Source organism: Meriones unguiculatus, chromosome 12, assembly GCF_030254825.1.
Source record: "Meriones unguiculatus strain TT.TT164.6M chromosome 12, Bangor_MerUng_6.1, whole genome shotgun sequence".
Taxonomy (NCBI): Eukaryota; Metazoa; Chordata; class Mammalia; order Rodentia; family Muridae; genus Meriones; species Meriones unguiculatus.
In genome coordinates, this window is record NC_083360.1 from 27,559,143 (window position 1) to 27,797,039 (window position 237,897).

The window sequence follows — 237,897 nt, forward strand, 5'->3', positions numbered from 1 at the left end:
GAGCCAGGGCAGAGCCACTCTGCTGGGATGAGCTTCCTTCCTCCTCTGTGTGCCTCTCCGGGTACATGAGAAGATTAGACCCTGAGCAGCTGCAGAATCAAAGTATCTGGTGAACCCCGTGTCTTTGACAGAGTCGGCCTGTAGTGGTCCAGTGGGCGGAGTGCATCCGCAAATCCACCTGAACTGTCTCCTCCTGACATGTTGGCAGTGCCATCTCTGTCAGTCCAAACAGTGGCCGCACGTAACCAGGGCAGGTTCTGTGCAGCGAGCTGTGCGGTCCAGAGAAGGGAGGAACATGGGAACTAGACTGTAGCTCCGATCTCCAAACCAAAACCTCTCATACACCCCGGAGGAGAAAAAAAAAGGGGAGCCTTCCAGTGCTTGAGCCTGGCATTATTGTCTGGCTGATCTTTAAAGCGTGCTAGTCTGCCTTTGGTTTTGATCACTCAAAGCAGTGTTTGGTGGCACGCGCACACTTACTTGGCGCCCACTTTTTTTATTTTTTATTTATTATTTTTTTATTTTTTATTCTTATTTTTATTTTTTTGTACTTGCTGCTACATGGAGGAGTCCTCTGGTATCTCCATGAGTCGGAATCAGGGCGCCTGGCAAGAAGTGCGAGCCGTCAGTCAGCATTGCAATAGCCGGTCTGAAGTCTGAAGACAAGGCCTCAAGGTGCAAGCGCTGAGGAAAGGTGGCGCAAGCTTTGCTCCTGGGTCCAATCACCTGTTACCCAGCAGGCTCAGAAGCTTGGGTCAAGAAAGAGCCGTCCTAAAGGCGGGGCGGTAAAGGGGGCGGGGCCGGGGCCGAGTCCACTCCGGGACTTTCGTGTGGGCGGGCAAAACCCGCCCTCCCGGCGCCATCTGTCGGCCTCGCGACCCGAGAGCGCAGTTTCTGCAAGGCGAGGCGCGCCATGATTGGCGAGGGCACACACTGATTGGCAGGCACTCCGACCGCTCAGCGGGCCGAGTCTCCGGGGCTGCTTCAGGAATGGACGGTGGCAGAAGCCCCGCCCAATCCCCGCCCCCTGCCCGGGGCCGCGCTGAATGCAGGTCCACCCGCTCCTCCGCCTTCTCTGCTGGCCGCTGCAATCTCCGCGGTTCCTGAGCAGCTTCGCGGCGGGCTGGGAGGCCCAGCACTGCGACTGGTGAGTGCTTCAGGGTTGTTGTGCCGTGGCCTTGGCCCTGGGAGCGCAGCAGCAGGGTGGGTTACGGAGCGCTGGGAGGCGCCGCTCTCCCGGCCTCAGTTTCCCCTGATGGGTGACCCGGCCCCAAGTCATCTCCGAGTTGCTAGATGTTGGAGGTCAGGACTCTCTTTGGTCCCAGGAGCCCGAGGCGACAACTGCCCCAACCGGGCCAGGTGTGCTCCGGCCGTGCGCCTCTCGCCCAGCCCCGGAGTCCCCGCACACACAAGAATCCCTCCCCACCCCCCCTGCGAGACCGAGCTGCGGATGGGACCGCGGCTTGGAGAGGCTGCCAACGCCCCAGAGCTGCCCCCACCATGCCCTACCTCCCTTGCCCCCTGCACAACGACGCTCAGGACCTGGTCCGTGGGGTGCGTGGGGGCTCAGCCCATCCAGGAGCCGTGTGGCTGTTCCGCTCTCTCTTAGGGGCCTCAGTGAAGGAGGCAGGACTGCGGGAACCCTTGGGACTTGCCTGTAGTGACCCACCCTAGTATGAACCGGCTGGCTGTGGTGTGCCCCTAGCTCTGGTATGCACCGCACCTTGAGAAACTTAGGTTCTGGTCAGATGACTGGAAGCCTTCTGGAAAATCTGACCCTGCCCTTTTGGGTGTGATGGAGCTGCGTCCTTTCACTGCATTTTGATAGTTGATGTTCTACCAGGGTCCAATAAACCAGCTTTTGGGTTTCTTGGAACTACCTCCCTGCTAGCAGCACCTTCCACCTCTCTCATGGACCCCTAGTCTCAGAGATAGAACTTTAAGTTTTCATTTGACACCGGGCCAGGACCACGCACCTAATGGACAGAGCTACTGAAGCTCTACCCACAGCAAGCAGGTTCAGCCTTTCCTCCCTCACCTTGGACAATGACCCCAGGTGGATGGCTGGGAGTTTCCCATCTCTGGGATGCATCACTCACCCAGAGCTGTGTCCTAAGTGCTTGAAACCCATGGGGATCACAGGGTTTACCTTCCCACTTTCCTTACCTGTTAACCTCTGTCTCTAAGATGTTGATCACACTCACGAGGACTTTTCATCTGACTAGGAATCTAGAGAGAGGTTCTTTTATCTTCTAATTCCTTCCTGCGTGCTCCTTGGACCTCCTCAGACACAGGCAGGATTGGGTGGAGATGCTGGTCACCTTCTTGCCCATGTGGAAGAGTGTGGGAAACATCCCAGTGCTAGCCTTCCCATGCCTGCAGAAGGTTGGGGCCTGGTCACGAGGAGACCTAGCTCAGTCTTGGCCCCAGAAACATCTACGCTGTATGACAGATGCCAGACACATCCCTGTCCCTGCCGGTGACACAGTGGCAATGGGTAGGGAGCACTGCTCCGTAAGGCACCCCTCCTTTCACCTCTCCAACGGTAGGAAGGGGACTAAAGCCCCCAGCCACATGCCAAGCCACTTTTGAGCCCCACTTCTTAGTCCCCCTACTTAGTCCAGTTACAACCTGCTCTTTCTTGGCTTTCTGTCTACCCCAATGCTTGCCCTGTTGCAGGCCCCTCACTCTGCCTGGGTAGCTCCTACCTCCTCCCTGGTCTTCCATGGCTCCAGACACCCTCAGTGGTTCTTACATTCCTCTGGTCTGTGGGATCAAGCTCGTCTCCTAGCCCAGCATTCTTTCTGGCCCCAGGGAACTGATGTCTTATCTAGTTGCCTCTCCCTCAAGGCATATGTACATCTAATGTTGAAAATCTCCTTTTCTCTTTTGATTGTCCTGAAGGCTCAGCCGGTCCTCTGCAAAGTCCTTAACCTGGCCTTTTCCATGGTTAAATGAGGGCTTCTCTGACCAGTCCCTCTTGGACTGTCTAACTAGATATCACCCTCCCTCCAAGACAGATGCTCAAAGATTAACACTGGAGCATCTTCTACTGGACAGGGAGGCTCAATGCCCAACATAAGGTAGACAGCCTAGCCCACCCTGCTGACCCCCACACAGCCAGCGCAGAGCAGGTGCCACACATGATAAGCTTGGTCGTCCACCATTGCAGCCCATACCCCTCCCAGTTCACACACACACACCCGTCCTCATGAACTTGTCGCATTGGGAGAGCTGGACTGTTCCTTGGTTTCGACTTAATACTCTGGGCAAAAATAGGCACCTGGGAGGCATCAAGGGCTTTGTGACCTTGTCTTGAGGGTCAGCCCTGTGCCAGAGGGCTGGGTCAGGCCAGGCCAGAGTAGACATCACAGGCCAGGGACTTGGTCACTGTTGGATTTTAAAGTAATTCTTCATTCTGACTCCCCAAATGTTCCACATTCCTTATAGAAAATTAAGGAAATATTTTTTTTTAAGTTAAAATAAAACCACCTATGTTCCTTAGCTAGAGATAGTAAGTATTGCCATGGGGGAAGGGGCATTTCTTCCATCTTTTTCTACAGATAAATTTGTTTTCATCCTAAACAGACCCAGGATGATTACCAAATCTGTTTTAAATACTCCCTGACAGTATTATGTTTTATTTTCTGCCTTTGAAACTAGCTGTGCTGTGGGGCCTGAGGACTTCATCACTGGGCTCTCTGGACACCAAAGCATTGCTTGGTGGGGAATGCTTTCTGTGAGTGGGTTCTGCATGTGTCTCTCATGAGTACCATGTGGAAATAGAAATGCTGGCTATCTCGACTTCTCGGGGCCTGTTACTGAGGGACTGAGAGAATGCACTGTGCCCTACAGAACAGGATGGAGTTAGCTTGGGAAGCTTAGAACCTTCTGGATAGAAGGCTCCATGTGTCCCTATAGCCCTGTCATGCAGCTATAGACCACAGTCATGCAGCCTCTCCAGGGTGGCCTTTCTGGGGATAGCCACTCCTTAGCCTAGCTCCTTGGTGCTGACATTTGTGTTTAGATGGGATAAAAATATGCCTTGGTGTTCACAGGGAAAGAATGCCAGCTACTTTGTGTTTTGGGATCTTACTCAATGATGGGTTCTAAGCTACTGCTCTGGCCACGGGGGAGCTGGGGCCAGAATTGGGTGATGAGGCTCTTGTTCCACAGCCAGGGATTTCCAGCCCTAGGGAGGGACTTGTCTAAGGTCATTCAGCCCTATCAGTCCCCAGTACCCTGAAGCCTGGCTGCCTCAGGCTTCAGCTTGCATTCACGAAGCCCTAGCCTATGCCTTGAGGTGCAGCCCTGTCTTTGGGGTTCACTGCAGCACTAGGCAGGCCCTTCCCTCAGTGTCAGATCTGATTCTGTGTGACTAACAACTCCAAGAAATTGCTTCAAATTAACAAGCTCTTTGACCTAAACTAGGCTTGGCCTTCGGCCCCAGAACCCGAAAATGAATTTCCCTACACCCAGCCTGCCTTACCAGATTTCTTAGCTTGAATAGTTTTGCTCTGACTGCAGTGTGCACGTGATAAGTTACCTAGAAGCGTTGTAGCCAGCCATAGCCTGTTTCTGTGACATTTCCTTCTAGAAGGTGTTTTTCACCTAAAGGAGAGCTTTTCACACTTAGGACTCGTGTGTGTGTGTGTGTGTGCGTGTGTGTGTGTGTGTGTGTGTGTGTGTGTGTGTGTGTTTATATGTATGTGTATGTGCTCATAAATACATGTGTATGTAGGAGGCCAGGGGTCAACCTCAGCTGTTATTTCTCAGTCACTGTCCACCCTGGTCTTTCAAAACAGGGTCTATCACTGGCCTGGAGCTTGCCAACGAGGCTAGGCTGGCTGGCCCGAAAGCCGTGTGGACCAGCCTGTTTCTGCCTCTGCATCACTGGGATTTACTGCATAAAGCTTTTGTTTTTACATTTGGGATTGGGAACTGAACTCCGATCCTTCTGCGTGGCAAGCATTTTTGCCAGTTTAGTTATCTCCCCAGTTCCCAGATAGAGGTTTTGTTTTGTTCTGTTTTACTTTATTTTTAGATGCCTCACATTATTTACAGGTGTCCCTCTCTTTCTCTATATCCCTTTGCACCCTGATGTACGTGTAGGGAAACTGAGGCAGAAGAGCTAAGCAGCCACTCCCCATGGTACCTGTGGTTATGAAATGGTGTCCTGTTGTCAAGAAGGTGCCCTCTTCCCCACCACAGAGAACAGGCTGGACAGAAGCCCTGAGAGCTGTTGTTTAGGGCCTCAGTAGAGGCATCTGGGAAACTGGCTAACATGTAGCCGGAGCTACAACTGAAGGCTGTGGGGCTTTGTGCTGGGCAGGGGTGGAAGGCTCCCAGAAGGAGGGCACAGCAGGGCACAAGCATGGAGTCAGCAGTTGCTTGGCACTATGGCTTGTCAGTGAAGGGACTTGGGAGAAAGGATAGAGAGGGTGCAAGGCCTCTTTCAGTAACACATTTGCTGAGGTTGGGGGAATCACAGGAGTGGATCTAAACCCAGCCTCGGCACCTCAAGCTGTTTAAACAGCTTGTCCTCCTTCCCGACCTCATTGCCTGGGTCTGGGCAATGGATGAGATCGAAGGCTGAAGGGTTTCTTCACCAGTGACCTGGGATGGTGCGTTCCGACCTGCTAGGCCTGGAGGAAACCACAGAAGGTTCGTGGGAGGATTGAGCAGCGCTTTTGCCTAAAAACAGGAGCTGCTGCCTTGTGTCTGTGGGGTCAGGGAGCCCCCTGTACCTTTAGTGAAAGTGGCAGGGGCAGGGAACCACCGGAGGCGGCAGCTTGCAGGTCACCTCTCTAGAGGCTGTGGTGACCTGAGTGGTAGCTCTGTGTGTGGAGAGCCCAACCCTTTGATATCTGCACTGCTGGCTGTGGTCCCCTCGGGTCTGTGGGCTCCTGGTGTGTGAAGCCCCCATCAATTCTCATACCCTTGTGGGTCTGTATGTCCCCGTGGATGTGTAGTTTCCCACTGGTCTGCATGCCCCCTTGGATCTGTATGCCCCCTTGGGGCTGCACATGTGGCTAGCTGACAAGGCACTGCCGTTCCCGGAAGCCTGCATCTGGGAGACAGCTCAGAGCCCTGTGTTGATTTCCAAGCAGATTCAAGAGGCTTGGCCATGCTTTTGGTTTTAAATGTCCCTGGGGAATGTTTTAAAATAAGGGCTCAAAAAAAGAGAAAAACATAAATAAGAAAGTAAACTGAATTAAGGACTCTGCCCTTGTGCAGGAGAATGCTAGATTGAAATCTGCTTTGCTCTGTGGACACAGCTCCCATCAATGGGACCTGTTTGTAGTTGTGGGTAGAATAAAAATGGAGGGGTCTGTGGTCAGCATGTAGGCTGGGGTCCATCCCTGGATTTTCCAGCAACATGGTGTACAGAACAGGGTGTCCATCTGTCGTGGAACTGCTTGGCTAGGCTCAGGGATAGATGCTGAGACCTGGTCCCTTGCAACTTAATCTTGGGTCCCTTGACCTCATAGTCACCCTGAGCATGGAACAATGTCCTAAGTTCTAGATAAGAATGTGGCTGCATGGAAAGGCACATGGCTGTTTAGGATCACATGGCTGGTAGCCCAGGCCAAGAGGTCAGGACCACTTTGAATCAGAATTCTATTTCCTCACCACCAGACTCCCCAGCCTATTTCCTTAAAAGGGACTAAGAGGACAGGTATGGTCTTGGCTTTGGGGAGGGTCATTTAGGAATCTGAGGAATGGTCTCCCCACACTCCCATGTGCATGGGTCCAGCAGTTTTAGGAGTCTGTGTCCTTTCAAGGCCCTTCTAGGCTTGGGAGCCTCCAGCGCATGCTGTTCTACGGTCTCTGATCTCCGCTTATGGCTCCCTCAATTATGATAACTGGTTATTTTCCAAGTTGCTAAGCAACACGCAAGGCCCTTTAGCTGACCGGTCAAGCCTTTTCTTCTGTGTTACGTACTGACTGTTCTCCACGCTCTCCTGGATGTTACTTCTCATATTGCTGCTGGCTCTTTATGATAAGCTTTAAGAGCTGGGGTGTGTGGTCCTGGTCTCCAGGGCTCTGCCAGAACTGCTTTTAAATCCCGATTCATCAGTTGTGCCTCCTACATCAACCTCATCACATAGGTTTAGTGTACCAGAGTGCTTGTTCTGCTTTCTTTTAAAGCTTTGTTTTTATTTTATATATATGAGAGTTTCGTTTGTGTGTATGCATGCATGCAGCACCCCACCTCCACCCCCACCCCAGAACTGAAGTTACAGACAGTCGTAATCGGCCATATCCGTGCTGAGAATTGAACCTAGCTCCTTCGGAAAAGCAGCCAGTGCTCTTAACCGCTGAGCTATCTCTCCAGCCCCAGTGTTCATTTGTTGAAGCTTCCATTAGAAATCAGTGTCTTAAAAAAAAAAAAAAAAAAGAAATCAGTGTCTTTACTGAAGTTTATTGTCTGCAGTTGCAGAATCAGAAGGCTGAAGTCAAGGTGTGTCCAGGCCATTCTCACCTCCCCATCTCCTGGGATGGCTGTGAGTCCTTGGTGTTTGTCCTCCTGAAGTTATCTTACTTCAGTCTCTGGTCCATGTCCATGTGGCGCCTGTGCCTTGCCTTTCTAAGGAACCCACCCATTGAACTTAGGACTAGCCTAAGCCTATGTGATCTCATTCGGACAGCTTCAGCGATTACGTCAGCAGAGAAGCGTTTTTCCAGCAAAAGCCATTTTCACAGATGCTGGGTGACACATGTAGGTCCCCGCGCATCCCCTTGGTCAGGCCCTATGTTCAGTGTACCACATATCCTACCTCTCAGTGTCATCGGCCTCATCCCCGTTTCTCAAATGAAGGCATAAGAGCCCAAAGTCAGCTGGCTTGTCCTGACAGGATGGGAACTCAAGGCCGCCCTGTGGGGTGGTCAAGTTAAATGAGATTGCAGAGCTTGGCAGCTTACACCCAGTTTCTTGTTTTACCAGCACGCTGGTTCAGGGGCTTTTGTGTGTGTCTAACCCTCCTCTCCGATTGCAGGCAAGATGGATTCAGGCACTCCACCTCCAAGCCCCTCTGGCCCACCTCCTCCAGCTGCACCACAGCCACAGGCCCGGGCCCGCCTCAATGCCACTGCCTCATTGGAACAAGACAAGATTGAAGGCCATGCTCCCAGACCTCAGGCTGGCCCCAGTGCTGGACCAAGTGCTGGGGAAGCAGCCACTGCAGAGCCTCGGGGGCCCCGTGCCAGCAGCCAAGAAGGAGTGGATAGAGCTGGTAAGGGGACGGAGCCAGGAAGTTCTGCAGTCCTCAGCCCTCAGCGACCTGGGGAAGCAGGGTGGGCACCAAGCCTGCTGATTCCTCCTTCTGATTCAGGTTCCTCCAGAAGCTCCTCAAGTTGGGGCTGCCGTATCCAAGGCGTGTGTAGATGTCAGCTGTCTGACTATCCCTTCAGTCAGCATCTTTCTCCTCTCGCCAGTGTAGCAGCTTCCTCTCTTACAGACGGACCACCCGGCTCAGAGATGCTCACAGTCAGATGCGCCGTCTGTGGCCCTGCTTGGGCCCCCGGCTCTCAGAATGGCTTGAGCGCTTATTGCCAGTCCTGTGTCTTACCTGTGGGTTGTCACCTGTTCTTCCCCGCTCCTCAAGGTCGTTCTGCATCCTTCAGTTTGGCCCTCAAGGTCTCCCACCTCCTCTTTGGCCACTGAGAACCTCTCTTCCCAGAATGCTCTGCTCACCTCACCTTTTGGGTTGCCATTTGCTCATGAGGTCTCCTACCTCTGGCTCTGTCCAGACTTGACCCATGGGAAGTAGTACATATTCTGTTGCATCCTAGCACCTGTGGGGCGTACACATACACACACACACGCTGGGAATAGAAGTTTCCAGAGAAAGATCCCCCTTATGTGTGTTGCAGTCTGATGTTCTCGTTGTAGTTTCTTGATTAAAATAAAAATATTTCTTTTGGGGAGTATTTAAGTTGACCTCATGCCTTCTGCTGGGTGAAAACTGAGCCTTGGGAATAGTTGCTGCCCAGGCCTCTGGCTTAGAAGTATCATGAGATGTGCTAGTAGTTTAACAATTATGGACTGACTGTGGGACTCTGTGCCTGGCAGTGGCTGGACTGTGTGATCACACTGACGGTTCTTGTCAGCCTCTGACCTCCCCAGATTCACATGTCCCTCTCCTTCTGTGTCAGACGGCAGATGTGTGTGTGTGTGTGTGTGTGTGTGTGTTTGTGTGTGTTTGTGTGTGTTTGTGTTTGTATAAAATGAGTGAGAAAAGAACCCCTGGAACACTGGCAGCAGAGGTTGGAGTCAGCAGAGCAGAGCAGGGTCAATCCTCTAGGGGACCTGGGGGGGCAGAGGACAGAGCACCGAGGACCATGTGTGGAGAGTGGACTTGGGCTATCATGACGCAGGAGGACAATGCTGCCTCTTGGTGGCAACTGACTAGCATTGACTCTGTCCCTGGATGCTGTGCACGAGGCCCATCCTCAACAGTCCTGTCACCCTGGCATTGGTGTGCACATTACACTTTGATTTGACACCATGTGCCCGTATGTGATATCATCCCCTGGACTTTTGCCATCCGAGATGACTGGTCACAGCGTGGGGCTGCACCTTTGGGTGAAGGTGCAAAATACTTCTCTCCACAGGCTGTAAAGAGGGGATGCCTATGTGGCCTCTGCTACTGCCAGACAGATGCTGAGATCACCCCCTTGCTATACATGACTGGGTTGGTGTGAGGCTCCTTTTGGTCCCTGGTGGTAGGTATAAGTGATGGGGTACCACCCCCAGTTCTGGTCAGTTTGTGTGGTCAACTTGTTTTAGTTGTTGGCGTTTTCTGTTTGCCCCTGAGAGTGGCCAGCAGCCCTCGGTGACCATTACAACCCATCAGTGTCCCCACCCAACCCCTGCTGAGTCCCTAGATTAGTGGTGCACACCCCCTGTGTCTACCACTTTCTGCCAGCCTGACCACAGATCAAGACCTGGATTTTCAGTGCCTGGCCCAAGGGAACCACCTCTCCTGGCTGCCTCCCTGGCAGAGCCGAAGGGGTTTCAGCCTGGTTGGCCAGAATAGAGGCTCCTGGGCAGCTAACATTGCCTGGCTAGTGTCACCCTCAGCACTGTCCTGTCCTTGAGCCCTTTGCTTTATGAATCTTCTTAAAAGATCACTGTGTTCCTCAGCTCTGCCTCCAAGGCAGGCAAAGGCCTGGCCCCAGATCCAATCCCAGTGCCAAATGCCACCCACCCCTTCTGTCTGATATCGTGTGACCATGGGGGCAGAGGACATGGCCGGAAAGCTGGGTTTCAATCTGGGTAACTGTAAAAAGCCCAGACCGTGGGTTTCAGACACCACCAGGAAGCAGGTGTCAGCTGTGTGTGCCGTGCCTGCAATGGCACTGGAGAGAGCCTGCCACGCGGGTCAGCACTCTGCACGTTCCAGCCCTTAACTTCAACACCCCTGTCCCTGGTCGCTGATGTGGGACAACAGGCTCCACCCTGCTGGCAGAAGCAGTGGGGCCTAGAGTTCCCAGGGAGAGGTCAGCTAATTAGCTAACATGACTGCACGTTTACTGAACATCTGTACCTCTTTAGTATCTCTTTAGGCCTCCTAAAAACATCAGCCCCTCCCCCATTACAGGCCTGGGGGTTGGCACTGTTGCCTGTCACCATTTCCTTTCTCAGGTGAGAAAGCAGATGAAAGAAAGAAAGAAAGAAAGAAAGAAAGAAGGAAGGAAGGAAGGAAGGAAGGAAGGAAGGAAGGAAGGAAGGGAGAAGAAAGAAAGAAAAGAAAGAAAGAGAGAGAGAGAAAGAAAGAAAAGAAAGAAAGAAAGAAAGAAAGAAAGAAAGAAAGAAAGAAAGAAAGAAAGAAAGAAAGAAGAAAGAAGTTGTGTAGACCAAGGGTCCCCAGCTGGGGTGGGAGAAGTGGGAGTTAGGAGCGATTTGATCTTGTGCTTACCCAGTAGGCCACCAGAGACTTGGGGGCCTAGGACAGAGGACACACTGCGTGCCTGGTAAATTGAGTCCATTGTGCCCAGGAGACCCTCACTGCCGCACAGTCTCCAAAGTGCATCAAGCCAGCTACCTCTCCCCCGAGTGGACCTGCCAGGCTTTGATGACAGAGGGTCCAAGGCTCACGACTGCCCTGTAGGACTCTTCCCAGGCCTGTGCGGTATGGTGATAAATGAGTGATTGTATCCCTGAGATAGAATCTCAGTGCTGAAGACTTTGGTCGTAGCCTCTGAGGGAACCCGCAGTTGTCTGTATACTCTTCAGGGCATCAGAAGTACACCTGTAGGGCTGCCTGGAGAAGGTATCATCTGAATTGCTTTTCAAAACCTGCCACATGCTGTTCCCCCAGACTTCCTTCTGGTCCACAGAACCTTTCTGGAACACTCACACTACTGGCCCTGGCAAGCCACCCGCCACATGACAAGTTGCTGCTGATGGTGTTCATGGCTGGACTCGGGTGCTCCTGAGACCAGACAGCAAAGGAGACCAGTGACGCGGGCTATCGGAACACCACAGGAAGTTATGAGGCTCTGGGGGAGCAATAGAAACATCTGAACGGTGTCCATTCTGAGTTTTGCCCCAGCAGAGCTTCGAGTCACATGTGAGTCATCTCCGGCTATACCCAGCCAGTCAGCAGAGGAGCAACAGACCTTTTTCATAGGTGTCCTGATCTTCAGGCCCAAGGGTCCTGTCACTGTGCTCAGCAGAAGCCCAGAACCCGGTTCTAGTGACCTAGGTAGCCTAGGTGACCTTGGGGACACAGTGGACACAGTGGGTGGGGAGGTATAGCCTGGTTCGCTGGAGCTATCTGCAAGCCTGCTCTTGTGCTCTCTGGTGGGTAGGGCTGAGTAGATGCCGGCTGCTCAGTGTTCACAGATGGGTTGGGTAAGTGGTGCTACCCTGGCCCTGTCAGAGCAAAATGCTGGCCTGCTGTAACAGGAGGAAGGAACGTAGGCTGTGGCTGTGTGGGTCTGCACTCCTGGCCTGGGTGCACCATGGGTCAGGCATGGGCCTCTGGGGTAGAGGCCATCTTGGTCCCAGCCTAGTTACAGCCCTTTCTCCTCATTCCTTTGGGCCTTTCAGGAGCCTCTGGGCCTTACAGGGCTTCTGGTAAAACCATGACCGTGTAGGTGTGTGGGGCCAGCATAGATGTGGGTGTTTGGTCACACGACTGAGCAATGCTCTGAGTCACATCATGTTGGTCATTTAGGAGGCAGCAAAAGCTCTTCCTCTTGACCTGGCCCATGTCCTTAAGTACACGCAGTGACCCGGTGCTATACACTGCCCTGTCATGAGGCCCCACTGATGCTCTCTGAGTCTTCTGGAAAGCTGGCAGCATGCCTCTGTTTGTTGCTTTCAACCTCTGGTTGCATTCCAAGCCTCTAATGTCAGCCTCTCCTGGAAGTCTCTCCAGGCAGGGCTGATGTCTCCCGGTCATCATGCCACCTGAGCTGACAACATGGCTGTCCTCACTGGCTCTCAGAGTGGGCTGTGACAAGGACAGGGGTCTCATCAGCTTGGTGCCTACAGCTCCTGGGCCCCATAACTGCTGGGTGAGTGATAGGGGCCAAATGCCTCAGCCTGTTCGAGCCACTGAACTACAGAGGTGGACGCTGCCACCTCTGTGCCTTCCCTAAGGCATGGCTAGCCAGAGGGGTGGAGTCCCTACTGTCCCAAATGTAGTGAAGAATGGCTTAGCCCAGAGTGATGCTGATTGCCCCACTCGGGGGACTCTCGATTATATGTGGAGGAGTGAGTATCCCCAGGTACCCGTGGAAGACTCCGTCAGCCCGGCTCTCCTCCATGGGAGAACCCTATCAGCCCAGGGTGCCCCAGCTGCCCTGTTTACTGTGGAGCCCCTCAGCCAGGTAGCCTTGACTGCCCCATGTGGAAAAACCCTGGAACACAGGATCCTCTGCTCTGGCCGCAGGGGTGATGGCCCTCGTGCCTTTGTCATTCTTCCCCCCCCCCCCCCGTCATGATGGATATCATGAGAGGGACAGAGAAACGCTGGAGGCCAAGGACCTAGGACCAATGAGGAGGAGGAAGTGGGGAGAGCGTGGCATGTTAGAGACAGGATGCTGGGTCAGTTTTATTGGTCACATGTTTATAATTGTGTTCTTTATAATAGTGTTTAACGTGCATTAGGAAGTTTAAGGAACCGTTAGGTGGAAAACGGCTCGGTGGTATATCAGGCTGCCTCCGGAAGTGCTTAGTGTGCAGTCAGGGCCGGTAGGGAAAGATGCCAGAGGCTGCCTGGTGTGGCTGAGTGTGGCCCCACTCCCGATGAGCAGGAGAGCCTCTCCTGTTTGCTGCTTTGCTCACAGCTGCGCCCTGTCAGCCTGATGCACTCATCCCTGTTTGTTCTGCGGTTACTGAGCTGTATGTACTGCTGGAAGCTGGGGCATGGAGACCAGTTAGACTCAGTGCAGCAGACCACACCGGTGCACTGCTGAGGGCCAGGACGGATGAAGGAGCTGGTGCCAGCAGAAAGGATGCTGTACCAGAGGGGCTTTCTTCCCCCAGACAGCCAGCGAAATACCAAGTTAGCATACCTTCTTCAGAGTGCATGAGGCCGGTGAGAGAGCACTAACTGAAGAGCTAGGCAGGTCCCTGCCAATGTGTTCACAGAGGAACATAGACATTAGGACAAAGGCACATATATGGGACTCAGTCCATGTCAGCAACAGGCTGTGAAGACAGTAGAAAACATTGGTGGGCATTTACTATATCATATACACTTTTCTTCCTTCCTTCCTTCCTTCTTTGTCTTTTCTTCCTTCCTTCCTTCCTTCCTTCCTTCCTTCCTTCCTTCCTTCCTTTCTTTCTTTCTTTCTTTCTTTCTTTCTTTCTGTGTAGGTGGCGTGTGGAATGGTGTGTGTGTGTGTGCGTGCACTGGGGTGTATTTGTGTATGTGTGTGTACAATGGGGTTTGTGTGTGTCCTTTGTGTGATTGTGCAAGTGCACACACAAGAGGCCTGAGGAAGGTTTTGGGTATCTTCCTCTATTGTTTGAACTCCCTTGAGGCAGGCTTTCTTTTTTGGCTAGACCGGCTTGGCTGGCTAGAAGGCTCCCAGGATCCATCTTCCTCCGGTCTCCAGTGCTGAGGTTTCTGGCATTCATAGTCACGATTGGCTTGTTCGTGTCTATGCTAAGGATTTAAACTCAAGTCCTCAAGCTTGCAGGGCAATTACTCAGAACTTACCCTCCGAAATGTCTGCCCAGTCCCTGGGCCACATGCCTTTAAAAGACTCTAGAGTAGCTTTTAGATTCTGGTGAGGCTGGACCCAGGAGTTCACATGCTGTCACTAGGAGGCGCCTCCTTCCTTTTCCTCCACTCACCACTCTGTTCTGCCTTCCTGTGTTGTCCTTTCAGGTGGGCTGTGTCCATAGGGGACCCTCCACAGAGTCGATCTGGCTTGAGAGGACGGCTGTTCTTCACAGACCGACATAGACTCTGTTGGCTTGACCGTGTCCATCCCTGAACCATGAACTTGTTGGGGATGGGAGGAGGCGCCATGTGGGCTTGCATGCACTTCCCTGCAGCCCTGGGCCAGGCTATTTCTATTGGAACATGATGAAATAGCAAGGGTAGAGCCTCCTAAATGGGGTTAGTGCCATTATAGAGTGGGTCCTGAAGATGAATGGGTCCCATCCCTATCATGAGAAGACAGGGCAAGGTGCCACCATGAACCAGGCCCTTCTGATACCAAACTCCTGGCACCATGAACTCAGACTCCTCAGCCTTCTAGAGCCCTAAACCATGAACTCCAGTTTGTAAGTTCCCAGCCTATAGCAGTCTTTGGGATTTCTCAGACTACAGCCCTGTGGGTAGAGTGGAGCTGAAATGTGACAGTGGGGCTCAGGTCTGTGCCCCACTCCCAAGTCCTCAACCCACAGAGATCCTAGTGGAAAACACCCCTGGTATAGAACTGGCTGCCACTGTTCCAGCTTGCTTCCAGTATCAGAAGGCAACCTGCTGCCTCCTAGGCCCCTTCTCTGTCACAGCCTCATCCTCCTGCCTCTTGCTGCAGTGTTAAAGTGAGAGTAGGTAGCGGGGCTCCTGAAGCCTGGTCCTGCCAACCTCCATCCCACTGACTGATAATAAGGTCTGGTTGTGTGATGTTCTGATTTCTTCTCATGTTCAAGGTCCCATGAAGGCAGATGTAGAGATCCCCTTTGAAGAAGTCCTGGAGAAAGCCAAGGCTGGAGACCCCAAAGCACAGACAGAGGTGAGGATCAGTGTCTGGGGAATCTTAGGACATAACCCCAGCACAATGGTCTTGGCCTGGTGCCCTGAAGCTCATGGAGGAGTGCTCTGGCCTCTTCTGCAGGGACAGGGAGCTAGCATGGCTATGCCAACCTCTATATTGGTTAGGTTTTGGTAGGTTTCCTCCCCCACCCCAGTACCTTCTTGGCTCACCATGTTCACCTATCTGCTCCTGCACATATCTTGTCTTTGGCATGCGCTTGTCCAGAGCACCCTTCCTCTGTTGCCCACCCGCACTCTTCCAGCGATCTGCAATGGACTTATTCCCTAAGGAGGGTCTGTCTCAGCTGAAGGCCTACCCTGCCCAGGGCATTGTAGGAAAGGAGAGTCAGGAGCAGAGAAGCTCAGGCAATATAAGCTTGCTGGGTGTCAGAGACCCAAGTACACAAGAAGGAGGAGAGAGAAGAGGCCAGAGACCTGATAGGCCAACTTTTCTGTTCTCATGATCTCCTGGCAGATGGGAATCAACAGTCCCAAATTGGGATGCAGCTGTGGCCAAGAAAGTTTTGTCTCCTCCTACCTGTCCTTCAGTACCATGCAAGCAGCCACCCCAGTGCAAGTTCCCTGCTATTTCTTATCCCAAGATCTAGAATGCCAGAGGACCCCACTCTACTTGTAGTCTCACTTCATCCTGTCCCATGGGAAGGTCACTGTGACTTCTGACTCCCATGTTTGTGGCTTAAATAAATGATTCCTGGAGTTTTCCACCCTAAAACCCTCAAAGAAGAGACAAAGTGTCTATTCAGGGATACCAGGAAATTTTTCTGTTTTTATCTGAGGGGCTGGTTGGTAGCTGTGCCTCTGGAGGCTAGGGAGCATCCCCAGAGCTGTGTTGGACTGTGAAGTCCTCCCTAGCCTGAAGTGGAGGCACATGGTGAGCTCTTGCCTGGCCTGTCTGTGTTCTTGGCCTCACTTTGCCCATCTGTAGAGTGGGAAGATTGGACTGAGTTAGTGAGCATTTTTGAATAGGGCCAGATAGTAAATATTTGGGGCTCTACAATCTGTCTAAACTGATCAAAATTTCCATGAAAAAACTGAAAACCTGTCATGCCAACATGTAAGCAAGCAGCCAAGGTTGTGTTCCAGGAGATCTGTCAGGGCTGGCAAGATGGTTCAGCAGGTAAAAGTTCTTCTGCCAAGCCTGGTGACCTAAGTTCAAGTCCCAGAACCTGTATGTTAGAAGCAGAGAACTGAATCCCATGAGTTGTTCACTGAATAAGTAAATGTAATCATTTTTATAAAAATAGTTTTATTTTAACGATAAGTAGTAATCTGGACTGAGGCCAGAGCTTCCCCTGGCTGCCTTTCTTCGGCATGAGCTGTTTGAGAAGCAGCAACTGGATTCATCCTTTCTAGTTTTCTGACCATAACGAGGTTCTAGCACCCAGGAGGCAAGAGCGAGGGAAGGACCTAAGCACAACGTAGGGCCCACGAGTCTGTCATAGAAAGTTCCACACCTGTGAGGAGAACAGGGTCCCGGAAGCAGGAGGATGATAATATCTCTGCTCTCAGGTGGGCAAACACTACCTACGTCTTGCCAGTGACGCGGACGAAGAACTCAACAGCTGCTCAGCCGTGGCCTGGCTAATCCTGGCAGCCAAGCAGGGCAGGCGGGAGGCTGTGAAGCTGCTGAGGCGGTGCCTCGCTGACCGGAAAGGTGAGGCTGTGTGGGCCCTCCAGCAGCTACCCACAGAGCATCGGTTTGCAGTGCTGACCATGCCATTGGGAAGGGAAAAGTCTTTTTGGTTGCCTCCTCGCCCTGCCAGATACGTCACATGCCAGGCCAATTCCATGTCCGTTGTCCTTGTGCTTGGTGTCCGCAGATAGTAATTAATTAGGTCTCACGTCCCTTCTGGGTTCTAGTCCAAATCACAAAGTAAATCTTAGAGTCAGAGGGAAAGCAGCTGTCCCAAGTGTCCTGGAGTATGAGTGTCCTGCAGGCTCCACCTCACAGGAAGAGGTGATTTTACACAGTTTTTGCTGTTGTTGTGTATTTTGATATTCATTTACTTATTTTTAATTATAAATGTTTAGGTTTGCTGTATAAAAGTTGCAATATACAGAAGCCACAGGGATACAAATTACTCATAACCCAAAGCTCAGGGAAGCACTCTCTGTCCTTTCTTTAATTCTGCTACATATCCTAGTGTTTTCAAAGTTACATTCAGCGTATGGAATTTCTTCTCTTTGACAACTGGACTGGTGGTTTGGGGAAGGAAAAAACAAAACAAAAAGAATGGTTTTCCCATTAACTTCTGTCAGCCAGGGTGTCTCAGCCTGACTGCCCAGGCCACAGCAGGTGGACTATACTAGAGCTGGCCAGGGTAAGGGAGCCAGGGGTGCCCGGGCTGCCTGAGAGCAGGGACAGGGACACAGCCCTGGAGGGTAGGAAGGGAAGGCAGCATAGGCTCACCTGGCCGGCCCTGCCCTGCCCTGCCCTGCCCTGCCCTGCCCTGCCCTGCCCTGCATTCCTGCCCCAAGATTCCTAGGCAGAAAAAGTCCAGTCCTCCTGAGAGAGACATGATGTGGTTTTTGCCTCTGCTGCCCATGTTTCTGTTCACCTCATTCCCCTGGGCCATCTGGCATTCTTTCTTTGTTCTGTATGGAAGACCCCAAGTTCCCAGCTGCCCTGGGAAGGGCCTCAGCCCAGGAAGCACTGTGGGCACAGAGATGCCCCTTTCCTGCCACACTCATTAGTAATTGCAGCGACTCTGACCCACATTCCAGGCAGCGGCTTATTCCTCTTCAGACCCATGGCTTGGGCCTACAGCACCTTGCTTTGTACTTTGTCTTCACCGTAGTACCTGCTGATGAGGGTCCCCCAAGGATGAGGTGTGAGAGGGAACACACCAGGAAGGGCTGGCATTGCTGTATTCCAGTGGACACTTAGGTATTGCCAGACCAGCCTGGAGCATGAATGTTGTCAGGGATTGGCTCAGATGTGGGCAGGTATCCCCTCTACCCTGAGCCAAAGAAGCCAGTCAGGCTTCCTTCATGTCCCTGGGCCCAGCCTCCTGGGAGTGTCCCCGGGAGCTGCTGTGAGGCATGGGTTTGCCTAATGCCTCTGTCCATCAGGCATCACTTCTGAGAATGAGGCCGAGGTGAAGGCACTGTCCTCCGAGACTGACCTGGAGAGGGCTGTGCGCAAGGCTGCCCTGGTCATGTACTGGAAACTCAACCCCAAGAAGAAGAAGCAGGTGGCCGTGTCTGAGCTGCTGGAGAACGTCGGACAGGTCAATGAGCAGGGTAGGCCAGCCATATCCCCAATGACCAGCCTTCCTTTGCCTTCCCTGTGGGGGTTGGGACCCCATGGTTGGGAGGTGCCTGGCATGTTGGCAAGACTGTAAATGCCATTTATTGTTTATGTGTGCTGGGTTGCCTCTGGTTCCAGGACCAGAGATACAGGGAGGGACAGAAGCCTTGTCCCCAACCCCAGGGGACTGATAGTATATGATATTGGCTAAAGATGGTCAAGGGCAGGCAGTACCAGCCAAAGAGGGGAAGGGTGGATGTGTTCATCACTGAGTATGCTGGTCCTCCGTGTAAAGGCTCAGAGGTGGCTGCCCAGGTTTATGGCCCTTGCATATGATGAGACCCCCAAGCCCTGAGAACCCTGAGCACAGTGATAGCCCAGGATCCTGAGGACCCATGCTTAGTGGGCTACGGGGCATGAAGAGACAATTCAGCAGCCCCAGCTTCCAATCCTCTCTGATCCTGCAGATGGAGGGGCACAGCCAGGTCCAGTCCCCAAGTCCCTGCAGAAGCAGAGGCGCATGCTGGAGCGCCTAGTCAGCAGCGAATGTGAGTATGTACATGCTGCTCCGCCATCCTACTATCTACTTCCTGTACACCACCCAGCACATCATCCAGTCTCTCCTGTGTGTCTAGCCTGGGCCCCCTCCCGGAGTCTCGTACTTAAGTGGACTTACATTCGGTCCCTTTGGGTGACAGTATTTTGGTCTCTGGGACCTGAGCTTTGTACACTGGGAGCACAGGCTGCAGTGGGAAACAGACCTACTGTGTGACAGTCCTCACTAGGTGAGGGCTGGAGGCGGGGCTTATGCCTGAGTGAGCTGAAAGGTCAATGAGGGAGACAGCTCTATAAACAGGAAGGAGGTGGGACCGTGGGAGTTATGTGGGAAGTTTTCCAGTGTGGGCACTTATATTGAGGCAGAAGGAGAATGTTAGAGCTTCTGTGTGGGATGGGGGAGAGGCTGGGGCACAAGGAGCTGGAGGTACCCTTGGAATGTCTGGGGCCAGAGAAGTAAAATGTACCATATGACAGCCAGCCCAGTGGCACATGCCTGTAATCCTAGCGTTTCAGGAGGCAGAAGCAGGCAGATCTCTGTGAGTTCACAACCAGCCTGATCTACAAAGTGAGTCCAAGGCAGAGAAAGCTACATAGGGTAGAATCTGTGGTTCAGGGGCCCCAGGCTCCCATCCTGGAGAAGATGGACAGGTGGGAGAGGGGGCTTAGGGCTTCTCAGTACTGATAGGAGAGCTGAGTCCAGAGCTGAGACAGGAGTTCACAGTAGTTGTGACTCATCATATTAATTCATGAGTGCATCCTCTCCAAGCTTAGCCCAGCAAGAGCTTCCAATACGGCCATGGCTCTTGATGACTCTCTGCCAGTATCTAGCATTTGCCTTCCTTGAAGGCTAGGACATGCTAGTTTGACACATGCTAGTTTCTTTTATCTGTCCTTGGCATGCCCCAGCTTAGAAAAGCATCCGGTGCACAGCAGGCTCTTGGCAGACACAGGTGGGGCAGAGAGATTTTCAGACACACCGTGGGCCCTCAGGGGATCCTGGTGGGAGCGGGGACAAAAGGCAGACTTATATTGGCCTTCTATAAATCCCGTGAGATGAGAGCTTGGCGGGCACATGGTAGGTCTTGTTTGATGGAAGAGTTGTTGAGTGTGTAGTAGGTCCTTTTGGAGTCATGATGGATTGGAGTCAGAGAGTAGCAGGCCCCCAGATCCTGTTGTATGGAGGGCTAGGTGGTGGCTGGCCTGGGCCAGCTAGTCCCCAGCATCTTGAGGTCCTGCACGGTGGAAAGGTGAGAAGGACATCACAGAGTGTCAGGGATGCAGCTGATTGAAGGCCTAGCCATGGGGCTTGGCTTAAGGAGTCAGGTGGACTTCAGCCATTAAAGACTAGAAGGGCCAGTCACCTCACATACGTAGCATGTCACGTATGTCAGAGGCAGCAGTGGGAAATAACAGTTGGCAAACTCCCTGCTTCCTCCACACCCAACAGGTTCTTTTCTGTGTCCTTGCTCAAGGAATGGTCCTGTGGCTAAACCCAGCTTGGCCCCAAGTTGCCTTTCTGCATCATCTGTGTATCAGGGTCACAGTCGGGGCACAGTTTGGAGAACCTGCTAATTTTTTTCCCCTTGTGCTTCAGCCAAGAACTACATTGCTCTTGATGACTTTGTGGAGCTCACCAAGAAGTACGCCAAGGGCATCATCCCCACCAACCTGTTCCTGCAGGATGAAGATGAAGACGAGGATGAGCTGGCAGGAAAAAGCCCCGAGGACCTGCCGCTTCGCCAGAAGGTAATTGGCTCCTGCCTGGCACCCAGGCCGTCTCCCAGGAGCTGCATGGCAGAGGTCCTTGGCTTCCCAGACACACCTGGATCTGGGTCACTGTCCCTTGGGTCATCTGAAGTTCCTGTGTGAGGAGGTGTCCTCAGGAGGAGACCCAGAAAGCAGAGTCAGGGGCATGCCAGTATGCTGAGTGATAGAGTCATAGCTTTCAGATGTGCATGGGCAGCAGGCCAAGGCTTGCTTTCATTTAGACTCACTATGTAGTGATGTTGTCTGTGAACCAGGATAGAGGCCACTTTCTAAATATGCCTTCCTCCAAACCCAGTGCTAGGGTCTGTGGGCCAGCTGAGCCATGGGCCTGGTCACTGAATCTACCAATACAGGGACAGTAAGGGTCAGCTGGGAGGGCAGACACTGGAGGGAGACAAGAATAGGAGGGACACAGAAATGTACCCTGCTTTGACAAGTCTCCACATTGTTGTTGGAACTAAGTGCAGACATAGGGTATGGTCGTAGGACTACTGCAGAGCTGCCCCAGGTCAGCTAATGAAGCTGGGTCAGGTGTATCCATACCTCAATCCACAGGAATGCGAGCATCACTGTGCACTGGGCAGTTTGACCAAGGTCAGGGCTTCGGCACACCATGGCTGCAAAGCTAAGGCCAAGGGACCTTCAGTAGAGGAATTGTTATGTAGCATATAGATATGCATGCCTCAGTTCCAATGTTTATGACTAAGGAGAGATGAACCATACACGAATAAGATTGGGGCAAACTGGTCAAAATGGGGACAGCAGCAAGAGATGGCTTAGTTGGGTCCACCGGCATGAAGTGGCTCAAAAGCCTCCACAGGGAGCTGGAGTGTGGACTAGCCGCCATAGGGGATGGGATGGGGAGACAGGGCAGAAATAAGAGAGAAAGTCGGGAGCAGTTCATAACACCCCAGAAAGGGAAAACCCATGTGTGAGCCATGTCCACAGGTGGTTGACAAATAAAGCGTCACTCTTGCCCCTGAGGACAGGTACTGGTCCAGAGCAGAAAGGACTGTTACTCGGAGAAGCGTGGCACACAGGCTTATGGCTGTACAGAAAGTCCATCCAGAGCTGGACTAGACTGAGCATGTTCACAGACAGGATTCCCAGATACTGCTCCTACCAGGAGAGGGGGAAGCCAGGGTGATGTGGTTCTTGGCAAAGAGGAGCCTCACCCCCATAACACACTCTTGCTGGTGAGGGTCAAGGCAGAATGGATGAGTTGGAGAAGACCCCAGGCCAGAGCTTTCCAGTTTGCACTGTGTTGCCTCCTTCCGCACTGCTTCGGGAATTAAGGAAACTGAGGCTCAGACAGTTGATATCCATTCACTGAAAAGGGACACAATCCTTGTTCGGCAGCCCAGTGCTGTTGTGTTTTTGTTTTGTTTTGTTTTGTTTTGTTTTGTTGTTTTTGGTTATTTTGCTTTTTTGGTTTTTTGAAACATGGTTTCTCTGTGTAGCCCTGGCTATCCTGAAACTTCCTCTATAGACCAGGCTGGCCTCAAACTCAGAGCTTCTCCTGTGCCTGCCTCCCAAGTGCTGGGATTAAAGGTGTGTGCCACCGCCACCCAGCATGCTGTTGTACTGTGAAGCAGGAGGCCTGAGGGAAGATGAGCTAGGAGCCCATGTGGCTTCCCCGAGATAAAGCAGGCATGTGCAAGTCCCTAATCACCCTAGCAGAAGGTTGGGTGCCTTAATTAGTGTCTTATTGCTGTGAAGGACACCATGACCAAGGCAACTTATAACAGAAAGCATTTAATTGGGGGCTTGCTTACAATTTCAGAGTGGTAGTCCAGTCCTTCCATGGCGGCAGGCAGGCATGGCTCCAGAGCAGAGCATCAGCTGAGAGTTCGCATCCTGATATGCAGAAAGTCGCAGGCATAGAAAGAGAGCGAGACTAGGCCTGTTGTGGGCTTCCAAAACCTTAAAGCCCACCTCCAGCTTCACACCTTCTAATCCTTCCCAAACAGAACCAAACATTCAAATATGTGAGCCTCTGGGGGCCATTCTCATTCGAAACACCACAGTGGGAAGCTCAGGATAGAAGCACAGGGCTTGGAAGAAGACAGGTCTCTAGGGACTGAGGAGTGTGAGGAGCATTTCAGTCAGGGAGGTGCTCCTGGTGGATGGATCTGATAGGACAAGGCCCACCGGTGGAAAAACATGGGGTCAGGTGTTCACCTTGCACAGAACCCGAGAACTAGAGGGAGTCCATGTTAGATGGCCAGGGGTTTCTTGTCCCAGTTTGTTTCAACTCTCTGCCTCTCTCTAGGTGATGAAGTACCCCTTACACGCCATCATGGAGATCAAAGAGTACCTGATTGACATGGCCTCCAAGGCAGGCATGCATTGGCTGTCCACCATCGTGCCCACACATCACATCAACGCCCTCATCTTCTTCTTCATCATCAGCAACCTGACCATCGACTTCTTCGCCTTCTTCATCCCCCTGGTGGTTTTTTACCTGTCCTTCGTGTCCATGGTCATCTGCACCCTCAAGGTGTTCCAGGACAGCAAGGCCTGGGAGAACTTCCGCACTCTCACTGACCTGTTGCTGCGCTTCGAGCCCAACCTGGACGTGGAGCAGGCGGAAGTCAACTTCGGCTGGAACCACCTGGAGCCCTATGTCCACTTCTTGCTCTCCGTCGTCTTCGTCATCTTCTCCTTCCCCCTGGCCAGCAAGGACTGCATCCCCTGCTCGGAGCTGGCTGTCATCTCCGCCTTCTTCACAGTGACCAGCTACATGAGCCTAAGCAGCTCTGCTGAACCCTATACCAGGCGGGCCCTGATCACCGAGGTGACTGCTGGGTTGCTGTCCCTTCTGCCCACCATACCTGTGGACTGGCGCTTCCTGAAGGCGCTCGGCCAGACATTCTATACCGTGCCCATCGGCCACTTCATCGTCCTCAATGTGAGCCTCCCCTGCCTGCTCTATGTCTACCTCTTCTACCTCTTCTTCCGCATGGCCCAGCTGAGGAACTTCAAGGGCACTTACTGCTACCTGGTGCCCTACCTGGTATGCTTCATGTGGTGTGAGCTGTCCGTGGTCATTCTGCAACAGGCCACCGGCCTGGGCCTGGTCCGCGCCTCCATCGGCTACTTCCTCTTCCTCTTTGCCCTCCCCGTCTTGGTGGCTGGCCTTGCCCTTATGGGGGTGGTGCAGTTCGCCCGATGGTTCCTGTCACTGGACCTCACCAAGATCACGGTCACCACGGTGATCTGCGGCTTGCCCCTGCTATTCCGTTGGTGGACCAAGGCCAACTTTTCCTTGGTGGGGATGGTCAAGTCCCTGACGCGGAGTTCCATGGTGAAGCTCATTCTGGTGTGGCTCACGGCCATCCTGCTCTTTTGCTGGTTCTATGTGTACCGGTCGGAAGGCATGAAGGTCTACAATTCCACACTCACCTGGCAGCAATACGGCTTCCTGTGTGGGCCACGGGCCTGGAAGGAGACCAACATGGCACGGACCCAGATCCTGTGCAGCCACCTGGAGGGCCACAGGGTCACATGGACAGGCCGCTTCAAGTACGTCCGGGTGACCGATATTGACAACAGCGCCGAGTCGGCCATCAACATGCTCCCGTTCTTCCTGGGCGACTGGATGCGTTGCCTCTACGGCGAGGCCTACCCGTCCTGCAGCTCCGGCAACACGGCCACGGCCGAGGAGGAGCTCTGCCGCCTCAAGCAGTTGGCCAAGCACCCCTGCCACATCAAGAAGTTTGACCGCTACAAGTTTGAGATCACGGTGGGCATGCCGTTTGGCACCAATGGCAACCGGGGCCATGAAGAAGATGACATCACCAAGGACATCGTCCTCCGGGCCAGCAGCGAGTTCAAGGATGTGCTGCTGAATCTGCGCCAGGGCAGCCTCATTGAGTTCAGCACCATCCTGGAGGGCCGCCTGGGGAGCAAGTGGCCCGTCTTTGAGCTCAAGGCCATCAGCTGCCTCAATTGCATGGCGCAGCTGTCCCCGGCCCGGAGGCACGTAAAGATAGAACAGGACTGGCGCAGCACGGTGCATGGCGCCCTCAAGTTTGCCTTCGACTTCTTCTTCTTCCCATTCCTGTCTGCCGCCTGAGGAGTGTCCGCCACTGAGGGAGGCTTCAGCATGTGCCGCTGTGAGGCCCTCCCCATGTGGCTCCCCAGCCAGCCAGAACAGCTCTGTGTCTGGTGTGTGTGTGTGTGTGTGTGTGTGTGTGTGTGTGTGTGGTCTGCTTTCATGTGTGGAGATCCCATGAGATCCCAGGCTCAATGCTCGCCTGTAGACTGCAGCTCCTGCTGGAGGGTGCCTCTCTTTAGCACTGTCCACTTTGAATGCTGAGTGTCACAGGAAATTGCATGCTATCTTCACTCACAGTCCTGCCCTTTCCCCACAAAGCTGGAGCTCCAGGCCTGGCCCCAAAGACCCTCTCTCACGAAGAGCACTTTACAGATGTGAATCTCCCTTTCCAGCACTTCAGGCCTCCCTGCCTTCCTTACTTTGTGTTGGATTTGTTTTTCAAAGAACCAACGATGTGTCTCCATAGAATTCATGGTAGTTATTTATTTGGTTGCTGCTAAGCCGTGAAAGTGGTTCACCTTCCTGAACTATCCCCAGTGGTCACATCCCGCCTGGCTTCCTGCCTGGGTGTAGCATGTCTAAACTTGGGCTCTGAGCACTACAGCCTGCCTTGGAGCTCTCCTATCTCTAGGGGTGGTAGGGAGTTTGTGGGGGTCTTTTCTGAGTACCCCAGGACTTGGGAAACATTGCAAGAGAGTCCCTTTCAGTACACAGGCAAGCTAGGCCATGTACAGTATGGCAGAGCCAAAAGCAAAATTCCAAGGCAGCCGAAATAAAAAGGTTTGAAACCTACAGCGCTTCCTTCTGATCTGTTTATAGGGAGGCTCGTCCGGTGTGTGTGTGTGTGTGTGTGTGTGTGTGTGTGTGTGTGTGTGAGCATCAGTAGATGTATGAACCCAGATTGAGTGAAAAAGTGCCACTTGATGTCCACACAAGTTGACCCCAACTGCTGCATAGCAGGTGTGAGGGTCTCCAAGGTCTTAGCCCAAACCTCAGGCACCCGGTACCAGCACATGGGTATCAGCCCAGCTGTTGACTCTGGCTTGTGGGTGAAAAGTGTTTTGTGGCAATGGTTGTTGAAACCCAGGTCACTGAGAAGATCTTCTGCATGATTCATGGTTTGGTGTCTGCACTTCTGTATCCAGTCATGCATTGTAGGTAATTCCACAGGGGCATAATCAGAATTTGCCATGGATGAGTTGGGGTGCTAGTTTCATTTCTGTTGCTGTGGCAAACGCCATGACCGAAAGCCACTTAGGGAAGGAAGGGGGGTTCTTAGCTTAGATCTGCAGGTCATAATTCATCATTGAGGACCTCGTAGCCAAGGACAGCAGGAACCATGGAGGAATTGTTCATGGTGGCTCACTCTGTCTCACTCCCAGACCCAGCACCACTTGCTAGGGAATGGTTCCGCCCACCATGGGCTGTTCTCTGCTCTATCTATTAACAGGATAAACCCCACAGGCATGCCCACAGACCACTCTGATCTGGGCAATCACTCAGTTGAGACTCCCTTCTCAGGTGACTCAAAAGCATGTGCTAAGTTGATAGTTAAAGCTGACTAGGACAGGCTCTGTGTAGGCATGTGCCCCTCTTTGTCATCATGTTGCATTTAACTTAATAGGGTCTCATTTATGTGTATGTAGCTGGGGATGGCCTGAAATCCACTGTGTAGCGTAGGCTGGCCTCGAACTCAGTGATCCTGCCACCTCAAACCTCCCAAGTCCTGAGATGACAAGGGTGAGTCACCAAGTTGCCGTTTGATTTGCATCCTGAAGGTGAGGACTGCCTGCCTCTGTGTGTGAGAGAGACGAGAACGAGAGGTCTGGTACCTGTATGTAGGCCCTTCCTGCTGGTGTTGGAGAATGTAGAGTGGATTCTTCATCACCTAACCTGGGTTGACCTGATGTGGCTGCCTCCATTTTCCTCAGGGTCACCTGGGGCACTGGGGTGGTAGCAGCTTCATCCTCTCGCCCCGTAGGTCAGCCTCAAATTCCATATATTAAAGGAATGTTCAGGAGCCGCTAGTACATGTGTTTGTTCTTGGGTGTCTTCCATGGCAAGCACTACCCCTTCCCATCCTCCAGCCACAGGGCAATAACATGTAGTCAGCATGCCACTGATTGCGTGGGATTCCTGGAGCAAAGCACAGATGACCTTGACTCATCTTCACGTGGGTGGGGAGTGTCCGTGGCAACCTCATGTGCAGAAGTCACTGGGTTCAGAGAGCCAGGCTGGGACTGATATAGGCCTGTCCTCAGGCCACCACACTGCTACCATCACCTCATGAACGATCTCCCCTGAGAGAGGAGTGGATTCACGGGAAGAACCTCAGGCAGTCATGGATTCTGAGTGCCACTTCTCACTCTACTTCAAACCCCTTTGTGCTCAAGAGCCCTGCAATGGCAGCTGTCCCCAGCCTCCATGTCCCTTTCTGGGACAGCACTTCTCAAAGCTTCCTTACAATGGCCCCTGTGCAGAAATGGAATGCCCCAGAGCAACCTGGAGTGCAGCTGAAAGCATTGCTCTCCAGTCTGGAGGCAACATCCCCAGGCGACAGTCAGCTGCTGAGCCCCAATGCCTGCTCCCTCCCAGTGGCACAAGTCCCCCAGGGTCAGCCTCATCGGCTGTTTCAAGGGAGAGATGGGTTGGTTGTCTGGGAAGATGGTCAAAAGATATTGATACCCCCCCCATAAATATAGATCCTCTTTTGAGAACATTTCTGAACAGTGGAATCATGAGCCAGAGGCGCTGTGACATCTTTGCCTGTTCGGAAAGTATTTAAAGCTGAAAACAGCAATGTTTAGATTTGAGCTGAGCTAAATGGCTGGATCCAAACAGACGGCGGCCTGATGTCCCCTGGCTGTCTGCACAGCACTCTGACACACAAGCAGCCCTCCTCCTTCCTGGCTATCTGACCAAAACCACTTAGTCGGTGCCTGTGACTTACTGTCTGAAATATTCCTCATCTGCATTAGCTAGCTGCCTGGAGGCATTCCATGCAACCAGTGGGAAGACCTGAGAAAAGGTGGGGCTAGTGGCAGGGTCCCTCAACCCCAGGCCTTTCCCTTCCCACTCTAAAACTTCTCTGGAGGTATCTGCCATCCTTGAAAGTGGTTTTACATCAGGGAGGCCTGCTGCCTAAGGGTCCTGAGCGCAGGGTGCAGCCTGAGGCCCTCTGGCCAAAGCAGAGTCTCTGTCCCCACTTCTCCCAGGCAGGTCTTGGTTGGTTGGCGGTGCAGCCTCCTTCACCCAGACCTGTACAGCCCTAGTCCAACTGCCACACCCACAGGCCAGATCCACTGTGGAGCCATCTCTGGAGAGCTGTCATCAGGATGCTCACTCACTCTCGGTCCAGATGTTCTGTCCCAAGGGTCAGCTGTCATCAGAGCTGCTAGGAGCAGAACCTGGGTCTTGCAAGCTTTACTGCACAGAGCTGGGTACCTCCCTCGGCAGGCCATATAAACACATGAGGAATAGTGGAAAGCAGAGAAGGGGGGGGACGGGTATCTTACGTGGAAAGAGAAACAAGACATCTAGTAACATCCCTCCCCAAGTTTGGTTAGAGCATGGTTCTCAACCTTCCGGTTGAGATCCCTTTAAGGGTTGAATGACTCTTTCACAGGTGTCACCTAAGACCATCGAAAAACACAGATATTTAGGTTGTGGTTCATAACAGTAGCAAAATTAAGGTTATGAAGTAGCAACAAAAATTGTTTTATGGTTGGGGATCACAACATGAAGAACTATATCAAAGGGTCGCAGCATTAGGCAAGTTGAGAACCACTGCTCTAGGGGACTTGGATTTAAATGGACAGACAAAGAATTATCTGTGCATTAGTCCTGGTCAAGGTGTGGGCCCACTCATTGTCTTTGCTCTAGTTTTTCTTACAAGCTGATCCACTGACAAAATTGTATAAAATCTTTCTGGAAGGAAATGCTCTCCCTCTGGCTGGCATCACGGCCCCAGCCTTTTCCTTCCTCCAGCATAACTAGGAAGAAATCCCAGTTTTCCAGGGTCTGTTGTCTCCATTCACCAAAGGAGAGGGCACACATGTCTCTCCAGACAAATCTTCATTCCTGTCAGGACAGTCACAAATGAACATCACGGCTCTGCCTGTCCTGGAGCACTTGCTGGCAAACCACTGGGATCTGGCTTGCCCCAAAATCCTGCTGGCGGTGCTAAGACCCAGCCTGAAGCATAAGGCCTTTGGGGTCCTGAGGCGCAGCCGCCTAGTGAAGACAGCATGGTGGTAAAGAGCTGAGAAAGGGTCCAACAGTAACCAAGCAAAGGTCTGTTCCAGCTCAGACTTCCATGCCAGAGATGGGAACACACTCATGCCATCATTATTCAGAGTCTCCATGCTGAAGGCCTCGTGTGGCATCTCAGGACCAACAATACTCATCTTCTAGCCCTGGGAAGGGGCCTCTCACCAGCCCAGAGCCCCGAAGAGTGGGGTGGTAGTAACCATGAGCAACAGATACCCGTGGCCCTTCTGCTGGGCTGCCCAGAGATCCAGACCTAGCCGGACCTCTCACTGGCAGTGCCAGAGGTCCTCAGACAATGTGGGTGTCTTAGGCCACTTTCATTTGGCACTAGTTCCATCCAGGTGGTCTCAAATCCCCTCCCCACCGCATACCCTCTTCCTGAGCTGGCACCACTCTTTACAGCTGCTGCCATTCTTGGTGTGGCCTCCGAGTCCCAGCATGCACGACAGACTGTCTCACTTCCGTCTGGGACACCCAGGACCCAGTCACACTATACAGTGGGGTTGCAGGGGTTAGGGACAAGAAAGGGGGGATTGGCAGCCCCTCTAAGCGAGGCTTGTGTCCTCCAGGTCTACAGACGGGAACAACAAATGCTGGAACTCAGCAGGGTAGGGTGGCATCCCCCAGGGGTTGAAGCTGAGCTCAGAACTCGAGTTCCTGCACCTTGTTGCACTCAGTAGACCCTGAGGACACGTTGGGTGAACAGCTGGGTGATACAGACAGACACTGACTGCTGTTCGTCCCTTCACAGTGTTTCAGGGAGCACCCATGAGTACTCACTGCTCTTACTACCTGCCTGTTTCCCCTGTTTGGACTTGAGGTGTATGGATCTGATAGTCGAGCCTCCCACTGTCCACTCTTACTTTTTCCTGCCTCCCCCAGACCTCCAGCATTCTCGCTGAGACTCGTGAAGTCCGCTGGCTGTGTGGCTGACTGGTCCTAACAGTGACAGGTAAAGACAGCTGGGCTTTGTCTGTTCTAAGGACCTCATTGAAACAGTCACTGTCGTCCCCCCCACCCCCCGCTCCTGGCAATTATTTCCAGCTCTGAAAGCTTTGGTTGCTAGGAAACAGTGCTGGAAGCCTGGAGGCTTTGCTTCGTCTGCACACCAAGTGGTTGGACTTGAGCAGGGTAACTTTGAAAGGTAGACTGGGCGAAAAGGAACCGAGCCAGGAAAGGACTTGAATGAGCAAGTCCATATACATACATACATATATACATACATACACACATACATACATACACACATATATACATACATGTAATTTTATGTATTTTTGCCTCCAAATGTATATATGCATGTGAGCCTGGTGTCTGCAGAGGCCAGAAGAGGACACTGGACACCTGGACCTGCAGTTACAGTTGCTTGTGAGCCACTGTGTGGGTGCTGGGAACTTAACCTGGATATTCTGCAGGAGCAAATTGTACTCTTAACTGCTGATCATCTAATCATCAGGATGAGCTGCTGTATGGGACATTGTAGCCCGCCTGGGATTCTGAATATCGGGGTGCCGGGTCTTGACAGCTCCCAACAAGATCAAATTCGTGCTCTGGCGGTGTCATGTGCCACCATCCTTGCAGAAATGAAGACATACTTGAGAAACACTTGACACTCCTCCCTCTGGCTATCAGACTGTCGAAACAATGATTTCCAAATGCTGGGATTTGCTGTTGGGAGAAGGAAAAGGCTAAAGCCTGGGGCCAGGCAGAGGGGGAGCTTGTCTGTCAGGGAGAGACAAAGTTCTCACAAAGTTCTGATAACTTTTCAGACCACCTCACAAAAGATACTGGAGCTGAGACAACGGTGGTGCAATGATGGGTGGGACCACACCTTGAACAGCCCTGCCCCTCTATTTCAAACCAAACCTCATGTCAGAACCCTGAAAATGGACTTGGAGGGATGTCACTGGACCTCTTCTTTCCTATTTCCAGCGTGCTCACGGTGAATAAGCCCTCTTTCTCTGCTTTTCATTATGTTTGTGTGCATAATTGCCCCAGTTAAGGGTGAGTAGCCCACGGGGCCTATGCTAAGTCTAGTAACTTGTCTCTTCTTGCTGAGGTCCTGGGGTGGCCTCCATGTCGGCCCATGGCCTCCACAGGCCTGCAGCAACTGTGCAGAGGGCTGGTCACTGAACATCAGAATGTGGCCAAGAGGCATCCCCTTTAGAAGGGATGCCAGCTCTGAGCAAAGCTGCTCCCAGGGCAGTGGCTCTGGATGACTCTACGCAGAGGCCTGTGTGCAAGCCAACAGCCACCTAAACAAACGGGACAGCCTCCATCCATCAGACCCCGGAAATGCAGCTTGTCTGTGAGTTCCTCTGAGAGCCTGACTTCAGAAACTGGAAGGTGATGAGTGGCATAACTCTATGATGCTATCGGTGACAGGACAGACTCTCCACAGACCTGGGGGTTCTTTTCCTCACCCTTTAAAAGTCCCCACAAAGACTGGAAAGGCTGTAAGAGCGCTGGCTCACAACGGGCTCTAACTCCAGTTCCTGGGAGCTATGATGGTTATGATGGCCCTCTGCTGGCCCCCATGGGTACTGCACATGATGGCACTCCATACAGCCGCCAACACCTAAAATCAAAACAATGAATATAAAAAAGAAAAATAAAGTCCAGAAGCCCACATGCTTGGACCCCACAGCTGTCAACAAAGTGAGGACCTCACCTTTTTTTCCTGAATAGATTTTGTTTTACTAGATTTTTTCCATCACTCCTGGCTCAGTGTCTTTAATGAAGTTTAAAGAGACAATATTCCTGCCTGCCAGAACTTGGCAATTTTCAGACATCTTGGGGTTAAGCTATAGCACAGCGATGTGGAAGCCGTCACCTGTGTGGCCCTCACTTATCCTCCTGGTCTGATACCCACCTTGGTGGGGACAGCAGAGAGGTCCGGGCTTTATCTGTTGAGGTCAGATGTACCTTTCCCCACAAGCACATGTATTGCGGTGAACTGAAGTCCCCAGAAGAAAACAGTCTCTGTTGAAGATGCCACAAGGTTTATTGATGAGAACCTGCTGGCTGTGGGGGCCACTGAGGTGGCTCAGTCAGTAAAGTATGTGCGGTGTGAGCATGAGGACCTGAGTTGATGCCCAGCACCATTGCTGAGTGTAATGGTGTAGACTTGTAATCCCAGTGCTGGCGAGGCAATGACAGAGAATCACACACACACACACAATCTTAGTGATTCTGTCTAGGTACCCTGTTAAGCTTAGGCTCCGGAAGCCATTTGGGTTTTAGCAATAGCAGTTTTCATCAGAGTGGCTGCAGCCACAGCACAACAACCTCTTGCAATGTACAGATAAGGAAAGCCAGCAGATGCCCGCAGAAATGGGAACACTTCCTCTGATTTGTGCTGTTGTCTGAGCATCATCCTGTGGCAGGCAAGTGCCAGAGCAGGAAGAACAAGGTTCTGGGGACAGGAAGAATGCCCCTCCCGTGCTTATCTCAGCTCTAGAACATGTGCCTGCACAGGTACCAGAGGCCCAGGTTCCACTCTGGCCTCTGCCTTTACTGTGCAGCCATGGGCAGTCCCTTGGCCTCTCTGAGCCCCAAGTTCCTCGTCTCTGCAGTATGAGGACTGACAGTGTGGGCTCACTATAAGATACAAGGAGAGTAGAGTAGCCAGGCCCTTTGGGTCTCCATCAGTGGGCACTACTATGTAGCTCTAGGCAGGGCTAAAGTTTGGTTGGCAGCTTAAAACATTCACCAGCATAACACTGGCAGGCAACACTGCTGTTAGGGGCAGCTGGAAGGTCCAGGCACAGTATGGGCATTCTGACCAGGGGCTCTGGAGGCTGCCCCTGCCACCAGCGTGGCACTGAGTGCCCTCTGACAACTATAGGATGGCGCGCTGGTGGTTGGGATGTGCACACAACCCTTAGTGTTGCACGTGGCTCAGAGTCATCCATACTCACTGTGTGTGCACAGTGTATGCGGAGGTCAGAGGTCAACCTTAGACATCGCTCCTCGGGAGCTGTCGCCATGTTTTTTGAGACAGGGTCTCTCACTGGCCCCGGGGCTTGCTGGTTCAGCTATCTGGCCAGTGTGCTCAAGGGACCCTCCTATTTCCTCCTCCCTGATGCCGGGTTTACAAGCACGTGCCACCATGATCAGCTTTTTCCCCGTGGGCTCCAGGTCTTCATGCTTGAATGGCCAGCATTCCCGACAGGTCATCACTCCAGACCCAGAGGAGTCCCTGTTCTTCCCAGTGACACAGAGTGAAAGGGCTGACAGGTGCAGAGGTCGCCCAGGGCCTGTGGGCGATCAGGGCTGTGGAGAGATTAACACCCCAGTTTCTTTTCAAAGGGCAGATGGCAGCTGAGGAGCTCTGGAAGCCTGACCCTAACCTGAACCTGAGCACTGTTTCATGAAGCTCCTCCCCAGGACAGCAGTGGGTCCTGTCCGCTATCCAGGGTGTGGCGTTGGGGCAGGTCTGGCCCACTGTCCCTCTGTTGCTTAAGTTCCGGCCCTGGCTCCACTCCTCCCCACCTCTAAGCCCCCTCAGGAGGGCGCCACTTTCCCTCCAAGAAGGTTTAGGTGTGGTCAGGTGGGTTCAGTTCCTGCCCTTGTCGCCTGCTCTGTGCTGTGTAACTTAGGCAAGTCCTGGGGCCTCCCAGAGCATCCTGTCTATGAAGAGAGGTGAGAATGCTCCTAGGTGACCAGAGGGAAGGCACCAGTGTGCTGGCCCAGGGCTTCTGTGACAAATAGCCACAAATTAGGAGTTTTAGAAGAACACATATTCATCTCTGCAGTCTGGAGACCTCAAGCCCATTGTGGCTCTCAGTGGGAAAAGTCAAGGTCGGCAGAGCTAGGACCTCTAGAGGCTCCAGCAGTGACATAGCTCAGTCAGTAATGCTTGCTGGGCAAGCATGAGGACCAGAGTTCGATTCCTGGAACCCACAGAAAAAAAAAAAAGCTAACCTCAGTGAGGCATGTTTTGGGTACCAGGGATCCCTGGCCAGCTACCATTGGCAAGCCCCAGGCCAGTGAGAGACTAGAGGCCTTTTATAGGGTGGCTGTGGTTCACCCTCTACCTCTCCAGGCAGCCATGGCTGTCCTCATGCTGTGCGTGACTCTGAAACTTTTCCTGATGTCATATTCCCTTCTACTTAGGTCAGGATAGTCCCCCACTGGGTCATCCAGGACAGTCCCTCTACCTCAAAGACCATGGGAACAGCCACTATCTTCCGTGGGGGTGCTCCATCACTGTGGCTAAAGTTAGACTTGATGGGCTGAGGTCGCAGTATCAGATGCCAACCTGAGCAGCCACACTGCGCTGGCATTTTGGCCGTGCGGGTTTGAATCCTGACCTACCCATCTACTAGTTCTACCAATCCAGACATGAGCCTCAGCGTTTCCATGTATGAAATGGGTGTAGCGACAGTACTCCATCCGCACTCTATTTGAAGCATCTTATGGAGCCTAGGCTAGCCAATCCTGTATCACAGCCTTTGCTCCAGGGCACAAAGGTTCCGTGAAGGAGCTTTTATCTCATTAGTACCCAGGCGGTCCTAAGGAGCCACACTCTAGTTACACATGCGGGTCAGAGGTTAGCCAAATGACACACAACCAGGAAGTGGCCTTCTCATTCTGATGCTGACCTGGAGGCTGTGGATAGATGGCAGCCTTAGCTCCGCCTCTACCGCCCTCCTTACCATAAAAGGCCTTAGTGTAAGATCTGGGCTACAGGGAATAGCAGAGGAAGGGAAATCCTGATTTTCTAACAGCAGCCCATTCCCAGAACCCAGGGGCCTCTGCAGTATGAGGTCACAAAAAGGCACTAGAGTTGAGGCCAGCCAGATAGGCCATGCAACTAGGCCAATGCTTCTCTTTTAGCCTCAATTTCCTTACCTAGGTTTGTGGTGAGTTATACACACCTGCTACAGAGGGGGACAGGCCACCCATCATGAAACACATGCCAGGCAGTGGGCTCTGCAGCCACCAACTGGGGACCCCCTCCTCCAGGCACAGGCCAGACCTGTGGGACTAGTGTCCCCACTGACTCTATTCCTTCCTCCACCTGGGTTAGGGTCAGAGCCAAAATGACACTGCTGGATTCGGCGCAGTCTGGATGGGAGCCACTCCCTACCCCACCCATCCCACTGGCTCCCAGTGGCGCCCCCTCCCAGGTCAGCTCTCTAATTAGCAGCCTTCCGAGCCTCCTCTTAGATGTAACATTTGTTATTTTATTGGAAAAAGCTGGTATTAACATATTTATAATTTTATTCAACAGTTGGATAATTTGTGAGACACCGAAGGAAAAAAAATGCACCTATGAGCCACAGAACCCCAAATGACTGGGCCTGACTGTGTTACCAGCACGTACATACATACCCAACACCCTCCGGGGGCAAAGCCCTCGGAGAAGAATCAAAGCCGAAGAAAACAAAACTCAAAACCCCAACAATGTCGCAATGATTATGGGAAATGCCACATATTCAAGACCAGAGAACTTAAGCAGAGAAAGATGGCGAAGTCTGCTGCGCCTTTTGAGGTTCTGGTCCTTCTGCCTCTTCTCACACTGCCCCTCCCCCCCTTTACACCTTTTCCTCAGTCAATAACACACAGTATTATTCGCAGTCCGCTCTGGACCTGGGTGATTTCCTGGGGTCCCAAAGACGTGCTTCTCTTCTGACATCTTCTTGTCTTTCTTTTTCCTTTCTACTTTGTACCCAATGTTTAAAACAAGTCTAGAAACCAGGGGCATGTGCAAAAAGACCCCGCCTTTTGAAGACCTTGTAAGATTTGACTTTGAAGAAAGAACGAGTGAAACCTGTGATCTGACAGCAGCATCCCAGCTCCCAGGGCAAGTATCCTCTCTAAAACGCTGAACCGCAAAGGCAGATGGGTGGGCCAGAGATCCAGGCCAGTGTGTAAGGCCCTCTCACCTGGATTTTGGCTGCCACGGGATTTATATACAACTGGCCACATTCTTCAAATCCTTTACAAGAGGGGAAAGTTGCCCAATCTTTTGATTGCTACCTTGAATCAGGATCAATATGTACATATAATACTGTCCAGAGCGCCTGAATTTTACAGTGATAGATAAACAAACATTCTTCATTCATGTTGATTTAAAAAAAAAAAATGTAAAGGACCCAGTTTCTGTGTAAATACATGGCCGGAAGTGAGTGTGCATGCGGTTTGTGCTTTGACACACACAAGGATACCTTGATCCGTTGAGGAAAAAAAAAAGCTCCGTCGCATCTGTTTCCTGGGTGGCAGTCCATGCTGTGAAAACTAAAGCCCCTCTGCTCTCCGCTTCCAGGGTCCAAACGCCAAGCCCTGCGTTTCCGGGATTCCAGGAGTGAGGATGGAGCAGGGGTCTCTGAATGGCCACTGACCTACGGCCCTGGGGAGGTCTGAGTAAACGTCCTCTGGGGCTGCCTGGCTGCATGCAACCTCCGTGGGGAACAGCCGGGAGGGTGAAGAGAAAGCCACGAGTACAACATGGGTGAAGAGCATCTGGGGAGGCAAGCCGGATGCCATCTTCTCCATCTTCTCTCTCGTGCCGTCCCGTCACCAGCGCACCTGCTCTGCCTGCACAGCATGGAGATGCTTTTCTTCCAAAGCCTTCCCTTGGAATGCTGCTTGAGGACCAGTCACCAGTGTGGTGGGTTGGAAAGAGCCTATGGAAAAGACCTGCATGGGACCCCAACTCAACCCTCATGGGGTGACTCCTTAAGCACCCTGTTTCCCTGCTCAGAGCCTTGGTTTTCTCCTGTGTACAGAGGAGGTGGTAACCACCCTCCAGCTCCAGCAGAGCCTGGCTCTCAGCTGGGATTTACGGAAATGAAGAAACACACTTGCTTCTCGGGCATGAGGATTCTACAGTCAAGGACAGGCCCCACAGTCAGCCGTGGGAAGGTGACAGGCTAGCGTGGGAGGGCGACAGCAAAGCCACCATCGAGTGGGCTGGGGGGATCCGGCCACAGTCACCGTGGGCTGAGCACCATGCCCAGCGTGCGGTGGGCACTCACAAACGGACGGCAGTGAGGTGAGGGCTATAGCCACACGGGGTCCCCTGTCCTGCTTCTCAGGACTTGCCCCAGCCTGGAAAACCCACACAAGGAACCCAGCCCTGCCTCACGATTAACCGTAGGACTTCAGCTCTGCCTCTCAGAGCCTGCCCTGGCCTGGCACAAGACAGCCCAAACACCCAAGTGAGGAGCTGGCATTGCCAGCACTCTGAGGATTCACCATCCTAAATCCAACATAAACCAGAAGGGCTGAGCCGGGGCATGTGGCTGGCTCCCTTGAGGATCTCGAAATCCTGACTGCACTGTGAACTTCACTCTGAAGCCCCATCACGGACCAGCTTTACTTTCCCTGGTAGAAACTGACCCACTGCAGTAAAATCACCCTGGACATGAATAAAGTCCTGATAATAATGAAAGGCCCAGCCTGAGACAGGTAGGGCGTAAACAAAGGAACCCTGGACCGAGGCCCACCAGGCACATCTGTTTTATCACCTGTGACTGAGGCTCCTTCCTTTCCTTTCTTTAAACTGCCAATTACCATCCAAGGCGACTCCATCCTAGGGACTCATGTCCCCACGATGGCTGCCATGGTCATCCTGCCCCCCCCCTCCAGAGGTGGCCGGGAGGGCCACTGAGGCCGACTAGTGCATGTCAGAGTTGACCTTATCCTGGAAGATGTACAGGTTGTTGGTGGCAGCAATGGCAATGATATTCTCGGCTGGGTGCCAGGCCGTGTGCAGGATCTTCTTGGTAAAGTCCAGGCTGTCCACACTGATGTCATCCCGCCGCCGCTTGCCACCCACGCACACGCGCCTTGGCTTGAGCACCGCCCTGGGTTTGCTGCTCTCCCTGGAGGCCTCCAGAGTCACATCCCGCTTGGTGTTGCGGTCGAACATGCGGAAGAAGTTGTTGTAGGCCCCTGTCATGATGACACTGGTGAGAGAATGACAGCGGTCAGTAGGGGGAGGACGGAGAGGACAGGAACACTCCAGAGCGATGGGCTGTCACTCCCAGGACTGGGAGCTTTGCCTGCCCCTCTGCCACCTTTCTGCTGGCATCCTTGGCCCCCTTCTTACCTCTCAGCTGCCATTTCTGCTTTAGGACCCTTTCATGTGGCTGAAACACTAAAAGTCCCTTCCTATCATTTGTACATGGCCCAAGAGAGGCGATCCTTTGTGGCCCAGTGGCAGAGGAGACAGCGCATGATGCTGAGAGATAACTATGGCTGTCCCAGAGCCCTTGGCAAGGCCTACAACCTCAGTGGCTGGCTAAGCCAACAAGCGAATGAATGCTCACTGCCACAGATCACATGGGGTGAAGGGAATACCACATGGGGTGAAGCCAGGTACCCTGGTAACAAACTTCTGCCTATGCCTCCTGCTCCTCGCCTAACCAGGGTTTTCATCTGGTGAGGCATGGAGTGGGTTATCTCCACGATGCACTTAGGAATCAGGCCTGGGGCCTAAAGGAAGGATTTGGGGTTGGTTCTAGGGAAGGCTTAGAAAGCTATGGGGAGAGGAGGAGGAAGATGCTCTAGGAGGAAGGAAACTGATGGCCACAGAAGTGCCTCAGAGGAGGGGATATTCAAACCGCTTCAGTGGGTGATAAAAAATGTAGGTCTACACCAGTCTTGTGTGTGCAGAGCACAGAACAGAGTGCCAAGAGGAACCGAACATCTTGTGTGTATGTATGTGTGTGTGGGGGGGGAGGTCATTCAGCCTGAGGCATTGGCACAAGGCCCCATGAAGTCACTTTTCAGAGGGCTGACCCAAGCAAATTTATCTGCCCCTATTTGGAGAGCCAAAATTGGGACTAGAAACAAAGCTGGGTTCTGTGCTTGCACCCAAAGCTGCTGAACAGGATTTCAGGTACCATTGAGGGCTGCTACCCCACAGAGTGACCAGCCAGCCACTGGCCCATTTATTAAGGGGTGTAAGCTCCCCATGAGTCCAGCAGAGCAGACTGCAGGACTCATGCTTGCCTTGAAGGGATGGGGAATTTGTTTCTCCCATGAGCCTTGGGCTCCTGGGATGCAGGCACTGAGGTCCCTATTCATAGACCAAGCTCAGAGGAAGCCAGAGGCAGAAGGAAGGGACAGATTGTTCTTTATTGCCCAGAACCATGGACATCCATTGACTGGACACTCCCAAAGTCCCTCATGCCAGACATCACTTCTACTGGTGGTGGAGGAAACAGTGGAGAGGTGATGAGAATTTGTCATATCATAAATAGCAAGGTACAGGAAGAAAAGCCCAGGAACCTGTGGGGCAGGGCAGAGAAGGCAGGGACAGCTTCCTGGAGGAGGAATCAGCCGAGTAAAGTAGGTGGAATGTGCTTCGGCAGGATCCAGGGTCAGAGAGAGTAGATGTGGGGGAGAAAAAGGAGAGATGGGGCACATTTATGGGAAGTGTCACGCAGAAGCAGGATGCAAAGGCCCAGAGCTGGGGCTCCACCAGAGGCATGGCAAAGTAAAGGGCAGGCAGAAGGTGGCAACCTTCAGCCATCTACCCTAATAGCCCTTAACTGCTGGGTTGGGGTCTCCTTTTTCTAGCAAGTCCCTTACTTGTGAGTCTACCAAGACCTCCCACTGTTCACTGGGGGATTCTAAGTGGGTGTGGCTGCCTGTTGGAGAACCGCAGGGATCCTGACTTAGGGGGGATGGGGATGGGGTGGGTGGTCAGACTGAGACTGAAGCCTGGCTGCCTGCCCTGCTTTGGACCAGAGCTCTATCCCACCATCTCCATGTCCTTCAGGTCCCTCTACTCAGCACTGCTCTGTTCTGACCCCTACAGAACAGGTGGATCCTGGGGATGAAAGCAGCCCCCAGGTGAAGCCAGTCCTGCTTCCCCTGAGTGGTCTTATTCCTGTCATCACCACCCCCACTCACAGCCTCAGCTTTGAGCAAAGCCACTCTTACTGGCCACCTCAGAAGCTTGGAATGTCAGAGCAAAGAAGATGCCATCTCCCTGGATGGACAGTTGTTCGGGCCGAGGCTCTCAGGCCACCATTTCTCACCCGTCAATGCAGGGACAGGGTCAGTGGGGAGGGAGGTGATGCCACAGAGGCTCTGGTACAAAAACACGCCTGGTAATATGCTCCCCTGGTCACCTGGAGCCTCTCTCCTTCATCAGGGCAGCAGGATATGTGGCTATCCAGCCATAGACCCTGAGGGGCCACCTATCAGCCTCTGCACTGAAAGATCACAGGTAACTAAGTGAGCCTTGACGCCTGGGGGTGGGGGCAAAGAAGCGATTTCCTACCTCCTAGCAGAAAATCTGAGCTGTGGAGGAAAGGGCACACGGAAAGGTGGGCCCTTGGGTACTGCAGGGGGAATGAAGGATGCAATGGGCCCACCCACAAGACGCTGTGCTGGGCCCCTGCTGTGGCATCTCAGGGGCCTGTGTCATGCAGTAGAGGCTGTGTCTCAGACTGTGGGAGGGGAAAAAGGGTGGGTCACAACTAGGTCACCAGTTCAAGTTGTGAGCCCCAGCATGAGGCTTGCCACAGTGATGTCAGAAGGGAAGTGTGGTTGGCCCCAATGCCTTTCTGTCTCCTGGGGATGGAGATACTAGGGTACGACCCTCATCTGAGGGCACAGGGAGTGGGAGGCACTTGCCTGATTCTGACCTAAAATCCCACAGCACCCTGAGACAGGGGGTCAAAGTGGGTGTCAGCATCAGTCTCGGGGGTGAAGAAAGGATCACTTCCTGGACCTGAGTCTGAGAGCTCTGGCTGCGAGGGAGGAGACCTGTTGCACACCTCCACCCGGCAGAGGGCAGCACTGTGGTGAGGAGTGACAGGAAATCCCTCCTAGGGGGAAGGGCCAGGGGCGTGGCTGTGTACTGCAGCCTGCTCACCTGTCACTCCCATTCCAGGCACACTCAAACTTGTCAAAGATGCAGTCACTCTCATACAGGGAGCAGAGCTTACTCCGCAGGTAGTCATGGACCTGGTGAGAAGAGGGGACAGGCTGATAAGTGGCCACCAAATAGCCCCCAACCCACCATAGACCCTCAGCATAGCCCTGCACACACAGCTGACCCGGAGCTGTGGGCCACCGGGACAGCACCAGGAAAGGGAACATTCACAGCCAAGACGGTAGAGACTGTCCTTGGCGAGTCGGGAAATGGTGGGCACTGGCTGTCCACAGTCTGGGGGACCACTCCTCCTGTCTCAGACTGTGACTCACAGTCCTACCCTGCTGCGTCACCATCGCCATGGTCCCATTTGCCTGGGACTCTAGAGGATAAGGCCAAGGCTCTAACTGTCTCTGATCCCTGGGTCCAGAACCCTATGGGATACAGTGCACTGGCCCAAACCAAGGCAATCCGGTGGCACTGCTAACCCTGCCAGAAGGCGGGGTTCTCACCTTTCTGTTTCTTTGTATAGGCAAAGCAGCGCTTAGCAGAGCTAAGCACAGGTGTGATAGCTTCCCCTCCTGTGTGCCAAACCTTGCCTCCTCCCTGGTGGCAGAAGAAAGTGCTTCAGCTCCTGAGAAGGAGTGAGCACCAGCTTTGCTGGTCCTGCCATGAAGGCCGCTCCATGTCTATGGACCTGATGCCTTCAAGAACCATGGACTGAGGATGATGATAAAGTCTTGGGGCAATCCCACTCCACGACTCTCCTTTTAAAAATTATTTACTTTTATTTTATATGCGTTGGCATTTGGGCTGTATGTGTATCTGTGTGACGGTGTCAGAACTCCTGGAGATGCAGTTCCAGACCGTAGTGAGCTGCCATGTAGGTGTTGGGAATTGAACCTGGGTCCTTTGGAAGAGAAGCCAGTGCTCTTAACCACTGAACCATCTCTCCAGCCCACCACTCCCTTCCAGACTCCTTTTGATGGAGTGAAATAGCTCTCACTTGTCTAGAACTGCAAGTTATCCAGGCAAAGTGCCACCACACACAATTTCTGGGACACAAAAGTCACCCCCAAAGACATGAGTAGTTGTAGTCGTTATCAATGCTATTTTAGAATCTGTAGGTCAGCTGTACAGAAAGTCAAGCACCTAGCTTCAGCCCTCGGCCCCAAAAACAATAATGTTTACACCTCACTGGGGCCCCACAGGCTTTGAGAGGCCCAGAGGCTGCATACTCACTGCTCCCTTAAAAAAAAAAAAGTCCACTGTGCTGACCATAGTGTCATGAAGGCACTGGCTCAGTCACCTCAATCTCAAACTGCTGACACTTTCAGAGTGACACAAGAGGGTCTGTCCCTGCACAGAGCATACAGTGTGGACCTGGAAAAGCAGGGAGCCACAGGCCCTTGCGCACTGCTAACTGGGGGGTGGGCAGATCAGCAAGAGATGTCCTGGGAGCTTGTGACTTGTAGCGGCTCCTTCCAGAAGCCTCGCTTCCAGGACACACCACCTCGGCTTTGGCAGGAGAGTGAGCAGTGCCGAGCTCTGGGCCAGCTACCACGGAGCTGAGCCTCCTCTGTCACTCTCCAGCTTCCCAGCGTCCCTGTCTGCCGAACAGGCAGTCAGTCCCTTCATTTCTGGAGTAGGACAAAACAGGTGATGGGCCCATGTGTGGACGCACAGACACAGCCCTGTGGGAGGGGCTGGGGTTTCTTGTGGCACGCTTGAGCCCATACCTGCCAATCCAAGCTCCAGACAACCTTCAAAGCCCAGAACAAATGCAGCTGCCTCCGGAAAGCCCTGCACCTCCCCCTTGCCAGACACCGACAGGCTGTACCACACATGTGTTACTTCAATAGCAAACCAACGTTGTCCTGTGCCCCACCAAGAGACCTGGCATGATGATGAATAAAGCTTCCCCAGAAGTGCCCAGTGGTCCACCCGGCACACTGGATCAAAAGGCCACCCTGAGGATCTAGAAACATCTCTCATGCTACCACTGAACATAATCCACACACAGATGTTTATAGTGGGGAGTGGGGGGGGCAGGAGTCACGCTTACCTACTTACTGGTAAGGCTGTGCATGACAGGGTTGCATCCGCACCCGGACCTCCTGTCTGACTTCTGTTCCTTCCTCCCCTCCTTCCCCGGAAACTCGGACTCTACATGAGATGTCAGCCCCACGCAGGGACCTCCCCAACCACCCCAAGAGCTGGGCCGGGAGCCTCTCTGCAGCTTCATCTGCAAGGCAGCGTGAAAAGCCTCCACAGCTGGGCTGTGGGGTTATCAGCAGGAGGGGGGGGGCTTTGGGGGGGTCTCATACCACACAGAGGGCCCCGAGGCTGCCAGACCTCCACACACACCTGGTAGGTCTCTATGGGCCTCGACTCCATGTTCAGGTCCCAGACCTTGACCGTGAGGTAATCCCTCGTGAGCATGTAACGCCCACTGTGGCTGAACTTCACGTCGGACACCGAGGAGATGATCTCAGAGAAGAAGGAGCGGTTGCTGGGGTCCTCGGGCTCTTCAAAGACTGCGGAGAAAGAGTCAGCAGCTCTTATCGGCTGCCCTGCCCACAGTGGGAGCCGCAGCAAGCTGTATCCACCTGGACCTAGCTGTCTGTACCACCATTCATTCATTCATTCATTCATTCATTCATTCATTCATTCATCAAATCTTCCCCTAAACACCTACCAACCCCATGGCTCTAAGGATTTTCCAAAGAGGAAGAGCCAGCCCCCGGGAGGGTTTCCTTGTGGAAATTGTGTTAACTCAGTATTTATTGTGTTAACTTAGTATTTATTGTGCTGTGAATGACCTCCTCTAATCCCCTAATTTTAAAACTTCAGAGTAGTAGCCTAATTATCCCCATTTTTTATCCAAGAAAACTCAGGCCGAGGGTGAATCCACGCACAGATCTCAGGGGTAGATGAAAGTGGGGTAGCTGAACCCAGAGCTACGCTTCATGCAACCCTCTGCTTCCCCCTACTGGCAGTTCAGAATACCAGACTGAAAGTGTCTTGGCAGTCTCTGGTATGCTGGATATTTTTTTCCTGGTAGGCCAGACCCTGATGTGGTTCTGGTACTACCTGGTTCCGGGTCTTCAGGCCAAGAGCTGCTTCTGTGCAGGTGCAGTGGATGCCTGTGGTCAGTGAAAGAATCAGACTAACTTTGTAACCTATGTTTCTTTTAATTGCCTTATAACTTATATTTTCAAGTTTTAGGCCCATGTTAATTAAAGCCTCTTAGTACTTCTCCAGAGAACAGAGGAATGTAGAAGTTCCTGACATTAGCCATCTTTGAGGGCAGAGATAAGGAAGAGAACAAGCAGAGATCTCTACAAGGTGTAGAGAAAATCACCGGCCGGCGCCTGTGAGATAAACTTTGTTTGGAAACTGGGCCAAATGGCCCCAATCCTTCTCCTGAATAGCTCCTGACCTTTGACCAAAGCCTGTAGCCCTCACTCCTCAGAAAAGACACGGGATGAGTGAATCATTCTCCCACCTTTAACTGTGGCTATCTCTCATATGGCAGGAAATTCCAAACTGACTTGAAGATCAGATATTTCCCAGACATTTATGACAGGGCTGACCGGATCTAAGGGTGCCCAGAACCAACCAATTATTTTAAAAGTTAAATACCTCATCCAATCCTGAATTGCCAAGACCGCAACCCATTAAAATTCCCATGCTTTGTCCTTTAAAAACCTAAGGCCTTTGTCTCCTAGTGCCACCCCTTGCTGACCAGCAGGGGAGACCCCATTGCACAATAGTCAAAATAAACCCCTTGCGATTTTGCATTGATGATTGGTCTCCTGGGTTCTCTTCATCCCCCTCCGGAAGTTAGCGCCCCCTAGGGTTCCCCCCCTTGGGCCTAACAGTCAGTCACATCCCCAAGTGGCGCTGGCAGCAGAGCAGGTGGGGATTAAGACTGCCATGGAGCTAGCATTAACTCACCACCACCTAAGCATCTCCAACCTGTAGAGCCAGCCCCCAGGAAACCACTGAGTGGCAGCCCCGCCCAGTGCCTCACTAGAAGCGCAGGGCTGGCCAGAACTCCCAAGAGGTTCAGGGCAGATTCATTCTTTCCAGCCCAAAAAGCCCCCAGTAGTGGCCCAGCCCAGGATGTATGGAAGCACTGATAGACTGGATGCAATGATGCTCACTGATTAAGGTCTAACAACTCTTCATTTCCTGCTCAGCCTCATACAATCAAACCCAAGAGACAGAGTGGGCCCCTCAAGAACTGACAAGCTCTGGCCCCCATTTCTGAGTCTCACTGCCCTCATCTTTTCCTGTCACACTGTCCCTTCTACTGAAGTCTGCAAAGAGCATCCCTGGGAAAGCTCTCGGCCTCACTCCCCAGGCTCGTGCTATCAGAGAGAGCTCTTCCCACCATGCTGGTTAAAGCCACTGTATTGAGAACCTTAGGATGGGATGGGGGTTTTCACTGGCTGTCTAGGGGCTGGAGTGATAGCCACAAGCTGAGAGGTGTGGTGGCTTTAGCAGCTGGGAAGGGCAAGGGAACAGTTGCTCCTAAAGCCTCCAGAGGAGGCATCCCTGCCACACCCTGACCTTATCTCCAACCACGACGGTACAAAAACACACGTGCTATTTTAAGCCACTGAGAAGAGCGCTCTCTGGTGACTCCAGAGCAATAGCGTGAGGAGGTTGAGGAAGAACAAATGCTGGTAAGGGGCTTGGCTCCCACGGCTCCTGAGCTGCAGGTGTCTGGAGTATTGGGATATTCAGGTTGCTGGTGCCCCGTGATGGTGAACCACCATCTCTACCCATTCAGGGCCAACCTCTTGCTCGGTGGTGAGCCCTTCCTTCCCGAAGACTCTGCTGTCAAATAACTGTCTATTCTGAGGCATCACGGATGACTGTTTCTATGGTTACCCTGTCACAATGCCTAGCAGACAACAACCTGGGTTTCTAGTGTCTCCAGGAGAGCTGAGGCTGTGGATGGGAGCACAGAAGAGCCAGTATACCCCAGCCTGGCCTGGTTCAGACAGGACTGGGAAACTACTGTGCTCATTTGACCCTCGGCCTCCTCACCTGCTCAGTGGCAGGCATGAGCACACACAGCAATCACAATGCTTCTCACTCAGTGAGAAGAAAATGGCTGTGTCATCTCTTAGGAAAGGGGCTGTGGACAGAGACCCTGGGGGAGTCTCTGACACCCACACCCTGGCTTTTAAACAGAAGAATGGGAGGCAAAGAACCAAAGAAAGCTCCAGGCTTTTTACACAAATGCAGCTGGAATGATGATCATGGCTGATAAGAAACAACACATGCCTGGTGACTGGGAATACGATGCTTGATCTCTCAGGAGAACGAAGAACAAACTTGCCCTGAGGGCAAGACCCATCCATCAAAGGCTCTAACAGTGAAAATGCAAAGTCTCTGAAAGAATATAGCCTGGACTGAGAGTCCACCTGCAGGGGTTCCCTGAACACTGCTAAGGCACCTGTCTCCTCGAGGTTAGCCCACAGAAGTTGATACAGCTGTGACCCCAGGAAGCCAGGCTACACGTCACACTGGCAACAGAATTCAGCAGTGCCACCCATGGGGCACTGGTTTCATAGGCAGGAAATGTTCCAGAGCGAGGAGGTCATGGAAGCTTGCACCAAAGTTCCAGAAAGCCACTGCGGCCAGATTGTGTGGTAGTAAAACATTCCCTGAAGGCCCTGAAGACCACTGTTTGAAGCTCAGGAGGTAAAGACTATGTTGCAGTGGAGACCCAAGGATACTGGAGATGCCAGGACCCTGGGGCATCCACTAAGGAAATGCAGGCGTAAAGCAGACCTGGCCTAAGAGAGAGATTCTGTGCTGAGGGCAACAGAGCTGGAAAGCAGAGCTACTTAAGCTCTTTGCTGCCTTGTTGAGTCCAGCAAGGGTCAGATACTGGACTTGGAGCTGAAAGACTGGTGTTTACCCTGATGGTTTGGTCTTGCTTTAACTGTTCCTTTCTATGACTTCACCCTTCCCATATTACACTGAGTTATTGTATGTTTTAATTTTACAGGTTCATAATTAAGAGATTGCCTTGCGTCTTAGATAAGACTTAGCTAAGACTTTCAAGTGATGGTGGAATGCCAAAGACTTTGGGGACTTTTGAAATTGGACTGAACAGTTTGTGCTATGAGATGAGCCTACGGAGATAAGAAGTTTCAAAAAACATAAAAGTATGGCTTAAAAGTAATGTGTTGGGGTGTCAAATTAGCAGGAGGTACAACTGTGATGGCAATATTGACTGTCAACTTGACAGGACCTGGAATCACCTAGGAGACAGACCTCTAGGCACACCTGTGAGGGAGTACCTGATTAGGTTAACAGTGCTGTGAAGCCCATCCTAAAAGCTGGTGGCATCATTCCCCAGGCTTCAGTCCTGAAACACATAATTAAAAAAAAACAAAACAAAACAAAACAAAAAACAAAACAAAAAAAACTAACTGAACACCAACATTTTTCTCTCTCTGCTTCCTGACTGTGGACGTGATTTGACTCGTCACCTCATGTTTCTGCTGACATGACCTCCCTATGACAGCTCCCAAAGAAACTGGGACAAATGGCCAACTGAGGTGCCCATTTAGCATACCAAAGAGCATGTTGGCTGCCAGGCTCACTCAGTGTCTGTGGTTCCTCTCTGCTCTTCTCACTCCTGCCTCCTGCCCTAAACCTCTCCACCCAGGGCTTTGCTTCCCTGCCCCACCTTCTCTTTCCTTTATAATGCCACCATTTTGGCCATGCACTTGGTTCTTTTGGCCCTTGGCTCTCTCTTGGCCTCTTGGTTTGCTTGGCTCCCTCTTGGTACCCTCTCCTTTGTTCCCTCTCTCCTCTTCCCCTCTTTATATTACTATCCTCTCTCCTCTCATGGCCTTGTCCAGTCTAGACTTTTCCAGATGCCTCTGGCTATACTCTCCCTCATATCTACAATTGAAACCTTCCCTTCATCCATACCTAGGAGCAGTCATGTCCTCATTTGCATTCAGCCACCACAATGAACGGTAACATCATATTGTGTACCAGGTTAAACCCTTTCTACCTTATTGCTTTTGCTAGGGTATTTCATCACAGCAACAGGAAAAGAAACAAAGACAGGCACTAATCCAAAAAGAGAAATTGAACTTAGTGACAAAAAACAAACAAAATCATGAGGCTAGAGAGATGGCTCAGTGGTTGAGTGTGTACTGCTCTTCCAGAAGATCCCAGGTTGGTTCCCAGCACCCACATCAAGTGACTCACAACTGCCTGCAACTCCAGCTTCAAGGAATGATGACCTCTTCTGGCCTCTATGGGTACTGCACCCACATGCACATACCTAACCCAGAGATACAGACTTATGATTAAAAGAAATAAAATAAACCCTAGTGTTTAAAAAGCAAAAAAGTCTCTCCCTCACAAGGACCCCTAGCTGATGTACACACAACCTATACAAGACCTTGAGGGGCAGTAGTACTATGCCATCCTCAGGAAAAAGGAAGAGAGCTGCCAAGTCCTTGGCAGGGGTGCACAATGATTGTAACAACAGTGCAGAGAGTGTGGGAAGAGTCACCTATGCACCCAGATACAAGTACTCTTAAACCTGTAGATGGCCATATGCCATGCAGTCCTGTGTATGTATAGGACCACCAGCCTGCAGAGAGGCCTAGACATGCCAATGTGGTCAAAGCTTCCATGTGAGTCATTGGGCAACCAGGCAAGGGGCTCTGAGAATTCTTCAGAAGAGACCTGGCCCTGAGGCCAGCCAGCTCTCTCCAAAGCCCTCAGTGGTGGCACCTTCTGTATGTCAGCCTTGCAGAAGCCTTCAAGTACCACAGCATAGTACAGACACAAGCCTGTGAGCACTCTGCACCCAAGAGCAGGCGTGGGATGTACAGAGCTCACTTTGCGAACAGAGCTCTCTGCAAAGCGAGCTCTCCCCCTCCTGTGCCTGACTCCGTGAGGCTCCAGCACCACCAGGCATGTGACAGTCACATGACAGGGTGACTTCTTAGGTCTGAGCTCAGGAAATGCACAAGGGACTCACAGAAGCTGCCCTGGTGGGTGCAGCTTTGTCACTACCTGTAACACCCCAAGAATCTGGGTGTCATAGACTACAGAAGCCACATGGTTCTGGCTACCACCTCTACCTAAGCACATAGTTTGAACCAGTACAGAGCACACAGACAGTACCAAAAGCCTCTCCCTGCCTGAAACACACACACATACACACACTCCTTCTTAATTTTAACATGAAGATACACAGACAAATTCCAAAACACCAACCACTGTCTCATGATCTACCACACTATGTCTTGACGTCTTCCTTCCTGGTACTTTCTCTGCTTCAATTTTGGGAGCCAAGCAGTATTGCTCTGCCTCTCATTCCTCCACCGAACCTGTCAATGCAATAGCTTCCATAACTTCCCTGTGCCACTAAAAACCTTCTAAACAGTTGAAGGTTTTTAAATGAGTCTCTTAAATGGGAGTCACCACTGCCAATGCCTCACATACTCTGCTGGACCAGTGGGGTGACTCCAGCTTCTGCCCTCACACTGAAGAAGATATCACAAAGCCTCTTCCAGGGAACTCAGAGAGAGCTCAATCCAGAGCAGGCCTGACCCCCCTCTCCTTCCCATCTTTTTTTGCACAGTCTGACAAAAAGCTGAATATGGATCCAATTCAGGAATATGTGCCATCTAAGCCAGCAGGGAGTGAGCCCAGGTGTTTGGGCCAATGCCCCATGGTGGTAGAAGGATGGCCACAGCTATGTCTGTCTTAATCCTCGGAACCTATAAATGTCACACAGAGAAAGAGAGAGAGAGCAAAGGGAATTAAGGCCAAACACAGCATGAAGAACGCTTGTTCACCTGCTAATCTTGAGGAGAATTGTCACCCCAGATCACCCTGTGGGCCCAGTGTGAAGGCAAGGATCATCATGTAAGAGTGAGCAACTGAGTTCAGTGCAAGTCTCAACACGGTTCTGAAGATGGGAGGAGGTGGCAGGAGTGGCCCCTGAGAGTTGGAGAGCAAGGGGCACTGGCTGCCTGAGAGTTACAGGGGCCCCACGTGCCCTACACTAGTTCTGGTCAGTGAGGCTCACACCACACTTCTGACAGATTACTCTAAGACAATGAACTTGTGCTCATCAGAAGGCTCGGGTGGTAGCTGACGTGGCCCAGCTGCAGGAAGTCCAGGGGTGTGTGTGTGTGTGAGGCTGTCTCTGCCCTCAATCACCCGGACCTCTCAGGTCTCCCTATCCCATTGGACACAGTTCTGGGATACAGTGTGAGGAGAATTTTGAGTGCTTGCGAGGATGCTCTGAGAAAACAAGATAAGAGGCTTGTGGCTTCGGTTTCTTGAAAACACAGGCTTATTCTTGAAGTGTATTTTCATGATTCTCCCAGGTGTAGTGGATAGAAGTGAGTTTGCTTTGGATTACTTACCATCGCTTGCTGCTGTTACTCAATTCAATGTTTATGCCTTTATGGAAAAACATCTTCTTGCCTTGCTTCTCCTTGTGACTGTGTACAACTAGAACTCATGAGAATGTCACCCATGTGACCTTCCTTAACGCTCAGAGTATAACTTGTCTGATGCTTTGAATAAAGGTGGCTATCGCATGAGACCTTATTCTGCCTCATTTATTGGCTCCATTCTCCCAGGTCCCACCATCTCTAGAGTGGTGACACCACCCCATGCTGATAACCCCATAGTTTCTACCTCAGTGAAGACCCTGACCATCAACATCTGTCCATCTACTATTCCATGTCCCATCAAGTCCAGTGAATAGCCCATCACTGAGCCCCAAATGCACCACCCCAGGTCTGTACACCCCACTTCTATCCATCTAGACGATAGCCCAACCTCTCCCAGCACTCACACCCAGCAGCCACCCTGACTGTCCATACCTTCCAGGCAGAGCTCAGCCCTGCCTCTCAAGAGCACTTTGTGGGGCTACATGGTCCCCTTCCCAGCTGTCTCTTCTCTCTGCAATGCTTGTTCTGTATTCTGACCAACACCATCACCTCCCAGCACATCCTTGCTTACCATCCTCCCAAGGCCTAAATAAAACTCAGCTTCCCCCTGACCATGATGGCTCCCCAGTTGTCCTGCCCTGCTCACTGATCCCCTTCTACCTTTTCCACCTGCCCAAATCATCTTTGGCAAAGCTTCCATCTTGAAGCATTTGCCTCCTGTCATCCCCTCCTTCCAAGGCCTCCACAACTTCAGAGTGTCTGTTCCTGGGTAACATGCATGAGACTACCCCTGCCCTTTTAATAGCCCCATCCCTAATAGCCCCTACATAACCCATGACAGGAACCCACCAAGGAGCCTACTAAGGGCTCCTGAAACATGGAGTATGGGCAAGCCTGGGGGAGAGCTGCAGGATGGGGCATGGGGACAGAACTTGGCCAAGGAATGGGAAAGGAACTGGAGGCTCAGCCTTACCCCATTATCCAGCAGAACCTGGCTTCGGGGGAGAAGCAAGACTCCATAACTCAACAGCCTAAACTGTCTGTACCTCAACTTCTCTAAGCATCTCCAGGGCCAACTGGAATCATCCACTCATTCGTTCATAATTGTTTCCAGAGCTTGCCACAGGCATTAGGGACAGGTGGGTGGGAGACCAGAGGAAAACAGCCCTATCCTCCCAGTGGGGCCCGCCTTGGTAGCATGGGATAGGTGGTCCTTCAAGGCCCTCTGGTGACTGGTGCCACAGTCTGAAGCCTTAGGCCCATCCTTGAGGCCTCAGTTTCCTCTCTGGTTACAGTAGCTCACTCAGAGTGATGTGACTGTCACCTGAGACAGGTAGAGTGTGTTGCCAGAGGGTTCAGAAATGCCTTTTGCTGTTTTAGTCTCTATCCCTGGGCTTCATAGATGCCCGCTGGTGCACTCTGGAACAGGACGTGAGCATTACATACCAAGGAGCTCACGGGGTTCTTAGGAGAAGGGAGGCAGCTGCTGGCTAGAACAGCTCCACCCACCCCACCCCCGGGAACTTGCCGGTCCCAATATACCTAGAGCAGAGACTTACGTTTGGAGTGCTTGTCACACAGGGCAGCTGCCCGCATGTCACAGAGCCTCAGGGAGCCCTTGCTGCTGCTGTAGACGAAGAGGTTGCAGTGGTGGGGATGGAACTCGGATGCTGTGATCACCTCTGTGAGGTCCTCCATGTTGGCTGGCTTGATGTCTACAATATCTGGGTTGGTGAGGTCAAGGGCACAAGCACTGAGGGTGCTATTGCTTTCTTCTCTCCGTAAGGCCCATGTCAGACCCAGCCAGGTCTGAGTGGCTTCTCTGGATCCCCCTACACACAAACATAAAGATCCCAGACCCTAGTCCCCCAAGCCACGGAGTTACATGGAAGACTGCTAGTCAGTACTTCTTCCCAGTACTTGCCCTGCAAAGCGGAACTCATAGCCTCTTACAGAGTGTTTGCCAGCTTCCCATCCTGTAGTCACCATGGACTGTTCTCCACAGCCCACCTCCCTCGAAGCAGCCAAGCAGAAGGGGTGCTCACTGTCCCTGTGCCCTGTGACAGTGAGCTGTCCCCCACAGGCTTGTAGCATGCTGGATGCTTGTCCTCTAGTCACTGCTATTTTGGAGGTCATGGAACTTTTAGGAGTGGGTCACTAGGGGTAGGCCTTTGACACTAACACCTGCTCCTTGTTCCTGCCTTACTCTTCATCCCCTGGGCCACCCTAATATAAACAGGCTCTTGGCATACACTCCCATGGCCATGAGCCATGCTGCTCCACCATGCCTTCCCTGCCAAGGTCTCAAATTGTGAGCCAAAATAAACTTTTCCTCCCACCGGGGGTTGTGGTCAGAGAGACTCAGATGGTAAGAGAGATAGATGCACTCCCTCCACGCTGGGCCATGGGCACTTTGCCTGAGGAGTTTCACATCTCTGCCCATCTGAACTATGTCTGGACCATATGGATGAGTTTGTTAACCCAGCACCTCTACCCCATCTCCTCAGTGGGACAATGTTCTCTGATCTGAGGCAGCCCTACAGTCAGCTCTGACCTATGTCCTGGAAATTCCAGGACCAGGAATGCAGGAATGCTGGAATATGATTTGCCTGAGCTGGATGAAACAGAGTATAGGATTCTGGGGCCTGGAGTTACACCTCTGCAAGAGTAGAAGGGCATCCTACAGTCTGTGGGCATCCAGCCAAGCACATGGTCATGGAGTCTAGGGACTGGTCAGTGCCTGCTGGGTAGCAAAGTGGCCTTCAGGTTTTGGGCATCCAGCTAAATGCATGGTTATGGGTCTCAAGGACTGGCAAATGCTATCACCTGGCTGCTGTCGGGTGCCACTGAAATGGAAGCTATTAAGTATGGAGACAGTATGTGTTACTTACTTCTCTTCTTGCTTCAACAAAATGCCTGGCAAGGGTAGGATTAAGGTTTGTGGAGCATGCCTTTAATCCCAGCACTCAGGAGGCAGAGGCAGGGTCTGTTAATTTGAGGTCATCCTGGTCTACACAGCAAGTTCAGGGCCAGCCAAGGATACATAGTGAGACCCTGTCTCAGAGTGAAGGAGTGAAGAAAGAAAAAAAAATATGGGGTGATCATTTTAGCCCACAGTTCTAGGGCAGATAGTCCATCAGGGCAGGAAGTATGGGGGCAGCTATTACAATACACATGCAGGCAGGAGCAATGAGAAAGACGAATTCTGACTTTCTCCTTTCCTGGACCTGAGCCCACTGAATGGCATCATCTACATTTGAGATGAATCTTCCCTCTTTTCTCAATGGAATCTAGATAATCCTCACACACATGCTCAGAGATTGGTTTCCATGGAGATTCCAAGATTAATCATCAAAAATTATTCTCCTAAATTTCACTGAAACTATCCTAAAACAGGGGCTTAAAGGAGACCCCTGACAAGGAGGTGGCTGTGGGATAAATATACATCACAAATGCACTGAACACACCTCTCTTTGCATGCCACGTCAGTAAGGACTTCCAGATACCTTCAACTGGAACTCCTCCAGGTAGCCTTAATTTTGGAGATCACGTCACAAGTTAGTTGGGCTGGGTGTCAGGTCTTAACTCTCTGGAATATGCTATACCACACAGAAACCTCACATCCCTTCTATAAACCACAGTTTCTCCATATGCAAAATGGGGGCTTAGATGTAATTGGAAAATAGTGGTTCCTTTCAAGGACTGACCAGGTATCCATGAGCTGAGATGCTCCCCAAAGACTGTGACCCTCAGAGACCAGGGAATGGGGGCGGCAGCACAATTCTGTAATTAAGAGGAGTTGTTGAGATGACAGCACTCCTGGCTTTCCCAGGTGAACTGTAGCCCAAACACAAGTGTCCTTATTAGAAATGCACAGAAGAAGGAGTGGCATGGGTGCAGTGGCTGGGGATGGGAGACAGACATACACACTGAGTGACTCCGTGATGGGGACTGCAACCACAACCAGGGATTAGAAGAGACTGACAGAGGATAGGCTGCCAGGTACAGCCCTGACAGGCAGCTGGGGCTCTACACCTGGCTACACCCCAGTGTGGGCCACTCAGCCTACAGGTCAGGTGAGAGACTGCCAAGCTACTGCAGAGCCAGGCTGTTTTGGCCCCAGAGTGGCATCTGTGGTCTTTCCTGTCAAGGACACACAGGAAACACGAGTCACATGGACCCCTGCAGAGTTGTCAAGGCTGTAGGGACTTTCATATACTGTCCTTCATCTCCTGCTGCCAAGGGCCTTGACCAATCTCTTGAAGACCAGCTGGAGTCATGCTATCTCCTTGGACTGGGGAGTTGTGGAGAGGAGGCGGGGTGGGGGGTGTCCCATGGCTTCCATTCACTGAGTCTCAGCATCCATACTATGCAATGGTGGGGACTGAGGGACAGTCCTCCTTCACTGGGGATTCCCTGCTAACCATCCTGAGTCTGGACCTTGAGGTGGAGAATCTTTGGCTTGTTCTAGCAAAATATCAAGGGAGAAGCAGGCACAGAGGGCAGAGAACCAATACCAACCCCTATCACACAGACATCAGTGGAGACACCAGGAGACAAGCTAGGCTGTAGAGAGGTAACAATGAACCTTCAGACACAGCAATAGCCTGGGCATAAGGCAACATGGAGCCCATCCCTGAAGAAAGTAGGATGATTGTTGAGTAGGGACACACCCAGAGCCACATGTGGAGCTGTGGAAGAAGAAGCTGGCTTCCAAACATCAGGGCGGGCAGGGCAGGGCAGGGCAGGCCTTCCCGCATCCTCAGCACCCCAGGGACCCTGATGCTGCGTGGCTACCGCTTGTCACTCAACAAGGCAGACACCGAGTACAAATGGAGGCTTCATGAGAGATAATACAGAAGCCCGCTGGGCTCCACAGACTGCATCGGGCAAGGCATGACGCTCATCCACACGTCTTCCCAGGAGCCTGCACTCAAGACTAGAAAGATGTTGTCATGACAACCAAGTAGTGGCTGGAGCGAGGCAAGAAGCAGATCTGCCAGAACCCTGCAGAAGGGCCTCCTGTGTGGCGAGCCCCCAAGGCCTTCCACACATAGAGACGATCTAAAAAAAGAATTGGTTTTTCTCCAGAAGACCGGGTTGCAAACAAGAGCTGAGGGCACTCAATGCACAGCATGTGAGATCCTAGACACAGTTCCTGGCTGCCGCAGCACAATGCCAAAGGTGAATGGGAGAAGCCTTGGGCACCTAGTTCTCAGAGGTTGGGAACCTAGAAGCCCAAAGTGAAGGTAAGGACAGGGTGCGAGCTTCCCAAATCCAATTGCTGTCGTTTCCATAGTGTCACCTGTTCTCCTCCCTGTGTCCTCTGCTGGTGGATCCCTGTGTCAGCACCCTCATTATCTTCAGCCAAGAACACCAGTCACACTGGACCCCTGAAAGCCTCTGAACACAGCGACTACAGCTCAGCCTCATCCTGAGATCCCAGACAGGGCTTAAGCACAGGAACAGGGACAGCACCCAAGCCACCTCTGGGTCTTCAGCACGTGACACACACCCCTTTCTCCGGTGAACAAGCCAGTCATCTCTTGTCACTAGCTTAACAGGCACTTTCACAAAATCAGAGCCACACACAAGTTGGACACAGAGTTCTACAGCAGCCATGTTGGTCCCCTAGTATCCATGGGGACACGTCCACTGACATGCTCTCCTTTCCACTCTACCTCAGCAGCACAGGTTCCCCGATCAATAATCCCACTCCTGTTCACATACACCTTCTACTCCAGGCCCACAGAGTCATTTGGCAAAGGCCCAAAGGCTTCCTCTCTGCCTACATGCTTCCTATAGCCCCCCAGGAGAGGTGGATAAAGGAAGTGCTCAGCACATGCTGTCCTGTCCCCAAGACACAAGCACCAGTCACCTAGACTCCTGCATGTCAGGGCCTTGTGTGCTTGGTGCCGGAAACCAAGCCTATCGTTTGGTCTGGCACACAGTGGGTGCTTGATAGACACCTGCTGGTGAATGCTGTGCTCTTTGACATGGGTGAGCATAACTGCTGTATTCCAGATGGGACAAGGAAGTCAGGAAGGAGAAGGTTCAGTGTTGGGATGATCAGCTCTCTTTCCTTAGTCACAACTAACTCGCTCTAATGTCTTGTGGCCACCTAGGTCCAAAGACAGCTACAACACAACCCAAACCAACAAAGTCAACATTTCTTACTATCTCTATTCCATCATAGTTATGCCCTTTCTTGCCCCTCACTTGTCATCTTTGAGCTCAGGCTCCATGACTCAAGTGCCTTACTGGAAGGGGCTTATGACAGTATCTACCTCACTGAGTGGGAGCCCAGCACATGAAACTTCAATTAGTATGACTGTCATTAATAGTCCACACAACAGTGACAGGGTAGCAGCCTGCCTGCCCTGGATCAGCCCTGACCTCCCCAAGCTTGGTGCAGGCTGTGCTCACTGTCCTGTAAGTGGTCCTTTCCTTAGAGGCTAGAGGAGGGGCAGTCATCCTCCTCTCCTCCAGGGCACACTGCCTCTATCTCTCTTGCTCCTTCACGGACCCTATGAGGGCCCAAGGTGATGGAGATCATTGCCATTCTAAGGAGGCATGGGGTGCAGTAGAGGTCTCAGCAGCTGTGTCTTTAGAGTGATGCCACACCCAGCTCCTTTACACTCTAGATGGGATGCTTCTTCAGTAAGGAAGCTGCTGAGGCTGAAGACCCCTCCCCCAAGCCAGTGTGCTGATGTGCCACCCTGAAGCCGCTTCCCTGCAGGTCGAGGCCAAGGATACTGAAGCTCCGATCAGTGATGGCCAGATGCCAGAGGTTGATGCGTAGGTCATCGGCCGACATGTACGTCTCACAGTCGCTGTTGACAGAGATGGAGTTGATGTGGTAGGTGTGGCCATTGGCAAAGATCCTCCTCGGACTCACCTCCACCATCAGGTCCATGGGCTTCAGCACAGGCACCTGCAGAGAAGAGGCATTCAGAGCTGCAAGGGCAGGGGAGGGGGAGGGGCGTGGGACACACAGTCTTAGTGGAGGGCTGCCACACCCAAGCAGGGTATGAAATAAGTGGTCACAGATGGTAAAATGTCTCACCCACCCTGCTCATGAAGCATGCTGTACATGGCTGTTTAACTGTGAGGCTTTCAGAGTCTCCTAACCTGTACAAGGAACCCACTTCATGTGATGTAAAGTGTCCAGAACACTACATACACACACACACACACACACACACACACACACACACACACACACTATGTTAAAGACTCAAGCTTGATTGACTGATTCAAACTGCATTACTGAGGGCACTTAGAGAGCTACACACCCAGAACCACATTATTTTCTGCTAGCTCTAGTCCCCTTGATAGCCACTGGTTACCTACTCTGTGTCTGATCTAAACCCCCTTCAATGATCGGGTAAAAGGGTCAGGGGTATATGAGTCTAACAGTTCGGCAGCTTTCACCAAGTGAGGGTTAGAATGCCATTAGACAGCAGCAGAGGCCTATAGCAACCAACCCAATATGTGTAGAAAATGCCTTGTTTTATGACTCCTTAAAATTTTACGAGACCGCTTCCATATTGGGACACAACCTGCATCTGTGTTCCTGGGCCATGGCCACTTAGATAAGGCTAAAAGAATCTCTTGGTTTTTTTCCCCCTTTGGAGACTGGCACTCTCAAGGTCCTGGGGGCCTTTGTCAGCTGGTCCACCCTCAGGTTATTTGCTCTGGTCTTTTCAAGTACACTTGAGACCATCTTCTCTTGCCCCTGTCTCTCTGGCACCCACCCAGGTCCTGCCCGGGCTGTGTCCCTGGATGGAGGGCCTCAGTGCCTGGTGCAGATGAAAGCCCCACTGGGCAGTACCCCTCATCTGGGCACTGGCAGGTGTAGATGTGCACACATGTGTGGGCGTGTGCTTTCATGACTGACTGTGCACACAGCATGGGCATGTCCACCTAACTCTGCTGGGTCCCCTGTTGTTCCCTGTCTATGTAACTGGGTGGGGGCATCTGTGAACCCCTCACGGCTCCTCTGTCTTACCCTCTCTGTATGGATATCATACGGAGGACCCTGGGTCAGAGAGACAGGAAGTGGGGTTTCTCTGGACAAGCATCCTAGTCCAGCCTCTCTGCCCTCTCACTTCTCCCTCAGCAACCAAGCTTCCTCTTGTCAGCCTGAGTACACCTTGGCTCATTTAGCTCCCATTGCCTAGTGCAGGGAGGGGCCACAGTGTCTGTCCGGATAGGCTGCCCTGAGGGAACACATCACCTGGTGCTGGCTACCAAGTACCCCTTTGAAATCCAAGCCATCCTGGAGGCTGGGGTGGCTGGGAGGTGGTTGCGGCCACCACCCACTCTGTTATAGAAGGAAGAGAGCGATACCATTATTCACCTCAGGACTTCAGGAAGTCCTTGAAACCAACAGGTTCACTAAGTCCCTCCCTCTCCAAGAATACATAGGCAGTAAAGACTGCAAAGAGTTACTCTCTGGCAAACTGAACTGCCCTCAACAGGCCCAGACCATCAGGGTGGATGAAGCAGAGACAAAGAACTGAGCAGCTGAGCTGCCCGGAAGAGACTCAGAACAGCTGAGCCACCTGGAAAGGACACGTCAACCTACTGAGCTGCCTGCTGTGCAGTGAGCTCCAGTTACCCAGCTTTGGTGAGCTGTCACCATGCTGGGGTGGGATTTGGTGACGTAGCTGTCCTCGAGTCATTTCTGTTCCTGTAAGCGACCCCAATGGAATACTGTTTAACCACGGTGGTGTCTGTACTTCAGACTGTCATTGGTTTCCAGTCTAGGGTGAGTAGAGGCTCGTTCATCATCACCTGAGGAATAGTGTCACAATAGCATGACCCTGGCCCTGGCTCTAAGAGTCCTAAAGGCCTCACGACTTAGTAGAACACAAACGGCAGACTTCCGTTCACGAAGCTCACCTGCAGTGACGTCACCGTGGACAGGTCTTTTAGCTTCCCCTCCTCATCCTTCAGGTTGTAGCCCTCGGGCCTCTTGTCTCGTTCGGTGATTTTCCATAATTTAATAGTTTTATCTTTAAGAACAGAAAAAGGACAAGGCACCCTGTCAACAGCCTGGTCAGGAAGATGATACCTGTTCTAGCCAGAGGGACAGTGGCGTGTGTGTGCCCTGGAAGTTCTCCCCCACTATGCCTTACCCAGAATACCTCTGCATATGGGAATCTGTCCTGACCCCATCTTTCCTAGTCACTGACAGGGGGATGTTGCTAGGTCAAAGTTCATGACCCTTGCAAGGATTGCTACTGACCTCTACATTGAGTGTGTGCCACTGTGCCTTCCTAAGAAAAGGTTGGCCTCTCTGCCATTCCTAACTCAGTGGAAGTTGCCACCCAGAAGCCAGCTCAGCTCCCGGGGCCTCTCTTCTCTGCATTGCTCCCTTAGATGTCATAGGAGAAAGCATAGATGGTGGTAATTTTATGGTTCACCTTGGCTGTGCCAGAGATACTGTTCAAAAATATATTGGCTCTTGCTAGGAAGGACCTCTTAGATGCAATTAAAATATGAATCCATAAGGCAGATAACCTGCCATCAGGAGATGATGGACCTCATGTAACTGGCTGAAGACAGAACAAAAGCCCACCTCCCTGGGAAAAGGGGGTCTGGTCAGCAGACACCCTCAGGCTTGAGCTGTGGCTTCAGGTCTCACAATCACAAGGCAAGGGTAGGCTCCTCCACCTTCCCCTCTCTCCTCTCTCTGGCCCGCCCCCACAGGTCTGGCCTCTCCAGAGGACCCCGATAACTTCAGCCATCAAAAGAAACAACACTGTGAACATGGGAAGGAGCTAGACGGAAAACTGGTTTCCAGTGCGGCCCTCATTAGTGGTCTTCAGCCTCCTGTGAGGGCAGGGTAGAACTGGGGTGGAAAGAGTGAATTTTAAAGACCTATGTGCATGCATACACACACACACACACACACACTCAGGCTCAGTACCATCTTCACATGCTCCCAGTCCCACGTGACCATGTATCCAATCCCCGCACAGGATAAAGACCCCAAAGTACAGGTGTGCTGAGCAGATTCCAGCCAGGTCTATGGGAGGCAACATAGACCCTGTCCTTTTGAAGCCCGACAGAGACACACAATTAGAGTGACAAGTGTCCTGTCATGGGAGGGTCAGGAGGAATGAGACGTTGCATCAGAGCAGACTTTGTGAAGCAACATGGAGAGGGGATGAGGAGAGAAGTGAGCATGTGAGAAAGAGGCTGTGGGAGCAGGTGGTAAAGACTGAGTCCCTCCCAGGAAACCCTTGCGGCCCCCTCAGCAGTGGGGCTTCTTCGGGGAAGGCACAGGTGACACCATCTTCCCAGCCTCCCTCAGGCTCACACAGCATTTACTATTTCTCAGGGCACTGGGTGGATATCATATCTCCTCAGAAGGGAGCTGAGTCGACCCCTGGGCAGTGTGGAAACTGAGGCAGTGAGGAATGCTGGCCTCGACCCAAGTCTGCCCCACCAGACTGCTGGCCCTGGTTCATGGGCTAAGGAGGGGAAAAACAGATAGTGAGGGAACTGTGTGGCTGCCCTGGGCCAGCACAGAGCTGGCATGTAGCAATAGCTTTCTGAGGCTATACATGATGTCCTGAAGCAGAGGGACAAAGGCCTTGTTCTCCCCACCAGTGGGAGGGGAGCAGCCTCATTCTGGGTGATTTGTGACTCTTGCTAAGAGTTCAGATTGTATCTAGTGGTCACTGGCTTCTGGCCCTGGTCCCCGTTGTTTAGAATATTCAGCCTCATCCCTACCTTGGAAATATCCACAACCATTGTGCTTATAGCGGTGGGAGATTTGTGATCATCCAGGGAAAGCTGAAGAGAGTGGTGTGGTAGTCCCTAAAGCCACAGAGAAAGCCGGAAGCCTGAGTGAGTTCAGGCCAGGCATACCCCCAGGGCCTCACCGTTGGTGGACAGCAGCGAGTGCGCGGCATTCTGCTGCGGGAGCCATTTGATCTTGTTGATTTTCTCCTCTATCTCCAGGCTCTTCAGGTAGTCGAACTCTGGCTCGTGGCTCTGGAAGGTGCTGTACACATCGTACTCACCCTGGCTGTGAGGCGCGTTCTTACTCTGTAGGGGAAGCCAGAGGCAGACTGAGCCACGGGAGCGGCCAGGGCGGAGGGAGGCGAACAGGAGGAGGGGCTGAACCCGCCTTGCAGCGGGGATGCCATCAACACCACCAAAGTAAGCTACTAACGCGTGTCCGCATGTGTGCAGAGGCGCGCATACGTGTGTGTGTGTGTGTGTGTGTGTGTGTGTGTGTGTATGCGAGTGCGTGCGTGCACATACATGTGCATACAGGGGTGTGTGCTTGCAAAGGTGTGTGCTGGTGTGTGTGCAGGTGTGTATGTTCTATAGGGGTGTGTATATGTGCAGGTGTGTGTGTGTAAGGGTATGGGTGTGTGCAGGTATGCATGCACGCTTGTGAGCATGCATACGGAGACAAGGGACAACCTTAGGTGTCATCCTCAGGAACACTGCCCATCCTCTTTGAGACAGGGCTTTGCATTGTCCTGGACCTCACCGATTAGGCCCCCAAGCTCCAGGGATCTGCCTGTCTCCGCCCTCCCCAAAACTGGGATCACAGGCACTTGTGGGGTTTTTGTTTGTTTGTTGTTGTTTTGTTTTTCTTATGTGGGTTCTAGGAATCAAACTCAGGTCCTCGTGCTTGTGAGGCCACAAAATGGCCACCATTCACCCCACTGATGCCAGATGCCAATGCCAAGGTTCTATCTACCCTCATCTGCCAGGTCCGTCCTAACCCTGCTTCCCATGGTGGTTCCCATCCCAGTTTGGGCAGCGCTAGAGCTCCTGACTATGAACCCCATCTTGGTGGAGACCCCCAGATCTAAGTTCTGGAACTGCCATAAATACCGAGGACCACTTTTCTAGCAGACGAGTCAAGTTTCTATGACAACATGAAATCACAGCTGGGAGCAAGTGAAGATGGCCAGCCAAGCACAGCTTCAGGCTTTTCTGTTCATTTGGAAAAGTGTCTATTTTTAGGTCCCTATCTCTGTCTTGCATTAGAATCTGTTTGAAAATCCTTCCACGGTTTTTGTCTCCTCTTCCCACGGGCATTAGTTGTGAAAAAGGTCAGCAGGGCCAGAGGAAAGAGACAAACTAATGAAGAGAAAGCCAGAACCTCTGAGCTCAGTTCTCTTTGCAGCAGGCAGAACGATGGCTGCTGACGGCTGACTCAGGTGTGCCCTGGTGGGACAGGCTGGTCTTGTGACACCTGTGTGCCTCAGGCTGTCCCCTGCCTGCCTTTGGGGAGATATTTTAAGCCCTCTGTGCTGCAGTTCTGTCAGGTGAAGGGTAACAGCAGCTCTCTGCTTGGTGGGGTGGTGATGAGGGGGCTGCATGAGCTAATGCATCATGGAGACCACACTTTGAAGGGGCGAGGGTGGCCTCAGCTCCTCTCCCTGGCCCTGCCTCCTTTGAGCCTCTCTCTTCTCCCCTCCCTGGTTTCGAATCCTCTATACATTCAATGATAGAGAGGACCCTTGCTAGGGTGGTGTGTGACAGAACACGGCCAAGAGCCCGGGAGCTTCCCATGGAGCTTGCAGCTGATTGGTCTGTCTGTAAATGAGTGGGCATCTGTACCCTCAGAGGCTAGCAAGGAGGAACAATCAAGGAAAAAGTATGGAATATGGAACGTTCAGCACCCCGAGGGGGCTGGGACCATATGGTTCTTTAAGGTTTCAGAAATGAACTCTGGGTGGATGGTCTCAGGTCACTCTTGTCTTATTCAGAATTTGGCTGCAGAGCGACAGGGGAGGGCAGAAGAGCAGATCAAGACTGGCTTGAAGCCAGGCCATGGTGGCACACACCTTTAATCCCAGGGAGGCAGAGGTAGGTGGATCTCTGGGTTGGAGGCCAACATGGCCTACAGAGTGAGTTCCAGGTCAGACAGGGCGACACAGAGAAACCCTGTCTCAAACCCTGCGTTGAAAAACAAAAACAAAACAAACAAACAAGCCAACAAAAGACTGGCTTGAAGGGTGGAAGCCTGAGCAAAACCTGCCAGGCCAGCAGAGAGCTGGGTGGGGTGGAGGAGGGGAGTCCTCCCTCTTTCTCTAGCAGCAACCACAGGCCACACAGGCAGGAAAGGTTCTGCTGGGGGCTTGTTGCTTTGTCAGGGACTGCAGCCAACCACTGAACGATCAGCAAACTCCTGCTGAGTGGGGACTCAGCAAGTAGCTTTGGGAGCCAACCTAGTCCACTTACCAGGCCCATCCCCAAATCCCTTCCCCTCCAGCCCCAGGGGCCTTGTGAGAGAACGGAGTCAGTGAAAGAACTCTAGATGGGACACCTCGGCAAGGTGTGTCAGAAGTCCTGCTCAGAGTGCAGTCTTTGCCCTGCCAGACCACATCCACCTGAGCTCACCCTCATCCCTGCCCTCGAGCCATCCGCCCATCCTCTTCCTGCCTCCCCCACGACCCCTCCACACACATACCTCTGGTTCTCGCTGGAAGATAACCACCCGGCCACCCTTGTCACCGGTGGCGAGCAGTTCCCCGGTGTGGTTGAACTCAACAGTGGAGATGACGTCAGCTTGAGGAAGCAAGACAAAAGGCATTGGTTAGACCACTGTATCATCCATAACACAGTGACATCGGTACAGTGCTACACTCAGCAGACCCGACCCTGGGGGCCCATGGAGCATGCCGAGTATCCCCGCCTGTCCCCCACACTCACAGGAGTATGTGACTCTTCCCTATATCCAGGGGATACGACTGGGGAAAGTGTGGGGTCATGCTAAAGGCCTGGGACATGAGGGAAGGGAGGTGCCATTCCACGAGGCTGGATGCCATCAGGGACTCCCAAAGGCCAGTCTGGTACAGGCAATGGAAGGCAACTGTCTATGGGGACGGTAGGGTAGGGACTGAGGGTCAAGACACAGTGGTTTGCCTATGTCTCTAGTGGACACCCGTGGGGGGAACTCAGGTCTAGGCCTGAAGCCAGGAAGCCACTGTGTTGGGACAGACGAGGAGTGGGCAAAAAGCCGGGGACCACAGTGGCTAACAGACTACCTGCAAACTGGGGACAGAAGGTAGCATTTAAAGCCACCCAGATATGCTTTGCCTTCCTTTCTTGAACCAGGCCCTATGTTCCCTCCTAACACCTGTGACAGGGAAAAAAAGGTCACTCCCTTGCCAGGACAGTACCCAGAAGTGGTTAGGGTGAACTCTCAGCTCCCTCCCAGAGTCTCACCTCTAGGCAGGCCTCTGGTATTTCTCCCAAGCTGCGCTCTAGAAGGCCGAGCTCAGCTTAACACCCAGAGGCCTTCCTCATGGGGTTGCCCCCGTAACTGGAATGTCTAAACCGTTGGTGTGGGCAGGTGCCTGGAGAGAGCCCATAGGGCTAGACCCAGACTCCAGTCTCAGTATCTGGGAATGAGGGCAATCCCAAGCCTATTCCCCAGCCTTCTCAGGCTCTGTGAGAAGGGACAACTGGCCTGAGCAACCCAGGCGGCCATCCACGGGGCAGGGCCACACATGGGAAGGACAGCCTCTGGCTTGGCAGGAGGAACATTGTTCCTTCTAGACAAAGTTCTAGAGTTCACCAGCCCCAAACCACAGGCTGACCTACCATCAGGCTTTACTGAAACCCCAAATGATTTTCATTTTAATTTAAACGTTGTTGTTGTTGTTGTTTCCAAGACAGGGTTTCTTTGGTTAGCCCTGGCTGTCATGGACTCACTTTGTAGACGAGGCCTGGCCTTGAACTCATAGAGATCCTCCCTCCTCTGCCTCCTGTCCGGCCTTAATTTAAACATATTGCTAACATTCAAAAACTGGAAGTATTCCGTAAAAATGTGTTTTCAACACATTTTGAAGCGCAGAAAGTTCTAGAACATTGACCCATATGCCCAAGCAGCAAATGTTGGCAAGTCAGGGTAGTCTACCCTTGTGGATAGCAGCCTGTGATTCTTCACCTGTCTGGCCTGGGCTCGGACAGTGCCGAAATCTCTGACCCCAGCCGTGGTAACAGGAACATCCGTCCAACAGGCCATCGAGGTAACAGTGCTCTGGGACTCCCAGCAGAGCACCAGCAGGCGTCCCTGAGGCCACCAGAGAGATGCCTACACCTTTTGAACTATGGTATCTCTCATCACGCCCCACTGCCAGCAGTCCCCAAACCTGATTTCCTTCTCTGGGCTTTAGCTGTAACATCACTCTTCCCTGTCCCCACAGCCAGTCCTTGGCTCAGTCTCCATGACACCAAAATCCCAGTGCTACCATCTGTCCTTCAAGGGAAGGCCTGGGCCCGTCCTCAATGGTCAGCTACCTCTCTGTGCCCCACAGGCAGCAGGGAAACAGTGGGGGAGGGGCGGCAACACTGTGACTGACACCATGACATGTCACTTCCTGCCCAAAGCTTCTAGAAGCCTTATGCTTCACCTTCACAGCAATCCGTAATTGTGCACACCAGGACCTCAGACCCTCCCTTTCCCTGCACCTGCTCCCCTCTCTGGAACTTCCATGTCCCCCACCTGAACGGTAAACCTCTCACCTGCCCTGAACTCTAGGCTGGGCTTTGCTTGGGCCTAGGGGACAACAGTAGCAAGCTGTAAACAGAGCCAAGAAGGGACTTACACACTCAGCTCTACCCTGCTGCCTCTGCTTTTGCCAGCAGAGGGGCCTGCCCAGGCTAGTCTACCAGTCCCCATGGGACAGGGGCAACAGAGCCACTGGCCAACCGGGCCACCGACAAGCCCAAACTCAACGCTCAGCAGATGTGTGACAGACAGCCTGCAGTGATGGACACCAGGCTGGCCCTATCCTATTCTATCCCACTGTAACGCCATGCGTGACCTAGGTGTTTCCTCATCCCAGCTGATGTCAGCATCTAGCCTGGACCTTGGGCCTAAGTGTTCCTCCCTGACACCAGCACAGCAGTCTAGAGACCTTCTTCTCAGCTTGCACATGCGCAGTCTGTTTGGTGAACCAGTGTGGCTTACCAACATCTTGACTCCATTCCACAGCAGCCTGTCCCCCCTTCTCCTGGCCTGGGTGTACGCTATAGTCCCTGTCTGTAGTTGGTGGCTGGCTCCATGAGAGAGGACCTACAAGATGTACTTAAAAGCCATAGCGGTGCCCGTGTCTGGTAAATGTGTTCATTTACTCGACACAAACCTTTTATTAAAAACTTTTTGGGGGGTGCTGTGGATCGGACCCAGGATAATTATAGCCCATCATTGAGCTGTACCCCTAGTTCCAATGCGTGCCCTCCAGAGGGAGCCCCTGACCCGTACTGTGCCTCTGAGCTGTAGGATGTAAATTCTAACTGTGGTAGCAACAAATTGGGGCATAGATACAGGGTGACAGTGAGACATGCCCCTTTATGCTGAAATAGAGGGGACCGGTCCTGCTACACACACACACACACACACACACACACACACACACACACACACACAGTCCTGGCCACCGACCCCATTCCTCCATGCAGCATCTGTCCTGGCCCATGAACACCTCAAGCCTGTAGCACTAGGCTCCCACGCAAAGCAGAGGCTCTTTCTGTTTCACACTAAAACTCCCTAAGGGGGGAAGAGCAGAATATAAAATTGTACATAAAATGTCTTAATTATATAGACCAGTGATCACAGCCTTCTTAAATAAGCAAACAGGCTGAGGTGGGGGTTAGAATTTTCCAGAATGTTAATAAGGCTTTATGCAGGATGAATGAAACAAAATAAATTTCCCTTTCTACTTCTGTAGATTTTCCTGTGCTGCAGCTACATTATTTAAATAACTTTATTAAGACGTAATCAATACATCAAAAGTGGCATATTTAATGTAGGCAATTTGATGTGTTTGGGTGTATACATAACGCCCGTTATTTTTATGATGGGAAAATAATGCAATTAAATTAAAATGCTGACATAACCTCACTATCGGGGCAATTGAGGTCCACCGAGGCTGCATGGTTACCACAGTAACAGACAGTAATGTCTGTGGGCAATTTACAATTTGTATGTCATTTTCATGTCCACTGCTTCCTTGGAGCCTCAAAAGCCCCCCTGGGGAGAAATGACTTCCAGTTAGTGGTGGGAAGACAGTGCTCCCTCCACAGGCAAAGGCCTGGGAGGCCTGGACCAGTTTGAAGTCTGAGTTATCATCTTAGCTCAGGCCACTCAGCTGTGTGGCCTGGGGTAGGCTTCACAACTATTCTGAGCCCTGACTCCTCATCTGTGCCATCTTTCTGGGAATGGAGGATGGTGAGGCAGCTGGAGTGGAAGGATCAGGGAAGGAGGACCAAACAGGGCTCTGAGAAATAATGGGGGACTAGGGGGTGGAATCTACTTAGTATCGAGAGCCACAGCCTTCTGCCTGATCACCACTTCCGGCTTCTAGAAAGTGCAGTGGTACTCAAATCCCAGGCCACGGGTCTGTGGCCCCGTTCCTCCAGTCCTGTTCTAGATACCCATCAAAGCCACTTCTACCCACAAGATCCTTCTACCCAGGCCAGGGCCCTGCCAAGCTCTCCAAATAAGGACTACAGCGGCGTCAGGCCTGTCTTTTACAGCACAGGTTCCAGGAGTTTGTTCAAGGAAAAGCTACCTCAGAGAGCCAAGGTCACCATCCACCAATGCCAAACTCAGTCATGAGGCAGCTTCTCCACAGAGAAAGGTCACCTCTCCTCCTAGTAGGATTGAGACAGCTCCGGTCCCAGGACCACCTCCTTCAGGAAGTACTTCCGGCATGCCTACCTTACTCCATCCCGGCAAAATGGTCTTTCCTCTGGCTGTGGGCTCAGAACCAATTGTGTGCCCCTTATAAAGTCTAAGATTTTCCTTCCTGGTGGTCTAGTCCACATTGCCTCTAGTCCTGACCATGAAGAGCAGCAAGGTCTGCCTCCAATCCCATCCACATCTTAGCCCCTCTTCCCCAGCCTAGCAGCAACAGATCTACGTCTGTCCCTGTGAGATCTGGCTTCTGTCATTCTACATAAATAGCACCTCAAGATGTGTGAGGTCTGAGCACACTGCACTCACTGGCTGTAACACTCCATGCCATCAAGGTGGCTTTAAGACAGGTTTCTTGCTCTTCAAGCAGAAACAAAGGCCCCAGGGGTGCGCCTCTAAAATCCCCCATATCTTGACCAGGGTTGGGGCTGCTGAGGGAGCCAGTGAAAAACAGCTGAAAAACACTGTTCTTTACAGACCACTCCATAATGACAGGGTGGGGGTGGCTGGGACCCAGTTCCTCCTATCCAAGCCAGACAACCCAACTCCTTCCCCACCCCCCATGGCATGTCTGCTGGCCAGGCTGATTCACCAGCAGATGGGCCTGGAAGACAGACAGGCAGCTGTGGATTTGCCTGTGGTCAGCACCATGTGGTTGAGACCAGGCCAGGCTGGATGGTACTCAAAGCAGGAGGACACCCAGCTCTGGCTCTAGCCTGATGGCCAGGTGGCCAGCGGGCCATCCTCTGGCCTCAGGACAGACCAGGGTGAAGGAGATGGAGAGAAGACCCTATGCTCACTTCCTGATTTCCTGAACTTCAGGCTCCAGAAGGGCTTCCGTGGTACCCAGCTTCTCTACCAGAGAAGGTTCTAGAGTCCAGCCTGACCTGGTAGGCCTGATAGGGCCTGAGAGCTGCAGAAGGACAACTCTCTCCTGTGTGCTGAGACTTGAGGAAGGCTGGCAAAGCCCTGGCACGTGACGGAGACTGAGCACATGCTTCTAGCAAGTTACAGCCTCTGATACTCAGCTTCCTGGGCTCTGAAATGGTTATAATACATGTAAGGATTAAATGAGGCAGCAGAGGCAGGGTCACCCGGCCAGAAACCACTGTTAGATACAATTATGTATTCATCATTACTGCGCTGGCTAGTTTTATGTCAGCTTGACACAAGTTAGAGTTACCTAAAAGGAGGGAACTTCAACTGACAAAATGCCTCCACAAGATCCAACTGTACAGCATTTTCTAAGTTAGTGATTGGTGAGGAGGGCCCAACCCATGGTGGGTGGTGCCAGCCCTGGGATGTGAGCCTGGATTCTATAAGAAAGCAGGCTGAGCAAACTATGAGGAGCAGGCCAGTAAATAGTACCCCCTCCATGGACTCTGCATAGGCTCTGCCTCCAGGTTCCTGCCCTGCATGAGCTCTTGTCCTGACTTCCTTCAGTGATGGATTTGGATGTAGAAGTATAAACTAAATAAACCCTTTCTTCCCCAACTTGCTTTTTGGTCAAGGTGTTTCATCACAGCCATGGTAACCCTCACTAAGACAATCACCACTATCATCACCACCATTGTTCTGGGTATAAACCCAACCACATGGCCACCGTGATAAAGACACATGAATAATGGGCATACAGAGAGGTGATGGTGTAAGGTGTAGTGTTCTTGCTAGGGACTTGGGTTTGAATCTAACCTGGCCCTCTTGTATAGTTTTTGCAGTTTCAGCTACTCCCTTTGTAAAGTGGTGACAATGGTTGTCCAGGATGAGGACACCCTGTCCTGTGTATGAGGAGGGACAAGCTGCCTGACACTAATTTGGACTGACTGCTCTGATATCTGATGCTGGATGGCTGAGGCTAGCTTCAGGCCTCCCAGCACCTGGGATCCCAGGGGCCTGCGCTCCTACTCAGGCTGCAGCTGTCAGACAGAAAGTGGGGGTCATGTTGGTTTAGCACCATCAGGTCTCATCCCATCAATGTGTCCACCAGACCTTCCCAAGGCCTGTCTGCTCCAGGGTGGGTCAGGCATTGAGCTGAGGAGTCCCTGGGCCGATTTCACAAGCGGGATGCTGAGGTCACAGTTGGCAAGCCCAGCCCATCTCTTCTACCCATCTTTCCTGTCTCAGCTCTGGTTCAGGCCATGGCCAATGTCATCCTGCCCCAGCCTTCCATGGATCCCCATTGTCTATCAGCTCCCATCCTCTCATCACCTCTCAAACAATTAGCTCTGCCCTTTAGCCAGGTGTTTCTTTGTGCTCTACAAGAAACAGGCCCCTACTGCTCACCCACTAAGCATCTATTACTCACCTACTAAGCACCAGACCTTATGCTACACACCAAGGCTTCAGAAGAGTGCCACCCTGCGACTCTGACAAGCAAGGAGCTGTCGTTACACACTCTAAGCATTCCCGTGGCACAGAACAAGGCTGACCTCTGCCCAGTTCCTCCTCCTTCTTTGCTGACACTGCGGGATCTCCCACCCAGGCCCCTGCTGACACAGCCTGGGCTTTGGAGAGAGATCCCTCACCTAGACACCAGAGGGCCTTATCTAAATGCATTAGGAGTTAAACCCACCTCCAGCAGCAGGGGGTTAGCAGGCTTGGGGTGGCTGATGGTTAACTTGTCACAGGCTAGAGTCATGTGAGAGGATGGAATCAGTGGAGAAAATGCCTCCATAAGATCTGGGCTGTAGGCCACCCTGTGGGGCATTTTCTTAATTAGTGATTGATGGGGGAGCCCCCAGCTCGTTGTCTTCCATGTAGGAAATCACACCTTCCAAGGGTCAAATTTGCAGTTGACCCAGAAGCAGGTGGCCACTCCACACCTGCTAACCACCAGGGCCAGTACCCTCAGCACACCATGCAGACCCCCAAGCCTTTTGCCACAGCACAACATTGCACCTTCACAGAGTGTGATCACAGCCTGTGGCTCGTGGCCTGGAACTCCGAGCACGATCTTTAAAATCGGTTGCAAGCCACTGGGTTTCACATTTGCCTTTAAAAAAATAAAATCTCTGAAACAGCACAGGTGTTTCTTTGTGCTTCCAGAGCCAGAATAAGCAGCGTGGCCCTCCCAGAACAGTAAGCCACACTAGTCCACACTGATAGGACACAGGGTCAGCTCAGAATGGCAGTGTCACTCTGCCCACACAGCCAGGCACAACCCCTGAAGTTACCAGTCAGTCACATGACTGTCACCAGCCACAAAGACCCCACTGACCAGCCAACACCACAGACACCAGAACCAGGGAACTGGGCCTGAATGACAATCAGACCCCTACTCCTGCTGTGATCAAAAACCTGGATAATGGTGATCGCCCAGGGCCAGGATCTGGTTGGTTGTGCAGAGATCAACTGCTTAGTGTCAAGAGACCTGAGGTGCTGTTTACAGCCATGGGGGTCTACCAGCCTTGGGTGCAGGGGGTGGGGCCTCAGGGATCCGTTGGTGACTCTTCTCCCATGCCTTCTCTGGTTCAGGTGAATGAACAAGAAGCCAAACACTTCCTGCCTGCCTGTGCTGGCTAATTTTACGTTAACTTGTCATAGAGTCGTCTGAGAGAATGGAATCAATTGAGAAAATGCCTTCATAAGATTGGGCTGTAAGCCACCCTGTAGCGCATTTTCTTAATTACTGATTGATGGGGAAGGACCCAGTCCACTGTGAGCAGTGCCAGCCTCAGGCTGGGTGGTCCTGGGTTCTATAAGAAAGCAGGATAAGCAAGCCACGGGGAGCAAGGAGGTAAGCAGCACCCCTTCACGACCTCTGCATCAGCTCCTGCTGCCCTGTTTGAGTTCCTGTCCTGGCTTCCTTCGATGATGGAGAACAGCGTGGAAGTATAATCCAAGTAAACCCTTCCCTCCCCAAGCTGCTTTTTGATCATAGCGTTTCATCACAGCAGCAATAACCCTGACTAAGACACTGCCCCTAACTAGCTGTGTGCATTGGGGCCAGTAAGGTTCTCCGAACCTTGCTTGACAGGCTCACCTGTCAGAGAACAGTGTCCCCTGGGCATGGCTGTTACCATTGACTGTCCATGCAGAAGGAGGGTGCAGAGGCTCATGAGACCCTCCCCTAAGATTCCACCTACTTCCTCCAGTCCCTTGCTTCCATTCCTTTTTAATCCTGCCTCTGCTATAGGATTATACATGATTACACAGGATCACCAGTAATCTCTAAAGATGCTAAAGTATTAAGTGAAGGGACATTCTATTCAGCTTTGGGGTGGTAATCACCCACACTGGAGTGGAACCTTGAGATGATACGGCTGTTTGGGGGTCACCCGTGACAGGGTGCCTTTGGTATACAGTCATTGTCTTATCTGGGGTAATCAGACATTTGTTTTCATCTCTCAGGGAGAAGTTAACACAGTCCCTTCACACTGAGGTTCTTGACGTGGTAACAACTTTCATGGGGTCCTGTGAGGCTGTGGCAACACACACAAAAGGATCTGGAGCTCCAAGGGGGTGGTGTTTGCTGCTCTCCTTCCAGCCAGCAGCCTGGAGAGACAGGGTGAGATAGCCAAGGCTGCCAGGCTGAAGGTCCCAGTCAAGGATGTAGAGCAGGCAGTGTCTGCACACACCTTACTGAGGCTCTTCACACTCTCCTCCCTGTGTCCACGGATCAAATTCACTCTTGGTCACACTGCAGGGAAAACAGGGGGTTCTGGCAGCTGCTGTTCTTGAAGCTTGCGGTTAGTGTCCTTCATATGTCCTCTCTTGAAGCCTGAACAAGGCCATGCCTGCTCTCTCACTGCATTCCTGGCTCCCTCTTCTTCAGCAGCCATGCACCACGTTTTTTGCAAGGATCAGGTGTGAACAAGCATGAAGTGGTGCTATTCCTGGAACTGAGTGTCCAGCTACACTGAGGGATCAAGGATGTAAACAGCTGCTATGTAGGAATACCCAGCCATAGATCTGAGGGGAGGGGCTTCCTGGGGGACAAGGCACTGAATCTGAATCCTATCAACCCCTGCTACTGGTAGAGGGCCACAGAGGGATTGCATATGTGCAATCTATCCAGATGGCACCAGGACCCGACTAGACCCTGGAGTACCAGCTTCTTGAAAGGACCCAAATGACCACCAAAAAGCCCAGTCCACCCTCAACTAGGCAGCCTAGCTCTAGGCCCTCCTTATAGGCAGCTGGCAAAACCAGGAGGCAGGAGGAACCTCTCAGCTAATTAGAACAGCCAAGGACTTCAATTATGGTGCCTGGCAGGATGGTGCCTCCCATGCAGGTGAAGATTAAGCCCACCAGGCTGGCACTCTCTGGGCAATTAAACACAGGCCAGCTGAGAGCAGCTTCCCAGCTAAGGTGGGTGGGGCATTCAGCGCCACAGATGGGAGCCTGCTCAGGAAACATTCAGGGGTAAGAGTTACAGAAGCTGTTTCTCAGGCTCTGTCTGCTGCTTCCCAAGAGTGTTGTTTGAAGTATGAGCAAACGAATTAAGGAAAAACAAATAACTCTCAGGTGCGTCTGCTCTAAGAGTGGAAGCAAAGGGGAACCTTGATCACAGACAGGCTGCAGCAGTGTCCCCAGGCTAGAAGGACGCCACTGTCCTTATGCAGGGAGCATCCTTTCCCTGGATTGGATGCTGCATCTCAGAGGGAGAGAGCATGAGCACTCCCTGTTGCCTGGCAGAGGGCACCTGCCAGGAGGGCTGAGGCTGCTTCTGATCCACAAGTATGGACACTTGGACTTCCTGTGCTCGGTACAGGTGTTTGTACCATCAGGTGTGATCCACCTGGGAAGCTTGCTTGGTCTCCCTGAGGACTTGGAGGGACAGTTGCTTAAAGAGAGAGTGCTCTGTCCTGTAGGCAAATCAGAAGAACCTCAAAGCCTGAAGGGTTCTGAGAACTGCACTTGGGAAGACTGGGGACAGCAGAAATCACGGTTCTGGGAAGAGTTTCTTGAGGCAGGTGCATGGGGGGAACCATAGCCTGTAGCAAACACAGGCGAAAAGTACAGAAAAGCCAGGTGGAGTCAAGCCCACGTATCCAGGATAAACACGACATCACTCTGCAATGCCCTAATAAAAAAATTAAGTGAACACAGCCAGGGGGTGCTGGTATAGACCCCTCCAGAGGCTCTGTGATGCACAGGAAAGAAGTCTGTGGCCAAGGATCGCTGGGCCAAAATTCTTCACACAAGCCTTTGCCTTTAAATGGGTAAAAATGTGGGGTGAGTAAATAACCACCTAGGCAAAGGCCAAGCAACACCGTGCCTTAACACTGGCCCAACTCAACCCTGGTGCAGACGTCGAAGCCCCCACAGCAAGGCTCTGCTGCTCTCTGATGTTAGCCAGTGGAGGACCTCTCTTGGTGTGTTATTTAATGTGCCAGGACAATTTTGGTAGACAGTCTGGTCTGGAATGGGCAGCCCGGCTGAGCAGGAGTCCCATGTGAGCTGAGAGCAGGCAGAGGTGTGCCAGCCATGGCTAGGACTCCCATTCTGCTTGTGTTATCTTGAGCAAGGTCCTGTCCTTTCCAGATCCCAACTGTCTCATTAGCACGGTACGAAAGATGCTTGGAAGATCCTACAGAGGCCTGATGGAAGGGTTGGAAGATGAGAGATATGAGTTGCCAAGAGAAGTATGGGCACAAACTGAGTACAGTGGGAGAGCCGAGGGTTCTGTTGAGGTGTTCCCGCCCTGTGGAAGACTGTGGCAGGCTGTGTGTGGGAGGACACCTCGGTCCATACCTTGAATTCATGAAGTCAGTTGTTCAGCAGCTGTCGTTACATAAGCATCAGCATCATACAAATGAGAAAATCAAATAAGAAGGTTAAAGAACCCCCTCCCAAATCTCAGAGCCCCTGAGCATAGGCCTATGTCAGCCCTTCTCTCCTCCCACCCCTGTCCACTTCTCCGAATTGGCTTTTAGCAGGCAACCAACCAGCTATGATTTGGTAAACAAATAAATGGATGAATAAATGAATGGGGGTTGATGCGGAACAAATGCCACAGGGAGGCTGAGCCTTTCTTCAACCCCAAAGCAGGAGGATCCCCAATTTAATTATGAGGAAGGAAGCCGCAGGCAGCCCCATGCTGGGCCTCATCTCCAGCGCTTTCATTACAGCTTACAGCTTCCAGGGCCCATTAGCACATCCCCAGGTTCCCCAGGAGTGATTAGCTGGGGGAGGGGCCAGGCCTGTTACTCCTACCCCAGAGCAGGAAAGGAAAGGGTCCAGGAAGCAGCCACCTTCAATCCAGACACTGACATAACATCCCAAGAACCTCATATGCAAATACAAATTAGTGCCATCCTGGTGATCACAGAGGAAAGGACGGCATGCACATAACCAGAGCCATGAACAGATATGGCTATAAATGACAGGAGAGGAGTGGGCAGAGCTCATGAACGCTGCCAGCACGGTGACCCAGCTATCAACTTATAGATAAGGCTGTGCTGTTATTCCAGCAAAGGCACTTTGAGCTTAGTTTGTTTATTATTGTCTATTGCTGTTCATCTGTTATCATCTATTATTGAGATAATGAATGTGCAGGCAATAGTTAACTACAAGAGGAAACCCAGCCCAGTGGGATACGGAGGACCTGAAGGACAGGGGTGTGGTGAACAGGAATGCTCTTGCTTTACAGGCTTTCTCAGTCTCCTAAACCGTCATCAAATGACCCCATCCCGCACCCTACACCTTGCTGGCACTGGGGAAAGTGGCCTAGTGCCCGCCAAAGAGATAGGTGACCTATGGTCATTTGCACACTTCCTGGATTAGAAGAACAAAATGCTAACTCTGGCATTTCTGTCTAAAAGGGAAGGCTGAAGGACATCTTCCAGTGACAAGTCTAACTCCTGAGCCCCAGAATCTGAGGATGCAACTTCATTTGAAAGGGTCCTTTGTAGATGTAATTGAGCAGAGGAGCATCCAAGCAATTCTTGGATGCTAATATTCTTACAGGAGACCCAGACCCAGAGGAAGCCTCACACAGCCTTTTCCTCAGAACCAGAAAGAAGATTCTGTTTTAATTTACCCAACGAGTGATGACATTACCATAGCCAGTGTTGAGGAATGAGCTCATGAACAGTGACAGTGCCAGAATACAGCAAGCCAGAATAGAGAGCCTTCATCCTGAAAGCTCCCCTGCCACAGAGGATGTGGAACCTGGCACTTTAACGTCAAATAGACAAGTGCATTAAAGATTGTTTCAATTATTCTGAAATGAGTAAGAAAGAGCGCTTCCTTAACGTGTAAAGCAAAGCCATCCTTCGGAGCTGTGAATATACATATGATGGACTACCAGCCAGTGGTGGTCATTAAACCTGGCAATCAAACCAGAGACAATCTCCCTGCCCCTTCCTTCCAAGTGTTGGGACTGGCAGATCTTCAATTCCACCTGTGGTCCCAGCCCATTCCCACTGCCTAGCGCTTTTGAATGGGCTGCTGGAAATTGATAAGTCCATACTGGGAATTTAAATCAAATGCTTTATGACCTCAGATAAGTTCACAAACACAAAACTCAAATGAAAAGAACTCCTAAAAGGATGCTAGCATCCAAAAAGACATGGGGTGAGCAATTTCTTCCTGCTGTTTCCCCTGAGGAGGCTCAGTCAACCCAGCCTGCACTAGCTCCTTCACGTGGGCCACGCCGAGGCTGATTGAATCACGACGTGGTCATGTCCTTCTACAGACAGCCAATCATAAGGTTTCCCAGAGATATGAACCAATTATAGTTCTCTCATAGGAATCTGGATGTGAGGTGGTAAGGAGGGTCTCCTTGAAGAACCAAGAAATAACGTCGTCACTGGAAAGAAATGAGGTGACAAAAGACACATTGCAGCCAAGGCTGACCGCTGGCCTGAGGCTGGTGCTGACTGGCTTGCTCTGAAGAGTCCAGGTGAGGAGACCCAGGATTTACCCCATGGATAGAGCAGGGTGGAGACAAGAGGGGGTCAGGTCTCTGCCTTCATAAGCATTCTGCTTCCCCACACTGGGCCCCTCATTCCACAAGCCCTCGCTGTCCTGGTTCTCACCCTAGGATCCCATCCACCCATCTGTCTTGTGTCTGTTTAATGAAAGTTCTATTTTCACTCCCACGTGAGGCCTTCTCTGGTGTTCAGGTTTATGGAAACTTCTTGGGAAGTGGATACAAGCTACGGTCCAGGCCGGTGTCAAGTCTACATAACAGTCCCCTGGGTGCCTGTGGTCTCACAGGGCTCAGTCCAGCCAACCAAGCAGGCAGGCCACACCCACCTTGCATCAGATTCCAGTGGGTCCACGGGGACCCCAGGCCAAGCCCCTCCTTGAGCATGGAGCTAACGAGGCTCAGACTGAGCTGTAATTACACAGGCTCACGGGCGCTCAGGGCCCGGGCAGGCGCACGTGCTTGTTCACTCAGGGCCTAATGAGGCATCCCGTGTTCTACAAAGCTTTACCTTATGATTTAATTAGCCCTCTGCTCTGACTGTGCCCTTATCACCCACCATGAGGGAGCAGACTCCCCATGCCTGACGGGGCGGGGTGGGGGGAACAGCAGGGCAAGGGGTGATTGTCTCGATATGCTCTAGAAGGCGTGCTGGTATGGCAGGGGTGTGTGTGCCCACAGCTAATGGGGGATGGGCTCTGATCTCAGACTTATAGAGAAGGTAAAGTGTTAGAAAGATACTCTGTTCAGAAACACAGAGAGACACACCTGGTGGCAGAGCCCATGGGGTTAAAGGGGCGGAGGCAGGGTGTGACGTTGGCCTTAATGGCCACTCTGGATGGTCTGCCAGGTGGAAAAGGCACAGCCGAGCACATGGCGGTGAGAACTGAACAGAACCGATGACCCACAGCTGTACCCTGTCATATCTGAGCAAGTGAGAGGACGCCATCCCTTCAGAGGTGTCAGGCCACCATCAAGTCCTACAAGAACTGATAGTCCAAGTTTGCTACTCTTGCAACGATGTCAGACAGGGTTTTCGGCCTGCCTCCAGCCACACAGCCAGGAAGGGCTGCACCCAGGCCTCCAGGCCCAGCCTCCTCATTGCTCACCAATGCAATCCTGTTCCTCCAGGCCTAGGAGGACAGCTTTGGAGGACTGGTGTGACCACTGGAGCTGATGACAGGAAGCAGAGTGACAACACCTGCTGTCCCTCCTTCAGTGCCCATGTGACCTTCTGAGGTGTTCACGGCACTGTAGTGTAGCTTGCATGTGTCCCCCAAAAGGTTCTACGTTAAAGTTTTAATCCCCAAACCAGGATAAACGGCATTTGGAGGTGTGATGGCTCATCCTCGTTGTCAGCTTGACAGGATTTAGAGTGACTTAGGAAACACAGCTCTGAGCATGTCTGGGAGGGTGTTCCCTGGCAGGTTTAACTCCAGAGGGAGCACCTGGAACTACACGGGGCAACGCATCCCGGGAATATAAAGGAGAAAGTGAGCCGGGTCCCAGCATGCATCTCTGCTTCCTGACTGGACTCAACGTGACCAGCTGCCTCCAGCTTCTGCTGCCATGCCTTCCTACAAGACCTTTGGTCACACAGCAACAAGAAAACCACTGAATACAGGAGACGATGATGATGGTGAGGTCCTCATGGTGGCATTAGTGGGTCTATAAGAGAAATAGACTTGTGGTAACAGCAGCTTTTCCTTCTCCAAGGAAAGGAGATAAGATGGGACTGAATATCTGTAGTTGAGATTGGAGCACTGCTGAAGGCTGAAACTGTCCATTCTGCTGCCCCCCAACAGTACTTCTGGTGCACAGTACCCTTGAGGCACGATACCACTAGACAGGTATCACTTTACAAGAGGGCATGATAAGTTCATGAAGATGAGGCCACCTGCCTGCCCAGATAGTGACATGTACTGATACATGGCTGGTGTTGCCTCATGTCATCTGTGTCTCCCAAATGAATGAAGGCATGCCACACACTGGGGATGAAACCAGGAAGTACAGAGGACAACTAGTCTCGGGCTACTAGGCCCTGTCACTCTAAGTCCTGGCTCTTCTTAGGAAATGGAAGCTTACTCCTTAAAGCCTGGGCCAGAAATAGGGGGTAAAGGCTGTCTTAGGATGAATGTGTGCATTCTCCAAACTCCCTGCCCTCTTTAAATACTCCTAGTATACTACTGGTGCCTCATACATACTCGTCTCAGCCTGGGATTACATGTGTCAGGTGTGTGTGTGTGTGTGTGTGTGTGTGTGTAGTCAGGCCCAGGCCAAATCCCCAAGACCAGAAACATGTGACAAGGGCAAGACTAAGCTTCTCTAGCTCCACCTTGTTCATAACCTGAGTGTGAGACAGCCATTTCCCAGAATTCCAGCAGACCCTGCCGAGGAAGTAGAGAGCAGGAAAGGCTAGGAGGGCAGACAGCCTAGTTACTTTGGTGATATAGGCCATAGGCTCCCTGTGGCTGGATAGCATAACACCTCCATCCAGTTCCATGCCCTTGGGCTTGGAAACCTTCCACTGAGCACACATGGCTGAGGGACCCGTGGCTCTTCCCTGCGGTGACCACGCACTGGCCTTCCCCAAGGCGTTATCTTCTTACCCAATGCTGAGACTTAGCCAGGCTTCACAAGTCCCAAGGGAAAGTCGCTGGTGTGTTTCCAGGGCCGGCCTGCTTGGCCCAGCTCCCTCTGGATGCTACCGCTCTTGTTCTTAGTAAACATGTTCCCCTGCTGAGGCCCACAGAGGCTCTGGGGATCCACGTCTCTGGCCACACCCTATAGCCACTTTCCAACGCCTCCTGCTGAGCAGACAAGCCACCACCACACTCCCTGATCAGGGCCCGGCAGAATCTGACCCAAGATGAGCAGGGATACTAAAGACACCCCAGCCACACTTCACTCCATCCTCATGGAGCGTCCACCAGGGTGGTGTCCAAGCCACCTTGCTAACAGGCTGTGTGTATGAGGAAAGGCTGAATTCATGACTCCTCCCGGCCAGAGATCCTGGAGTTCACAGGCCAACTGTGGCTCAAGAGCCAAGAACGCCCCTTTAAAGGGCTGCAAACAGCAAAACAGAAAAGTATGCAAGAGGGACTCCAGCCCTCCAAGCCCCGTGGCCCTTTACAAACACAGTGACACAGTCCCTGCTCAGGACAAGCCACACCCTGCAGCCTGGAGGCCAGCCTCAGATGCGATGGGCAGGAAGATCTGCATATTACCACCCTGTGCTGTGGCAGGGTGTCACAATGCAGCACGAGCCAATTCTTCAGTTCCCCTACAGCTCTGGAAGTGGAGAATCAGGCTGGCGCAGGACAGTCCCCCTGGACAGGAAGGTGGCTCCAGGCTTGTGCTCTGCTTCTTGAGTGGAGCAAGCCGGTCACTTCTTGATTAGCAGGTGCTTTGCTGCAACCTCTGCCTCTGTGGACGTACACTTTTTTGTCCCTCACCTCTACCCTCCCCTCCTGTCACATGGACCCCTGCCATGAGGTCCATCTAGTCCCCCGTTGCTTCATTCTAACTAGCGATATCAATAGGAAGACATTGTGAAAAGTCCCGTTCTCAGGCTCTGGGGGACAGGAATTAGAGAAGATTGTGGTGCACTTACTAGTCCGAACCCCTTATTTTCTGTCTCCTCTACACAATTGTATTCTTCCCCCTTTCTTGCTATCCCCCTCCTTCTATTCACCCACCCACAGCCACACACACACACTCTAAATGACAGGTGGGTAAGACTTCCCAAGGACAGGCTGTAGGACGACATGCAGGCTGGCATGCAGCCATGACAAACGACTTGTCTCCTGCCAAGTCCCACTGCTGCCGATGTCTTCTTGTAGCAAGCTGTCCCAGTGGTGATGGAGGTAGGAATAAGATCTCTGCTGTGTGTGGCCCACCAGCATCCCTGCCTGCTGTGGGGCCAGCTGCCGGCAGGTTACAGAGCTAACCTGGGCTTCAGAGATGGGGCTCAGAGCCTATGTGTAACTTCTGGCTCCAAATGAGCAAAGACAATTTTTTTTTTCTGAAGAATGTCAGCCCTGCCCCCTGCGTTAGGGTCCAAGCAGTCCTCTCCTAGCTGCCCTGTCCACCTCTCTATCTGATCTGAAAGGGAGGTGCCATCTGTGGGACTCCTATGGACTGGGGACACTCCTCTAGGACTTCATATGACCAGCTTACTAGTCTACTGAAGGACACAGTGAAGAAAAGGATGGAATTGGGCCCTTACAGGGGTCAATGGCATATTTTTCAAAAATGCTGCCAGGGCAGTTTGAAGGTGTCCCTCAAAACGCATCAGCTGAAAACAACACTGATGGGTGGGAGCCTTAGGATGACCAGGTCACCAGGCTCTGCCTTCATGAACAGATGATGTCACTAGTGACCAGGACAATGCGTTTGTTATAAAGCAAGACCTGCCCTTTTCAGTCACCCATGCGCTGCCTTCTGCTGTGTTGTGACACAGAAAGCAAGAAGGCCCTCACCAATGCAGCTCCAGAAGCTGGCTTCCAAGTCTCCAGAACTGAGAGCTTTATTTCTTTTCTTTTCTAAGCTACTCAGTCTAACAGGTTCCGTCAAAGCACAGAAAATGGACTGAGACACTTGTGATAGTTAGCTTTAATTATCAACTTGACAATTTAGAATCAATCATCTGGGAAGAGAGTCTCTATAGGGATTGCCTACATTGAGTTGGCCTATGGGCATGTCTGTGAGAGATTATCTTAATTACGCTAATTTATGTGGGAAGACCCAGCCCACTGTGGGCAGCACAATTCCCTAAGCAGAGGATCCGGAGCTACATGAGTGGAGAAATCAAACTGAGCACAAGCAAGTGAGAGTGCATGCATTCATTTCTTGACTATAGATGTAATTGACTAGCTATTTGAAGTTCTTGGGCCACCTAGTCTTGTGATCAAAATAGGGTTGATGGCAGAGCGGTTGGTCCTGGAAGCCATGGCCTCCTGCTCCTTGGCTTCCCAGCTGCCATTTTCACAGACTGCTTTCTAGCCCTCCCTGAGACTACAAGTCCCAGATGGAGCCAGGGTGCATCCCTGCTTCTGGCACTTCAAAGCACTCTAATGGTGTTGAATGCTAATGGGTCACACGACAAACAGCTCCAGACACTTTGCAACAAGTGTCCTGATGGCAGCTGGACACAGCCATGACTACGACACCCCCAGACCTGGCTCGGGCTGTTCACTGGTAGGCAAGCCACATGCCACCAAGTTAACAGGGTGGCTTCAGACAGGGCTGGGAGGAAAGGTAAAGGATGCACAGCTGAGGGCTGCATTTTCACTACTTTGAGACAGAGTTTCCCATAGCCCTGGCTTATCTAGAACTTGTCATGTAGCAGAAGCTGGCTTGGAACTGATCCTCCTGCTAGGATTACAGGGCAGCTCTGACAAAGTAAGGCAGACACTTGTCTTCTGAGGATGAGGCTGGGAGCTGAGGTCAGGGTATGTTAGCAAGCTAGTTTCTGAGACTTCTGCAAGGCCACTGTCCTAGGCTTGCAGATGGTGCCTTTTCCCTGTGTCCACACGTGGAGTTCCCTCAGTGGCTGGGTCCTAATCTCATCTTGTGAGGAAAGCAGCCAGCTCAGAACAGGACTCATCACAGGACCTCAATTCTCTGTGACTGCTCCTCCTTTAAAGATTCTGTCTCTAGCCTTCAATGTATGATGTCTGTGTGTGTGTGTGTGTGTGTGTATGTGTGTGTGTGACAGACAGACAGACAGACAGAGAATTGCATCTAGTAACTTCCACTTGATGGGTTTTTATTTATTATTTATACAGTATTCTGTCTGAATGTACAGATGCACTCCAGAAGAGATGGTTGTGAGCTACCATGTGGTTGCTGGGAATTGAACTCAGGACCTTTGGAAGAACAGCCAGTGCTCTTAAGCTCTGTGCCATCTCTCCAGCCCCCACTTGCTGGGTTTTTGACAGGCTTTATTGTTCATCCAGGAGACGGCTCACCTCCACCCAGGCAGGCACAGTGGAGCTGCATAACATCTGCTCAGCCCCAGGTCCTGCCTGGGTGGTAAGCAAGAAATACAGCAAGAAGCTACAGTCCAGTGGAAAGGGCCTCTAGGGAGCAGACCAGTGCAGTAATTGTCAGGATGCTAGGGGCCCAAGGCTGAAGCTGAGAAAACATTCATGAGGGTTTGAAGCACCAAGGGCCTCTGGGAAGAGATGGCAGAAGGATGTGTGGTGATCTGGCCCAGGACAAGGGACAGAAGGGAAAGGACACACAGTTGGAAAAAAACAGCTGATAGTTTCGCAGGGTGAGGATGAGAGCCTGTGCTAATATTTGATTCTTCAAGTCTTTCAAATAATTCATTGGGGACGGAGCAGAGGCACGTAGGAATGTTTTGATAGCCTCCCTACTTATATCAGAGCAGCCCCAGATTCTTCGGGTAGTGCCAATTCAGCAAATACACATCAGGGCCTCAGCAGAGGGCCACCCAGAGTGGTCCCCTTGGGGTCAGTAGACTCAGCTGTGGGGCAGATAATGTCCTGACTCCCCTAGAAGGGCTGTCAGAGCCTGGATGGGGAGACCCATAGTTCTCAACCTGTGGGTCGCCACCCGTTTAGGGGTTTAATGACCCTCTCACAGGTATCAAATACCAGATATCCTGCCTATTTACATTATGATTTATAACAGTGTCAAAATGACAGTTATGAAGTAGCAACAAAAACAATATTATTGTTGGGGGTCACTACATGAGAAACTGTATTAAGGGGTCACAGCATTAGGAAGGTTGAGAATCACCAGAGGAGACTTTTAAGTATACAAAAGCGCCAGGTGGGCCAGGCTGCACCAGGCAGTGTGGAAGCCACTGACACTCACGGAGTTCTGCCCCACCGATAGCCTTATACCAGGGAAAGGGCAAAGGAGAGCCACTGGCGCAGAAAAGGAGGCGAGTCCTATGTGAAACTTCCACCCTCAAGCACCGGGGGAACCAGTCTCCAGACTCTCCCCTCCACCTGAAGGCTACAGACTCGGGCCAGATGTCCCTCTGGGATGTGCTGACCCTCAGAACAGGCAGCCTGGCCCCAGGCAGGCTGGGACAATAGTGGCCTGCTGCCAGCTCCAAGCTGATGGGGTGACATGCCCACTTAGAGAAATGAGGCCGACTCTGGGAGCCGCTAGCTTCTGCTTTCCGCAAACAACGATTTTACAGATAAGTGATCTTGCTTGCTCCTGCATAAAGCACAGCAGGGGAGGAGGGTTGGGGAGGTTCCCTACAGCCCCGAGGTGCTCTGATGTTCACCCACTCTAACAAGCAAGGCCTTGGGGTGGGATCAGATGACAGAGGTGGCTATTTGCAAGCGCAAGGATCAGGACTGCCTGGCTCAGGCATGAAGCCTTGAGGGAGACGTTTGACAAGAAAAGGATGCCATGGCCAAGGGTAAGACTCCACCATCCACTGGGCTCCAGCATATAACCCCTCCCAGCCCCGCTTCCCTGCTGATTACATTACCAACCACAAACCCACCTACCCCACTGGCTCATACTGCAGCCACCACACTGGAGCTCCAGTGGGCCAAGTACAAACCCCTGCTAGCAGAAGCCTGCCTCTGACAGTAACTGGCTGGAGTGTCAGAAGCTAGGACCAGAGCTCCAGAAAGCCCGGGCTAGACATTCAACCACCCGGTTAACTGGGACTCAGCCACACTCCCACCTGCCTGAGCTAGAGGATCTGGAGCATGTGTCCAAAGCAGGCTGAAGATCTCGAGGAGCAAGTACACTGCTGGATCCCCCAGAACAGGCCCTATGGGAAGTACCCCAGGGAACCCCAGCAAGAGGGTGCTCCAAATGAGCAGGGTCTTCTGCCCCACAACTCCATGGACAATTGGTTCTCATCCAGGCCAAGACAAGGCCATGGCCTCTGCTCTTCTGTACAGTGGCTGTCCACGGGCTGGGCTAGGGTGGCATTAAGTTACCAAGCCTCGCCACGCCCTGCTGGGTGAGTCAAGTAGCTCTGGGACTCGGTATCACAGGGAGTCAAGGGTCAGGTGGACAGCACCACAGCCCTCGGGCTGGAGCCAGCTTTTCAGAACAGAGAATGTTCCGGATGGGAGGAAGCAGCAATACAGTGTGTGACCACCCACTGGCTCTCTCAGCCCCAGGAGATCTGGGACAGTGCGCAAGCGTTTAAACATACAATTCACACTCCCATGAGAAACAAAGACCATAAATAGCCTTGCTTCAATTTAGGTTGGTTTCTCTGCCAAACGAGTTCATCAGGGACTGGGGCTGTCAGAGCCTGTCTCCCTAGTGATGGAATGGAGATGCAGAGGGCTTTGGTCCTGGGCACCTTTAACATCCCCCAGTGCGACACTGATGAGTGCTCCAAGTGGCTCTCATGCAGTATGGCTCTTTGCTTCTCCAGCCTACCTGCTCATGGCAACATGAGTGACACAGGCGATGCTGGCCAACGAGGTGCAGCCCCAGCTTCGTGATACTCAAGCCATGGAAAACTGGACTGCTTTGTACCTTTGCTTGCTGACACAACCTGCTTTGTCTGTAATGCCTCCAAGGTTCTGGGGACCCAAAATAAAAGTGTGTTCCATGGACTCTGACAGGTTTGTGTCAGAGTTTCCTCGTGTCCTCATGTCTGCCAGCAACTGCAGAAGTAGACCTGGGTCACAGCACTGTCTGGAGAGGAGGTCACCGTCCCTTTGCCATCACTCATGACCCTGCAAGGCCAGCTCTGCCAAGCAACCTGGTCACGTGATTGGTGGATGGCAGGTGCAATCAGTACCATGTAAAGGCTGGATTGGGTCAGACCCGTTTAGGGGTTTAATGACCCTCTCACAGGTATCAAATACCAGATATCCTGCCTATTTACATTATGATTTATAACAGTGTCAAAATGACAGTTATGAAGTAGCAACAAAAAACAATATTATTGTTGGGGGTCACTACATGAGAAACTGTATTAAGGGGTCACAGCATTAGGAAGGTTGAGAATCACCGGAGGAGACTTTTAAGTATACAAAAGCGCCAGGTGGGCCAGGCTGCACCAGGCAGTGTGGAAGCCACTGACACTCACGGAGTTCTGCATGTGGCAGTCCATGTCTTGCAGCAGTCAGGAAAAATGCTTACAATAAAAGCATCCCTCGCTCAGCCCCCTTCACTATGGCTCCTTCCATCCAGCAACCTTTCTTCCCCTCAAGATTAAACTCTCTAATTACCTCCCCATTTCCTTATTGCAAATTAAACAGGTTTTTATAAAGTGTGCCAGATTTCTAAAGGACTCCTATGCTTTTATCCCTGACTGGTGAAACACGGTATAGGCTTCCAGGGCTCTGAGCCAACCTTAGTCGGGGCCCTGGCCCCAGGACAATTGCTTGTTAGCGCCAGAAAGCCTGCATATGGTTAGAGACACGCACACCTGAATCATCTTTTGTACCCTTATTTCCCTTAATTGGAGTGGGCCGAATCAAAAAAACAAAAGGTGACTAATATATACACGGCATACAGGTGGGCCTTGGCTGACAAGTGTTTGGGAGTCGGAACTGTGGTGGTGAGAGCAGAGAACAGAAGCTAGTATGAGTTCAGGTGGGTTGAAGGAGCTCCCGACATGCAGCACAGATTCCATGTAGACAAAGGATTTTCTCCTTCTGGGGCCGTGCACAGCTCCAGGAGTGTGGAAAGAGCCCAAGAAATGCCACCTGTTGCTATTTTGCTGTGCCCATTTCTAGAAAAGGCCAGAAAAGCAAAAACGGGGCATTTCTCTCTTCGAGACACAGATAAAAGAGGCAGTTTTAAGAAATGGCAAAAGCAGCCAGAGAAACGTGCTTCGCTTGACCTCGCTGGCACTGCTCTGCTAAGATCAGCAGAAATGACTAATTACTCCACTCTGAGGCACATGAAGATAAAGAATTAGAGTTATCAGTGCAGGATGTGTGCACCGTAGAACTGACCGGCTTTGCAGCTGGGGGCGAGCACTGACTCGTAGCACTCCATTTGGATGGTGACAATTTTAGTTCCTAATACTCTAAATGAGGCACAGATTAAAATAAATTAGAAGTCTAAAATAAATTAGAAGTCTAGCCTCAGCATCACTCAAAAGCTCATCTCCATCCCAGAGAGGCAAGGCAGAGGGGTATCCTCTGATGTTTTTCTGACCTAGGGAGAGGTGCTCAGAGATGGTAGAGGCCTTTAGTCACCAGCTCAGGGCCAGGCCCTGGGCCAGATCTACTCCCTTATCTGGGATGGTCTATGAATCCAGTTGCCCTCCCGCCTCTGGGACCCCTTGACTCATCATCTTTCCTCAACCCTATGTCTGGAGAGATCTTTCTAAAAATGTGATGTCAGATTCTCGTTGGTTTTATTTTTAACCTTCCAAGATAGAGTCTCTGGTATCCCAGCCTGGCCAAGGGTGATCCTGGACCTCGTATCCTCTCACCTCCAGCTCCCAGGTGCGTGCTGGGTTTACAAGTGGGCGCCATTGTGCCCAGTTTATGCAGTGCCCAGGGTCTGGCTCAGGGCCTCGCACACGGGAGGCAAGTACTCTCTACTAACTGAGCTAACTCTCCAGTCCCAAGAGGAGGCTGTACCCTCAGGATGGAGTCCAAAGGCCTTGAGAGAACTTCCTGGAGTCCTAGCTAGCCCAATCTGTGCCTTTGGGAACTTTACACATAAGCTACTATCTCCTGTCCTTACGTTCATCCTTCTACCCACCACCCTTGACCCCCTTCCTGTGAGGAAGGATGACTAATTCTGCAGCCCAACTCAAGGCCAGTTCCCAGAAAGCATGCTGGTGTCCTCCCTCCTCTCCTTGCCTCCCAGCTCCGCCACTGCTCCAAGGCCCCGTGGCCCACCTTCCCCTCCATCGTCTTGTCCACTGAAGCTATCTTCCCCCAACAGCAAGTTCAATGAGAAATCCCGGGGGGCTGCTATGGTTTAAAGTTTGCTCAGGGGAAACTTATTCTCCTGGGCAACAGCGGTGGGAGGTGACTGGCCCAAAGGGCTCAGTCCTCAAGAATGGATTTGATGTCACCATTGGGCTGAGTTTACCAATATAAGCTAGCTGTTAAAGCCTGGTCTCTCTTGCTAAGACACACTCTCAAGAGCTTTTGCCTTCAGCTGTGAGATGATAGATACAACATATGAGACCTCTCCAGGCACTGGCTCTCAATCCCAGACTTCCCAGCTTCACAACTATGAGAAAATAAACACCTTCTTCTTGTCATTTCCCTGCCCAAGGGACTGTCAGAACATTCGTAATGGACTAAAAGACCTATGTATTACTGGGGCTCATAAAACAAGATGCAGGACAGGACAGGAGAGCAGATGTTCTATGAGCATCCCAGCAAGTGTGTACCCTGTCCCAGGACATGTAAGAAAAAGATAGTGACAGTCCAAATATTCCTAATGGTCAACAACTTGTAGGATGGATGTTGGGGCTCAGCAGAGGCTCCCTCAGGGAGACCACAGTCCCCGGCACCATAACAGTCCAGGATCTCTCAACAGTAGGGCACACTGGTCATAGCATGACCTTGTGACCTTGTGGGGAGAACATCTACCAGGTGATGCCATCCTGGGGCTGTGCGTAGCGCTGACGTCCAGGCTGGGGCCTTACATTCCCACTTGCCTGCCTTATTATCCCCAACCTGTACTAAACTGTCCCTATTCCTAGACTTGGCCATACCTCTCCCAGCATCTGGGTTGGGTTCCCCTGTAGCAGACTAGGAAACCAGGAGATGTGTGAAGAAGTGAAACCAGAATGAGAAGACAGCCCATCGGAGTAACAGCAGCATGTCCCAGGAAGGATGACCTGTGTTTGCTCTGTGAGATCATCTCAGAGTAACCCAGCCAGGATCCCAGGACCTGGGGTGTATCTACATTGTTGCTGGCAGCCAACCAGAAGATATGAACTCTAGGATTCCTGGCTTTCAAGTGCACGGGCAGCATGGGCTCCAGTAGCCTAAGGTCAGCTCTGCAGTGCAACTGGTGCAGGCTCTGGGAGAGAAAGGAGCAGTGGGACCCAAGGGGGATCTGCACAGCAGCTGACGACATCAGTTACAGCCATGACCTATTTCCTCCCTTCGAGTCCTTCCCTACACTGCCACCAGAGGCGTTCTTCACTTAACCCCCTTCTCTTGCTTCTCAGCTCAGAGCCCTGGCAGACTCCACCCCTTCCACCCTCCAATCCCCACTGTGGGGATCTGAGCCCCTCTGCCTGCACTGCAGCCCACACCACTCCACCTGTGCTTGCACCCTCGCCTCATCATGTTTACACACTTGCTCTCTTACCTCCCCTTTGCTCGTGCTGTGACCCTTGCTGGTGTGCCGCCCGGCTGATGGGGTCCCCTATCACCTTTCTCTCAGTATAGCCAGTGAGCTGTGTCTAGCCCTTCACTCTGTACTCCAAGCCTCTTCTCACTCATGACTGTCCCAGCAAAGATCAAAGGGGATTAAATAAATAAATAAATTGATAGATAGATAAATAAATAAATAAATAAATAAATAAATAAATAAATAAATGAAGGGCAGAACCGTGGAAGGAGAGGGGCTGGAGAAAGCTATGCCTATGGAAGGCCTCGCTCCAACTCACTTGTATGTCTGGGCAGGAACTAACCAGCCTCCATCCAAAACATGGTTGCAAATCCTCCTGATAGTGCAGAAATCAGAATCAAATATCTGGTGCATGGCAGCTCTCTGCCTGCCAAAGCTCTCTTCCTGATGGTGGACCTCCCACAGGCCACAAAGGAAGCAGCTGACTACTGGACAGACTAGGACAAATCCAGTTTGAGCCAGAGTCTGGAGGAGAAGAGAAGACAGAACAGGAGAGTGGAGGACAAAGGGAGAAAGAAGAAGGAAAGAGAGGAGGCAGTAGGCCAAAGTGACCGGCCTGCTGTGATCACACTGTCCCTCATACCACCCAGCCACGCCTGCTATATCCTGATGTGACTCAGAGACTACCAGTAGCTTGGGGACCCTGCACTTCCTGGAGGCTACCAGACTGTGTCTAACTGCCACCTCCTGCACTGGTTTTCAGAACCTCGCCTATGCTCCGGCCATCTGCCCCAAGCAGAAGGCCTCCCCACCCACAGGCTGCCTGGGGCTGGGTGACATCGTTATGCCTACTTTAAGCAGAGGACAGACTAGCTTCCAAACAGCCTACCAGAAAATGGAGGAAACCACAGGAAAGGGTATCTGCCCTCAGGTAACTGCTCCAGCTCCAGGGCTACCAATCTATGACAACACAGACAGCCATGCTTAGTCAGCTCAGCTTAGTCCAAGTGCTTTCAGGCCCTACTGTGTCCTACAAAGCATGGCCTATTAGGGTAGAAAGAGGAGATAGTGATGATGATGAGAATGATGACTGTGGTGACAACCGAGGCACCATGAGATATTGACTACTGTGAATTAATCCTGTTACTCTCCCAGCAGACCTAGCATGTAGCTCCCCCCTCTTTTTCTCTTTCTCTTCCTCTCCTCTCTCTTTCTCTTCTCACTCTCCTGTACCCCACCTTCACAAGGCTCTCGCCCGCCTTCCTGACAATCTGCCTATTCTCTGATGTTGAGTCGCCTTCTTCCTCCCAAACTTTGTCAGGAGACTTTTGTATTTTTTTTATTATTATTATTGGCAAAGGGTACACACAGGGCTGTGCAGACCCAAACTTCCTGTCTGTCTGACAATAATAAAGCAGGGCACAGTCTAGACTTCCAGACAAGGCCCAAAGACACACTGGGAGTGAGGAGGACACAGCCCTCACTGGAACCTTAGGAGCCTAAAAGTCAGGAAGCCCTGTGTTCTAATAGCGCCTCTGCCACCACCTGGCTGTGTGACCTTCAGCAGTTGAACCATTCTAGGACTTGTGCTCCTGGTCTGTTGAAATGTGGGCTCTGATGAGGCTCTAGAAGATGCTGGGTGTTTTGCCAAATGTCTTCCCTCCCCACCCTGCCCCCAGGAGTCCTAACAGACCATCTGGTCCAAGGGCTGCAAACAGATGGCTCTTGGTGCAGCTTTGTGGGCCCGCCTCGCTCAGCCCACGCAGCTGAGGCAGCAAGCGTGGCGACTTGCCCTGGTCACGCACTTACCGCTTGCGACCCCACCCCACCCTCATCCCCCTCCAACGGCAGTGTCTGGGCCCTCAGGCTGGTTCAAAGACCTGATTAGAAAAGCGAGCAGGTCCCCAAGCCAGAGGCAACTCCACAGAAGGGCAGGGTCTGTAAGAAGAGACCCTTCCAGCTGGGTAGCCATGTCTCACTGGGTCTTCCCCAAAGCATCGGAGTTTTTGACTCCCTCAATGACCAGAAAGACTGACTCTTACATAGGTCATTGGCTTCCCCTCCCACTCTTAGGAGGTCTACATCAGCCCGGAAGCTAGGTTTCTGAAGTTTGGGGGAATTATCAACAACCCCCCTTTCCTATACCCTACTATGCCAAGGATAAGGCTTCTGCATTTTGAAGCGGTCAAGGTGGCCTTAGTTTCTTCATTTTTTTTTTTTTTACACCGTAGGAAGCTGTATGTGAGAGGAAGGCAGAGCTCTCCGTTCCCAGCACACACACCTGCAGGTGGCTTGCCTGCCTTCCGTGATGTACACAGATTTACTGTAACTACCCTGATATTTGGGAACCATGCCCCAAATGAAGAAGTGGTCCTCACAGTCACTTCTGGCAACATCCTCACACACATTGTCATTGGGACCCAGTGCATCCCAAACCCCTCTCTACACCTCTCTGGGGTGACTCCTGACCATCCCTCTGTAATAGCTGAGAATGTTCCAGAGAGTTGCGGGTAAGGCAGGACCTGCCGGAAACACTTATATACATGTATTATCAACCGTACACCCAATTCCTCCAACTGGAAACAACAAGGGAGGCCATGAACTAAGGAGGGCATGCCAAAGGGGTTTCAGCCTGGTACCTGCTACTAACATCCTCAGAACGGTGACAGCAATGACTTATCTTCCACACAGCTGCCACTTTATACACAGACTTTTTACACACACTTTATACACAGCACACAGTCCAAGCCTTAACACGGGTTCTCAAAAGCCTCATTCCACGACACAGGGGCTTCAACCTTTCATCTTTCACCCCTCAGGCCCCAGAAGCAGAGACAGGCGTATTTCTAGGCCCCATTGCTATATGGCCTTAATCTATGCACACTGTCTCCTAGTTCACATGCCTACATTGTCCCCTTCTCTAAGGACCTTGAGGACTATTGCTTCTGAGCTCTGGTTCAGATTCTAGTTCTGCTGGCTCAGCACCACTGGGCACATCACTGAACCTCTCCATGCTGCTTTTTTTTTTTGTCTGTAAAAGACAGTAAGGAAGGTCATTTATCCTCAGGGCTCACTGAAGTTTAAAACCAAGCACTCTGGACAGTGTCTGGCCCCCAGGAACCACCTAGAGTATATCAATTAAAACCCCGAACACCAGACATCAGAGGCATTCTTCCAGCGCCTTCCCAACACCCTATACACACAGACCCCCCCTCACACCAGCACCAGGTACCATGGCTCTGAAGGTGCTCCAGGCCCTCTTCCTCAGCTCTCACCCCAAGGCAGCCCAGCAGCTAGGTCACAGTCAGGGGCAATGAATCCTCAAAGACCCCAGGGTGAAGGCAAGCCCTGAGCTATGTCCAGGGATCAGCCAAGATCCCAGCGCCTCTCTAAACCCTAAAAGTGCCCTCCACTTTAGTGAGAACATCATTCGCCTTCAGGCCCCGCAGAAGCAGCAAAGACACCCACAGCCTCAAAGACACCCATAAAGCCTACTGCTCATAAAGAAATGGAAGGATCCCTCTATATCGCCTCCACCTTCCCTGCAGCCCCACTTCCTGGGGGGATTCCCTGCCTTTGAGACTTGTTCAACTGCCATTGTCCACCCAGGGCTGGGGAAATACAGACAGCAACAGCGAAGCCGGGCAGGGCCGGCGCCACAGCGGGCTCCCGTTCGTCAGATGGGAGAAGAGGAGGTTCCGTGGCACCTTCCTGGGTCAAACCTTTCCACGAGCTAGATATAACACTGCTGCTGGAGGAGGAGGAGGGATGGAGAGAGAAGAAGGAGTTCTGGGAATTAGCTAGCCCATAGTGGAAACGAGATCCTGAGAGGAACAAAGGCTCAAAATACAGAGTCTTAAGTGGGAGGACACTGGCAGCCTCCAATAGTCCCAGTACAAGCCCAGCTGAGAAAAGGAGGAGACTGGCAGGTGGAGCCCGGCTTGGGAGTCCCTGGGGAGTCAGGGGAGCCTGGGCAGAATAGTACAAGGTAGGGAGCACCCTTCCCTCTGGCCTCTGCAGACCCCACTGTCAAAGTAGGTCCCTTGAACCCTCTGGTTGGACAGGCTGTCACTGCAACCAACTCGCTGTCTGTGGCTGAGAGGAGCCGCCCACTCTCCGTTTCCATGGGGATCCCCTTGAAATAACCCGGCAGCAGCAGTGGCTGCTATTCTTCCCTGCAGAGGAAGAGCGGGGAGAAACAGAACAGAAAGAGGCAGAGTTCACTGACACCCAGTGAACTGGCACACGGTGGAAACTGGGCCCCCACCCCGCCCACCCAGTCCCAGGTACCTGAGTCCCATCGCAACTTTGCTCCCAAAGGCCCTTAAGGGGGTGGCTTCAGGTCTCAAAGAGCTGTGACCTTTATTCCTCCCCACCTTATGGGTGAAGGACACTGTCTCCTTAGTAATTTAACGGCACCTCATTGGCGATCACACCGGAGAACCCCACCCTTCTCTGGGAGAGGGCTCGTGAGGCCCGGCAAGTCCTGTTTGCAGGGCACAGCCAAGGTCTCCTTTCAAGGAACAGTGCAACCTTGACAAGTCTCTGAGGTTCTCAGGTGTCTAGCATCAGGCCCAATAACTAAAGTGCTGCATGCCTGCAGCTCGGAGCCACGGGCTCCTCCCTGGTAGGAAGGGCAGAAGTGCAGCTGCCTGAATGTCCTGTAGGTGCCCAAAAAGCACCAGACACTCAGTTCACTCCCTGAGCAGGGCCTGGCTTTTTTTTATTTATTTATTTATTTATTTATTTATTTATTTATTTATTTGCTTCCTTCCTTCTTTCCTTCCTTTCTTTTGTTCTTTCTTTTTCCTTTTGAAAAAACAAACAATTTCTCCTGCAGCCCATAGTAACCTGAAATTTAGCCAGTCCTCCTGCCTCAGCCTCCCAAGCGCTAGGACTGCAGACATGAGCCACCTATCTGCCTACCTTTCTATACGTTTTAAGGGCTCTCCCAGGCCTGCCAGGTTACTAAGGAAGAAAATCATGGTCATTACCAAAAAAATGGAAAATATTTTTTAAGATTCTGTGCAAATCCCTTTCATTCGTTTTCCGGGAAGTACCTCCCCAAACCCATTATGAGGGTTCAAAAGTCATTTCCTGAACAACATGAAGGTACCAAGAGGTCACAGGACCTGGACCAGGCCACAGTCCAAATGTCCTGACACTTGCCCACTTAATAGGCTGCTTTTAGCCCTCCATACCCTCTCAAGGACCAGCCACATCCACTGAGCTCAGGCTGGGCTCTCAGGAAGAGCCTGGTAAGAAGCCCCTCACAACAGCCTACTTCCCTCCCTCCAGGCCCAGAGCCTACTACTTGTTTTCCCCACTACACAGAGTCCAGTTGCACTGCTCTCCCATCTTTGATACCACGTGATACTCTAGAGGATCCCTGGGCCTGGGATCCTTGGGAGAGGTACTGTCTCCCAAGACCCTTCCATCTGTTCTTGGGTGTCATCGCCCCACAACGGAGCAAAGGAATCATAGCCAATGGCCTTCACCCCAAGGGCCTGGGTGGAGAAGGGCACCTGCCTGAATCAGGACAGGTGATGCTGACCCCAGCAGGTGACAGACATGTCCCTGGCCATGGTACTCCCAGCCTAAAGCCCTTGAATGAGCCTTCGTAACTACCCAGCCAACTTGTAAGCCCTAGAGCTGCGCTCCTTCAGAACCCAAGCCAGGTCCAGTGTACAGTGAGGACAAGGGCCAGATCACCATCACCCCAAAGACTTCACACCCAGTGGTCACAGGGTAGCCTCCAGGTTGTCTCAGCAGGAAAGGCTACGCACAAGGGGAGTGCGAAGACCCTACAATCCATTCACATCCAGCCACTCCAACCCAAGCAGGACGCACACAATGGCCTACGAATGCCAGGAGCATCACAGGAAACAAGATGAAAGCTGAAAGACAGCTGAAACCCATCAGCGTGGGTAACCAGCAGGGGCTCCAGCGCCACGTGAGTGCGCTCCAGTTCCACCTTATCCTAGGACTCTGCCCCAGCTGAACACAGACTTTCACGTTGATAGAATCAGTTCCTTTCCATTGAGTGTGAGCTGGGCCATGAGACCCCGAGAGCGCAGCCTGGAGCCTTTAACGCATGGATGCTGTGAAAAGCAGGTGACTTACAACAGGTCTCCAGGTCCCACACACAGGTCCCTGGCGATACACAGGCTGCAACCTAGCCCTCTTCCACCTCGACCTGAAAATTCTAGAAAGTAGCTTCCTGAAGGGCCAGAATGCTCTCTAGAAGCCAAACCTAAAGGTTTCCAGAACCTTGGCCAGGTGTGGGGTGGACACAGGCTCCCAGAGGAGGCTGTGACTCACTAGGGCAAGAAAGGATAAAAGGAGCCCTCCTAGGGCCTCAAGACCCGGGGGGCTTCCCTGTAAGTCTTCCCCTCAACTCTCCACAAGCCAGACGATCCCCCTAATTCTCTTTTATTCAGTCTCTTGTCCTAGATAGCTTTGGGGACTTGGGCTTCCAGAAGCAACAAAATTAGCACTGGGAGCTGCTGGGTGTGGTAGCTCCTATCTGTGGAGCTGTCAATCAGGGGGAGCTGCTCAGAGCCCTGCCACTGTCAGCATGGGCGGTGCGGCCCTGAACTGGGCCTGAACCCCTGTGGAGTTGCCAGCTCCTACCTTCGGGTGGGAGTCAGAGCACCCATAGTGGATGTCTATGCGGTCAGGATCTGGCCAGCATCCAAAACCAATTCCTCTCGGACACACAGACATTGGTCCCCCTCCCCTGCCCGCAGCATTTCAATTTTTTTTAAATATTTCTTTTTTTAACTTTTTTTATAATTTATTCATTATATATCCTGTTCAGGATATCCCTCAGCTCTTCCCAGTCCCTCCCTGCCTCCTTCTTTCCCCCTATCCTATTCTCTTAGTCCACTGAAAGGGGCAGTTCTCCTCCCCTGCCATCTGCCCCTAGCTTATCAAATCTCATCAGGACTGCCTGGATCCTCTTCCTCTGTGGCCTGGCAAGACCGCATTGCCAGGGCCAAGTGATTAAAGATCAGGCAACTGAGGTCACGACAGAGTCAACCCCTACACCCCTTACTCAGGAACCCACATGGAGACTGAGCTGCCAATCTGCTACATCTGAGCAAGGGCTCTAGGTCCTCTCCATGCATAGTCCTTGGCTGGTGCATCATACCCAAAAGATGCCCTACCATTCAACAAGGACATTTGCTAAATTATGTCCATAGCAGCTGTATTTGTAATAGCCAAAATCTGGAAAACAACCTAGATATCCCTCAATGGAGGAATGGATACACAAATTGTGGTACATTTACACAATGAAATACTACTCAGCTACTAAAAACAAGGAAATCATGAAATTTGCAGACAAATGGATGGAACTAGAAAAGATCATCCTGAGTGAGGTAACCCAGAACCAGAAAGACATGCATGGTATACACTCACTTAAAAGTGGATATTAGCACTTTCATTTTTAATCCAAACACAGGGTCTTGCTCCACTCAGCATTAAACATCCACCTCGTTCTTCATCTGGGTCACAAAGACACAAAGCTCAGTCTCACTGTCAAAGCTAGCCAAGGACTAGAAGGAAGTGCCAGATGATATGCTCAGCAGGTCAGCCTGGGGGATTCCGGCCTTCCATGGCCAACAATACCGCCAGATCTGCCAAGCAAATAAGAGAGGGTAGAGGGGCCCCCAAAAGCCTGTGAGTGACCAGATGTAACCCCCACACAAGGAGACCACCTATAGCCTCAGGCATACAAAGCCCTTCGTGCCTGAGTTCAAACTCGGGCCCATCCATTTCTGAGCTGGGGACTCCCTCCCTCTCCCCCAAGTCTTTCATTTTGAAATGACAGTTCTGCGCTTGGTGGTGGGCATCATCTGCAGTCCAGGCCTTGCCAGGCTCCCTTCATGATGCCAGGCTCCTCACTGATCTGAATCCTCTGTCCCTTCCTCCATCCAGAAGGCACTGTGACTTTCTCCCTTGGAGCCGGTCTTTCTGCAATTTTCTCGTCTTTTCTCTAACCTAACACCAGTCTCCTGCTTAACCATAGCAGGCCTGGATTCACTCCTCTAGGAAACCCTCTCTGACCTGGACAGCCCACCACCCAGCCTGACGAGATATCGCCTCTGGGCAGCTTGGCCTGTGGCAGCCTCTCTCCCACTGAGCCAGAGCTGACCACTCAGACAGCCAGTCTGTTCAGGGACTTTCCAGGACACAGACCTTGTCAATCGCATCTGTTACCACAGTCCTCCTCACTTCAAAGCCCCTGATGTGTAACGTGCACCTAGCACCCTGCAGATCATCAGGAAAAACCCACACCCTGCCTCCAGACACTGCTCCTAAAATGTCTCTTTCTGCTCACCCCTAGACAACCACAGCCCCAGAAAAATGCCACCTTTTTATAGGGACCAATTCCAAGGGACACTCTGCCACCGTACACTTATTTCCTTCTGTGGCTTGCTTTTTTTTTTTTTTTTTTTTTTTTTTGTGCGGCTCCTTCTGTCACAGCGGGGGTGGGCGGCAGGCAGGGTCTCCTTGGCCTCCCTGAGCAGTCCGGAGGAGGCTGGGGTGATAAATCCAGCCAAGCTTGGCTGATGCAGAAGGGGCTGGGCTGCAGATAGGTTTTTATAGCCGCCTGCTTACAGAGACAACACGTAATTAATCCCCAGCCTCCCAGGTTGGGATGGCCAGGGAGGCAGCAGGACAAAGAAAAAGCGTAGCTTGGGTCAGCCCCCTCCGCCCCTGCAGTGCTCTGGAGGGCCGTGTTGGATTGTTTGGGAGTCTATGGACGTCCTGATGTCACCGGTTCCTGCCTGAGTTTAACACCTCCCCTTGGGAGGAGAGATATGTGGATTCGGGCAGGATGAGCTACTGACTGGAGTCCATGCTTTTGAGGGTAGCTGGCCACGCTGGGAACACACTGCTGCCCCTGACCCTCTGCACAGCTTCACCCCCTCCAAGAGCTACACCCTGGCTGGCTTCAGAGGGAGGCAGGTGCAACCAAGGCTTATCTTTCCTTTACATGCAGCAGAGCATGGATGAGCTGATTATGGTCCCTCTGTCATGGTCCCACTACCCACTGTAATAACCAGAGTGGGGTAAGAATTTTCTCCGAATCAGCATGCAAACTCTGCATGACCTTAGAGTGACCCCAAAAGGACATTCTAGTCACTGATTTAGACCCAAAGATGGCATGAGGCTTCTGAGAGGGGCCAAGACAGGCCATATGTACACTGGCTAGGAGCCCTGAGCAAGGGGTGCCCCTGGGCAGCATGAGCCCCTCCCAGATGCACAGTCACAAACATCAGGAACGAGTGTGGGTAGAGGGACAATCGGAGGGTTAGAGACTGGGGGCCAGCCCCACCCAAGCCTGTCCCAGCTTCCCCTCTTGGCTTAGAGAAACTAGGGCAGGTCCACAGAATAGCCCCTGCAGCTCCTTGGAAGAAGTCTCATGCACCATGCCAGAGCTAGGACCACAAGGGCTGGAGCAGTTTCCAATAAACCTGCTTCTAAGACACTGAGCAAACTTGCTGCTGGGAAGGTCACTGTGTTCTTCCTGGCACCAAATCAGCAAGCAGAAAGGCCAGCCTGGCTCACCTGTTCCCACTCTGCGTTCTCCCCCACAAGGTTGCCAGGCAGGGCCAGCCCAGCCTCACACTAACCACTATTGTCTGAGGACCGGCAAACATGCAAGGGCTGGAGGAGGTAAGGGCAGGAGCTTTGTATCTGAAACACCCACAGGACTCAGGCTCCTCCAGCCAATTCTGCCCTCTGAAGAAAGCCTCGCTCACCTGCCTTATCCTTCATTTTAACGAGTGAGTAAGGGATGCTGTCAGCATCCTTGAACTGGGATGGGGTGGGAATGATACACACCTCTTCTGCCTGGGCAGGAAAATGAATGTGCAGAGCTCAGGAACCCACACAAGGTCAGACAAGGCTAAGCACCACCCAGGCCATCTGGAGGCGGAATGTATGAACCACGAGGCGAAGGTTTAGCACCATCCCTGACTCGACCTGTTCTTGCTCTTTCTCATAAGCTGGCCTCTACGCCATGACTCAAGTGTAAGCACCCTTCATCCAGGGCTAACCCACAACTTGCACCAGGTAAATGATAGGGACACATGTCACTTCTGAGAAAGTCAGGAGAGGCCCTGCGGCTTGACCTGGGAAAGCCATCTACCACCTTAGGAACCCAACCTCCCTAAAGCTACATGCTACAGATGAAAGCCTGGCCTTACAGATGACATAGTCATCATCACCATCCCCACCACCACCACCATCACCACCACCACCATGCAACTACCCAGCCACCATTTATAGAGAGGCACAGTTACCCTTCAGAGCTGCAGTTCTCCACCTGTGGGTCTCAGCCTCTTTGGGATCAAATATCAGATGCCCTGCATATCTGATATTTAAGATTCGTAACAGTGGCAAAATTATAGTTATGAAGTAAGAATGAAATAATGTTATGGTTGTGGGTTAACACAACATGAGGAAGTGTATTAGGAAGGCTGAGAACAACTGCTTCAGAGAGAAGATTGGCTCAGCCTCACCTTGCCCGCACTCAGAAACAGGAGGCAGAAGAAAGCTGCTGCTGCCTGCCTCACTTTGTGGCATCACATGTCACACAGCCCTAGTAACTGAAGCTCTTGAAGAGAGACAGGCATGTGCAGCAAAGCTTCCTTCAGGCCTCTGAGTGTCAGTAGGGCCACCCCCATAGCTCCCACAGGGCTCACAGAGTTTTTCCTGGACCACAGGCATGATCTTCTGCGGCAGAGAATGGGAAACAGGGACATCCTTGGTTACATTTACTCTTTGGAGGACAGGGGCTGGTTCAAGGCAGGGTTTCTCTGTGTAGCCTTGGCTGTTGTGGACTCACTTTGTAGACCATGCTAGCCTCAGACTCACAGAAATCCACCTGACTTGCCCCCTGAGGACTGGGATTAAGGCATGCACCACCATGCCCAAATGGTTACACCTTACTCTTTAATTAATTCTCCACAACGACAAAGTAGCTCCTTTATGCAGGCAAGTTACACCCCAATCACCAAGGGCACAGCCCCAGCTCCACCTCAGACGATCCCATCTAGTGACAGTGAGCACAGCCACAGCGCCCATGTGGCAGAGCTGTAGTTCATCCTTTTGATAAAGCAGAGAAACAAAAATAGATGGGCTGCTGGATTCTCTAGGTAACTCCTGCAGTAGTGGGTGAAAGGGCTGCCTCTCTGAAAAACACCCAGAACAAAATCTTGTGGCCAGTGATGTTTAGCTTGGTAGGCAACATGACGTCCAATTTTATTCAAGCCCTTAAAAACAAAACAACAACAGAAAACCCAACACTTTTAATAAAACTCAACATTCCTAGAGAAGCAACATTCAGATAGCCTGAGATGCAGGCCAGCAGACCTTCCCATGATGCTCAGCATATCCCATAATCCTAAACAGATCTTAATCTAAGACAGCAAGAGCTGGAGAGTGGGCATAGGCAGCAAAGGAGAAGCTCTCTCCATCAGTGACAGTCAAATCTTGTCAAACTGATGGGCTTCAGAATCACCATGGAAACGTCCCTGAATGTGTCTGTGTGTATCTGTGATGGCGCTTCCAGAGAGGGCGAGCAGCTCCGGGAAGCTCCACCCTGAATGTGGGTGGCAACATCCCACCAGCTGGGGTCGTGGACTGGATAAAAAAGAGAAAGTAAGCTGAGCACCAGATTCCCTCTCTCCGCTTCCTGACTTTAAACACAGCGTTACCAGCGGCCTCACCTCACCTCACACTCTAAGCCCCAATAACCCTTTCTGGAGTTGCTTTTGTCGGATATTTTATCACAGCGGCACCCACACTTTCCAGGCCCCAGCTCCTCTTTGGCAAGGACCCGGCCAGGCAGCCCAGCCCTCCTTCTCCCTTACACCCAGAGCTCCCACGGACTGGGACAGCTCTCTATTCCACACCCCCAGCTCTGGCCACCTCACTGGGACTTACTAGCCTCTTGCAAGAAGCACCTATCCCAGCCCTCTGGAGTCCACCATGCCTGCTCAGAACCTCTAAGACCGACAAGCAATAGCTCCATACTACAGACTACACTAGCTGATCCTGGCCTCACCCACAACTGTGCCACCACCCTCCTGTCTGAAACCTGACACTGCCACTTCCCCTCTGCTGTGCCACACCACTGCTTCAAGGCTATCTCAAAGCCTGAGTACCTGTGAATACTTGGCTCCAGGCTGCAGCCAGGCCCACTGCATCCCCATCATACTAGATCAGCACTATCTGCTTCATCTCTTTGTCTCCAAGGGTTCTGTGGGATAGAACTGCATAATATTCCTTCCTTTTGAACCCTCTCTCACCACATGCCTACCACAGGCAACATTAATGTGATGAATTAATTCCTGTGTAACTACTGAATGCATAATTATCACTACTAAATGAAATACTACATAGCCAATAAAACTGTTTACTATGAGCACATAATAACAAAGGAATGTTTACAGTGTGTTTAAAATTTTAAGAGAAAACAAAACTATATGTTATAATCTGAGGAGGGGGTAGAAGGAAATACACAAAATGCATTCAGTGTTTCTAGTGGCGGTAAAATCAAGGATATTATGTCTGCCTCACACACACACAACTTTTTCTGCTTTCTGCATCTTCAAGCCTCTCTACAGTAAGAAAAATAAAAAGGCCGAGAGATAGAGTAAAACCTTCCCTTTGAGCACCTTCCCAGCCATGCCCAGCCTGACAGTGTGGGGCATAGGATGATGGACTGTGCTTTCACAGCTTCCATAAAGTGCCTAACCTCTCCTCAGAGCCATGAAATATTCACAGTGTTTTTACCATCTCCCCGGCGGAGAGCTGGCAAAGGAATGGCTACCAGGCAGTTTACTCCATCGAGGCCATTCCACACCAGATGGGCCCAAAGTGCACCGGCTGGAGGGAGCTGTGCCCACAAGAGCATCAAGGATGGACAGCAGAGTCTCTGTCAGAGCCGGTCTATGGACCACATCCATTCACAGCAGAGAAGTCAGACGCGTGACACTCCGAACTGCAGCCTTTGATGAGAAGAGAAGTCACTGCCCTCGTACAGGGTATAAAACCCACCGAGGTCTCACCCTGGAAGGGCACTTGCTACAGCTCCAACACCAGTGTCCTCCCTTCACATAGCAACACAGGAAGTACTAGTGGTGGCCCAGGCTAGTTCAGAGTCATTTCAGCAACCAACGAGGCAGTTTACACTCGCCCTGTGACCTTTCAACAAGACCTGACAAGCTCTCTTCCCGACTGTTACAAACGTACAGGGAAATTAATAAGTAAGTTGCTGTTTATTAAGGACACTGGTAATCAGGGACACGTGGAGTGGAGGCCCAGAAAGTCTATGTGGCCCCGGGCTGGCCTCGTGCTCCTGCCTCAGGCTCTTGAGTGCTGAGATGAGACAGGTGTGAGCCACCAGCTTAGCTTCTCTTTCTGCTCTTGGGATAAAACACCCTGACAAACATGCAGCTTGAGGCTTTATTCGGCTTCACAGTTTCCATCCAAGTCCAAGCAACGAGAACTGTCAGCGGCTGGTCACGTCACAGACACACCCAAGAGATGAATGCTCGCCAGTGCCCACCCGCTTCCTCTATCTCTTAAAGTCCAGGCGTCCTGCTCAGGGAACAGCCTCACAGTTCAGAGGATGTTCCTACAACAGGAAACATCATCATGATAACCTCCCACAGGCATGCCCAGAGGCCCTTCTCTCGGGTGGTTCTAGACTCTGTCAAACTGACATATCAACCGCTGTCCCGGCCCCCGTGCCTGGCTCGGGACACTAGAATTGAAAACCACTGGGCATTTTAGTAAGTCATGTTTTCCTCCCTTTGCTATGACAGCGGTCCAAGCCACACTGGCTTCTGCTTGCTGGAGTCTGGGCAGCTGAAGCTGAGGAAAAGACCTTCCCTGCCTAGGGGACCCCTTTCAAAATCTAGAGCAATGTGAGTTTCCAGCCTGGGCTTTCCACTTTGTGGGGAAACTACAAATTGCTAAAGCTGAGTGTGGTGGGGCTCAGTAGGAGCATACCAGCCTAGAATGCCCAAGGCCCTGCATTTGAGACTTCCTTCAACATAGAGTGTTTCCCAAGCCTTTCTTTGGGGGTACCTCCATCCTTGGGGCACACTATTTTCCTTTTTCCATGCAGAGTCATAGCTGCCAATGACCTTCTTCAAGGCCATCTGCCTTAGCAGGCCACACCTCTGACTTCTGTAGTTTGCATTAATCAAAGTCCCACTTGCAACATTCTGTCTCCAGGGCTCACAGAGAAGACAAGCATTCTCCCACTGAGCCTCCCTGCCAGTCCAGTACATCTATCTTTATGTCGATGCTGAATGCAACTGTATCAGCTAATTCCTATTCTGAATTTTGCTTATGTGCAAAGGGTCAAGTGAAGTTGTCACAGTGTATCAATCCACTCGGCTGGCTATAACAAAATGCCACAGGCTGGGTGGTACTTATTTATCACACATCTGGGTTCTGGAAGGTCAAAGCCCAGGCCAGTTCTCCCTCTGGTGAAGATTTCTTCTGGAGTCACAGCATCCCTTCCCTGTGCTCTCAAGTCAAGGTGCACAGGGGTTCCCTGGGGAATTAACCACTTGCCAGGGACCGACACCCAAAGGACCTTACATAAAGGGTTGGTCCGAACATCTACTTGCAGAGAGCACAAACAGTCCAACCAAATTGTCTGTGCCTGAGATAAGAGGTGCGTGTGGTCATTAATACTGACTAAAAGAAGGGACTGGGCAGCACACCACCATGTATGTCTAGAGTTTGAGGGGCCCTCCAGAGCTGGTGTTCTACAGGATGGTTCAGCTCCCACGCTGCTGAGAGATCCGAGCTCTGACGTCCTGGCATTCACTCTGCAAAACCAGCAATCCTCACTTACTGCAACTTCCCAGTATAAATGGACAACAACTGGACCTGGGGGACTCATGTGGGAAAAAAATATGACACCCGGTGATTAGCTCACCCGCACTGCTGAGGCCAGGTGTGAAGAGGGGCCGTTTGTTCACTCACCTCCTCACTCAAACACACTTTTCTGGGAACCTAGAGAGAGCAGGTTCTGAGCTGGGTGAAGAGGCGGCAGACACCCCCTGCCGTCGCAGAAAGGTTGTTGGGCTCCTACCCTACTGTCTCAGGTGGCTTGCTCCTCCCTAGGGATGCTGGGCATTTTGTCCAAGCTTTGTAGTCATCAGCAATAGACCCTGAGACTGTATGACACAAGTGATGGGAGGGTGATTAATGAAGAGCCAGCAACGCCATAGAGAGGCCAAACACACATGACTGGGCAAGTGGGTGGACACAGAGGGCCAGGGTGGAGGACTCAGCATGAGAACTCATGCCTGGTCAGATAGCTATTGCTCTAATCTGTCATCTGGGCAGGTCTTAGGGGCCACTCTTCTCTCTCCACACAGTTGATCTGACTCAGCTAGAGTTTTTCACCTGCGCGGTCTTCACTACTCAGTGCGGTAGTCACTCACCAGTAGGTACAGTGACCCTGGCTGTTGGCTTTGCCAGAAGCCCTGGCTCCTCTACGTGAGCCTCCACAAGCTGCTTGGGCTTCCTCACAAAATGGCCGCTTCCAAAACCAAAGAGCAGGGCCTGACCTAGTGCACAGCCTGTTTCTGGACAGCCTCCAAAGCCACATAACTATCACTGCCTCCATGTTCTATTGCTTCTTCGCAGAAGATGACAGCAACATGAGTGATCAAGGGTGAGAACTGACAGGCAACCACATAAAATTAAACACTATAAGGAGCAAATGAAAAAGCAAGGAGCTGTGTTTGCTGTAGAGGTGACAGGTGAACAGAAAGACAGGCAAGGAGGGTGTTGGCAACCCCGCAGCTGAACACACACCACAGTCAGGAAGCACTTGCAAGGGAGCCTCGCCTGGCCACATACCACTTCAGCTGTTGTGTTGGCAAGAGTGGGAGGTTTGACCGTAGCAGGCTTTGGGGCACTGCTGAGCGAGATCCTTGGGGAGAACTAGGAGTCCATGAAGACATTGCAAAGAAGCTGACTTGCTTACAGAGAAAAAAGCGAAGATGCACAGAAGTGTCCAGTTAGAGATGCCCTTCACAGCAGCCTGCATGACCCCTAGCAGATGGCGTTCCCCCAATACCCACCAGCATGCAACTTATTACAATTCCTAGGAGGAGCTCTTGATGGATACTACTGGTGGCAATGGTGTCCTCAGAATGCATTTGTTGAAGCCTTATGCCCCATCCCAGGACCTCCCAATGTGCCTGCAGAGGTGGCTGTGGTAAAATATGCTCTTCTAGGTCTATCCTAATCCAATGTGCCTGCTGTCCTTGCAAGGACACAGCACAGACAAAGAGAGACAACCACATAAGGATATAGGGAGCAGATTCTGGAGAACCAACCATACTAACACCTTGACCTTGGACTTGCCCTGTCCAGAACTGTGGACTGATACATTTCTATGGTTTAATCTGCCTTGTTCACAGCACTTTGCTGTGGCCACATCTACAGGCTCAGATGGAAGGCTGTGCCCTTTCTAACCTGAAAGCTGTCAGTGCATCTTATTAAGGGAGATCTTAAAGAGCAAAACCCAGCATGAGTATTTGATAAATAACCCCAAAATATTTATTTCGATTAAGGACTCAATATGGGAATAGACAGACAGACGGAAAGCTGATTGCTAGCTATAATAGACAGGTGATGGATGGACAGACAGACAAACGGACAGATAGACAGATATGGGTGATTGATGAATGATAGGATAACATATATACCTATAGAAAAGAAAATATCCCAAACTCCTTTCAGTAATAGGGTTCCCTTTCTTCTGAATTTTCTGACCTTCATATATATGCGCATATATTTTGTAACATTATACCAGATATTAAAATGCTTTCACACATGGAAGGAGCCACCTCAACATGACTTCTCCGGGTTTACAGTTTGAAATACGAACTCCTTCTTTCGAGGGACATTTAAAGCCATTAGCAAGTCTCCCTCCTACACTGGCCCCCAGCCACCTCGCCCATCTCCCACACCTCACAATCCCATGAGCTGCTCCTGCAAGGATGTCCCGCACCCAGCCTTCACTCCCATGAAGCCAATGCCTGTGTCCACCTGGGCTCAACCTTTCAGCCCTCCGTTCAGTTATCGCCACCCCCAAGAATGGTGTCCTTGACCTCCCAAAGTAATTCTGCCTCTTCTCTCTGGTCCTTTGTCACCATGTACATGGACTCTGAGATCAGCAGGGTTCGGGTGACGTTATCTGGTGTCAAATTTTTTTGAAGGGACAGGGTTAGACAGGGTCTCTCTCTTCATAGCCCTAGCTGTCCTACACCTATGTAGAGCAGGCTGGCCCCAAACTCACAGAGATCCTTTTGCCTCTACTTCCAGAGTGCTTAGATTAAAAGCATGTCACCACACCCTGAAGTATGGAGTTCTCAGCAGGGCCTTTTAGACTGAAAACATGAGGTTCTGTTTGGTCAGGTCGCGTGTCAAAGATGGCTGTCCACCAAGATGCACTCTTTTTAATACTAGCACCATCCCTGGGCTACCTAGCCACTCACTATGCTGTCCAGCTCCCTTTACACATAGATGGACCCATGTGACCAGCTCCAGTCAATGGAACGTGGGGGCAGTGCAAGGTGTCCCTTGTGAACCAAAGTGTCCACGAGACCAGGGAGCTATATCCACACGCCATCTCAGAGAATATGGTGGATGAGGGACCCAATAGGTGGGAAGGCTTGGACCCCCATAATGCTGCCCACCAACAGGCCAGCCACAACTGTGATGATCAGAGTTAATTGTTAAAGTCACAGGACCTAGAATCACCTTGTGTCCTGGTCTCTGCACAACCCTGGAAGGGATTTTCTTAATTGGGTTCACTAAGGACGGAAGACCCGCCCTGACCACGGGTGAGATCATTTCATGGGCTGGGCCCTGGACTGAATGAGGTGCCAACAACTGGGTTTAAAGGGCTGAATGTGCACCTGCATTCACCTCCCTCCTTCTGACTGTAGACACAATGGAACCAGCTACGTCAAGCTCCTGCAGCCCTGATTTCCACACCTTGGTGGGCTGTAATTTGAACTGGGAGCCAAAATAAGCCGTATCTCCCTTGAGTTGCTGTCAGCATGTTTGTACCAATGCAAAAGGAAAGACAGTGAAGGGCTTGATCAGAACACAGGCAGCCTCGGCCTTCAGCTGCCAGGTCTGGGGCTTCTGTGAAACTGGTGTCAATGATGGTATTAGTATGTTCTAGAATGAAGAGTCCTCAGCATCCAGACTCCAGGAGGCCACCCTCTGCTCTCAGAGAGTGCAGGCTTACCCCACACAGTGACTAGTTCTGGAGTGAAGGCCTCTGGGCAGCAGAAGGAGCACACAGGGGTGGGCATGCCGCTGGGCTTTGTGCTGCCCTCACCTGGGGAGAAAGATGGCTCTGGGCCTGGCCCTGGAGACCTGTCCCGTGAGTTACCCCACACAGCACTTGCCACACCTCAAAGGGAATTCAGCCATGCCCACTCTTCCTCAGTTTCCATGTGCTCACCAGGTGTGGCCTAGCGGAGGACTCCTTCCGCTACTGGGCAGGTCTGAACCAGCTGGGGCACTGGAAGCTCCTGGTGAACAGTCAGCCTTCTGACCACTGGGCGTGTGGACTGGGACAGCGGAGGTGCCACTGTGATCCTTACAGAACAGCACCAAGTGCCTTCAGCAGGCCAGCAACTTGAAGATGGAGAGCTGCCCAGCCTGGATCGAAAAACACTTGAGAGAGGCCCAGCCAGTTGGAGGCATGGGCCCCACACCCTGCTCTCTATGTCAGTCCACATGAGGAGAAGCTTTAGGAACAATTATGAGGCTTCTGCATATTTCAAAGACCTCTGGCTGAAGCCCTGTTGGTAGGAAGCCCCTAGGCTTTGAAAATACGGAAAGTGTCTTTCTTTTAGAATTCAAGGGCAGCAGAGTACCACCAAAGCAAGTATTCTGAGCGGCCACACATTGAGCAGACAGGATTCTGCGTGCCCTCATTTTACAGGGCGGGAAATGGAGGTGTGGTCACTTAGGCAGCATCTTGAGTTTCATAAGGAGCAAAACTAGAGTTTGAATGCAGACAGGCCATCTGCCCACAAGCTTGGCCACCACATTTAGTAACTGGGACCACCAGGGCAGGGACAGCTGGCCTGCTCACTTCTGATTACACGCCATGCCTCAGGAGGTAGACTTTGAGCTGTCTGTGCAACGTGCCAGTTCTGCCCTCCTTGGGAAAAAAAAGGGGGACCCTGTAGTGCACAGGGGAGGGGAGAAGGGGTCTACGGAAGCCTGGTGGCTCCAGGAGCTGCATAGTGAGCATCATTCCCCAGGAGTGAGAAAGCAATGCGGTAGGCTATGGGATGTTAGTGCCGTTCAGGCAGGGCAGGCGGTACACAGTCAGTGTTTGTGCCTGGCACTCCTCTCCTGGGCCCAGAAGACAGTTGCCTGCTACCCAGGGAGCAGGACACACCCAAAGAGCCATGGTGGCCCTGACCCTGACACAGCAGGACCATTGTCCTCCAGGACAAGGGCTCAATGGCCCATTGAGGCAGAACAAAGGGCTGCCCATGGGCTCTGGCTGGGCAGCGTGGGTTGCCTCTCACGGGGGATGGGGTCCTTAGCTACAAGCCTGAGGCTGCTGAGAGAAAAATACACAGGTGATCCTGGAGGGTGAACCTAGAGGGAACATTGAAGCCAGGGCCCATTCTGCCACCAGCCCTCAGGAGTGACAGGTTTACAGTTTGGACTCTAAAATCAAAGAAGCCCAGCTACTCTACAGGCTGAGGAAGGAGGAGTGAAAGTCCAAAACCTGCCTGGGCTACGGAATGAGTCCAAGCCCTGCCTGGGCAACTTGGCGAAACTGTCTCAAAATGAAATTAAGAAAGCTACAGTGTGGCTCAGTGGTGAAGCACTTGCCTAGCAAATGTGAAGAAAAAAAAGTGGGTATCTCTTCTCCATATCCCATGCCCTCATCCCCTTGGTTTCTTAAATACTGTTATCTTGAAGGTCTTTGGATGTCACTGTTTGGAGCACAATATCTAGATGCAGTGAGGAGCAGAGCTGGCTCCTTCAACACCCACATGCTACAGGGACCACGTATGGGGAAGAGTGCTCATGTGAGGTCCACAACACTAGACAGTGAAAGGAGGGAGCCTGCTCCAAGCCACACCTCCTTCTAAGACTTCCCCCCCCCCCCCCGAAACCTCGAGCTCCAAGAGAAATGCCTGGAAGTTTCAAGACAGGGCAGCACAGCCAGCTTTGGCCCCACACATAGTTCAGGGACCTGCAGACTCCCCAGGCTGGGCACCACGAGATCAGCCCGGCAGCCGAGCCTGGAAAACCACATGACCTCATGTTAAGTTAGAAAAGCAGCTTCAATCCTGTTTCTATAATGACATTAGTGTTGTTATTCAAAACAGACCCAGGCATGAAGACAGACGGAATGAAGGAGCGAATGGCTGCCAGCATGGGTGGCCTCTATGCCCCTTTCACCTGCCAGTTCCCACCTTCCACACCTGCTACCCTCTCACCACAGAACCTCTCACCAAAATGTCCCCTAGCTCCTGGAGCTTTAAAGACAAAACCCAAGAGCTAGAGCAAAAAGAAAACAACAGCCAGGAGCCAGTGTGGGAATACACTAGAACTTGCTTTCAGGGAGGAAAAGGCAAAAAGCTACCAGCTGTGCCTGCTCAGCTCCAGCTGGGTAAAGGAGACCCAGGAGCCAGGTGCAATGGCAGCTCCTGTATCCCAGAGGCATGGGCAGGAGGGTCAAGAATGTGAAGTTAGCCTCAACTCCACATCCTGATTTGGAGGCCAGCCTGGGCCACATGAGGCAGAGCAGACTGAGACAAGGGTTTAGGAAACCTAGAGTATGACTGTCTTCCCCTCATTTAATCATAGCATCCACAGGCCACTTTGATCATTGAGCATCGTGACATCTAAGATACCAGGCAACACAGGGAAACTGAGGCCCAGGAATTTGAAGGGTATGATCCTACCTCTGCCTGACCACCCCTTAATGGGAGGCTGGAGCTTAGGGAGGCTCTCCAACAGAAGCAAAAGGAACACCAATCTAGCAGACATCAGGCCTAGACGTCTCCACCCTGCCACCAACAATGCAGGTTTGACACTTGCTCCCCAGGCAGGGTACCAAGACGGCTATCAGAAACCACGGGCTTTCTGTACTCTATCAAGATGGCCCCACTTCCTATGTACTTTATCTCATTCTCCAGAACTAAACCACACTTCCATTCTGGAAGTTTCTGGGGGATGAAATGACCCATGAACCAATCAGAGCAGCCATTGTCTGAGGAAGCACAGGTATCCAGGTCTGGGCGAGGGGGGGGAGGCTGGACGATGGAGGAAATCAGCCTAGACACTGGACATCTGAAGGATGGGCTAGACAACGAGGGCCAGCACCCTGCTCGACTGAGCCCTCTATTCCCTCAACTATAAAGCCAGTACAGTCCTGTAAAGCCCCAAGGACAACTCTAAACACACAGAACACATGAACGGGATGGGTAAAGAGATATCTACGTTCTGGAGCGGTGGCTGAGAAATCTCAGGAACCACGAAGAGGCCATGCTACCCTGTGGAACACAGGAAGACTGTTTACTACTGGGACTGCCCCTAGGCTGGGCTCCTCCCCCAGTACCTCAGTTGGAGGCTATGGACAGCTCAAAGGATATGCTGGACAATGCAGTAAGAGAAGGATGGGCAGGGAGACTTGGTCTAGCCGAGCCCAGACACGCCAGTCTCACTCAGACTGGAGCAGAGTCTTGGACCTGTCTCAAAACAGAGCCCTATGCAGTTCTTGAAAATGTCTGATAGACACTTGCCAGCACCCCATCCTAGGGAACCCCCTTCCATTTATTAGATCCCTCCACTAGCTTCCACTTCATTACTTATCCCCACTTCCCAGTACACCTATCCTAGAGTGCCCTTTCTTAGGCTCAAGACCCTCCACCACCCTAACAGCTTCCATTTATCCCCATTTCCCAAATTCTCTGTGCCCTGCGCCCACAGCCAATACTAAGCATCAATGCAGCTGAGCTCAGGCAGGAGTGTACACCAAAAACCCCACCCAGCTATTCTAACGAACATCAAGGTGTACATGGGGTGGGGTATGGAACAGCTGGGTACTCAGATGAGGGTCTTGTGGCCCTCTTTTTTCCTCTGTGGGGGATATAAACAGTGAACAAGCCGACCTGGGGTGAATGCCACAAGATGGCAGTTGTGTGGCTCAGAGGCTAGTCAGGTACAACAAAGGATAAGGGGAGTGTCCAGCGGGAAAAAAAAAGAGATAAAACTTGCAGTTCTGACTTTAGAATCAGAGAACAGTCAATGAGAAGGGAACGTGCAGGTTATTGAATTTGCCTTCCCTTCACCAGATGAGAAGATGGACCTGAGGTTTCTCCACACTAACGGCTAATTATGGCTGCCAAAGTCTTTCCTTTCTACCAGACAGCTGGGGTCTCCACGTCAACATGAAGCTGAGTTTTCATCTCAGCAACTCGAGTCAGGCTGACCCAAAGATAATAAGAGAAACCATGGCACTGGGTCCTCTGGAGAGGGGTCATGAGTGTGAGGGGTTGGGGGAAGGTCTTCGACCCAGGTACTCTGTAGAGGGATCTCCAGAATTAGAAAAAATAAAACTGAACATTGGAGCTAGGAAGATGATTCAGTCAGTAAAGTGCCTACTGCGTGAACTTGAGGGCCTAAGTCCAGTCTTCAGCGTGTACATAAAACTGCAGGCAGCAGCACACACACAAAACCCCCAGCACTGGGGAAGCAGGGATGGGTGGATCCCTGGTGCTCACTGGCATGTCAACCGGACTTAAGCTACAGGTTCAATGGAATATCATACCCCACCCCCAAAAAAATAAGTAAATATGGGACGGAAGCAATAGCTCATCTGTTAAGAGCACTTGCAGTTCTCCCAGAGGACCTGGGTTCAATTTCCAGAACCCATGTGTAACTCCAGATCCAGAGGATCTGATGCCCTCTTCTCACATCTTTGGGAAACAGGCACACCTTAGGGTAGCAAAAGAGCTGAGACATTGCTTGTGTCATTGAGTGAGGTGTCTCTATGAGGGCAGATCATCAAATCCAAAAGGGAGGAAAGCATTAAGAAGAAATGTGAGGCCAAAGCAAGACTTAAAATCAGAAAGAGAAATTCCTAATTCAGAACTTCAACTCCTCCCAGCTTTGTTAACTGTAATATGCTTCTCTCTTGGGATGGTTCCACACCTGGTCTGCAGTTATCCTCGGCAGGCATCCTGAGATCTTGGCATCTCTTGACATCTTGGGGCTTCCAAGGCAATGTAGGCTTCTTAATCACAGCTTCACCCAATGGCCTCTCTGGGTCTCCACGCAGGGACACCTCTGATACATGCCTGGCCTCAGTAGTTTTCCTTAACCATGGAGGGGGATTCTACAACTCTTTTCTTGTGTCCTTGACTCTAAAGCCAAAACCAGTGGCTGGAACTGCCAACTTCTGCAGTTGGATGGGGCTGGAACTTACCCCTGTTCAATTTACGTCTACGTCATCTTTCTGTTGCAGGTGGTTTCCTTCTGAGCTTAGGCTTCTCTTTAATTCCTTTTCACAATTTAAAACCGTAGCTGAGTGGGGTCTTGCCCTTAGGTCACCACTCCCTTTTATTCCATTTAGCATTACTTTTCTTTAATTTTTTAAAATCTCCTTGAGCAATAGACATAGGTCCATTACACTCCTGGTGGCTCCTTTTCTCCTCAAACGGTACATTTTGTATTTGTCTTTGCCCTGCTTGCTCCTTTTCATGATAGATCTGCATGAGAGCAATTACTAATAACTACACGATAGAGTCAATACTAGGCTGTCTTGAAATCTCCTCTGCCAAAGCAATTAATCCAAAAACACTTCGATTTACCTTCAGGAGGACATGCAGGACAAGAGCAAAAGGCAGCCACATATCACAAACTATGCCAAAATATCACGAGATTGGTCTCTAGGCCACGTACTAACAGTATTCTTCCCCTCGGAAACCTCTTGAGCTGGGCTCCCACAGCCCAAACTGCCCTTAGCATTGTCTTCCATGTTCCTACTGGGACAGCCACTTAAGTCCGGCTTAAATTGCTCAACAGCTTTTCTAGTCCAAAGTCCCAAGTCTTCCATGTTCCTCTAACAAACAGATCATGAAGCCTGTCACAGCATCACTCTGCTCCCTGGTACCAACCTCTGACTTAGTCACCGTTCCATTGCTGAAAAGAGACATAGTGGCCACGACAGCTCTTATAAGAGAAAGCATTTAGCGACACTGGTGTAATTTATTAAATGCTTCAAGAAAGCCCAATCCTACCTGTGAGCATTTTATACTCTCGGTTCCACTGTTATCTCAACAATCCCGAGAGAGAGAGAGAGAGAGAGAGAGAGAGAGAGAGAGAGAGAGGTCACTGTGACTTCTCTGTTTACAGAGCAGACGAATGAAGTCCACAGAGGTTTAGTGACTCATCGGGGAAGCTTAGCAGGTGAAGAGCCGTAAGCAGAACCTGAACACAACTCAGCTGGCCAGCTGACAAATCTGTGACCTTGAACTCAGCACAAATCAGTCAGGACACTGTACTGTGACTGGTGTGTGTATGTGGAAGGGGACCCTGTCTTCATTTAGGGAAACTGAAATTCTCACCTCCTTCGAGTTAGATTCTAAGGGTGTTTTTTCTCTTTACAACGTTACTCTTCTACATCCCTGAAGGGGGTTCCTCCTTGCCTGAGCCCTGTGCCCTATACACACTGCTCATCGCCCAGAGCTCAAGATGAGACTTCCACCAGGCCCTATGTGAAGCCCCAGGACACAGCAGGTACTCAACACATCAACAGGTCGAAGGAAGCCCCTGCTCACCATCTCACCTCATTCTCATAGCTGGAAGGGGGAAGGGAGAACTTGTTCCCTGCTGTCTGTGATGAGGAAACTGAAGTACAGGAGAAAAGATTCTCCCACAAGTCACAGGACTCCTTGCTAGAACACAGGATGGACGAAAGCAGGGGACCTCTACCCAACCCCAGCATTGGACCCCAAAGGTTCAGGGGATTGCAGTAGCAGCAGCCATGGAAACTTGGTGCTTCCTCCTTCTGCAAACCTTGCCCAGGTGAGTTTATGAAGGAATAGGAAGTAGGTTGCGGATGAGAGCAACACTTTGAACTGTATCCCTCTGAGGTGGGCACTCTGCATTTTATATTGGTTACACAGAAGCTCTGAGGCCCGCTGGATCCAGTGTGCAGGTGAGGAAACTGAGGCTTTCACCTCAGAAAGCCAGAGCAACACTGGCCCTGGGCACGACTCCCTGCAGCGACCAGCCACGCTGGCTACCTTCCGCCGCTAGGCAGGCTGTGAGCAGATCGTCAGCTCCACGAAGCGCGACCCTCCTCCGCATCACCCAGCGGGCGACAAAGGGCTGAGTTCTGCGCCAGGAGCCTCCCCAAGGCCGGTTAGGGCAGCCCTGCCCCTCCCCCCCTCCGCACACCCCGCGGCAACGCGTGACTCAGCGGTTCTCCTCGGAGCACCGAGCGCCGCCCTCAGCATCCACACGCCCGGGTCGCACACCTAGCCTCTGCCTCCCGGGTCCGCGCACCCGCCGGGAGTCGGCGCGCCCGCCTCATTTCCGGCGGAGCTCGGCACCGGGGAGGCCGGGCCCACGCAGGTTCCTGGGGGTACGCACCCACGCGCGCCGCCCCCTGGGACTCGGTGCCAGGGCCCCTCCCACCCGGTCAGCCACCAGCTTAAAACCTGGACACCTCTCGGCCTGGCCCGCAGCCCCCGGGAAGGAGGCGCCTGCGTAGCCCAGCGAGGTCTCCAGCACGGATTGCTCGCTGGCTGCTGGGACCAGGTCTGGCTCTCCCTCTGCAGCCGATTCACTTCTCTGGCCCCTGGCTGCCCCCTCGAGCTATCCCCACAGTTCTAGCGACCAGACAGGGCCTGGGGACCCCAGAACTTATTGTCACTGTAGCAAAGGACACTGACCCTTTGCACCCCATCCCACTAGCTTTTGGTGGGGGCTGACGCACAGGGCCAACTTAGGGGGTTTTAAACGCAGAGCCTCCTTGGGCTAGCATGCCCCACTTTTTTGGAAAACCATGAAGGTCTGGTCCAGCTCCTGTCTCAGCAGCACTCTCCAGGAATAAAACAGTAGCTCCTACAGGCCTCCTTCCCCCTCCCACGCTGGGGACCCGCCTCTGGGGACCAGGGAGGTGCCAGGACAGCTGAACCCTGGAGGATCTGGCAATGGAATTTCTCCCCCCTTGGTCCCTCCAGGGAGTGGGCAATCTTGAAATTTCTGCGGGATTTGGCCAGGCTGAAAGGGCAAATGAAGGATTTTTAAGCCTTTCCACGTCCTGGAGATTTCCACACCAGATTTGCTGCAGCCTCGGGCTTTGTAAATGATAGTCAGGGCCCGATTCAGTGCCACCCGGCGGGGAAAGGACAGCTGCGTTCCCGAGGGCGGCACGGAGGAGGGCGCTGGGCAGCGGCCGAAGCCCCCCCCCCCCGGTTCCCTCCCTCCCGGCCCGGGGTCGGGGTGGGGTGGGGGGGGACACGACACACAGCGCACGGTCCAAACCTTCGGAGGGCATTCGGTGCGACGGCATCCCCACGCCGCGGCCGGCCGGAGGGGGTCTCAGACAACACGTACGTTACCTTCTGTCACATAGCTGTGGTCCCGCAGGAAGCTGTGGTTAATTTTCCGCGTGTCCGTGTCCTCGCCCATTGAAGGCCGCGCCCGGTGCCCTGGGCATGCCCCGCCGCCGCACACCGATGCAATCCGCAGAGGTCGCGCCGGGCGCGCGGGCCATGCCGCCGCAGCCTAGCAGGGTCTCGGGCCGCCGGGGCCCAGAAGGGCGGGCATCGCGGCCGGGTGGCCGGGGATGGGCGGGCGCCGCGCTCAGGCGAGCGTGCGGCGGGCAGGCGGCGGCCGCAGCGTGGGGCGGGCCGGGGCCCGGGCGCGCATCCCGGCCGCACGGTTCGCGCTGCGTCCCGGTGCCTGGCGGTGGCGGCAGCGGCGGCGAGGGGACGCGCGTGGCGCTGAGCCGGGCTGCGCCGTGGCGGGGCCGTGTCGCAGGCCCCTCCCTCCGCTGCGCGCCTCTCCGCCCCCGGCCGCGCAGCCACCGCGCAGGTGGAGCTGAGGCGCGGAGCCCGGGCCACCGCGGTCACCTCTGGAGCCGGGAACACCTATCTTGAGTGGAGGCCACCTTAGTGGCCAGGTGTTCCTAATAGGTCCAGGGCGGTAGCAGGAGAGACTTAGGAGGGTTGGGGGCTCGAAGTCGTCGCGGCCCTTTATTAAGGAGAAGACAGGGGTCGTTCTGACAATTGCGGAGGGGGGGAGGCGCCCAGCGCGCCTTTGGGGGCGGAAGGTCAGCACCCCATAAGGCAGAGCTGGATAATTCGGCTGGGGGTGAGTTGCCCCTGGCCCTGTCACCTTTCTACTCAGGCACCTGCACAGGGAGCACTCAGAGGCAGGTTGGCAGTGGGTTCCTCCCTAGCGCATCAGTCATCTTCCTTCCCTCTAATACTCCTTTCTTCACTCTCCCCTTTCCTCGTCTTCATCTCCTTCCTCACCTTTCAGTACTTCCTTTCCTCCCCCTCCTTTTTCGCACTTATTCCTTATCTCCTTCTGTCCCCCCCCCCCCTTCTACTTTTCCTTCCTTACTCATCCAGGTATTTCCAGCACCCTACAGGAGCCAGGAGCGAGGGGCAGGGGCTGCAGGGAGGGTTGCTCACCTCTTTTAGCAAGCTGCCACCTCCTCCAAATGACTCCTACCCTGAGGAACCTGTGGGGGATGCATGAGTCTTGGGAGTGTTGATCCTTAGCCTTCCTAGGTTCTCAGTGAGCTCTGCTGTGACAGGAGAGCAGCTTCAGCCTCCTTCCTTGAGAGAGGCTAGGCACTGAGGTAAGGAGGGAGCGTGGCCTGGAGTCCAATGTATTAGTCACAAGCTTGGGGAGGGGGATACTGAGGCTGCTCCCCCTTCCGTGGTGCTGTGTCAGCTGGCCTTTGGGACTCCAGGCACCTCCTCCCCAGGGCAGTCCAGAGGGTGCTGGGGGGGGGGGGGTGTTGGAGGATGTCTGGTTTCCTGCTCGAGAATGAAGGCACCCAGAGCTAGAACTGATGCCACAGAAAGGCCTGCTGGGTGCCTACAAGGAGACGCAAGTAAGTGTCCCAGAGTTCTGCAGGGTGTCTGGGAGGGTTGGCTAGACACCCTCGCCCAGAGATCTGGAGCTGGCCAGCACCTGCCTGCTGTGAGCTGCCCCAGCCCAGGGTTTTCCACTGTGGAGCAGGCCACCACTGCCCACCTCCTGGCCTAGGTGCAGATTCAGGGCCAAAACACGAAGGCAAGCCCACTCCCCACAGGAAAGGAACTAGCAAATTTTACCCTCCCCTGGCATGCTCTCCCCTCCCCAACACCGTCTCTGCTTAAATGCCCTTTCCACATCCTAACCCAGCACCCCATTCTGCAGACTTGCCCCCTCCTAACATTATGATGAGTCCCATCCCTATCCCCTGGTTTTAGAGGGATCCCCACACCCACCCTCCTGCCTGTCCATCCAGCTTTACCTGCCTCGATGCCCTGGACCACATAGAAAACAGCCTGTCACAGTCATGGCTCTGGGCCATGCTGCGGATCCCAGATCCCACGGGTTCCAAGCTGTCATCAGCCCCTCTGCACCTGCAGTATCCCGTTTGCCTCAGGACTCACCTGCACTGCACTGCCTTGGTGTTGTGAGAATATTTGCCCTGGGGTGGGAGGTTGGGGGGCCTTTAGGCAACACCGTATTTCCCCCTCCCAAGGTCCCAATGACAAAAAGTTGGAGTCCACCAAAGTTCATCCTGGGAACCATCGAATATAGCAGGCTTGCTCGTAGAGCAATGAGTGAGGAGTGTGGGTGACCTTAGAACCGCCACACTGGAAGATCTGCACCCAGCAGAGATGGTGGAGACCATTCCTTAGTCCTTTCCTACCTGCACACTCTAGCCCCTCTCAGAGAACTGCGCCCCCACTTAAGGCCACTTGCAACCAGACCAGAATTGCATACAGCCTGTTGGGAGGGACTGCTGGTTATTCAGGTGAGCGTCCTATAACCCTTCCACCACTCCTTCTGGAAGGACACGTGAGCAGTCAAGAAGCCCAGGTGGGACGGTGTTTTGAGAGCACCTCCTGATGGTGAGCTTGGCTTGGAGGACAGTCTTGACAACACTCCCTGACCCTCAGTCAGAGCCAGGCTTCCGCTCTGGGCCTTCTGCCTGACACCTGCCCCCACTGTCCCGTTCTACTCCTGTGCGTATCCATCACCATCCCTGGCAGAGAACTATGGGCCCCACGTACTCTCTCCACAGACCCCTGCCTTTCTGCATTCACGATGAATGTCACTGTGCCCCTCCTGTGCAGCCATGTCCCCATAGTGGCATGGTAGGGCCCAGATAACACCCTGCTTCAACAAGTCATGACGATGAAGAGACAGTTGGGGCTAAGCTGGAGGTGTACCTGCAGGGTCCATTTGAGCCTCCATCTCCTCCACATTAAAGAGCAGCCTCCATTCCACATCCCCTTGAGCTACAGCCTCCTCCTGGCTAATGCTAGAAGGGTCAACACAGATGCCTTCCCCTCCTCATCACTGTCTAAGCTCTCCATGGCTCCTCCTAAGAAACTGCCGTGTGTGTGTGTGTGTGTGTGTGTGTGTGTGTGTGTGTGTGTCACTGTTCAATGAGCGTTTCCTCTGTGTTCCTTTGACATCCAGAACTTGCACTGAGGGCCAGTGTCCCTAATCCTGTTACTTGGATCCCAGAGGGGGTTTGGGTTAGTGATATGAATAGTAGCTATACAAGAAGAAACAGATGAGCTTGCTCAGTTCCCCTGAACTGTGACCTTTTAGGTCACGGGGCACCAGGTGAGAGATGTGAGCTAATTCCAAACCAGGAAGAAAGCTCTCTGCACAGAGTCGTATTGGCTGGAATCTCCGTTTGGGACGTGATCTCAGACTGCAACCTCCATAGCTGTGAGAACATCCGTCTCTGCTGCTTAAGGCACGAAGTCTGTGGCTTTCTGTCAGGGCCCCAAGTTGACAAACGCGCACAGAGGTCACATGTCCTCAGTGGACAACGTGATTAGACTTGTTGTGTCCTTTCTTCTGTACCAGGCCCTCTTCCTGGAAGGAGGATTCAGCCAGCCTCCCCAGGCCTGCCTCATCTTACTCTGCCCCTGATTGTGAGTGTCCTTCTTAGGTCACCTGTTGAAACAAGGGACAGTATCAGGAAGAGGGATGTTAAGAAGTGATGAGATTGGGACTGGAGGAGGGGCTCATCGGTAAGAGCATTAGCTGCTCTTCAGGAGGACCCAGGTTCAATTCCCAGCACCCACGTGGCAGTTCACAGCCACTTGTGACTCCAGTTCCGGAGGATTTACCCTCTTTTGGCCTCCACAGACACCTGCAAGGGCATGCTGCTCTTACAGAGTGGGCACACACATACACATAAATATCATTTTTTAAAAAAAAGAAGCGGCGATGAGGTAGGGAAGAGGGAGGTCCTTGTGACAGGATTAGTGCCCTTCAAGACAAAGCATGTGGCTTCTTTCTTGTCGAGTGAGGACATAGCTAGAAGAGAGCTAACCACAAACCAGGAAACAGCCCTTACGGGGCACCAGGTGGTACTTTGCTCTCATGACAATATTCAGAACTTCAAGAAGGTGTGAGTGATGTTTAAGTGATCAGTGTATGGTGTGGGGGGGGTGCACACCGAGTTTTAATTCCAGGACCACACATATACTGGGTAATTACTGCCACTGATCTGTCCCCTGTCCTTGTGACGATGCTGTTTTAGTTTGCTTCTCTATTGCTGTGATAAAACATTCTGGACCGTTTACAACCTCCAGGTCAAAATTAGGTAGCGAGCACAGAGGAGTGCTGCTTACTGGCTTGCTCCCCCTGGCTTGCTTTCACCGTAGTTTCTTATACAACCAAGACCCACCTGACTAGGGATGGCACTGCCCTTTGTGGGCTGTTCCCTTTTACATCAATTAGCAACCAAGAAAATGCCCCGTCAATAAGGCCACAGGCCAATCTGGTCCAGACAATTTTTCATTCAAGATTCTCTCTTACCACATGACTCTGGGTTCTGTCAAGTTGACGACCGAAGCTAAGCTAACTATGACAGGTGTCTCTGTTACAACACCCCATGGAATACCCCAGGGTGACTTCTGATCACTTTTACCAGTTTGTGAATTTTCTATAAATAGATGTATGGGATCTGTCTCCTTTGCTGTGTGTTATGTTTCTGCGACTCACTCAGGCCCTCAGGTAAGTAGCTGTAATTTGTTCCTTGTTTACTGCTGTCCGGTTTTCCCTTCTAGAACTGTGCTGTCCTCTGCCCGGCTTTAATGGGTATGCAGGGTGGCTGAGAGTTTAAAACCTGTGTAGTCGGCTCCTCCTGTCTCAGCACTTGCATGGTTTCTGAGTGCTAAGCCCAGTTGTGGAGCCTAAGCACCTTCCTGACAAGCATGTTTCCACTGCCCAGCCTCCTTCAGAGAGCACTGCTGCCCTGGCTTGTGGGGTCAGCTACTCAGTTTCCACTGCTGAGTCCAGCACCCTCCAGATTCACCTGGCCTGGCCCTCACACCAGCAATGATGCCCTGAGGTGGTGGCTCTGCACCCCATGCCTTTCCAGCCTTCCCTCACCCTCCTCTCGACAGCCTCATAGTCCTCCAGACTCCAGGGTACTCCTCCCTACTTCCTACACTCCAGGCTCCCAACTTCCAAATGCTAGGCCTCAATTCTGGAGTCTCACCATGTATAACCCCGCACCTCCCTGTGTGCCTCATTTGCTTCTCCACCAGACACTGGCGATTTCTGTGACAAGGTGGACCCCCCAGACTCCCAATTTTCACAATCTAGTCACTGCCTAGCCTGCTATTTCTAACCCCCTCTCCTCTCCTCCATTCAGAATCTACAGGCTAAATGACGGTACCAGTGGCACCCAGCCTCAGGAAGATCCTTGGCTCTTGCTGAAGCTCACGTCATGCTTCTTGCCTCCTGTAGAAGTACAGCACCTATCACTTCTTGAGTTAGGTGTGGCTGTGAGGCATGCTTTGGACCAAAGGATGTGAAACATTCAGAGTGTCCTCTGAGCTGGTGCTCTATAGCCTGTGTTTGCTTTATTAGTGTTCTTCTTCTTTTTTTTTTTTTCTTCATGTCTAGGAATCTTAGAGAACCTACTCATCCAGGTAAAGCTTCCATTAGACCCTGAGTGACTATAGACGTCAGGGTCCCCACCACATGTGTAGGCTTAGCAAGTGCAAACCAGTGCTGCTGCGTGGAGTTATCAAGTCCTGGGGGCTGTTTGTTTCTGCAGCACACCTTTACCTGTCCTGACTGCTCTATCCTTGTGCAGCAGGTAGAGGTGAAGCTTTCGCACATGCTTTTGTTCCTGTCTCTGTAATGGACCAAGTTACACTGTGCCAGGAAAAGTCATAGCGCACAATTATCTCTTAGGAGTGCTACAGGAGTGGGTTTCAGAACTAGGGACAGAGCTTAGTGGGAGCTTCCTCAGCAATGTGCAAGGCCCTGGGTTTGATCCTCAGCATTGTAAGAAACAAAACAAAAGGAGCTGGCTGCCAGTCTGACCCTCATCCGGGACCTAGGCTGGGTCAGTATTTGTTACAGCTCCTTTCATTTAAGACATAAAACCAGAGCTTGGGAGATAGCCCAGTGGGTAAGAGTACTTGCTCTGCAAGCATAAAGACCTGAATTCAAATCCCCAGGAACCATGTTAAAAAGAAAAACAAAAACAGCTAGGTGTGGCTGTTTTCCAGCCTATAACCCTAGCACTATTGGAGCCAAAGACAGGAGGATCACTGGGGCTTGCTGGCTGCCAGGTTAGTTCCAGGTTCAATGAGAGATTCTGTCTTAAGGAAATAGAGTTGGGATGCAGTGTCTCTTCTGGTCTCTTTGTATACACAGGCATACACACACCTGCACATACATGTACACATACCACACTCCCTTATGCACACTGAAAGAAAGGAGGTGGGGGGGGACTTTTGCGTGCATCCTGGTCAGGTCCCTTTTCTTCCCTTCTTTCCAAAGGCAAGAACTATTCCTAAGCTAGCCCCTTCACTATTCAGTTCTAGCCTTTCACATACGTGCATACCTCCGAATCCTTTTGTGTAATTTTCAATTTTACATCAACATTATCATATCGACTGCCCTGTGTTGCAAACTGCTTCCCCCGCCCCTCTTCTGAGCATTGTTCAACCCTATATAGTTTTTGCCATCGATCTTGAGTGCAGGAAGGAAGCAATCGATGGTGGGCCTCGCTCGCTTTAAGAACCTTGACAGAACTGTTTGTGTGCATCTTGGCTGAGTCTGTGTTCAGTGATGTCATGGGAATGGCAAGAAATCGGCCACAGGGAAGAATTTACATCCCAGCAAGAGCTACAAGTTTAAGCTTTTCTCTCCAGATGGAAGGTTGTTAAATGTTTATCTGTGACCACAGTGAGCTAGGGTTTCGCCAGCCCACCCTCCACTCACCCTGATGGACGTTTAGCTTGTCTCCAAACTCTCAGGGCTGCAAACAGCACTGCAATGCTAGCCTCTCGCACGGGTCCTTACACCCAAAGGTGAAGGCTTCTGGGGATGTGAAGGGGGCCCCTGGGTGACCCTGGAATGCACCATTAGCATCTGTTTGTGGCCAAGCTGAGAAGTGGCGCCTTCCTGCTGCAGGGCCCGAATCTCTGCCACAAGAACTCGTAGGAAATGCTAATCTCCGTGCAGTGAAATTTATCGGCGCTGTCACTTGTGTTATGTCACCTTCTGTCTCCTGTTGGGTCCATACTCTCCATAGCTTGAGCCGGGAGGGATGTCTACAGAATGTGCTCTGTCCATGTTCACAGCTGAAGACATGTACTGAAGGGTGGTCCATCTGAAGCCTGCTGTTATGCAGCTGAGGAGGGACCACACTCCCTACTTCACATGAACAACCTAATGTCCAGATCATCCACTGAACAGTACACCCCCACCTCACTTATCTTACGCACCAGGTCCCCGGGTGGATGTGGGTCTACTTCCGGACTCTGCTCTGTTCCATAAATATGTGTGTCTGATTCATATGACAGGACTACCTGATTCGGTGGTGTAGCTTTACCGTAGGCATATGTAGTGTCATATGTAGTGGTATATGTAGCTATGTCGTGTCAGTATCTGGTAGACCAGAGGCTGCATCTTGGCTTTTCTTCAGAATGGTCTTAGCTACTCCTGGGCTTTTACTCTTCTACGTAGATTCCTAGCTGTTCAGATCCCATTACAAATACTTTTGAGGGGCTGGAAAGATGGCTCAGAAGTTACAGGAACATACCGCTCTTGCTGAAGTCCCAAGTTCGTTCAGTTCCAGCACCGGTATCAGGTGGCTCATAGCTGTCTCTAACTCCGGCTCCAGAAGAGCTGATGCCCTCTACTGACCTCTGCAGGTACTTTACCTATATGCACATAACCCACACAGAGACAACACACCTACACAAAAACTACACTAAGTCATAGCCAGGCATTGGTGGTTTGAACCTTTAATCCCAGCACTTTGGAGGTAGAAGCAGAGGCAGGTGGATCTCTGAGTTCGAGGCTATCCTGGTCTACAGAGTGAGTTCCAGGATAGCCAAGGCTACACAGAAACCCTGTCTCTAAAAACCAAAAATTAAAAAAAAAAATCTCCTAAAAATAATAAAATAAAAAAATTCTGGTATTTTTCGGTGAAACCAATATGAATTTATAATTATCCAAGAGGAAGTGACTGTGTGAATCATCTCCCCCATGGGCTGTGGCTTTTGTGACTTGACTGATGTATCCCCACATATCCCCAGTAGGTGGCACTATTTTGGAAGGGTATGACACCATTAGAAGTGGAACCCCGCTGGAGGAAATGAGTCCCTGGAGGTGGCTCTTGAGGTCTTATATTCCCACCCCTTCCTGTCTGTTCTTTGCTTCCTAGCTGTAGATGCAATATGGCCGGCCACCCCACATTCCCTGCCATGAACATTGCACCCTCAAACTGTGAACCAAAATAAAGCTTGCATCCCGCAAGCTGCTTTTCAACAGGAGTTTGGTTAAAGTCGTCACAGTGCCCTGACCTCTCTGTATATCTACTACATTTTCTTCTACACCCTTCAATTAAATCTTACAGTTTTCTTCATAACGAAAGTAGCCTTCATGGGGAAATGGAAAAATGTCTCAGAAGTTAAGAGTGCTTAGTGCTTAGTGCTTTTGTAGAGGACCCAGTTCCGTTCTCAGCACCCACATAGTAGATTCAGCATCCTCTTCTGGCTTCTACATGTGTGGCTATGCAGACACACATGGAGGTAGACACCCACACATACAAATAAAAACAAGTCTCTCTTAGGTTCTCTATCTGATCATGGTATCTGAAATCAGACAGTTCCCTCTGCCATGCTTCAACACTTGGCTGCTGTTCCAGTCAGTTTCAGGAAGACTGAGCTGTGGTGGTGACAGAGAAACCTTTGTCTTGTGTTTAGAAATGCTTTTAGTGTCTCACCATGAAAAAATGATAACAGCTGTTGAGTTTTACTTCGGGGTTTTATCTTAGTTATTTTTCTATTGCCACGATAAGCATGATGACCAAAAGCAATTTTGGGAAAGGAAGGGTTTATTCCATCTTACAGTTTACCATCTACCACGAAGGAAACTCAAGGCAGGAATTGAAGCAGAGACTGCTGGGAGACACTACTTATTGGCTTGTTCCTCATGCCTTTCTCAGCCTGCTTTAAGCTTTTTGGGGTCATCAGCCCAGCTGTGGTACTGCCCGCAGTGAGCTGAGCCCTCCCACATCAATCATCAGTCAAGAAAAGGCACCAAAGTTTGCCCATAGGCCAATCTGGTGGGTGCATTTTCTCAACTGAGGTCCTCTCTTCTGAGATGACCCTAGCTTGTGTTAGGTTGGCCAAATAAATAAGGAAATGAATAAATAAATAGCCAAACATTTTTTTTGTTTGTCTTTCTGTTTGGTTGGATTTAATATAGTGTCTCCTGCAGTACAGGATAGACTCAAACTTGGTGAGGGTGGCTTTGAACTGCTGGGCCTCCTCCCTTCGCTTCTCCAAAGTGCTCCACCATGTCTGCTTCCACATGGTGCTGGGGATCAAACCGAGGGCTCTATGTATGCAAGGCAGTCACTTTACCAACTGAGCTACACCTCCGGTCATGGCTTTGATGTTTGATTGCTCTCTTTTGTCTGGTTGAGAACTTCCTTTCTGGTTTTCTGAGAGCCTGGTTGCTGGACTGTACTGTATCTGTGATCATTTTTGCCTTTTACCTTTAGTCTGTGATGAAAGTGAATTAAAGAGAAACTGTGTCTCCAACCACCTTCACGGTCCTTAGAGAACCCAAAGTGGTAAAAAATAGAAATAAGCACACACATGTCCAGATTCTGTTTTGGACTTGTTTTTGAGTTTTGCATCTGGGTGTCAAAGTTCCACTAGCTAGTAAGTGTCTTTCCCATGGTTTTCTAGCAGGCCAATCCTTAGGTCATAAAATCAGTTGAAGAATGTTCTTTGCATGCTTTTAGGTCCTGTGCGACAGAGGTCATTTTCCAGACTTCTCCTGTGATGGTTGTACTATTTTACCCTCTCATCATCAGGGACTCCAGTTTCTCTGCATCTTTGCCATTTCTGGGCTCCTTGTTGTTGGCCATTGCAGCGGGGACAGAGGAGCAGTTCATTGTGGCTTTACTGCCTTGCTCTGTGGCTAAGGCTATCACCTTTCCCCTGTTTGTCTTCTGTACAACAGCTTTGGTCGTGTGTCAGCTCTGGCATTTTAACCACTTGCTAATGAATTCTTTGTTTTCTTGTTATTGACTTTTAAAAGATTTTTCCCCCTATGGCTTGAAAACAACTCACTTTCAGATATAAGCTTGGCAAAGATTTTTTTCTCCCAGGCCAGCACTTGTCTTTGTTTTCCTAATATGGCTTCTAAGAAGAGGTATTTTTCGTTTTTAAGAAACCCAAGTTATCAGGGTTTTTCTTCTTGCCTGGACCCTGCTTCAAATGCCAAATATAAGAAATATCTGGCTAATTCAAGGTCACAAAGGTGTGTATCCTGTTTTCTTCTGCAGCAGAAATTGGCAAACTGTTGCCTAGGGACCAGCTGCCTGTTTTGAGCTGTGGAGTGTCAAGAGCGCAGCTGTTCCTGTCCATTTGTGCATTTCTTACAGCCTCTTTCACAGCACTGTGACAGACTTGTCTAGATCCACCAGCGACCATAAGACCCATGGTCCTAAAATATTTCCCTCCTTTAAGAAAAAGCTTCCCACAAGAATGTTCATAGACTACAATCATTTTCGTGTGTGTGTGTGTGTGTGTGTGTGTGTGTGTGTGTGTGTGTTTATGCAGGTGTGTCGGAGGTATGCAGGTGTGTGTCAGAGGTCAATGCTGAATGTCTTCTTCTATCACTTTCCTTCCCCTCTTCCCCCACCCCCTTTTTTAGCTTTTTTGAGACGGACTCTCTCAGAGAACCCAGAGTTCTCCATTTCGTCTGAACAGACCGGCTGGTGGGTCCCCTGATGCCCTGCCTGTCCCCTCGACATTAGAGTTCAGACACATTGGACACCCAGCTTTTACATGGGTTCTGGGGATCTGCACTGAGGTCCTCACACTTGCATTTATCAGGATATCGGGTTGTGTGAGCGTGATAGCAGCAGAGTCTATTTCTGGTCTACAGTTCTCTCCCACTGACCTACTTCTCTGTCCTGGCATCAGTACCCCCTGAGTCAGTGGTAAGTGCTTGCGGTGTTAAATCAGTTTGTCCTCTGGCTTTGTTTCTTTATTTTGCAATTAGAGCCCTGCCAGGACCTTTGTGTATGTAGATGACTTCTAGAATCAACTGTCAAATTCCTAAAAGAAAATTATCCTGTCCTATTTTCATTTGGATGTTAACTTATGGATTGATTTGGAGACACTTGACATATTTGGAGACACTTGACATATTCACAAGACCTAGTCTTCCACACCACGGGTATAATCTCTCTTCATTTCCTCGGATCTTCTTTAGCCTAATTCCTAACCATCCTTGCCTCGCAGTCTTGAATATATCACTCCTTCAAACTTGTGTCAGACATAACATTCCCACTGTCTGTGAATCAGGGGTGTTCTCAGTCTAGATGATGGGAGCAGCCTCTGTCCCAGCCAGGTGAACCTCACACGCCATTCCCTGGGTCCTTCTGCTCTTCCTCCAGCTTAGTTGTTTCCATAATTATGGGTAGGTATGCTAACAGGCACTAGAGAACTCAGGCTAGCCCTCGGCCATCAGGAAGTTCACTTTACCCCACTCATCCACTGTGACTTTCCCCCAACTCAGCTCCGAAGCTCCAGGTGGCTCAGGTGGGTGAGTCTGCCTGTTATTCATTTATTGGAGTGATGGAAGCTTCCATGCTGTGCTCCAAACTCTGCTTCTAATAGTTCTTCTTGGCCAGCAGCCAGAATTCACATCCAGCCTTGAATCTGGGGAAGGCAGGCACTCAGGTTCCCCCCCTACTAGGTGGGATTCCACATTGGCCCTCCAAGTGATACCCCATCCAAACCTCCTTCATTGCCCACTGAAGGTCGGAGGATCCTTGCCACCAGCCCCAGCTTGACCAGTTTTCTTTGGGAATCAGATTTCTTCCCCTGAGTGGATCACAGTTAATTGATTTGACTCTTTAAGAAGGAAAGAAGGTCATGGGTGTTACTTTGGGTTTATGCGACACTGGGGTGCCTGGCTTTGCCACACCGGGAGGTACAATACAGCCCCCCCCCCCAGCCCTTCTTCATCCTGAGGACACTGAAGTCAAGAGAAATGAATGGGCGCATATCTAATCCCTCCCTGAGGCCAGCCCTAGGGGAAATTTGGAGAACCTGCCATTAAGCATGATCGAGCAGTTTGGCCTAGAAGAGACGTGACCTCCATCTGTGTGTGCCTCTGTAGTGATCAATAATTCACAGCACTTGCTGGCCCAGCAAGCGAGGAGCCACCATCGGCTCTGGCCTCATGAGCGACACTGTGGGTCCATGCTCACCCTACTTTGCCACCTGGGCCTGGTGATGTCAGGGAGGCAAGACAGGCTCTCGGGGCGGGCTCCTGGGAACTTAGTACAATGGCCCAGGGGCCATTCTGTCATCTGTGGCCACACTGTGTCCACTAATGAAGTGGTCACTCTGTCCAGCTGCATCCATAGAGATAAACTGCCTCCTCTGAGCCTTCCGTTATTACCTTGGTGCTTAAAGGAATTGCTAAGTCCTTACTGAATTAGTTCATTCACTTGATTTTTAAATGATTGGTCAGGGACAGAACGATGACTGGTTCAGTGGGTTAAAGTGCTTGCAGTGTTAACCCGGTGACCTGGGATCAATTCCCACATCCCATAGAGGAAAGCGAGACCTGATCACACAAGTTGTCCTCTGACCTACACACACACACACACACACACACACACACACACACACACCATGGTGCAAGTACCGCCCCCCCCACAAGCACACACTAAATAAATAATAAATAAATGTAAAAAAACTGACAATGACATAGTCCTAAGGGAGATGGCTGGGGATTTGGAGGGGGCAGGTGAATGAAGGAACATCACAGATCGTACATTCCCCAAGAACGAGGTGTGCCCCACCCCAGCTCCACATCCCAGGAAAAGAGAACACTGTTTGAAAAGTGACCCAGGATGAAGGACCGTGCCCACTTTATGAAAGTATAAATTCCAAGTCTCCCTGTGCCTCCAGACCCCACAGGCTGGACTGGAGCCTACAGACATTAGTTAGGTGAGCAGGTACCAGCCCCGAGGCCAGGCACCTATCTCTAGAGCAGGCGACAAATGGGCAGCACCTGTCTATACTTTCAGCCCACCTTGACACTGTGTACTGGCTGCTGTTAAGTTTCAAACCAGGAACAAAAGACTGAGGTGCCTATTTAACATATCAAAGTAGACCTGGCCACCAAGTTCTCCCAGAATCCCTCAGTCCCTACCTGTTATACAGAGTACGGCTAGCATACCCTGCCTCCTACCCTGAACTTTCCAGCCCAGGGGCTGGGCTGCCCTTCCCCCAGTGACTCTTCCCCATATAATCGGGACATTTTGTTTACCTGCTTCTTTTGTACCTTTGGCCTTTTAGCTGCTGCACCTGGTTTCTCAGTCCCTCTCTTCTCTCTCCCTTCCCCTCTCCATCTCCCCAAATGGCCAAGCTCAGTCTGGCCATGTGTACTCTGTACTCTCCCAGATGTGTCTGCCTCTGGCTGTGCTCTCCTTTTATCTACGATAAACCTTCTCCCCCACACCTCAGAGCGGTCAGTCTTTCCCTTTTTATTTCTTTTGTCATTCAGTAGCCTGCTCTCCTTCGGCTGACCTTCAGGAAGCAGGGTCTGGGAAGAGCCAGGGCCAACTCCACCTGCTTGCTTTATTGCAGTATTGCAGTGCTTGACAGCACCAGAGACAATGAAAAAGCTTGATCAGGACTCTACAAGAGACAGAAAAGCAGTCTGAAATAGCTTAGCCAAGAAGGGGACACAGGCCACGGAAAGGCCTGAGGCTTCCCTCTGCCTGGAGGCCAGACCCCGCCTAGAACATCCGGTATCTGTCCACATCCATCTCCTGGGCATTTTCTGAGGTCACTGGGTTCTGAGCACGTACAGGGTAGACTGGAGGAAAGCCAGAGCCTTCATGGCAACCTGTCACCAGCCTGAACCCAAAAGGTTCAGAATTGCTCCTTCCCACCTGTCCTTTGTGGCTCACTTCTAGAGATTCCTGCAAATTTCTTGGTGGGCCAAGTGCCCCATTCTCTATATCAAGGACATACAGATAAATGAACTACCTACACCCCAGGCTTCTGGGAAACTCAGACTGTGGCATACCGTGGAGAGATGGCAGCTGCCTTTCTCAGGCAAGGCCTCTGCCTGCAGGACCTGGATCCCAGCTGTGGGACTGGACTTTGGGACTTACTGATTTTTATTGTATGTGTATGGGTGTTTTGCCTTCGTGCACATCTGTGCACCACATGCATGCAGTGCCTGAGGAGGCCAGTAGACGGTGTTGGATCGCCTGGAACTGGAGTTAGAGATGCTGTGAGAGTCCATGCGGGTGCTGGAAATTGGTCACCGAGGCCGGTTCCCTTAACCACTGAGCCATCTCTCCAAGCCTGAGGAGCTAAATTTAGGAATTGCAGTTCTGAGACCCACCAAGGTGGCAATGATCTCCAGTGGCCTGAGGATACACTGGGAGCCCCTCACTCTTGCTACACCGCTCCCCCATTATTCTTCCAACACAGCAAAAGGCCTTTGCTCCTTCCCACCACCACACCCATTGCTATTCCTCACATCCCTGCAGGTTTAGCCTCCCCATCAGATGTCACCTCAGTGAGGCTAGCCAGGTTTTCCTGCCTAGTGCTTATCTCTTTTTAACAATGTAAGAGGGCTGGGGATGTGGCTCTGTGATAGAATGCTTGCCTAGCATGCACGAGGCCCCACCATCACAAGGAAACCAACACCATGGGATACTCTTTGCTCTTTAATCTCAGCCACTGCTTATTGCTGCAGTTCTCTACCTGTGGGTCATGACCCCTTTGGAGTCACAGATATACATCCCTGTATATCAGATATTTATATTATGATTCATAACAGTGGCAAAATTATGGTTATGATGTAGCAATGGTACAATTATATGGCTGGGGGTCACAGCAACATGAGGAACTGTATTAAAGGGTCACAACATTAGGAAGGTTGAGGACCACTGCCATAATGCCTGCCCCCAGTCTGAATGCCAGCTTCATGTTGGGTATGTGACTTTCATATTTTTCTTCATTGTCCCCTGTCCCTTAGCTTTAGCAACTGTTTTGTTCATTAATTGTGCTATGCGAGTGATGACAAAGCAGTCACCCATCTGACCGTCAAAAGTGATATGCTGCAGTCAGCACACTGGGAAGTGACATCAGAAACCTGACATGCGTTGCATGGATTCACTGCAAAAAAGAAGATACAGCACACTGGGCTTTCTTCAGAAGCAGCCAGCTCTGGGTACCTGGAGTGGAGCTTGTCCTTGATGGCTTGAAGAATGGGAGACACAGAGACCCTGTCTCCATTTCAATGGCTTCCAACATCTGAAGTGCTCCAGGCTTCACTGAGCCCTCCCCCCAGCCCCACTCCCACCCCTACTCCCATCAATGACTTTTCTCTTTGGTCAGGAGCCATAGCTCTAAAATCACACCCACCTCAGTGTACTCTGTTGCTTAGCAACAGCCATAAATCAACAGAACATGCTGGAATGTGCAGGCAGCCCTGCCTGGCTGCTAGATGCTTTGGCTTTTTAAAATCCAAGCATGTCATCTGCCCCACGTCTTGGCTGCACCCAGCTGTTGGGCTGCTGGATTCACAGGGCTCCTGGTAGGTGCCTTCCCAAACCATCCCCGGTCTGCTGAACTTTTCACCCAGTTGTTTGTGCTTTCCTGGCATTCTGCCTAGTGCCTGGGAATGGGACAAGGCAAGCTCTCTGTCATGGAATGGAAAGGACCCTTCTATCCAAACTTGAGGTCACTATTTTTGCTTTGCTCCTATTCCAGGTCACCCTGCAACTGTGTGGGCACACAGAGGATCTTGTGTCTTTACCACAGGTCCCCAATATGGCCCACAGTGCCCTGGGTCCATCATACAGGTATGATATACTTCCTTGAGTACCCAAGGATCACTCACAATTGATCCATCCTGCTTCATTCATTCAAGCACTCCATCATCTAGCAGTCTAGAGCGCTTCCTGTACCCAGGACCCTCAGCTTGGATGCCTCTTGAAGACAAAAATAACACTGGTCCCCTACGTAGGGGCCATTCAGACCAGGCTCAGCACCAGAAGGCCCAGCTACAGGGAACAAAACAAACTCAGTCCTTACCCGAGCAGCCTGTAGCCCACGCTGTGGCTGGCAAAGCTCCCAAGATGCTCAGCAGCACAGATAAGTACCTGGGGCTGCAGGAGGCAAGGCCATGTAGGGGAGCAGGGTGGACAGAGAGGCCTTCCTGCTAGAAATTGGCAGGTGAGTGGGTATTCTAGGTACAGAAAAGAGAAATAAACAATATGGGAAGGAAAGCAGCCCCCTTACTTGGCCCCCATTGTGTTGGTGGCTAGGGAGGTGGGGCACTGACTAAGCCAGAGAGCCACCAGAGAGCCACGCCCTCTCCCTGCCCTTTAACCTCTATCATAACTTCTATCCTGCTTAGCCTGTCCTACCCACACAGCCATTGCACCAGGGCAAAGGCAGCTCACAGCTCTGAGTACTTAGGGCCAGAGCCCATGGCCACCCCCTACCCCACCCCTCCGTCATTCACACATCTGCCACTCCTGAATGCCCCAACCCCCACAGTAAGCTGGCTTCAGACTGCAAAAGCCACACTGGCTAATGAGGGGGTGGGAAACAGGCTGAGCCCTCTAACAGAGGGGCAGGGAGAAGGACTGTATTGGCCACTTTTCTCCTTGCAGGAAAGGGAAGATGGGTTTTCGCTGGCTCAGTCTGAGGCCCCAGTTAGTCATGGCTGAGAAGACATGCCCACAGGAACTCAAGGCAGCTGGTCACATGTGTCCACAGTCAGGAAGCAGAGAGAGATGAATGCTGGTGCCCAGCTCACTCTGTTTTATATTCAGTCTGGGATGGAGTATTGCTTTCTCTTTGGAAGAAAAGAAAGTCTCACCCGTCTCAAGCTCTAGACAAAAATAAATTAGAAGGCAGGCGCAGTGGTGCAATCCCAGCACTGGGGGAGGCAGAGACAGGCAGATCATCGTGAGTTCAAGGGCAGCCTGATCTACAAAGCAAGTCCAGGACAGCCAAGGCTACACAGAGGAACCCAGTCTTAAAAAACTGAACTGGAAAAAAACAAACAAACAAACAAACAATAAACAAAAAAATAAATAAAATAAAAATAAATTATGGGTAAAATAAAGAGCAGACTGGAAAATCAAATTGCTTTGGGAAGACATTACAAAAAACAAACAAACAAACAAACAAAAAAAAACACCCACCATGATTTTGGAGTAGAACAGGGCTTTGCAAACAAATCCAAGGCACAAATGGCCAAAGAGCAACGCTTTAGGCTCTAGCAAAGTCCCGAGAAACAGGTGGTGGAACACATTTGCCACCCACGGGCCAAGCAGCTGAGAGATAACAAATATGTGGGGGATTCGGTGTCAAGCAAGAAATTGAACGAACCAACCAAAACATTTGCAGGAACTAGAGCACAGCACTGCCCATGGAGTCGGAGAGAAACACCCAGAAACAGAGGAAAATGCTGCCCAGAACTGGAAATTATAGTCCCACGAGAGGTTATCAGCATGCCCAGACCTGTAAGAACAGAAGAGCTGGCCAGGGCTGGGGCTGTAGCTCAGCCTATGGATCAAACAATCCTCAGTACTAAAAAAAATAAACAAAGGCGATGAGCTGGCAAGGCTTCAGGGCACACTCACACGCATATGGCTGGTGATGACCAAATGGCCTTTGGGATGCTTTTGTCAAGACACAGTAAAGTTGTCTTGCCACCCCAAATTGAGCAGCTTCTCTCTCGTCCCTATAGAGCCAGGCCCAGGCCCCACAGCTTGGGAGCTGTGATAACCACCTCATAGCATCATCAGAGGCACAAAGGGCAGGCCACCACCTATCAGGAGAGGGTGGACCCATGCTGGGGCAGTCCCTAAGAGGACAGTGCACAAGCATAAAGTGCCATATAGCTGCTACCCACAGTGACATATGACATTGAGGAGGGGGAAAGCAGCCCTCCAAGAACAGGACCCCACAGTGTTCTGACTCACAGAACTCGGCTAAACAAGAGGGAAGACATGATCAAACACTGTCACTGGCTGTGGCAGGGGTTATGAGGGAGGTCTACAAATGAGGGCACAGAGTCACCTATCTCTGGGTAAAGACAGGACTTGGAAATTGTGCCCAGTCTGGAGACAGGGCTGCAGGTGCATGCTGAACCACCCAAAATGGGAAATGCATTTCTAGGTGCAGCATGCTGCTCCTGATCCAGGGCAACACAGTGACTGTAACAGTCACCTATGGGAAAAGCACTTCCCTGTGCCTTCTCTCCTCACTCCCAACACCTCTCCACCCTAGGAGGGGCCTTGCCATGTCCATTAGGAATACAACCAGTGTTGAAATGCTGTGCCAAACTTTCTCTCTCTCTCTCTCTCCCTCACTCCCTCCTTCCTTCTCTCCATCCTTCCATTTCTTCCTCACTTCCTTTGTTCCTTTACCTAGCTTGGGAAACACAAATCAGTTGGACATCTCAGAACGAAGTGGACTCTGCAAAGCAGCCAGACTGGGAGGCAGCAGGAACTGGTGGCCAAGGAGGAGACAGAAGGGGAGGAAGGTAACAAATTTTCAGGCTTTCCAACAGCTGGGGCTCCAGGAATTATGTTCTCCTCATCCTCTCAGGCCAGCACTTAAGCTCCATGGCCTGAAAACCCGGCTGACTGAAAAACATCCTTGATGCAAGGAGAGTGGATAACTCAGCCATGTGTTGGTCCTTTTAAAGATCAGGCTTAAAAAGAATGAGATAGGTATGAAATCCACTTAGTCTCAGTTAGGATTGCCATGGTAACCTTATGGTGTTATGATACTGTGGTAAAACACCACAGCTAGAAGCAACTTGGGCAGGAAAAGGTTTATTGGGCGTTACACTTCCATATCACTGCATCGTAGAAGGAAGTCAGGACAGAAACTCCAATGGGAAGGCACCTGGAAGCAGGAGCTGATGCAGAGGCTGTGAAGGAGTGCTGCTTACTTGCTTGCTCCTCATGGCTTGCTCAGCATGCTTTCTTATAGAACTCAGGACCACCAGCCCAGAGATGGCATCGCCTACAATGGGGTGGGTGCTCCTCGTCAATCACTAATTAAGAAAATGTCCTACAGGCTTGCCCACAGCTGGAGCTTATTGAAGCATTTTCTCAGTTGAGGTTCCCTCTTTTCAGGTAATTCCAGCTTGTGTCAAGTCGACAGAGGAATAGGCAGCACATGCTGTTAACCCAAAGTCACTATTTCATATATCTCTCTCTCTCTCCCTCTCTCTCTTTCTCTCTAGGCTTGTTGATTTTTTCTTTTATTAACACTAGATTATTTTCTCACATAATATATCTTGATTACAGTATCTCCTTCCCCTACTCCTCCCAGTTCCTCCCTACTTACCCTCTTGGTCTGGATCCACTTTTTTTTTTTTTTGTCTCTTATTAGAAAAGAACAGGCTTGTAAGAGATAAATAATAAAATATAATAAAATAAACTCTAACAAGATAAAACAAAAAACTATCACATTGACCTTGGACAAAATAAAAGAGCCCACGAGAAGGCACAAGAATCAGAGACCCACTTGTTCACATACTCAGGATCCCATAAAAACAAAACAAAACAAAAACAAAACACTAAACTGGAATCTATAATTTATACTCAGAGGACCAGGTGAAGACCTGTGCAGACCTGTGCAGACCTGTTCAGGCTGCTTCAGTCTCCGTGAGCTCATATGAGCTTTGCTCATGTTGACTAAGGGACCTTGTTTTCTTGGTGTCCTCCATCCCCTCTCACTCTTCCTCTCTTTCCATCTCTTCTTCCACAGGTTTCAGGGCAGGGATTAGATGGAGATGCTCCACTTAAGACTGAGTGTTCCAAGGTCTCTCACTCTCTGCATAATGTCTGGCTGTGGGTCTCTGTATTGGTTCCCATCCGCTGCTGGAAGAAGCTTCTCTCATGATGGCTGAAAAAGGCACTGATCTATGAGTGTAGTGACTATTTTTAAGAGTCATTTTAGCACTACTTTTTTTTTAAAGACTAGTAGCATTTTTTTTTTTTTTTTTTTTTTTTTTTTACCCTAGGACCTTGGGATATCGAGTCTCTGGTTCTTGATCACCCAGAAGCATTTTCTTAATTGAGGCTCACTCCCTCAGATGACTGTAGCTTGTGTCAAGTTGACATGAAAATATCCAACACATCCAGCCTCCTTGCAGATGTTCATCCCCTCTAACCTCATGCCCCTCCCCCATCCTCTACTATCCTTCTATCAGTCATCATGATTCCAACATGAGCAGCCCCGCCACAGCCGAAGGCCTTCATACACACCTCACTTCTGTTTGGGAGTCTCCTCCCCATTTGCTGTGTGCTGACTTTGTCCCGGTTTCCTGGGGCACTAGGCGGCACCTCCCCAGACTGGCACAGATCTTCCCTAGTCAATGCAGCAGACTCATGCATGCTCTAGCCTGCTCTGGAACCATGCTTAGACACACTCAAAATGATGCTTCGCTCCCTTCCTAGGCACTGCTCCTTTGTGCAACCTTAAAAACTGTGCCTTGAAGTCAGCGCCACGCCCTGATGCCCGAAGGCTTGCCATTACTCTAATCCCCATCTCAAACATGAGCTGTCCCCAGCCTTCTCCTTTACAGTACTCCCAGGCATGACACACAGGAAGTTGCCTTTCCTCCCACAGGATGGAGCTTCTGAGGCAGAAACTTGTGGATCTCAGGGCATCTGCAGACCAGAACTGTAGATGCTGAAGGAACAGATGCTGGGATGACAGGGTGTCTTATGGAGATTCCTCAAGAGGACAGAGGAAAGGTAGGGGCCCCCCCGGGCCTGTACACCTCTTCTGTCTAGGACTGTGGGATTAAACGGCATCATTTGGAAGTGACTCAGTCCCCATAGGACCCCCATCTATCCCTCATCGCCCCAAAAGGGACACCAATCGCTTTCCTAGAGGCTGCTGTCTCACAAACATGTGACCAGGAAGAAAGGAGATATGTGCTGACTAGATTTATATCAGCTTGACACAAGCTCCAGTCGGTTTGGAAGAAGGAGCCTCAAATGAGGTAATGCCTCCACCAGATTAGCCTGTGTGCAAGCCTGCGGTGCCTTTTCTTGACTGACAGTTGATGTGGGAGGCCCCAGCGCACTATGGGAAGTGCCACTTCCGGGCGGTGGTCCTGGATGCTGTAAGAAAGCAGACAGAGCAAGCTAATAACCAACATGCCTCCCTGGCCTCCACATCAGCTCCTGCTGCCAGGTTCTGGTTGCCAGGTTCCTGCTCCTTCTGCGCCCTGCCCTGACTTTCTTCAATGATGGACTCTGGTGTAGAGCTATGAGCATACTAACCCTTTCTTCCTGAAAGTTGCTTCTGGTTGTGGTGTTTCGTTACAGCTATAGAAGCTCCGGACAAGGTGTTTAAGCTGAGGACTGGAAGCCTCTGTAGCCACCCACCAGTGACAAATAGCCTAAGGGCCCCGCATGGCACACATTCTCTAGACACCCCAGGGTGAAGGCTTCAAAATCCCAGACACAGGATAAATTGCTCTAATTTAGGAGATCATCTCTAATTCTGTGGGGCCCTGGGGGAGCAGAGTTTAATGGCGACAAAGGCTGATGCTGGCAGAATGGCCACATTAACAACAGTCAGGCTCGGCACATGCGCACATCTCTTCCTGTTGGAGGCAGGTGTCAGTAGGAAAGACGGCGCTGCTCTTCCCTGCTGTCTCCCAGATGAGCAGGACGTGTCTATGCAACTCTGGAGGAGGAATAATCACTGCCAAGGAGGCTTTTTAAAGCTGGGATAGTGAGCTATAAATTATTCAGCGATCCGGGTGCTATTTTCTGACAAACACTCAGACTCTGCACCTCCCTTGCACAGGGCCCAGAATGTCGGGCTTGGACTGTGCCTTGTCTGCCCAGAGGCTGCCATAAAACGTAATTGGCTGGTCCTGGGAACAGAGGAAGTAATTACCATGGGCCCTGGAAGCCTCTCTGAAAGTGACATGGTGGATAGATAAGATGCACCTCACAAGCACATGAACCCCATCTGGAACCAGGGACACCAGCCTGGCAAAGTGGGAGTGAAGCTAGAGTCTCCATCTCTCTCCCTGCAAATGCTTACAAAATGTACACACACACACACACACACACACACACACACACACACACACACACGAGTGCTCCAGTCCTGTCCTAGGGTTTGACTTGGGAACCAAGTTCCACCCCTGAGCACTTAGGGGCACATGTATGCTCCTGCCACTAACCCTATGACACTCAGTCATGTTTCCCTCCCCAGACATTGCCGACGATTGCCTAGGAACTTCAGATCCACAGTAGAGAGAAAAGATGGTGTGCTCATCCCCAGGAGGGAGGCATGCCCACTGGCCTACTTTAGAGCAGGGAAGTCAAAGCTCAGGTGGCATGCAACACTGAAGGACCATCCACAGTCTCACTCTATTGGTCCCCCTGATGCACCCTGAACCTTGGGGGATGTTGGGCCCTAGAGTGAAGGACATATGGGGCTCAGGTCTCAACATCGAGCAGAGATTGATGTGGCAAGAAAATTGAGAGTTTGGGGCTCCGGAGCTCAGCATAGGGCTTGGTACAAAGTGGATCAGGAATCGCCTGATGAACACAGAAATTCAAGAGTCAAGAATGCCAAGAGGGTGGGTCTAGGAGATGGAGACAGTGAATTTATTTCAGGGACACTACTGCAGTCACAGGTCTAAAAGGAGCAGTGCCCTCGATGGGGAGCCAGAGACCGGGGTACACAGTGGTGAGTGGAAACCAGCTGCCTTAGTTACTGTTGTGAATGGCTGTCTTGTTGTTTTATGTTGCTTGTCTATGGCCGTGAAGAGACACCATGACCAACCTTAGAAATGAGGGCAATTAATTGGGGGCTTGCCTCCAGTTTTAGAGGGTTAGTCCATGACCACCACAGCAGGGAGCATGGTAGCAGACAGTCACAGCACTGGAACAGTAACTGAGAGCTTACATCTAATCCCCAAGAAGGAAGCCTAGACAGACAGACAGACAGACAGACAGACAGACAGATGGAGACTTGGCCTGGCTTGGGTTTTTTTGAAAGCTTTCCTTTTTTATGTTTTTTGAGACAGGGTTTCTCTGTTGCCTTGGCTTTTCTGGACTCCCTTTGTGGACCAGGCTGGCTTCAAACTCACAGAGAGCTGCCTGCCATTGCCTCCCGAGTTCTGGGATTAAAGGCGTGTGTCGCCACGCCTGGTCTGAAAGCCCACCTTTTAAAAAGCCCACCTCCAATGACACACCTCCTCCAACAAGGCCAGAGACAAGGGGACCCTGTCTTGTTGGATGGCCTTGCCATGGACCATGGTGCACAGTGGTGACAGCCTAGGACGCCAAGCCCAGGGAACGGTGCCACCCCCAGGGGGCTGATCTTCCCATGTTGGTTAACAGATGGGATAGTCCCACACAGTCAGTCATGCCCAGGAGCCAATCTGATCTAGACTCGAGACTCTCTTTCCAGGTGATTCTAGGCTGTGGCAAGCTGAACAAGGAAAAACTAGCCATTGTAAGCCTGAAGCCTGAAAAGGGAAGCAGGGAGTGAGCAAACCACCGCCCGCCTGGGAGCTGGGTCTAATATAATTGCCAAGTAGGCTGATCACTGACCTCAACAAAGAAGCTGAGTGGAGCAGCTAGATGCAGTTGGGCACTTCCTTTCTGAGGGCTGGAGGGGTCTTCCAGGTGGATGGACATGAAAGAGAGGGCAGTCCTGAGGTGGGACCAACCAGAACCCAATTATCTGGGAATCCTGCCACACCAGGGCTCCCAGCTCCATCCTGTCAGTGATGCAGCCTTAGACAAGAGGAACACAGAGCAGCCCCCTAGAAGGCCTGGAGTGGTGCCAGACAGGCAGGAGGGCATCCCAACTCCCCTCCTCCCTACTTGATGAAGGGGTCCTCCCTATAGGAAGTACCACCCACTAGCCCCTGGAATAAATTGCCTTGCTTCAAAACAACTTAGGAAAATACTTCACAAATCCCTGGTGACAGTAAATTAAATCAACACTAATTCTTATGCGTGCTAAAAATATTCAAATACAGATGGAAACCAGGCTTCTTAGACTAGGCAGCTTAAAAACACAAAAGCAGCCACGTTGAACAAGCCCCAGATTCGCTTTATGTAAGGAAAAACTCATTTTCCTCCTTTTCACAATTTTTTTTTGTCTTTTCAGGAAATACAAAGCTTGTTATAATTGAATTATTCTTGTCCTATTTATCTAAGTAGCAGGTGGAAAATATCCTGCAATTAATCTTTTCAATTCTCTGAACCTATGATTGTAAGAGAAATTTTAATTCTCTGTTGCTGAATGAACCAAGTGGAAGGTTTGGTATTCTATTCAATTAAGGAAGCATTTATCACGAGCTGGAGAGATGGTTCAGCAGTTAAGATCCCTTGCTGTTCTTGCAGAAGACTGGAGTTCAGTTCCCAGCACCCCCATCTGGCAACTAGCAGCCACTTGCATGTAACCCTAGCCTCAAAGGCTTCGACACCCTCTTCTGGCATCTGCCGGTACTGCACACATGTGGAATATACTCAAGTAACACACAGACACATAAATAAGAGATAAAGAAATAAATCTTTACTAAAGAAAAACAGAAGTGTTTACCAACCACCATGGTGTCTCAGGCCTTCAATCTCAACTGTTTCAAGAACTGAGGCAGAAGAATTGAAAGTTCAAGGCTGGCCTGGATAACTTAGTGAGACCACATCTACAAAGAGCCTATGTGGGTGTTAGGAGTGAGGACCCACCATACCATTTGGGGGGGTGGGGACACACTGTTCAACCACAGCAGGGCACAAGATGGCACTGCTTGGGGACACCTCCGGAAGGAAAACCAATTTTCAATGTTAAAGGTGGCATCCATTCAGGCTGGAGGGGGGCCTGCTCTGTTGATGAGCCAAGGCTTTGCAACTTGGAGCTGAGTGGATGCGATCTTAGCTGAACACCTTGGCATGACTTGGGGCAAGAAACCCTTATCCTCCTGTTGGTTTTCTTAGGGATAATCTGAGAAGCACTTCAAGTCTGTGCTGCTAAGGAACTCACAGAGGTGCCTGCAAGGTGTGGGAAGTGGATGCTGCCAGGAAAGCTGGCTAGGACTCCTCTCAGACTGCCACGTGTCACAGAGCAGCAGGTGCTTGAGACCATGTCTGTATATTGAAAACAGTGTATAATCTGGGCCACATCCCTCTTACCCACAGGGAGCGGTTGGCCTTGCTCTGGGACACGAGGGCAATCCTTGGTGCACTCTGGTCTGTAGCCACAGCACAGCTGTCCAGCTCTGTGGTTGTATGGCCCTTTTCTGGTTCTCTTTTTCTAAGGTCCTCAGCAATGACTCACTCTCAAGACCTCATCTTGACTAATCACACCTTCAGTGACTAACTTCAAAACAAGCTCGAAGACGACACAATTCATAAGGGGAAGAAGTGAGAGGCAGGAACTGCCAGGGCCTTTGTTGAGCAGCTGATTTAATGGGGGAGGGAACACAAAGGTTAAAACTTTGGGGAGTGGTAGAGGCTTTCGGGGTAGGGCACATTTTTGGCTGGGACTAAGGTGCTGGGAATGCCTCATTTGTATGAAGAGGAATTTCAGATGCTTGCTGGAGGTGATTGTATAAGGAGAGGGAAAGTTTAAACTGGCTATGACTGTGGCCTCCTCTGATGTGGACAAAGGTCAGGACACAGGACGATGTGCACTGAGAACATCAAGTCCTGAGCAAGGGATGAAGTGGTCCCCACTCCTACTTCAAGATGGGATTTTCAGGGTTGGACACAACTCACTGCACTCCTGCTCCAGACTCTGGGGTGTTGCTCACACCTAGATAGACATATGGATGGCAGATTGGGCTGGGAGCTAGACTGGGCCTTGGCTTCCTCTGATGATGAACTATGACCTGTAAGCCAAATAAACCACTTGCTACCCAAGCTGGGTTTTTTTCCCCACAGCATTTTATTATAGCAACAGAAATTCATGGCAGGAGTTTGAGCCAATAACCATGGCGGAATGCTGCTCACTGACTCACCGCCTCTGGCTTGCCTATGCAACCTGATACAGTCTGCCTAGAGGTGGAACCCCTGACTTGGGCTAGACACTCCCCACATGAATTAGCAAGGAAGAAAATGCCCCACCAATCAACATGATGGAGGCACTTCCTCAATTGAGACTCCTCAGTACATTGGCCTTCTTGGCCGGCCTGCACCATGGCAAATGTTATCAATCAAAAGCTATGGATGCTAAAATGTCAGGCAGATTGCCTGCTATGGTGTTCTTCCCTCTTTAAGGAGGTCACTGACAAGTCATTCAAGAAAGCTCTATCAAGGCATCTGGTCAACCCACCTAGAGTCTTGTTATTAAAGAAAACTGACTCTCCCTCACCCAGTGACTCTCAAATGTCAATAACTCCTCAGCTAGTGATGGGGTTTCATGCCCATCTTCCCGACCACACACCAGGCTGGGATTTTTGTCTTGCTTGAGCTTGCTCAAAGTTAGATGAGTAGAGAGGTGAGGGTAGAGAAAATGGCTATGGGGGAGGGAAATTGGGGGAAGTAGATATGATAAAAATTCATTGTATAAAATTCTCAAAGAATTAATAAGAGTATTATTTTTTAAAACTACTGCTGAGAGCCAGTGAGATGGCTCAGTGGTAAAGGTGCTTGCCATCAAACCTGATGGCCTGGGATTGATTCCTGGGACTTACATGTGTGTGTATGGGTGCATACACACACACACACACAGGTAAATGCAACGTATAGGGGCTGGAGAGATGGCTCAGTAGTTAAAAGCATTGACCACTCTTTCAGAGAACCCTGTACAATTCCCAGCACTCACATGGCAGCTCACATCTGTCTGCAATTCCATTTGCAGGAGAACCAACACCCTCACACAGACATACATGCAGGCAAAACACCAATGCACCTAAAATAAAAATATTTTTAAAAGAAAGAAAAAGAAAAATCATTGTGCCAAATCTTAATAAAGCCAGGCAGGACTCTTTGACATGGACCTGTCTTTTTGTGATAGCATGAGGCTCACGCAAAGGGCAAGGGTCCACGGAAGAGGCTGTAGGCGAGACAGGGGTCTAAGATCTCATCTCAGGCGATGCACACTCACTGAGTCCAGACCACACTGTGTACCTCATGCTCTTGCTTTCTCTTGTAGAAACTGAGCTTTCAGTCCTGTGCCAGCTGGAGCTGCAACAACAGTTAGCTCATTCTTTAGAGCCTCGGCTTCTTCTGCTGGAAACTGAAGACAACTACCCAGATGTGCTTCTATCTGGAGATTCCCATATGGACTCTACAATGTACAGAAAGAAAATCAAAGTGACTGGCCACACACCAACCACTGACCACCGCAGAGCCCTGAAATAGGTGTTTTCTCAGGAGACTGAAAAGGTACAGAGACTGGAGCCTCAGCAGCTCAGACTCAACAGGTGACTAAACAGAAAAGGCCCTGAGGAAGAGATGAGCAGCCGTTGCTGACTTAGCATCAGATAAGTTCACAGGCCACAGTACTCAGAGCTGTGCAGACCCAACTGTGCAAATCCTGCAAGGTCCATCCATGCAGACGCAGAGATCAAGAGAGTGGTCCCAGCAAGTGTGATGGCGCACGCCTGTAATCCCAGCACTCTGGGAGGCAGAGGCAAGCAGATCTCTGCAAGTTCAAGGCCAGCCTGGTTACAAAGCGAGTCCAGGACAGCCAAGGCTACACAGAGAAACCCTGTCGAGGGGTGGGGAGTAGTCCCACTTCTCTCACAGTCAGTGGGAGGGCACGGCTGAGATAGGGTTATCGGACATCACCTCTCCTGACTTACTGGTGAGAGAATATCCCTGGAAGACGCTTAACACAAACACATGCTCAGTATGCACCAGTCATGGCCGCAGAGATATAAATGACCGAACTGAGTGGTTACCCCATTCCCCACTCCCTCCATATGATTCACAAGAATTGTTCAAAAGTAGTTATTCTGGGAGCTGACGAGATGGTTCAGAGGTCAAAAGCACATAATGATCTTCTAGAGGATCAGAGTTCAATTTCCCAACATTCAACCACCCGTAACTCCATCTCCAGAAAGATGCAGTTGCTCTCTTCTCTCTGGGCACAGCACTCACATGTACATACCTGCACACAGACACATAATTAAAAATAATAAAACATTAGGTGGTCTTGCCCATCTGACAGATTATAAGATCAAGGATCAGAGTGGTCCTGTAACCAATCTAGAGTCACACAGCTGGTGATGGTGGGTTCCAGCCGAGACGCCCATTAAGCATTTAAATGTCCCTTCTAAACTCAGAAGTGCAAAACGTCAGAGACCACAAATGCTTAATGTTCTAAGATGGTGCGCTTGCTGAGCTTAAACGTGCGTTTTCAAAGGGAAAATAAAATAAGGATGAAGGCCCCAAGAATTCATGGACCCCTAAGGCTCTCCACGAGTGGTCAGGATTTCAGCACCAAGAACAGCGTCCGGCTAGGTCGCAGCGCCCTCTGGTGGCCGACATAGGGAAGAACAGGACGTGACATGGGGCTGATCAAGACTGAGAACAGGCTAAAAGTTGGAAGGGGAGAAGGAAAGAGAGGAGATGTGGGGAGAGAGGAACAGACAGTGGTGCTAGGCACAAGCACCCAAAGGCTCACATTCATCAGAGAGCCTGGTGGGGAGGCTCTTGCGAGCACCAGACTTGGGCATACGCCACTGCTCCTCTGTGATAGCCAGCTTTAATCGTTGACGTGACACAACTAGAATCATCTGGGAAGAGTCCCAGTGAGGAGCTATCTACATTGAGTTGCTCTGTGGAGACTGTCTTATTTAAGTGAACCGAGATGGGAGGCCCACTGTGGATGACACTATTCCCTTGGAAGGGGGACCTGGAATGTGTAAGAGTAGAAAAATGGAGCAGGGCACAGCAAGCAAGCATACATTTGCTCTCTGCCCTTGAGTGTGGGTGTCAGGTAGCCAGATGTCTCAAGCGCCTGTTGAGTGATTGGCTAAACCCATGTTCTCTAAGTGGCTTTGTGTCTGATGTTTTAGCCACAGCAACAGAAGCAAAACTCTGACATCCTTCAAGTGCACAGATCACTGTGGTGACCCTGCCACACTTGCGTCACCTGTCCCATTCCCCCTCCTGCCTATTTCTTCTCGGGCGGCTGCACTTCAGCAAGCATCTCTAAAGACACAGCTCTTTGTACATAACCACACTGCTGACGCTCTAATAAGCAGCAATAGCTCCTTGCCCTCATCCGCCAATGGGCGGGCCAGCAGACTCTGGGTCTGGGACACTCACCTCACCTCTACAAAATATTCCTGCCAGAAGAACAGGGCTGAGCCTTGATGTAAGAAATTCCCCTCAGAGTCCACATTTACAGATTGCAGGGAAAAAACTGAAGGGCATGGCCATGACACTGCAAAAAAGCTCTGTCCAGAAAGCAGGGAGCTGTCTGGGTCTCTGACGACTCAGTGTCTGCGACGACTCACTCCATGTGTACAAGGTTTGTCTTTCTAACCTGTGGTGCAGAAACCATCACACACCTGCATGGAGAGACACAAAGCCACTTGCATCTCTCACATCTCACAGTGAAGGTCGTACAAAGGGGACCACAGGCCTAAATGTTAACCAATAACATTTCTAATCTTGGGGAGGGTGCAAATTAGAATCATATGAGAAACTACTGGCATGGCAGATGTGGTCACATGACACCTGAGGCCCTGTGTGCCCTCCAGCTAACAGGAACTAGAATGTGCGGCCTTCAGCCTTGAGGCTGGGGGGCTTTCCTACCCAGGATGCGCCATGCAGCAGGCGCTGAATCGGTAGGGTTGTCTGGCCTGGCCCTGGCAGCTGTAACTTACACATCTCCCAAGACACAATCCCAGGCAGATGTTGGAAGAAACACACTACAGTGATGTTGCAAAGCTGAATATTCTTTAAAAGTGACAAACAAAGCAAGCGCCCATCATGCACCAATAAAAAATGGGCGGTGGCACCCGTTTTATTTTCAACTTGTCGCATTGCTGCTGCACTGCTGGGTGCAGCTGAGATCTTGGGGTCGGGGTCAGTGGCTAATCCCAGAGGCCAAAGCTTCAGGGTCTCTTCACACTTTGTCTGTGTGACCTTGGATGAGTTCTTCTGCCTCTCTAAGCCTTGTCCCCATTGGCCAAGTAAGACTGAACACCTACATTTGTCCTCTCTGGTCCCTAGGCCCCCAGCTGTGATCAGCTCTCTTTTCCATTTGGCATTCCTCATCTCCAGCCAGTGCTCTCAGGTAACTTCCATCCTGTCAAGGGCACATAAAGCCCTCCCCAGATGTCCCATTGCCCTCTGCACCCACACCTCCCACTGTCTCCTCCACCAACCTTACCCTGGCTGCCCACAGCCCATGCCCTTCAGCAAACATCAGCCCTCCCAGGGCTTGGACCTAAGTTGCTACCAGCCCCTCTGCCAGGAACCTCCTCCACCAGGATCCCCTCCTTCATCCTCCCTGACTAGCTTCACCGGTCTCCTCTGGAAGGGCCCCTCTGCCCTGAATAGATCTGGTTACTCTTTACACCCTGCAGCATGTTCGAGGCTGACAGGGACCAGGATTTCTCCAAGCCCTGCAGAGAGGGCTCTGCTGCTTGGTTCTCTCTCCACCAGGTACATCCCTCTTCCCGGCTTTCCTCATCTTTATGCTGGGCTGCCTGGTGGTTAGGTAGGGGAGCCCACAATCCAGACCCCAGACGTCCAACACATGAGCTGAGTGCCTTGGGTAAGGTTTGCCCCCCTTTTTTTAAACCTCGGTTTATCACTGACCCAGTCAGGGACAAGAAACACGGAGATTATGTGAAAATGGCTACTTGTTGATAACCTGGAAGCATTTGGGGAACCCAGAATGCGTGTGTGCAGGGCCCCTGCCTGAGTTTCTTCCCTTGTTGCTCTGATAAGATGCTCTGACAACAGCAACTGAAGGGGGAAAGGGAGGGCAAATGACATAGGCTCACAGTGCAAGGCACAGGGGCTTGGCTGCCTGGCCTTTTCTCTAACTCCCACTGTGTGTGATTCCTGTAGTCACTGTAACAAATCTGCAATGGCCCTGGACGGTGGAGATACCTCACCTGACAGTTCTGGGAGTCAGAAATCTGAAATCAGTGAACGAGTTGTTAATCCCAAAGACGGGAGGAGAAAGCCCAAAGACCCAAATCATCATGGCCAAATTAATTAAAGCAAGCTTTTTTATTCATGTACGTGGACTGCCACCAGCTAAAGCAGGGGTTAGAGGTCAGCATTGGACATGAGGAAGACAAGGAATGGGGAAAGTGGCAGAAAAAAATAGGCAGGGCTGTGGGAGCAGAACATAAGCCTAGCAAGTTACTTCCTCCTGAAACAAAAACTAGGTTGCAAGTTGGACATAGCAAGGCAGCCAGAGGTGGTCACACAAACTTTTGAAACAAAGGGAGAAGTGCAAGATTGTTACAAATAACTTTCTGAAACAAAGTCATGGTTGCCATTCCTGGAACAGGCAGAAAAGAACTGTTTAAGGTTACAGGTGGGGCACAGCCCAATCTTTGAAAAACAGAGGTTTAATCATAAACAGGAATGGGCCTAGTTTGTCTTTACTATGAGATGGCTTTTAAGCCTAAGATGGAGACAGGCCAGTTCTTCATAGTCCCAGATCCTGGTATGGTATGTGCAGGCCATCCCCACAGCTGTCTTGTAGAACTGCTTCTCCTCACAGTCCAGCTCCTCAAAGCTGCCCACTTACCATGGCCTTGGCCCCTCCCCAACCCTCTGAAGCCAGCAATGGCCTGTTAGTACTTTTGGAGACTCTTCCCTTCCTCTCCTATTCATATCGGGTATGCCATAGTCGATGGAACAAAATGCCCTGACAGAAAGCAACTTGAGGATGAAAAGGTTTGCTTAGACTCGTGGCTGCAGAGAAGAGAGCGTTTCTCAGAGCTGGGACAGTGTAGCAGCAGGAGCATGAGGCTGAAGCAGGAAGCAGAGCATTTCATTTCATCCACACTCATGAATCAGAGAGAAGGAGAGAGAAAGTGGGGTCATGCCGTAAACCTCAAAGTCTTGGCTAACGATGTAATTCCAGCAAGGTTACTCCTCCTTAAGCTTCTATAACCTTCACAAACAGCACCACCAATGGGGACCAAGTATTCACCTCTATATGAGCCTTTGGCTGTCATTTGTCATTCAGACTGCAGCAGAAACAGATCAACATCCTGAGACTGGATTTTATTGTCCTTACCCGACACTGGGGCTCTTGGAAGTGAAAACTGTGAGGAAAAATATTGACTCAGGATCTGCAAGACCAAGTTCTCAGCACAAAGGTGATTTATTTGCCCCAGAGGAACAGAGGGCAGGCGGTATGAGACAAACACAGAAGATAGAGGATAGGAGGAGGGAACAAGGAAGAGGGAGCAGGGGCATTTGCTTCAAAGGGACAAAGGAGTGCCTCTGAATAGAAAGGAGACAGACATGGAAAATAAAAACAGAGGTTTATAAAGGTACAAGGGGAAGCCCTGTGTTAGGGTGAGGTGCTCAATTTTAGTTGGGCATGTTAATTAGCCAAAGGGGGGCTTTTGGTTGTTAGACTTCAATACTTCCATAGCTGGACCTTGGTAGTCAGCCTCAGAAGGAGGAAGTGGCCAGTCAAGGGAATAGACTTTGGTGGCTACCTTTAGGAATGTAGTCGAACGGTTTTTAACATGGCAGAGGGAATGGCGGAGAAGGCCGAGGCCTGCCAAAGCTATGCTCACCACATTTGAGCTGGCTAGAGTCCCATCAAAAACTATCCCGATGCCACATGAGTCACAGAGTAAAGAGACAGGCTCAGATTAGGCAAACTCATTCCTCAGGAATGTTATGCCCCCATATTTGTTCAGCTCTTCCTGAAGTCAGAATTCACCCCATGCTTCAGTCCGTGCATTCTTTCACCTACAGGACAGACAACAGTGGTTTAGGGGACGGGCGAAGCATGTCGGGACTCCCAGACACGAGTAATGAGGAACTGAGTTCAGATCCAAGTAAAAGCTGGGTACAGTGGTGAGAATCTGTAACCTCAACACTGGGAGGGAGAGACAAGAGGCTCCCTGGAGTGACTGACCGCCATCTTAGCCAATCAGAAAGCTCCAGATTCAGTGAAAAATACTGTCTCAAAACGTAAGGTGGAGCGTGATACAGGAAGATGCTCAGCATCAACCTCTGGCCTCCACATGAATGTGTATACGCATGCGCATACACCCAAAAGTGAAATCCAGTACAACATCCTAATTTACTACAGTTCAAACATACGTACGCTAATTTGACGCTTACTTGCTGAGAAATTTTGGAAGGAAAACAATAAATATTTGTTTTTGAGGTTAAACCATTACGTTTCTGTGAGAACATAAATGATGTTTGTTTAGTGACGAACGAGGCATTTCACAGCCAATATTAACCGAAACGTTTCAGGTGGTGCTTGCTGTAGTCTTAAGAGAGACGTGGCCACACAAGTAGGTAAACGGCTACCCACGTCTGCGTGGGAGGGTCTGACCTATGCCGAGATTTCGAGGACTCCGGCCGGTGGGCAGGATGGAGACTGTTCTGCGCTTGCTCAGAGAATCTGTTTTCAGGTCGCGTTTGCCGAGGGGCAAGTGACAGAACAGGACAGTCAGGGTCACAGCTCTGGCCCCACCACAGCCCGGGAACCTCCAAACCATAGACCTGGAGGGCCCACAGACGTGGCTCAGAGAACTGTTCTCCTACCACTTAGGAAGCCACCAGTCCTAATGGGCTGGGAGACAGGGACTTTTAGATCTCGTTTCCATCGCAACTCATGCCTCCTCTATTATCACCTTCTATTATCCTTTTATGGAGAGCAAAGAGATTAAAACACCTGCCCCAGCTCACCACCCAGGACCCCAGATTTGATTCTGCACCTGCCAACCTTGACTCCTCCATAACTGTCTGTAAAAAAAACCAGTTTCACTCACTTAAAATGATCTCAAAAGTTTCAAGCTAAGCCACCCCGAGTCTAGAGGTCTGTGTGTGTGCGCGTGTGTCATCCTGGAAGCTAGCTTCCCCAGCTGTCTCCAAGTCTGGAGGCCTCCTCCTTGGGCTGCAAGGCTAGGGAAGAGAGCTGCACCATGCACTCCAGCCGAAAGGGGGCGCGATACAGCGCCAAGCTCGTGCCCCACCCATCCGCTGCCTGAGCTCGCGGGCTCCCGCCCACAGGGGGCGCAGCGGCCCCCGAACCCGGAAGTGGGCAGCTCCGCCCGGGACTCGCCGCAGTGGCAGCGTCCCGTGCACACAGCAATGCCGCGGCTGTGCTGGCTGCCGCTGCTCGGCCAGCTGCTGCTGCTGCTGCTGCAGCCGCCGCCGGCCCGGCCCGCCGGCTCCATCCAGGTCTTCGTGGTGCCTCACAGTCACATGGACGTGGGCTGGGTCTACACTGTCCAGGTAAGCGGCGGGCATTGCTGGGCCACCTTGCACAGTAGCTTCTTCCTGCGGGGTGCCCCCGGCCCAGCCGGGAAGAGGGGCGGCCTGGCCCTCCAGCCTCCACCCTGACCCTGCTGGCTGAGCCGCAGCCTCGGACTGGCCACTTCCTGCCTTTGAGTCCTGGTGTCTTATCTTTTTGGATGATCCCTGCAGAAGTCAAGGCTAGGGAGCGTGTCCCCAAAATGTGGGTTTGGCAGGTAACCAATCTCGGGGTAAGCCTGGAGTAGCATGTGATGGAGCTGGCTTCCAAGCAGGTGCATGTCAGCTGATTAGTGGGAAGTGGGTTGGTCCTGCGCGGTGCTGACACAGAGGCTAGCTAGTTCAACTTCCTTGGCACATCCCCACCCAGCCAGATAAGCCTGTAACCTCGTGGTTCTTTCTGCTCAGTACCTTGGACGGGGGCTGGGGGGGAACTTGCCATCCACTGCCTCAGTTTCCCTAACTGAAAAGAGAGAGTGGTGATCCATACCGCAAACCCCCAACCCCCTTGGCCTGGGTGCACTAGAGGTGTCAGGCACTAGGGCACTTGGTCTCTGGCTCTTCTCTTTGGTCCTTTGGGCTCAGCACCACCCGCAACCTCTCTGGGGCTGCTGTGATGCCGTCTGCCTCCCCAGGAAAGCATGCGGGCCTATGCAGCCAATGTCTACACCACCGTGGTGGAGGAACTGACCCGTGGGAGGCAGCGCCGCTTCATCGCAGTGGAGCAAGAGTTCTTCCGGTTGTGGTGGGACGGTGTGGCCTCTGAGGAGCAGAAACTCCAGGTAAGGCAGGGACAGGAGTGGCAGGACATGGGCCCCCAGGTATGCCAAGTGTTACAGGAAAGTCCCAACAAAAGACTAGGTAGGGAGTTCCAGATGTGCTAAGGAACATGCCACACAGCTGTTAAAAGCAAAGGTTGTGGTCAGGGCCACTGCCCAGAGACAGGGTAATGTCATCTTTTCTGCCTGTTCTTGGTATGTGGGGGGGGGAAGCATCACCCCCAAAAGCCAGCGCTCCTTCTCAGGAGGCACCAGGGGTTGGTGCTTAATTACCTCCCAGGTGAACTTTGCCCCCTCCCCTATCTACACACACTGACTCTCCCCTGCCCCTGGTTGGCCATGTTTGGGCTCCCTGTGGTGCAGGGGCAGCTCTGGTGTCACTCGGGTAAAAAGATTGTGGACAGGTTGGTGCCGGATTCTGCCATGGCATCTGTAAGCTATGGCTTTTTCTTCTATAAAACAAAACAACCAGCTTCCCCTTCAGACAGCCCATGCCAAAGACTGAGGAAACACCTAGAACAATACTGAGGTGCTCTTAGTTCTTTCCAGCATTTACCTTTGTCTGTTTGTTTTTGATTTTCGAGACGGTTTCTCTGTGTAGTCCCTGATTGTCCTGGAACTCTCCCTGTAGACCAGGCTGACCTTGAGCTCACAGAGGTCTGCCTGCCTCTGCCTCCAGAGTCACTGGAACTAAAGGCACCACACTGCCGCCTGGCTGTATTCACCTTTCTGAACAGGCACTGCACATGAGAACTTAAGTAACTTGAAGTTGCAGACCATGCAGGCTTAGCAGGAATCTGCTGGGTCTCGCAGAGGCTGCATCTAGGAATGTGAGGAGTCAAGCCTGTCAGATCATGCTGCCTAACCTCATGTTTGAGGCCACCACATGTGGGCACTGGTACATAGACTTACAGAGATGGCCTGGGAACGATTTCAAGGCTTACAGTTAATGAATAACAGGTGTCTGACTTTGGAGCCTGCCCCTACCTGCAGGCTCTAACCTTCTGTGAGGGGTGTGGCTTTTGTGTGGAAAGCCCTACAGTTACCCTACCAGTGCAAGTTCCCTGGAGGCCAGTATTTTGTCTGCTGTGTTCACTGCAGAATCCCCAGTAGCTAGACAGCTCCCCACATGTAATAGGCACTTTTGGGTAAGCCACCTGTAGATTCTACCCTCAGCACCCAAGCCAAGAGCACATGCAAACAGCCTGGCAGCCTAGCGCCCACCCTCATGGATGTTATTCTTTTCTATCTATCTCTGCATTCATTTGTCTACATTCACTAGAAAGACCACATTAAACTACAGATAGCAGGCCTGTCTGCCTCCAAGATGTCAGGTCCCTAAAGAAGACAGGCTGAGGAGCTGTTCCCTGAATTAAAGGATCTGAATGAAAGAGGATAGCTTTCTGTGACATATGGCCCCAGATTGAATGGTGTGTGGGAGAGGACACTCGGGGAGATTCACAGAAAGCATGAGGGTTGCACAATAGACCTTAGCATTCTAGGTTTCTGATTGCGTTAATAATACTACAGTTAGCATCACCCTTGTTCCTCTGAGGCACACACAGAAGTTCTCAGAGGGAGGCAGGCTGCAGCTGATTCATCGTAAGTGCTTTACACAAAACAGAGTGAGGGTATGGATATGGCAGTATTTAGGCAACAGAGTCCAGTGGATCTGGGGAAGGGTGTGAGGAAACACTTTGTTCAGCTCTTGCAGCTTTTTAAAAAGTTTCAAGTTACTTGAAAGTTTAAAGCACATTTATAGATCCAGGCATGGATCTAGGCCCCCTACTAGCTGCCATGGGCCTTGTGCTTCTGAGGACATGGTACACACACCAAGACAGTGTTCTGTTTCTGTGGAGTGATCCAGGGTAGGCAGTCTCATGAAGGTCCCTGGGAAGTGCTATAGGTTCGGGACCTATGACCTGGCTGTCTTTTTCCGCCCACCTGTGCACAGGTCCGCCAGCTCCTGGATGAAGGACGCTTGGAGTTTGTTCTCGGAGGCCAGGTCATGCATGATGAGGCTGTGACCCACATGGATGACCAGATCCTACAGCTCACAGGTTTGGCCACTGCACTCACTTCTTTATCGTTGTTGAAAAGCAGCCAAACTGTCGGCTTGGCATACAGTTTCTGAGGGTTCAGCCCTCCGTCCCTGGCTCTGCCGTCTGTGGGCCTATGGGGAGCTCAAATGGCAGCAGGAACATGTCGATGAAGACACTGTTGATTTCATAGTGAAAGAAACCAGAGACGTGAAACAAGGGGACGTGCCCCAGTGAACTGCATCCTCCAGGAAGCCCTACATCCTTAAATTTCCAGCACCTCCTACATGGAAACCACCCCCCCAGTACATGAGTCTGTGGGGCATACTTCATATTCAAGCCATAACAGCCACGCTACCTGTCACCCAGAGCCTTGGAGTAGATAGAAGTGTATGCCTGACCTCCGTGTCCTGAATTCTGCCCCCTCCTCTGAGCAGGCCACTTTGACAAAGGGAAGCAGTGATCTTCTAGGTCTACAGGGATTTGAGGAGAGGGCTTAATAACCAGGAGTCCAACATCAGGTGTTCTAGGACCATCATGGCCCCATGGACTGTGGTCTCAGGCAAGAGATGTACCTTTAAACTCCAACTTCTTCACTGAGAGATTAGTTTTTGATATTCTTAATAGAATTAAGTTGGGATAATTCATAAGAAGTACTTTAAGTAGACTGTCTGGTTCCCTAATACATGCCTGGTAAATGTTATCTGCCTTAAACCACCATCACCATCATGACCACCATCATCATTACTCCTCCTCCTCCATCACCACAATCACTGCTGTTATCATCAGCACCATCGCCACCACCATTATCTCCATTGCCATCACCATTATCCTCATTACCACTATCTCCGTTATCAGCATCACGACAACCGCCACTGTTCCCACCATCACCGCTATTAACCTTCACCACCATTGCCATCCCATCACGGCTTCTGCACTACTGTGTCCTCTCTCCCTGCCATCACCTCTGGCTGCAGTGATGTACAGCCCCCGTGGAGGCTGAGGATGCCCTGGGATTCTTGGTCTCATTTTGCACATCTGTGGAAACTGAGACCCAGGGGACTGGAGAGATGCACAGTGGTTAAGAATAGCTGCTGTTCTGATCGAGGATCAGGGTTCCGGTTTTAGAATCCATATCAGGAAGCTCATGCCTGTCTGTAACTCCAGCTCCAGGGCATCCAACGCCCTCTTCTGGTCTCTGTGGGTACCTGCACTCACATATGTTTATCCACCTACACACTCATATATATATATTTTTAAAGTAGATCTTAAAGTTGTAGAAACTGAGCCCCAGTGAATGAAGTGACTCTGCCAAGGGCCAGTAGCCAATGCTAGAATCAGCGCCCATGACTGAACAACAAGCCCCATGAACTCTGCAGTCTGCACTCTGGCTCAGCTTCCCTGGAAGCATAGCATGACATACTATAAAAGATATTAGCACCTTTCTTGCCTCTCTTTTGAAATAAGGGAGAGGATTTTCCCCTGAAACCCATCAAGCTTATCAACCCACACATGTTATTGGTTAATTCTTAATCCATCCTGTTGAAAGATACATTTAGGCACATTGAAATGGTGGGGTTGCTGGGCAGTGGTAGCTCATGCCTTTAATCCCAGCACTGGGGAGGCAGAAGCAGGCAGATCTTTATGAGTTCAAGGCCAGCCTGGTTTAGAGTGAGTTCCAGGACAGCCAAGGCTATGTAGAGAAACCCTGTCTCAAAACAAACAAATAAGCAAATGAAAGAAAAGAAAACTGTGGGGTTGATATGAATAGGCAACACCAGACTGCAAGCAATTGATGGGGGACACACTGATGGGGTTGAAGAGTGACATTGAATGGCCTCCTTGGTAGTTCCTGACTGACTGGGCTTACTTCCTGTTTGCACTGAGCCAGGCTTTGGTTAGCACATTCATACTACCTGGACTGTGATGGCCTCATGACGTATCAGTCATAGACTGGGCTTTCTGTGTGGCCCTGCCAAAACAGAGGATCAAATGTCTTAAGGAAGACAGTTAGCATGCCTTTGACTCAGACTCATTGTGTCTCTCACCACTGGCTGGCACTGTGCCCTGAGTGGTGAGGGCTCTGCCAGTATGGGAATGGCCTAGGGGACTCACCTACCCTCAACATGCTGCTCTTAATTATGTGGCCTCTTGCTCCACCCTCCCTGCTTCCTGCCCATCGCTGCTTGACCCTTTCCCTCTCTGAACACCTGACCCACCAAGCCAGTCCTCCTCCATCCCTCTTGCCCTTCCCGATCACCCTTGTTCTCTGTGGCCTCTACCTTGCTTATGGCTTGCTGCCCTGCTTCCAAGTGCTGGCATCGCCAGTGTCTCAGTCAGAGTTCCCAGGCTTAGCGTGTCACTGAGGCCTTGTATCACATTCTTGCCATGCGTACTACAAACCCACTGGGTGGTAGGAAGACAGTGTTTGGGTCAGGGTTGGGGGAGCTAGTTCATTCACACTGAGTTTCTTTCTCCTATAGTCCTGAACCCAGTGGCTGTTCCATTGTCCTGGCTTCTGAAAGATGTTTGAGTAGACAAATGGCTGGATGAGTCTGACCCAGAATGCTTTGCTCTGTGACAAACTAGTCTCAGACTTAGTCTCAAAGTAGTCTCAAACACCCAACAGCAAACTTGTAATATGCTCACTTTCTGGATGAGGAGTTCAGGATCCCTTGAGGTGGCTGTGTAATCTGAGGTAGGAATGAATATCCATCTCCAAGCTCACTAACCTAGTCCTGAGGGATGAGGCAGACACATAAGGACTGGTGCCTTGGGATTCCTCTTACAGGAGGTCACTAGGATGACCAGATCCATAGAGACATGTAGAATGATGCTGCTGGGAAGGCCCGCTTCAGTTTCGAACGACTGAAAGTTCTGGAGCTGAATGGTGGTATGAGTGAACATAGTTAACCCTAAGAACTGTACATCTAGAGATTGGTGATAAACTGCTTCTATGTGTGCAGTTAAGAGTTAACATCAAAACCTTTCTCATGACCTGCCCAGCCTGACACTGAACCCTCACAGGGTACCCAGAGAGCCAGGGTGAGGGTGATGGAAAAGATCACCCTACGCAGCTCAGCTAGGCGATCACTGTCTTTGCAGAAGGACATGGCTTTCTCTATGAAACGTTTGGGATCCGGCCACAGTTCTCCTGGCATGTGGACCCCTTTGGTGCATCAGCAACGACCCCCACCCTGTTCGCCCTGACAGGCTTCAATGCCCATCTCATCTCCCGGATTGACTACAACCTCAAGGATGCCATGCAGGAATCCCAGGTACATCCCACACCATACCCACTGTTACCTCCACCTGCCTTTCTGCCCTCCACCAGGCTTTGCGGCAACTGCCTGACCCTGGCCTGATTCCTGTAGCTTCCTCCAAGGGTGACCTCCTGCCCCTAGGCCTTTCCACCCTTTAGCTGTACCTGGGCCTGGGCTAGCTCCTTCCCGGGGCTGTTCATGAGGATTGGAGCTGAGCTGCACTCTGGAAATGTGGGTGAAGGATTAGAGAAACAGGCAGGGTGTGTTTAGCTGGGGATATCACACACAAGTAGCCATAGTGGGTTGGCTGTGTGCTAGGAAGGACCAGGCCTGGTGCCTACTGTATTCAAAGAGCATTCTCAATCAACCCTGGAAGTGTGTGGGTGGTGAGGCAAAAGTTACACACAGGCAGCCTTGGGCTGCAGGAAAGCATGATGGGGAACATTTGGTTGTCACCTATGAAGTACAGGCTGCTTCTCTTGAACCTGAGCTGACACACGTTGCTAATTTCACCTGTGGATGACCCTAGAGTACCGGTTGTGGCTTCTTCATGTTTTTCACTCAGAAACCAGATGGTACATGGATCTAAGAACTTGTGTGTGGTCCCCAAGGCAGTGCTAAGCAGATCTGGCTCTAGAACCCCAACCCTGTCTTAGTCTCTCTAAGACTAGACCACACAGTAGTGAACTCTCCATGGCTACGGGTATTGAAATAAGGCAAAATGAGCTTCCCTGAGGCCCAGGGGTTCGAGGAGGTATGTGTAGCTCCAGAAGGCTCAGAAGGCTGATCTTACAGCTACATATGGCCCTGGTAGCACCTGGCTTGGTAGAGTCTTACAGAGGAAGTGACAGAAGGAGGTCTTGTCCCTGAGTCCTTGAGAGAGGCTGAAGGTGTGGCCATGCCATGGAGGTACAAGGGGGCTGAGGCGGGAGAACCAGGGTACCAGCAAGCCTTTGCCCTTCCCCTGTTCTCCTTGGTTCACAGGGGCTGCAGTTCGTGTGGCGTGGGTCCCCATCACTGTCGGAGCAGCAGGAAATCTTCACTCACGTCATGGACCGTTATAGCTACTGCACCCCCTCACAAATCCCCTTCTCTAACAGGTAGGTGCCCTTGTCTGAGGCCACTCTGCCTGTCTGTGGAATTAGCAGCTTTTTATCAGTAGCTCCTCACGTTCACACACAAGGTTTCCCATGCCCAAGCCTTCCTGAGCACAAGGTGCTGATATAACCCCATTGTACTACTCCAAAAGCCAGGGAGGATGATGCCTCAGAAAACAGACATAGCTCCAGAGGTGTTGTACCCAACGCCGTCCTCTGGCTTCTGTACGCATGCACACATACACCTGAACACACATATTCAGGATGAGTGTTTTTAATATTTATTGATTTATTCTTATGCATGACTTCATATACACTGTGTATGTGCAGTGCCCACAGAGGCCAGAAGATGATGTTGGATCCCCCTTGGAACTGGAGTTAAGAGGCAGTTGTGAATTTCCCGGTGTGGGTGCCGGAAACGAAACCTGGGTCCTCTGCAAGAGCAGCGGGTGCTCTCAGCTACTGAGCTCCCTCTCCTGCCCCGAGGATGAGGTTTTGATATAGCACTCACAAGGACATTGCACTCTGACTTTGATGGGACCCTGCTTGCTCCAGGCCTCAGCCATCCTCATCTGCAAGGTGACAAAACTGAGCCGGCTGATATCTAGGAACCCCAGCCCTGTGCCTCCTTTTTCACACTTCCCTTCCTAGTGCCTCGGAACCTCCTCACGCCCCCAGTTCGCCTTCTTGCTTCAGTGTGATTGTCCCTTGCCACAGTGACAAGCTGGCTCCCCACCTCTGTCTTCCTGGCCTGGAGAGCCGAGTTACAGGCAAGGACACTGGGCCAGGGATGGTCAGGGATTTCTCAGGTGTGAGAAATCTTCACTTGCGTATGGCCAGCCTGGCTCTGCTGTGGGGTCAGCTGGAAAGTCAGATGTCAACTAAACCCTAGTTCTGTCCTGTGCACCCAGGAGTCTTCATGGGAGGTGCTCAGGCCCTGGGAGTGAGCAGGAACTCGGAGTATCATTGTCATTTTCCAGGCTGCTGTGCCAAGCACTGTCTAACTTTTAAATTTTTCATTGAGAGCCTGGCCTTTAACGACCGAGTTATCTCTCTGGCCCAGTGTCTAGCTTTTATACCACAAATTGTTTCTGTTAGGAGAGACAGGGCTTGGCAAAGGTGGCTTAGCCTTGTCAGCAGATGGCCCAGGATTATGACTGCTGCATGGCATAAACAGGGATAGCACTTCCGGGGGCTCTCTAGACCCTGGAGGTCAGGAGAACCTGTTAGGGATGATCCTGTTGCTATAGAAACCTCTGATGTTTGCTTGTCACAGATTTGATTGGTTGGCTGATTCTGGATTGATATGGCTTTTTTTTTTAATTCAGATTTTTTTTTTATGTGCATGGATTTCTTCCTGCATGTACAAATGTGTACTAGTGCCCACAAAGGCCAAAAGAGGACATTGGATTCCCGGAATTGGAGTTACAGGCATTTGTGTGTCTCCGTGTAGATACTGGGAATTGCTATCATGTCCTCTGCAGGAGATGGCTCGGGGCTACTAAGCCATGTCTCCAGCCCCTGGTTTTAGTTTTTCTGATGCAGTTTCCCTGTGTAGCTAGGCTAGCCTTAAACTTGTGTGAGGCTTCCTGTTTCAACGTGGTGAATTCTAGGATCAGAGATGTGAGCCATTTCTCCCAACTCTGACTTTTATTTAATTTCATACAAATATTTTTTTAATCCTAACTACTGATATTTGGGGCAGTTTTGTGCCCAAGATGAATCTTCACTCTGGCCTCAGCCAAGCAAGGAGGTGGCCTACAGGAGCCAAGCAAGGCACAAGTGACCCTCATCCTATCCCCACTGGGCTATTGTGGTAGGGGAGCCAAGGCAGCTGGCTCCATGTGGCCCTGAAGCAGTATTCCCATGATCCCATTGGCAAACCATGCTCATCCAAAGCCTCTTTAGCAGCCTCTTTCGCTCAGCCTCTGTCCTCCCTCAGGTCTGGATTTTACTGGAATGGTGTGGCCGTCTTCCCGGAGCCTCCCCCAGATGGGATGTACCCCAACATGAGTGAGCCTGTCACTGAAACCAACATCCACCTCTATGCTGAGGCCCTGGTGGCCAACGTTAAACAGAGGGCCAGGTGGTTCCGGACTCCCCATGTCCTCTGGCCCTGGGTATGACAAGTTCCATCTGGGTGTCTTCCACACTGCCAGGGCCTTCCACGCAGCCGATGGCAGGAGCAGCCTACCCATGAGGCAAACTCGAATCTAGCCCACCTCTACCTAGCTCTCAATGCCCCGTCCTTCCCTGGGCCTCACCCACTACTCCACCCAGCCCCTCCAAGCTGATAGATAACCTCCCAGCCATAAGGACCTCCACTCACATTATTTGGGGCTGAAAGCCAGACTGGCCTGCTTGGCTCTACATGCATTAGTCTCCTCATCTATACAGTGGATTTACAGTGTTACCTGTGGTGAGGCTCATGAGAGGGGCGTTCTTAGGGGACATCCCACACCCTATCATTATCACTATTACTAAGGATATTGAGAGCAGGGTGCTCTGCAGGGTATTCGTCTCATCCATCTAATCGGCACCACTAAGGCCAGGAGGAAGGTATTTCTGGAATCCATTTTGCAGCAGTGATCTGAGACTCGAAGATGTTAAGGAACTGTCCTGAGGCCACACAGCTGCTTAGCAGAGCAAGTAGAAAGGGATGCCATTCTGTTTGCACCTGGGCAGGTGACACACAGTCGGCTTCCGTAGTCCATGGCTGCTCGTGTTCAGGATGTGAGTCAGGGCTATATAATAATTATCACATTATCGCAATTAGTCCTGTGGTGGTTGCTTAAGAGAAGCCTGACAGCCACAGGAGTCTTTCTGGTGCCCTTGTTGGCCAAGGAGAATGGGTATGCTGTTGGAGGTAGCAATGATAAAGCCCTCTTGCCTGGATGAGGGCTCCAAAGGGTCCTAGAGGTTCAGGCCGCTGCTCTGTGTCCTGCAGGGATGTGACAAGCAGTTCTTCAATGCCTCAGTGCAGTTTAGCAACATGGACCCCCTCCTGGACTACATCAACAACCGCACTGCCGAGTTTGGCATCTCCGTGCAGTATGCTACACTGAGCGATTACTTCCGAGCCCTGCACGCCTTCAACATGACTTGGGGCATCCGTGACCACCAGGACTTCATCCCCTATTCCTCAGGTATGAGTCTCGGGAAGCCAGGGGCAGCTTAGTATCAGGACTACAGACCTACTTCCCGGCTCAGGGGGAACCAGGCTGGTTCCCACCTGCTCTTCCCGCTTAGACAGCTGTTTCCCACCGCCACCCCTGTGCAGTTGTAGGGCCTTGCTTCTTACTCTCCCCCGTCATTGTCACTGTGAGGGACACCATCTGTTTCCTGTCTCTGCCTGAGAAGACCTCGGCAGATAGCCTCTGCTCCCTAGCTGGGGGAAGTCAGGGACACTCCCTCAAGGCTGGGACGTTGATGGTGCCCTTGTGTCAGGCAGTGACCGTGACCTATCCAGTCCCTGCTCTCAGTGCTGCCAGATACCCAATACAACCCGACCCTGCTGGTGTGCACCCCTGCTGGGGCTTCAGTAGACCCATCCTCTGCCTAGTTTCTAGCAGAGAGCCAGGGCACCATGAAGAAAGCGCCCTCCCCACTCTATGACCAGGCTGTGCCTTAAACATCACAGAGAAACAGCTTGTGTCTTTGATGTGGGGCTGGGGGACAGCTCAGTGACAGAGCACTTGTCTAGCATGTAGAAGGCCTGGGTTCCACCCCTTTTCCCCCAGTGCCAAAAACAAAAGGCAGATCTCTTTGTTGCCCGTGTCACAGCCTGTGAAGGGTGGCCCTGCTATACCTTTGCACAGATGGAGAAGCCCAGGCAACGTGGTAGGATGCTGGCCGACACACTTGAGCAGGATAGCTCAGAGACATAGCCGTGCCTGCCAGGGAGCTTTGCCAGCACCAATGCACTCATGTACCAGTTGATCAATCCAAGACCTGGGGGAGGAAGCAAGCTTGGATAGCACCTGCTGGCTGGCCATTTAGTACCAGGGTGCCTGGAGCAGGACCTGTCCCTGTCTTCCCTACCACAGTGGTAACTGTGAGCCCAACCCCACCTGGCTTCATCAGTGAAGGATCAGGGAAGGAGACCCCTGTGAAGGTCCTCCCCATTCCCTTCCCTTCCAAAGAAACTGCACACGTAGGCTCCAGCTGCACGGTCCAGGGCCTGGCTTGCCCTGCCCCCTTGAGTTAGCTGCTGTAATTCTCACGCCCTTTATGCCACACCATTGGCAGACACGGAGGGGATGGGGGCAGGAATGTGGGCATAGCCACAACAGTTGTGTGACAGTGAGTATGTTTTGTAAGTATAGTTAGATTCCAGGTGGGAGAGGTTTCATGTGTGGGCGTCATTAGAATGGTGGGAGTGGGCGTGTCATGTGTATGGCTGAATGGAGGTGGCCTGGTACAATATGGGAGTTGGGCTGTGGGTACTGCCAGGCTTACAGCCTGAGCAGCAGAACTGCAGTAAACTCCCAGCCTCCTACCCGCTCAGTTTGCTGGTGCTATTGGATCACCCTACTGTAGTCTTTCCTTGAAGCCATGGGGCCACTCACTAGAGTCTGGTTCTGCTGATCCTATGGGAAAAGACTAGGGAATAGAGGAGGAAGCTAGACCTGGAAAAGGCAAGAAAGCAAAAATCACAAAAGCCTAAGACCTACCTTCTGAAACAGGTGGCTGCCTCCCATCCCGTTCCCATGTTCTGCCTCAGGCCCTAAGCAACCTGTCTGGTGTCTCTCGGCTCTCACCTCCACCTCTACCTCCTTCTATAGGCCTTGGGAGAAGCCCTGCTGACACTCAAGCTGACCTGGGTCTCCCTGAAGCCCACAGTCACATTCAAAAGTGTCTGGATGTTCAAGGGTCTTCATTGCATGCTGCCCACTTAGGCCTCATGTCACCCTCCTTCCCCCAGCTCTCCCAGCCCTTTGTATATGTGAAGTTGCATGTTTCTTAGGTGTGCTGTGGGCTGCCTTTTGTCCCGTTGTGATAACTTCAGCACCTACCTTGTACCAGTCTGCCCAGCCTAGCCTGATGTTCCTGTCAAACATCAGACCCTACCCAGAAATCCTAGGTCCAGGTCTCCTTGTGGAAGCCAGAGGTCGTGGTTTCACCACCAGTTCTGAGTGCGTCCCTGAGTGGCCAGGAAGAGCTAGTAGCCTAAGCTTTTCCCAGGTCTGCCCTCAGCACCCTCAGCCTCACCGCCTGTGCTCACCTTCCAGAACCACAGCAGGCCTGGACCGGCTTCTACTCATCCCGTAGCATACTCAAGGGTCTAGCGAGACAGGCCAGTGCCATGCTACATGCTGCGGAGTCCATGTTCACACGCTACATGTGGCCAGCTCCCAATGGGACTCTGGATTCGACCTGGGCCCTGAAGCAGCTCCAAGAGCTTCGCTGGGCTGTGTCTGAGGTAAAGTCCCTGCATGGCCTTAGTGTGACTGGGCCCTCTCGTGGTGTGTGCCTCCCCATAATTAGAGGCTCCACCGTATAGAAGAGAAAACTGAGGTCCCCTTTGATCACAAGGCTGGTGCAATGTGAAACTGGGCCACAGCTGGACCCTGGGTCTCAAGGTTCCCAGTATGTGGCTTCCGTAAGCTTCACACCTGATTTTACAGAGAATAGAGAATAGAATGGCCTTGGTGCCCTGCCTGGATCCAACTCTCAGCTCATCTGATGGCCTTAGGCTCATGACTTTTCCTCTCTGGGACCCATTTTCTTCCCTGTCCACTCACCCCACAGGATGGCACCCACCTCCCGCCTCTGTGTCCATGAGGAAATGGAGACATAAGAAGTCTTGTAGTTTGTCACCCCTTCAGGAAGTGTCTTGGTCAGGCAGCCATCTTAGATGTGTGGGGGTAAATCTCTAGGAGATGTGTTGGGAAGAGGCAGATGGACTTACTGTGCATCAGAGCATCAGAGTGTGTGGCTTCAGTCAGGGAACTCTAGTCTCCTGCTCTATGAAAAGAGACAGTCCACCTCTCACTGGTGTAGTGGAAGCATCAGACAGTGCACCAGGAGGAACCAGTGCACACATGGGAACTGATGATGGAGGGGAAGCTGGGTCTCTACCAGAAGGAGGACTCAGATAGGGCATTCCTATGAGGGCAGGAAAAGCGGGGCCAGTTCTCTAGTCTCTTGCCTCAGTTTCCCTTCTGTAAGATGGGAGGGATGCTTGCCTTCTCCCCTGGTGTTCTGAAGAGCAGGTGCCTCTCGAGACCAACTGTGACACCCGTCTTCCTTGGCTCTCGTGGTGACAGGTCCAGCACCACGATGCCATCACAGGCACTGAGTCCCCCAAGGTGAACAACATGTACGTGGAACATCTAAGAACGGGGATGCTGGGAGTACACAAGCTGATGGCCTCCATTGCCCTGGACAGGACCCCAGTGTACCGTGGCACAGGTAAGCCAGGCCCCTGCAGGGAGGCAGTGGCTTTGCTTTGAAAAGAACTGGGGGCCAGACGTGGTAACACACACTTACAGTGGCAGCACCAGGGAGGTAGATGCAGGGTCTTTGCAAGTTTGAAGCTAGTCTGGTCTACATAGCAAGTTCCAGGACAGCCAGAACTGTCCTGACACAATAGAGAGACACAATAGAGAGACCCTGAGTCAATAAACAAAACAAAAACAAAAGAGTCTGGGATGGGGGTAGAGACCAGAACTTCACATGAGTCCAAGGCCCTGTGATCCCGGTACCATGGTGTGATCTTGCCAAGGCCCTGAACGGGCTGGTGAGCCTGTTCAGAGTTTGGGCCTAGTTCTTTATCCTGGCATCCAGGATGGAATGGCAGCACAGTTGGACTGAGCAAGAATCACTGAGGAGCTCTGAATGTTTTCTGAGGCTAGAATGTTCCTGTGGGTATTTAATGCCTTGCATAGCCCACAAGAGTGAGAATCATTTTTGAACCGAGGAACCTGAGACTCAAAGGGGTCGTGGCTCTGCTCAGGCTCACCAGCCCGAGTTTGAACCTGCCACCCACCCCATGCTCCCCACTATGTTCTCTGGCCCTTCCCTTCCTGGTCCCCGCTTTCCCTCTCAAGCCCAGCTGGACTCTAGGCAGCTGTGGCCCAGCCTCTTTGTGCATTAAGTGTCACATGTGAAGAGTAACCCATCGTACAGCTGGGATATTTGAAACTAGGGAAATCATGAACAGACAGGAATAAGGCCCCAGGTCCCCTTGCCCTACCTCGCTCCTCTTGTATCATTTGCTGGCCCTTTCTAGCTTCTTTGGTCTTCTCCACTTCCCTGACAGGGTCTGGGCCGTGTCTCCCATCTGCCCTGCCCTTCCTTCTCTGTCTGTATGATCTAATCCAGCCTGCACATTCTGCCCGTGGCTGGCACAGAACAACCCTTGCCCTGGGGCCACAAGTCTGATAGAAGTGACACTTGCAGAAAGAAGTTGTGACATCGGTGCTGGGTAGGGCAGTAAGGTGGGCTTTGCCTTCCCATGAGCACACAGGCAGACTTCTCCCAGCAGGGAGCAGATACAGAAGAACCAAAAAGTGAACAGCAAGGCCCGAGGATGGAGGTTGTAGAGTGGGCTATATATTCAAGGATCAAAGCATAGCAGATGGAACAGAAAGGAAGCCAGGCCTGCATCACAAGAGCCTCTTATGCTGGTTGGGGCCCTCACTCCTTCCTCTCCACATATGCCTTGGAGCTATGGAAGGCCAGGTCTGGCCTACCTCATTTTCCTTCATCCAGGAGCTTCCAAAGACCTCAGGGGCCTCAAGTGATATCTGTTCTCTCTGTAGACCCGAGGCCTGTGGGATACTCTGTCTCTGTGTATAACCCACTGGCCTGGAATATCACCACCATCATCACCATGACTGTCACTTTCTCCAATGTCAGTGTCACGGATGAGTTGGGCCACCCGGTGTCAGCGCAGGTATGGGCAAGAAGTCCTGCTGGAGGGCATTTGCTGTCTGCACTTAGTAACCTTGTTCCACTGTACCTGTGCAAAGGCCCTGGGCGACTTAAGAGGCACTTTAACAGAGGTGCCAAGGTTGGGATGGGATATAGGCTGCCCCTTTGCACTATGCATTCAGTATGAGTCATGTAGTCCTCTCCCCCTGCCCCCACTGCTAAGATGGAGAAGGACAAGATATAGGGAGAAGTGAGTGGAAGGAAGGGCCCCAGAGATGATGGTACAGCCAGAGCTAAGCCGAAGCTTGTAAAGATGTCATGGGAATCTTTACAAGAGGTGGAAGGACACCACCTGGTGTCCTATCCGCCTGGGCAGATAGTGAGAACCTGTTCCGGGAGTGTGGGGCGGGCAGGGATTATGAATGAGGAAACTTCCTTTCCATGCTGCTGGCTTGCAGATCCAAAACTCTACGGAGGACCCTTCTGCCTATGAGCTGCTTATCCTGACCACCATCCCGGGCCTCAGCTACCGACACTACAAAGTCAGGCACACTCATGGGGACCAGGCAGACACGGGGGAAATGGTCGTCCCCATGGCCAGTACCCACAAGTTTAGTCTCAAGCTGAGGAAGCAGACTAGCCAGAAAGGCAAGCACTTACTGCCTGTGACCAACGACTGCTATACTCTGCTGTTCGACCTGGACACCAACCTGTTACATAGCATTCAGGAGAGGTAAGGTGAGGTCAGCACCGCCTCTGAAGCGTGCCTGGGGCCTGGACACATGGATGGTATCCTGCGACCCCTCTGTGCTCACTTTCCTGAGGGAAAGACCAGGTGATAGCAAGAGCCCTTCCTTGTCTTGTGTTCCTTAGGAGGGGGAACCTGGGCCACTGCCAAAAGACTTCCAACTGTCTCATTCCAGAGCCCTGACCCACAGACAAAGAGGACACTAAGGGACCCCAGGAGAAAGGTGCTCATGCAGTCCACTTCTCTAACTACAGAAACAGAGTTGTTTCTGGTCAGGAGAAAGGGCCGTTAAATACTCTCTTCCCACCACCTCTCACTTGTCCATCCACGCACTGAGACAGTCATCCGCTGCCCTATGTATCTACGTGTCTGTGTAGCCAGCATTCTGTCCACCCATATATCCACCCATCCACACATTTACCCACGTCGCTGTGGATCAAGAGACTTGAAGGGTATGAAGGGTGGGTGTGAAGGGTCTCTGACATGTGACACAGGGATGGCTTGGGTCAGCATGACAAAACTCCACTCTTGTGCTGCTGTGGCTGCTGGGCCACTGGTGGGATGCATAGTGCTCCCTGGTGGCAGAGCCTGTGTGCAGCCTCCCTCTTGTGACTTCACCTGACAGTCCTTGGCTATGTGTAGGATCAGAAAGGAGTTTTCCCTGAGGCTTCCCCAGACTCTGCCAGTGCGTTTTCTTCACTCCTGATCCCCAGCCACAGCCCCGCTGCAGATGGGTGATCTTGTCGAGCTTGACATCAACCATTCCCCTCTCTCACCCCTGCAGACAGAGGAACCACACAATACGCATGACCCAAGAGTTCCTGGAGTACCAGGCCAACGGGGATGTGAAGCAGGGCCCCATTTCTGACAACTACCTGTTTGCGCCTAACAAGACCGCTGAGCCTGCCTGGGAAGCAGTGGGGATGGAGATGGTGGTGGGCACGCTGGCAACGGACATACGGCAGTATTTCTACAGGTGTGTCCCCTGATTGAGCCCACAGCCCCTTCAAGGCTCAGGAGGAGTGGGTCAATGAGCCAGTGTCTTTCTCTAGAGCCTCTGTTCCTGTTCTTGGGCATGGCTCTGGCACATGACTAATTACTGATAACCGGATGAGACATTCGCTCTCCTTTGCCTGTGCTTTTGTGTGTGCCTGAGTGATCACATTATTGGTAGCTGAGTCAGAGCATGAGAAAGGGGCTCTTGTTACTCCATGAATGGTCTAGGGCTTGCACGAATCTCCACAGGGTCCATAGTCCTCCCACTGGGTTGCTGGGTCTAGTACTGCCAGTATCCACCTGCAGATGGCGGCCTTTTGGCCCTCTGCTTCCTGTATGAAGGGAGGAGCCTCCAGCCAGCCCCCAGAGCACTCTTTTTCTGTACCCCCTTCCTAGAAATGTAACAGACCAGTCTTACATCTACTCGATCCACTCTCGTCTGGCCCACGTGCATCCGAGCCCTGCTGGGGAACTGCTCTGCCAACGGATAGAGCAGCAGTACCGAGTGGGCCCACTGGACCTAAACCGTGAGGCCATCCTGAGGACCAGCAGTGACCTAGACAACCAGCAAGTCCTCTACTCTGACAACAATGGCTACCAGATGCAGCGGAGGCCCTACAAGGCTTTCAAGAGCAATTCTATCGCCCGGGTATGCCTACAGCAGTTCCACACTGCACCCAAGCATGCTTCTCCTTGCCTGTTGAGCACCCACTTGTAGCAAGAGAGGCTTCTGGGGAGAGCTATTTCAAAGATCCTGAGCAGAATCTGCCCTGTGGGCTCTGTTGGCACCCTGGCAGTGCCACTTCCAAGACCTATTTCCTTGTTCCCTCTTGGCTTTGTCAGGGACCAGTATTGGTGCCATGTGTGCTGAGCACTTAGCAGGGGCCTTGAATCCCATCAGTCAGGCCACAGGGCTAGGAAGCAGCAGTCTGGAAGCTGTGCCAGAGTGCCTAGGGGACAGCTGGTGTCTGCCTGACCCCGTACTGAAGCTGTCACTGGGTGGCACTCATGTCTGCAGAATTACTACCCGATTGTCCAGTCAGCCTTCATCGAGGATGACAAGAGCAGGCTGGTGCTGCTGGCAGAGCGAGCACACGGTATCTCCAGCCAACAGAATGGGCAGGTGGAGGTAAGAGGGGCCTGGCTGTCCTCCCACAGGCCCTCATAGCCACCCACAGCATGGCCAGGGGCAAAGAAGGACCTCGGGGGATTTCTGCAGGTAATGCTCCACCGGCGGCTATGGAACAACCTGGACTGGGACCTCAAGTACAACCTCACGCTGAATGACACCTCCGTGGTCCACCCGGTGCTCTGGCTTCTCCTGGGGCCTAAATCCGTCACTACTGCCCTGCGCCCAAGGAGTGGGTTGGCACTGCAGCACAGGCCCGTTGTGTTGTTCAGAGAGCTAACTGATGAAGAGCCCCCCGTTCAGAGTAAGCATCACCACTGCCTAGGATGTGACCCCAACCCCCCCCAAGGATAGTGGCTGTAAGACTCAGGATGCTGCACAGCCTTGAAGCAAGAAGGGACCTCAAAGTCTGAGTGCTGTCAGTGGTTACCTCAGGCTTACCCGGCTAGTCAGTACAGAGCTGAGATTCTCAGCCCGTCCCACTCTCTCTCCCCTCAGTCTTCTCCATCTCTTTCCCTGCCGTGTCCTTTTCTTGCGAGCCTGCAGCACAACCACTTAAAGGGCTAGCTGTCTCAGTCAGGGTAGGCTGTCAATACGCAAGTGTGCTTCTAGTCCAGGGGTGTCTAGCCTTTCGGCTTCCTCTGGCAGTGTTAGAGAAAATTGTCAGGGGCACGTTTTAAATCCAGGATTACACGAGCCATGGCCCGTGGCTTGTGAGAGCATGCGTGTTTACTTCACATGAGATTGTAAAGCAGCAGTCATCTGCAGTGCTCACACCTGAGAACTGCGGTCAGTTTCCAAAGTGAACAAACACAAAGTCATGACAAGCTCAGTGTCTTAAGTGAGTCTATGATCTCATGACAGCTGCATCCATAGCTGTCCTGAGCCACAGGTTAGACATGCTGGCAGAACCTACCTAACCATGATCCAGGGTCCAAATGCAGTGTTTGTGCTGTGCCTCCCCTCGGGCTTCCGTAACAGCCCCAATAACCCTGTGTCTTTACTGAGATAATGGGCCCTGAGATGCTGCATTTTAAAGGGTTCTTCAGCTCAGCCTCTGCAGAATGTGGCTCTAGAGAGGACATGGTTCTGTTGCCACACACCTTCGATTGCAGAAGTTTATGTTAGAATGCTTGGGTTTTTGTCAGAACCCTCCCAGGCATCTGAAGACAAGAGGCGGTATGGCACTTACTCCTGAAAGGAATGTCTCCTAAACTTGTGTATGAGTAAGGCACAGTCTTTGTCTCACAGGAGTTCTATTAAGTAAGAGCCAAAGCAAGGCATTGCAAACTATGCCTATAACCTCAACACTTGGAGAGCTGGGCAGGACTGCTGTGTGTTCAAGGCCAGCTTGGTCTAAATAGTATGACCTTATCTTAGAAAGAAGCAGGACGGTGGTGGCGCTCACACTTATTTATTTATTAATTTTTGATTTTTCAAGACAGGGTTTCTCTGTGTATCCTTGGCTGTCCTGGAACCCTCTCTCTCTCTCTCTCTCTCTCTCTCTCTCTCTCTCTCTCTCTCTCTCTCTCTCTGTGTGTGTGTGTGAGTGTGTGTGAGTGTGTGTGAGTGTGTGTGTGTGTGTGTGTGTGTGTGTGTGTGTGTGTGTGTGTGTTGACTAGGCTGGCCTTGAACTCATCAAGATCCTCCTGCCTCTGCCTCTGCCTCTGCCTCTGCCTCTGCCTCCTGGGCATGGTGGTGCATCCCTTTAATCTCAGAACTCTGAGTTTGAGGCCAGCCTGGTCTACAGAGAGAGTTCCAGCATAGCCAGGACTACATAGAAAAACCCTGTCTCAAAAATAAAAACAGGGACAGAAAGAAGGGAAGGGAGGGAAATAGAGAAAGGAGGGGCTGAGTGAGAGGGTGGGATGGCTGTGGGTGTCTAGAGAGCAGGTATTCCTGGTAGGGCATCCTTCCACAAGGTCCTTACACTGCACAATGCAGAAGGCCATGTGGGGTGGGCTTTCCTGGTGGCGAGGATTTTTACTGCAAAGATTCAGTATGTTTAAAAAATCCCTCTCCTCCTACCCCTTTCCTTCCCTCTTTTCCTCCCTCCTCCCCTTCCCTCCCAGTCTCTGTCACAGAACACCTGAGATATTCAACTTAAAAGCAAGCAGGGTTTGTTTTAGCTCACAGTTTCATGGACTTCTTAACTTCCACCCCTGGACCTCAGCTCCTAAAATAAGCCCACAGGCTGGGGACAAGACTTTTAGCACATGGGAAACATAGAAGGTCTAAATCTCACACCATGCAAAAGGAGCTGAGACTCCAACTTTCTAGACTGGACTGAAGCAGACCTAGGGGCAGACCTTGGTTCCACCTGAGTCAGCTAACCCATGCCTAGGCCAGTCCATGTGACATGAGGATGAAAAGGTGCCAGCACCTATTGAAAGTCAGAGTGGAAGGAGCAGGTCAGAGGGCCTCTGTGGGGGACTGAAAGGTTATAAAGGAAGAGGGAAGTGAGCAACCTGGATGCTTGTGTGGGCGTGCTTCATGAGTGTGAGTGAATGTGACCCTCTCTGGGCCTTAGTCTCCTCACCTGGAGTCTAAAGTGGCCACATGGCAAGTTCAAGTCCCTCCATAGCTTAAGCTGTATAGCAGCTGGATGCAGAGAGCAGCATAGGGACAGAAAAGGCCTGTGGGGGTATGGACAAGGGTAGAGAAGGGACTTCGATGGGAATTTCAGGTTCATTGTGCTGCGGATTGCACATGGGTGGGTGGGAGATGGCTGGAAGGGGCAACGGGCAGAGGTTCCGTGTGGAAAGCTGAGTGCCTGAAGGAGGTGGTTGCAAAGCCCTTTCTCACCGTCTGTCTGCCTTGTAGGGCCCCATTTCCCCCCACCAGTGATATTGTTCCCCAAGCTGCACCTGCAGATCCTCAGCATACCTGGCTGGAAGTACAGCAGGAAGCATGACCAGCACCTGAAGAACCTTCAGAGAGGTGAGGCAGCCTCCCGGGGTGACTATGTCCGCTAGTCCGCCAGGCAGTCCTCACAGTCCCCTCATCTGGCACATAAGAGACCAAGGCCTGCAGCAAGGGTGGTCCCAGCTTCTGGCCCCCAGCCCAGGACCAACCACACCCCTCTACAGATGGCTCCCCTGCAGTCCCCAGACAGTAGTCCACATGCTGCCCAGCCCTCGGGCTGCCCTGTGTTAGTATCTGTTAGTCAACCTTTCATCTTGTGACCAAACATGAGGAAATCTACTCAGGCAGGCGGGGCTGATCTTGCACACAGCCAGGGAGGTTTCACACACCGTGGCTGGGAACATGTGGCCAAGCAGCAGCTCAGTTCATGATGCAGTAAGCAGAGACAGACAGATAGGCAGACAGACAGACAGAGGCCGCATTCCCTGCCTTCCCCTTTTCCTTTTACACTCCACTTGAGCCTCCCTGGGAAGATGGCATTTGGCATTCAGGGCAGGCCTTCCCACCCAGGTTGATCCTCTCCGAGGACACTAAGGATGTGCCGTGCGGGTCTGTCTCCTAGGTGTCTCTCAGTTTGATCAAGCTTTCAACAAGATGAACCATCATGTGTGACCACAGCAGCTTGTGACCACACCCAGCTATAGAGGGAGAAGGAAGGAATAGGCTGGAGGGTTTGAGGACAGGCCTAAGGATGGCCACTATTGGAACGAGGGCACTGGCATCAGCCCCCGTGGTATGCTAGAGGGCCAATGTTGGCACAGCCCTATCTGGACCCTGCCTCTGCTGCACGTGGGCCATGTGATCGTGGGCAAACGACTATCCCTCTGAGTGATGGCTGCAGGAGAGGGCCTTGTTGCTGTCCTGAAGGGTGGCCGAGACATGGGATGGAGTCCAGAGTGTGAAATGCCAGGTCAAGGCTGAAGCCTAGAACTTGCTTGATGGGACCCTCCCTGCCACATCCACACCCACAGGCCACCCCGAGAAGCCCCAGCACAACCTGCGGCGTGTGCTGCTACGCCTACAACACTTGTATGAAGCAGGGGAGGACCCGATGCTGTCTCAGCCCGTGACGGTGGATCTCAAGGTAAACGGCCCATGCTTATCCCACCCCAGGCCAGTCAGGCCTCCAAGGATGCTCTACCCGTGAGAAGCAAGCCTGTCCAAAGTCCCGTCCCGAGCTCCGCCTTAGGTAGAGGACTACTGGGCATGTTCACAGATGAGGCATGCTGGACTCCCAGCATACGCTCTCCCCTCAGGGTGGGTGAGATTTCCCAGTTAGCATCACAGACCACATCTGGTTCTTTCATGTTTAATTTTGTACCTTAGGGGTGGGGAGGCATGTGGCACACATACGTGTTTGTATGGCCGTGTGCGCATGTGCTGTGCACATGTATGTGATCATCGAGAACCAGAGCACAATGTCAGGGTGCCACCCTCTCGTCTCTCTACTCGTTTGAGACAGGATCTCCCACTGAGCCTGAAGCTCACTGGCCGGCTAGACTGACCACTGAGCTCCAGGGAACCTCCTGTCTCTGCCCCTCATGGCCCCCGGCCCTGCAGTTACAGACAAAGCAGGCTCTTTACTGGCTGAGCCACTTCCTTGGTCCACTGCAAAACCTTTCCAACAGCAGGGACAGTCATCTGTATCATCAGAAAACCAAACAGTTGTCCCTGGACTTTCTGGGAAAGGTGACTTAGACTCAGGGAAGCTAAGGTATGTATCCACACAGTGGATCAGGCCCCCTCAGCCTCCTGAGGCTCAGGCCCCTACCTGCTAAGTAAGCTGGGGAGGCACAAGTTCTTGCCTCACAAGGTGGCAGAGAGGCGCTGCGACGGTGGTGTGGGTGCTGTGCCTGCCATCTCTGCAGGCTTCCAGACATCTCCCCATGGAGGGGCTTGTTCCCACGAGGACTTGCTCATTTGGCAGACCATCTAGGGAGCCACACCCCAAGTCTTAGTTTCTGTACCGGGAACAGGTTGACAATCTGCCTTTACAGATGAAATGAGGCAGGTGTATTAGGCCCTGAGGCAGAGCCCCAGGACCCAAGCCGAGGTTGGTGCCCACCTCGTTAAATGAGCTTCTGGGGCCTCAAGATAGCCTGCCCTCCCTTTGCTCCTGGTCCTGCAGGTTGCACTTCGAGGACTAGGGTCCGTGATATCTCTGGAGGAGCGTTCACTCACAGGGACCTGGGACATGCACATGTTGAGACGTTGGCACTGGAGGACGAAGACTGGCCACCCAAGAGGTTTGCGACTATGGATATCCCTGCCAGTCTGGGGAGCAGCACAGATCTGCCCTGCGCTGGGTAGCCTTGTGTGACTACTTTCCATCTCTGACTCCACAGCCGTTGTTAATTACCAGATTAGGATAACAACAACTTTGGATCAGTCCCGCTCTTGCCAGGGCTCCACAAAGAAGTGTGTGTGTGTGTGTGTGTTTATGTGTGTATGTCTGCTGTATGTGTATGTGTGTGTATGTGTGTGTCTGCTGTGTGTCTGTGTCTGTTTGTGTATGTTTTTGCATGTGCCTGTTCCTGTGTGCCTGTGTGTGTTCACTAGGGCTCCACACAGGTAGGTGTGTGTGTCTGTGTCTGTGTGTCTGTGTAGGAGATATTTCAGCCATGCAGTGAGGGAACAGGCCAATAAAGAGGCTCCTTGCTAAGGCTGGAGCTCAAGCCCCCAGCAGGGCTTGACTGGCACTAATGAGGGAAGGGTCACTTTTCCAGGTGGTCCCCTCAGACCTTAGGTGCTCAGTGCAGCCCCACAGGGAAATCAGACTGTAGGCAGTACACCATACTTCAGGGTAGCCCTAGGGGAATCAAAATGGTAAGATCCACTTTAGTAGGAGTCCTAGGAGGAGGGGAGAGCCAAGGGTCATCAATACAAGGGAGCCATAGCAGACTGCAGAGAGTTGCTGTGCTGTGAGGTGAGTCCAGGAGGAAAAGCCACAGACACCCTTCTTGTCCTCCCCAGGCCACCCCACCTCCCGACCAGAAGGCTTCATCGTCACTGTGTACCCCAAGGAAATCCGGACTTTCTTCGTTCATTTCCAGCGGTGACATCAATGCAGTTGGCCCAAGGACCATGGAACTGGAAGCCAACCCCCACTTCTAGCCCCCCCAAAAAAAAAACAATGAAGAGGACCCAGAGAGAGGAGCTAGCTGCTGAGCTCAGAACTGTGTGGCCATGTAGAGATATGAATCTCTCTTATTTTTTTTAATAAAAAATTAATGTCTGGGCTCTTTCTCACATTCAAGACAGCCCTCTCTTCTCTCACACAAGTGGCCCTTCCCTCCCCTTTCTTCTTCCTTCCCTCCCTCCCTCCCACTCAATTTTTTTTAAAAAAAAGCATCTATTTTTCAAACGTTAATGTGAATGAACTGCAGGAAATTAAAAGTCATCAGGAGGAGGGTCACACGCAGGACAGGACTCCTAGAAGACCTTCTCCTGTGTGTGAATACGGCATGCCACAGTATGTGCCTAAGATACAGCGTGTGCCTGTCAAGCTTTCCACACATTTACTGATCTAAAACCCCACTGTGTGATGACCAAGAATACACATCACTAACTGTTTTATAGGAAAAAAAAAAAAAAAAAAAAAAAAAAAAAAAACTGGCCTCAGACTTTCTGCACGGCAAAGGCACGGGACACTGCGCTGGCAGAGTGGGCTAACCTGCCCTGCTTAGACACAGGGTTCGCGGCGTGACGTTAAAAGTGTCCCCTATCATGTCCATGCTGTCAACAGTGCTGCTGAGCTCGAACACTCCTGTAACCTTAACATCCGGGAGGTTGACAGGATTGTGAGTTCCAGGCTAGTCTGAGCTGCATATGTCTTAAACAAAACAAAACAGCAGGGCTCGGAATGACAGCTGGCAGAGTATTTTCCTTGTGTCCACAGGCCCTGGGTTCAAGCCCCAATACTGCATAAACTGGGTGTGGCTGTACATGCCTGTTATCCTAGCACTCGGGAAATGGAGGCAGGAGGAGCAGGAGTTGAAGTCATCCTGAGCTACATAACAAGTTCCAGGCAACACTGCCTCAACATGCTTGCACACACACACACACACACACACACACACAATTGTTATTAACACTAGTGAGCCTTTCATCCCAGCACTCGGGAGGCAGGGGATCTCTGTGAGTTCGAGGCCAGCCTGGTCTACAAAGTGAGTTCTAAGACAGCCAGAGCTGCACACAAAGGAACCCTGTCTCAAAAAAAAAAAGAAAGAAAGAAAGAAAAACACTAGTGAGAAGATATGTTGCACCACGATAGCGCAGCCAAGAGTGGGACGTAGGGCTGAATTAGTTGCTCACCTGTGTGAGGCCCTAGGCTCAGCACTAGCACTGCTCATCAGAACAGTCAATCCACGTCCATCTTTTTCTGTCTTCTGGCGTATTGTCTGCTATTACTGTACCAAGTGTCAAATGCATCTGTTCTCTTAATCAGAAACGGATGCTTGGGCCAGGCTGTGGCCACACCTTTAATCCCAGCACTTGGGAGGCAGAGGCAGGTGGATCTCACGAGTTTGAGTCTGGCCTGGTCTCGAGAGTGAGTTCCAGACTTTCAAGACAGCCGGAACTACACTGAGAAGCCTTCTCTCAAAGAAACCAAGAAGGCTTGGGCCTGGGGAGATGGTTCAGAGGTTATGAGCACTGACTGTTCTTCCTAAAGGTCCTGAGTTTAATCCTAGCAACCACATGGTGCCTCATAACCCTCTATAATGAGATCTGGCACCCACTTCTGGCATGCAGACAGAAAGCTGTATAAATAATAATTTTTTTGAAGGAAAGAAAGAAAAGAAAAGAAACCAAAGAGGAGGAGGGAATGGAAGGAGGAGAGGAGAGGAAGGAAGGAGAGAAAGAGAGAGGAAAACCAATGCTTGAGGGGGCTGGAGAGATGGCTCAGCGGTTAAGAGCACTGTCTGCTCTTCCAAAGGTCCTGAGTTCAATTCCCGGCAACCACATGGTGGCTCACAACCATCTGCTGCCCAGAGGCACATATGCAGGCAGAATACTGTATAAATAATAAATAAATCTTTAAAAAAAAAAAAAACCAATGCTTGAGTATCAGACAGTCTCCAGCTTCACCTCATGTGTCACCTTGGTTCACACACACACACACACACACACACCCATAAAGCCTGGGCGTTTCAAAGTAGAGTCAGCTGCTACAGTGCTATCTAAAAGTAGAGACCCATGGTGATGCTCTAGAACAGTGTACATGTGGAGTGCTGGCAAGGAGCTCTTCCTGGCCCTCCACTGCCTCCCTTCTCCATTCCAGCACCCAGCACAGTGCCCTGTGGCTCCACTCTCACAGAAGTCCCTCCTAAGTACTGGAAGGGTATCAAGCAATGGGGCCTGCTTACCCTTCAGTACACGGATGGGATAGGACAGTTGAGCACTGCACATCTACAGCCAGGACTCTCCCTCCTGATGCCCCTGTCACCTAGGGAGCAATAAACACCCCCAAAGGGCAGGTATCTACAACTCTTGTCCCAAAGAGCAACTGTCTTAGAATCATAAGGCCACTAAGCTTGCTGTAGCTTCTGCTGCTCTGTTGATGCCAGTAAAGACAAGTTTCCTGCTGCACGCACAGGAGGGCTGAGCAAACTGCACACAGTTAACAGGCCGCAGATTAGAAGGGGCTTCTAGGTATGGCCTGGTGGTTCGAGCCATTCTCTCTATCTTTTGCCAATCCGGGGACAGGCACACACCTATGATATATATGGGGTCTTAACTTGTGTCCACTGATGATTTTGCAAAGTGACCATGGAGGACATTAACCCAAAGTGCTCCCTAGCCACACTGGTTGCCATGGCAGGTCTCTAAAACCTGGGAAGCAAGATGCTGTAAACCGGGACCTGATTGTTCCTTACAGCTAGTAAGTACAGGGAACAGCAAGGCACCACTCAGTGACACAGGGACATAGCACAGCCACTCTTGTTTCTTGCCTAGTTGACAGCCCCCAAACAGCATTTTACACACCCCTGTCCTAAACCTGTGTGCAAATCACAGTGGGTGTGTCTCATAAGAGGGGGTTGGCCATCCTTCCCCAAATAATGTTTCACTCAAATTTTAACAAACTGACATCTACAAAGTGTGTACTGTTCCTGCTTCTGCTTTTAAAAGACCTGGTATTTGATGTCTCAAAAACCTGAGTGCTTCAAGAAGCGCTCACCACCGCCTTCACCGAGTACAGCACCCAGGAGAGCACACATAATACAAAAATGCCCTCCACACGCAGTGGTGTGCCCATAACCCTCTCCTCAGGTGTCTTCCACCTCTGTATGAGACTCCAGGTGTCATTAGGGATCCACTTCCTGGGCCTGGGGTGTGGCTCTGAGGTGGTAGGCTTGGCCAGTATGTGCCAGGTTTTGACTTCCTTCCCCAATACCAGAAAGAAAAAAAAAAAAAAAAAGGAAGAACATAGAAGGAAAGAAAGAGGTAATTTTCAAAAAACATTCTCCCCCATAATTTCTTCTAATGGAGGAAGTCTACAAGTCCTTGCAAAGTGACCCTTGTGGATATTAACACACTTCCGGGACGCTTCAATACATCTTAGCAACATCTTGACCCCTTGGCTGGTTGGGATTCTCCAGGGCACAGAGCAGATTTCAATTTACATTAACTTGATTTCCTGTAAGGGCTCCCATCTCGTGTGCACATTGACCACACACCTGCATTTCCAAGGCGCACACTGCCACCACCACTCAGAGTGTTGCGATCACATATGAGTACCGTCATGCCTGGCTTGGGAGTTTCAAACACCCCCGGGAGTTTGAAAGATCTACTATTCTGCTCAATCTTTCTAGTAATCACTTTCTGGGTGTCTGAACTGTTGTCCCATGGGTTCATTTGTTTGTTGGGGGTCCTTATACTTTGGTGTGAAGACTGCAGACAGAAAAGGGGGAGAAACCTGTGAGTTTCCACCGTGTTTAAGGGCAGACACCAGCTGTCTCAGCCAACTGGAGCAACTATAACAGACTACCAGAGGCTAGACATTTATTTCTTGCAATTCTAGAGGCTTCAAGTTCAAGAGCAAGGTATCAACAGATACCTGTTTGGGGCTGTTTTGCAGAGAGCTGCCTTCATAATATGTCCTTACATGGTAGATAGCAGAGGACAAGACTGAGCTCTTGTGTCTCTTTTGGTAAGAACATTAATCTTTTCAATCTTCATTTTTTGGTTTTTTTATTTTTCAAGACAGCGTTTCTCTGTATACCCCTGGCTGTCCTGGAACTCTACTGTAGATCAGGCTGGCCTTGAACTCACAGAGGCCTGCCTCTGCCTCCTGAGGCTGGATTTAAAGACATGCACCACCACTGTATAGCTAAGGACATTAAACATACCATGAGGATCTCACACTCAAGACTAAACCTAGGTGTTCGTGCCTCTGAGGGGACCGGTTATCCAAGTAATGGTTAGGATGCCAACAGATGGATTTGAAAAGGGTCACATTTAGTCCAAGGCACCAAATGCCTTCCAACCTTGAAAATGAAGTATCTCAGGCCTGGAGTATCTGCTCTCAAGGCCAGCAGCAGCTTGAGAACCACAGTCATGCAAGCAGCTTCCTCTCAAGTATCCAGGCCCATGCTGTTTCTGGAAGTCATTGAAGGTTGCTCTATGCTCCAAGCTTCTAAGCACAGTGAATATAGGATCACTCCTCCGGATGGCATCAAGAGCTAACAGAATTTGCCACCTCTTCCACTGCAGGTCTGGACCCGAGCCCCAGGGCTTGGAGTTGCAGTTCTTCTCCACATGGCCTGCCTTGCCACTTCTAGGACAGAGTGTTCTCCCATCTCCAGCTTGCAGAAACGAGGCTCCATATCTGTAGGTTGTTTGCCGCTGTTCGTCAGCTGAAAATACTGCACCCATGCTCATTGTCCAGTAGCTGCTGTCATGCCCCGAGGCTGCCAGATCAAGTAGACCGCAAAACTGCACCCTCACCATCTTTATTTTCTTTTAAGACAAAGTCTCACTATGTCACCTTGACTGTCCTGGAACTCACTATGTACACCAGGCTGGCCCTGAACTCACAGAGACCTGCCTGCTTCTGCCTCTTGGGTCCTGGGTTTAAAAGCACGTGCTACCACACCAGGCTTTCTGTTTTAAATTTTAATTAATTCTGTTTTGTGTGCTTGTATGTATGTGTGTGTGGTGTATTCCCAAGAGAAGGGGTACACACATTAGTGGGTACATGAAGAGGCCAGAGGAAAATGCCTGGTGACCTGCTCTACTCCCTATAATTCTCCACTTTATTCCTTTGAGACAGGATCTCTCCTGAGCCTGGTGCTGACTTGGTGGCCAGCAAGCCCCAACAATCCTCCTGCCTCTGCCACCTCTCTCTCTCTCTCCACCATAATCCTACACACACACACGCACACATGCAGGCATACATACACGCACCCACACACAGCAGTGGGGTACAGAGGGACAGTGCGATGACTCAGCAGCTAAGAGTACTTGTTGCCAAGCCTAAAACCTGAGTTTGATTCTTCAGACCCACGTGTGGAAGGAACGAATGAACTGACTCCTGTAAGTTACCGTCTACCTTCCATGAACCCGCAAGAACAAGGGCACCTCCTCCCCACCCTACTCTGCACAAAATAAATGCAAAAAAAAAAAAAATTACAAACAGAAAACAAAGCGGTGCCCAAGCACCACAGGATGAACACTGCATGCGTGTTGTGCCCTGCTGGTGAAACAGCAAGTCATTCGGTCCTGACCCGTGGGGGATGTGTGTGTGCGTGTGTCCAATTGTCTAAGTGTAAAGAGCGGAGGTCTACATAGATGTCTTTTTCTATTCCTCTCCACCTTATTCTTCTGGGGACAGGGCTTTTCCCTGACCCTCTGACTCTGAACCTCTCTGGAGCTCTCCAGGTCTGGAGCTAGACTTGCTGGCCAGAAAGCTTGGGAATCCATCTGTTTACACACACACACACACACACACACACACACACACACAAAGTCCTGGGGTTACAGACGTGAGCCACTGTACCGTCTTCACCACATGAATAATGAGGGTCTGCACTTGGCATTAGTATTTAGGCAGCCTGCTTCTGGGTTGCCTAGCAACCTATGATGTCATCTTGTGTCACCTGACAGATATCCACACCTGGCAGGTGTGGTTACTTTGCTTCTTAAAAGGACCAACCTGCCACTTTGTCTCTCTCTTTCTCTGTTGGGGTGCCCCCCTTTCTTTCCCCTATTATGTCTTGCTCTCTCCTCTCCATCTTCATCCAATAAACCTCTTTCATTTAAAATTTGTGCACATCATCATTTTATTTGGTCCTAATATTGGTGCTTTGCACCTGGTCTGGTCATGCCAGGACCCCTTTAATCGGACCCTGATGGCCGCAACAGATTTTTTTTTCTATTCTATCTATCCCTAACCACCACTCAGCCACCTATGCCTTAAAACCTACACTTTCTTTCAACTTCCCTGCCTTTACCACACACACCTGGCCCTCTACTCAAAACTGCTTGGACTCGGCAACCTGCCGGGTGCTCCAAACACTGAGGGCATGGCAGACACTCACGCTGCACCAAAATTGGCTTGGGGAAACTAAAATGCGCATTCCAGATGCTGAAAGTGCCTCTTTGTACACAGACACAGCCTGTTTCTAAACTATTGCTGTTAGGTAAGCAATTGCTACATCTGAGGAGGGGTTTTAGGTCCTCTCTGTGCACACACAGATGGCTTTAGATTGTGTCGCTGCCTCCGGCCCCATGGGCGAGTTTTTAGATCTCCCTCGGAATGCCTGCCTCGAGAGGCTGGCTTGCAGAGGATGGTTTTCAGTTGCACAGACTCCCGATCAGCCATGCCACGCACGTGCCGAGAGTTTCAAACCAGGCCGAGACAGCCATTCCACCAACAAGCACCTGGTCTCACCATGCCACTATGGCCAAGCACTGCACATGGCTAGCTGCCATGTTGGTTTTGGGATAAGGAGGGTGGAACCAGGGGTTTGCTGCCATCTCCACTAAGGGCAAGCACATGGTTTCACTGCCATCTTAACTTAGGGCAATTAAGGACAGTCACAAGATTGGCTGCCATGTTGGTTATCAAACAAAAACTCTGTGGTTTCCCTCACTGCCAGCTGCTTTTACTACTTTGTTTCTTTCCCACTGTTTTCAGAGTTGCTAAATTGCAGTCTCTTATAGGCCCTAAAAGGTCACTGCTCCCCTTCCTACCTCCATTCTAAAACTGCCTATCTGCCCCTATCCTTTCCTGCAAATGAGATTCCCTCTATGAGAACTCGGCCTTACTGCTGATTAAGCCCTGGTACCAGGCACCGAGGTTCTTGGGCTTAGCCCATGACCTGGTTTGGTTGAGGAACCACTAGCTGCTTGGTCCATTCCCATTTCCCCTTTCTCATTCACAGGAACGGCTTCCCCATAGTCTCTCCTATTAGGGAAACCTCTGGCTTCTATACCTATATTTGCCCTACTCAAATGTTTAATATCCAGTAATATCCAATAACACTAAAAGCAATCCGTGAAGTAAAAAACAATTCCCGTCAAGTAAAAAAAAAAAAAAAAATTCCTATTTCTCTTTTCTTAAATTCTAGTTTGTTTTGTAAGACTCATGGGAGTCCTGCGTTACCAGGGAGGCCCCCAAGTGAGACACAGAGACCACGATTGATGCAAACAGCAAGAGGTTTATTGAAACCAACACATTGGGGTCATCCTGCACCGCAAGGAAAGGCGACCCCAGGAACAAAAGCTTTAGGTTTTTAAGGGCAACTTTGGAAATAGCAACAGGGCAGTTTTTCATTGGTGGATATTTAGGGTCTAGCTGCTTGCTTGGGACTTTCTAGTCGGGAGGGTGGCCAGTGTGCTTAGAGTCAAGCTGCCTACGTTGCAGTTTCTCCAAGGACTGCCTGCCCCCATCTGCATCCTTGAGGTCTTCTCCTGCAATGGTCTATGCAGATGTCCCAGGGACTGCCTGCATCTATTTCCTTGGGGTTTTGGGGTTTGAGTCCCCCAGGGGGGGCAGTGGGAAGAGGTTGTACTCTGCAGTTGGCAATTAATGGAAAGTTCCCAGTTTTCCCAGGTTTCTTGGTTGTCTTCATACTAGGTCCCTTCAGTTTCTCTCAGCCTGCTATCTCACTAAATATCCTCTCTGGTTTCTTTTTATAGTCTCGAAAAAAATCATAAAATTAAACTGTAAACCTTAAGGTGATCATGTGGTATGAACAATTTTAATCATAATTAATTCTTGTTTTATTTTCTCTCCTTTTAGATTAGGACAGCAACAAGCCTCACTTTAAATTGATATGGATTTTTATAAAAATTCATAGTTATATTTTATAATATATATGATCCAACCCTGGCTCAAAATAATTTTTATATAATGCTAAAATTTCAAAATTATGAAGGTCTATTCAAATTAAGTTAATTTAAAATATACATCTAACTACCTATGTCTTTATCAATTCCTAAATTAATAAATGCTGTTTCTTCTGCCATGAGCTGCCTATGATCCAGACTCACCACTATGCTTTCTGGCTAATAAGTTTGCTATAATAAATTCAAATGTAATTTTAGAATTGCTTTATATTATTCTACTATATTGTTGGTTTTAAAACTCTTAACTCGGGAGTTAATATGTACAAGTTTTTACCAATACTCTAAATTAAGATCTATTAATTTTAGAGGCATTTATTTACATTAACACTTGATCATTGACTTTCCAGCTTGGCCCTGGCAGAATGGCTCCCACAAAGAAGGGTGGCGAGAAGATGGGTCCCTGCTCTGCCATCCACGAGGTGGTGACCGGAAGTACACCATCAGCATCCACAAGCAAATGCATGGAGTGGGCTTCAAGAAGCGTGCTCCCCGGGAGCTCAAAGAAATTTGGAAGTTTGCCATGAAGGAGATGGGGACTCCAGATGTGCGCATAGATAAAAGGATCAATAAAGCTGTCTGAGCCAAAGAAATAAGGAATGTTCTGTATCACATCCGAGTTCGTTTGTCCAGAAAACGTAATGAACATGAGGATTCAACAAACAAGCTCTACATGTTGGTAACTTATGTGCTGGTAACCACATTCAAAAATCTACAGATGGTCAATGTGGATGAGAACTAACCTACTGAATGTCAAATAAAGTTGCAGAACTTCGAGGAAAAAAAAAACTTGATCATTGTGCTATATCTTCACTATCAAAAAGTTAAAATATGCTTGGTCTTGTTTTCTAAAAATGGTATTATTATTAATAATAATAATATAGTCTTAGATGTTTATAAGCTATGAACTTTTCATATACTAAATCATACAGAAAACCGTCATGCTCTCACTTTAATGGATTATATTTATGACTTTTAAGGCTCCAACTTAACAGGGACAAAACCTAAAGTCCTAATATTTGATGGTTAACAAATGCAAGTTAATAGTCATCTCATAGATTATCAAGTCCTCTAACATGTCCAAACACATATAGTCCTACAGGTGCAAACATGGACTCACTGCTGTCTTTAATAAATAGCTAAGGATGGTCCTTGAGTAATGATGCAGGAGTTAAAAATAATAAGAGAAGAGCCTTCCCCACAGGCTCGTCTACAGCAAAAACTATGCTCCAGACCTTGGCTGCTGCTCTGAGGCTGTTGGCATTCCTGCACCAAAAACAAGAAGTCTGCTATGTCCCATCCTGCCGGGGGATAGCCAAAAGTCATTTCCACCAGGTGACTGTTTCAAATGCAGCCAAAGGGGACACTGGTCCCGCAGCTACCTCAACAAGCCATGACTACCTGCTGGCAGACTGGCCTCTGGAAGTTGAAATGCTCCCATGCAGGTTTGTTCTCTGTGCCCAGCCATGAAGGCTCAATGAGCACAAGAGCCATAGACACTACCAGCCTTCCAGCTCCTTGGCCTGGCAGGGGACAAATGGATCCTTGATTCAGTGACCTCCACCACCCTCGCCAAGCCCAGGGTAACATTGAAGGTCTATTTTGGCCTCACACTGGGGTCCCAGGGACATATTGCCAACTTCTGCCTTGGGAGATTTCAGATGCCTTCTCAGTTCTCTTCATATGCAGGAGACCAGGCTGTAAGCCTGAGTCCTAGAGTTGCTATTGTCAGGCCTAGACAGAATATGCCTTGTTGTCAGACTCAGAAAACAGGCCTCAGATGTAACCTTTTACCATCCCTTTAGCTAAAGGCCAATAAATGTTCATAGCAGTCTCACCTATGTCTCATGTCTCTGGATATAGAGACCTAAGAAAAATTATGTTTGAGGTTCTAAGAAAATTTTTTAAAGTTGGCAAACACAAGTTATAGATGTTTGAAGGTCTAAGGATGTGTTTTAAGGTTGGTAAATGCAAGTTATAAAGGTTGCAAGGAAAAAAAGAAAAAAAAAGGTTGCAATGTCTAAGGTGATTTAAGATACCCTAAATAAGTAAAAGTGCTTAATATTTCCTCCTGTTGCTATGCTATTGTTATATTGACTGTCCGGAGCTTTGACCTTTATCAATAGAGCTCTGATTTATTAATCTAACTTTAATATAAAAACGTTCCACTGTACCATCCACTAACATGGTTCCAAGCTCAAGATTTTAACTCTCCATAATGTGTAATCATGCTAAAGGTTAAGATCAAGTGAGCTTTTGTCCCTTCTACTTCAAGAAAAGCTTCTGCCTTTTCAGAGCTCACCTTAAAGAATACTTAAGCTGTTAACACAAATGTGTATGCCTTTTCTACAATGTATATTTCAGTGCAGATTACAATTGTGATGCTAACATGTCTAAAGTTTTATCTCCTTTGTAAAACTTAAAAGTAATTCTTGTAAGCTGCCGGATATCCACCTGAATCCACCTCTCAGGTCAACTGGGCTCCAGATAAGTACTGCACCTATTGCCTATCTCAGAGAGTGGGATTCCTCCCCTTTCCCTAGTTTTGGGACTTCCCTTTCCTGGCTACTTGATTGCTACATGCCTACACCCAACACCAGCTGATTGGTGAGTCTTCACTTCTGGTTGGTGCAAATGCTTCCTACCGCTCTTGCCAACCTACATCCAAATCCTTCATCTAGGACCTCCTTCTCCCTTGGGTAAGACTTTCCCTCTACCGGCATGGTTTCTCTCCCTCCCCATCTTGCTCATCTACGAAAATCCTAGCTAGGTAAACTGTGTCTGCTACGGGCAGCTGTGCCCTTGGTCTCTGGCCAACACTGATGAGCTATTGTAACAGAATGCACCAATCTACTCTACTGAGTCAAACCTTGCTCTTGGGATGCTTTGAGAGATCACTGACTCCTACCTGCCCAATGGGAATAGTCCATTCTTCCACTCCTCCAGATAATCCTCTGGGATGTCTTCTGGAGAATTTCATATTTCTACGCCTAGTGCCTGCTTTAAGGGCCTCTAATCTTACACACCTCTGTAACCAAACTTGGCCTCAATTTCCTTAGATGACAGATCGAAAGCAAAGCCTTTTTAATTACTGCCAGGGATTGGGTAAATGGAGTTCCTTCAGGTAAATGGAGGCTCCCATGTTCAAGTCTCTTCTTCTGTCTCGGTTTGCTCTCTCAAAAGTTTTAAATGTACACCTAAAGAATTCTCTCTATAACCTACTTGTCTTCTGCCTATAAATATGTTCCAGTATCCTGTCAGACCCAGGTATTTCTTATATCCACAACATTGTGAAAGCAGCTACCACGAGTTCCAGTCTGACCTCACAGACTTCCATCAAGCTGGACCTGCACTTTCCCTCCCAGCCATGGATGTTCTCACAGACTCTGGGCAGCATCAAAACAGCCTGTTCTTCCTGGACTTGGTCAGCATTTCAGCCTTTTGACCTCCCTATAGCACCCCAGTAGCCAGAAGAGAATCTACACCCATCATTCACTTATTATTAACAAAAGGCTGGAATGGTGTGCTTCAGGCCCAGAACAAGTAGATGAAGGTTCTCCCAGCATTCCTCAGTCCCTACCTGCTGCCTTGTGTAGTTGGCAACTCTCTACTGACAATCCTCTACCCTGAACTTTCCAGGGCAGGGGCTTCCCCTCCTCTTCTTGACCATGTAATCTGGACATTTTGTTGCTATTATTTTTTTCTCTCTCTCACCCCCTTGCATGGCAAACAAGAGCTGCTTCCAATGAACCTTCATTTATATACTTTAACTTAACTTACATGAGAAGCAGCCCAAGCTCCTCATTTTTTTAATTATAGAAAAAGGGAGGAATGTTAGTATTTAGGCATCCTGCTTCTGGGTTGCCTAGCAACCTGTGATATCATCATGTGTCCTCTGCCAGATAGCCACACCTGGCAGGTGTGGTTAGGTTGTTCCTTAAAAAGACCAACCCACCACTTTGTCTCTCACTTGCCCTCTCCTCTCTTGCCCTCTCCCCTTCCTCTGTTGGTGCTCCCTCCTCTCTTCCCCTATTATGTCTTGTTCTCTCCTTCTCTCTCTTCATCTCCATCCAACAAACCTCTTTCATATAAAATCTGTGCAAGTCATCATTTTATTTGGTCCTAACACTTGGATCTTCACATTTGTACAGCAAGCTCCCCAGCCTGTCCCATCCCCTTTCACATCATTTTTCACAGGGCTTTCAGGTTCCCAGTAAAAGTGAGCAGAACGCAGAGTTCCCACAATGGCCCCAACTTCCCCCACCAACAATCCTACACCAGTGGAGCCTTGTAAGCACTGGTGAGCCTACAGCACGCAGCACTATCAGCAGTCTGTGCTTCAGTTAGGGTTCACAATCGGTGCTGGAAACTGTGCATCACACAAATGTGTGATGACATGCATGCACCACTTCTGCGTCTCTCAGAGCACCTTCACTGCCCTAAAAAGCCTCCATTCTCTTGTTGCACAGTGGAAGTTGTCTTGGCAATAGAGATCACATTCACACCAGTCAGAGAGAGAGAGAGAGAGAGAGAGAGAGAGAGAGAGAGTGTTTCCCAGGATCCATACTGACCAGCCTATCCCCATATCAGGGTTCTGCTCTCCTAACTATCCCAGGTGTGCAACAGAATCTCATTGCCCTTTCAGCCATTAACTCCTTTCATTTTTTTAAATGGCCTATCTTCCTCTGGTGTCAAGAAAACCTAAAGGCTGGATTTTTTTTTTTTTTTAAGCAAAAGCCACTGAGTGTAAAGGCCCTAAGAGCACAATTAAAAAGATATGCACTTTATATACACTTATGTTTGATATTTACACTGGTTTCATGACTCATGGCTAGAAAATTAGCCAGATACATAGTAGTTCAGCTTCTTGAGAAAGTGCTGTCCGGTTATTAGACTAAGAATTCTGCATCTTTCCATAAACTTCAATGTTCAAAGTGACTGTTAAGCAAACTTAGTTGAGTGCACCAACTTCTGTCTTTTCCATACCAACTGATCACCAAAGTGAACTTTGCTCAGATGGGGCCGCAGAACTCAGCAGACAGACGTTTCACCTCAGGACACCAAGAGCTCTACTGTCTGGTAAAACACACACACACACACACACACACACACACACACACACACACACCCCCAGGCACTTCTGCCAAGGTAAGACAATTACACCTTAAACTAGCTGAGCGCTGGCTAAAGAAGATGGTCTATGAGCAGGAAGACTGCCCTCACTATAGATTCCCTAGATTGCTCCTTCCCCAGTTTAGGAAAGCTGTTTTTTGTTGTTTCTGTTTTTATTTTGTCTTGAAATAAGGTTTCTCTGTGTAGCCCTGGCTGTACTGGAACTCACTATACAGACCAGGTTGACCTCGAACTCAAGAGATTTGCCTGCCTCTCTGCCTCATGGGTTGCTGGGATTAAACTCGTGAGCCACCACGTTGAGCTTCCTTCCTCCCTTCCTCCCTCCCTCCCTTCCTCCCTTCCTCCCTTCCTCCCTTCCTCCCTTCCTCCCTCCCTCCCTCCCTCCCTTCCTTCCTTCTTTCCTCCCTTCCTCCCATTTGTTTACTTATTTATTTAGTAAACTTATCAAGCGTGCAATCTGGGAAGCCGAAGCAAGCGGTTTGCTGAGAGTTTAAGACCATACAATTGAGTTCCAGGGCAGCCTTGGCTACAGCGTGAGATCCTGTTTCAAAAAGTAAATAAATAAAATCAGAATAAGATACAGCGAAGACTTGGCAACATCTCGAACAGTTCCAAGAGTTTTGCAGGGATGGAGATCTGATGCTTGCGCGCGGCCGCGGAGGAGCTCTCCCCGCCCCTTCATGGACGTGCGCGCGCCCGCACCTCGCAGCGCGACCGTAAAGAGGGGCGCGGTGGTGTCGTGAAAGGGGTCGCAAGGCCCGGAGCGCTGGTTGACGGTTGGGGACTCCATTTTGTTCACCGCTCGTCTGCTCGGCAGTCACTCGTCTCCGTGGCTTCTCCGAGGCGGAAAGTTGAACAGCGGCGGAAGTTTTGAGGACTCGGCCCGAGCCCTGCCACTGAGTGTCCCGCGGACGAGCAAAGCGACGGAGATGCGGCCCCTGGACGCGGTGGAGCTGGCGGAGCCCGAGGAGGTGGAGGTGCTGGAGCCCGAGGAGGACTTCGAGCAGTTTCTGCTGCCCGTCATCCACGAGATGCGCGAGGACATCGCGTCGCTGACGCGCGAGCGCGGGCGCGCGCCCGCGCGCAACCGGGGCAAGCTGTGGGAGATGGACAATATGCTGATCCAGATCAAGACTCAGGTGGAGGCCTCTGAGGAGAGTGCCCTCAACCACCTGCAGGGCGCGGGCGGCGCCGATCCCCGCGGCCCCAGGGCGGAGAAGGCCGAGGAGAAGGCGCAGGAGATGGCGAAGATGGCCGAGATGCTGGTGCAGCTGGTGCGGCGGATAGAGAAGAGCGAGTCGTCGTGAGCGGGCCGCGGTAAGGGCGGGAGCCCGGCGGGGCGTGGGTGACTGTGGGGAGGAGGCTGGCTTCGCGCCTCGGGAGTAAACTAGGCCCCTCGGGGAAGGGCTATAGCAAATTGTCGGTAGGGAGACCGTGGAAGATTCCGGATTGTGCTGGAAGGTATGAGCCCCTGAGTGAGGAGGCCTCCAGGACAGGCCAGGGGTTCGCTCTGCTGGCCGGCGGGATTAAACTGTCGGTGATGAATCTTTCCCGCCCTTGCTTTTAGGTTTCCAGCCAATGGATTCTGGTCGAGTGATGGCGATTGGCTGACATGACACCCTGGAAAAGCTGAAACCAGAGAGCCTTTTGTTTTCTTTCTTTCTTTCTTTTTTTCTTTTCCCTCAGTCTTCACTCTGTTCTCACTGACACTACGTTTCTGCTACAATCTACGGTTGACGACCTCGATATGAGTTTTTGATTATTCAGTGGTTCCTTTTTTTGTTGTTTGTTTGGGGGGAAATAACTTTGATTTGGAAAATGTGCTCACAACGGGAATTAGGGCCTAGATTGTAAGCCCTTGTGGCAGTCGAATGACGTTCGTTCCTGGGCTTTGGTTGTTGTTTCTGAATTTTGAGGTGCTTTGCTCTTTCTTGGGTAACCTGATAGCTCCCTGGAACTTTGGGTCCCTTTGAAACTTGAGACTCCGAGTTGGAGCTCACCAGCTCTGGAAGTTCTGAAGGAGCTGCATTCATTCTAGAAGACGACTCCATGCAGCAATGGCAGAAGAAGGGACCAGACTTCATCTGGGACTGCTGATGATGGGCCTTACATGGCGAGGACTGATGACCTGGGAGAAGGGTCGGAGGATAGTATTGTTTCTATTGGGTGACTTTAATTTCTGTGTGAGACCAAAGGAGGAGAGATGTATTTTGTGCAAAAGTTAAATTTTATGTGCTACACTATCTATTGTAACCTGTCTGGTGAGTTTGTTTGGACAGCCTAACTCGTTTCTAAATGAAATGGAACCCAGAATGGGAGGTGAGGTCTTGTTAGTCTGTACAAGTTGGTATTAAATTTGAGGAGGTCTTGGGCATAAAATGAAAGATCCTTGACAATGCCTTTTGTGGACTGAGGAGGAAAACCCTGCAGTTGTCTGCAATGGACCCGAGACTTCGAGGAAGTGGCATCTTCAAGGTTCATATGTAGTCAAGCTATAAATGTATCGAGTAGCAGACCTGATAAAGCTTTTGAGGTCAAAACCCCTACCATGTTTGAAAAACAATCTTACATGTTAATAAAAGTATTCGTTTGCTTGAAAAGATTATAAACCCAGAAAGTTATTAAGAAACATTAAGTGGAGTCTTTCTTTGGTGTCTTGTGCTTAGTTGGAATGAATGTCCTACAACTTTGGGGACTCTGGTTAAGCAGACAGAAGGCTGTTTCAGCTTACCTCACAGAGAACAGGAGATTCTTAGTTCCTAGTAAGAATCTTGCATCAGCCCATAGTTTGAGCTTCTTCCTTCAGTCTTCCAACTGGATATAGTTCTTTACCAGTCTTCACAGAGACTATGTGTTGACATACTGTAGCACATACACAGCATCTACAATGTAGCAGCTCCCTTGAGAAGAGAAGGGCGTGGGTCCCCAGCTGCTGGGATTGACCCTCTAATGGGAAGTACCCCAACAAAGACAACCTTGGCTCTTTACCCTCTTTCCTGAGTGGCCCAAGTCAATAGGGCCCCTGCTTTTTAAGGACATCACAGACAGAATTCGTGTGCCCATTGGGGCTAAGGGCTGATACTGGCATAAGCTCCATTAAGGTGGCCATTGTAAATGTTTTCTCCTTTACTGGCTTGCAAGAAGGACTGCTCATCCTATCAGAGACAGTGTTTTTACCTATGTGTACATCCCTACCCTTGCCCAGAGTCCTTGCCAAGTACATTATCTCCCACCGGTTCCCTTTGTTCTACCTTCTTAAGGACTCCAAGGCAACATGAGGCCCAAATTCAAGCAGAGCCCCTGGCCACCCTTGCCTTTCCTGAGAACAAATAAGCCTGTAGCAGTGAGGTTTCCACTGTCATCTAAGAATCAGTAGGGTTGGTCATCCCATTCATACCCTAGCAGGGTAAACCAGACAGGGCTTGCTTACTTCAGTCACTGTCCCAAATATGTGCAACTTTACCAAGACACCCATAGTATCCTATAGGCCCCTGTTCCTTCCTCCTTTCAAACTAATTCATGGTTCACAATTTTTTTCCATATTCATTGTTTCTTCAAAGCAGTTTTCTTTAACAGCTCTTCCAGCTAAGGCCCTACTGCCCAGGCAGTTATCACCCCAATGATGATAGACTCCAGCAGCATTCGGCCACTACCTGTGCAGACAGAGGATGGCACTGCCAGATCCATCAGGGCTGCCTTCAGCCAGGAGTTAAAAAGAAAGCTAGGAGTAGGAAAGGGAAATTACCACAACATTGAACCATGAAGTACAAACAGATACATGAGGAAATGAGCAGAGAAAAGTAGCTGTTGAGGTGAATTGAAGATAGTCAGGATTGCAGCAATCACCCAGTGCCCCAGGACACTGGAAATGCGAAGCCCTGGGGAGTGCAAAAGCTGCTGGCTGTACTGAGGCCAGATGTTGAACAGCTGGCCTTGTGAGCATGTTGCTCACCTAGAGTATCTTTGGGACTTAGAGTGAGGGGGTGGTCATGAATCAGGTGCCAAAGTCTGCAGTGGGCAATAGGAATGCTGTGGCAAGTAGTTGGCGTGCAGAGAGGACCGGGCAGTGAATAATCAGGAAGTGCTCCAAGAGAGAACCATATGGATGGGAGGAGGGCAGGGAATGGGTGTACTTTAACCAAACTCCTGATGTTTGTTTGAAGGACATGGAGATAAGAGTGGCTGTCCTTTCATTTGCCTGAGACCTTGGGCCCAAATGGCACTGTGCTCTTGAAACCAACCAGCAAAGTGAGGTGGTGTAGAAGGTGGGGCTGATCCAAGTCAGGCTGTGCTAGCCAAGGCTCACCCAACCCCATTGACCTAAGGTTTAGGGATGGGCGGGGTGAGGACTGTCATCAGCAGCTTGACATAAGAATAGCATTTTTATAGGCTGAGCTCAGCTCAACAGTGGTGATGGATACGGTAAATTTAGTTCTGAATTTAGCTCATTGGGTGACAACCAGTATGGATAAGTCAAAATTGTCACTCAACCAAGCTTTCTGTTGATAGTGGCTCTGTCCCTTCAGGCCTCACATTGACAATGGCAGAGAACTCTTCCTCCCATACCCTTACAGATAAGTGATGGGAAAGTGCCTGGGGAGATGGCCCTAGACCCATGGTTTTCCTCCCAAGGCAAAGCCCAGAGTAGTGTCACCTTCCTGCCAAAGTGTAAGTGTAGCTTCTCCCACGTGGACACCATTGACTTGAGGGGACAGTGTAGAGTGGGGCAGAAACAAATAGTCTTGCCTGGGTGGCCAGCTGGGGTCACACAGGAGTAGACCAGAGGCACGTGCAAGCTAGGCCACTAAACCCTGTGGTTGTTCTACCCCTGAAGACGGTTCTGAGGCCTGGCTCCAGCAGGAAGCAGGCTTCAAAAGCAGCGATACTTCAAGGGGGCACTTTCCAGAGGGGTTTATATGAGGAGTAGTCAGAAGCAGAGCAGAACCAGGAGCAGAGAGCCCACCCGGGAGACACTGCTTTCTGCCGAGCCTTTGGTGGTGTCTCTGGACTGAGGATACTATGGGCTTCCTCTTTCACGATGTTGGAGTGGAAGAGCGCCGTTGGCCTTGCGCAACACTCTATCACAGCATGCAGCGCTCTGCTTAGAGATCTCGCCAGGCAACAGTTTCCCCAGGGGAAGGATTCATGAGACCAGAAAAACGGGAGCTCCGGGTGACATGTCAGTCCTCGATGCTCTATCTGTTAGAGACACGTGTAGCCAACACTCCAGCAGCGGCAGGGAGAGGAGTGGTGAAGACCCATTGACATGGCTTTAAGACTGCCACAGCCGGGGCTGGAAAGAAGCCTCAGCAATTAAGGATACCTAAACTATCGTAGACCCAAATAAGCGGAGTTGCCAACATTAGCAATAGTTTCTGGGTTTTGAGAGGCCAAATCGGTACATTAAAATGTGAAGAAGCATTTCTATTCTAAGCAGAGGCAAAGGGGAGTACAGAGTATGGTTGGAACCAACAAACTAGTGGAGCATTTGTTTTCTCAAAATGTGATAACAAACTGCTGCAAACTTGCTTGTTTAAAACAACACAAGTTCTCAGTTCTGGAGGCAGACCTGAAATCAAGTGTAGCAGGACCACACCCTCTGAGTGATACAGAAAAGTTTCCTGTCCCTCTCCTCATCCCAGCACTGGCAGTCCTTGGCATCCCTTTTGTTAAATCATCAGTTCTGTCTGCCTTCCTCATCAATCACTGCCTTTCACATTGTCTCAAAGAAGGACACCAGTCATCAGATTTAGGGCCCACCATATCCCAGTACCTCAACTGATTGAGTTGCAAAGACCCTATTTTCAAAAAGGTCACATCTTAAGCTTTGAGTAAACATGAATTTTGGAGGGCACTCCAGCAAAAACAGTAACTAGGGATTTTTTTTGAAGATTTATCTGTTTTTATGTTTGTGCATGTACGTTTTTCTGTGAATATGTCTAAGCACACTTCTGTATCTACAGAGCTCACAGCAGGTATTGGATCCCCTAGATCTGGAGTTTCAGGAGGTTGTGAGCTACCCAGTGTGGATGCTGGGTACCACATCAGGTCATATGCAAGAGAAGTGCTCTTAACTGCCAACCTATCCCTTCAGTCTGGAAATTGTTACACAGGTACAATTTTGCTTTTGAGACATGGAGCTTCACTATGATGCCCTGGCTGACCTAAACCTCCATATGTAGACCAGGCTGGCCTCAAACTCAGATCTGCCTGCCTCTGAGTTTTATCCCAGCCTCTAAGTGCTGGGATTAAAGGTGTATGCCACCATGCCCAGCTGCAATTATAGTATGTAAGAAGTTTGCATAGAGTCATATCAAAATGCATTTTCAAGCAAGAATTGGCTTTGCAATTTTCCAAATAGGTCCAGTGAGTCAATAGAGCCAATAAAAAAGCTCTTCAGAAACTTCAGGACATTGACTGGGAATGCAGCTTAGTTGGCAGAGTGATTATCTAGGGCACATGAAACCTGGGTTCCACCCCCAGCCCCTAGAAGCTATCAAGAGATAGAAGCAGGAGGATCAGTAATTCAAGGTCATTCTTAGCAACATAGTCAAGTCTTCAGCCAGCCTAGGACACATGAGACTGTTTAAAAAAAAAAAAAAAAAAAAAAAAGACCTGGGTGATGATTTAGTCATGTAAGGGTGGACACTGGAGTGGGCTTCCCCAGAATCCTTGTACATGTCATGTGGGTATGGTGGCCTGCCTGTAATTCGTAATTCCAGTGCATGAACAGCAAAGACAGGGATCCCTGGAGCAAGCTGGCTAGCTATACTAGCCTTATCGGAGAACTATGTGTTCAACTGGCAGACCTTGTTTCAGTGAATACAATGGAGAGCGAAGGATGAAGACTGATGTCAGCCTTGGGCACATACACAGAGGCACATGTAAAGAAAGAAAAGAGAGTTAGAAGACAACCCATGAACTTCAGGATACCTCCTTTCACTCCCATGAGGGTCTGCTCATGCTGGCTAGTAGGTATTTTGAGTCTTTCATAGGGGAAAGAGAAAGACCAGTCAAGTCTGGGTTAAATTAACCATGTATTACATTTGGACAAAATAATTCTCAGTGGTCAGCGTGTCTATGTGCAGAGCTGATCAGGATCTGATCCAAAGGCTAAGAAAGGAAAGAAACAGCCTGACAATAGAGAGGCAGACGTCACCCACCCTAGTCATAGCTAATGCTTGTGGCCAAGTGAAGAGTCAGAGCTGGGAGCAGAAACAGGGTGACTGGTATAGCCTTTACCTCAGCTACACAGCAGAGATGCTGTCTGCAGCAGGGCAGGAGACTCACTGTGCTATCCAGCCACGGGACCTCCAACACCAACTAAGAGCCAGTGAAGCATGAGGAATGATTTAGGGATTTTCCTGCGTAAGGCAGCTTGTCGAATTGGTCAGTGTGGTATTGAGCCAGTGATGGTGGCCAGCAGAGCAGAGTGAGTGCCTAAGGGGGCGAACATGCAGATGACTGCGAGAGGTGACACTGTGGTTGAGAGGCATGGGTACAAGGCCAGTGTGCAAAGCGGGAGAGCTGGCCACACGTACACAGGGAAAGCTGCATTTGGATCCCTCCTCAGACACACTGGAGTCACTTCCAGATGGCCAGGAAGAAGGAAGCAGTAAATATTTTTGAGAACAGAAAGGGAAATTTTTGTCATCTCAGGACAGGGAAGAATGTCTTCAAACAAAAAGGAGGAAGCATAAAAGAAAAGCTTGACGTTTGTCTTCTTCAGAAGTTAAAAAAAAAAAAAGTACTCATAAGTGTTTATAGCAACAGCAACCCAGATGGCAGTCAGCGGGTGAGCGGATTTACACACACATCTCGGAACCAGACAGCACCCAGCTCCAGAAAGAAATGAAGGCGCTCACACTCAACATGACCAGATGAACCTTACAAGCACACTGAGCAAAGATAAAGCAGCCAGACAGAAGGCCACACCGTGGGGATGCTGTGAGCAAGCCAGGGCCTGGTCCATGCTGGCCAAGCTAAGCTGCTAAGCTGCTAAGCCCAACCCCAGCATCGCGTGGTTCCTTCTCTAACGTGGTGGCCTGTGCTGCGTTCCTCTCCCAAACTCATACATACAAACACGGACTAACGGTGAAACGCCCTCTTTAAAGAGGAAACTGAGGTTGAAGGAGAAGGTAAGGGTGGTGCCCTAATCCTGTCAGGACTCCAACCTCTCCAGGAAGAGAGGGGTCAGGAGAAACCCGCCCTGCCAGCGCCCTGATCTGACTGTGAGCTGTTTAAAGCATCTAGTCTGTGGTACTCAGGGCTGGCGGCTGGTCATCTTAGACACAGGCGGTAGGCCTGTGGTTTCCAGAAGAGAAGATGGGAAGCGTGCAGATGCTAAATACTTTCTCTGGATGACTCAAAAAATCCCGAAACTAGAGAGAGCTTGTGTCTGTCCGGGCACCCACGACCACAGAATTTACACTTCCGCAGTGTGCACAGTGTCACCCAGGTTTCCCAGAAGCAGGGGCAGTCAGTGCAGAGAGGCTCTGAGGGCAATGGAGTATGCCAGAGCTGGCATGGTACTGGCTAGCTAGCGTTTAATGGGAACCGTTCCACTTTGGGGAAGATGAGTGTTCTGGGCATGGACGGACAGACAGTACAGGGTGTCTATGCTCAAATCTACTGAACAGAATGCCTTGCTGCTTGCAATGGTGACGGAGGTTGTACATATTTTACCAGAAGAACTTAAAGTAAAACAATGTATTTACCAAGTAAACTATAATCTTATTTTTTTATGGACAAGATGTGGTTATCCTAGCACTCTGGAGACTTAGCCAGGCATTTGAAGTTAGTCCCTACTTCATATTAAGAACAAGCTGATTTCATAATAAGAACACTGGACACTCAGACTAGTGGGGCGGTTTATTTCAGGACTTGCAAAGTCCCTGTCAGGCTAGCGTAGCAGGTAAACCTGGTTGAAGCAGAGAACAATACTTAGAAAAACTAATGGAGGCAGAGATGGCTCAGAGGTTGAGAGCACTCAGGTCCAATTCCCCAGGTTCAGTTCCCAGCATCCATGGAGTGACTCACAGTTCTCTATCACTTAAGTTCCAACTGATCATCTCTGCCTTTCTTCTGGCCTCTGTGGGCACCAGCCATACACATGCAGACAAAACTCCTGTATACAGAAAATAATAATAAAACTCTAAGGCATGAATGACCCTTCCTTTCTTGAACAATCAGGAGGGAGCAATCTTATACATCGTCTGGGTCTTATTTTCCCTGTTGTTTTTTGGTCCATTTACAACAGAAATCATGTGTGTGTTGTTGATGCAAAACCACAGCTCTCATAGTAAAGGGGATAAGAGGTAGTTTATTCCATTTGTTATTCTATGTAGGAAGCAGTTCTCTGGAGTTTTTATAGTTTTACAGAGTAGAGAAAGGCATAAATCGCAGCAAGTTTACAATGCATTGGTGGCTATAATAGAGAGTCAGGTACTTCAAGATGGGGAAAGCAGATAGGTTCAAGACACTATTTGCTGGCATCCTTATTTTGGATTGGTAGAAGCTAGTTGCCTGTAAGTCAATAGTTTCGAAAAAGGCTTCAATCTATTGTCACCAGATGTTAGTTTTGTGACACAGAGAGGCAAAGAATGGCCATTCCATAGGGTCAGAAATCAGCTGGAGATAAATAAGGTCCTTAGCCTCTGGGCCTGCAGCATTCCAGTCTTTCCGCTGTCTTTATACAGACAGATTCAATCAGCCCAGTTGGTCTGCACACAGATTCCTTTCAGTTTCCTTCACAGCCAGATGCTTCACAGAATTTCTTTTCAAATTCTTTTCAGAATTTCTTGCTCATGGAGTTTATCTCTACATTTCACTTCCTGTTTATTTTAAAGCTTATCAGACACATGACCAAGCTTGCCCATAGTTTTCTACTCTAAACTTATAGTTTGGCAGGAAGGGGTATCTTAGTAGAACTGGGAGAGGAGTTAGAGCAGCAGGCATAGGGTGGAGATATTTAAACCAGCAGGGATTAGCAAAGCTGGGAGGGGAAACAGTTAGACCAGCAGGAATTAGCAAGGGTCTAGTATTTTCTGTTCACTTGTAGCTGGACCTAAGCTGACTCCTGGCACTTTTAAAAAGTAAACCAGCAAACGTTATTTCTAACTGGCACACCCTTGAAATCCCAGCACTGGGGAGGTAAAAATTGGAAGGTCCCTTTGGTCCCATGGTCAGCCAGCCTAGCTTATTCAGTGAGCTCCAGGCCAATGAGAGATCTTGTCCTAAAAAAAAGAAAGAAAGAAAATGGTGAGGGGCTGGAGCTCAATGGGTGACAGAACTTCCTGCTCTAGACAAGGACTGACATTCACATTCCAGAACCCAAAAGGCTACGCACAACCACTTATATAAGTCCATTTCCAGAGAACCCAATACCCCCAATCTCCTGACCTCTGTGAGCATACACGCACATGCAAGCACACGCACATGCAGACACACACAAGGTACATAGGTATACATGCAGGCAAAAGGTTCATACATAAATCTTTAAAAAGTTGATGATCTCTCTCTCTCTCTCTCTCTCTCTCACACACACACACACACACACAAATAAATAGAGGTCAATGAGATAGCTCATCAGGTAAAAGCCCCTGCTCCCACGCCTGACAAAATGAGCTCAATCCAAAGGCATGGCCCAGGCCAGGACTATAAGGAGGTGGGGGGCATGGTCAAGTGGAGGTATGGGTGTGTCCTTGGAGCACAAGATTGTGAGGGGGAGGTCACAGGTTGTGGGGTCTTGCTGAGCAACAAGGCAAGGGTCCAACCCACCAAATTGAGGAGTCCAGTAGGTGAGATTTTATAAAGATGGCAATCAGGCTGGGCTGTCCCTCAGCAGAGTGCTTGGCTAGCATATCCTCTAGGCTTGATCCGCAGAACCACTACAGACTATACAAGGATAGTCTGGGATAAAGGGGGAGAGAAGGAGGAGGAGGAGGAGGAGGAGGAGGAGGAGGAGGAGGAGGAGGAGGAGGAGGAGGAGGAAGAGGAGGAGGAGGAGGAGTAGAAGGAGGAAGAGGAGGAGGAGAAGGAGGAGGAGGAGGAGGAGGAGGAAGAGGAGAACAACAGAAGGAGGAGGAAGAGGACAGGAAGGGAGGGAGAGAAGCAATTTATTGACTTATACAGAATTTCAAGTTGCTTGCAGATAGACTCTGGTCATTCAGAACAAGGCCTCCACACTTGGCCGAAGCCATCCTTTCTGTCTACTTTGCCTATTTTCCTTTCTGCGTTAAACACTCAGTTTTCCAGAAATCCTTTGCAGCATGACTTTAATCTGAGACTTTCAGTGCACTCAGTATGAAAAATGCAGGTTTGATGGCATGTGTGCATGTATATGCTACGTAAGCAACCTAATACTGAGCTACATGCCCTATCTTAATTTTAATTTTAAAGACAGGGTATTGCTCAAGTTACCCATGCTGGCCTTGAACCTGTACCCCACCTGCTTTAGGCATCCAAAAAGCTAGGAGTACACAAAGAATGTGGCCCTGAATGTAAACTGCTTTGTGGTCATATTTATTACTGTGACTTCATTTGTGTGTGTGTGTGTGTGTGTGTGTGTGTGTGTGTGTGTGTGTGTGCTTGTACAGATGAGTGTGTATACATGTGGAGGCCAGAGGTCAACACTGGTTATCCTCCTCAAAACTGTTCACCGTACTATACAAAAAGAAATAAAAAAGGAAGGACTTGACTGTTACTAGGAATGGTGGAAGAGAAGGTTTATTGTAGATAAGAAGAAGGACATAGCCAGAAGTCATATGAGAGAGTAAACCTGACCCTGAGCTGGGCCAGGTAAGTGGAAGGGAACGAGGAGAGGGGAGGGCCAGGAGACCAGGAGGGGAAAGGTCAAAAAGGAATGGAGTAGCCAAAGTGGCTAAATTACATAGGGAAGAGCTGCGGGAGAATGACAGCCCAGAGGCTGGGCTGGAAAGTTCAGGGTAGGGGCCCTATAGCAGCTATACCCTGTAATGGGTCAGAACTAAGGAATTCTGGGAGAACCTGGTGGCCAGGTCCACTTCAGTTTGTTAAATAGGCACCTCAGTTAGCGGCTCATCCCAGGTTGGAGACCTACCCCCTACTCTGTGTGTGTGTGGTGTGTGGTGTGTGGTGTGTATGATGTGACTGTCCGGATGCATATGCTCAATGCACACCTGTGGTAACTAAAGGAAGCCACCAGCGTCTTCCTCTATTGCTTGACACTTTATTTTGAGACAGAGTCTCTCATAGTTTTGGCTATTCCAGGTGGCCAGTGAGCTTCTATAATCTGCTTGTTTTGGGCCTCTGTGAGTGTGTGTTGGGGGCGGGGGGGGGGGGGCATGCATGGTATTATAAGCACTTGTGACTATGTGTGAAATAAGTCCTGGGGATTTGAACTCACATTCCACGGCTTAATCCATCTCCCTAGCCTGTCCTCATTTTCTTAGACAGGGTCTCTCCCTGAACCTGGAGTTCATCTATCTGATTGGCTGGCCAACCAGTAAGCCTCTGGCCTCCTCCCAGTAGAGAGATTACAGGTGTGTGATGCTGCTACAACTGACTTTTTACATGGTACCAGGTGTATAAGCTGACAACATGCTGATCCATGGCATGGTTAAGGGGAAGGTGTTTATTGCAGATATGAGCAAGAGAACAAAAAAAGAGTCCAGAGCAGAGAGAGGAAGTAGTAGACCAAACATGGCCGGCAGACTGGACACTGCCAGAGCTACCTGTTAGAGAGAAGGGAGAACAGCAGGAGACAGAGACTAGAGAAAACACAGTGAGAGAAGCAGGAGCAGGGCAGAGAGGGAGAGAGCACAGGAGGATGAGTAGCTGGGGGTGGATCCCATCAGCCGGAGGGAGTTTAGGGTGTGTGTAGGGACTTTGAAATGTGTAACAGGCACTTGAGACCCTGAGGGAGTCTGGAGGCCATCATACATGTTGATATACTGATAGGCTCCACAGACAGCCCTATGTCCCTCCTGCCAGAGATAAGGGAAATGAATCCTTTTGGCAGATGGGAACCAGTTTCACAACTTCCTGAGGAATGCTGGCTTTTTTCTAATCCCAGAAATCCTACAGTCCAGGTTGAGCTCATTTCTGGATATCTGGACTGCCTTTCCGAGTTTCCTTAGGACCTAACTAACACTGGAGATCTGAACTCAGGTCCCCACACTTGCAAAAGAAGCACTTTATCATCAACCGAGCCATCTCCCTGGTCCCCCGTCTCATTGTATTTTTAAATTTTTTGAAAATTCAACCTTGTACTTTGATCCTTATTAATTTACATGTATTCTGTGTGTGTGAAGGGAGTGTGAGGGCGCAATGTTGTGCATGTAGACATTAGAGGACAACTTTAGGGGTCAGTGTAGCATGCCTTTATCTCAGATCTGCAGCCACAGGCACCTTCCCCAGCTAAGCCATCTCACCAGCCTGATTTGTTTCTAACCGCTTCCTGCAGGGATTTGAAGACAGGCGTCTGCAAGTGAAAAGACGGAGGTAGCTCTTTTAGAAAAGATTGAGAAGAAACAGGATTCTTGGGGATGGATAAGCTGTGGGACTCTGCATGAAGGAACACAGCAGCATTTTGTTTTGTTTTTCCATGAATAAAATGTTCTTAGCACGTTAGGCGGCACCCACATGTGACCTAAAGTGAGTTAGCAGGCATGGAGAGGTGTAGGAGTTAGGTGGAGGGTAGACAAAGGAAGGGTTGGGACTGGGGGAAAGGAGCCCTAAAACACAGCTCAAGCCTGGTCTTGTTTGAACAGCCAGGCAAGCTATTGTCAAATCTCTGCTCCCGCTTTCACAATAGACCTCTATTTAAAAATAAAAAATAAAAATTAATAATAATAATAATAACAACAGAATGTCTTAACCTTGGGGCAGAAGGTTTTAACTGACAGCCTTGATCTCAAGCCAGGACTTGCTGTCTCCAGGGAGTCAGCGATGAGATAAGCAAGAAAACTGTCATTGTGTCAGTGGTCAACGTGCCTCCCGGTAGTCAAAACATCCCTTCGTGGTTAATCGTCCTTGAGGCTACAGACAGCCTGTTCCCTCTGAATCAGAAAGCAAAGGCTCTTTCCCACAAAACGGTGCAGATGCAGGGACTGTAACCTCGGATGAACTCGGCTTCATTGTAATAGCATATACTGTGTGGTTTTTACCCTCTCCCCTGTGAGAGCTTCTCTAGAGGTTCACGGGGGAAAAAATACCCTAAAAGGAAAATATGGTCCACTATGATTTGGGAGGGGCAAAAAGATCACTTGACCTCATGAACATGTCTCCCACCTAAAAAAATATTCATAAAACCTTCTTTAAAATCCAAAATGAAGAACCACTGAGCTGTCACCTGAGCTGGGAGAGCCTACTCCAGTCTCTCTTTGGAATGCTTGCTTTGCTCTGCTAAACAACCTGGCTATGTCTCTCAAATGAATTCTGTCCTTTGAGAAGCAAGAGCCATGAGAGGCCCACGTCATAGGCACATGTAATGTTGACTTTAAGCTAAACTTCGCTGACTGACGGAACACACTGGTGGGCTAGGGGAGGAAGGTTGGAGCTAGGCTCCAAGGTGATGGTCAGTCAGGAGGCATTTTCCAGGCTGGGTTATTGGAACCAGCTTCACCAGGATGAGGGCAGAGAGCTCTGATGTGTTCCAGTGATGTTCTTTTGCTTGATGAACTAATGGCAAGCAGCTTTTAGAATCTCCACATAAATGATCAAAGCCATTGCCAGGAAAGTGAGGTACATTTTTTTTTTTTAAACAGAAGGTCTCCTTGTTTGTGATTTTTGTTGACTGCTTTAGGAGGTGGCCACAGGCCTGGAATAGGAAAGAGCTTTGATCCACAGGAGGGCAGAGGGGGAAACACAGATCTCTGAGTCAGACAGCCCTCCTGAAAGCTTTCCGCATCTGAAGATCAGTCAGTCACCAAGCATGTGTTGTGACAGAGAACTCCAAGGGAGAGAAAGCTTTTCTAAAGAGCTCTCAGAGGTGTCCCAGTGGGTTGATAGGTCTGTAAACTGATGGCCATGGTGCAGATCCATGGATGTAGACATCTTGCTAGTGAACAGATGCTGCAGAGCTGGATGGAAGGTGCTTGGTCACAGTCAGCCCTGCCTAAGTATATGTTAAATAAGTAGACAGGTTGGGGTGGGAGGGCACTGTAGCTCAGTCTGTTGCATGCTTACCTAGGTTTTATATGGCCCCGGGTTTTGTTGGGTCCAAACCAGAACAAAGGGCTAACTGAGGTGCCTATTAACACATCAAAGCAGACACAGTCCCCCAGTCTCAGCAAGTTGGCATACCCTGGCCCCTACCCTGAACTCTGCAGCCAGGGGCTAGGCTGGGCTTCCCCTTCCTCAATATAACCTCAGCCATTTAGGCTACAGATCTAATAACTCCAAAGCCCCAAGAGACCCCCAGAAGGTACCAATTGTTTGGCTACTCTGACTCCATGACAGGCTTCATTTTCAACTTGGCCTAAGTTTTTGGGGTTTTTTGGAACATAGAAAAACAGTTTCTGGAAAAACTGCCCCTCAAAGGCAGTCAATCAGCTTAAAAGTAACACATGGGCTTGAGCTAAGTATAAGGATTCAGCAAACCCGAGGAAAAGCCCTTAGCAACTCCGGAAAGTTCCTAAATGTTGAGCCAATCCTAAATCACCCTACCCCCACCTGCTGTCACTACTAACCAATCAAATAAGAGGTTACCTCATTCCTTCTGGGAATCCCCCCAATTGCCTTTAAATTGAGCCTGTGTGCTCATTTCGTGGTCCCATTCTTAGGAATGGTGGCCCCAGTATGCTGGAAATTTTCTGCAGAATAAACACTCCTTGTTTTTGCACACTACTTAGTCTGGGGACTTTCTTCAGTGATCCTTGAACTCTTAACAGAAGTGGCCCAGCTTTCCTCTGATCAGCGGACCTGACCTTTCCCTCCATTCTCTGAAGCTGCAGCCAGGGGTACAGCGGCAAGAACCTTCAGTTCTACTATCACTCCAGAACATTCTAGTCAAGACCCATGTGCCCCTTCCCACTTTCCACTTTCTCCAGACAAGAGCTCTAAACTCTAAGGACCAAGGTGGTCCCAGTCCAGCTGGGGATCCCCAGAGACAGCTTTCTTCCCAACTCAGTCTGTGGACCAGGCCTGACCCACTAACTTTTCCTGTCCTTTTCCTAGTGTGATCTTTTCTTTAAAAAAAAAAAACAAAACAAAAAACTGCTTACATACTTATATGCGTATATGTGTATTTACATGTGTGAATAATTGCATGTGTGTGTATGTGTGTGTGAGATGCACCTGTGAGCACACACATAGGGCAGAAAAATGCAGCAGGTGTCTGACTCTATCACTCTTCGTCTGTTTGAGGCAATGTGACTCAGGGTTCAAGAAGCCGAGGCGACTCCCCTGCATCAGCCTTTCTCAGAGATGGGGTTATGGGCATGTACGGGACACGCAGCTTGTTATGTGGATGCTAAGATCTCAACTTTGCACATCATCATTGCACAAGCTCTCCTAAACCACTAAACCGTCTCTCCAGCGCCTCCTGGTGCAATCTCCTGTACCCGGGGTTATTTATTGGGCAACAGTGGGCTCATAAATCATGTACTATGGGCTCTTTCTCCAGGGTATCACATGGAACTGTTCTGAGAAGCTGAGGCAGGCTCCCCACACTCCCTGCCTGCCCACCTGGCCCCAAGAAGCCCTCTGTGGACATTCTATCACTCACTGTCAGCCCCAAGCTCTATGCTGGCAGACACAGCTGACAGCCTAAGGAAGAGCTCACTGTTGGGGCAGCTCACTGCTTTGCATCATGGGCCGAGTCTGTCATGCCTTGTTTCATCCTGCCCAAAGCCAGCCTTGGTGACAGCTGCACCCCCTTCCCAACCCAATGCACAGCACATAAACAATGGTCTTCTCAAGATGGGCGATGTGTCACAGCCTCCCTCAGCACACTCTGGGTGCTGAGATGGACACACGAATAACCGCCCCTCGTGTCTTCTCTTTGCCAAGACTTGTGGTCCACAGGCAAGGATTGCGTTCTCGCCTTGGGATGCTGCCAACCCACATCCCTAAACATCTCATATTTCATCAGGGAGCAGAGCACTGACTACATGCTGGCTGCCAGCTAGTCAGAGAAAGGGCAGCAGCCCTGGGCTTCTCTTCCCATAGTCTGCCTCTGGCCCTGGTGGAAGGAGGTAAAGGGCAGATTAAATTACAGCCTGGCTTCTGCTCCGACCATCTGTGCCACCCTAGGAAAGGACCTGACCTTTGGGAATCTCCCTGTGTTTTAGTCAGGTTTCTATTGCTTTGAAAAAACACCATGATCAAAGGCAACTTAGGGAGAAAATTGTTTATTTCAGCGTACAACTCTCAGGTCACAGTCTATCACTGAGGGAAGTCACGGCTGGAACCGACGTAGATGCAATGGAAGAACAATGCTTACTGGCTTGCTGCCTCTGGTTTCAGCAGCCTGCTTTCTATCACAAACCAGCATCACCTGCCCAAGGGTGGCAACACCCACAGTGGGCCGGGCCCCACCATATCATCACTAATTAAGAAAACACCTTCACAGGCGTGTCTACAGGCCAGTCTTCTTGAGACAGTTTCTCAATTTTGGTTTCCTCCTCTTAGATAAATCCAGCTTGTATCAAGCCGCCATAAAACTGGCCAGAACACCCTGTTGCGCCCATAACAGGGCTGGATAGTCCCTGCCTGTGCCTGCAGGCTACTGGGAGAGCGGCTGTCAGGAAGAGCCTTCCTGTAAGGAACTGGATAGCAGATGTTTTACGGGCTCTGACCCAGCTTTGCCGCCTTGGGAAGCACATTCCTGCAGCTTACCCTCATTGGAAGGAGTGGAGAGGAAAACACACAGGGAAAGCAATCTAGCTTTCCCTAGGTGTATGTGTGTGTGTCTGTGAGTGTGTGTGTCTGGTATGTGTGCAGTGTGTGTGTGTCTGTGTGTATGGTGTGTGGGCCTGTATGTGTGTATGGTGTGTGGTGATGGTGGTGGTGGTGGTGGTGGTGGTAGTGGTGTGTGTGTGTGTGTGTGTGTGTGTGTGTGTGTGTGTGTGTGTGAAAGAGAGAGAAAAAGATATAGGAAGTATATCAAGTTAACCTGGGGCTGGACGAGTCAGGAATGGTGGGATAATGGACATAGCAAAGGTTGGTTTCCAGCGTTTGCTCCCAAGTGTCTGGGAGAATGATCTTATCTGTGAAGAGTTCATAAAACCAGGCCTGAAAGCTCCTTCTATGGAGAAGCCAGCATCTGAGAGTGCTGTAATCTGGAGAAAAGAACGGCCTCTTCAAGTTGATCTAGGGGAGAGGGGAGGTGAGGTGGGGAAAGGAATAAAAGGAGAAACTGCGGTCTGGATGTGATGTATGAGAAAAAAAGTTAGGAAGGAAGGAAGGAAGGAAGGAAGGAAGGAAGGAAGGAAGGAAGGAAAAGAAAAAGAAAGAAAGTTCTCTTTCAATGGCTAGAGCATCGCTCCCAAACCAACACCTTGGCTCCAGGGCAGTTGAGGGTTATAGACACAGGACAGGAATGAGGAGAGGAGGAGAGAAAGGTAGGCTAATGGAGGTGTGAGGATTTATGCCCTGTCTGGAGATCTGTGAAGATCTCAGCACTTCCTTTTTTTCATTTATTTTATGACCCGGATTTTTCAGTAGGTGTCATTAGCCCTGAAGAGGAAGAGAGGGGCTGGTCAAGTCTAAGTCAAGATAACCATTTATTACACTTCCCAGTGAGCAATGTGTCTGCCTGCGTAGCTGGTCAGGATCTGACCCAAAGGCTGAGACCGCAAAGGTAAAGATGCTGACCTTTCACCACTACAGTCACGCTAGATGCCTGTGGCTGTGTGAAGAAGAGTCAGCTCTGGTAACAGAAGCAGAAGTAACCTAGGCAACAGTTATCCTCGCACCAGAGGAGTGCCAGCTGTCACAGACCTGGTGGGGGCAGGGCCTCACTGTGCTGGCTAGCTGCAAGACTGCCAAAATTAGTGACCTTTACTCCAACCAAGAGCCAAGGAAGCTGGAACGCTGTTTTGGGGCTTTTCTCTGTACAGAGGCCACATTCCTTCTCATCTAACTGCAGAGAGTTTCTCTAGCCTGTCCTGGCAGTGGAGTGATCAGGACAGTGGCCCTTCACCTTTACTGCTCCCAGTTCTGCCCTAACTGCCCAAGGCTCCGGAAAAAATAGCCTTTCGTGCGGCTGGATCCTGTCCTCTGGCCTTGAAAAACTCCACAACGCAGACCCCCACCCTGAGAGCCCTCCTCCCCGGATTCCCCATGTGGACGTGCTTCTGAGAGACACTGCTAGGGCGAGCAGGGCAGGGGCTGCTGGGTGCGAATGGGCCTGAGGTAGAAACGGCTCCTCTGAACCACATGGGCTATCTGGTTCTCCACCTGCCCACTGTTCTCTCTCAGACACTTCTCAAACTGACCTAAATGCTGGCACCTTTTGACACAGTAGGGAGGTCCCTGTTTTGACTTCAAGGGGTCACGTAGCACTGCGTGGCCTTCCCAGGGGTAGGCTGAAGAAAGGGTCACAGCCATGCCTTCCATTGATTCTGCCTGACCAAATGGGGAGGTACAGAGCTGTTGACCATCCCACCGTGTGACAGTGTGAGTCCTTATAAAAGGACATGAGGCCTCCACATAGAGCATTTGTCTAAAAAGAGCCAGAAAGGACCTGAGAGGAAGGCAGACCCATACCAGCACCATGTCGGAACTGGAGACGGCCATTGGTCCAGCCATCAGAGTTTTCAGCAGGCATGCAGTCAGCGAGGGCAGCGATTGGAGGCTGGGGAAGGGGGAGCTGAAAATGCTGACAGAAGTGGCTCCCAAGTCTCCTAAAGGTAAGGCCAGGCAGGCCGTAAGATGAAAGCCTGGTAGGTAGGAAGGACAGCGTCAAACCCATCAGCTGTGACCTATAGTGCCAGGAGGAGGAGTGAGAAGAGCCTGAAAGGTGTAAACCCAGCCAAGGAATGGCCCTATGACCCCTACAGAAGGGACACTGGAATACCAGAGTCCAGAGGGCATGCTCAGAGGGAGCCTAGGAAATACAGAAGAGTCCTAAAGCATCTGTCATCTGTCGTTCCCTGTAGGGACAAGAGGGTGGGACTCCAGCATAAGGCATAGAGTGGGATCCAGGACAGGTTGCCTGCTAGACCCTCAGACTTATCTGTCTCCAGGGTTTCAGCCTTGGAAAGTGGTCCCCAGTTCTCCTGTGCCCTGGTATTAGTGGAACCAACTGGAATAAGGACAGGGAAGATCTGTTCTTGGCTGTTCCACCCACTCCCAGCCAGCACCCTCCTTTGAGCCCAATGCTTAGGAAGGACCCCAGAGCCAGGAGTCTCCCAAGAGGCCAGAAGCCAGCCTGCTCCTGCTCTGGGTGGCTCATGGTGGAGCTAAGCAGAGTCTCCATCCCCCCAGCCTCCCCTTCCTATGTTTGATCTTCCCTATCCCCCTTTTTCTCTTTTCATCCCCTTTCCCCCCACCACTCTGCTCTCCTGCCATCTAAGGGGTCCTCAGGGATGCTGGCAGCAGGAGATGAAAGAATGTTCAGCCTCAAGAGACACTGAATAGGCACCCAGGGCCATGGAACATCATGGGAATGCAAGAATGCAACAATGACACGTTTTTACAATAAAATCCATCTGTTTTGTGTTACTAGTGATCTGTTTGTGAATGACAGAAAAATGTAGTAACGTGAAGAGAAGAAATGAGCCATCTTGAATACAGACCTTTTTCTTTTCTTTCCCCCAAGTGAACATTGTTGTGAGAAAAATTCTGATTAATATGAAAGTTATTATTGTTTGGGGCTTAACATAATAGTGTGATTTCCCCAAGTCTGGGGCTTTTATTGTTGTTTTGTTTTGTTTTGTTTTTTTTTTTTGAGGCAGGGTTTTTCTCTGCATAGCCTTGGCTGTCCTGGAACTCAGTCTGTAGATGAGTCAGGCCTTTAACTCAGAGATCTGCTTGCCTTTGCCTCCCCAGTGCTGGGATTAAAGGCGTGCACCACCACCACCTGGCTAAGCCTGGGGCTTTCTAAGGACAGCCACCACATGGCTGACTCGTTCAAGGGGCATGGGATGTTCTGGTGATCATCAAAGTTTGAGAAATTAATCTTCAGGGAGTGTGTGTGACGTATAGTGAATATGTGTGCATGTGTATGTACAGGAGTGTACAGACATGTGGAGGTCAAAGGAATACTTTCTCAGGAGCTCCCACCTTGAGGTTTTTGTTTTGTTCTGTTTTAATGTTTATTTATTTATTTTCTTTGACAATACCATACATATATTTTGTCATTTTCATGCCCACACTACCCTCCCTTATTCCTTTCTCATGTCCTCCTCCAATCATTCCTACTTCCCCATCTTTTCTGTACTGCATGCGTGACCCCATGAGTTTAAGTAGGATTGCTTGCACACTTGTCAGTGGGAAGTTGTTTACTGGAAATGGGCAACTTGCCAGTGGCTACACAGCTGGAGGAATGGCCTCCCCCCCCCCGACTCCCCAGTACCGCTGACTGCCAGTAGCTCCTCAGATTGGGGTAGGCCTCATGGGCCCCTGTCCTACCCGTGATGGAATGCTGATGGGCCCTGTCTTGCACATGTCTTCATACAAGCCCCTGTAAGTTCATAGGTGTAACAGCTATGTCAGCTTTTAACAGCACCCTTCCCAACCTCTGGCCCCTACATTCCTCCCACATCCTCCTCTGTGATAGTCCCTGAACTTTTGAGGGGGTGTAGATGTCCCATTAGGGCTGAGCACTCAACAATCACTTACCATCAGCCTGTAGGCCTGCTGTGTGGCTCTGCATTGACCTTTGCCACTACAGACAGAAGCTTCTCTGACCAAGGCTAAGAGCAGCACTCATTAGCCTGATTACTCTCTTCTCCTTCCTTCCTTCCTTCCTTCCTTCCTTCCTTCCTTCCTTCCTTCCTTCCTTCCTTCCTTCCTTTCTTTCCTTTTTTTTTTTTTTTGAGACAAGGTCAATCATTGACCTAAAACTGGCTGGCCACAAGGATTCCACTGTCTCCACCTCCCCCGTATTAGGATTACAAGCACATCCTACCATCTTCAGCTTTTTTATGTGGGTTCTGGGGATCAAGCCCAGATCCTGCGGCAAGCACTTTATGAACTGAGCTTTCTCCTCAGCCCTGGCCCAGATGTTCTGACATGTAGGGTGTCTATGTGGGTGGGTGTAACCCACTTCTCTTTGACCGTTGAATTTGCAGCCTCCCCTTACTCTGCCATTCCAACCTGCTATAATTAACACCTGCTTTCACCCACACAGCGTGGCTTAGTGGGTGGTCTGGACTCACACTTTCTGAAACAGCCACAGGAACATGAACGGTCCAGTCCTCAGCTGAGTTACTAGCCCCCAGATGCTGTTGCTCAGACTTGCCCTGTGTTCACCTCTCAGGGAGGACGGTGTGTTAGCCTTAACTGTCACATGATCAGGCTTTCGGAGAGTGCGCCAGGTTTGTCCTCTCTAAAAAGACCTGGGACCCGAGCAAGGTGCTGAAGCAAACAAGAGCAGGGCCTCTGTGCAGCACCCTTGGGCCATCTGGTCTGTTAGTCTTTGTTACTAATGAACCCCGGGTGAGGCAGCCCCTTACCTTACAGTTGTGAGGCCTGCAGGCTCCTGTAAAGCAGATAGTGCAATTGAAAGCAGAGGAGAGGGGGGTGGGGAGACGCCTGAGTGGGTAAAGAGCTTACTGTCCAGGCATGTGGATCCAAGTTGAGAGCCCCAGCACCAACACAAAAGCCAGGTGTTAGAGACTGGAAGACGAACCAGCAGTTAAGGCTTCGTTGATGTCCTGTCATGCCACCCAAGAGCATCTCACAGCTTGTATACACCTGTGTGTCTTTGTGTGGCCAAGGCGTGGCTGGCTTCACAGCTGGACTGGCATGTGTCCCACTTGAGGGTGCTTTTCTCCTCCACTCTGACACTGGGGCTACAGCTGACTGAGGCATTTTATTGCTGACTTGGGCCCCTCCCTCCTCTAGACTGGAGGTGACACAGAAGGTCTGAACAAACTTGGTAAGGAACTATACACCCACAGAGATGCTCAGGTGGACTTCAGTGAGTTTGTGTCTGTGGCTGCTCTCACCTGCCTGTCACTGTCACTCCCTGGGGGAGGATGCCAAGTGACTCAGAAAGATGCTGAATGATGTCTGGGAAGCAAGATTTTTGACCAAGTCCCCAAGAGGGCCTGGCAGTGGATCTCCAGCTTCCAGAAAGCACTTGCTGGCAGTTACATCCTTGGGCTGAGTTAGTTGGTGTTCCTCTGGTTAATAAATGCTTATGAAGTGCTCACGGGCTCGAAGAACCCAGACATTTCCTTTAAACCTTGAAGTCATAGCCCAACAAAGAGCCATCTCCCTGGGAGGACCCAGCAGGACATACCTGCAGCCATCTGCCTCATAATCACATTTTGCTGGACACATGGCTCTGGCACACAACTCAAGCTCTGCAGTTATTAAGATGGTGAGGTATTGTGTGCTGCTTCCCACGGCCACTTGAAATGTTTGTAACTGATACTGCTCATAGGAATAGTCTTTGAGAGAGGCAAGGTACACCCAGTGGTGGACTGAGAAACAGCACATTACAAGCTGGCGTGAGAACTGTCAATGGGCCACTCTCGTGAGTGTCATGATGGTGTCATTGGGAAGCAGACAGTGACCCAGGTGAGGTCGCAGAGGGGATGCTGGTGACTTTGTCAGGGTTCAGGGATTCTCCCATCCTCTGGACAGCCAGCATTGAAACCTATCTAAGCATTCTGAAGAAATCCTGAATTTCAAGAGGGCATGATATAGGAGCTACCCGAGTTAGGGAGGAAATGCAGAACTATCCATAAAAGGGATAGACTGTGGGTTGCACGCACACGTCTCGAGGTGGATGGCGGGTGATGGCACGCTGTGAACATGACACGACACGCTGGGACCTACAAGATGCACCACAGCAGAGATTACTTTCTCTTCTTTCACGCTGCTTAACAAAGCAGTTGAGAAGCCAGACATGGTGGCGCATGCCTGTAAGCACAGCATTTGGGGAGGCGGAGGCAGTCGGGTTTCTGTGAATTTGAGGCCAGCCTGGTCTACAAAGCGAGTCCAGGACAACCAAGGCTACACAGAGAAACCCTGTCTGGAAAAAAACAAACAAAACACCCCCCCAAAAAACAAAACAAAACAAAACAAGTCAGTCGCCATGCTCTGGGTGACAATCTCTCAGCTTGTTAATTTTGGAAGAAGGCAAAGCCTCAGGAGCTGCTGCAGGCATCAGAGCCCCCCCTCACCGCCTAAGACTTACTCAGACCTGAGTCCTCACCTGGGTCCCACAGACTCTGCCCTGACACAGGATGTGGATTTCAGAAATTGATGCAGAGAGGCAGGCCATGCTAAGGTTATATGGGTTTTGTAGCCTGCTGCCGGAGGCTTCAAGCTGGGTAGCTGAACCCAGCCCTCAGGGTCTTTTGGAACTGGGCCACTGGTGGTGGATTTCTATGCTTTCCAACTAAGACCTAGAGTTCTATAGCACAGAAACTGCAGTGTGCCACCTCTGCAAGCATCCTTCTCTTGCTTCTCTGACTGGGCCTGGTAACTTCTACCCTCTCCTTATCAAGACCTGGGGCCATCCTCCCTTACTCTCCTCCTCTCCCTCCTCTTTTTCTTGAGACAGGGTCATGTGTATACCCAGATGGCCTCAGATTCATTATGTATCTAAGGACAGCCTTGAACTTCTGATCCTCTTGCCTCCACCTCCAGTGCTAGAATAATAGGTGTGCTCTACCACACCTACTCTGTGTGACACTGGGAATAGAACCCAGGCTTCCTGCATGTCAGGCCAGCATTCAGCTGAGCCAGACCCACAGACCCTCTGTCAATCTTTCTGCTTACTCGACAGGATGGACTCTGACTGAATGCCCTGCTTTCCGTGGTTTTTTTTTTTTGTTTGTTTGTTTGTTTTTTGTTTTTTTCTTCTAGAGATAAGATTCCCATGACTTCATGGTTGCCCTAGCAATTATCATCTCACTGTGACTCCTCTCCAGCTCCAACAGGAACTTTCTATCTGATTCTCCCTGCTTCAGTAAACCAGAAACCCAGATTTCTGTGGTTTTTCACCACCCTACTTTTTAGGGTTTGCTGGGCTAAGGGCACAAGCTGTGCCTCCAGGGTAAAATCTACAATCACCTCTTTGGAGTTCACACCTTCCTGGGTGTGAAGTAAAAGGCACATCCAAGGAACACATGACCCACTGTCCAAGACAGCAACAATACATCCATGAGGTCATGACTTTTTTACCTTCCACCATCTTAACAGCACCGTGATAGATGTGGTAGTTTGAATGAGAATGGCCCCGACCCCCAATAGGCTCATAGATTTTAGTGCTTGGTTCCTAGTTGGTGGAACTGTTTGGGAAAGATTAGAAGGTGGGCTTTGTTGGAGGAAGTATATCACTGGGAGGTGGGGTGAGGTTTCAAAAGCCCAGTCTCTGTCTGTCTCTCTGTCTCTGTCTGTCTGTCTGTCTGTCTGTCTGTCTCTCTCTCTCTCTCTCTCTCCCCCCCCTCCTGCTTCTGAATATAAGGTCTCTCAGCTACTGCTCCAGCACCATGTCTGCCTGTTGCCATGCCTTCCTCCATAATGGACTCTACCCCTCTTGAAGTATGAGAGAAAATAAAGCCTTTCTCCCTTAAGTTGCTTCTGTCAGAACACTTTATCACAATAACAGTAACAATGTAACTTAGACAAAAATAGGAGAAACAGACTCCAACCATCAGATTAGAGGCTTCGCAACATGATTACTCTTTTCTCTCCTGGGGTATGAAGTACTGCAGGGCACTCATGGGTTCACATATGGCTGTTGGTATAAACTAGCAGTCTCTCGTTTTACTTGGTGAGCTGTAGTCTGTCATTGCCGTTTCATTGTTGTTTGGATGATAAAACTGTTACTGAGCTAACCACTTAAGTAGAAGGCCACTTAAGCTCATCCATAGGCTCCTGAGCGGTGCCCAACATTCTTTGACATTCTTTCCTTGCCCTTTAGTGGAATGTGGTATCTAAAGGCCAAGATTTTAGAAGCAGGTGTGCCCCTAGTCCCCCTCAGTGGAAAGAACCAGGGGACATTTGTAGGTATATACATAAGCTTCTATGCACACACATATTTGAACTCCAAAAACTTACCATGGAGACTTCTATCCTAAACAATGTCACAGGGTTCATTCTACATGACAACACCCCTTTGTCCTTCTCCCTGATCAGACTCTAGAACTCCCTACAGTCTTCCCTTTAACAGAAAACCTCCTAATCTCCCAGGTAGTAATTTCCAAGGCTGTGCTCCCCAGTTGCCACCCTCATCTTCCTGGTTCAAGCAGCACCATGGTGTTGTCCCATGTGTGGCCACTATCCTTCTCTGCTAGGTTTGACACCTATAACACCCCTGAGAACCGGCTCCTCCCTTGGCCTGGGTTGATTTTTCAGAAAAATTTCCATCTTCCACCCCTCCCCCTACTCCATGTACTATAAACTATCTCCAAACTTATACTGTTTACACTGTGAAACTCTCCTCACCCTGCTCATGAGGCTCTGACTTGTGTGGGGATTCATCTCCACTCCACTCTGGGCGCTGATCTGGAAGCCAAACACCACCTAGAACCTTAGGCATTACCATGTGTGAGAAAGGGTCTGTCTTTTTCTTGGATTTTATGTTTGCAAATAGTCTTAATTTTGTTTCCAGTTGCTGTGATAAAATACCATGACAGAGAAGATAGGGTTTATTTGGTTCACAGTTCCAGGTGAAGCAGATAGCCATATCAAATCCACAGTCAAAAGCAGACACCAGTGAATCAGTACATGCTTGCATATACCCAGCTCAATTTCTCTGTTCTCAAATAGTCCAGGATCCCCTCCCTAGGGAATGGAGCTTCCTACAAGTGGCAAATCTTCTCACCTCAATTAATGTAACCAAGACAATCCCTCATAGGCCAACTTGATCTAAACAATCCTAAGACTCTCTTCCCTGGTGATTTAAGATGTTAAGTGTTACGGTCTGGAATTTGCTGAAGGAAAGACCCAGACTCAAGTAGTATGTAAAAGCAAAGAGTGCTTATTCTGCAGAGAATTCCAGCATGCTGGGGTCACCATCTTCCTGATGGAGGAGACCCAGAGTGTCTGGCTCAGGAACCTCAGTTACAATCTTTTTGTTGGTAGCAGACAGTTAAATTTAATTTTCAAAAGCCGGGCATAGTGACACTTGTGTGTGACCCTGCTGCTGTAGAAGTGGAAACAAATAGGTCCATGGAACTTACCAACCAATCAGTAAGCTCTGGGTTCAGATTCAGGAAGAGACTGTCTCAAAAGATAAGGTGAGGCTGGGGAGGTTACTCAGAGGGCAAATTCACCTGCTACCAAGCCTGTCGACGTGAGTTGGGTCCTTGGGACCCACATGATAGACAGAGAAACTAACCGGGAAGTTGTTCTCTGATCTCTACACTTAATGCCTTTATATACAAAAGCCTACATACAGACACACACACACACACACACACACAGAGAGAGAGAGAGAGAGAGAGAGAGAGAGCGCAAATAAACAAGTAATTACTTTTCAAAAATAAGATGGAAAGCTATAGAGAAAGACACTTAATGTTAATCTCCTGTTGGACCCTGCTGGTAAGGTTGAAAAAGTCTGGCATTACTAGATAGCCCCTGAGCTAGGTGAAAATGAAGAATTCCCTTCCTCAGCTGAGTTCTCTCCTCTCCCCCTGATCTGGGGAAAACCCAGATTCTTCTAGAGAGAGTCACATATCCCTCAGGAACGATTACAGATCATATATATATAAAATTTGTTCAGGGTGGATTCCTGGGGTTTCCTGGAAATATGCCACCCTAGGCTAATGAGACCTTAGCTTTCCACAAAAGACCTTTAATATACCAGGAGTTATTTCCCCAACCACAGGGTAGTTAAGTACTGCACTCCTGCCCTTATGATAGGGCTCTGCTGTTCCATGTGAATGAAGCCCTAGCACCCCCAGCCCCAGTGAATCAAACACATTCACCTTGAAACTCCTCTCATTGCCCAAGGTTTATAATGTCCCTGATTCGTAAAATAAATGCTCACTTGCTCTCTCACTCCATTCCTCCACCATGACCAGCCGAGTCTTGTCATTTATTCTGGGGAAGGATGGGCTCTTCTCTCTGAAGAATTTGATGCAGCCATAGCTGCCTTAGTCGACCAACAAAACTGTAAACTTGCATTTGGCCTTGAACCGACAGGGCACCAGCATCTGCCTGTATCCTCTGCCATTAGCATGGAAGCTTAACCAAAAGGCTATAACATTTGGGTATCATCACCGGCTTTGAAATGCCCACGTTTCCACTGCCATCTGGCAATTTAATAAAAAAAGAGTTAATTGTAACACAGTCAGAAAGAGTTTTCCATACCCCTGGTGAGACCCAGAGCCTTGCATATGGACCTCACTCTAGCTGCTCCTGAGAGTAGCAAAACGTGAGACTCCCAGCTTCCACCCATTTCCCACCCAAGCACTGGGAGCGCCTGGTCTGTCTGAAAGAGGATTGAGCACTTCCAGCAACAGCATCAGGAAGCAGAATGACAATCTCTGTCTTTCACACACATGTTCCTATGTACCAACATACACACATATGCCTACATGTGTGTGCACACGTTACATACACATACACACAAACACACACATACATGATTACTTTTCATGCCTTTTTGGCACTTGATTGCTCTGAGATTTAGCACCAACCCTGTGTCAGCCACACACTGGTCTGACTTCTGGGGATTGGGCAGTAAACAGAGTCCCTCCCCGGAGGCTCATAATTTACGGAGAAAAGCCCGGTGATTTTTCAAATTGCATTGTAAGTAAGAAACATAGGGAGAGTAAGAGAGAATGGTGGTGCTGGGTCACAGTGGAACGGGAAGATGATTTGGGCAGAAGTGAAAACTGGAGTCCGGAGTCATGTGGCTATGAGGCTCTGACGGGGTTTCTAGAAGAAACAGAACTCAGTGGTTGGGCCAGCATGGCCGGCCAGTGCTGCTGAAGTCAGTGCAATCTGCTGAGTCCTTTGGAAGACAGTACAAAATCTCAGGTGTCAGAGAGAGGGGAGTTTGGGAATGACAGATATGTACAGGATAGACTAATGGCTGCCAGAGCTGCTAACGAAGCCAAAGTCAGTGTCAAGATGTCTTGGCAGTTGCTTACAGTCTATTTGGCAGTTACTTAGATACCCGATCACTTATGAAATGAAGATGAGCCAAGTAAGAAGTACATATGAAAGCATGCATGCCTCTAAATTCCATTTCATCAAGCAACGGCTCTGACAGAGGCTCACTACATGCTCTGCCCGGATCCCAAGGTTAAGAAGGATTCAGAAGGGGATAGAGAGATGGCTCAGTAGTTAAGAGTGCTTGCTGCAGACTCTGAGACTTATGGCCAACTGTTGGGCAGAGTGTGTGGAATCTTATGGAAGAAGTAGGAAATAGTAAGATCTGGAGAGGATAGGAACTCCACAAGGAGAGCAACAGAACCAGAAAATTTGAACACAGGGGTCTTCCCAGAGACTCATACTCCAACCAAGTACCATGCATGGAGATAACCTATAACCCCTGCACAGATGTAGCCCATGGCAGTTTAATGTCCAAGTAGATTACATAGTAATGGGAAGAGGGACTGCCTCTGACACAATCTGATTGGCCTGCTCTTTGATCACCTCCCCCTGAGGGGGGAGCAGCCTTACCAGGCCACAGAAGACAACAATGCAGTCACTCCTGATGAGATCTGATAGACTAAGATCAGAAGGAAGGAGAGGAGGACCTCCCCTATCAGTGGACTTGGGGAGGGGCATGCATGAAGAAGAAGGAGGAAGGGAGGGCTTATGGGGGGATACAAAGTGAATAAAGTGCAATTAATAAAAGTTAAAAAAAAACCTTAGACTTGAAGTGCAAGAAGAAGAAAAAGACCCTATCGTTATTCATTGGATGCATTGCTGACAGTACTGCTAGTCTTTGTTTTGCTGAAATGTGAATACAAGTTTATTTTCAACTTTAGTTTCAAGAGAAAGATAGCTTGTTAAATATATACTTTTTAAATTTATATATGTTTAAAGGATAGACTTCATGGATGCTTATTTTATCCTCATCAATTTCTCTCACCAAAAATATTGTAAAAATAATTCTTTTTTTAATTAAATTTTTATTTTTTATATTTAAAAAAAAAAGAGTGCTTGCTGTTCTTCCAGAGCACCTGTCTTTGGTTCTTGGCACCCAGTTCAGGTGGCTCAGAGCCTCCTGTGGCTCCGGCTCTAAGGGATCCTTACCCTCTTCAATGGGGACCTTCACACATGTAGCATACACATAATTTTTTAAAAAGAATTTTGGTGTTTTTGTTTTGCGACAATGTTTCTATACGTAACAATCCTGGCTGTCTTGAACCTCTCTTTGTAGACAAGGCTGGCTTCAAACTCAAAGAGATATGCCTGCCTCTGCCTACTGAGCTGGGATTAAAGGCATTTGCCACCACATCTGGCTTTAAATAATTTTTTAGGAAGCCTTTTTTTTCCCCCAGTCACTTATGGTGGCACATACATGTGATTCCAGCACTCATGGAGGCAGAAGCAGGTGGATCTCTGTGTGTTCAAGGCCAGTCCTGTCAACAAAGTGAGTCCAGGACAGGCAAGACTATACAGAGAAACCCTATGATGGTGAGAACTTTATAACAATGTGCTGTTCTTGCATCCTATTCAATAACTGCACATTACCAAACACTGTCAGATAGAAATTTTTAAAGTTAACCTAAATTTACACAACACACATCAGACAATGTGCCACAAACACATAGATCTCCTCCTTTGTCTCACAGAGGAGCTGAATAGTTCCAAAGTACAGACAAAGTCATCCTTCTCTGGATCCTCCAGTTAGTGCAAAGGAATCTCATCCACACAGTCCTCACCAGCTACAGTCCAATCCAGTCATGCCGGGAACCACACCAACACCAATAGATTTTGACCATGATTCTTCAGAAGCTGCAAGGTGCCAGAAAATGATCAGGTCACACACAACAGGAAAAATACACCGTCATGTTTCTTTCTTCAAAACATAGCAGAGCGAGGAGAATCTCTTCTCTGAAACAATTTCCTCTAATGACCGTCATCTTTGAAGACCCAAATGCATTAAGGATCTAAACATGGTGTCGAGGTCACCACCCAGACACCCTAAGAAAGATTGCAAAACCACCCGATGGAACATAAATGCGAGTTCTAATAGGACAGCCACCCAAGGTATGCCTGTGTAAGCCTGGTGTGTTGGAAACCTGAAGAAAACATTTCTTTTATTAACCTCCGGATATGAAAGGCTGACATTCACTGTCTGGATGGCAAGTTCCTCCCAAGCGTGTCTTAGGTTCACAGTGATGGACTTGGGTCAACTGGCCCAAATAGACTGATATGTTGAAGAACGAAAGCAGCTTGTAGTTTTCTCGATTTTTGTCTCTGGAAGTTATTTTTATCTTTCTCTAATTCTTAATTCCCAGTAGGGAAAGAGGTCACATAAACTATACCCAGGAAGAGTATGTGTTTTACCCCTAACCAAACTCCAACTGTCTCCACCACTTTGTCTTTTGTGTGTGGGTGCCTGCCTGTGTATGACCGCGTCAAGAGTAAACAGCCCAAGCCTTTCTCAACTGCTCCCCACTGGGGATCTGGTTTACATTTCCTGATGATGGGGTACAGGCCATTTGTACAAAATATCCACTACAAATCCCTTCAAGACAAGGCTGTCTCTACCTTTGGCTTGTCTTCACAGGTAGATTCCTAGAGACCTGTCAGTCTGCAGGGTACTAAGAAACAGCATCTTGGATGTTTCTAAGAATGTTAAGAATTTTACTCTTATCTTGTTGTTGTTTTTGTTTTGTTTTGTTTCCTGGCAGCACCTTGATGTAATCCATGCTTATAAATTATTATTTCTTTTGTGAAAAGGCTCAGATGAACACATCAGGATGATTTTGTGTTTCACCGTCCTTGTTTGTTTGTTTTTGCAGTTTATTTTGCTATCATTGGTAAAGAAAAGAGGCAGGCAAGATCTTTGCATGAGCTCTGGTGGGTCCCACACAATGGAAGGATGTGGAAGCCTCTATAAGAAAGTTGTGCACTTACTGTGACCTAGATATAGGGCAGAGTGTAGAATGTTCTTCCCACAAGGTGATGACCTTCTAGAACGAATTACACAAACTATGATAAGTGAATACACTTGAAGGCAAGGGCATGAAGGAAATGCCCTGGCATGTCCACATTATCTCTGTAGGAAAGGCGAAGGCCTGCGGGGAATATTCTTGGCTCTTTTCACAAGATCACAGATGACAATAACACCAGCTATATTTCCTTGCTGTACTTGTATTTGCTTAAATTAATTGTAAATGTCACCTCATGTTTTACTTGCTTTAATAATAAAAATGAGAAGTGCTGCTTTTTTTTTTTTTTTTTTTTTTTTTTTTTTTTTTTTTTTTCCACTACTCTTGAGCTCAAACACCTGGCGTCCCCTGATTCCCAGGCAGGTCTTTGGAATATCCTTCCATCTGGAGATTTTGCTTCACTAGCCACAGGACAGGTGGACAAACACAGGTAACCTGAAGGGGGGATATGCAAGGAGTCCTCCAATTAGTCTGTTTGGCCTGAAACTGGCAAGGCTGGCCTTGAACTCAAGAGATCTGTCTGCCCCTGTCTATTGAGTGCTGAGATTAAAGACTGTGCCACAGCTGGTCTGATCTGTTTATTATCTATCCATTATCTAGCTGTCATCTATCCATCTTTCTATCTCATCTCATTAACATGGGCAAACAGTACCGACACACACTATGAACGCACAGGCAAGGCGGACGGAACCCGATTGGCTACTGTGGGCATCTGGGCAGGAGGATTAGCCTGTTGGCACGAGCATGACATATTCAGGAGGCGCCGGAAGCAGGGTAGCGTGGCATGACGCAATCGCTTAGCGCCGGAAGCGGCCAAGCGGGACATGGAAGAAGGACCCGCGGACCGGACCCTGTCGCGAGAGGTCTCGACTGAGGAGGCCGAACCGCTGGGCGCCGCGTGGAGCGGGGACAGCGGCCACGTATCGCAGAGCCACAGCAGCGCGTCGGGGCCGTGGGAGGATGACGGCCCCGAGGACGCGCCGGGCCGCGACTTGCCGCTGCTGCGCCGCGCTGCCTTGGGCTACGCCTCCAGCTTGCTGCCCGCTACGAGTCCCCGGCCCGAGGTGGAGGCGCTGGACGCCAGCCTGGACGACCTGCTGGCAAAGGTGGACGAGTTCGTGGGCATGCTGGACATGATTCGCGGAGACTCGTCCCACGTGGTGAGCGAGGGCGTGCCGCGGATCCACGCCAAAGCCGCCGAGATGAGACGCATCTACGGCAGGATCGACAAGCTCGAGGCCTTCGTGAGGATGGTCAGTACCAGCGTGGCCAGGATGGAGGAGCAGGTCACCAAGGCCGAGGCCGAGCTGGGGTCCTTCCCCCGAGCCTTTCGGAGGCTGCTGCACACCATCAGCGTTCCGGCTCTCTTTAAATCGTCGCCCACCGGACCCCAGAGCACAGCCTACGAGCCGCCTGTGCTGTTCCGGACGGAGGACCACTTCCCTAGCTGCGGTGACAGGCCACAGCTCTGAGCCTGCGCCTCTGCCGCAGGAGGACTCCAGTGAGACTCTTGTTCCGAGCATAAAGAGATCTTGCTGACTGGTGTATATGATGTCTGGATGTGAAATGTTAAAGTTTATTTTCTGCAAACGACTCTTCCTTATTCAGTATCAAAGAGTGTAGATCCCCGTGTCTTTCAGTTCTGATTCGTAAGCTGTTTGGTGGGGGCCCGGGGAAGCCAACTGAATTAATTTATCTGTGCAATATGGCAGAACTGTTATTTTTATGGCCTTTATTACAGTTAACAGTGTTACCTTGTTAAGATTTATATATTTATATGATCAAAAGTGACCAAGAAATTAAAGCTGTGTTCTTAAATCCTAACAGTGGTTCAGTTTTCTGTACATTCTAGGATTGATGGTAGATAGTATTCAGTTTTCCGTAGCATGGATTGTAAGCTAGAGGAAATAAGATCCTTTCTCAAGATAGCAAACTGGGCCTTTTGTTGCAGAGTTCTGAAACTGTATTTGACAGGATTTGAAGACTCAGTTTATTTGTTTGCAAATAGGTCATCTTTAAAAAGTTGTTTGTGCCAGGCAGTAAACAAATTTTTAAAGTGTTTAATATAGAGTGGTAAATAGGGCAAATTATGAAAATATTTTAAATCTGAGATTTATCTGCACACTAAAACTCTGAAATCCCAGAAGGCATAAGTTAAGTGTGCTATGAAGTAGAACATTGATTATGTTATTTATGTATTTACTCAGAAAAGTGTAAGCTAGGCTGGGAAAAAAAAATAGTAGGCGCTAGGGAAAGAGGCTTAGTGCTTTAGAGCTAATCATAAACCTTCAGACAGTACATCCAGTTCAGATGAGAACATGCATAATCACCTGTGAACTTTATTTCTAAAGTGTCTGAGCATCTCTGGGGTTTCCAAGCAGAGATTTGTGGCTTTCTTACTTAGTGTGAGGAGTTGATGGCTTCCATAGAACCGTACCTTAGGTTAAAGATTTTTGTCTGCCTGGAAAATGGAGGTTGCAACCAGATGGGACTCTTACCTCTAATCCCAGCATTCAGGAGGCAGAGGCAGAAGGATCTCAGGTTGGAGCCAACCTTAGCTACATAGTTCTAGGCTAGGCTAGGCATATGATCCTGTCTGCAAAAACAAAAGGAATGTAGATGCTCCCATACTGCCTGGCAATGCCACCTTCAGGCCTCTTGGCTTCCTCCTCTAACTCTGATCTGTCCGACACCCCAGGGGGCTCTCGATCTTTGGAAACTGTTTCTTGTACCTCTTCTTAATAACACATAGAAAAAAAAAGGCTTCCTAGCCCGTTCATTAAATATAGTTCAGGGGCTGGAGAGATGGCTCAGTGATTAAGAACACTGACTGCTCTTCCAGAGGACACCAGTTCAATTCCCAGCAACCGTGTGCAGGTTCACAACAATCTAATTCCACTTTTGAGGGAGTCACCAGGCATGCACATGGTGAACAGACATAAACACTCATGCATATAAAACAAATAATAAGACTACATATAGGCCATCTCTGCTGCTGGGGTCTGGAGCCCCCCACTTAATATAAATGGGTGGGACTGGCAAAGCCTGGGATGGGCACTCCACCAGTCACCCTGGGATATGTCTGCTTTGCTTGCAAATGCATACCTGCTAAGAGTACCAGAATATAGGCTGTTTCTCAGCTCAAACCAGCCTTTGGCAGCCTGGACTGGATGTACACTGACCCCTACGGGACCAGCAAGCAGCTTGTGACTTTCCCAAGCCCGAACATTCAGGGGTCAGTCTTGAAAGTGCCTGGGGTGAACATGCTGGCTGAACCTGAGCAGTCAGTACTTCTAAAAAGGCCAGTTGGCCGGAGTTTTAAAATCATAGGCATGTGGTCCCATGACCGCTCACCTGCCCTTATAGTGCAGAAGCAGCTGGTGACCATATGCAAGCCACTGTGCATGGCTGTATGCCAGTGAAATAGTCATTTCTGAGATAGACACAGAAGGGCTGGGAGGTGACAGTGGGTAGTGTGCTTACTATGCAGCATGGCGATCTTGGTTTGCCTCTAGCTGGACAGCTGGACGTACTATCTGGGCATGGTGCTGTGCATCTGGAACCCAGTACTGAGGGACAGAGACAAATGGATCCCAGGGGTCACTTGCCAGCCATGCCAGCTGCAACAGCTCTAGGCTCAGTAAGAGACCCTGTCTTAAGAAGAAGAAGAAAAAAAAATGAAAAAGATGGAGGCGCGAGGAAGGCATTCTGGCTTCCACCCAGGCAGCTTCCCACAGTAGTGAGCCTGTGTGCAGGTGCACACACATGCATGCGAACACACTCACACAAGGGATGGAGGTTAAAACCACACAATAGGAGAATGCTAAAATGGCCTGGAATTTGATCTTTGTAGTTAGCTGGGATACGAAGACTTCAGAAGGGAAAGGTGCAGGACCGGTTTCCTAAGGATGTTTTTCTTGCTCTTCAAAGTAAACAGAATGAAAGGGGTCCTCAGGATGCTTAGCAGGGAGCTTAGGTCATAGGAGAGAGAGTCACAAAAAAGTGGGGTCCTACTTGGGGGTCCTATCTGACTAATGACTGACTTTCTGAACTTGCCCACAGCAGTATCTTCTGAGTTCTGCAGCTTAGAGTGGCCTGCTGTTAACAGAGAGGTGGCATCCAAGCTATCACTGGAATGCCCCCTTCCCCAGTGCCAGTGTTTCATGGGTCCTGCTTGGCTTGCCTGGATTCTCAACAGTAATAATGTGCTAGGAACATTCAGATGTCTGTCAAACGACTGACAGTCAGACTGGCCCAGTGAGCGAGCGACGCCATAGCTGGGTACCCTATCAAAACAGAAGAGCAAATAAAGCCACATGTTTCTTAGGAAACCAATACCACAGGAGAGCCAAGAACACAGAGAGAAAATTTGCGATTTCTAGCCCAAGAACACAGTAGGCTAGTAGCTGAGGTTGGATGGCAAATTAGTCCAAACCATGGTTCCAAGACCACATTGGTTAAACAAGGCACATGCGTTCCTAAGGAGTTGAGGGCTTTGCTCCTAACGGCATCAGGCATAGGGGCAGGGTACGTGTAGAATTCATCTGTTCTAAGAAGACCTTAAACTCAGTGCTAAGAGGCTGTAAAGTCAAGAATATTTTCCAAAGTGACTCAAACCCTAAGTCCTATCAATGAGGAGTGAGAGCATTCCTTTTAGGCTCTTCATTGACTGAAGAGGGAGGGGATTCTTCCTGTGTAGTGAAGCCGCTGGCTGAAGGTGGGGCTGGGGGCCAGGGAACAGGAGAAGCAAGATTTTGAAGAGGTGGTTATGTAAATAAGGCATCTTTGGACCACCTGGCTGCAAGACAGCTCCTTCACACCAGGGGGCGCAACCAATGCGGGGAAGGCGCGAACACAGCAAATAAAGCAGCAGCATAAGGAATTCAAACTCCATGGCCCAAGATTTGCAAGGGGACTAGGCCACAATATTCCGGACCTCCTTGACAGGCTCAAAGAGCACAAACATGTATGGAATGAACTGAAGCCAAGGCACAATGTCTGTTCCTCTTGCGTGGAGTGGGCTGTGAGGAGGAGGCTGCAAATATTTGGGAATACCCTTCTAGTAATCATAGTGGTCGCCACGCCCCTCACCCTGCGCAGTTCTCTTAGCTCTGACCTTCCTCCAAGAGAAGCGTGGTCATTTATTTACTTGTATCTTGCCTCCTGGTTAAGGGAAGGGCTTGAACTTTGTCCCTTTTGTCCACTCTGAACCAGTGGCTTTTAGGGCCAGCCAATTGCCAATTAGAGCAGGCACTATCAATGGGCCTGGAATGAATGGAGGGGGACAACCGGGACAAGAAGGCAGCTGACAGGGAGGTGGAGAGGGTGCTGGTACCTGCAAGGCTCTTGGTCCCCAGTGTGTGCCCTGGCCTTGGCTTAGGAGCTATCTTCCAACCTCCTCCTTTGTGTCCGTGGTTTGGAGCCATGCCCTGTCTGGCCTAGTGTGTGAGCTCCTTAAAGGCCCACGTATCCCTCACAGCCCTCCTGTCACCCCAGTTCTTTTGTTCCTCCTCTCTGCCCCACTGTATCATTCAAGGTTCTCTGGAGAGGCTGAACCAAAAGTATGCGCGCATAATCCTGCAGGAAGGGGTTATTAGGGAATAGACTCTGGTGGTTGCAGGGGCTGAGAAGGCCTTAGCAGGCTGGGAGCAGCTTGTCCACCAGGGCAGCAGAAGGTGGGTGAGCATGGAGAGGCTGTCCATAAAGACCTAGAGAAGGGGATATCTTTTTTTTTTTATTAATTACACTTTATTCATTTTGTATCCCCCCATAAGCCCCTCCCTCCTCCCCTCCCGATCCTACCCTCCCTCCAAGAAGGGGATATCTTATTGGCAGGAGAAGAGTGGCCAGTGTTGCTCTAGAGTGGTCCAGAATAGACAGGGCCATTGGCAAATGGTGTCACCTATGCTGGACCCCAAACAAGAATGAAAAGCATCCAGACATGGCAAAAAGCAGAACCCAAGAAGCAGCACAATGAAAGGCCCTGACGTTGTGGTCACAAGAGTAACCCTTGCCTCTCTATCAGGTTCCTCTTCTTCTTCTTCTTCTTCTTTTTCTTCTTCTTCTTTTCTTCTCCTCCTTCTCTCTTCTTCATTCTTCTTCTCCTCTTCCTCTTCCTTCTTTTTTGAGACAGGGTCTCCTGTATCTCTGGTTGGCCTCAAATTTTTCTTTTCAAGAATGGCCCAATCCTCTACATCCATGGTTAGTGCTGGTATTACAGGAATGTACCACCATGCCAGCTTCTATCAGGTTTTTGTCCTCAGGCTCTGAGGTTGAAGCAGTTTCTTCCTGGGGGGACTCAACATCGCAGTCATAACTCTGGAGAGGTGACAATGGAACTCATAGGTGACATCACACAAAGAAAAAGATCAGGACCTATGTGATGGTACATGTCTGTAATCCAGAACTCAGGAGGTGAAGGAGGATTGTGAGATGGAGGCCAGCCTGGTCTACATAGTAAGATACTGTCTAAAAAATATCAGAGATTGAAAGAGGGTTAAGGGCAGCAGGCGCGCGGGGGGTGGGGGGTGTCAGAAAGTCTTTCTATTCCAGATAAGAGACATACAGGCCCCTCCTGTAGAGATACAGTCCTGAAAGCAAACACAGAGGGCACCATGGGTTCAAAAGGAGGATGCTGGGTCTTCTGGGAAGGAAGAAGAAAGGGAGCAGTGATCAGGTGTGAGTTCAGGGCACCCAGCTTCCTGTCTGTAAAGTCCCTCATGTAGGGATTTTGACAAGAACCAGGTGAGGGGTCATGGAGCTTATCTGGTCTGCAGAGCCCAACTCAGGACCCTGTCAAGACTACAGATTATCCACCAGCCTCTGGAGGGCGTGGCCCTACTAACACCTTAGAAGCCCTGGCCTTGTGCTCAGGACATGCTGCTTGTGGCCATCAGGGGGCAGCATGGTGTAGCATTGCCCAGCAAAGTGGACTTAAGCCACTGGAAGGGCTGTGGCCTGAGGCTGGGGGAGGAGCCGAGGCCCCTGATAGACAGCCTGGTCACTGCAGTGAGGACTGACCCAGTCTCAGCTTCTCCAGCCCCGGCACTGTAGCCCTCCATCAGAATGTCTTCTATCAGAACCCGAACACACAGAGAGGCTGGCCGTCTCCTCTGTGTTCCACCCAACTCCTGAGCCTCAGAATCTTCTTCATAAAAAGCTGTTTTGGCCACCCAATCTTGAGTGATTTTCTCCATAGTCAAAGTGATAAGAGTACTGCCATACTCCAGAGAGTGTGAGGCAGGCCTGGGCTCAGGCAGCTCTAGGCTCCATGGCCCACCTGACATTTACTAGCTGTGAAGCAGGCCACATGACTGCTGTTCTCTGAGGACCAGTTTCCATCTCTGTAAGAGGGACTCCAAAGCCCACCTCCTGGGCTCCTGGAGAACCTGTCCACTTCCTGTTCTATGCACAGAGCCTCACCGGCTGTTTTCATTGGCCACTGGTTTCATTCGGGTGTGTCCTGGAGTGGGAGGCGGAGAGAAGGCTGTTAGGAGCTGCATTCCCCCAGCAGTCTACCTGTAAACCTTGTTTGCTGCGTGTACATGTGCCTGCAGGGCCATCCAGAGCCAGAGGCCTGTCAAAGGCTGCAGATAGACGGCAGGTGTACACACTCTCTGTTCATGCCAAGCTGGGCCTCCCCTTCATAAAGACCTGGTTCTTGTTGGCTGCTCTCCTGCTCCCTCCCAGAGCCAAGCTCAGTGATCTAATCTAAGCAGTCTGCTGTCCCTGGGCACACTCAGGCCTTCTGTTTGCCCACGGCTGGCCTGTGAAACTCTTATAATGTAGTCTTGTTCTCCTCACCACACAGCAGACCACTGCTCAGAGCCTGCCTGGGGAGGAGGCTCTGCCAGCTGCACTGAGCTGGTTTCCAGGAAGACACAGCACTATGTGTGGCCAAAGGCGGACACACCTCTCTGTTGGCAACCCTTTCTAATTAGGGTCAATTTGTTATGGGCAAAGGGCATTTTCAACAAGCAGAGAAAGCAGGCTTCCCACTGAGCTCCAAGATGCCAAAGCTACAGGGCCTTTGCACAGACAGTCTGGCCCTCATATAACAACCTTATCCTTCTTCAAGTCTAGGCTGAAGTTGCCCTGTTTCCTGCTTGATGGACACAAAAAAGCTGAAGGTCTCTCTCCATCATCTTGCCCTAATGTTTTTTTTTTTCCCTGTGTGTATTTTCTGTCTTACATCTAGACTCTCACATGTGCCCAACCTGAGGCCCAAGGGCTGTTTGCACCCCAGGAGAGCCACTGACCCAGCCCCACACATCTGTAAACCACAACATCAAGTCACAGTATCAAAGGACTGGACAGCCCTGCAAAGAGTAGGCCTCAAGAGGAGAAAGACATACCTAGGTCATGCCCCTCCCCACGGTCCAGCATCGTGGCAGGTTCAGAGAAAGCCATGGCAAGACTGGCTAGTCAGAGGAATAAACTAGCCACTTGATCAGAATCCATCAAGACACAATTCAGTGGCCGGCTGCTTAATTGATGAGACCAGAGATATAGGCGGGAGAGGAGCTGAGTCCTCCTCCAGCAGGAATCCTTGCCTAGTATGGATTTTTTAACTATCTAATTAGGGCAGATTCCTGGAGATGACATCAGTCCTAGGCCTGAAACATTGCATTGCACTATGAGTGTGGTCTAAGAGACCACAGCAAGGTGGTGTGCAGGGTCTCAGAATCTCTGTCCCTGCAACTCCCTGGGTCTGGAGCTCTGCCAGCCTCCATGGAAGGGGGCTGCCTCAAAAGAAGCACCTCCTTCAAGGGGGGACAGCCCTACTTACCTCTTCCACTGCTGTCTCTCTCCTCTTCTCTCTGTCCAGTTCCTGCCCTTCTCCATGGAAACAGTAATTCTACCTATTCTCATTACAAAGGGCTTGGGCTAGACCAGGCCTGTCCTGGCTTGCCCATCTTCTGTCCCAGGTATTCAGTAAAAGCAGTTCATGGTATCCACATAGTGACCATTTTCTTGTGGAATAAACAGTGAACCTGCTACCCATAGAAGTTCATTCTTACGCTGGGTGGGTCCAAACCTTAAGCACCAAGTGTTTAGGCAATAAGGTTGGTTTTGAGATTTTTTTGGTTGTTTTAGTGTTGGGGATCAAACTCACATCTGCACATTAGGAAAGTGCTCCTCTGCTGAGGGGTACCCCAGGAAATTCTGGGTACAGAGATAGCTCTGAAGTCTTAAGCCAGCCACCAGTGGTGGCAGGGGTGGGGGATAGAGCAACAGGTGAGTACTGAGTGGTCATCTGGGACAGCGGAGGGAACATAGGGGTGCCTGGTTCCTGACCAGAGAGCCGACGAAGGGCTCCCCCAGGAAGGCAGTCCACACTGGAGCCCCAAGAGGGGGACTGTGACTCAGTAAATAAAGGCACCAAACAGGCAGTATGTGTGACAGAGTGTGGGGCGTCAGGGCGAGTGCAGCTGGCCCCAGGCATACCGGTCTGGGTTTGTTCTGCTGAGTCAATAAACCAGTGTCAACGATCAAGATGGGGGCATGTGCTTTATTTCACTCAAAGGGCACATTTCCCAGAGGCGGGGCCATGAGATCTAGGAAATTCAGAACCAGGAAGGATACTCCCATCCCTGGGCATATGTAAGCCAACCTGTGGAGGGAGATGAGGGGCCTGCTGGGAGAAGAAGCCTGCCAAAACTATTTGACCTGGGGAATCTACAGAGGTCTGTGACTGAAAACTGCCTCAGGTAGGCCCAGAGGATATTTAGCTAGAAAGTTTGGCCTGGCTGAATATTACTACAAATATGTGCAATGATAATCGTTACAGTGTTTTTTACTATAGTAGGAAAAACTATCTCAGAAATCACGTTTTCAGAAAGTTATCCTATTGGTCAGTACCCTTGCACCCAGCTGAAGTCACTTCCATGTCAGGAACAGAGGAAGATTAGAAGCCACCTGACTGTCCATGACACATGTTTGGTCTCTTCCCTGTAGCCTCTAAAAAAAATTACACAAAAAACGCAAACTGTTTCTAGCTGAAGGAATGAAAGCTAACTTTTGTCAGGTCCTTTCTTGTTTTCTGTTTTCCATTCTGTCTGCAATAAACACATAACATTTTTAATGCGAAAAGTTTTAAGGACAAATGGATGCTAGGGTGATCAAAACCAAAACCAGGAGCCAGAGACGGTGGTGCATGAGGCAAGCAGATCTCTGTGAGTTTGAGGCCAGCCTGGTCTACAAAGTGAGTTTAGGAAAGCCAAGGCTACACAGAGAAACTCTGACTCGAAAAAACAAAAACCGAACAACGAACCAAACAGCAACAAAAACCCAAAACCTGCCCCTTGTCAAGCTCCAAGAGTGATTTTAAAAGCAGAGCTGCGCCGAGACAGCCCATCCAAGTATCTTCCAGCATCTGGCTGCGGTTGCACCACAGCAACCCAGCTTGTTTGGGAAAGAAAATCATTTTCTCCAGGGCCAGCCTGACAACATCAGCCCTGCCCTCCAAGATGGCTTCTGTAGTTGGCTCAGGACACAGGCTCCACCCTTATCTAGGCTCCCAAGCAGTCCCTACTGTGCCCTTCCCACGTATCTGCGGCTACAGATAACAGAGTCTCTGCAGGGAAGAATCCACCTTTGAATTTAGCTTCTAAAACAAGCAATTCCTTTCAGGGTTGGGGGAGGGGACAGATGGAACAACCTGTTTGAAACGGCTTGAGGCTATGAATTGGTGCTCCACTGTTTTCCTTTGGATAACCGTGGGGCCTCAGCCTCCAGGCCAGGCTGGTATCAAAGCTACCTGCTGTCATGACCATTCATCTCTCATGGAAGCAGATGGCTACCTAGTTACTACTGGAGATGTGCAAGGCCAGGTGGAAATTAGAGTCCATCTGGGGTAGGCAGATACCACGATCTCTGCCATCCAGGTGGAGAACAGTGCTATGCAGGGGTCTTGCAGTGACTACTACAAACAGATTATTCTAATCAGGTCCTGCTTCCTCAGAATCTCTCACTACTACCCACTCGATGAGAAGGGTGTAGGATTTTGCAGGAAAACTAAGATTGGCTGGAGGAAGGAGAAGGGTACCCCACGTGCTCCAGTGATAACATGAATCTATAAATCTCAGTGGGGTGTATCTGTGAACAGATGATTGCTCCGGTGGATGGATGGATGGATGGATGGATGGATGGATGGATGGATGGATGAATCTGTGGATGGATGGATGGATGTGTGGATGGATGGATGGATGGATCTGTGGATGGAATGATGGCAGCTCAGCTGTGGTGGGAAAGCACAGGCTTCAGAGCATTCCAGAAGAACAGCCCACCTGTTTCCAGTCCTGGCAGATGGAGAAAGAGCAGGGGAAGGAGCCGCCGAGTCACTGTCCTATGAAACAGTACCATGTCACTGAGCACTCACTAGCATTGAGGCTCTGACATTGGTGCACACATACCTACTGGGCACGCTCACACCCAGCTGCCATCTGTCTGAGGGACAGACTCTGTGTCTCTTGTCTTGAGATCCGCCACAGTGCCCTGAGCTTGACAGGAACAAACAGAACTTTTCTTTTCTTTTATCTTTTTTTTTTTTTTCCTTTTCTCAAGACTGTTACCAATAGCTTATGCCATCTGGTGTCCTGTTTCACAGAGAAAAACACCACCACTCACATGTAGGAAGTTCTAAGAATCAAGGATTGAGAAGGCCAGTCTCCAGGGAGAGAGCCTGGTTCTAACCCAAGGCCTGCCACTAACCCAAGGCCTGGTTCCAACCTGAAGCCTGGGACTAGTCCAAGGCCTGGTTCTAGCCCAGAGCTTGGTTCTAACCTAGCTCTGCTTCTTTCCCACCATGTGCTCTTGTCAATGACAGCAAAGATGGGGGGGGGGGGACAGAGCTCCTCACTGTTACCCTCAGCTGACTGAAGACTTCCCCTAATCTTTCAGGGACATTGACTCGGTAAACCCAGGATTCTTGTCTTCAACACAGAAAAGGATTTCAGGACAAGCTGGAATGAATTAGAGCTGAAGTTTTGTAAAAAGAGAAAGAAAGGCTCTCAGGGAAAGAGTAGGCTATCTGAGAGTACAAGTGTGTGCTCCTCAGAGAGTTTATTTAAAAAAAAAATTTAAAGTTTTTTTCTTTTTAAAACACTTGGTTTACTCTTTTACAATTTCATACTAAAATAAACAAATAGATGGATAGATATATAGAAATGATTTAAATTGGGGTTGGAGAGGTGACTTGGCAGTTATGGGCACTGGCTGGTCTTGCAGAGCCCTCAAGCTGGTCACAACTAGCTTCAGGGGGTCTGATGTCCCCTTCTGGACTCCTTGGGCTTCCATATGTATGTAGCATGTACATCCATGTTCTGGTTCTCATGCTGTACAACAGATGTTTTGTCCACTGAACCATCTTCCCAGCCTGTATCCACTCAGTCACTGGGAAAATGCATTTGTAGACACCTCACACAAGGAAGCATGTAACCTGCCAAAAGGCATTTCACAGCATCGTGAACCCAGCAAGAGCCCACTCAGCTGCAGGGCTCTGAGCTGCTCCCTTAAGGATGTTCACCACACATCAGTTAGCAGGGATGGCCCCAGAGCAACACAGAGGACTTGAAAGACGGAAGTGTAAACCCCAGGATACAAAATGATTCACACACTACGTTTAATCTCCATCAAAGAGGCACAGCAAGTGTCTCCAAATGATCCAACAGCAGGGAAAACTCATCCTGGAGTTTTTAATGAAAGATACTCTGAAAGTGGGTCTGTAAACCTCCATAACATTGTGCATCACACAATCATAAGCAAAGACTGAGCAGAAAGACACCAACAGGTTAACAGAGGCTTGTTGGTATGATGTTCTTGTGGAATGTATGCAATTTACTCTTGTTCATTCAAATGTTGATTTCTCTACCCCACTATCTGGTTTCAATCCAGACATTGCATTGTGATGCTTATTCTAAGTTTGTGTAACTAAGTTTGTCTCTATTTGTATCCCAAGTTTGTCTCAAGTTTGTGTAAACATCCCACCATTTGTTCTCTGTACTTTCAATAAAACAACCAGCCAATGCTGTGCAATGGAGAGAATAGGGTGTGACATCCTGGTCCAGAGGGGAGGAGAAGAAAGTGAGTCAGAGGAGGTGGGAGAGCAGAGATTCAAGAGGAGAGGATTTGGAACCATGAGGAGAGATGAACTGGACCTAAGATATGACTAAAAGCAATTATAATGTTGGAAACTCTGAACAGGAGGAAGCTATGCAGGCTTGGAGGTTTAGGATGGAGTAACTATTTCCTGGCATTATGCTGTAGGTTAATTAAATAAATCTTAGTCTCTGTGTGGTGATTTGGGTATATAGCTGGTTTAGGAACAACCGCTGTTTAACTAAAAGATAAATCAATAATAAATATTAATAATCATCCACAACAGAGGCTCTTTCAGCTGTGATACAATGACTCATTTTCCTTTTTTCCCCTTTATATTTTTTTCTTTATGTCTTTGCTGCATGAGGTTGTGCAACTCTTTTATAGAAAACTTACTTATTATTTGATAACCTCTTACATGCATACAGTATATTTTGATCAATTCATCACCACTCCCCACACTCATCATCACATCCCCAACATGTCCCCTTCCTAATTAATATGCCCCACCTCTCTCCTCTGTCTCTGTATCTCTCTCTCTGCCTTTTTAAAAACTTTTGAGACAGGGTTTCTCTGTGTATACTTGGCTGTCCTGGACTTGCTTTGTAGATCAGGCTGGCCTGATCGCAGAGATCTGTCTGCCTCTCCCGGAGTGCTGGGATTACAGGCCTGCACCACCATGCCCTGCTGCTTTTTATTTTTTAATGTTGGTAACTCACCAAGTCCAATGAGTGCTTCCTCTTGGAGTGTTTACTGATGTTGGTTTGATCGTGTGTAGGTCTTGTGCAGGTGACCGCAGATGCTATGAGTTCATGAGCACAAAGGCCATGTGAAATCTAGACTACAGCATTTCACAGCACTGCTCTCCATTCTCCAGCTCTTAGCTTCCATTTACCCCTCCTTCCACAATGTTCTCTGAGCCTTGGGGTGTTTGCTGTAGATGCCCTGCTCAGGACAGTGCTTGCAAGGGGGGGGAAGGGGGGGTAGTTTCTTGGCATAAGCAAAATGAAAGCTTATTAAAATATGACAACAGGGCTGCTTGCCTTTTCCTTCCTTCCTTTCTTCCCTCCTTTTTTCTTTCCTTCCTTCCTTCCTTCCTTCTTGTTTGTTTTTTCAAAACAGGGTTTCTCTGTGTAGCTTTGACTGGCCTGGACTTGATTTGTAAACCAGGCTAGAGTAGACAAGGCTAGCCTTGAACTCACAGTGATCTTCCTGTCTCTGCCTCCCTAAAGTGCTGGGATTATAGGCATATGCCACCACACCCTTTCTTTCTTTCTTTCTTTCTTTCTTTCTTTCTTTCTTTCTTTCTTTCTTTCTTCCTTCCTTCCTTCCTTCCTTCCTTCCTTCCTTCCTTCCTTCCTTCCTTTTTTTAAAGACAGTCTGTCTATATAGTCTTGACTATCCTAGAAGTTGCTATACAGTCCAAACTGGCCTGAAATTCACAGAGACCCCTACCTCAGCATCCACAGTGCTGGGATTAAAGGTGTGAATAACCACACCTGGATTTCTATTCTTGAAAATTTTGTTTGTGTTGGATACATTCTATGTACTTGAACTTTTTAAGTACTTAGAAGACCACGAAGCATCACACTATTAATGCTCATGGAGTGTTTGATATGTATATACTGTGCAGTGTCCAAATCACACAGGTTGCTGAAGCTCCTCCAACATTTATTTCTCCTTACCTTTTATTTTCTTCCATAGTTTTGAAATACAGTGTGTGATTGTAGCTGTAAGCACTGTACTGTACAGGAACACTCCAGAACATCTCTTTCCTGATTTTAACTGACAGCCTATTGAGCTGAATACTTTCTTTGTCGCCTTCTCACTGTCCCAGTGGCAGGCTCCACTTCTAGATCCAGATGACATCAGCGAGCCGCCTCAGTGGTGCTGTAGGCCTCATTCCAGGAGCTCAGGCCCTCCGGCTGGCCCCTCCTCCCTTATCTTTTCCTGCACAGAGCCACCTCAGGGGAGAAGGAGCTGAAAGATGGACATAAAGAGTGCTGGTTGGGCTCCTGAAAACACCATTGATGGAAACACCATGGCCAAGCAAGGACACAGCTCATCAACCTCACAATGCCGAAGGAAGGGGCTCAGGCTTTTATAGGGGGAAGAATATCTCATTCGAGCTGTCACTTCCTATGTAGAGCCCTGGCCTTTCCAGTCTACCCTGAACTCTGAGGAAGCCCCCAGGTACTATGAGTCCTTAGGAGGGGTTCAATGCCATCTGCTCTGAAGGTCCTGTCCAGAGTGGGTGGCAGGCATCAGTCCTGCCACTGCCCCGTGAGGGAGAGAATCAATGGTCAGACTGTAGCATAATCTAAAACTGAGCATCACGCCAGGGGCAATGGGGACCCACAACATAGCACAGGGCCTGAGGTGCTTATGGACACAGAAACCTTACATGACAGGACACCTCTGGGAGGTTTAGCCTTCCTCAGGTTTAGCCTTCCTCAGAAAAGGGACATGGGTGATTGTCAAGGGACAGCTGCCTGCTGAAGTCTGGGTGATGAAATGAGTGGAGCATGGGAGAGAGCAGCTCTGGAGCTCAGGCTGTGTGGCCCTTTCAGGGAGGATCTGCCATGATGAAGATCTAGAATGTTCCAAGGCCACACTTGTGCTTTACACCTGGACTGATAAGACCCCAAGAGATCAGGGTGCTAGATACGGGGGGCTGCCTGTATGCTGGATCTCTGCTTGCTTCCCCCAGCTAATCAAGTCCTTGTCATGCTAACCTATGTGTGCATGGCTGAGCAGAGGAGCTCAGTCCCTCATATCTGTGTTCCCTGTGGTGTGAGCAGGGTGCATGTCTGCAGTGAATGAGTGGGAAGGAATGCTGTGTGGCAGGGCTGTATGTGTTCACCTGTGAGAGGGGATGTACAGGTGGGGTTCCAGTGGGAACAGTGAGGGGGACGCCAGTTGCCCAGGCATCTGACTTTGGCAGGGTTGGCCAGGCCCACACCCTGAGCCTCTGGGGTTCAGGCCAGGCTGCTTTGTTAAGGCGCTTCATACAGGTTCACCCTTTCCTGGTTGCATGTTCCCCAACCCTCCTAAATGTCTCATCTCTCTGTCTCTGTCCCTGCGTCTGTGTTCCTCACCACCTCCATCTCTCCCCCATTGGGTCTCTTGTTCACCTCCCTTTCAGGAGGTGCTGGCTTCAGCCCTGTCAGGGCTTCCTGGCAAACACAGCCTCTCTGACCTCACCCCTGTTGGAGGAGGAAGGGCTCTGGGAAACTACTCCCTGTTGGTGATGTAGCTCCCTGTCACTTCCTTTTATAGGGCTTTAAAGAGTCCATTCAAGCAGATGGAGCTGCAGCAGGGTGTGGGGACAGACACAATAATTAGAGAGGGTTCCAGTAGCCAGCATGGCTGGCACCACAGTGCTCAGGCATAAATGAAAGGGAGCCTCCTCATAGGCCCTGAGGTGTGGCCTTTTGGGTCCCAGAGTAATGCCTGGGCATCTGTGGTCTTAATATTGGCTAAGGCTGCCATTTTCAGGCTCCTGGGAGCCAAGGTCACACTACATAGTAGTCTTTTTGACGATGGCCCTGCCCTTAGGCTTTTCGGGCTGAGAGCCAGGTAGCTGAGCCACCAAGCCCAGAAGCCAAGGGGACTATTTACCAGTGGAACATCAAGTTTCCCCTATACAATTCCTTACTCCTAAGAATCTGGAGTTTGTCGTTTTCCACAGCCAGGTGTTTTCACTGAGAACAACCTGGAGACTGAGAGTCTGGGTCTCTCCATCTTGTCTCATGTGTGCCCTCATTCACCTCAGCCATAGCACTCACCAGCACTGTGACCCTGTTGCACTGGAACTGGGGAGGTGGGGGTGAGAGAAAAATGAGAAATGTGAGAAGTGGTGCAAAGGGCAGAAGCAAGCCAAGGACCCCTCCAAGGCCCAACCAAAGCCAGCTTCCTTAGGACAGCTCTGTTTGAACTCTGGGCCCAGAGCCCTGACCTCATGCTTGCCTTTCCTGGTGGCACTCAGTGTGTTGGTCACCAACCTCCACTGGCATGTTTCTCCTGAGGCCACAGTATCCAGCGTAGACAGCAAGTTACCTCATTAAGCAGTGGCGCTTATGCATTGGGATAGGGCTCTGAGAAGGGCCTTGAGGCTACTTTTAGCCACTGGGCTCTCAGGTGATCAGCTAAAGCAGAGTGACCTTGGGTGGCCAGGGAGTGACCTGGCTTGGTCTCTAAGGAGGCTGTTTATGGCTGCCAAGAAAACCTCGCATGGTCCTAACCTCCTTTGGGGGTGGCCCTATCCCTAGACCTGGCCACCCTAGGGCTCAAAGACTCTCCAGCTCAAAAATTTACAGGTGAGGTTCAACAAAGTTTTTTTTTTTTTTTTTTTTTTTTTTAAGATTCCCAGCTACTAGAAGCAGAACTGAGAATTCTCTGGCTCCTCTTCCTGAATCTGGAAGCCCCCCTCCCTCAGCCCTGATAATAGATTAGTAATAGGCATGGCAGCAGACCTTCCCAGCCTGGATGGTTGAAATGCACATTCTCCATCCAGTTTCCAGGGACTCTGGGAGGCAAGAGTTCCTATCAAGTGGGAAACAACCTCAGAGGCAGTCTAGCTCACACCGAGGGAATGAGGCTGGGACTGCTTCCTGGCAGGGCTGCTGAGCAGGGACAGGGCTGCTGTCCACCATAGACGCTGCCATTCTGTAACTGGCCTACAAACATGT

At 50.5% G+C, this 237,897-nt stretch overlaps 6 protein-coding genes and 1 pseudogene across 7 annotated transcripts; 6 read left to right on the forward strand and 1 right to left on the reverse strand.

Moving 5' to 3' along the window:
- Nucleotides 1-993: 993 nt before the first annotated feature.
- Nucleotides 994-25,678, forward strand: Wfs1 (wolframin ER transmembrane glycoprotein). Its single transcript, XM_021630662.2, has 8 exons — nt 994-1,147; nt 8,001-8,237; nt 15,128-15,210; nt 16,761-16,905; nt 18,324-18,494; nt 18,969-19,049; nt 20,654-20,805; nt 23,099-25,678. Exons 2-8 carry the CDS (start codon nt 8,006-8,008, stop codon nt 24,902-24,904), a joined length of 2,670 nt encoding a protein of 889 aa, XP_021486337.1. The 5' UTR covers nt 994-1,147; nt 8,001-8,005; the 3' UTR covers nt 24,905-25,678.
- Nucleotides 25,679-35,325: 9,647 nt separating this feature from the next.
- On the reverse strand, nt 35,326-116,342 carry Ppp2r2c (protein phosphatase 2 regulatory subunit Bgamma). Of its 2 annotated transcripts, none has more exons than XM_060365420.1 (9): nt 115,959-116,342; nt 63,918-64,015; nt 61,363-61,528; nt 59,372-59,484; nt 57,221-57,398; nt 52,024-52,188; nt 43,365-43,534; nt 40,998-41,089; nt 35,326-38,073 (listed from the first exon to the last, which is right to left on the reverse strand). In XM_060365420.1, exons 1-9 carry the CDS (start codon nt 116,026-116,028, stop codon nt 37,782-37,784), a joined length of 1,344 nt encoding a protein of 447 aa, XP_060221403.1. In that variant the 5' UTR covers nt 116,029-116,342; the 3' UTR covers nt 35,326-37,781. The 2 variants fall into 2 exon arrangements, with proteins under 2 accessions (XP_060221403.1, XP_021486332.1); XM_021630657.2 differs by having other exon boundaries at nt 115,882-116,342.
- Nucleotides 116,343-150,362: 34,020 nt separating this feature from the next.
- On the forward strand, nt 150,363-174,690 carry Man2b2 (mannosidase alpha class 2B member 2). The gene is made up of 19 exons (XM_021630652.2): nt 150,363-150,562; nt 151,216-151,362; nt 153,314-153,419; nt 156,504-156,676; nt 157,646-157,761; nt 159,701-159,878; nt 160,706-160,904; nt 162,990-163,180; nt 164,028-164,172; nt 165,525-165,658; nt 166,095-166,369; nt 167,169-167,360; nt 167,777-168,029; nt 168,399-168,509; nt 168,600-168,813; nt 171,333-171,449; nt 172,406-172,518; nt 173,563-173,680; nt 174,408-174,690. The coding sequence occupies exons 1-19, from the start codon at nt 150,419-150,421 to the stop codon at nt 174,491-174,493; spliced, it is 3,012 nt and encodes a 1,003-aa protein (XP_021486327.1). The 5' UTR covers nt 150,363-150,418; the 3' UTR covers nt 174,494-174,690.
- Nucleotides 174,691-183,072: 8,382 nt separating this feature from the next.
- Nucleotides 183,073-183,525, forward strand: LOC110544397 (large ribosomal subunit protein eL31-like; annotated as a pseudogene).
- Nucleotides 183,526-188,677: 5,152 nt separating this feature from the next.
- Nucleotides 188,678-190,545, forward strand: LOC110544376 (MORF4 family-associated protein 1). Its single transcript, XM_021630388.2, has 2 exons — nt 188,678-189,233; nt 189,484-190,545. The coding sequence occupies exon 1, from the start codon at nt 188,846-188,848 to the stop codon at nt 189,221-189,223; it is 378 nt and encodes a 125-aa protein (XP_021486063.1). The 5' UTR covers nt 188,678-188,845; the 3' UTR covers nt 189,224-189,233; nt 189,484-190,545.
- A 17,070-nt stretch (nt 190,546-207,615) lies between these two features.
- Nucleotides 207,616-211,076, forward strand: S100p (S100 calcium binding protein P). The gene is made up of 2 exons (XM_021630427.1): nt 207,616-207,768; nt 210,912-211,076. Exons 1-2 carry the CDS (start codon nt 207,616-207,618, stop codon nt 211,074-211,076), a joined length of 318 nt encoding a protein of 105 aa, XP_021486102.1.
- A 9,822-nt stretch (nt 211,077-220,898) lies between these two features.
- Bloc1s4 (biogenesis of lysosomal organelles complex 1 subunit 4) lies at nt 220,899-221,932 on the forward strand. The gene has a single exon (XM_021630451.2). It carries the CDS (start codon nt 220,933-220,935, stop codon nt 221,578-221,580), a length of 648 nt encoding a protein of 215 aa, XP_021486126.1. The 5' UTR covers nt 220,899-220,932; the 3' UTR covers nt 221,581-221,932.
- Nucleotides 221,933-237,897: the final 15,965 nt, after the last annotated feature.

Coding starts and splice junctions, on each gene's coding strand:
- Ppp2r2c (XM_060365420.1), bottom strand. CDS start 116,028: ATGGGCGAGGACACGGACACGCGGAAAATTAACCACAGCTTCCTGCGG. Junction 64,016..115,958: donor CCACAGCTATGTGACAGAAG/GTAACGTACGTG, acceptor TGCTTCCTCAAG/CTGACGTCATCTCCACTGTT. Junction 61,529..63,917: donor TCTTCCAGCGAGAACCAGAG/GTATGTGTGTGG, acceptor CTTCCCCTACAG/AGTAAGAACGCGCCTCACAG.
- Bloc1s4 (XM_021630451.2), top strand. CDS start 220,933: ATGGAAGAAGGACCCGCGGACCGGACCCTGTCGCGAGAGGTCTCGACT.
- Man2b2 (XM_021630652.2), top strand. CDS start 150,419: ATGCCGCGGCTGTGCTGGCTGCCGCTGCTCGGCCAGCTGCTGCTGCTG. Junction 153,420..156,503: donor CCAGATCCTACAGCTCACAG/GTTTGGCCACTG, acceptor CTGTCTTTGCAG/AAGGACATGGCTTTCTCTAT. Junction 165,659..166,094: donor GCCACCCGGTGTCAGCGCAG/GTATGGGCAAGA, acceptor GCTGGCTTGCAG/ATCCAAAACTCTACGGAGGA.
- LOC110544376 (XM_021630388.2), top strand. CDS start 188,846: ATGCGGCCCCTGGACGCGGTGGAGCTGGCGGAGCCCGAGGAGGTGGAG.
- Wfs1 (XM_021630662.2), top strand. CDS start 8,006: ATGGATTCAGGCACTCCACCTCCAAGCCCCTCTGGCCCACCTCCTCCA. Junction 8,238..15,127: donor AGAAGGAGTGGATAGAGCTG/GTAAGGGGACGG, acceptor CTCATGTTCAAG/GTCCCATGAAGGCAGATGTA. Junction 15,211..16,760: donor ACCCCAAAGCACAGACAGAG/GTGAGGATCAGT, acceptor CTCTGCTCTCAG/GTGGGCAAACACTACCTACG.
- S100p (XM_021630427.1), top strand. CDS start 207,616: ATGTCGGAACTGGAGACGGCCATTGGTCCAGCCATCAGAGTTTTCAGC. Junction 207,769..210,911: donor AAGGTAAGGCCAGGCAGGCC/GTAAGATGAAAG, acceptor TCCCTCCTCTAG/ACTGGAGGTGACACAGAAGG.